Genomic DNA, 212,263 nt, shown 5'->3' with positions numbered 1-212,263 from the left:
CTTATTTGCGGCGCTTCTGAATAGTTCGACCGATGTGAGCCCGAACCACTTCCTCAGATTTTGGAGCCACGAGTGTCTTCTAATGTCTGGCCCTCGCTTACTGTCTATTTTTCCCTGGACAATCAATTGCAGTAGACGGTACTTATCGTGTCTCAATATGTGGCCTAGATATTCAAGCTTTCTTTGTTTAATTGTATTCACGATTTCTTTCTCCTTTCCGATTCTTTGGATTACCTCTGTGTTGGTGACATGTTCGGTCCAGGATATACGAAGAATGCGTCGGTACACCCACATTTCGAATGCTTCTAGTTTTCTCGTGAGCGTCTCCGTCAGCGTCCAGGCCTCCACACCATACAGTAAGATCGGAAAAATGTAGCATTTAACTAGACGTAGTTTTAGGGGAAGAGACAAATCCCTGCTTATGAGGAGCTTTTTCATATTGCTAAATGCTGCTCTAGCTCGTTCTATTCTCGCCTTAATTTCTGTGGCCTGTTCCCATTTTGCATTTACGTTGGTGCCAAGGTACACATAAGATTCTACATGGTCAATTAGTATGTTACTTATCCGTAACTGTCGAGCAGGCTGTTGCTTCCTGCTTATCAGCATCCATATAGTAGTTGGCTCTTACAATTTAACCCCGAATCCCAAAGTATAAGGGCACTGTTTGTTGTACCCACTGGCTTCGTTATGATGTAGTATTCTGGGCGCAACAATCCAATGTGTATAATGTAGTTAAGGAGCGCAGAAAACTGCACCTGTATATTTTAGGCCAATTGTGGGATGTAACACTCTTGTATTATAACAGAAACAGCGGATATTGATATCTACTAAAGGCACCCGAATTGTAAAAATGGTCTCGAGGGCGCCGCACGTCGCATTTAAACTGGGTGCCATTTTGGAGCTAGGTGCGCTGACCTTTAATTATCTGATTTTTGATACGAGATGTATTTTGTAAAAACATTATGCTCAATTGATATTTACACCAATGAATCAAACGTCGAAATCAGAAGCAAGTAAAAAAATTAGGGAATGGTAGCTTTTTATTTTAGTGAATTTAGGGAATATTTAATTTAGAGAATCTTTGGGTAAAGGTTCAAAATTTTTTTTGATAAGGACAAATTTTCTTCCCTCGGACTGGTTGGCCGGTAGGCCAGTCCGGCCGTGTGATAGTTTGAGTCAGGCCACTTCATTTCGTTTGTTCCCATTATTGCTATTTTAATGCGTTCGATTACTTTTATTGCGTATTGGATTTTTCCTGATTGAGCAATTAGTTATTAGAATTTGTTTTGTGTTGTACGGCAATTATGATTGTACTAGAGATATCCACAGGGATCTCTAATATAGTGGTTTCTCCTTGCCGTTGACCAAATCACAAAAAGGAGTATTACTTATATCGGCAATCACTCTGTTCCTATCAATTAAATTGAATACCAATCAAGGAAAACACGAAATTAATAACACCAACCGTTTTATCAGCACTTATTCGTATTAATTATATTTTTATATTGACCTTTTATGGATTTATTTAAAAATACATTATTGATTTGGCCTGATTTGATATCAGCGTCATATCAAAATAAACAAGACATGATGATATTATGTTATCTGTACAAATATTCCGTACAAAATATGCATATTAACTGTTAAAAATTTCGTCAATTTCCATATAATTACTTGGAAAAATACTTTATTGTATAATTATGGTTACAGACAAAACAACGACAAGAACAATACTATTAGTATTAGATTAACTAAAAACAGATCTACGAAAAGAGCAAAAATGACAAAAAAGAGAACATAATTTCTTCTACTTATTGTTCTTAATATAAAAATTGTTTTAATACACACATATATTATTTGAATATACAAATTATGTATACAAAAATAGAAATATGTACAAGAAAAAGTGTTATTATTTTTTCTGATTCCATTTTAGTTCTAAAACTTTTCTAAAAATTGTACTTCAGTGTTCAGTAAGAACAAACAACTTGTGTTATTAACTTACATTGTCATTAACTATAATCCTTGCTGTTCTTGAATCACGTATGTTGTCTTTCCTTATTATAAAATAATCGTATTTTGTTCACTGTTGTTTGTGACAAGTACACTTTTTTGAAAGAGTGAGTTAAAAAAAGTGGAACAGTAGGCGGTACTGTAGACTAGAAGAGCTACTGAAGAGCTACACACTATGTTTTCTGTATTTTTAAAATTTAAACAATATCTATAATTAAAATTAAATAATTAAGTAATTTTATTATTTTCTTATTTTTTATCTTTAAAACAAATCAATAATTATGTTTGCTTCTAACGCCACTTGTTAAGATATTAATAAAGCATAGAAGCATACTTTGTTTACTTATGACAAACCTGTCAAATTCAGACCTAATATTAATAATAAAATATAAATAAATATCATTTGATAGTAAATTTAATTATTATATAAACTAAATATGTTAAAAATAATAATTAGTGCGAAGTTAGTGCGAAGCTTCATACTACGTTTTCTGTATTTTTAAAATTTAACTAATATATTTAATATTAAATAAAGAAACTTTATTTTTATATACAATAAATTATTATGTTATGTATCAATAATTATTATACCTGTTGTTAACAGGTGGCTAACGCCACCTGTTAACGTATTAACAAAGCATACGTTGTTTACTAATGACAAACCTGTTAAATTAAAAACAAATATTAACCCTCCATCACTCGCACTGTTAGAAAAAATCTAACATTTTTAAATATTTCGCCATAATTTTCGAAATATTGCTTCTTTTGGGTTCTGCAACCAGGAATACTCCCATGAATACTCGTATAAGACTATGTTAAATAATGGTAGGAGTACCTATTATCTTAAGGTGGGTACACATATGCGAGCCGAACTGTTTGCGAACTGCTCGTGAGCTGTTCGCGACGAGTTCGTTGAAAATATGTTTATGTTCAGGCTATCCAATACCCTAAGTATCTAATAACAAACCGAGAATTAATTTACTTCGTTAATCTAAACATTTCGGTATTTTGTTTAGATTATCTGTGATTAATTTCTCTAATTACTTTTAAATAAGCCGCGCTCGTTCAGCAATTTTGTTTAACCGAATGATCTCATCGCACACTTAGCAGAAACAATTTATAGACACAATTTATAGTTCTGCGAACATTCTTTGTGTTCGTCCCAAAAACCGACAGGCGGTGGTTCCTGACGAGCAACGAACGAACAGCTCGCAAGCGGTTCGTCCCGTCGTACAAATTAACGAATATAGCGTTCACAAACGGTTCGCGAACAGTTCTGCTCGCATATGTGTACCCGCCTTTATAGCTGACAGCAGTTGTTGTTAGTTCAAATATAACAAGCGAGCGATCGCGTTTGTCAGGGCGTTAGAAAAAATCCTAACTACGTGAGTGTTGGCGTGTGTTAATTTTTAGAGAGATCACTTAAGAAAAGTTATAATATTATCATAAAAGGTAAGATTTTTAGTGAAATGCCTATAGATTGTTGAACATCCGTTATTATAAGCGCTATTTTGGTTTATTTCAGGTAAATATGCACAAGAAAATGAAAAACCAGTTACTAAAATGGTATGTAGAGATAGACAGCGATGTGGAACCACTAGATTATGATAAGGACTTAAGTGATGTTCGTTCTGAATACAGTATCCACCATGAAGTATCCACAGTATCCTGAAGATGCCATGGAAGAAAGCGGCCAAGATGATGGTTATCCAAGATTTTATAAAGATAAAACACCATGGTTGAAACATAAGAAACACACTCCCAAAGGTAAGACCAAAACTTGTAATATTGTTACGAACTTACCTGGGGTAAAAGCAAATCAAAAGGCGCCAAAACCATATTAGAATGCTGGAAATTGTTTTTCTCGGATGCTATGATCAACAATATTGTAAAATATACAAATCAAAAACTGGATATGATGAGAGTGTTTTATACTCGACCTAGGGATTGTCCTGCTGTTGACTCCGAGGAAATGCAAGCATTTATCGGACTTTTGTTCCTTGCTGGGGTAAAGAGAGAGCAACATTTAAATACTGATGAACTCCGGAAATTAGATGGCACAGCTCCAGATATTTTTGCAGCTACTATGTCCAAGTAAAGATTTCACCAAATAATTCAAGCTGTAAGATTTGACGACGCCATTAAGAGGCAAGAAAATTCGACAGTTGATAATCTTGCACCCATTCGAGAAATATATGAAATGTTTGCCACTAACTGTTTATCTGCATACACTCCTGGATTCTATGTGACCATAGATGAAATGTTGGAAGCGTTCCGTGGTCGACGCAAATTTATTAGGCAGTATATAGCCAATAAGCCAGCGAAATACAGAATCAAGATTTATGCCTTGGTGGATGCTAAACCGTTTTTCACACAAAATCTCGAAATTTACTCCGGTAAACAACCTGAAGGACCATATCAACTACCCAACGATGCATCTAGTGTAGTAAAAAGACTTTTACGACCCATAAGTGGAACCGGTCGAAATGTAACTACGGATAATTACTTTTCCTTTGTACCCTAAGCCAACTCTTTATTGAACGATCATTGCTTGACAACGATAGGTACTTTGCGTAAACACAAACAACAAATTCCCCCCGAGATGACAAACGTAAAAGGAAGACCTTTATGTAGTAGCATGTTTGCATAGGGTGACGATGGAGACAAGTGTGTACTAGTATCATATGTGCCAAAAAAAAATAAGAATGTACTACTACTTTCAACACTACACAGCTATGGTTTCATTGACGAAAACACCAAAGAGCATACCATGAAGCCAGAGATTATTACTGATTACAATCGCACAAAAGGCGGAGTGGATGTTGTTGATATAATGAAGACAGAATACTCGGTGACTCAATTTAGCAATCGCTGGCTGTTTACTGTTTTTTGCAGCCTACTAAATATTTCAACTATAAACAGTCAAATAATTTACAACAATGAACAATAACACTAATATTGTAACATCTCGAAGAAGCTACATTCCGGAGCTTGGCAAGCAACTTTTAATGTCCCATCTTCAACGACGTTCCAATATCCCAAATCTGCCTTTTCAGTTGAGACTCAGGATCCGAAATATAACCGGAGAAAATCCATCAGTTTCTCAAGGGGCAACTCCAACTACCAAGATGTTCTTTTTGCCCTGTAAGGAAGAACAGGTTTACCCAACATTATTGTACTAAATGTAAGTTACCGATATGTAAAGAACACACTGGTTTAACAAATTTTACTTGCCACCACTGCCTAGAAGTACATTTTTTTTGGAATAAATCCCCTTATTTGTTTTGTTCTAGGGTAATGTGTATATTTTTTTTAGTTTACCTAGTAGTTTTTTTTGCAGTTTTGTTTAAAAAAATATTATTGGCTATTAACTCACAAAAAACTTAACCGATAAGTACTAATGACTGATTTATTTGACCTATACCCATATGTTAGATAGAATCTAACACGCGAGTGATGGCGTAATTTTTTGAGGTGCGAGTGATGGAGGGTTAATCATAAAATATAAATAAATATTATTTATTAGTTTAATTTATGACTTTAATTTTAATATTATATAAAGTTAATAATATGTGTAAAAATAATAATTGTATTTATATGAAATTATTTTAAAACGAGAATTATTACAAAAATTTAAACAAATGATTCAATGTTATTTTTAATCGGATGACATTTATGACTTATTAAATTTTGACAATCGTTACGAATCAAATCTTTTAGTGACAGATATTCTTTTAATTTTTTACTTCTTATTATTTAATGTCTATATTTTGTTAGTTATTTTTCATGCAGTTTTTAATTTAAACCTATATAATAGAGTAAATACATTATGACTAGAAAAGAAAGTGAGAGTAGTGAATCGATGTCAAGAACCGGTATTCTATGACGCTACCCGTGACGACGCCATCTTGTGGTGCTAGTTCCATGACGCTCGCCTCAGCATTTTACTGTAAAAAAATAATACAACGTCAGTAAAGAGGCTTTGCTTCAAAAAACAATCGCCATATCAAGTTCAAACAATTATTGTCTCTCGTTATTTTAAGGTAAATATGATCACCTCACTTATGTCTTTTTTATCGTTGTTTATTAGTATTCTTATTTTGATAATGGTATGTTGTTTGTGTAAATACCTTACAAATTAAATAAGTGAATTATTTTTTTTTGTTCAAAGTTACAATTTGAGGCAAGTTGGGTATTCGGTGCGGGGTATGATGGGGAATTGGGGCAAAATGGGGTTATAGGTCTGGGTTAATATAAATTTCTTATTACAAGAAAAAAACAAAAAGAGGTGAGTGGTCGACAGATCCTATGAAAATAGCTGTATATAAAGTTTTAAGTAAGGAGATGGGATATACAAAAAAGCTATTTCTGCATACTCACTGCCTCAGACTACTTTAGAACGATATATTAGGAAATTGAAGAAAGGCGGAAAGTTACTATTTGTTTACCTTTAGGCCCGAAAAAAACAATATCTTCACGTAAAGAAGAAAACGAAATGGAGGCATATCTGAAATATATGGAAAACCGTTTTTGGACTAAGAACTATCGAACTGAGACGTCTAGCATATTAATTAGCAGTTAAAAATGAGAGGCATACAATTTCAATACTGATAGGGGAATGGCTGATGTTAATTGGCTCAAAGGTTTTTTGAAACTTCATTCAAATATATCAACTCGCAAACCTGAAGCTACATTAGTAGCTAGAGCAATGGAATGTAGAAATATGTTTAACGCTGCTGGAAAATACATGCCCCCACTGATGATTTTTCTAAGGCAACGAATGAAACCAGAACTTCTAGATTTTGCTTCAGCAGATACTACAGCAGTTTGCAATCCTTGCGGCCGCATTACGTCAAAAATATTTTTGACTTGGTTCAAAAAGTTTTCCGGAGCTACTTCTACTATCCACGTATTGCTGCTTCTAGATGGCATGTGAGTCACACTCAAAATTTAGAAGTAATTGATCTAGCTCGTGAAAATGGAGTGACGATACTTTGCTTTCCTATACACTGCACACACAAAATGCAGCCTGCAGACGTTGTATTTATGAAGCCACTCAGCACTTATTCTGATCATGCTGATACAGGTTGGTCGAGATCTCATCCTGGATTGGTGTAAACTATCTTTCAGATAAGTGAAATATTTGGTAACGTATATGTTCAGGTGGCCACAATGTCTACCGCTATTAACGCATTCAGAAAATGTGGTATATGGCCATATAACCAAAATAGTTTTACTAATACCAATTACATTTCTGCTGAGACTACAAACATACCAAATACTGCATACTCATCGAATGTAGAACGACAAAGGTTACCAGAAGCTGAAGATCTTTAACCTGGGGTAGTACCATGTCTGTCTTCAATAAAAACAGTCAAAACTGTATCGTCAACAGCTACGATATTTTCTTTTACTAAAACTATTACAACAGAAGCTGAAGTTACAACGAAATCTTTCACTCCACCTAGAACAGAGTTAATAAGCGAATATTACGAACCAGTTACGCCAACAGCTAATAAAACACACGTCCTCGAAACTGAACCTAAATATTCTTATTCACTTAAACCTCCTATTCGTGCAGCGTGGCTTGATCTGACGTCTCTGCTTTAAAAATGCATCCCCTAGTGATATTTTGCTAATTCCTTTTATTCAACGATCTGAAAAAAAGAAACAATACCGACGAGAAAAAACAGCCACCATTACTTCAACTCCCTATAAAAAAGAGTTGAAAGGTTTGAAAAAACCGGGAAAAACATCGAATATTAATGATCTTTGCCTCAAAAGAAATGCTAAAAACAAACAAAAAACCAAAACACAAAAGAGTAATGATGAAGACGCCATTTGCTTATATTGTAATGATGTGAACCACAATTTTTTGACATCGTTATAATCCTGGGTAGGCAGCCAGATCTGTGGACCTTGGACTCACAATGCTTGTGCTGCTGTGGACAATGAAAATATGGAGGAAATAGACATTTGTTTTGTTTTTGAGAATAAACCATCACCATCCTGCCTCAATTTCATTACCCCATTATACCCCATAGTATGTAGTAAGATGGTTTTTATGGTTTTATTAATGGTTAATTATTATTAAAAAATGTGATAATTTGATTTTCCAAAGATTGTACCAAATGACATAACACATCATATAATGACATTAGATTAATAACATAACGCGCCATAAAGTAATAAGAGTATTAAACAAAGTAATTATGCTATATTTTTGTTATTTTCCGTAGCTACCCCATCATACCTCCCCATTTACCTAAGACCTTATCCAGATTGTTGTTACTCGTAATGCTATTTTCCCTAAGATATAACTCATCAAAATATCTACCGGAGGCTATATTTGTTTACAGATGACATACGTGATACCTCAAAAAATAAAACTAGTCATATTTTACCAAATTATATTACCAATTTTTCTATTTGTGCTTTGCATTATTCTCACCACCTAACATCTGTTATTTATTCTGTCATTTTCTCTGACATTTTGATTTCGTTTTGTATCTTACTTCAATCATCGAACAAAAATGCAGAAGAGGGAATGTAAAGGTAGTGGGGGCCAAAATATTGTAAGACGAGAAGTGCCATTTTGAGAGGCCACATTAAACAAGGAAAGAGACTCTCTTTCCTTGTTTAAGAAATCAAATTTAGTTGGGTTATGTTATTGTTTGTCCCAACTGTTACATGAAAGCTTATTTATATTGAAGTTTTTTAACAATTGTGTCACATTTTAGAGTATTATCGTTATTATTTATTTAAATCTTTCTCGTCTAAGACCCATTCTGAAAAAAAAATTATAGCTACTGTTTTATGACCTTATAAAAAACATGAAATATTTTCCTAATTAAAACAATCATTGTATTAAAATTTTCAAACTGTGTACATACTAATTTCATTAAATAAATTAGAACCCCTACACCACTGTATGATTATTGTGAAGTGTCGTGAAATTTAAATTTGGCGCCTTTGCATTTCCGGATATGTCCGCCATATTAAGAGGCCACTTTTATGAATTTTGGTCAGAAGCACATCGGCAAATTTAAAGAAACACAAGTATATTTTTTAATTTTTTTTTGTCTTGTGGCTAGGTTAAAAATATATTTTTACAAAAAAAAGCTATAGTTTTTTTTCCATGAAAGCCGCCTGCTTTAAACCGGTTGTACTGCAGCCAGTTGGATTATTGTACATCTTCCATTTATTCATGATACCTATTTCAGGATTTTGGAACCTGTACCAGTTTATACAGGTCTAGAGAATTGATACCATTCGTTTTTGGAGTCACTTCACAGTCTTCGAAAAGTGTTTGCCGCCGGTGATCTAATGACTGGCAGTCATGAAAGATATGGGTGATTGTTTCAGGTCCTCTGCTATAAAGCCTCCATGAAACAGTCTCATTGTATGCAGATGTTCCTTGGCGGGCGCTTACCTCGTAAGGAAGCCTGTTATGACTCTAAGCTGATTTCAAAATATATTTTGCCATGTGTTTAACCGGGTACTTTTTCCCAGTCAGAGTTATGTTACCTTCAGATCCAGGCTTTTTTCCGCATACGGACGATACTTTTGGCATTCCCATGGTCAGCTCTGGACCAAAGTATTTTGTAGCTGATACTCTTTTAGTATTGAAAAATGTTGAAAGTAGTATCTAAGTAACAAATTCCATTACGTTTGAATATGTTTTGTGCTATTTGATGCTAGTTATATACAAAAAATACCAAAGGAAAAAATATAATGTTGGTCAAAAAAAGCCATAAGATTTTCAAAATGTTTTAAATATTGAAAAATGAACCAAAATTACAATAATTATTATTTTTAAACGTTCGTGCCCAAACAAGCCCTTATGATGACAGCTACCTGTCTTTCCATATTTCTAAGAAAGTTGTCGATCATTGCTTGAGGCAGATTCTTCCATATTTTATTTAGAGCAGTTCACACTTTAGTGTTCAGTGTTTTGAATAGCCGGAATTCTTGACCCTTGTCTACTCACTAATATATAAGATATGTTTAATGGCGTTCATTCACCGTGAGTGTTCTAGTGGGTTGATGGTTCGTATCCCTTCCAGAAAACAAAAAGTTTAATGTAGTAGAGTACACTTCAAGTGGATCTTCGACTTAAATACGCTCGTGTATCGGATTGGCCTATGAATGAGCAGTACGGCAAGAAATTGTTATGCAGCTCCGTGTTAGTCATTTCTTTGATCCTGATCGGAGCAGGATGTAGCAGAAGCTGTAGGATCTCGGCACATGGATAGAGATTTTCGTTTGCATTGAGAGAAAACGATCTGCAATATGTCATTGACATGATTTAACATGAAAACGGCAGCATTGTGCTTGTTATCCTTATCATTTGAAAAAAAGAAGAAAAAATGTTGGATGAAGAAATTATTTGTTGATCGTTTACTAGTTAATCGTGAACTATTGTAACACGAAATTGCTCAATGTCATTGATGAGGATGATTACAAAAACTACCTTAGAATGGACAACTTCACTTTTTCGCTGTTGCTGGAAAAAGTTGGTCTACTCATTCCCAAAAAAGATACCGTCATGCGTGAATGTGTCAGTACTGAACAACGCCTTGTGGCAACTTTACGCTTTCTCGCCACTGGAAGGTCATTTGAGGATCGGAAGTTCAGCTGTAAAATATCTCCACAACTATTTGGCGAGGTGATACCAGAAACTTGCAGGGCTATAATAATTTTTCGTGCAATTGAAAGTTATTTTCCACTATCAATTTGGGAACTAGGGATCTTTGCTCAGCGATGTCGGACAGACAGCACCAATTGAGATTTTGTTTTTAGCTGATGTTGTAAGCAAATTGTATACAGGAAGGAAATATCAGTTACAAAGAGATCTTGTAGTAAATTTACTATTTTAATTGCGAATAAGCCACAATATGAGTTAGAAATTAAATGTATTTGACGTTTGGACTTCCACTTCGGAAATCGTTATCAAAGTATTCCGAAGTTGAAGTCGAAACGTCAAATAAATTTAATTTCTAACTAATATTCAGGCTTATTTCTAATTAAAATAGTAAATTTGCATAAGATGCCGCAAGTAAATAACTTCAGAATAATATAAAGAAACAGTTACTTTCAATTTCAGTACAACTATGATTTAATTTTCGTTGTTTGTTGATAATTCTTCTGTAGCCAATCCGGAGTGTTTGAAAATGTACCTGTGTAGGAGTGTCTGAAATAGATCTACAGAAAGAAAAATGAATTGCTCTAACAAAAAGTTGATGATGATGAAGAATCGTGTATTTTAATAGGGGTAATTTTCATGCAATTGAAAGTTTATTATCTATTAAAAATTTGCGAACTAGGGATCTTTGCGTAAAATAATTCACAGAAATCTCATACCTAACAGGTGCCGAAGGTTAACTAACTGAGGAAATTTTCGATCCGACCTGTGATCCGACTTCCAACTTCACCATTCACGCTCCCACTTCGTCGTCAGTCGGAAGTAGGGCCTTCAAGTCGTCCCTCTAGATGTTCCGACTCCTACTACTAGTTGTCAAACTAATCCAACCAGCCCACTCACGGTCCGATTTTAGATCCAACTGCGGAAGTTGGACCACTAGTCGGACTAAAAATCGGAACGTGAACAAACATCTGAATTTTGTGGAATTGCTCCACAAGATATTATAAACATGGTTGTATTGACAGTGTATACATCGAGTAAATGTAACGATTTTAAGTATTTTTTTTACAAATTTCGAAAATTTATTAGGTTCCATTATGAGGTCAAATTTAAAAGTAATAGTTTTGGGAGATTTAAATATTAATTTTATTGCGAAAACGGTAAATACTAGTGAGCTGACTTCTATAATATCATCATTTGGAATGAAACAAACAATCCATGACTGTAATTAGAATTACTGATACATCTGCCACGTGTATAGACAATATTATGACAAATGTTGAAGAAGATCAGTTTCGGGCAAATGTTATTGAACCTTGTTTCTCTGATCATCGTCAAGTGTTTGCACTAGAGCCTTTACACATAAGAGTATCTTAAAAATGCGGACCTTTTTATCCGTGTAGACTGGAACATTTTTTATGAAAATCTTGATGTAAATTATCTAGCAACGTTTCTAATAGATAAATATAATCTTGCAGCATCGCAATATTTTCCACTAAAAAAACTGGTTATCAAAGACAGAAGATGTCCGGTAAACTGGTTCAATGACAACTTAAAAAATATGAGAAATCATTTGCAAACATATGAAATACATGATGATTCTACTAAAAACCTAGTACATTACAGTGAATATAAAAGATATAAAAATCATTACAATGCTGAGTTGAAAAGAGCGAAAAAGCTGGCATATGATCAATTGATATAACTTCAAAGAGTAGTTCCAAGACGTGTTGGAAGGCAATTAGAGCGAAATAAAACAAATGGTTTACATAATTCAACAACCAACATATATTGTGACTCTTTCAATAACTTTTTTGTTGAAATTGCTGAGAATATTATAAAATTGTTTGGATACTAATGAGCTAAACGCATCTTTTATTAAAAGCACTAGTGAAATAATTACTAAACCTTTAACACATCTCATTAATAGTATTTTTTCAATCGGAATATTCCCAACTTCATTTAAATACTCCAAGATTGTTCCTATTTTTAAAAAGGGCGATCGTTTAGACGATCGACGAATTAGACAATTAGACGAATTAGACGAATTAGACAATTATAGACCAATTTCCATCGTTTCGATATTCGGTAAAATAATCGACAAAATTCTGAAGAAGCGTCTTATATCGTACTAACAAATAACTTTTTTACTAGTTCACAATATGGGTTTAGAAGGGATCGTTCCACAACAAATGCACTTTTAGATGTGATGAGTGCCATAGTTGATGGCCTTGAGAAACATAATCAATCTGCCATAACGCTGTGTGATCTTTCAAAGGCCTTCGACTATGTTCCTCATGCTATTTATATATTTTGCTAAAAAACTGCAACTTTACGGTATTAGAGGTACTCTCTTGGAACTAATTTCATCGCAGTCTCCTGATACTCAGTATCCTTGTTTAAGATTAAAATATCGAGGAAAGGTAGTGTGTTATTATATTCATTTTCCATAGTAAATTTTATTGTCTGTTAGATTAAGATTTATTATTTATTTATTCGAAATAGATTCAAATCAATATTAAGGGTGTTAAAAATAAACAAAATCAAACCAAACTTAAATGTTTACTGAATAAAAAAGTTAGATCCATTGCTAATTCTGGTATATTTATCATTTTACTTCCAAAAGCTAGTCGTTCATACTGCTTTATATCTTATTTTGGATTGGCACACATATTATGCATTATAATTACCACCTACTATTACTATTTCCTCTGTCGGAATATATGTGTTAGAAAACTTTTTCCTTTATAAGAAGAAATATGAATCAATACGTTTAGTGTTGCGCCTTGTAAATATAATATTTTAGTAGTATTCATCTCGTACAACAAATTAATAGAATATAGGTACCTGTCGTTAGCTATGACCACGAAATCTTCCGTATAATCTTTATACCGGTTTAAAAGAATTATATAATTAGTTAATAAATAATAAATTGCTTTTACTTTATACAAATTTTTGCGCAATTATTTCCAAGATATAAGATTTTGCTTATATCGTTCGATTTCTAAAAAACACGTTGTATCTTAATGCCATCGTTTATTTAGGTAAATAGGACAATCAGTTACTGATAAATTCCAAACAAGCGGATAGTATTGTGCGAATACTGGGAACTGGATGATTCAAATAAAGAAAAGTATTATTAATTTATATAGAAAAGAAATTTAATCTTTGCAGATAAGTTAAATAGTAAACTCTTAAATATTGGGGAAATCTGCAAGAAAGACTCTAATGAGTATCAATTGTTTCGCCGAACGTTTTCGCCAAAGAGAATTAATTTGGCTTCTTCAGGGCTAAAAGAGAATAAATTATAATTAGCTACCATATATTATCTATTAAAAACATTATTGATCTTACCGTAACTTAGAATTGTAGAGTTAGAATGTTAAAAAACTTAGCTAGTAACAACATAGTGGTGTTTTTTGTTACTATGTGCAAAAAAAGTTTTTTTTAACGTTGGAAATGTATGGTAGCTTTGAACTTAAAACGCAAAGGTTTACCCAAGGTTAATCGAAAAACCCAATGTAACTACATTTAAAAGGAGGTAATTCTTTGAATTGTCGGCAATAACTATATTTTTGATTGTTAGAAAGTTTAAATGTGAGGTTCTGTTTTACCAGAACGCATGTGCTGACAATTCAAGTAGTTCTTTTAAATCTTTATCTCGTTAAGCTTCATTGGTAAAACCGAATGAAGTTAAATCTCAGTATAGGGAAATATTATTTTAGATTTTCTTTTTTAATTATATTATATTGTTCATGTATTATTATAATAATATCTTATTGAGATGTATCTAAGAAAAAAAGGGAATGTTATCTTTTTTAGTTAATGAAAATTAATTATTAAAGTAGGTTAGTTGTTAATGGATATATCAGTCATGTTAGTTATCTGTGATGTATTGTTCTTGGTATCTGATTTAAGTAAGAAGTGGTATATATCGCTTAGATTCTTAATGTCACTCTTAACATTGATGGAGAAATCGTTAAGGAAAATATAAGACATTTCAATGAACTCTCTTTTAGATTTATTGTTCTCACGGTGGAGAATTGTAGTGTTAGTATAGTCCATGAGATGACCAGTGGAATGGACATGTTTGGCTAATGCACAGCGGTCAGGGTGAAGTCGAGAATCACTTTTGTGTAGTGTAATACATAATTTCAATAATTGAGATGTTTGGCCGATGTAGGAATTGCTGCAAGTGAGGCATGGAATGTTGTAGACAATGTTACTAAGCCTATCTATGGGAGTCTTATCTTTTATCTTAGAATAAAGATTATTAATTGTTAGGGCTGATCTACAAGCCACATTAAGTTTAATGTTGTTATTATTATTACCAAAGCTATTTTCAACACTTTTCAGAATCCTTGTTAACCCCGGAGTGATATCTCTGAAATATGGTAATGAAAAATATTTGTTGATACGAGTATCCGAGACTGGGTTCCCACTTAAGACATCAGGATCAGCATTGTTAGTCGCGAAGGAAGGTGAAGTATCTTCGTTATGGATAGTATTAAACAAAATCTTATTCACTAATGGTGTTGGATATGCGTTTTAAATAAAAAGTTTCTATAGGATTTGTAGGTTTTTTGTATGAAATGAAGGATCTGATAATTTTATTACTCTATTTTTCATCTGTTTGATTAACTACCAAAGTCAACTTAACCAAACATGTCCATTCCACTGGTCATCTCATGGACTATACTAACACTACAATTCTCCACCGTGAGAACAATAAATCTAAAAGAGAATTCATTGAAATATCTTATATTTTCCTTAACGATTTCTCCATCAATGTTAAGAGTGACATTAAGAATCTAAGCGATATATACCACTTCTTACTTAAATCAGATACCAAGAACAATACAACATCACAGATAACTAACTTGACTGATATATCCATTAACAACTAACCTACTTTAATAATTAATTTTCATTAACTAAATAAGATAATATTCCCTTGCTTTTCTTAGATACATCTCAATAAGATATTATTATAATAATACATGAACAATATAATATAATTAAAAAAGAAAATCTAAAATAATATTTCCCTATACTGGGATTTAACTTCATTCGGTTTTACCAATGAACCTTAATGACTTATTAATGACTGATAAAAAAACTACTTGAATTGTCAGCACATGCGTTCTGGTAAAACAGAACCTCACATTTAAACTTTCTAACAATCAAAAATTTAGTTATTGCCGACAATTCAAAGAATTACCTCCTTTTAAATGTAGTTACATTGGTTTTTTCGATTAACCTTGGGTAAACCTTTGCGTTTTAAGTTCAAAGCTACCATACATTTCCAACGTTAAAAAAAAACTTTTTTTTGCACATAGTAACAAAAAACACCACTATGTTGTTACTAGCTAAGTTTTTTAACATTCTAACTCTACAATTCTAAGTTACGGTAAGATCAATAATGTTTTTAATAGATAATATAGGGTAGCTAATTATAATTTATTCTCTTTTAGCCCTGAAGAAGCCAAATTAATTCTCTTTGGCGAAAACGTTGGGCGAAACAATTGATACTCATTAGAGTCTTTCTTGCAGATTTCCCCAATATTTAAGAGTTAACTATATATATATATATATATATATATATATATATATATATATATATATATATATATATATATATATATATATATATACCGTTTTAAAAGAATTATAGAATTAGTTAATAAATATTAAACTGTTTATACTTTATTCAAAATTTTTGCGCAATTATTTCCAAGATTACTGTTATATTCTCCAAAGACGTCTTGAACTTGACATTTTGCTTATATCGTTTGATTTCTCAAAACATACTTTGTGTCATAATGCCTATACTCCTATTTGAGTGTTTTTTATAAAAAATAATTTTTTACCGAAATGGAAGTAAATAATTAATAAGTAAATAATAGTTAATATTATAGACTACTTACTGCATCTTCACCGTTTTAAATTGAGTTGTTACTATCGTCATTAACCTCAACCATGTCAAAATGTCCAGTATACTCAGATATGTTCATCATACTAGTTGAATTAGTTGTGTGTTTTGAGATTAAAATAAGCCTTATTTTTTTCGTACCGAATGTTTAACATCTTCTGAACGTGTACCATTTTCACCAAGTCGGTTTAGTTATTTTTTCTTCTTCTTCATGTGCCTCATCCTTTAAGGACATTGGAGACCATCACGGCCCATTTTAATCTGACTAGAGAAGAGTTCTATTGTTGTTTTTCCACTTCACTATTTTTCAACTAGGACGCGCGTTGTCTCCCGGGTCCTCTTTTTGCTTAAACTTTCCTTTTTATAACCAATCGCGTCAACTCATTTTTTTCAATTCTTAGTACGTGACCCAAGTAGTTCATTTTTCGTTCCTTTATAAAGTTGAGTATTTCTTTTTCTTTTTTTTATCTTTCTTAATGTTTCACTGTTTGTTACGTGTTACATCTACGATATTTTTCACATTCTTCGATAACACCACATCTCAAAGCTGGCAAATATTCTTGCAGTTGAGTCTGTAATTATCCAGGCTTCAACTTCATATTAAACGGTAGAGAGTACGTAGTCTCTCAATACTCCAGTCCTAATTTATATTCCCAGTTTTCCATTGCATACTACCGCTTTCATCTTAATGAAAGCGCTTCTGGCTATCTCAATGCGTCGTTTTATTTCAAGGCTGCGGTCCCACTGTTCATTTAGCTCACATACCAAGTCGTTGTATATAAGTACTTTCTTTAAAGGTTTTTCTTTAACGTAGATTGTTTCGTCTTCAATCTTGTTCTTACTGACAATCATGATTTTTGTTTTTTTTTCTGTGTTCAGAGCCATTACATACCTCTCACAGTAACTGAGTAGTGCGATCAACCAGAATTTGCAGCCCTTCTCTGCTGTCCGCAAGGGATATTGTATCGTTTGCATATCTGAGATTATTCACTAGTGTTCCGTTAATTGATATACTCTATTGATGTATTCTAGTGTCTCTTTAAACATCTCTTCTGAGGACATAATAAAAAAGAGGGGATAGTACATATCCTTGTCGTACACATGTACACATCCTTGCCGTACTCCTTTTCTTATAGGTACCTCTTTAGATTTTTGTTGGTCTACTTTAGATATCTTGCCTAACCATCTCTTACCAGGTCTTCTTCTTTTACTTCTTCCAGTTAGTATCGACTTTTTATTATTTCGGCGTTAAACGTACCTTAACCTATGCTGTGTCATTTTGGCACCAATTGATGCGACATCTACCCTTTCCCATGGCAGTTTTATTCAATACAATTCAATACATCTTATTTGTAATATCTATTCTGGATACTTTAAACTTCCACACTTTTCACAACAAATTCACCATCAAAGTTATTATTTCCTTTATAGTAGTACCCCTTAATATAATCTCCCAATATTATCCCAGTCTAAACTCAATATCACTAGATATTCTATTTTTGTCCTACTAAATTTCAAACTTTTTCATTTCAGATCTTGTCTCAAATATTTAAGTCCTTGATCGTCTTTTTGATTTTCTGTACCCCGTAGCAGTATAAATACGACTCAACATTTTCTATATTATTATTGTCCAACCTTATATTAACGTTTGTTAGATATTTAGTTGTTGCTGAATTTATTTTTAATCCTATGTCTTTTGTTTTTTTATTTAGGTCTAATAGCATTTAATGCAGTTCTTATCTGTCGTTTGCTATTAAGCAATATCATCGGCAAATTTCGAGTTGTTAAGTCTTTCGCCGTTTTCTATCGGTCGCCCTCAATTTTATTTTTTGCCACTTTCTTGTTGAGTAGTGTGTACCAGTAGTATCCATAGTAATTGCAATTTCGCTGACAATTCTGAATAAAAATCAAATATCAAATTATCTCTTAGCTATTGCTGTACTTACCCAAAGACTAAATAACCTTAACAATGAATAATAAATAAAAAGGGAACTTATGGACTTCCTGTAACAATTCAAATATAACTTATCTTATCTTATATATGAAAATGTGTCTTACAAAAATGTATAAATACAAATCCAATAAAAAAGCAGTAACATCTTAGTTATCGAGAAAACCACTAATAAAATTACCCACCAATTATAATTTTAAAGCACTTCTCTAATAATAGTAACTTTTTTATTTTCGTGGTTTTTCGAATTACGCGAAATTAGTCACTAACTTTATCTGATTCATCAATACTTTCTATTATCACCTCTTGATTAGTATAGTACCACTCCAAACCTGTTTTGTAAAGTATATTAGTCAACAAGATACAAAGATTAATCCTTCAACAAACTTGATTATTTCTGTCTTCAATACCAACTACATTTAGATAAACTAGAGAAACATAAATCTCAAAAATCACCTATATCAAGAATATATAATATGCATTATAAAATACTTGTTGTGGTTTTTATTTTAAATATAGTGACAGGGTGCAAAAGTGATAGTGACCCGAGAATATGGAATCCTGATGAACTTGAAGAATTATTAAGTAAGTACTGCATTATTTCTAATAAGCATAAACTAATAAATATATGAATTAAATTAGCATGTTTAATAAAGTGTAAATGTTTGTCGTATACCATGACGTCAACAATCAATAATTAAGTATAAAATATAAACACATAAAACATTCAACGTATTTAAAAAATATCTTTTATTCGATACTACGTTTTATTTCATAGACCATGGAAATTCGTCTCTTGACAATTTTATATCTGTCTTCTTTCTACCATATGTAATTCCTTTTGGTACAAAAACGTTACTATTGATTTCAATCTTAAATAATTAAATATTCTTTAAAATTGAATAATTTCCATGTTTTATCATGCATATTTTCTGGATTCTTCACCAAAATAATTAGTAAAAAGTCCCTGTTAAAGTATTAACAATTGAAGGGCTTGGTGCAATAACCGTCCAAGTGCACATTGCATAGTTTTGAGAAAATGAGAAAACGTGTCATTTAGTCATAGTTGAAATTATGTGAATTTTTTTTATTTTACATTTGTAATATAACCAAAAACTCATCTTTTGTAACAATATATATGTATATGTTCACTTTGGTTTTTTGTTGAAATTTGATGGATGTTAAATGTTGCACATAGACGGTTATTGCTACCAAAATAAGAAACATTGTCTGAAAAAATAGTAAAAATGTTGTGTTTTTTCAAAAAATCTTGGGTATAACAGAACTAACCTAAGAACAAAGTACGTAATACAACAATAAATTCTGCTATTCTATCACTGTAATAATGTAGAAAATCAAAACAGACAGTCTAAAACCATCTAATCCGAATCGTCATTTTTTTGGCAATCAGCATCTGCCCGTTTGATTGTATCATAAAATGTTTGGCAAAAAAGGGGAACATATTTTTTCACTAAAGGCATAATGCTATCGTATTTGCTGATTTCAGTGGTATATTTTTCTTATAAGCCAGAGGAGCTCCGTTTAGGTCAATAATCGTTCCTGAACTTTTATTTAAAGCATATGAAGTTAAAGAGAAAGGATTATGTGCTTCAGTTACCGAAATATTCTCAGGGGATGTACAGTTATATATAAATAATCTGTATTTCGATAAAATAAAGGGGCGCTTTTTAACCACAGCGGATTTAAAAAAAATTCTTGAGATATGTTTTAAAATCAAACACCATGACCTGTGTTACACGTTCCACAGTGAACTTTTTACTACAGCTTTCAATTAATGAATACTATTCTTCGGGTACATGCAAAATCTCTTTCTTACGCTTCGTTTTTTCAATTTGTGCAAAATTTGGGTCACACAGTAAGAAGCTGTGACCTGGTTCGGGTAAATGGTGTACTATTTTTGAAAATCTTCCGTTCTTGGCTAAAGTTGAAAGGAAATGTATTATAACAGTATTTTTGTTCTGCCCCCCACTTCTTCTTCTTAAAGTTCCATCTCCTATCGAAGGTTGGATATCATAACGGCTATGGTCACTTTGTTGGCTGCTGCTCTGAAAAGTTGTAGTGAACTACAGTTAAACCATTCTCTAAGGTTCTTCAGCCAGGAGATGCGTCTTCTTCCTATGCTTCTTCTTCCTTGGATCCTTCCTTGCACAACAATTCTCAGCAGCTCATATTTTTCTCCTCTGGTTATGTGGCCCAAATACTCTAGTTTTCTTCTTTTTATGCTGTTCATAATTTCTAACTCCTTATTTAGACGTCGCAGTACCTCAGCATTGGTAATCCTTTGAACCCACTGAATTTTTAATATTCTTCTGTAACACCACATTTCGAACGCTTCTATTTTTCTTATGTGTTGTTTCTTCAATGTCCAAGCTTCCATTCCGTATAGTAAGATAGAAAATATGTAACATCTTATAGCCCTCAATCTAAAATGCAACTGAATGTCTTTGTTGGTAAGCATTGTCTTCATTTTCACAAATGCTTGCCTTGCAGTTTCAATTCGGACTTTGATTTCTCTGCTTTGGTCATTTTTGTCATCAACCCAGGTTCCCAGATATTTGTATGTCTCTACTTTTTCTATTTGGGTTTGCTCTATCATTAATCTTTCATTTCCATGTTGCATTTTTGAGACAATCATAAATTTAGTTTTTCTCTTATTTATTTTTAGTCCGTATCTAACGCAATAATCGTTAATTCTATTTACCAATTCTTGTAGCGATTCCAGGTTGCCTGCCATTATAACGGTGTCATCAGCGAATCTCATGTTATTTACTATTCTTCCGTTTACAGAGATTCCATCACCCAGATCCGCTATCGCTTCCTGGAATATGGCTTCACTGTACACGTTAAACAGTAATGGTGACAGAACACAGCTCTGTCTTACTCCTCTCTTTATATCTATATTTTCGGATTTTGTTCTTCTATCTTTATATTGGCCTTTTGATTCCAATACAGATTGATAATGATTCGTAAGTCTCGTCTGTCTATATCTTTGTTTCTCAGTACTTCTATTAGTTTTTCATGTCGGACCCTGTCGAAGGCCTTCTTGAAGTCGATGAAACAGGAATAAATATTTAGGTTCATATCTAAGCATCTTTGAGAGAGGACATTAAAAGCAAACAATGCCTCTCTCGTTCCCAGTCCCTTGCGGAACCCAAACTGAGTATCATCCATATCATCTTCTAGTTTTCTATATAATCTTCCATGAACCACCTTTAGAAATATTTTGAGGGTATGGCTTATTAGTGATATTGTCCTATAGTCTGAACAATCTTTGGCATATACTGTTTTTGGTATTGCTACAAAGGTGGACACCAACCATTCCTGTGGGATTTTTCCAGTTTTATATACTTCATTAAATAGGTCCAGAAGTACAGGTAGAGTTTCATCGTCTAGACATTTCAGTAGTTCTGCAGGTATTTCGTCTGGACCTACAGTTTTTCTGTTTTTTGCGTTTCGTATTGCTTGTTCGATTTCCTCTATTATGATCTCTGGCCCCGTTTCGCTGTCGATTTCTTCCGGTTCTTGTCGGTTATCCTTAAACAGATCTGTTATGTATATCTTCCATTTTTTTAATTTCTATAATGATTTTTCCATTTGCGTCTTTCAGAAGGGCATCTTTCTTTTTTCTCAGTGTATTTGCCATTTCCTTTATTTTCTTATGCATGTTAAAGCTATCATACTGTTTAGCATATGCCTCTATTTCACTGCATTGATTAGCAAGCCAGGTCAATTTGGCCTCTTTTATTTTCTTTCCTATCAATCTCTGTAGTTCCTTGTATTTTGCTTTACTCCTGCCTTTATGTTTCCTTCTTTCCTCCATTAGATCTAAGATTTCTGAAGTCATCTATCTTTGTTTTTTTCTTATTTTTGTCTGCAGTAGCTTTTACTCCTGCCTTTATTAAAGTTTCTTGTACCATGTTCCATTTGTCATTAACATCTGTTGTTTTTATCACGTCTTGTTTGATTTTCTTTAAGTTATCATTTATTTCTTGTTTTAAGCTCTGACGTATAGGTTCTTCTTTTATCTTTGAGACATTAAACCGTGGTATATTTGTTTGTTTTTGAATCTTCTTCAATTTTATCTGCATTACGCCTACTAATGGATTATGGTCTGAATTTATGTCAGCTCCAAGGTATGTTCTCAGAGACTTTATAGCGTTTTTATATCTAGATTTTATTAAAATGTAATCTATCTGGTTTCGAACAAGGTTGTCTTCTGAATCCGCAGGTGATTTCCAAGTATAAAGTCTTCTTTTAGGTAATTTAAAATTTGTATTCGTTATTACCATCTCCTCGCTTTGGCAGAATTCGACAAGTCTGTCCCCTCTTTCATTTCTTTCTCCCAAGCCAAATTCCCCCACACATCCGTCCACTTTTCCGTTTCCAACTGTGCCCCCCCACCATTGTTAGTAAATATATGCATAACAGTAACAGAAGTTTTAATATACTTCTATATAAAATGCCAAAAAATGATACAGTTTCTATGGAGCCTTTCTTCGCAACTGTTTCGTCAAACATATAACTGACTGATTTATTATTAGAAAAAAAGTAAAAAACCCATATCTGCGTAGCATAAAATATTTCCCCCGTAGTCTAAATAGGAAATGGCAAATTTTGCTGATAATCGAAACAAATAGTCTCCACAGTTTCGTCGATTTGCGCCATTTCAGTTTTTTCTTTTAAATCATCGTAGAACGCTTGGGCTTTCCGGAGATGAACTTCTTTTTGAACGTTCAGTTGGTGCTTAAGTTCATTCGTAGAAGCAGCATCAAGTTGTATTTTCAACAGATCAAAAGTAGCACAAGTGTCCGATCGTGGATAAGCAAATGACAAATTAAAATGTTCTGTGAAATACCTATACTAGTAATCATACGTAACTGAAGGTTTTATTTTTTCGTTCCTTTTTCAACAGACAATATTGCTCGGGATCATATTTTTTCAAATAAAGTACGTACATTCTTCGCACATTTAACTCTGCTGATAGATATTTTTTTTATTTTCATTTCGTGAATAGTGTGATTCACGCACTGAAATACTATTTTTCTGTTCTTCAATCTGTTTCACAATATTTTCCTGCTTTTTATTTGGTCGTTTATGGTGCTTACCACGGAATCCATTTCAAGCACTACATCAGAAGCTCTTGACTGTGCAATTTTCAATACTCTTGATTTGTAAGGTACAAAATGCTGAGCGACACAATTTTACAGATTTTGTACCCATTTTAACACTATAGCGATAAGAATACTTTTAGATACTTTTCTTACATCTACGAGCGACCCTAAATAGCTATCATGAATGTTCTGATCTCCCATTGCATAAAATGCTGTAAATAAATGCATCTTTCTCCATTTCCGTCAGTTTTTCAAAGCACCGGCTACGATACTCACACCTGGATTCTTGTTTTTTTGCTGCAATAGTTTTCTACTACTATATTATGTTTCTTAGTATTTTCTTCTTAGCGCCTTTCTGCAGTTTTATCTACAATAAAACATATATAAATGTGGTGCATAGATATAAAACTAAACTAAATAACTTACCTTCATCAGTTGTGCTGCTTGAGGTATCATTTAATTCGTTTGCAGTTACATGCTTTGAAATACATCTTACCTTCATCAGTTGTGCTGCTTAAGTTATCATTTGATTTGTTTTCAGTTACATGCTTTGGAATACATCCCCAATTTAAACCTGAACCACTAGCTTTGTTCATCTTATCTGCAATTACATTTTTATATGAGTATTATTTTATATTTTCAAAACTTATAAAAGTACCTTCTTTGCTTTTGTTGTTTAAATCATACTTTTTGTTTCTTTTGTTGCTACTTTCTTCGTCCACTACATAATGTGGGTCAGCTTCACTATTATCGGAATCATGGTACGGACCAGTTTCACGAAAAACTCAGTAAAACTAGCCATTTTCGCGGAGCGATATACACACTGCACTTTACAAACGAGGAAAATGTGAAGTTAGAACTTCTTGAGCCTTGGGCATAAAAACCAGTCATGTGAATCACATGGCCGGTTATTGCACTCAATACCATCGATCCTAATGACTATGCTATTAACATTTTGGTGCAATAGCCATCTACGTTATTCTACATTTAGTTACTTACACAATACGTGTACGGGTTTTGCTCCAAACTGTGCGGAGGTATTTTTGAAGGCAACAAATGCCATAAACTCAATTTCGACAAAAATGGTCTTTGATCGGGTTTTGCACCAAAATCTTCAATTGAAGTTTGGAATTTTGTCCTGATATTGAATTTTATTCATTATAACAGTCATTTGTATATTGCTTATGTATTAGTGGAATAATCATGGTCTTATCTATTTTTAAAATATATTTAAATGTATATGTTTTTGTTTTTTTATTAATTCAATTAAAATCAAAACTTGTTATCGTATTTAAAATAAATCTTAACTATTTTCAACATTTTTTCAATTAAAAATAAACCTATTAAACTATAATCTTCTCCGAACCATCAAAACACTGTGAGATCTTTAAAAACGAGTCCATAATTATCCAATCAGTAAATAACAGCAATGCGACTGTCATTATGGATAAAGTTGTGTATCAGGAGAAAATTCAAGACTTCATTACAAACGGACCTTATACGAAATTAGCAAAATATCCAACAAAATCTCTGGAAAGAAGATATTTAGAACTTTATTAATATTTAGAGAATATTAACTTACCAGACAAAATTAGATATATTTACATTTTTTTTATTTACACAAATATTATAACCGCATCAACCACTAAGTGTTATTATTACGACAAGACGCTTCATTTTGATGGAGTACCTACCGAAAATAGATCAATAAGCATGATCTTGTTCACTACGATCCAGCTGTTTGATTATTATTATTTAGATTTTGAAAAACTAATTTGCTATCTATCTCTCTCTATACATTGCATTTCGATTTTCTCTACGTATTTTTAAGCTTCCCATTTCTTGTTCTGCTTACTAGTTGTCCGTTTCTTATTTTTAGTTCGTGTTTAGTTTTCTCGTCTTCCTTTTCCACTTTGAAACTATTTTTCTGTTTTCCTAGGATTTTTTTTTATTTATCAAATAGTAATCAAATTTTGTATAAATAGTTTATTGCTTTTAAATATTGAATAATCACTTTGATATCGCACTTTAGGAATAATTCTTTCAAATTCTCCGGGGTTCTGAATTCACCTCTCTCCGCACTGTGTAATGGGCGTCCGTGCGTAAGGCGACTATAACCAAGTCGCAGTCGCGTGATGATCTTCTTCTTGTAGTGCCTATCCGTTTCATATGTTGGCGACTATCATGGCTTGATGATCACCTGAGAAAAACGATTGTTGGAACTATCAGACCATGTTTTATGTCAAGTAATTTCGCCTTTTTTGTTGATAGATCTTAATAGTTCGTTTTCTAAGGCTTCTCGTGTATATGCATCTGCTAGATCGTTTTCTGTGATTCCAATATGAGATGGATTCCAATTATTAGGAAGTTAATGTCATAACTTTTTGTAACGTCACTTATGGCTTTATATATTGCAAACTGTTCTCCTGTTAAGATAGTAATGAATCTATTCCTAGATATGACCTAAGGCCTATAACATTCTGTATTTTTCTACATAATAATATTTGATAAAGGTGCCTAATCAGTTTGGCTATAGTCCTTCTTCTTTTAAATTTATTTAAATATTCTATGTTATTGTGCCGTTTGTATTTTTATGTTGAATTTATTTCCTATCCTTTTAAGTTTTTTTTGATAATCCTTTTATGTATGGTATTCTTATTTTACTCGTATTATTCCTTGTGTATGCTGTAGGATATCGTTCTAAGTTGTTCTGTTCTATTCGATTGGTTTTTCCCTCATAATTTACTATGGAATCACTAACAGGAGAATTTTACTGTCATCATGGCATGCATTTGTCTTTTTAAAGACGAATTACATGCTATGATCTTTTCTGATGGATATTCTCAAGTTAAAGTTGATTTCATGTAATCGAATAAACTATCTTATAAGTAAAGTCGTCACAGGACCGCAACTCAACAATATTTCCAATATCATTTTAAAGTCTTCTACTTTAAAATGTATAATGTATGTCTGAATTTTCAATAAAAATGACTCAGATAAATTAAATTATTAGAAGAATTTTTCACTAAGTAACAGAAAAACAAAAATTTGTTTAATTTACTAATGTTTGTATTTTGAGAACGATTTCCGAAGTGGAAATTGAAACGTCAATAAACGTACTTTAACCTTTAATTGTGGCTTATTAACATTTAAAATAGTAATTACTTTAAAATGCCACAAGAAAATAGCTTCAGAACAATATCTTGACAGTTTGATACGCAAAACATGCGTTTTCATAAACTACTTGAATTCGCATATTTGCAATAATTGTAAAACTTCACCCCAAAAAAATTTAATGACTACCCGCTGCTGATTATATGTGCATAGATTTTTACAAACAAACGCCATTTTTAAGTCACACTACTTAAAATCGCAGTCCAATACAAATGATAGAAACTGATCAGTGTGACGTATACAAACATAACTGACGTTGCAGAATGTTAGTTGAATGATTAAAATAATTGTTTGCAAGGATAACCTGACCACACATAGGTTTCAATTGAACAAGCGTATATTTCACATTTATACGCCATTAAAATAGGCAAAATTCCCCCCGAATTTAATTTTTGAAGTGAATACTTCTTAGTGCTTGGTATGATGTTTTTACACGGGCCCGAAATCATATTAAGCGTGCACCGAAAATTCGAGACGCATGTAGTAACCAGCCTTGCGGTATACATTAATATACATAATATACATACATTTACATATATACTTATTATAAAAATATATTGACTTTTAACAAACGTCAACGTTATAAAAAGTAAAATTAAATTAAATAAAATGAAATAAAATTAAATAAAATTTAATAAAATTATATAAAATTAAAAATAATTAAGTAAAATTAAATAAAATTAAATAAAATGAAATAAAATTAAATTAACTTAAATAAAATTAAATAAAATTAAATAAAATTAAATAAAATTAAATGAAATTAAATAAAATTAAATAAAATTAAATAAAATTAAATAAAAGTAAATAAAATTAAAAAAAATTAAATAAAATTAAATAAAATTAAATAAAATTAAATAAAATTAAATAAAATTAAATAGAATTAAATAAAATAAATAAACTTAAATAAAATTAAATAAAATTAAATACAATTAAATAAAATTAGACACAATTAAATAAAATGAAATAAAATTAAATAAAATTAGGTAAAATTAAATAAAATTAAATAAAATTAAATAAAATTAAATAAAATTAAATAAAATTAAATAAAATTAAATAAAATTAAATAAAATTAAATAAAATTAAATAAAATTAAATAAAATTAAATAAAATTAAATAAAATTAAATAAAATTAAATAAAATTGAATAAAATTAAATAAAATTAAATAAAATTAAATAAAATTTAATAAAATTAAGTAAAATTAAATAATATTAAATAAAATTTAATTAACTTAAGTAAAATTAAATAAAACTAAATAAAATTAAATACAATTAAATAAAATTAAAATTAAAGAAAAATTAAATAAAATTAAAAAAAAATTTGGAAATTTTGAAACAGAAAGTGAAAAACACCTTGTTCCTACTATGATCAAAAAAAAAAGAACCATCCAAATAACAATCCTCTTCGGAATCCGATGTAGATTATTTCATTCACGGTGGTAGTACTGAGTATGATTTTTTATCCGAGGAGGTTAATGTCCAAGAAGAATGTCATTACGTAATTAAGATTATTGCTGTCTATCTAGGAGGTTTTGATGCAGTATTTTAAAGGCAATACTTACAAGTTCGCAGAAATAAATGAATCTTTCTTTGCTGATGAAGATATACTTTTAATTAAGATTATCAAGGCCTACAGAAATGAGTTTTAAAAGATTCCATAATGCGATTGTTTTCACGGTGGACCTGACTAGTTTTATTATGTACTAAAATAGGTACTATAGTATTTTTCATATAAAAATGTGTTCACGTCATTCAGGATTTACGTCAGAACCCCACAGCGTTGCCAAAACATCAGAATAGTTAGTAAGTGAGAAATTTTTAAAATGTCAACTATTTGTCAAACTATTATATTAATAGTAAATACACTTGGTTTTAAGATTACTGCAACACACTAAAATACATAAGAAAACATTTTAATACAAAATTGTACATTCTAAATTTTAAACTTACCACTTTTAAAGCATTAATAGTAAAAATGTCCCGCCATTATTTCTTGTTCAAAATAATCGATCTTATATGAAAGCTTATCAGGCATCATTTTGGCATAGCACAATCACAATACACAACAATAATTAGTTTTTAAAGACATTAATCTAAATTTAATATGTATTTATAAATACAATCTATTAATATATAATATATTATTATGATCAAATTGTGTAAGAAATCAAAACATAAACAAAATTCTTACTCTAAAAAAGCGGCAACCCTTTAAAACAATTTTGCCACACGCTGAACTGTCAAAAAATTTGAAGTATTCCTGTATCAGTTGCGTACAATTGCCTAATATATTTAATTAAAATTATTATTTTGTGGAATATTAGACTTAGAGTTATTTCATAAAATTTATATTATTAATAATAACAAATGTTTTTGGTTATTTAATCAATATAATTCTAAAATTCCCAATATAATGATGATTATATTTTTCTGATTATTATACCATGTTGACGCCTATGAAAGATCGAGCAGTTCCGTATGGGTTTCGTATTATTAGCTGTGTTAGGAAAATTTGAACTCTAAGGTTGACAGGTTCTGGAAATTTTAAATATAAGTGACGTCACTTTATATAAACTGTGATGTGCACGCATTTTTATCTGAAAAATACAATATGTACTTTTTAAGCAAATTTTTTTTATTTTCGTAAGACAAGAATGTTATTATAGGTTAATAAAAGCGTTTCCTTTGAATTGCCTTGCACAGCAGGGACTTACCCCATTTTATGGGGCAAATCCACGCAAATGCTTTTTTGAATACATTTCTAATTTTGTAGATAACAACTAATAGTCAGATATAACATATATACTTAGACACAGTGTTGGATAAGAAATTAGCCAGATATTTTAATATAATTTTAAATAAAATACTTATCCAACTTCTCACTACATTGACAATAGTGGAAATTGCGGGTCTTTACCCCCATCTACCCTAGGCCATTTTGACATTTTTTGGGTAGGATACAAAAAAAAACAATAATCAATGGAAGTAAAATAAATGTTAATATATCATACTTCTTATTCTCCATCGCTGTGTTCCTCTATTTCAGGTATAATATCTGAATTATCAAAGAATTTTGTAAGCTGTTCTGCTAGCTTAATTTTTGGCAAATATTCCATGCAATAAATAGACCACCAACACCAGAGGTCACGACAAACGAAGAAATAAATATTGAGGAGGATGAGGTAAAGGAAGCATTAAGGAAATTAAAAAATAGAAAATCACCAGGAAACGACAGAATCCCGAACGAACTCCTAAAGTACGGAGAACCAGATCTGACCAAACAACTATTAAGACTAATCCAAAAAATCATAGAACAAAACAGAATTTCTCAAGAATGGAGGTCAAGCATCCTAATACCTCTCTTCAGAAAGGGAGACAAATCGGACCCAGAAAATTACAGATAAATTACTTTATTAAACACTAAAATTAACAACCAAAGTGATAATAAATAAACTGAATGAAATTATAACACTAGCAAAAGAACAACAAGGTTTTAGGTTGGGAAGATCATGCACTGACGCTATATTTATAATGAGGCAAGTGCAAGAGAAATCATTAGAATACAACAAACCGGCATATCTATGTTTCGTGAGTGATCTTCGGTCAATGTTGTAACTGTCTGACAACTTAGGAGGAAGTTTCTTGAGGGGAGGGATATTAACAGATGATATAGGAGTAAGGTATATGTTATTGTTTGTTGAAAGAAAATGTGATGTTTTATATTATTTAAATTATTAAAGTTATTTATATATATTAAAGAGATATATTTTGAAATGTGTGTTAAATTATTGAAAATTTATATATATATATATATATATATATATATATATATATATATATATATATATATATATATATATATATCGCACCCTTAGTATTAAAAGGGCACATCTCAAAAATTAGGGTTTCTGAGTTTTTGGCATAAATGGGCACAAAACTACTAGTACTACAATTTGGCCTTGACAGAAATTGAAAACGGAGAATATAAAGCAAGTCCCAATATAATGTGACCCTTTCGTACTCCCCTCTCCGCCAACACATCTTCCCGCGAGATAGACCCATTCAGTAAGGTGCTGATGTCTGTCGAAATAGGTGTGTTAGTGAGCGCTCTCATTACGAGTTGAGCCCTTCTATTACAAAACTTGAGGTAGGTGTTGTTTTATATTTTTTGTTTTATAAAGGCACAATAAGATTAAATGCTGTATATTACTAAAACTTCCAAAAATTTATGGGTTTATTTAAAAAAAGTTCTTTATATTACTAAAATTATTGTATGATTTTTGGAACTATATCTAAAGGATTCTTGTTATTACAAAAATATCTGTTTGATTTACAATATCATTGAAAGTTAAATCCTTGTAATACTAAAATAATTCAACGAGTTTCTTAGTTGTATCCATAAACTACAAATTTTTTCGGTAGTAAGGCCTTAATTATTGTTATTATTTTATGTACTAACAAGTATTAAATAAGAGGGTAACTATATCTTAACCTCTTACAGATACATTGCAAAAAAATTAAAGAAATATGTCATCACGATCGCGAAGAATTATGAACCTTCTTAATGTTTCACATCTACCTGATGAATGGAAAAACAGTTGCGATAAGAACCCAAACGTAAGTTTATAATTTACTAACATATATAAACTACTTACATACTATTTTGCATTTTTAGATCAGCAATGAAGAAAAAGAGAACATCCCTTTAAGTTCATCAGAAAACTTTTTAAAGCAACAAGAAATAGCCGATAATACTCTGCCATTACAAAATAATTCTTTGGTTGAGACTAACACTATTATTGCAACAACATCAAAACGTTCGTCGAGATCGTCATCTAGTAGTTCCAATTCGTCTTCTAGCGTCAACAGTAGCAGTTCGTCATCTTCTAGAAGCAGCCCTTCCTCTTGATGTTGTTCACTGGAAAAGGACGATTTGTTTCACATATCCTAAAAGGTAAAGAAATTGAAGCCCAGCCTCAGTCTTTATCATCTAGAACTACTTCACCTTCAATACTAGAATCCGTAATTTTAACACCACGGCTATAAGACTTCAACATTTCAAATGTTTTTGGGCACTAGGAGATTTGCAGTTACAGCGTATGTTTATAAAAGCAAGAATGGCTATAGTTGAACCTAAATATAAGTATTCAAACGCTCAACATCCCAGAGCACCAAATGCTGCTTTTTACTTGTACGATGATAACGCCAAAATCAGAGTCTGCAAAACATTTTTTATCAATACGTTGATATAAGACTAACAATTGCAATTCTGTTGAAGAAGATAGAAGAGGCAAACATAATAGTCATAGACGCGTGGATGACAATCTGAAAGAAGATATCATTAGATTTATCAATCTAATACCACGAATTGAATCGCATTATTTAAGAGCGTCGACTTCAAGAGAGTTCATAAGTGGATCGAAAAGTATTACTGACTTGTTTAGAGACTTTCAAGAAAAACAGAAGAATAATTCCCGAGATCCTGGAAAGTTTCATTTGTTTTATGAGATTTTTACTACCCATTTTAATTTGGGTTTTTTTCAACCCAAGAAAGATCAATACGATCTTTGTTTACAGTATAAAAACTCTTCTGCTGATCAGAGGCTTGCTCTCAAAGTCAACTATGATACTCACCTAGAAGAAAAGGGATTAAGTCGAGCAGAAAAAAAGAATGATAGAATGACTCTTGACAAATATAATTTATGCGTTTGCTACGATGTTCAAGCGATAATGCAAAGTCCCAATGGAGAAACATCATCGTTTTATTATAAATTCAAATTGAATAGCTACAACTTTACTTTGACTGTGTTAAATAAATTACCAGAGAATGAAGAGGATTTTAAAAGCTATGGTGACGTGCATTGCTATTTCTGGGATGAGACCCAAGGAAAAAGAGGTGCAGTGGAGATTGGAAGTTGCGTTTTAGACTTTTTAAAGAAGGTTTGTGAGGATGCAGGTGAACATGAAGTTAACGTAACATTTGTAACAGATAATTGTTGTGGCCAAAACAAAAATAAATACATAGCTTCTTTATACATGTTTGCAGTCACTACTATAAAAAACTTATAAAAGGTCATACGCAAAATAAAGCCGACAATGTACACATGCTGATACAGAAACAAATATCAAGAGATTTAAAAGCTGGTTCAATCTTTACATCACTTCAATACACCACCGCAATTCAGAGAGCTAGGAAGACGGGGAAACCTTTTATCGTTCATACTTTGAATCATGATTTCTTTTACGACTTAAAAGATTTACAAGTCAAGTGGGGATATAATTTCAACGTTGACGAAGAGAAGAATACCATCTAATGGAATCAGATCAAAGTTATGAAATTTACGAAAGGGAACCCATTCTCTTTTCAATATAAGACATCATAAAAAGACGCGTTTAAACAAATAAATGTTAGAAACAAAAGAAAGAAAATGTTGTATAATGAAGAAATATCTATCAAAACAGTTTATAGTGCGCCATTTGAGTTAAGTTTAAATAAGAAACAGGATCTCAAAGAATTAATTTCTAAGAGACTTATTGACCCTTATCATGCCTGTTACTATAATACAATGTTAATGTAACTGTTTTCTAATTGTAATTTTTAATATTTTGTTTTATTTTTGAAATGTTTTATGACTATTACTTAAAACTTAAGCCTGCTGGCTATTTTATATTTCATAGTTCTTTAGCTACTATTCTAGTCGTTAGCTATTCTATTCTATTCAAACACGACTGATTGTAAAAAATGAATATGATAGATCTTAAGCGCTCGCACAAAAGAAGAATGATTTTATGTTGAGAAAATTTGTTAATTTTTTTGTCTAGTAAATCCAGTAATTTTTTGTGAGAACTATTTTAGTTTTGTGTTACATTATAAACGTTAAGACAATTCTGGTTTTTTTATATGACTGCCCTAAAAGGAGTGTTATAGCTTTTGTTATTGGATTTGTATGCTACATGCCTATTACTTTTTAAGGTTTTTAAGAATAAAGTTATTTTTTGTTAATCTTTTACGATTTAATGTTTTATTAATTCCTTTACAAGAGGCACTTTTATCATTGAAAGTAGTTAAACATTATTATTACACAGCTACATTTAGATTTGTAACTTAAAAACATAGTGTATATTTATTCATTAAATGGCTTAATTCGTAAGGTGCCTTCAAAATTTAAAGAAATTTAGTGGGAGAGGGGCCTATCTTGAGAGAGATTTTTTTAAACGTTTTTTTTTTAATTAAATTATTTTTTTTGTAATATTTCGATTATCCAGTATAGAGTACAAATACTGTAAATTGTATACCTAGATTTTTATTTATCTATCTTTTCAAATAAAAATGTTATAGGTGAGTAAATGAAAACGATGAAGTTGCTTAATCTTTAATCTCGTTTTCCCAAAAGTAACGATTTTCGAGATGTGCCCTTTTAATACTAAGGGTGCGATATATATATATATACACTCTGGGCCAAAATTAACCGGCCACCTTAAAAATGGGTAATTTTTGATTTCTTATATCTCCTAAACCTGTTGTCCGATTCAAGTAACTTTTTTAATATCTTATAGCCTTATTCTTTGACAATATCTCTATAATAATATTGTTGTTAAACAGGTAAATTTTCATTGTATACCGCGTGTACGAACCAAACTGTGTTTTTTTCTTAAAGTTTGCATCACCCTGTGGAATATTGTAGCATTTGTAGAATACTGAAATTAAATCGTAACTATAGCCTCATGCTTTTTCAACATTTTGTTTTTTGATTGATTCGCTTATGTTGGATAATACAAAAGTTAGGTGCTTTAAGAACTAGACATGTTTATTATCAATTTTTATCTCCTCGGAAGAGAAAAAATAATCTTTTTGAAAAAAAGTCATTTGTTACAGTAAAAATCCAATGAATAAAATCTTCGAAGAAAATTCAAATTAACAATATTTGGAAATCAAAGTCTAATTGAAAACAAAAGGGTATCAATAATGGGTGTTGCCGCCTCTAGCCCTTAGGACTTCTTAGAGCCGGTTTGGCAATCCATTCATGATATCCTGGATATCAGATTGGGGGATATTGTGCCACTCTACCGCAGCTGCCTTCAGCTCTTCAAAGGATGCAGGGGCTGGTACTCTTGTCCTTACCCGTCTTTTGAGGTTGTTCCAGATATGCTCAATTGGGTTAAGATCGGGACTGTGTGCTGGCCATGGTAGAACTTGAATCCCGACCTCATTAAGGTACACACAGGTAGATCTTACTATATGACAATGTACATTGTCATGCATTAGTCTGAAGTTATCACCAATGAATGGTGCAAAGGGCATGACATGGTATTGAAGAACTTCTTGCACGTATACTTGAGTATTCACACTGCCTCTACCGAACACAACTAGATCAGTACGCGCTTCGTAAGAAATACCTCCCCAAATCATTATTGACCTTCCCCGGTAAGCCACTGTTTCGGTTATAGTGCATACAGCAAACCTTTCATTTTGACGCCTATGGACACGTTGGCGTCCATCTGGACCTTTTAGGGCTATTCTGCTCACATCTGAGAACAGTATATTCTTCCATTCCGCCATAGTCCAGTTAGCATATTCTCGCGCAAAATGAAGTCTAGCCCTACGGTGTTGTGAGAGCAGTTGTGGTGAAAAGCCTTCAAGTTTATTTCTGACAGTCTTCTTCTAATCGTTTGTCTACTCACACTAACGTTTCTCACCTCAAGAAGAGACCTACGAGCTTCAGGAGAGGTGCAAAAGCGATTTCTCAATACTTTAGTGACAATTAAGCGGTCACCTCGAACTGAAGTGCACCGTTTTTGACCTTGTCTGTGCGTGCGGTTGTACGAAACTTAAACAATATTCACTCACAATGATATAAAATTGCAATTTTAATTGTTAATGTTAATTACAAATTTTCCAGAATTGTTATTAACTCGGAAACAGATTTGCAACAATGTCGTACAACGACTATATGTCAAAAATCCTTCAATGACACAAATTTAGGAAACAAACTTTCACAGTTAATGTAAACAAACAATAATAAAGGTGGTGGGATTAATTTTGTTGGTGAGTTAAATCGTCTGTATTGATGAAAAACATGACTAGTTGTTAAACTACCTAACTTTTGTATTATCCAACATAAGCGAATAAATCAAAAAACAAAATGTTGAGAAAACATGAGGCTACAGTTAAGTTTTAATTTCAATATTTTAAAAATGCCAGAATATTCCACAGGGTGATGCAAACTTTACGAAAAAAACACAGTTTAATTCGTACACCCGGTATACAATGAAAATTCACCTGTTTAGCAACCATATTATTATAACGATATTATCAAGGAATAAGGCTATAACATATTAAAAAATCACTTAAATCGGACATCAGGTTTAGGAGATATAAGACAACAAAAATTACCCATTTTTAAGGTGGCCGGTTAATTTTGGCCCAGAGTGTATATATATATATAAAAATTTTCAAAAAAAAAAATTTACATATCTTTTAGCACATGCCTATAGTGAATGCAGTAAAAGACAATACATTATAGATTTCTTGTGCTGGAATAGATCAAGCTATTCAAAGCCATAAAAAATTAATCAACAAAAAAACTTTTTGTGATGTATAACAGACCTTATCTAATATCTTTGACATAATTTTATATATTTATTTTTAATAAGTGATGGATTCGACTGTTACTTGATGGAAATTCATTTTATCTAACAATAAAACACCAAAAACTTTTGTTTTCAACACTTCCACAAAATTTATTTTAAATTATTATCACTACAGCTGTTTCAGCCAGAGTGCTTTCTCAAGTGATCTATTTTTGGTATGTGTTTACACTTTATTTAACTGAATAAGTTGAGGACGGGAGAACTGTTTGTCTCTTTTCCCATGACAAAAATTAACTTCGAGATAGAACTGAATATCATTAAGCTCTGAAATAGTATTCCACCACCAGAGAAAAACCCCAGTACCTTCTGTTCGATTACATATACAGGCAAGTTATCTACAAAAATGGCCAAACATATAAAAAAGAAAGGAATAACACCAGCTTTTAGAACAAACAACAACTTAAAAATATATTAAAAACAACAAGAGCCAAAATAAAAAGCACTTACACAGTGTTGTGTACAAACTTAAATATGGCGAATGCCCAAAGACTTACATCGGTCAAACTGGTAGAAATTTTTACAACCGTATAGCAGATTCTACATACGCACTTTACCTTCTAGATCATAATCATTCTTTTAATGACAAATTTCAAATTCTTCACATCTAAAGTAAAGGCCTTAAGCTATCTTTATTAGAATCTATGGAAATTAACAAATTAAAAATACAGACATAATTCTAAATGACCAACTTGAGAAAACAGTTATCCCCTTCTCTATTCAATTAAAAACTATAAAGTGTAAACACGTACCAAAAATAGATCACTTGAGAAAGACACTCTGTCGAAACAGCTGTAGCGATAAGATATTATAATAAATTTTGTGGAAGTTTTGAAAACAAAGTTTTCAGTGTTTTATTGTTAGATATTTATTATTATTTGCACAATTTTAAAGTTGTTGTAGTTTAGTTTATTTATTTACTTTTTAGATCAAATTGAAGAAAGAAAACACTTGATCAAAGCTACACTGCATCCCAAGATTGAAGTAAACATGAGAAACCTTTTCCAGGTCAAATGTTTTCCGGGATATGTTCATGTAAGGGGAAAATGCAGGGAAATTCAACAATAAACTAAATGTCTTTTCGTTCTGTGTAGCTGATGGGAGGGGATAAACATCACCATTTAAAGCGATTGTATCGGACAAATTTGTCATCACCGGAAGATTTTTATAACTTATAGTTATAGGTACATATAATTGTTCAAAACAATGGTAATGTAATGTTTGTGCATCGAAAACTGCTACAGTAATAGTAAAAGCGGTAGCTCTTTTTATCGATTTCCGACCCAAAATCATAAAAAGAATAAATGTGAACTGGGAATTGCAGCTATAAGGTCTAATTTATACTTAGAAAAAAAGTTTTATGTAATGATTACTATACATTAAATTCCACATATTGTTACAACGTATTAAATAGTTTTATAAAACGTTTCTGTAAAACAATAATACTATTACAATAATATATAAATAAAATTTATACATTTATAACAGTAAATCTGCATTTACAATTGCACAAAAAGTGAAGTTAGAATTAGGATCTCAAAAAATCAAAATTGAAATAATTACGTAAACTCGTTTTTAGCACAAATATACTCTGTAAATATTTGTAAATTTATATAATACATATCAAATATATAAATATATGGGTTAATACCTATTATTGTTAAAAAAATATACATAATAAGCTAGTAAAATGTTTATAATATATAAATTCAATTTTGGACTGTCAAATTTATTAAATACTACGTAACTACATAAATACTACGATAACGTTATTATATATCTGTATATATATATATATATATATATATATATATATATATATATATATATATATATATATATATATATATATATATATATTATTATTATATTAATATAAGGGTAATATTTACGATTAATTGCAAATTTTTTATTTTATTACTGTAAATGTGGAAATGTATTTAATGGTGTAAATCTTATGGTGATGATATAATATCTATACAGATCGATACCTGTTCAGCTTCACTGAGCGAATACTTTGGATGTTTTGTGATATTCATGTAGGCTGTAAAGGATTATTTTAACAGTATTAAGAAATTGTACTTAAGTAAAGTAAAGAAAGGTAGATTAACTAGCAACTATTACTTGCAGAAACATATTAGTGATTATTTAATAAGCTTTTATTGCCTAATTGAAAAGTTTTAAGTTTTTCTGTCTTTTTATTTTCTCATTATCATATTTTTTACTTTTTCTTATAGGTACTACTGGCTCAAATTTGGATAAATAATTGTCCTGTAATAAAATAGTCCACAAATATGTAACTAAACTTAAACATGTTGGTGTTAGAAGAGTATTTTCTCCGCCTTAATTTCTCATCCCAGTAGGTATACATGTTGTTTCAAGACGAGCTTACACTATCCATATATCGAAAACTACACGATATTTATAAAAATTGTGGGGGGAAATTGAAAATTTATAGGAATTAAAAGTTATGATAAACTAAAAGAAACTATTTTGCATTTCGGCGTAAAATTCCATACAAAATTTGTATAAGGTACCATAGGTCAAAACACAAAATGGTAGCATTGCTCCTGTAGTAATCCTTTCCTAAGTTACCATGCTCCTTTATAACTTGGCCGTACTGATAAAGACCAAATAGTCAGAAATACGTATTTACGGTTGCTTTCCTTCGATATAGCTATTTTGTTTTTTTGTTGTTTTCTTGTTTGCGAGACAAACCATTACGTTTTACCTATATATATATATATATATATATATATATATATATATATATATATATATATATATATATATATATATATATATATATATATATATATATATATAGAAGAGTGGATCACAAGACTGGAAAGGTCCTAATTATCTCTTAAATGGATTGTTCAATTTATGCAAAAACAGTGATATACCTATTTGGCAATAATAAAAATGATCATTTATATTATTTATAAACCTTTACTTGTGATTTTATTAAATTATTTTCCTGGAGCACAATGTGCTAAATAATAATTATTATTTATTTTCAATATTGTGATATTGAATTTGATTATTGAAATATTGTATTTGATTATATTTCTACTGTTATCCCTTATAAACAATAAAGATGTATAGTTGAAATTAGTAATTTTGTTTCACCTTTCCACTCCTTTCTTATATATGCATATGAAACATGAATCATGAATGTCTATTCAATGATAGGCGGGTCAACGAAAATGATATAAAATTTGTTGTATATTTTTTGTCTAAATATTGTCATCCACAAGTTATTTTGATTTTTCATAAATTTCTAACCTAAAGAAAACCTCATAATTTCGAAACGGATAAATTTAGCCAAATTAAATTTTAATTGTAACTATTAAATTAGCAGTAGAAAGTGTTTATGTATTTCTAGTTATCTAGTAGTTTGCTAAATATCCGAAATGATATACTTATTCCAGTATACATTTCAACGCTAACATCGTAATATTTTACATTGTTTAATTTGATTTCTCTTTAAAAGTGGCAAAGGTTTCTTTACCTTTTATACCAAATAATACTACCAAAATTTTGTAGTTTGACGGTATTTTCAATTATTGAGAATATAATAGATGTCGCTGTAGCGTCTTGTACACATTATTTTTAAAATAATTGCTTATTTGACAGAAAGATTTTGTTTCATTTATAGAGCTCACCACGAGGTGCTTTTCGCGTTTTTAAGCATTTTTCGTGTTCATAGTGTTTATCAAATTCATAAAATGAAAAAAAATGGACCACTTCCAAAAAAGAGTTATACGCTTTTTTCTAAAAAAAAAAAATGAATTTTTAGGTTATGTAGACTTAACCTAACGGGGCCCGTTTCACAAAACTAAACGTTTGTCAGTTACAATGAAATTCTTACAAGTTTGGCAAAATATCTAGTTATTAGTGTTTCACGAATGCACAAGTATACTTGTAACCACTAGTGAATTATACAATTTTACAAGTAAATTACTTGTAAGCTACCAACAATTTACTTGTTCAACACAAGAATAATTTGTTGTAGTTGACACAGTTGACAAAGTTTGTAGTTGACAGTTGTAGTGAACTAAACATTTTCTACCTAACTTTGAAGGTAGGTAGTTGGTTTGACAAGTGTAATAAGTGTAGGAAAATGTTGTCTAGTAGCAGCTCTTCGTCAGAAAATGAAAATGAGGTATTTGTTCAAAGAAGAAGGAGGAGAATATTCAGACCAAAAATTAATAGTGATTTTCCATCAATTTACGAGTTTAATGAACGTTTTCGGATGACTTCTATACAAATGGAACAACTTCGTATAGACATTGCACCTGTCTTAGCGCATCCAACGAATCGCTCTTATGCACTGGCAACAAAAATGCAATTGTGTATAGCATTACACTGGCTAGACAATGGAGGACAATATCACGTCATAGCAGATACTCATGGGGGCAGCAAAGCAAGTGTCAGTAGATGTGTAAAAAAAGTGGTACACGCAATTAACCAAATAAAATTTCATCAAGTTGTTGCTTGGCCGGCAAATATTTTAAATACGACTGCAGAATTCTTTGCAGTAGCAGGATTTCCCCAAGTTATAGGTTGTATTGATGGGACGCTTATTAAAATAGATGCTCCAACTGAAAACGAACCTACTTTTGTTGATCGTAATGGAAATCACTCTATTAATTGCATGATTGTTTGTGGACCAGACTTGAAAATCTATTATGTTAGTGCAAATTGGCCGGGAAGTGTTCATGACGCGAGAGTACTGAGAAATAGCACCCTTTTTCAGAGGATGGAAGCTGGTTGGCATCCAATTCCAAATAGAATAATTCTAGGTGACTCTGGATACCCTCTATTAGATTGGCTTATGACCCCAATTGAGGTGAATGTGGATGAGGCTGTGGCTACCTACAACTGAGCACATAAGATAACACGGCGTTTAGTCGTTTAGTGCTTTAGGCGTTTAAAGGAGAAATTTCCTTGTCTTAACTACTTTCGTTTGAGTCCAGTCTCTGCAGCCAATGTTTTCAAATGCTACACAGCGCTGTATAACATTACTCGGGAGAGAATGAATATACACCGACAAATGGATAATGAAGAAATGGAAGACGATAACGAAATAGCCGGACAACCAGCTCCTTTGATTGCAAGACAAAGACAACAGGAGTTGAAAAATTATTTTAGAAATAGAAACTAGTTCCAGTGTAACTTTAAAACAATAAAGAATATAAAATAAATAAATATAGAATAATACACAATATTTACTTATTATTTAAACGAAAAAATAATTTCCAAAACATTCAACAAATACTTAGCATAATAATGAATTAAAAATCAAAGAAGTTATTCCTATAAATAAAACGTGTTTCTTATAATTAATTAAAAAATCAAATATAACAATAACATAACTTCTCAAGCAATGGTCGAATATTCCACGCTTTCACTGGTAGGTGACTCTTCTACATTTATGAGGTAGGTTACATCAGAATCTCGAACGATGCAGTGAATTTTCAAGGGGTAACATGTAGTTCCCGTTCTAGTTTTAAAATCTCTAATGTTTTTAGATAACTTTCTTTTGCAAGGATTTCAATTTGGTGTTGTAATTTTTTCTCCTTTAAATCGATTAGTGCTTCGCCAATTGGGTCATTTTCATTAGATATTGTCGATTTGTTCCTTTTTGCACAAGATGCAGTAGGTACACTGCTGCTCCCAGTAGAAATAAATACATTAGTGTTTTTAATTTTGTTTGTTGCACCGTGATCTTGTAAATGGTTTAAATTTTCTATTTCTTGTTCAACGCTCTCAGGATCTTGCTCCTTCTCAGGATCTTGCTCCCAAGTTTCGGAAATGCCGAGACTACACAGAATTGGATTATCCGGCCCAAGAATGTCGAGAACTACATTGTGAATTTCTGTAAATTTAGAATCTGTGCCTCCACCTGAACCAGTTTTCCTCCTGTTATCAACTTTCTTCTGCAATACGAAAAAAAGTGTCAGATACGCTTACACTTTGGCAAATTAAACGCTAACACTTACCATTGTTGTTTTCTTTAAATTTTGCCAAAATACATCACGGCTGTAAGTCCAATCCTTATTTGGAGGCACAAGCCCTAAACTGGTGGATTTTTGGTGCACAGTTTTCCAACATTCTATTTTGTCTTTTTTTGTTAATTTGTCGGAAAATCTGCCGAAAAGAATTGCTTTCTTATCTCTAATCTCTCTTAAAATTATAATTTTAGTACCATTTAAGACGCTTGTCACAGAATTATAAATAACGACTGACGTTTAACTAGTAAATTGTCAACAAAACTATTTTAAGGTTATGTTTATTTACAAACTTGTAACTAACATGCGTGAAGTACACTTGTTGCTGACAAATTTACACATGTAACGAACAAGTTAAATATTTTTTTTGTGAAACGCTAGTTATTAACAACTTGTGATTACAAGTGCTGAATGTTAACAATTGTTACTAACAACACTTGTAGTTTTGTGAAACGGGCCCCTGGTCTATAAAAAATAGACAAATTTTGTAAAAGCCTCAGCTATGCGTGTCAATTTTTTGAAATTTTTATATTGATTGCATCTTGCCTAAAAAAATACATACAAAACATTTACGTTTTTCTTTTAATCACATATAACGTAAAAAATAAAAAATTGAATTCTGGGATGAGGGTATTTTGCTTATCTTAACGGGTGGTACTCTACCTATATAAACCAGCCATAAATCGGCTGATAGTAAAAGAAGTATAGTAGTATAGTTGGATTTTAAACATCAGATCCTAGTGTTCAGCATCGATAATATGTTATTAGTTTTATATAAGTGAATAATATTGTACCGTTTTTAAATAAAACGAGCGGTTCGAATTTATATAAATATATTGATTTATAAGTTTACAGTTCGGTAATATCTTAACAACTAAACTCATTCATAACGTCGTTACATATATATATATATATATATATATATATATATATATATATATATATATATATATATATATATACCAAAAATATTATTCTCTAATCTTCTGGGGTAGTCCCACCTCTAATTCGTTGTATGACAAATGGATTTCTACAGCGCTCGATACATCGCGAAGGTTCTCGATGCCATTTCGAGGTGCAACCGTTACATAGGCTATGCCGAAAGCATGCTCGTAATAATATATATACTGGATAATACTGGATAATATGTGGGAGGTGTGGGAGGAAGTTCCAACTGGAAGGAGACCACGCGGACACCCTCGTCTCCAAGGGCGAGATAATATAGCAGGAGACCTAAGCACTATGGGCGTGGAGAATTGGATGGAGGTTGCTCAAGACAGAAAACAGTGGAGGGATGTTGTCGAGTCAGCTAAAACACACGAAGGGTTATAACGCCACGGAGTAAGTAAGTAAGGATAATATATAACTGGCTTAAAAGTTTTACTTTAGGAATGTTAATAATACCTGTAGTTCTAAAACTTTAAAGTTCTTTTTAAAAGTTTCTTTTAAAAGGATGATGTCGAACAGGGCACTTCTCTGTATATATACTTTCTGCTAATAAACATTTTCCTTTATTAAAATCATAGGTATCTATTCTTTCTTACACAACAGAATATTTAATTTTTAAATATTTAATAAATAAAGAGATATTTTAACACCTTTAAGAAATGCATTGATAGTTATTTATACCACTGAAATTGAAACATGTAGAGACACTTTGGATATCTTATTGGGTAATATTGTTTGAACGATAAATGAGCTATATATAATCAGCGAATAGGGTACAAAGTGTTGAAATTAAGCACAGCAGTAGAAAAATAATATAATAGTTTTCAGTAATTAAAAATAACTCAAAATCTATAGAATTTAGTATAGCGGACCTGTAATTTTTGAAATGGACTTAAGTTTAGTACGTGATGAACGAAAAAATACACGGTTTTCGATTTAAACTTTAGCGTTCGAATGTAGCGTATGGAAAAGATATCCCATTGTGTCCAACACTTTTTTCCATTAAAATTAATATGATGACTATAAGTAGATTTGGCTAAATTGATTGGTTTCTGAGTTATGAAATTTTTCTTTAAGCCTTGCAATTTAGGAAAAAGCAAAGCTGTTGAAAATGAGGCAAATACTGAGCTTAATGAATCTACGCACAGAGTGTTATTCTTTTTATATTTTTACTATATGCTTTTTGTTCTTATATTAGGCTTTACATTTCTTCTCGTCCGATCTTAATTTAAGGTTGTGAGTTAACTAACAGCTACAATATCTCTATGCTGCTTTGTTTTCCTAGCCATAGCTCTTATTTATGACGTTCTAAGTATTTTTTTTGTTTCTGATGTATTTTTTCCTTTTATATAGGATATGTCATTATTGGTCTTGCTTATGTAATTTATGTAAACTAATTTCATAGCTGTATTCTCCCAGATGTCATATACTTGAATCTCAAGACGTGTTAGATTATTTCGTCGTTAATTTCGTCGAATCGTTTGGGTTCTAGTAACACCACTCAAACTATCTAAGAAGAAGATATTTCCATATTTTTGTATCAGCTACTTTTTTTAATTTTGAATCATTGTAACAAAAGTCATATAGACCTATTAGTCTAACCTTTTTTCTAAGAGCAAGGAGAAAATACTTAACATATACGTGAAAACAAATGAACATTTTAAAATTATGCCGCTTCACAAAGAACAATTTTCCTATCAACATTTATCATAAAAATAATACTGAACACATACCTAAGAAGTAAATATTTCAAAAGTTTGCTGCTTCATGAAGTGCAATTTACCTACCAACCAAAAAAATACACCGTAGATGACTTGTATTTTCTTATTAAAAATTTTAAAAAGGCCATCACGTCAAAAAAAATAGCATTATGTGAGTTCATAGTTATATATGAGGTACTTGATAACACCTCATTGGAGTCTAACACCAGACTGTTAATGGTCTTCAGAAATACTCCCACAATATTTCAATCAAAACTGCTAGCAATAGATTTTTGTGCTCAGGTGTACCTGAAAATGCCTTAAATGCATTGGTTATACTGAAGGTTCTAAAGTCTACAACTTACGAGTTGGTAACAGTTTTGAGCGTCAAAAGGATCCTTAAGAAATTGGCGGGGCATAACGAAATAAATTTGCTCTGGGTCTCAAGTTTCATTCCACTGCAGTTGACCAGGATTTCTCTTTTTATGCAGCATTTAAATACATTACATATGTACTGCGAACTCCGCGAACTGAAATAGACAAAAGCCTAAGAAACAGAGAAGTAGACAGAAAATTCAGAAAAGCTATTATGAGCCTATACAAGAACACAAGAAACAGAGTAAGAACAGATAATATGAAATCAGAAGAGTTTAGAGTCAATGATGGCTTACGACAAGGAGGTGTACTAGGCCCTATCCTGTTCAATATTGTACTAGATGATGTAATGAAGGAAACTAGAAAAGAAACATCGAGAATATTTGTTGGACATAGAAACCTGGAAATGATACAGATAGCGGAGTGCGCATTTGCAGATGACCTCGTCATATTTGGAAGAAACGAGGACGCACTTAAGAGAAACCTCCAGATATGGAGAGATAAACTCGAAAAACGTAACCTGAGAATTAATGAAAGTAAAACCAAGGTCATGGTATGTGGGAAAACAGACCAACATACAAACATTAAAATCAATAACTATACTTTAGAACAAGTCGAAACCTTTAAATACCTGGGAGTGCAACAGCTCTAGTTGAGCCTTGACCTTCCCCAGTCTATTTCGCCAGTCATTTCTGTTCATCGCCAACCGTTGCCAATTTGCCGCGCCGATTTTCCTTGCGTCCTCGTCCACACCGTCCCTCCATCTCAGTCGTGGTCTGCCTCTACTCCTATTTCCCACTGGGACCGATAATAGAGTTCGTCTGGGTGGGTAATTTTCATTTGCTCTTGACACATGTCCAGCCCATCTAAGCCTACCTATTTTTATGAAGGATATTACATCTCTACCATTTACTATTTTTTTATACTTCTCGTACAATTCGAAATTATATCGCCTTCTCCAAATACCATTCTCACAGAATGCGCCCATTATTCTTCTTAGTATCTTCCTTTCGAAGACGAGCAGAAGATTTGCGTCTGTTTTGGAGATGGTCCATGTTTCTGACCCATATGTCAGCACTGGTAGGATGAGTGTTCTATATATTATTAGTTTGGTTTTCTGGCTTAAATTTCTGTTTTTTAGCTGCTTGCTTAGTCCAAAATAACATTTGTTTGCTAGCAGTACCCTCCGTTTTACTTCTTCAGATGTGTCATTATCGTTTGTTATGAGAGAACCCAAATATGTAAACTTATTTACTACCTCAAAATTATATTGGTCTATACTGAAGTTTTCTTCGGCGTTTCTAGCTCTATCTCTGTTATTTGGAATAGATGCTAACATTTTGGTTTTTTCCTCGTTTATTTTAAGGCCCATATTTTGTGCGGCTGTCAAGAAGGTGGATGTCATCTCTTTAAGTCCTCGTGTAGTACGTGCGATCAAATCCAGATCGTCAGCGTAAGCCATAATCTGCGTTGATTTATTAAAGATTGTTCCCCTATTGTGTAACTCGGCATCTCTTATAGTCTTTTCTAACGCTATGTTAAAGAGAAGGCACGCCAGCGCGTCTCCCTGCCTTAACCCTGCATATGTTTCAAACGCTTGTGACATCTCGCCTTGTATTTGCCCCTGATATACGCTTCCCGGATATACCACGCAAATATCGAAAAAAAAAGTATCCCAAAAAGCAAAGATAGCTATCTACAACACAGTTTTTGTACCTATCTTAACATTTGGATGTGAAAGCTGGACGCTCATCACCAGACTAAAAAATAAACTGCAAAGTATTTCAATGAAGTATCTAAGAAGAGTACTAGGGGTGACCAGAATGGACAGGATACGGAACGATGAAATAAGAGAACGCCTTAAAGTCCAATCAATAGAGAAGAAAATCGAAGAAGCCCAACTGAGATGGTACGGCCACATGGTAAGGATGGATAAAAAAAGCCAAGTGAAACAAGTGTGGGAAGCGAGAAGAACCTTGAAAAGACCAAGGGGCAGACCCATGAAGGAGTCACCAAGGAGCAAGCGAAGAAATTGGCAAGCAACAAGAAGAATTGGAGGAAGTTTGTATATGAAACCTAAAAAGAGACTTTACACCCAACACCTTAGGGTAGAAGGGTTATTGATTATTATATATATATACATATGTACTGTATGCCCCATAAGTCAGAACTATATAGTGGTCAATCCATATTTTAAGTCTGAACTGAGTTTAGGTAACCAATGCGATCATATAAAACTTTTGCATAAAATGTAGTCGACATTTAGCAACAAGCGATACTGAAAGATATTCTTCATCTGATATATGTCCAAAACATTTTACCGCTACCTCCAAAGCTGCCATTATGAGTGAGGATTGCAATTGGGTTATTATTCCACTAATCTTGTGTACATAAATGGTTGTGCTTGACTGGATTCCATAATTGTATCCTAGATTCATCCTTATATCCGATATTTTTTCAGTGCTCTTTATTCTATGGAATATGCGTTAGGTCAAAATGCAATTGATAAATTTTGTGGTTTTGGAGAAGATGAGGAACTTCAACAGAGCAACTTAATCTAAACCTAGTATCTCCTTTAATCTTCGTCTGAACGTCACAAACGTCACAACTATTACCTATTGCTTTTCTTGCATAATTATTACTTTTTACGACCAGTTTTAAAACTACTAAGAAATCTTTTTGTTTCTAATATCTAATTTTTTTTCCAAATAGTTGTTAAACGGGGTATTTTAAACTCGTTTAATAAACTTTTATATACATTTTTTATGTATATTTGGTAATTTATTTTAATAAGCGTATATTTAAACAAATTCATAAAACCGTGTCTCAACTATTATAACGTCTCAAGTTAAGTGACAAATTTCTAAAAAACGATGTTGTGATATATCAACTAGGGTTATTGAAATAAACATATGACTGCAAACGTTAAAATTATTGTAAACACAATTGTATGTTGCATAAGGCTACATCCCTGATAACTTTACATAGAGAGAGTTATTAATTACATACAAATAATCACAGTAACAATACTAACAAATTCTACAAAGATCGCGGTTACAAATATATTCAATTGGGGTTGCCACTGTGGATTGGATTGGATCTTGTAGGTCTCATCCATCAGGTGTTTAATAGTTTGTCTTTTAGTGACGAAGTTCGTACGTTATTCTTTTTAGTGTTGCTCAGATTCGTCTTAATTGGTCAAAATACTCTTACTTGCTTGTAACATATTATGGCATATTCCGGTTGGTAGATCTTGAATTTTTCTCTCGGTCCTCTTTCTAGCGCTCGATTATATTGAATTTCTTCTCGATTAGTATTTTTGCAGTTTTAGAGGAAGGTTCTTTGAATGGAGCTTACATATGTTTTGTCCGGCAATTCCAACGTGGGAGCAGGGTACACGATCGACATTAATTTTTCTATACTTGTTGACATGGAGATGTGTAAAGATAGTGAATATGTGTGAAGGAGCTATATAGTTCACACAACTTCGTTGAATATCAACACGGTTGGTGTGTAGGTCGTTTGCAGAAGTATTTCTTACTGTTGTATCTACACCGGTGAGCAATACTTCATGACAGCTAAGCGCTAATTTGTTTCTGGTATATTCGCTATGTAGAGACTAAAATGCATTATAGCTAGCACCGATCCTAGGACAGATAACAATAGTAAGTTGCATCTTATTAAGGCCATTGAAATTTCAAAGCTATTAAATATTTTTTTTTATTAAACATCCAAGCTTGTTTATACCACTAAAATCTGGGTCAAAGTTGACCAAATATCAATTCTTCTTAACTTAAATTACTAAAGCATAATTAAATTCTTAGAGCTTACCCAAAGGTATCCTCTTATTTTATCTAACAAATACGTACTATAGATAACACACAATACAGCAGTATGCTCTGCGTTTACACTAGATAACACTTTACACTAACTCAGATAGTTTTCCTCATTAAGTGCTCTTGCTAACCCACTATTATCCAGGAGCTGGATGGTCTGGATAATTTGGTTACCAATATTAACAAAAGTTGTTAAAAGAAAATATCAACATTAGTAAGTTAATAATATATGTTACGTTTTATCTACTATGTTGTATGGGCCGGAAAGATGGACATTAAAGATAGAACAAATAAAAAAGTTAGAAGCTCTTGAGATGTGGTAGTTGAGATAAAAAAATGCTCAAAATACAATCGATTCAAAGAGTTACTAATACCGAACTGTTGAGACGATTACAAAAGAGTGGAATACATGGGCCATATTACTTGTAGTGAGAAATTCTTCGGTATCAGACAGACAGCTCGTGTGGAATGGCGCTCTTCGCTGGTTCACGTCGGTAAAGAGAAACCGAAAATATATTCAATGAAAAAGAGAGAGGCCACGGATGGCACCCCATGTTAGTGCGAAATTGATAAATATTTACTTTTTGATAACTACCGCAATGAAGCGTGTCCCGTCGAGATCAGGGTTTAGGTTAGTTTTGTCCACCAGTATTGGAGGTAAAAATTTAACTAAGTTGGGTAATTTATACAATGATACAATGATACAAATTTTAACACAACTTTTTAGACCACTTCATAGTAAAATTACCACCACACTGACCGTACCTGTCCCTAGTCATGTCGGAAGGTTTGATGGGGTAAGTACGTGCTGGAAATCAGCTTGCAAATTTATTTGAACTGTGTTAATTTACCGACAAACAGCGAAACGGACAGCGTTAGCCATAAATAGACAGTTTTGCCCTATCCCAGAGATCGTAAACCACAAATATTCAGGGTAAAAATGGTATTCCATGTTGGGTTGGTTTACGTTTTTATATTTTGTCTTTTTCTATTATGTATCTTCTATCTTTCTTCGCCACTCCACGTTTTGTCAGATAGCTCCATAAGACTTATCATGAAAGGAAAGATCAAAGGTAAGAGAAACGTTGGCAGAAAGAGAATTTTCTGGTCGATAAACCTTCGAGAATGTTATAATTCCAGCTCAGTAGACCTTTTCAGAGCAGTTTGAAATAAAGTACAGATAGCTATGATGATAACCAACCTCCGATAGGAGAACGACAAGAAGAATATATCGAGAATTTAACATTTATAGTTTAAAATAATATATTCTAATAAATATTTGAAAACTAATTGGAAGACCGACTACTTATTATGCAGGAAGAGTTTTATGACTTTTTCCTGGATTTTTCTCAAGAGTTACAATTCAATTACACACAAACGACTTCTAATGTCATAATATTAGAAGACCTATCACGTGATGTCACGTGAAATTATTTTTTGTGACAATTATTTTCATTTTACCTCAAAAATACTGACAACACCATTTTAAAACCGCCTATTCTATTATTTCACCGAGTAAAAATCAATTAAAATAGATAATTTACATCATGGGTATGGGAAAATTAAGGCAGAGATCTAGTATTGTGATTTTAAGAGCAAGAAAAGGTGAAAAGCAGCCTACCTAACTGAAAGATTCAAATAAAATAAAATAGATACAATTACACCACAATTCATTGTGCAAAATTAATAGTGGTCGTCAGAGACCAAAATGCCACTCAACCTCTAACAATTAAACGAACCAGCTGAATCTTGCTGTGAATGTAAATTTTGGAATCCCAAAAAAAAGCAAAAAAGTTTATTACTTCTGCCCCCGGGCTTCCCCCTAAAATCTTCGTCGTAGGGGGAAAAACGGAAAACTTCGTTTTTCTGTACGCCGTAGAAAAAAATGTTTTAAACAAAAAATGTAGCTCAAGTAATTCTGAAGAAAAATGTTGCATTGCACTTTTTGCGTAGATTGAACCATTTTCTCAGAAACAACGCTTGAAGTGACCGGTGTTTTTGAATGTCAGTTACGCGCGAAGTCAACTTTCTAAATAAAATTTGTATCAACTCGACGGTAAAAATTTGATATCTTTTGATTAAAGTGTTCTATCAACAAAAATCAAAATGCGTTTTAAACGTGAAGAGTGTAGCTTTTGTATACAATTTTTGTATTTTGCCAAAAATGGAGAGAGTTTCTATAAAGCTGTTAAATAAACGTTGCACGATTTTTGTCATTTTTTACGATTCTTATAAGATCAATAAAATGTATTACTTCTATTGACCGGTAGCTGAGGAATTTCTATTGCTACTGTCCAATCTTTAAACCTATAACATGAAATTTCGATTTTGATTTTTTCCAACAAAAACCAGGCTTTTGAAATATGTTAAAAACGCTGAATTTAAACTTTTACATTACAATTATCTCACGTCACGGGAAATACATCCACAAATATTGTATTGATAGAATTTGTAACTGTAACTCAAGATATGTAGTTTATTAACACTTACTTAACACTTACTTGTACAATCAAAAAGAAGCAATTTCAAAATATTTTATTTGAAGTATAAGGCAAAATGTAACGATTTCCGCATTTTCACAACAAAATATATAACTTTGGATTCCAACCATATTTTCAGACGTTTGAAAGAGAAAATTGAAGCTTAATGTTTCTACTATTGACTGAATATAGTCACTTAATGCAGTTGAGTCTTGGAATTTCAAGGAAGACCTTCGCAAACAGCAAACAATGCGCTTCGCTCCAGTACTGCCGGCGAGTGGAAATTCTAGCAGCGACGGCGGGTGCATGGCGATCTGTTCCTGGGCGATCAAAAGCTTAATACTACAGTCATGTAGTATTAATCAAATGTCAGATTATTTTAATAATAAAAAACACCAATAAAATGACATTTCGTAAAAAAGTACTTACCGAATTCACTAATTCACAATTATTACACTTATTACATACATATTTAGGTGCATGCATGTAGGCAGCTGCGTACACAGCCGCTGCGATAATAATTGTCATTCGCCGGCAGTACTCGAGCGAATCGCATTGTTTACTGTTTTTGAAGGTTCTTCTTCTTTTTCTTTCTTCTTGTATTTAGGCTTTAAAGCCTGTTTCTTCTTTAATATTAGCCTTTAAAATTGTTTAAATTATCGCACCACCTTTTTTTTTTGATCTGCCAATACTTCTTCGTCCATTCGGTGACTTATCTCGTGATATTCGTATTATCCTATCCTCTGCCATTCTATTAATGTGTTCGTTCCACTTCTGTTTCCGTTTTGTCACTCATCCATTTATGTCTTATATATTGCATGCTCTTCTTATGTTTTAGCTTCTCTCCCTATCCAACAGACTTTTTCCTGATATTCGTCGGAGTATTTTTATCTCTGTTGTTTCTAGTAGTCGTCTCGTTTTAGATGTGTCAGGTCTTGTCTCCGCGGTGTATGTAAATATAGGTCTAATTTCTGTTTATTGATTCTTGTTTTTGTGTCTTGTCTTAGGTGTTTGTTTTTCCAGATTGTGTCACTAAGAGATCCCGCCGCTTTACTTGCTTTTAAGCTTTGTTGTCGTACTTCTTCTTCAACATCTCCGTTACTAGTTATATCTATTCCCAGATATCTAAACCTTGCTTCCTGCGTTATTATTTTCCCATCAACTTTGATTCTACATCGTAGTGGATATTTAGATGTTGTCATACATTTGGTTTTTTCTGCTAATATTATCATATTGTATTTCTTGGCTGTTGTATTGAAAATATGTGTTAATCTTTGGAGCTCGTCTTCTGCCTCGTCGATTAATGTGGCGTCGTCTGCATAACATAATATTTGGATTTCTTTGTTCCACATTCTGTAACCATGACGTTTACGTACTGCTTGTATTATTTCGTCCATTATTATATTAAAGAGAAGTGGGCTTAACGAGTCACCCTGTCTGACTCCGCAATGTACTGGTATACACTGCGTTAGTTTTCCATTTATCTTTGCCTATATTCGATTATATAAGTAGATGTTTTGGATGGTTTGTTTAATATTAATTGGTATGTTTCTTTTACACAGTAGGTGTAAGACGTCTTCGACTTGGATGCGATCGAAAGCCTTTGCCAGGTCTATAAAACATAGATATGCTGGTTTATTGTACTTGATGGCCTTTTCTGTGATTTGTCTTAGTACAAATATGGCGTCTACGTAGGATCTTCCGGATCTGAATCCTTGTTGTTCATGTGATAAAATTTTTAGTTTATTGATTTTGTTGGTTAGGACTTTTGTGTATCTGCAGTGCAATATTAGTTTTTGTATAAGTTTTGTCATCTCTAGGGTTATACTTTCTCCCTCGTGTTTTAGAAGCTCGTTGGTTATTCCGTCTGGTCCTGGTGACTTTCTATTTTTGAGTGAATTTATGGCTATCTCTACTTCCTGAAAACTAACTTCTATTTCGTGTCTTAATTCAGGTACGTTATTGTGTTGATTTTTATTTTCCTTTCCTTTAAACAGTTCCGTCAGGTATCTTTTCTATTCGTTTGCTGGTATGTTATTTTTTTTATTCAATTCTGCCATTTCTTTCCTGTTTTTGAAGGTCTCCCTTGAAATTTCAAGACTAACCTGCACTAGGCGACAATATACAATCAAAAGTAGAAACATTCAGGTTTAATTTTCCGTTTTGAACGTTCCGAAATATCGTCGAAATCGAAATTTATATATTTTTTTTTTATGAAAAATTAGGAAATCGTTACATTTGGCCTTATACCTTATAGATAACATTTAAAACTGTTTATTTTTAATAACGCAAGTACCTGTTTAAGAACTACATATCTTCAGCTATAAATTCCACCTAATGTCGTCTTCGTGGAAGCATTTCCCGTGACGCAAGATCGTTTTTAATAAGAAAGTTTAAATTCAGCGTTTTTAGGCATATTTCAAATGGCTCATATTTATTGCCAAAACGTAAAATGGAAATTTAATGTTATTTTTTTTGAAGATCGGGCTCTAACAATGGAAATTCCTTAGTGGCCGGCTAAAAAAGCGATAAATTTTATTGATCTCACGAGAATCGTAAAAAGTAGCAAAAATCGCACAACGTTTATTTATTTAATATCTTTATAAAACTGACTTTATTTGTGACAAAACACACATTTTGATTTTTGTCGATAGAACACTCTGGTTAAAAGATATCGAATTTTTACCATCGAATTGATACAAATTTTATTTATAAATAAATATAGATTATAGAAAGTTGATTTCGCGCCTAACTGACATTCAAAATCACCGATCGTTTCAAGCGTTTATTATGAGAAAACGCTTCGTTCTATAAAAAAAAATGCAGAGAAACATTTTTATTCAAAATTACCTAAGGTACATTTTTTGTTTGAAACATTTTTTTACGGCTTATAGATTCTTAGAAAAGCGATGTTTTTCGTTCTTCCATCCTACGAGCGGGGTTTTAGGGGGAAGCTTGGGGGTAGGAGTGGTAAATTTTTTTGAATCTTTTTTAAGGTCCCAAAATTGACAATCACGCAAAATTCAGTTTGTTCGTATAATTTTTAGGGCCCAAATCTCTGACGACTGGACTATTAGCTATACAGGTATACAACTAAGAATATGATATGTATGATATCACTAAAATTTTTGTCGCGATGTGACCATTTTTTCTAAATTGGGAATGCTATTAAAGTAATAAATGATCAAAAGTCACTTCAAATGTCTCATTAAAAATGTAATATGCATATTTTAGACAGTTCATATATTATTGTACTACAATATTAAACAATGATCTCATTATTTTTCTACCAAAGAGATAATTTCACAAAAACATAACAATACGGTATTTCACTATCACGTGGCCAGAGTACACGTTATAAACCTTGAAAATAGCGATCATCATAAATATCTACGATTTTACACAGACATTATTTTATTACTTAATTGCTTGTCTAGTTAAATATAATTTAAATTGTTATAAACGTAATATATTTTGACAAATAGTAAAATTCAATACATGTCATATTAGTCAAAAATGTGTACAGCTTAATGCTGGAAGAAATCAAACGAGGAGTAGGAGGACTTGCAAGGCATGAGACCCTTAGAAGTATTTGAGATTGTCACATTTCAACTATTTATAACAATGAAAGGTTTATTACATAAAGATTACAATAGTTAGAACAAAAAAGGAATACGTATTTTAACATCGAAATGCATTTAACATAAAAATTACAGTTAATTGCAACATATCCAAACATTGAAAAGAGGTACAAGAAATAAGACTCGAAGAAGTATTTTTGATTATTTTTCCAACTATAGCCATGAAAGATTTATGTATTGTAAATAAGAATGTTCAGGGTCTAAAAATGAAGAAAAAGATTAAAGTTAAAGAACCAAATAATGAGATCAATTTTTCATAGTGTTGGTTAACTTTATTATCTTTAATAATAGAGATGATAGCTAAAGAATAAGAAAGCTTGATATTAGGGAGAAGGTTACATAAATATTTAAATTTTTTTATATTATTATTATATTATTCCTAAAAAAATTATATAGGTAAGCTAAAACAGTTTACCTTAAATAGGTTCAGTAGAATTTGTTCAAATGAATATTAACAATCTATATTAAAAACGAGATTAGTTACTTGTGAAGTAAGCAATTTTTAGATTTGGAACTCGTTTTTATACGATCTAAATTTTCATCCTTTATAATCGTTCGGACCCTACCTCGGAGTAATTTATCTTCGGTTCTGCGAACGCTTAGTTTCTTCTCAGCAATCTTTTTTTAATTGGATAAGATTCTTGTTAGTTTAATTCATTTTTAATGGTTATCTCGGTCTTTGGCCTGTCTATATCATTTTAGTTTATATACTGACCCCAAAAATAACATTTTAGTATATTACAGCGGTGGCGAAACATAACTTTAGATGGCAATTTCTTTTAAGTATGCTATATTGTTAAAAAATATGCAAATAGTAAATACATATACTTATAAAAAAATCAACGGAAATTTTTAGTTTAAGTAAAATATCTGTTTCTTCTCTTCTCCGGATTCCTTCCTTTATCGGAAGTAGGAAATCATCATCGCTATTTTAACACTATCAGTCACGTTTCTAAAAATTTATAAACTCTCGCTCATACTTAAAAAATATGAACAAACATGGCTAACTGTTGCATTATTTAACATTATCAGCAAATAAGTATATCCAAAGTAGGCTTAAATTGTGATGTCAAGTTAATATTAAATATTCATCATTCTCTTTGCCTTTATCAGTATGCGGGGTCGGCTTCCATAATTTTATTTCTACATAAATTTTTATCTTGGGTAATACTAATATCAATCCTCTTCACAGACATGTTCTGTTCAAGCTCTTCCAGATCTTCTTTGGCCTTTCTCTAGCACTCCTTACTGAAACTTGAAACACAATTCTTTATATTGGGCGATCGATTATTATTTTAACTTTGAACATGCAGTAATTATCTTAACTTATGTTGTTTTATTTTGGCTTAATTATTTTTTTAAATTCTCGACATCTAATTCAGTACATTATAGCTATTCTTATGAATTTTTTAATGAATTATTCTTTCCGTTTCTTTAGACTCTTTTTGTCTCAAAAGACTCTCCTTCCACTTCATCCTTTCTGCCCCAACTCTCTGCATTTTCATCTATTTCGCTATTATTCTGTAATATTGATCCCAATTACTTAAAGCCATTACTTTTTACAACCATTTCACCATTCAAAAATATTATCTTATTTGCAGTAGTAGCTCCACCCTCTAATAAACGTTCTAGATATTCTAGATACTATTAATATTACCCTGTAGTTTCCCTTTATCTGATTCAACACTAATGGAAATAAATTATGACTTATCACTGAATCCTGATGTAATACCAGAACACCATGTGTTCGTAGTTCTCTGGTAATACTACTTTTACATTAAATTTATCAGTCTCTCCCACATCTTTCTTAACACGAGTTGTTATTCCTTCATACATATCTCTTACAATCTTCAAATACTAACCGGGTACTTATCATATGCTTTTACAAGTTTAATACCATAAAGAAGTTTAGTTTTTATTGGTATATTTTTCCATCAGGTGCATAAGGATTAAAATTGCACATGTTGTTGATCTGCCTTGCTTAAATATAAATTAATTTAAGATATTTCAGATTCTTGATATATCCGACTATCAATTATTATTCTCTAACCTATAATAATTATGTTATAAAGTACTTGTATGGTCCTATAATTTGCGACCTTCCGTAATTCTTTTTCTAAAAGTGCCTATCTTCTAGAGATGTAGGCGTCCACATTGACCCATCTTATTCTATTCACAGCAGCTCGAAATAAATCAGTTGATGTTAGACCAGTTCACTTCCTAAGATTAGCCAGCCAGAATATACGATACTTCCAGGGCCTCTCTTACCCTCAATCTTGCATTGTAAAATCAACTGTAAAAGTTGGTATTTATTATTACGAATTATGTGATTTTCTATTCTTTACGGTGTTGATAATTTCTTTGTCTTTTCTTAGCCTCTGCAGAATAGTTATGTTACTTGTGTGATGTATATATGAGACCCTCAACATACGTCGGTAGCACCACATTTCAAATGCCTCTAATCGTTTTATGGCATCTTCTGTAAGGCTCCAGCTTTCTACTCCATAGAGGAGGCCACTAAAGACGTAACATCTAAGAATTCTTATGCGTATATTGATACTTAAAGATAGGTTGCAGATAATCTTCCTAAGGCTGTTTAAAGAGCTTCTGGCTTTTTCAATATAAGTTTTTATTTCGTAGCTATGATTCTACGAATTCTATTAAGGCCTAGTTGCCTTATTAGCCAACTTGCTTCTGTCTCTCATAAAACTCTCAACACTTCCCTATTAATTTAGTCTAGTCAAACTGATTTAAACCTCTTTATTTTTTATCGAAAGAACGATTTATCGAACAACTTCAAGAACAAATGGATAAGAGAAAACCTAAACAAGAAATAATAATAGTGGAGGATCTAAATGGAAGAGTCGGAAGAAAAGACAATGACAGAACAGTTGGTCCATTTGGAGAAGACACAATTAACGACAACGGAGAAAGATTGGTAGAACTATGTGAAGTAAATGATTTGAAAATTATGAACGGATTTTACAAACACAAAAATATACATAAGTACACATGGACTCAAGAGACAAGAAAACTAAGATCCATTATTGACTACATTATCATGAACCACAAAAGCTCCATCAAAGTGAAAGACATCAGAGTGAAAAGAGGGGTAGAGTGTGGAACAGATCACAAACTTGTGGTGGCATGGATGGAATTCCCCTATATCTGGACAAAACAAAAACATACATCGATTGTTACAACGGGAACGACAATAAACGAAGAGAGGCTCAAATTACATCTATTGCAGGAAGAATCAATAAAAGATTTATACAAAAGAAGACTAGACCAAAAACTAGAAGAATTCAGATATGACACGTTAGATGAAATGCATGAACACATAAAAACCTGCCTGATTTCAGCGGCCTTAGAAGCTCTTGGAGAAGACGACCAAAGGAACACCCATTAGAATATCAAATTAAGGGAAGACACATTGAAATGCATAAAAGAAAAGAAAAAACTACACATAAAATACGTAAACACCAAAAAACAGGAAGACTTAGACCTATATAGAGCGAAAAACAGAGAGGCAAAGAAAAGAGTAACAAATGAAAAGAACGAACGATGGGAACAAGCATGCACAGAGATAGAACGACATATCGGAGGAACGAGAAATTCAGAATCATGGCGAATATTAAAAGCACTTCAACGAAATAAGACAGAGAAAACCCAGATCGGCAAAATTAGTGAAAACGAGTGGCAAGAATACTACGTAGAACTACTTACAGAAAACCGTCCCCAATTTCAGGAAGAGGATATAGAACATGCAGGAAATGGGGCATACGACCAGATAGAAATAAGCCTGGCAGAAGTTAAGAGAGCAATCAAGACATTGAAGAACAAAAAAGCCAAAGGACCCGGAGGAATACCAAACGAACTAATTAAAAACGGAACGGAAAAGTTATTCCGCATGCTACATAGAATGTTCGAAAGAGGACTAAATGGAGAAGAAATACCTGCGGAATGGACACAAGCATACATCACATCCATACATAAGAAAGGAAACAGGAAAAAATGTGAAAACTATAGAGGAATTAGTATAATATCGTCGGTAGGTAGACTTTACGGGAAAATTATTAAAGAAAAACTAGAAACTGAAATAATAGGAAAAATTGGAGAAGACCAAGCAGGGTTCACAGTAGGAAAATCATGCCTAGATCATACGTACACATTAGAACAACTGATAGAGAAGAAAATGGCAAAAGGTAGACCGGTCCATCTGGCCTTTGTTGATCTAAAGAAAGCATATGACTCAATACCTAGAGTCAAATTATGGGAAGCAATGAATGATCTCGGAATCCGACAAACACTAATAAAAGCAGTTAAAGCACTATACAAAGAAAACAAAGTAGCTATTAAATGTGGAAATAAAGCCTACAATCCATTTAAGACGACAAAAGGACTTCTACAAGGCTGTGCTACGTCCCCTACTCTGTTTAAAATATTCTTGGAAAAGACACTCAAACCATGGAGGAGAAAGTGCGAAGGAATGGGCATACCAGTAAGAGACGAATACCTATACACCTTAAGTTTTGCCGACGATCAAGTAGTCATCGCACAAGATGAAGAAGATCTCAGCTTTATGCTCAGAAAACTAGAAGAAGAATATAAAAACAACGGAATGGAAATAAACTTAGAGAAAACCGAATACCTAACAACAGAAAACAAGGATATGAGAAACCTAGAGATAGACGAGGGAAGACAAATAAATGGAACAGATAAATTCAAGTATTTAGGAACCATAATATCGAACCAGGGAACAACAGAAGAAGATATAAACAACAGACTGAGACAAACAAGAAACTGTATAAGACAACTAAACTCAGTGTTGTGGGATAAGAACATTACGATAAAGACAAAAAAGAGAATATATAACACCCTGACAAGAAGTATCCTGACATATGGGTCCGAAAACTGGACAATAAACAAGAGAAATAGAGGTAGAATAAGAGCAGTAGAAATGGAGTTCCTGAGGAGAAGCTGTAGACTTACAAAAAGAGACAGAATTGAAAACGCAGAGATTAAGCGGAGAATGGGAGTGCAATCAGACATAATCGACTATATAGAGGAGAAGAGACTATCTTGGTACGGCCACGTCAGAAGAGCGGACAGAGGACGCTGGATAAACAAAATCACAGAATGGAGCCCGATTGGAAGAAGAAAGAGAGGAAGACCCCGAAGGTCATTCAGAGATGAAATCGACGAGGCTATGGAGAAAAGAACCCTGCGAGATGGAGACTGGAATGACAGGGAAAATTGGAGAAAACGGTTGAGTGAAGGAAGACAGTGAAAACTGTGGAAATCCTTAGTAGTAGTAGTATTTTTTAAAGTGCTTTAACAAGTTTCCGTTTTTTATTTTGGTTACCATTGCGGCTAATATTTCCGTTAGATCCACAGTTTTATTGTCATTTTAAGTCTTTTTTTTAAAAACTGCCAAAAATATTTTTCCATCGCTTCTTGACATCTTTTTCGTAAACTTTCATATTTCATTATTTTAGTCTCGGATACATCTAATCTGACTAAAATCTTATTCCAGCCCATTTATTTACAATATTTGGCCTGGATAAACCTCCTTTCTCATATTTAAATCTCTGCCATTTGATTTTTGGGTGCCTTCCGATATTTTGGTTTCGTTTCGATAAGTCTTACGGGTGTGATCAACGTACAAGCCTATACCGCGGTTTTGAAGAACGTTAGTTTTACTCACTGGTTCTGATCGACTAGAGCAGAGTTTACCAAATGGTGGGTCGCCATTTGGGAATCGGTAGAAGATTCATAACTTCCTAGAAGCCCCGCATCAATTGGACTTACCGATTAAAAATTTCATGCTGACAGAAATAAGAAATACAATTATGCAAAATACAAAAACAAAAGAAGCCCCATGGTTTGATCTTTTAACAGGCAAGTTATTGCAATAATGTCCAATAAAATGTTACAAATAACTGCTGCACATTTTCAACGCCATCATCATCAACAACTCCAAAACCTGGAAAAAAACAGAAGATCTAATATCCTATAGACCTATAAGTTTGCTGCCAATTCTATCAAAGGTATTCGAAAAGCTTCTATTGATAAGATTGATTCCAATCCTAGAAGAAACTAAAATTATTCCGGCCACTAATTCGGCATTAGACTAAAGCATGTAACAATCGAGCAGGTGCACAGAATAGTAAAAAAATCTCCTACGCCCTGGAAAGTAAATCCTACCTCTCAGCAACCTTCCTAGACGTCAGTCAAGCCTTCGAAAATGTTTGGCATGAAGGCCTACTTTATAAGATAAAGAAACAATTGCCATATCCTTCCTTTTCACTCCTAAAATCCTACTTCTTAGATAGATACTTCCTGATAAAGCAGCACGATGAATACACTCAGCTCTATCCTATCAAAGCAGGTGTTCTACAAGGAAGCTTGCTAGGACCTATTTTGTTTCTGATTTTTACTGCAGACCTTCCATCCAGCAGTAACACAGAAATTGCTCCTTTTGCAGACGACACCGCAATACTGGCCATGGACTCTAATCCCACAAAAGTATCAGACAATTTACAAGAAAACATAAATAAAATAGAAACTTAGCGAATTAGAGTAAATGAGACCAAGTCAACACATGTAACTTTCACAATGAAACGAGATATCAAGTCACACTCAATGGCAAGCAATTAAGTAAAGCGAACGACACAAAATACTTAGGTATCCATCTTGACAAAAGACTAACCTGGCAGAAGCACATCTTTACCAAAAGCAAACAACTGGGCAATAAATTTAGACATATGTACTGGTTGATTGGTCAAAACTCTAAATTAACATTTGATAACAAACTGCTTACATACAAGGCGATTCTCAAGCCTATATGGACATATGGTATTGAGATATACGGCACCGCTAGCAATTCTTATCTTGTATTGCTGCGACGCTTCCAGAATAAAGTGTTAAGGTCTTTAGTAAATGCTCCATGGCATGTTACATCCTCTTCTATAGAAAAAGATCTGGAAGTAGCTTCGGTAAAAGAAGTTGTAATAAGTTACAGTATCAAATATGGTGAACGGATAAAAGTGTACCCCAATGTACTCACGAAGCGGTTATTCGATGACAATAATGAAGTGCATAGCCTGAAACGTTTTAAGCCAAGTGATCTACCAAACAGATTTACTGTTTAACCATAACCAACTGTATTTTAAATCCTACCTTAATTTTGGTAAAGGTGGTAAAATAAAAAAAGGAACTCTCCTCGGAAAGAGGCTCCTACACACTATGTAAACAAACAAATTACTTATTATTCTTTATTTTTGAATAGATTCTAATTTTAATTGGAATTAATAATAAACAAAAAATGTTTTTGTGTGACCGATCCTAGCGGTGCATATACAACTTTTGTGAGAAGGTATACCTCTCCATTTAATATGCTTAGCAATACCAATTATCAATAGTTCTTAAAAATTTTCTAAATGGGAATAAAATAATTAAAATAAAAATTTTATAAAATAATTTGTATAATTCCGCTATTTATATTAATATTATCTCTATAAACGCAATACTTTTATATTGTTTATAAAGAAAATGATCGCCGTTGGGTGTATAACATCTTACCGATTTTGTATTTCGATTTATTTTGATATTGTATTGCAGAAATTGATAGCAAATTCCAGTGGCGTGGTTAAACCTTTAAATTAAATAAAGGAATAGAATATATTAAAAATAACTGAACAAAATTATAAAACACAATAAAATACCGAAAGAATGGAGAACTAGCAAAATAATTCTACTATTCAAAAAAGAAGATAAAAAACAGCCAGAAAACTATACAAATATAAACTCTGCAGTTTTCTGTGTTGTATAAACGTGCGAAATACTACCCTAATACTTAATACTGAAATCTTACAAGAAACAATGAATCAGAGGATACTTTTAACAGATGAACAACAGGGTTTTTGTACTGGAAGATCGGGCACACATACAATGTTCGTCATAAAACAAATTACTGAGAAATTATTAGAGTATAATATACTAGCAGTTCTGTGTCTGATTGAACTGCAGAAACCATTTGACAGAGTAGGACTCAAAGATGTAATCCATCTTCTGTATAATAGAGAAGTTCCCCTAGATATCATAAAATCTATTAAAAACGTCTACCAAAACTACAAAATGGAGATCAGAATAGATGGAGAACTGACAGAATCTAGACAAATCTTCAATTTAATCATAGATGAAATCATCAAATGTTTCAACAAAGGAAGAATATCCAAAATGGGAAACAAAGAGGTAATAATACTCTGTTACGCAGATGACGCAATATGGGTAGCTCAAGATAAAGATTTGTTGTTGATGATGATGAAGTTTGCAAAGACTAGTCCACCGATTTAACATAAGAGCAAAATAATTTATAATGACAATCTTATCTCAGCAAACTAAAATAATAGTAATCAGCAAATAATCAATCAGATGTAAAATAGAAATCGATGGCATCAGTATTAAACAAGTAATGGAAATAAAATACTTTGGGATTACACTGCCAAGTTATGGAGACCTAGACAAAGAAGTGAGAGACCAAGTACAAAAAGCAAATAGAGTGGCAGTTTGCTTTAATAACATTATATGGCGAAACCCAAAAAGCCAGTGTAAGACCAATAATGACATGCCTCCGATATAGATCCGAACACAAAGACTACTGAAAACGGTAGAGACGATAGTACTGAGAAGAATTACAAGAGATTCGCTAAAAGATCGAAAGGTGAGTGAAGACATTAGAAGAAAATTTAACGTACAGTGTATAAACGAATATATAACTACACAGAAAAGAAGGATGGATTACCCACACAAGATGGAGTGACAACTGTCCATAGAGGTATCAATCCGCCAATGAACAAGCAGAATTGCTTTTAAAGAGGAAGAAGAAGAAGAAGAAGATCAATTTAATTAAAATTTATTTATTTGAGATACTACAGAAATATTTCTGTATTAAATTGAATAAAGAGAGGCTCCCAAAACAGTATCTGACGCAGCAACAACATTTACAAAGGAAGCGAGGAAGACAAGGCGAGGCAGAAGAAAAAATTATGTCAACAATGGAACATAAATCATGTAGCATAAAGAATACACGGAGAAGAAAATAAAAGTAAATCACTAACATTAAAAAATGGAATGGCATCGAAAGGAAGTGTCGAATGAACTATCATGTTACCATTTCAGTCGTAATTTTTTTCTTATTCCGTATTGACTATTAGATTTAACAGTCTTGGTGGGGCAGTTATAGGAGCGTTAATTTAGTACAAGTAGTACAGTTACAAGAAGTAAGCAAAAAAACTCAGAGATCGTCTGACTTCGAATTATAACCGAGATTTTTAATATAAACAATCTCTTCTTTATCGAATGGGTGCTCACCCAAGGTAGCACAGTCGTCCAGAGATAATAACCGATTCTTTGCAAAGAAAATGAAGCCAACTTTATTAAGAATCAAGACAATTATTTAACGCACACTACACGTAGTACTACTACTACTACGCACGATGTAAATTAAGTTTATTCTACAGTATAACCTGTTTATGTCGTGAAAATCATATTATTATTTTTTAATCTCACACTGGATAAAAAAATTGCACTGCATTACTTATAAATACAGTACATTCTGGCATTTTCAGATGTAAATTTTTTTTTTTCGAAAGCCGTTTGTTATTATAAGCGGTCGTACTTCAGCCAATTGGCTTATGGAATATCTTCCATTCGTGTAACCTTCTGGCTCAGGTTTTAGTATTAACGACTACTTATATAGCTGGGATTGACAGCTTTACGTGCCCTCGGAAACACGGGGGCGGATCAGCTAAATTACAAATTGAAAAATTTATGGTGTCTGCCGGGATCGAACTCAGATCGTTCGGTTTAGTAAGGGTAAGCCTGTACCTAGCTACTGACTTAAAAAATTTAAAAATACGTCAAAAGTATTTATTACATTTTTATGATCGGAACGAAACAATAGAGAAAGATAAACAAAAAAACTGCAGAGAATAAGGTCTAATGTGCAATCAAAAAACTACTAAAAATAAAATGTAAAGCAATAATTCAACTAACGATAATGTATATCGCTGAAACCTTTAGCATGAGAAAAAGAAAAAGGAACACCTTATTGTTATTATAAAAAGTAAGAGGAAGACCTTATTACTACTCTATCTAGTGTGGTGTTTCTTAGAGCGGAGTAATTTGAAAGTACATAATATATAGATATATCACCCTCTACCTCACAGAATCTTCATTCTGCAACATTTATCTTCTTCCATAGTTTCTGGTGCTTTCTCAGTCGCAATGGCTTGTAAGTACCTACTGCTAATAAAATAAGTAGTCTTTTTTGTTTGAACTAATACAATCTTTAAATCCGCTATACCTATATACCTATAAACCTTTAGTAGTATTTCTTCAAGAAATTGGAAGTGTTTCCCTTGTTTGGATCTTTCGCGATCTTCTTATTTTTCGATTTCTTTCAGAATTAAGCACTTAATAATTACATTTAATTTATTCAATTTAAATATTTTTATTAATAAATCCTTAAAGGTATATTTATTTAAACGAACCTACCTAAAATAAGTGTAACCAATTTAATTAACAAAAACGTGAAAAAGTAAACTTTTTCCAAGGTTAAAGCAACTATTGATTAATACTTACTAATATTGTTCTTAAGCTATTTTCTTGTGATATCTTAATGCAATTATACTCCTAATGGAAATAAACCACAATTTAAGTTTTTAAATAAGTTTACTTTTGACGTTTCAATTTCAACCTCGAAAATCGTTCTCAAAAACAAATTTTGTTTTTTTGTTACTTGGTGAAAAATTTTTCTAATAATTTAATTGTATCTGACAATTCTGTCATATTGACAATTCAGACACTTAATAAACACCGAACTCTGATTTTATATGTTTGTTATTTAAAAACATAAATGATGTATCTTCGACATGTGATTGACTTACTAATAGTGGAATTTTCTTTTTATTGACTTTCTCTTTTAATATGGGTAACCAGATCCTACTGCATTCTGCCGACGAATTTGCTACGCAATTGGTCTCATTTAGCATAATTAGAGCCTCTTTTATCTCTTTACCATCCGTTTCTTACAGAACAATACTTGTATCGTTTTCTCCATTTTTCTCCATTTTTAATATAAGAATGATGTTTTCTTATTCTTACATTTAATGGTCTTGATATTTCACCTAAATAAAAATGATCGCATTTACAAGTTATTTTTTAAATACAATTATTTGTTCTTTCTTGTTCATTATTAGATTTAGTCCCTTAGGTCCCAAGAATGGAACGAATGGCAAAATAACATGCCCTGCATTACTCACAAGCCACCAAGTTTTGATCTTCCACGCAAAACATGGTCCACTCTAAATAGGATCCGAACCAGACATGGCAGATGTGCATACATGCTACATAAATGGGGAAAGAACCCGTCTCCTCAATGTGACTGTGGGGAGAACCAAACCATCGACCACATTATTGAAGAGTGTCCCTCAAGATCCTACAATGGTAGCCCTGAAGACTTCCTATTTGCAACTTCAGAGTCAATTGATTATATAAATACACTTGATGTTTGTTTGTAACTATTTAAAGTTTGTCAAATACCTATATTACTAGTGTTTGTGTATTTGTTCTAAATGTGTTGTAATTGCCATACGATAAATACAATTAGGTTTAGTTTTAGATAAAATGTAACTCAATGTATTTGTTGTTTTGATTGTTGTTGAAATGTTGAATTTATTTCCTATCATTTTAAGTTTTTCTGATAATCCCTTTATGTATGCTAATGTAATTTTACTCGTATTATTCCTTGTAGATGCTGTAGGATCTCGTTCTAATTTGTTTTGTTCCTTTCGGTCCATTGTAGAAAATTTCTTAGTTATATGGAGTTATATAGGATTATGGATAATGATTTTTTAATAAAAAAGATGTTAACAAATGTTTCTCCACTAAGAACGAATTTTCGTTATAACAAGTAATCTTGGCTCTATCGTATAAAGAGTTAATGATTCCCCTTTTAATATTGATATGATGTAATTTAATAAAGGATTTTTTATTAAGAATTTTTGTGATATATAGTATACAGCAGACTAGAGGAAATTAACTTTTTTCTTGTGGATTTCATTCAATTTCCTTAAGCATTCTCATATTACCTCGGAGATGATCACATGTGATTTCAGTGCGCTGGTTACTATCGGAAATTAAGACAATCTCTTATAATCGGTACTTTGTGTCTAAGTTTAACCAGTCACATATGAGTACAAACTAGAAAGTTGCTTAGCATTTTGCCAGGCTTGCTGGCTCTTATTCAAGACCCATACACTCTTATTTCATTCCGCTGTTTTGGAGCCGTCTGTATACCATTGATGGTAATATACTATACTACTACAAACCAATGATATTTTTCAATTGATTTTTGAGTCGAAGTGTTCTATTCACATGCGGATCTATCCGGCGCATATGTCCAATAGACAGATTCTGGACAGATCCGCATGTGTGTATCCATGCGTACGACGTATATATCTTGTTCGCTGTCTGTAGTTCAAGACGACGAACACGGACAGCGAGCCAGTCATAAACGCATATAATATGTGAATACTTTCCAGGATTTGTTCACCGGACGAAGAGTACCTGTCGAATTTGTATCCATTTGTATTCTAATCACGGTAGTAAATGTGCATTTGTATTACATTAAAATGGTATTCTCGGATAATAAAGTATTTTGGGACAGTTTTATATTGTTGTATAAGTTGAAGCCATACCTGTGGAATGTAAAAAGTCAAGAATATACGAAAAAACGCCTATGAAGAATTAGTTGAAAAATACCAAGAAATTTGCCCAGATGTAGATTATCTATCATATATACCAATCATTAAATAAAACTATATATCCTCCAATTATTGCTAGTTTCTTTTATTGTTCATAGCACAGTGGAAAACAGATATAAACACATACCGCGGAAACCCGTAGAACTGAAAAATTTGTCCGTGAATGTGTAGCACCAACGAATTTGTCTGAAGACACGTCTGCCTGTACATAGCTAACAGTGGATCTGCCCGTCGGACAGATCCACATGTGAATAGGGCCCTTGTTTTAACGTTCTTGTAACGACAAAATTAAAAAATCAGACAACGCTGTCTATTTTGTAGTTGTTACGTTACCGTCAATTCAAATACGTAGTTTAACTTAATAGATAATTTTAACCATGTAAATGTTACCATTGGTTTCCGTCTTACATCTTTCCAATATAATTACTAACCTATCATTTTTTCATAACTATTTTAGCTAAATATATATTTATTTTATATTCCGTATATATATCGTTCAGTACGGTTTACAACTATATGATTATACTATTTAATTTATTTTACGGTAATGTTGTAATACATTATGTCTCTTATTTTAACAATGATGTTATTAGCTCAAAAGATTAGGAAGATATCAATTATACAATTATATCAAGTTTATGTGTGTTCCCAGAAAATAGATTTAAAAAGTTAAACAAAAGTACTTTTATTATTCAATTGTTTTGTTTATTTCGTAATTGTCATCAATGGGGTTTTGGGACTTTCCTCATTATCACGGGATGTTGACTGTATTATTTCCGAGACGATTTTTATTGTTTAAAAGAGAGGCATAAATGACGTTTTCCGCGTCACTGCAACAATGGTAAATTCCATGAGTGGAACTACGAACTATTATATCAGGATATTCCAATGATTTTTAAGGCAAATGTTTGAGCCTGTTGGAATTGATTATGATATAATTGACTGAAAAATAATTGATGGATTCGACCGTTACTTGATGGAAATTCATTTTATGTAACAATAAAACACTGAGAACTTTGTTTTCAAAACTTCCACAAAATTTATTGTTAACTCTTATCACTACAGCTGTTTCGGCTGATTGCCTTTCTCAAGTGATCTATTTTTGGCATGCGTTTACACTTTATAGTCTCTAATGAAATAAGTTGAGGAAGGGAGAACTGTTTGTCTCAAGTTGGTTATTCAGAATTATATCTGTGTTTTTTAATTTGTTGATTTCCATAGATTCTAACAAAGATAGCTTAAAGCCTTTATTTTGAATGTGAAGAATTTTAAATTCGTCATTAAAAGAATGATTATGATCTAGAAGGTGAAGTCTAGAAGTGAATTGAATACAACCAGAACAAAACCAATCCATAAATTTTTTAGATTTAAAAATTATCAGACTTAAAAACAAACATACTTCTCCATATTTCATAAACCTACCCATACTGACGCGACTATTCACAATTCATCATCCCATCCCACACAACATAAACTGGCAGCCTATCATAGTATGTTACATAGATAAACAGAAATTCCGATGTCAAAATACAATTTTGAGACAAAATTAAATATCATTAAGCAAATAACAGTAAACAATGGATACAACGAACAAACAATTAATAAAATGTTAAATCAAAAACTACACAAGAAAGCCCTGAAATTAGTACTTCCACCACCAGAGAAAAAACCCAGTACCTTCTGCTCGATTACATACAGGCAAAATAACAACAAAAATAGCCAAACACATAAAAAAGAAAGGAATAACACCAGCTTTCAAAACAACAACCTAGGCAAATATATTAAAAACAAGAGCCAAAATAAAAAACACTTACACAGTGGTGTGTACAAACTTAATTGTGTTTTTTAATTTGTTGATTTCCATAGATTCTAACAAAGATAGCTTAAGGCCTTTATTTTGAATGTGAAGAATTTTAAATTCGTTATTAAAAGAATGATTATGATCTAGAAGGTGAAGTGCGTATGTAGAATCTGTTTTTCTATTATTGGAAGACCTTTTATGTTCTGCTATTCATTTATTAAACTTTCTTCAAGTTTGACCTATGTAAGTTTTTGGGCAGTCGCCACATTTAAGTTTGTACACACCACTGTGTAAGTGTTTTTTATTTTGGCTCTTGTTTTTAATATATTTGCCTAGGTTGTTGTTTTGAAAGCTGGTGTTATTCCTTTCTTTTTTATGTGTTTGGCTATTTTTGTTGTTATTTTGCCTGTATGTAATCGAGCAGAAGGTACTGGGTTTTTTCTCTGGTGGTGGAAGTACTAATTTCAGGGCTTTCTTGTGTAGTTTTTGATTTAACATTTTATTAATTGTTTGTTCGTTGTATCCATTGTTTACTGTTATTTGCTTAATGATATTTAATTTTGTCTCAAAATTGTATTTTGACATCGGAATTTCTGTTTATCTATGTAACATACTATGATAGGCTGCCAGTTTATGTTGTGTGGGATGGGATGATGAATTGTGAATAGTCGCGTCAGTATGGGTAGGTTTATGAAATATGGAGAAGTATGTTTGTTTTTAAGTCTGATAATTTTTAAATCTAAAAAATTTATGGATTGGTTTTGTTCTGGTTGTATTCAATTCACTTCTAGACTTCACCTTCTAGATCATAATCATTCTTTTAATGACGAATTTAAAATTTTTCACATTCAAAATAAAGGCTTTAAGCTATCTTTGTTAGAATCTATGGAAATCAACAAATTAAAAAACACAGATATAATTCTGAATGACCAACATAAGACAAATAGTTCTCCCCTACTCAACTTATTTCATTAGAGACTATAAAGTGTAAACGCATGCCAAAAATAGATCACTTGAGAAAGGCAATCAGCCGCAACAGCTGTAGTGATAAGAGTTAAAAATAAATTTTGTGTAAGTTTTGAAAACAAAGTTTTCAGTGTTTTATTGTGACTGAAAAATAATTAGACCTACAAGTTGAAAAATAATTTACTTATTAAATTGCTTCTCTAAAAAGTTTTAACTATAACCTTTTAAGCGGGTTTTTTAGTAAATGTTGATATCAGAATATTTGACATATTTTTAAACTGCCAACAATGCTTCAAATGCAGAACTTTATAGAGTGGTGAAAAAGAACATAAAATTACAGAAGAGCCTGAGACATTTATAAGGTACAATTCAAGAAATATAACATTACAATTCCTTAAAGGCTAGCAAAAAAAAGAATAAAACAAATCAAAAAATCACAAAATTTTACTTCCACTTCCATCTCTGGCGGGCGAACGAAGACAGAAATTTTTGCTTGATTTTCAGTTCTAAACTAGAAATTGATGGTACTGGGACAAATCTCGTATCTGGCAAAAATGCCAGACCCCCGAATTCCTCAACTTCTGAACCGGGAATAAAATCAAAAATTCGTCTCCGCGATCTAATTCACACAACCTTGGATCTCAAGCTGCATCTCGCTCTCATGATTTATATCTAGCGATCGATGGGTTAGGCTTAGAGGAATCTGACAGAGGCATCTGGTAAATGCCTACAACCACTTTTAATTGTCTTAGCGACAGTTTCCAATGCAAACAAATGATTAGATTTTGCTTATTCCAATCGACGTTTTTAAGACGCAATTGTTACTGAGAAAGCGTTTTATCCAAGGCAATTTGAAAATAAACACTTAACTTTTGTTTATTTTCGTTCGAAAAGACACTAAAGTGTTTTTTTTTCGAAGATTTGGAAACCCAAAATAAAACCTTATACAGAATGGAATTTGAAATACGCAAAACAAAAATGCTGCAGCCCTACATGTATGTTGCTATCCGTTTTTATTTATTTAAGTATTTTCCTGTCTGAACTACGTTTGTTACCTGAGCAGGTTCTAAAAAAATCTGTTCCAGGTCGTTATGGAGTTGGCGTACAATTGCGCTGCAGCCAGAGATAATATGTTTGGCCCTTTGCTATGGAATCTCGCTGAATATGTATGTTGCTGGGTTTATTTTTTACATTTTTTTATACTTTAAGCACTATCTAGTCAGAACATCTCTGTTTAATCTGATCTCAGTTTTCTGAAGTTCAAAGAGTATTTTTACGTGTCGAACAATAGGTTGGAATAACCTTTTTACTCTCCATCGGCATGTAATTTTCCCACTAGTTTGCACTAAATTTCTTTTTCTCTTTTCAGATGTTTTCACGATGCGTCTGTTTGTGATCCACTGAATGGTTCTATTCTAATACAAAGAGTACTTGCTTCTGTTTTAATCTCATTACGAGCAATTTCTTTATACAGTCACATGAATAACGAATTACTATCCTATTAGGATCGATAACATAATCAAAAACATATTCCAGATATTATCTTCATTCTACTTAGCCTTAAGCCTTTTCCATTAAGCCACCAGCACTTTCACAGTTGTTCTAATCTTCTTTTAGTATTTTTCAGTACACATTAAACAGCCATAAATATCATCCTCAAGTTCTTCTTGAATTAATCTGTTCATGCCTAAATCAACGTTAATGAAAAAAACTGTGAACTATCACGGAACCTTAATGCAGAATACAACATAATTACACTAGGTATATATAAATAACCTGTGAAGTTAATTTGTTTTCTAATTACATTATCTCTTGTTCCGGACGCCTCTGTATATTCCGAGAACAAATTTGATTAATCGTTCCTAAAGAAAATGTTTATATTTTGAATAATTAGAAGGCATTAAAACATCACCGATTTATCTGGTTTTGTTGACGCTGTTTAAATCATGTCAAGACGGTAACAGTGGTAGGTGGTATTCTTTTTACTTGTATAATATACATATAGTATTAGCGCGGTATTATAGTATACTGCAGGTATTAGTGACAGTGTGGTGGCGGTAGATCTAGTGAAACGATGCATTTTGTAGCGAAGACGTTGGTGTTTTTTGCTGTTCTAATAGTATGCCTTAGCCTTCCACATGGAAATTTTTATTATCCTGATGAATTTGAGGATATTAAGAACCATCCACAACAATGTGAGTTTATATCTTAACCTTAATCAGGTCATTAATAATTAACTGGTTTGGTTGGTTTGTTTATTATTACAAGCTGTTTAAGGTTCACAGACTTATATTTTTTATTTCAAAACTCAAATAAATTATTGTTTGCTTATATTATTTATACAAAATTGCCAATAAAAATGTATTTATAATACTACATTCTTATTTGTAACGTTACTGATTATAATATTTAAATGGGACTTTATAATTATTTTTAAGTGATACAATAACGTACCTATCATTTATTTTTTTTGGAATCTTTTAGTGTTTTGTTCACCAAAAAATTTGTTTAAATTATAAATTTTTAAATTAATTTAGTTTTTCGATTACAATAGTTTTGTCGGTATGGTTAATACCCTTCTTCATAATATAAGATATTTTATATTGCCAATCTCTTATGTGTATCAAAAACTTATTCTTATTATTATACACACATCAAAATAATGTGGGGAACAAAAACAAAATGCGAGATTACAGAAGGATTTTAAATAATTTTATTCAAATATTAAAAAAAAGCTTATGAACAAGTGTCCCAAATAGAAAATATACATTTTTTTTAGAATTATGGCAATACCTCTTAAAAAAATTAAAAGAGAACTACATAAGTCAAAAAATGGTATCAAAAAAAAAATAAAAACTGATTTGTTGCTTCTTAACTCTCAACAAAGTAGTCTTTAGGTTGAGTTAGTATAGTGTATTTCACGGTTGTTGATTACTGTCCTAGATCTGTAAGGCAAACTCATGATTTGATGGTCGATGTCATGCTGCGGTATTCTGTTCTACTCCATTAAAAGGCTCTCGAGCAGTTGCTGTCTTGTATTGAACGCAATATTTTGTAAAATATGTCTGCCCAATATGTCCTATACGTAGTCAATTGGATTTAAATCTGGCGATTATGCAGGCAATGGTAAAACGTCAATTTCATTACCTTCTAGAAATGTTTGCACGACTCTGGCAGTATGCGGACGCACATTCGTTGTACACACTTGTAATGCCTATCCGTTTTGGATGTTGGCGACTATCACGGCAATCTGTATTTTGCAAACTGCGGCTGTGAAAAGATTTGTGGTTGTTGTGTTGAACCACGTACGCAGATTTTTCAGCCAGGAAATTCTTCGCCTTCCTGGTCCTAGTTTTTCTTCTACTTTTCCTTGAAAAATTAATTGCAGCAACCCATATCTTTGGCTGTTCCTTATGATGTGGCCATGGTATTCAATTTTGGCTGTTTTTATTGTAGTTAACAACTCTTTTTCTTTTTGCATTTTTAACAAAACGTCCTGATTAGTAACGTGGTCGGTATAGGATATCTTCAGGATTTTACGACAAAGCTACGTTTCGAAAGCCTCATTTTCATTGACGTTGGTACCAAGGTAGGTGTATGATTCTACTCTTTCTATTGGTTTACCATTCACACTGATTCTTTTAATTTGCTGTTCCTTCTTAGAGATCATCATACATTATGTTTTCTTAATGTTCAGTGAAAGTCCATATCTTTGACTCACTTCTGTGATTCTATTCATTAACTCTTGTAGGGCTTCATAACTGTTAGCGAATACCACCATGTCATCCGCGTGTCAGATGTTATTGATACATTCTCCGTTAATTCGAATTCCAGCTTCAACATCTTCTACTGCTTCTTGAAAGGTTTCCCCAGAGTATAATGTGAAACAGCAAGGGTGATAGTATACATCTCTGTTGGACCCCACGCTTGATTTTAATATCATCGGATTCTTCTGTACGGATAGACGATGTTTGATTCCAGTAAAGATTGCTAATAATTCTTAGATCACAGGTGTTTATTCCAATATTTGTTAATATCTTCATCAGCTTGTCGTGTTTTACTGTATCGACGCACATTATCGTTCATTAATTGATATTGGTGACCAGCATTATTTAACAAAGGGTACAACAATAGCTTCGAGAATAATATCGCAGCAGTCTGTTGCATTTAGAAACCGTTCCACCCAAACGAGATTGGTTTTTCCGCCAAGAGTGATGCCACACCATACCATTATTTTGCTGCCTTGCTGTCTACGAACCTTCTACACGGTGGTGGTCAATCGTTCAACATTACCAGATCGTCTCCAAATTCTTGTGCATGTTGTATCTGGTGCAAATCCAACTCAGGGCTCATCTGTGAATGAAGTAAAGATCCACTCGCGTCTAACCCAATTTGCGTGTTCTTGTGCCTACTGAAGTCGATGAACGCGATTTACCCTAGATAGCACAGGAACTTTCGCAGGTCTTGAAGCATTTAACCCTACTTCATGCAGTCTATTTCTAATGGTTTAACGACCTACAAACCCCTGATCGGTCTCTTGCAGCCTCATTTGTAATTGTGATACAGTTACAGTGCGATCAGTCTGCAAACTAATAAAACGGTCTTTAATATTGTTGATTATCCTTGTACGGTCTGTATGATGTTCAGTAATATCACCAGTTTCTCGACACCTTAACCACAAACGATTAATGACACTTTTGTTCTTGTGGAGGACCTCAGCAACGTCTTTTTGACTTCTGCCAGCTTGAATCATCCTGGTTACACGCCAATCCGTTTTGCGATTTTAATGATGTCTCTCCATTATTGGAAATTGCAAAACAACATAAAAATCCACATAAAATCGAAAATCATCATCTTCACCAATGAAGAAATATTACTTTTTATCTTATAGACAAAAAATGCTTATTGAAACTTTACCAATTTCAATAAAAAAAAAACAACAAAAAATAATAAAAACATAATTTTATTTTTGTATTTGGAGCTAACATTGATTTAAAGCTATTAATATAGGTGTCCCCTAGATTATTTTGATGTGTGTATATCCGTTTAAAAAGTATTTTGATTTCCAATCTTCTTGATCGGCTATTAAGTCATCCAGGTTTCGATTTCAGGACTTGTTTTGAGATTCTACCTGTATCAATGCGCAGTACGTATCTGTAGCATATCAGCTGGTTGCTTTTGGTGTTATCTTTTTAACTACTATTATTTCTCCCATTCTTTCCTTCTTTTGTTTTTCTAGACACGCTGCCGATTTCCTTTAGAAATAAATTTCTGTGGTTCTGAGAATTTTCTTCCGTATTTGATTGAAGTAGCGGTACCTTACCGTGTCGTAGAACATAATATTTTTAACTATCTCTCTCTCTTGTCGTTTCCCCATTACTGAGGGTCGTGATTTCTTCCAATATTCCTAACAATTTTTCTCCATTGGTCTCTATCTTCAGCTGCTCTGTAGGTTGTGTCTCCAGCTGAATTCGTAATTTGGTTGGACCATCTAGTTGGTGATCGTCCTCTTGATGTTCTCCCCGGAACGTTTCCAGAAACAATTATTTTCTCCAAACTATCGTCACCTCTGCGAACCAGGGGACCGAAAAATTGCAGAGTACTTTGCAGACATATTGTGGACAGCCTTTTTTAATCTCGAGTTGGTTTAGAATGGAAACGTTTGTCATATGAGCTGTCCAAGGTATGTGCAGCATTCTTCTCCAGCAGCATATCTCAAAAGCATAAATTTTTTGTCGCTCGCGTACGCGAAGAGTCCAAGTCTATGCCCCGTATTGAGAATACAAGGACATTCACCAGTCTCATCTTGGTGTTTTGAGAGATATCTGTCTTTCCAAACTTTAGTTAGGCGACTCATCGCATATTTTGCCATACCAATACGTCTTCGAATTTCTGCTTCACAGTTACCATCTTTAGTTATACTAGACCCGAGATAAACAAAACTGTCCACTATCTGGCATTCCTGTATCATGTTAGTCGGTTGAATAGTGTGGAATCTGTTGACCACGATTATTTTTGTCTTAGCTTTATTGATTTTCAGACCAACTTTATTGCTTTCGTACTTATCTCTTCGCAGGAGATTAAACATTTCTTGCTTATTTGCTGCTATACGTGTAGTATCATCAGCAAATCTTAAATTGCATTTAATATAATAATTGCAATAGATTACATTTAATTTTGTACCTAATTTTTCCAGTGATTTTGCCATGTTTAAAGTAGATTTTAATCACGTTCTTTAAATCGGTGTAAGGATATGTTTTATAAATGCAGTGTGGTTTGAGCTCATTCGACTTTTGTTTGCCAATTGATCTGGTGTTATTTCACTTGTATTGTTTATAGATCCTGTCATGTTCTCGTCAGTTTTTATATTTTGTTCTGTTTGGTTGTTAGTATCTGTATTCATTTACTCCAGTTAATATTATATTTTGTGAAGTTTCTAAGTGTGCATTAGAAGTGGATAAATTAGCTTTCTCAGAACATTCTAGTTCTTTTTCGTTATTAGATGCATTTACTGTAGTTAATACGTTTTGGAAAGTTTCTGAGTGTGCCACTACTCTTAGAAAATTTATTTTTGAGATAGCATTTCTACCCATCATATGCAGTTCTTGTATAATTAACGTGTGTGGAACAGTAGGGCAAGCATTTTATATCACAAGTCTCTGAGCTGGAGTGATTAGTCTTCTTATTTTTACTTGAGTTTGTTTTATATATGTGAGAAGGAAGCAGTGAACCTACTGTGTTTTTAGAAGAACTGTATAAACATATTCTATTGTTGGTAATTCTGGAAGCGAAGGATAAGTTACGTGGACAAACTAGTGAACCGATGGCTATGATGTACTCATGAAGTTTAGTTTCTTCAATAATGTAAATGACTTTATTTCTATTCCTTTGATATTTTATAGGATATATTACTAATATTATAGATACTATAAGGTGGTTTCTGCTATTCACGTCACGTCTGCTAGATTGACACGGATACTATAACTTTTGTTGATCGATTTGTTCCTTTAGTAGCACTGATAAAATTGATAAATCCTTTTTCACTGTCGAAGTTCACATACTACTTATTTTTTAACTAGTTTTACTTAACGAAACTGTTAAAAATACTTTAATATTAATTACTATTGAGTTTTTTTCAATTCCAATTGTTGTTCATAAATGTGTTGTCATTCAATTTTGCATATGTGCCTTATATCTTAATTCCGTGGTATATCCCTTAATAAATAATTGTTTCTTATTATGAGTTTTACTTCTATAATATTCTAGTATTTTCATTTAAGTTATTGTTAATAAACTTTGTGTTACTCCGTATCCAATTATTTTCTTAAATAGAGTTTCCTCTGTTTAAGAAAATAATACCTAGAAAGTTTACCTCGTTAATTGGTTCAATCGTTTTGTTTTTAATTGCTAATTTACGTAAATATTATTGAGATTACTATGGTTTTGTTTTTGGTGTTAAAATTATCATATTATGCATATTGCAGTAGTCATCCTCACTTTGTGCAATAATTATTGATTCAACGGTACAGCTAATTTTCAGTTCTTTTCTCGTAGTCTGTATTATTTCTGTATTTTCACGCTCTTCACAATTTCATCTACAATCAAATTTAACAAAAAAGTATTCAGGGAATTTTCTTGTTCTTCTTATATTAAGCTCCTTGCCCTGTTCTTTACCGATTTTAAACTTGTATTCGTAGCTGTTTTTTTGACTGACAGCTATATGCTTTAAAGGGTCTTTCTAGTGGTCTTTTGCTTGTTGGTTTTGAATCTTTTGCTATTTGGGCTATTCTCCCTCTGTCCATTTTCATGACATGCCGAATTCTCATCTTCTCTGTCTTTCCCAACGTACTATGTCATATTTGTCACAAAGTCATTATCGGTATTACACACGATTTATAAATACGTACTTTTCCTTTGAGCCTCATAGATTTATTTTTCTATATTACATCACTCAGGCATCCTAATATGTAAGCCGCTTTGTTTGACTGTTTTGGGACGCTCTTTTTAATATCTCAATAGCTAGATAGTTTGACTCCAAGAAATTTGAATTATCGAGACTTGTTCAATTATTTCATCGTTAATAACTCTTTTACATTTTCTACCTTTACCGTTTATAGTTACCACTATCAGGGATTTGGTCTTGTCTGTTGATATATATATATATATATATATATATATATATATATATATATATATATATATATATATATATATATCTTCCTTCTGTTGTTCTTCTCCACCATGTTGAATGTCTTTGTTATGCGCCGTAGGTTATTCTAATCATCATAGCGGCATAACAAATAAAAATCCTCTGCATAGCACAGAATTTTTATTTATGTTTCTCTCATCTTATACCCCTTGTCCTCTACTTTTAATTCGTTTTATGATTTTTTTCATTACTAAATTATATGTAACTAGTGATTTTACTCGTCACCATGCGACAGGAGATCGAACCAATTACCATCTATAGTTATACCACTCAATTTTTTCTGATTTTTTCTTATTTAAGGCTAGGATGACAGCAAAATGATATTTTAGCCCGTTGTACAACTTTCATAATAAGTTACTTTTGGAAATCGCTGAAGTTTTACGTAAAGTGATCTTATGAAATCGATCTACGTTAAAATACCAGCGTAATTCTAGTTTGGCAATTCATTTATTGAGAAAGCACCAGTTTTGTATTATGTTTTTTACCAATCACCAAATTATTCACAGCCAGTATTTTAGAAATCAACAAACTTTCAAATTTTATTTCGGAACACACTAATATTTAATTAATTGTCAAAGAAATCACACTAATATTTTAGTATCTCTTTTGATTATACAATTTGTGGTGGCAGGAATAAATTAAATTATGTAAGAAAAATATAATAACGAATAAAAAAATAATATATGTATATTAATAATTCTTCTGAGGTTTCTCCATGGCACTAAAATATTATATAAAGTTAGCTCAAACATCTTCAACTTCAGAAAGTTCAATAATATCTGCATTTAGCAATTCATATTCAAAATTGTCTTCTGTTTAATATCTCGCTCGGTTATATAATGTGGCTGTATATAGACCGGTTGATTCTTTTTAAATTTACAGCCACTTTGATTGGATAAAATACTACCTAAACCATCTCTTCCATGCATAAATTGGTTACATCTCTGGTCTTAATATGTAATTCATTATAGAAATTTTCTTCATTGATTGTTTAGTGTACTCCTTAGAATCAGAATCTCCAAGTAACATCCCATTTCTATTATCTCCATTTAAACTTCTTATAACAAATACATAATTATTTCTACTTGCATATTTTTCCTTTTGGAACCCTATACTGCTATTATTTAATCAATAGCACCAGTGTCTTTTAGATTTTTTTTAATTATCAAGATTATGAAATCATTGAATGCCTAAACTAAGTTAAGAAAAAGAAGTGGAATATCTACTGTTTTAATCGTTTATTAACAACTATTTACAATATATTCTCATAATATAGATCACTTCGGATGACCACACGGACCCATGGACCACAACAGAAGCCACCCTGAAGAAACTAGAATCCTTTGAGCTGTGGATATATCGCCGTATTCTTCGGATATCCTGGACAGACCACATCACTAACGTGGAAGTAATGCAGAGAATAGGCAAAAGCAAAGAAATAATCTTCACCGTAAAGAAACGGAAGCTTAAGTACTTCGGACATTTCATGAGGCATACTAAGTACCGGCTGCTATAGTTAATAATCCAAGGAAGAATCGACAGTAGGAGGGGACCGGGAAGAAGACGACACTCATGGATGCATAACCTGCGACAATGGTTCGGACTAACATCGACCGAACTGTTCAGAGGTGCCGTAAACAAAGTCAAAATAGCCTTGTTAATAGCCACCGTCCGAAACGGATAGGGAAGAATATAGATCACTGTCTGTTTACTTAATCTAAATCTCCTAAAACAGTCTCCATCATTGCAAAGATTAAAATGGTCGATTCTGTCTCAAATATTATGTTATATTCTCGCACCAAGCTTATAAACATTAAACATTATACTACAACAATAACCTACAACATAATAACAAACTACAATAAACTAAAATTTATCTTCCATATAATTTCTTATTCGGTACTTTATTTGGCAAATACATATTTTACATTTTACCTGTCAGATAAGTTTATTTATGCCAGTTTTTTCCTAGGTGGCGCTAGGAGTTTAAATCTTAGCTAACATAAAGCTTTAAATTATTTTGTTTATTAAATCTGATCTTAAAATTACAGCAACTAATATTTTTGACAATTTGGGAAAAAAATAATCGTATTATTAATTATATTAATATGTAATTAATATTATTAGTATGATTAATTAAACGTATCGTTCCAGGAACAAAATATGATTGAAATGTTCAATGTTGGAAGTTCGAGTTTCTTTTACGGGTGGCGTAGTTACCCTACCTGACAAACAGTGTAACTTGTCGGCCTAATCTTTTATATAGATAGATGGGCTCTAGCTATCAGTTTGATGAATTACTGAGTTGATTTCTACTTCCTGTTAGCTCATTATCATTTTTTATTCTGATTTTGCTCTTTGTATTAATTTCTTTAGTTATATTCATCATTTTGTTGAGCTCATTTTCATCTTTTAGTAATCTTAACACATCTTTTAATCAGCAAAAATCGAAGTCTTTAGTCGAATATATAGAGCACATATATGCAGGTTTATTATATATCAAAGCTTTTTCGGCAATTTGTATGTATATGGCGTATATTGCAGACATACTTTATCGAAAGCCTTGTTGTTTTCGCTAAATGTAAATATATATATATATATATATATATATATATATATATATATATATATATATATATATATATATATATATATATATTACATATTTTATTGGCAGGTATTCTTGTTAAAAGTCTAAGAGTTGTGCTCAGTAAAGATATTGATTCGATAATTGGGAGAAACTTTCCTGTTTCCTTTCTTGTATATTGGTATTATTATAGTCGTTCTCCACTGGTCTGGTAGACACTGGTTGTATAATATTTCCTGAACATGCTTTTCAATATTTTCGTTCAGCGTTTCTCCTCCATATTCAAAGAGTTCATTCGTTATTCCATTTGAGCCTGGAGTCTTTCTGCTTTTTAATAAATATGAATAATGTTCCTTATTTCCTCTTTAGTGATTTCTATTTCATTTTCTTTCTTTTTTTTTTCAAGCTACAATAAACTAAAATTTAGGTAATAGTATTCCACTTCTACAATTCTATATATTCGTTCCATTCTTCTGTTTCTATTTTATTTAAACTTCTATATTCGTTAACGAGTTTTTCCCACCTTTTGGTATTTTCCAAGCTTTTCTTTGTGTCCCATATAAGTCGTGTTCCATTGCTTTGGCAAAACATCTAATATTCTCTTTTTATATTCTTTATCATAGAATTCATCTGTTTTTCTTGTATCTCTGTATTGTTGGTAGTTGTTTGGTATTTTGTTACTCCAGTATTGTGGTATTTTTTCCTCTTCTCGTACGCTAGATCCCTTTCTTCGGTGTTAAACCAGGGCTTTGATTTTTTGTGGCATTCAAGGTAATTTTTCAGACTACTATGCTTTCTTTAACGGCTTGTAATGTTATATTCTATCTTTTCTTTTTTGTCTTTTTGTTACAGGGTTTGTCTCAAATTTTTTGTCTTCTATACAGCCATTTTCTGGTCTAGTCTTCTGTAAACTCTATGTTAATTTTTCAAAGTACCTTGGTCGTTTTTTCTTGTTTTGTGGTATTTTGAGCAAATTTTTTTCTAGTTGTTATTATTACAGTCTAACCTTAATTGTTGGCGCCTTGCGTGTTTTACCAAGTCTAATTGCGTTTTCGGCTTTGCCGAAAACAAAAATGAAAACTACAAAACGACCATAAGACCAATAGTAGTATAACCTGTACAAATATTTACATTAACAGTAAGAGATATTGCAAGAGTAATTGAAAGTTTTTGAGAGGAAGATTTTTAGAAAAATACTGGGACCAAAGAGGAAAAACGAAGAGAATGCAAGACAATGGATGAATCACGAAATACAAGAATAAATGAGTCAAAAGAACATAGTTAGAGCAATAAAAGCTCAAAGAATTAGAAGGTATGGACACATAATGAGAAGAGAGAAGAGCAATCCGTTAAGAGTTATAACGGAATGGATACCACCAGGTAAACGAATCAGAGGCAGATCTAAACTGAGATGGAGACAACAAGTGGAAGAATACTTAAGAAGTATGGGAATTAGAAATATAGGAAGACATTTAAAGAGAGAGAAGAATGGAAAAAAGAATTGAAAACAGCGAAGTCACACTAGAAACTGTAAAACCAAATCAAGAATGGGATGATCCGCCACACAAAAAGGATATTTACGTAAAAACAGCTTCAGTTTCTTTGGGAGCATATAGCTTGTATACAACGAGCTAGTAGATGTAATAATAAACAACCCCGCACTTGAGACAGTTCACGAGTATGTATACCTGGGACAATTAATACATCAATTTGGCTCTTTACTTCCAGATATCAACAGAAGAATGAAACTAGCTTGGACATCTTTTGGTAGAAATGCAGTTATATTCAAATCGAAGATGCCAATCCACCTGAAGAAAAAAGCATTCGATCAGTGTATACTACCAATCATGACATACGGCTGCGAAACTTGGACACTAAAAAATAAAATAATATCGAAACTCAAAGTCACTCAAACGTCAATGGAGCGATGAATGCTAGATATAACAAAGACAGATCGAAAAAATAGAATGGAATGGATAAGACAGAAAATCAAGGTTATTGATGTAATCTATAAAATTAAATCTTTAAAATGGCAGTGAGCGGGACATTTAGCGAGAAGAACTGACAATAGGTGGTCTACTAGAATTACACTGTGGTATCTAAGAGGAGTCAAGAGACAGAAGACGTCCAAATTTAAGATGGGACTATGACATAATGAAACAAGCCGGTACAACATGGCATAGAAAAGCGAATTTTAGACAATCGTGGGCTGATATGAAGAATGAATATGTAAGGGAGGCTACATTATAATCGGTAGAATATGCTAGGAATGATGATAATATATATATATATATATATATATATATATATATATATATATATATATATATATATATATATATATATATGAAGTAACAAGAAGTCCAGAGACCTCTCTCTGATAGTAAATTAGGTGAACCGCAAATTCAAAGCCTCCTACTAGAGACTTTTAACGACGCTAGAAGTATCCTTTTACTTTAACATGCATCTACGATTCACCTTTGAAAATTACTTATCTTTTTCGCTCTTTACGTAGAGAAAGACGTTTAAATGAAAGTAAAAGATTGCATTTCATTTCAATAGGAACTCCACCATTGCTCTACACGTGTTTCGAGTTATTCAACTCATCATTAGGAACACTTGTGGAAGTTCAACTGAAATGAAATGCAGTCTAGTATTTGGTCATTATAACCAAAATAACATGTTATTGTAATGTTTATTAATAATGTTATTTTGGTTATAATGACCAAATACTAGACTGCATTTCATTTCAGTTGAACTTCCACAAGTGTTCCTGATGATGAGTTGAATAACTCGAAACACGTGTAGAGCAATGGTGGAGTTCCTATTGAAATGAAATGCAATCTTTTACTTTCATATATATATATATATATATATATATATATATATATATATATATATGTATATATATATATATATATATATATATATATATATATATATATATATATATATACTTGTGTTTTGGTTTGTGTGGAAAATATTCGATAAATATATTCGGTATTTTCTCCACATTAAATACTATTAGCCTGACAATTTTTGATTTTTAAATTTTTTGAGCACCTGTTTAATGCTTTGTTCTAAGAATTCTGTTCTTTCATCTGTTGTTATTTGGTGTTTCTTGTTTCCTTTGGAACAAATTGTAAGAAATCTAAGAAAATTAATTATCTCATTCTATTTATTTAATGTGGGTGATTTTGATCGTTTCTTTTTCTTTTCTGTCCTCTTCTAAATTACCATATTTGTTTTTGTTGACTATAGAAGTCCACCTTCAAATAGCCCGCCGAAAAGAAAATATGTAATATAAAAGAGCAGTCACGCAGAAACAAAAATCCAGGTATACAGAAAGAAACAAAACTAGAGCTTAACAATAAAATAAGGAAAATATCAGATAAAAATTCATTTCATTGCAATTTCGATGAAATAGGAATCAGTATTAAGAATGCCGCTGTCATTATGACCAGACATAAATTAAAACAAATAGAATAACAAAGAATCAAGAATGCATGCATGATTAAATTTTACTCATAAATTAATACTAAATTTAATAACAAAATTAAATGTGACGATACTACAAGAAAAATGTTATAAAATTGAAGATCTGCAATAGAAAAAAAAAATGGTTTATATAGAAATATAGAAGAAAGATGACAATAGGAAAACCTACAATGTCATTGTAATTAAGGATAAAGGAGAAAAATTATCATTAAAAAGTAGCAAAAACTAACCAGATGGCAAAATGTAGGAGCTTTCAGATGATCAATCAGAAATAGAACTAGGAGATAGTAAGAAGACCTTTGCATTCTGATACAAATACGTAAAAATAATAAGACACCAGGATCAGGCATGTGGAGAAACGCCTAAACTATTAACATAACGAACAACTCATAGACCACACCAATAAATGTTACCACATGTAGTAAATGCATGTACATTATGTATTGAATTATAAATGGTTTATAAGCCAGGTTTTGAAGATTTTTCTGAATGTTGTTCATTTATATATTTTCAAGAAATTTGGAATGAACTTCTTTCTTTTTTAATATTGTTCTGAAGCTATTTTCTTGTGGCATTTTAAATTAATTTATATTTAAATGGGAATAAGCCACAATTAAAGGTTAAAATACGTTTATTGACGTTTCAATTTCCACTTCGGAAATCGTTCTGAAAATACAAACATTCTCAAAATACAAAACAATGTTTGTATTTTGAGAACGATTTCCGAAGTGGAAATTGAAACGTCAATAAACGTATTTTAACCTTTAATTGTGGCTTATTCCCATTTAAATATAAATTTTCTTTCTTTTTTAATATGAAAAAATATCAGCTTCAGTGATAAAGGAGATGTAGGATCAGACAGGCCGAGGGAACAAAAAATGATGAGTTAAGCAGAGTTGTATGCTCCCACCTTTATTTTTCACCATCTACACAGAGAAATTATTCAGAGCAGTTCACAATATATAATAGTTGGTATATCAATCAATGTTGATTGTTTTATCCAATAAATTCAACAGTACAACAAAAGGAAAAGGTTTTGTACTTGAGGGACGTGCTAAATGACGAATATCGTTTTCTTCTTAATAAGCCATACCCAATTTTGCGCATAGGTAACTCCTCTGCACATATCTGTGGTGTGTAGGGATTATTAAGTATACAAAGAAACATTTAAGACAATGTATCAAAATGTTTTCCGTAGAACTGTTTAGAAAACAGGTTGATAAAACTATGGAACAATATGATCGCAAGCATGCTAAGATCACTGAAAGACGAAGAAGAAAAAAGACTTGGAACATGGGCCATATCCGAAAGGGATGGAGCGATGATCTAAGAATAATTTTGAGACACGTTTTGATTTGAGATGATTTTATATAACCGTAGCTCATTTAAATAAAGTGAAATTTATACTAAAGCTATAAAGCTAAATAAACTTAAGCACAAAGATCCAAATTGAACAAGTAACATATTATTTGGTTTCTCTAAACACTCATATCAATTCAGTCATGATGAAACACTTTTTTTGCTTCTCCTTCTATAAATTTTGAATAGTTTCTTTGTCTTTTTAATTGTAAATTTTATAAAATGTATTGCTTGATGGTTCAAGAGTAATGTGTATTTTTAATAAATAAAACAATTTGTAATTTTTTAAGATTCCCATGAATCATGAACTAATTTTAGTGTAACTGGGGTAATTTACAATGCAAATTATTAGTCAACATTTTTCCGGAAACTTTTTAAATACTGTTTTCTAGATATGTGTTTTATCTTGTAATATTTCAATAAATTTTGTTTTTAGTTAACCGATTTGGAGAAATAAGCAATACGGCGACAAAAAATACTACAAATAGTACTATTGTAATCGATAATAGATTTTTAGTAGATATACCTTGTAATCCACCAAACAGGATGATCAGAGGCAAATGTAGAACGGTTTACAATAGCCGATAACATTTTTACAGAGGGAAAAGTAAGTAGTATAATCGTAAATTATTTTTCAGTTTTAAAATTTATAATTTATATCCAAAATTTTAATATACAGGGTGTAACGAAAAGGTTACAAAGTTACAAAATGAAAATTAATTGTTTCCAATATATCGAAAACTGTTAGAGATTTTATATTGAATATGCCATGTGGTTTTCTTATGGCAGGAATATCTTAAAAAAAGCAGTGAAATTTGTACACCCCATAAAAATTTTGTGTGGGTTTTGTTCCCTTAAACCCATAATTAAATTAATATTATGGTACCATTAGTTAAACACAATGATTTTAAAACTTTTTTGCCTCTTAGTACTTTATCGATAAGCCAGTTTTTATCGAGATGCGGCTGCTTTTTTAATATATTTCAGAATTTCTAAGTACCTAACAAAATTTAAAATATAAATAAATTTTCATATTATTACTGGTCTCTATAATCTTACTTGACCATTTACAAATATGTGGTGGATTTTACAAATGATCAAAATGACCTCCATTTTCTTGAATACACATTCGACGCCGTTTTAAAAAGGAAAATTATAGGCTTCCGACGAAATCGATTTGCAGCTTCCTTGATTCTATTCCTTAGTTGTTGCTCGTTCATAATTGGTACGAAATATTTGTACCCTTTCATAAAACTCCAGAAGCAAAAGTCAATTGGGTTAAGATCTGCACCTTTGGGTGGCCAAGAAATAGGCACAACACGTTTTGTAGAAAGTGTAAATAATTTTCACCGTTTAAATTGTTTAAAAGAAATACTGGCCCCATTAGGTTTATATCTACAATTCCTGCCCAAACATTGACTTTACAATTTCTTTCAGGTGCTTGTCTCTCGTAAACGACGATCAATGGAAAGAAATAATCGTTGCTTAGCATATTTCTATTAGGATATTTTTCTGCATAACCCTTTGCAGCTGCTGCAGTATTCCTTTGGCATCCACCTGTAATTACCAAATTACCAATAATTATCTAAAACCCTAATTTATTTAGCCTGCTCAAACTTACCCAGAATTAAATGCATATCTACCATTTCTGAAAACGTGTACACCATTGTAATAAAAAATTTAGTTTTTCTTAATAATCTTAAATGCACAATAATTGGAATATTTATTACTGACAATATGTATTGTTGATGCTACTGTTTAATACATAGTATCCATAGCAACAAGTATTATAAAGCCGACTGGAGAATTTTTAAAACATCATAGAAAAAAAGTACCCCCATCTCAAAACTAGCAACCGAAAAAGTACTAAGAGGCAAAAATTTTAAAAACATTGTGTTTAACTAATGGCACCATAATAATAATTTAATTGGAAAGTATGCAAACATTTGGGGGGGGGGGGGGGGGACAAAACTCCCATAAAACTTTTATGGGGTGTACAAAGATATTCCTGTCATAAAAAAGCCACATATGCATTTTCAATATAAAATCTTCTATCTAACAGTTTTCGATATATTGAAAAAAATATTACAAATACAAATTTAATTTTGTAATTTCAAAGGGCTGTAACTTTTTTTATGTGCACATTTGTACTAAGGTAAGTTAGGTTCAATCGAACTATTTTTGGTCCCAGAATATGTCATTTAATTTTATGATCTACCTTTTGATCTACCCTACCAGAACGCGATTTGGCCTTATTTTTCGACCATTGGCTGAAATCAGTGTTTGTTTCTAACAAATAAAATATATTACATATTTTAATCGAACATATAAAATATAATAGTTATAAGGAAACAACGGAAAATGCTGTAAAAAAGGGATCTGGAATCTTAATTTGACTCCGTAAAAGGTACAAGAAAAAGGCAGAGTACAATTTTATATGGCAGGAAATAGCTGCTATATAAAATATAGAAATATAGAAATAAATTAGCTGAAAAAGAATTATATTCAGACAGACCTTGTTAAGCCTATGTTAAGTCCGCTCTTATATATATATATATATATATATATATATATATATATATATATATATATATACGTTGGGCCAAATTTATTTGGAACCCATTTTGACCTTAAATAATTTTTTTAGTTTTGTTCCGATTTTGATAAAAGTTTTTTGTAAAAAAAATTTTAATACGATTTTAACCCTAGTATTTTCGGATACTTATTAATAGTAATACTAATTTTTAAATTTAAATATCAACAGGGTGATTTTTGCAACGACCTTGAAGACAAGTCTTTATAAAAACGATCCTCTCTTAGATCTCTCTTAAGTTTTTCTGGTAGTCGTGTAAATTTTAATTTAAATATGCGCTATAAATATACATAGGTTTCAAATTTCATCAAAATCGGAACCAAACCAAAACATTATTTAAGGTCAAAATTTGTTCCAAATAAATTTGTCTCACCGTGTATTCACTCCTGAGCAGGAGTATAAGACGCCCAATAATATTAGCTTTTCTGATCAGTTTTTCGCGATGTTCACTCCTCCTTTTTTTTGTTTCCCTCTTCTCTATCGCCTTTCTTCAGAGGCTCTTGTATGATTTCGCCCGATTGATGATTAAGCTCCATTGGTTTCTATTTTTGTTTTCCAGTTAGGTATATTCATTCTCTTAATATCTTCTCTGATCTGATCTACCCATCTGCACTTTGGTCTCCCTCTGGGTTTCATATTTCTTGGTATCCAATTTAATATTTTCCTTATTATTATATCTTCTCCTCGTTCTAGTACATGTCCGAGCGATTTCAACCTTTGAGCCTTAATATGTTTGACTATATCTTCTCCATTCTGTTTTGAATTTTTTTCCAAGAATTCTTCTAAGGATCTTTCTATTATTCTTAGCTTCTCGTCGTCTCTATTAGTCAGGCACATTGTCTCTGCTGCGTATGTTATGACAGGTCTAATTGCTGTGTTATAAATTTTTATTTTGGTGTTTTTGCTGATATTTCTCTCTTTTAGTAGTTTTCGGTAATTTCAATATGCTCTATTGCCCGCTTTTACTCTTTAAGTTATCTCTGCGCCCCTGTCGTTTGAAATGTCAATTGTCACACCTAGATTCTCGAATGTCTCTACTTTTGGAATATATATTGTTCAATCATTTTATTACCTACGTTACAATTTTTCTTTGAGATTAACGTATACTTGGTCTGTTCTTCATTTACTATTAATTCTCTAAGTTTCGCTTCTTCTATCAGAGTTATCCGTGAGTATTCCAAGCTTTTTTTGTCTCTTGTGACTATGACCATATCATCAGCGTATCCTCTAATATGTGAAGAGCTTTGTATGATTCTCTTGTTGATTCCAGTTTTTTTCATCGCTCTGTCCAGTGCTGTATTAAAAAGTGTAGACAGGCTGTCACCTTGTGGAACTCCTACTTCTATATTGATAGTTTCTGTATTTCCCCCGTCTGTTATAACTTGTGATACAGGGTTGTCCATTATTATTTTTGCCAATCTAATCACTTTTGCGGCTACATTCATATTTTGCATTTTTATTAAGAGCTGGTCTGTATTTATAGAGTCGAAAGCTTGCTGGAAATCTATAAATACTAGGTGTAAGTTTATGTCATGTTCGTTTCCTGATTTCAACCTTTTCACTGTTTCAATAACTGCCTGGTATGTGGGAGCTTTTTCTACCTCCTCTCTTTCATCTTTTAACTCTACTTCCCCAATATTCCTGCATTGTTAAATTTTGTACAAGTTAGAGAAATGCTTTCCTTAGTTTTGTTTAGGAATTTTAAGTTGTACTGTTGTTTTATTGTTGTTATATTGTTTTTTAACATAATCGTACAGTTTTTGTTGTCTTTATTATTTGTTTCTATTCTTCCATTTGACCTTTAATCCATTTTGATTTTTTGTTATTATATAGTTATATCGCCTCCCATTTTTTCTTTTTTGTGTTCATTTAGATTTTCATATGTTCCGGTTTTTATCCAGATCATCCATGCTTGTTTATTCTCTGGGTTTTGGTTTTGTTTTTTCATCAAACACTACACTGTATATTATTGTAGATTATTCACAATTTTTTTTAACTGTACTTTTTTATTTTTAGATAAATCACCCTAAGAAGACTGTGGAAAGTACAATTCAGTTAAAAGTTTCAATATATTTATAATTGCCAGCTTGATGACGTATTTACATAAAAAAGCTTTAACGTGATATGTTATTAGTTAATTTTATTTTAGTTTTTAGTTAAAATAAATTAAATGTAATGATATTTATTTAAATAAATAGTGTAATTTAAAGATATTCTTTAAAATAATTATAAAAGTATAAAATAATTAATTTTAGTTTTTTTAGCCTGATACAAGCGTGCCAAATCGTTAGACGATGTCCACTATGTTATTTTTCTTTTTTTTTTTTTGATATAACTAACAATAATTATTTTTGTGGTTTATACGACTTGATTTTTTTTGATATCATGTTCTTGGCATGACATGGTTGTGTCTTGCTAACTTTCTTTTACATCTTAAAAGTTCTGATGCATTCATTTTACTTCATGTCTCTTCATTGTATAATTTTATTATTATTTATATTATGGATAAACTTATCTATATTTGTTCCTGTCAGGATCCACGTTCGTGTATCTTACATTAGCAAAGAAAATAACATTTCTTAAACATTTTACACCTAAAATATTGAAGAGTTTTTTTGTCTTAAAACACCGAACGGAATGATGATTTAAATTTTATTTGAAAGTAATTTGCATCGGGGCTCAGTGCTTAGTTCTTACTTATTTTTATTGTTGTTGGATTAGATAATGATATAATATGCTGATGGTATGATTTTAATAGGAAATACTGAAATGAAACTAATTCTCTTTCTTGAAGGAAAATAAATAAAACTTGCGGTAGAAAACCAGAATATTTATCGATAACTTTTAAATATATATATAGTTTTAGGATTCAACCTTTAAAATAAAAATAAAACTACTAATTTTATTTGGGTAAAAGCTCACGTTTAATCTAAAATATAATGAGAATGAGAAACGTCTTCAGCTGAAATTTTACCAGATGAGAAAATTTGTGTTCCTGATGCTTTTCTTATCTCTAAAACAAATTAAATAGATCGTTGAAAAACCTCTTGGCAAATTTTTGTCGATCACTCAACTGTTCGGATTTGATCCAAACTGGCAACAGAGCTCCCGCGTCCTACCCCTTTGGTACAGACCAAAATTTGACAATGAATCGAAAATGCCTCTAATAAAGTTTTAGGACTTTCATGGAACCCTTCTCCAGACACACTCTCAATTTCAGTACCTGAATCCCCAACTAACACTCGCGTTACAAAAAGAATTGCCTTATCCACTCTAGCTAAAATGTATGACCCCTTAGGGTTGATAACTCCTGTGATTCTACATGGAAAGTTATTCATTAAGAAACTTTTCCTTGAACGAATGGACTGGGACGATATCTTGCCTCCCTCTTTGGAAAAAGAATGGACAACCTTTGTAAATAATATACCTCACTTAAAGTCCTTAAAAATCCCACGCTGTCTATTTCTTAATAAGAAAGTCGCACACATACAAATTCATGGCTTTGCTGACAGCAGCGAAAGGGCTTATGCAGCATGCATTTACTTTCGTACTGTATACTCTGATAACACAGTTTCCTGCATACTGGTTACAGGAAAATCTCGGGTAAGCCCTATCAGGACAACTACCCTACCTAGGTTTGAACTTTGTGCCATGTTACTCCTTTCAAAACTCACCAAAAGAATCATATCAATATATGAAAACAAACTGTCATTCTCTAGTGTCAATTTGTGGAGCGATTCAAGGATAGCACTATCGTGGAGACAATCTCACGCATCCCGCTGGAATACCTTTGTTTCCAATCGAGTTGCTCAATTCACTGAATTGACAAATGCCTTTCACTGGCGCCACATAAAATCTGCAGAAAATGCTGCCGACTACTCATCTCGAGGATTTCTAGCCCAAAACATTTTAAAATTAGATTTATGGAGGTCAGGTCCTTCATTTCTGCAAGACCCCAATCTTAATCTCGCTCATTTTGATGAAAAAATTAATGAATGCAACTTACCAGAAGAGAGAAAAATCTCACTTCTTACTACTAAACCTACCGAAGAAAATTTTTGGCATAAAATATTTCTACGATTTTCTAAATTTTCTAGACTAGTGCACGCAATGGCATATGTTCACAGATTTATTCACAATTCAAGATTTCCCACTAAAGCTCTTATTGGTCCACTATCTGTAGATGAACTTCTCACGTCCACTAACTCAATTTGTAAAATTGTTCAACACCAACACTTCAGTTCAGAAATCTCTGAAATCCAAAATAGCAAATCACTCTCAAATAAAAACATGGTCTCACTTAGCCCATTCATAAATCAATCTGGTTTTTTATGTGTCGGTGGACGCTTAAAAAATGCAGACATTCTAGAATATCACAAACACCCTATTTTACTTCCCTCTAAATCACATGTAGTCACTCTACTGCTTTCACACGAACATACTAGACTTGGTCATGTCGGACCACAAGCCTTACTTTCCAACGTCAGACAAAGATTTTGGCCTTTGAATGGCCTCAGGGAAATTAAGAAAATTATTCGAAATTGCTCTACTTGCTTTAGATTTCGCGCACAACCTGCACAGCAAATCATGTCCGATTTACCAAAGGAAAGAGTTTCGATCTCACGCCCCTTTCAAAATGTTGGGACTGACTATGGTGGACCACTTATGATAAAAACATCTCGCCTTCGTAAGGCCCCTCTCACAAAATGCTATGTGGCACTCTTTATCTGTATGAGTACAAAAGATGTCCATATTGAACTCGTATCCTCTCTCTCTAGTGACTCCTTTTTACTTGCATTAAAACGTTTTATTGCTCGTAGAGGGAACCACTCTGTTATATTTAGTGATAATGGTACCAATTTTACTGGTGCTAATAACTGTCTTCGTGAACTCTATGACTTCCTTAAAACCTCTAAAAATTCCACGTCAATTCAAAACTTTGTCTCAAGATTCTTAATTTGATTGTCGTTTATTACTTTCTTCTTGTTTCTGCTTACTTTCTTGTTTATATATCATAGGTCTTCTGTATCTTCTCACGTTCCAACTGAACCATTAGATCTCATTTCTTTCTTATCTTTCTACCTCGTTATTGAATGAGACATTCAACGGCCGGGGAGTATGTTCGGATTTGATCCAAACTGGCAACAGCGCTCCCGCGTCCTACCCCTTTGGTACAGACCAAAAATACATTTCTACTGAGCAAGAGTAGTTTATTTAAATCCACGTAACAAAAGAACCACCGCTTAATGGAAATATACCAAGTCGAAGGATAATCCGAAGTAATTATACCTTATAATTACTTGTACCCAGCCGAAGTATTTATTCGGCCCACTTGGACGGTGCAGGGGAACCCAGCCCGTTCCACTCAACAACACGTTACATTTCTATACAACCACATATCCCAAATTCCAGATGGTTTAAGAAATTTACTACCTCCCATAATATTGAGATTTGGTCAAACTTGTTATCCTACTTATCTTGCAAGAATCAAAATCTATAATTCAGACTTACATAATAATATGTGAAACATGTCAAGGGCAAGGAGATCTTAAGCATATCTTTTTTAAGTGTTCAAAATATTCTCAGCATTCAGGAACTATTTTAAACAACTTGCAAACTTTGCAAATATTTCCTCCGTACCAAACAAATAGCCTATTAGCTACTAATGATAAAAGAGTGTATGATTGTCTGATTAAATTTATACATAATGCAAACGTGTGTCTGTAATCAGTCTTAGCTAATCTCGTTAACCTTCGTTTTTAACCCAAGTGTAATTTACCTTTCTTTCCGTGACCTATTTCTAGTAAATGTCCAAAATGTCCTGATTGAAAAGCGAGTATCCCTGTCCTTCCTGATTTTTTTTTTCTTATTATATCGTTTTTTTTTGTTTGATTGAGTAAGCTAGCCCTCCACTTGCGATTTGTAGTCGCGCGATTGTTTAGTCGCAAACATTGAACACATTATTTATAAGTCATTTCATTTGTAACTAAATAATCACAGCGATTAAGAAAACGCAACTTGTCTCGGAATGATAGTCGCCTACCACAATCATACGGACAAGCATAGACATGCATGCACTTACGATTGTTTAGTCGCGATTCTGAAGCCAGCTAAGCCTGGTGTGTCTTCAAGAATATTTAATTTTCAATTTTTTTAAAATGTCAGACAACGAGGAATATGCTGGAAATGTTGGGGGCATTTTGAGTACTATTGATTCTGATTTTGAGTTCTATTGATTTTGAATACTACTGTTCAAATAACATACAAAACTGTCCTTTAAAAAATCTTTAATTTGTAACGGATGAATCCAATAACGATGCTTTCCTTGTTTAGTTCTCGCATGAATCAAAAGAGCGATCACACAAGCAGTTTCGATGTCATACATTGGAAAACTGATTCATCGATTTATAAATCGCAGTGAGGCACCCTCTAGATTTTCTACGACAGCGATTTATTTGTCGCCGCGACTTCTTCTTCTTCTTTAAGTTCCATCTTCTATCGAAGGTTGGAAATCATCATGGCTATGCGGACTCTGTTGACTGCCGCTCTAAAAAGTTCTGCACGACTGCATTCAAATCATTCTCTTAAGTTCTTAAGCCAGGATATTCTTCGTCTTCCCAGATTTCGCTTTCCTCGGATTTTGCCTTGCATAATAAGTTGTAATAATGCGTATTTTTGCCCTCTCATCACATGTCCTAAGTACTCAAGTTTTCGTCTTTTGATAGTTAATATTATTTCCGCCTCATTTCCTATCCTTCTAGTTACTTCCAAGTTTGACATTCTTTGAATCGATGATATTCGTAGGATTCTTCTGTAACACCAAAATTCAAAGGCGGCCAACTTATTCAGATGGACTTGTTTTAGTAGGCTTCCAAGCCATAAAGAAGAGTAGAGAACACGTAACATCGAAGCATTCTCAGGCGTAGTTCTAACCTTATATCCCGACAACAAAGAAAGAATCGCCGCGACTAAAAATCACAAATGAAGGTCTAGCCAGGGATTTTTAGGATGCGTTTCGACTCGATTAGATACACTTTTTGCACTAGCAATTATCAGTATAGATATACAGTTTTTTTTATTATAGTATAAATTATTTAGACTATTAAAATTAATAATTGTTTATTTATTCCTTATTAAGTCCTAAAGCCACAAAAAAATAATTTTAGGATAGATGAAATAGAAGGAAGCGGTTATTGTAAGTGTGTGTTACTTATGACACTAAATATTAGGCACCCTAATAGAAAAAAATATGCACCACAATATAGATTTCCGAGATAAGGATGATTATCCTTTATCCTTTATAAATAAGGAATTTTCATGTAGATGCTGTAGCATCAACAAGATGCTACAGCATCTACAAGGAATAATACGAAGAAAATAACAATAGCATACATAAAAGGGTTATCAGAAAAACTTACGCTAGAAATTAAATTTAACATTTCAACAACATTTAAAACAACAAACACATTGAGATCTATTTTATCCAAAACTAAACCTAATAATAAACAAGAAAGAACAAAGAATTTTATTTATAAAATACCTTGTGAATGCGATCATTTTTATTTAGGTGTCATGATATACTATGGAATCACTAACAGTAGAATTTTACTATTATCATTGCATGTGTTTGTCTTTTTAAAGACGAATAACATGCTATGAGTTTTCTGACAGGTTAAGAATAATTTTGTGTAATCGAATGAACTAACTTACAATAAACCGTCCCAGAAATGCAACTCAGCAATATTGTCAATATCATTTTATAGTTGTCTACTTTAAAATCTATAAAACATTCAGTCAGAAAAAATTAAATTAGAAGAATTTTTAATAACAAGAAACAAAATTTGTTTAATTTATTATTGTTTTATATTTTGAGAACGATTTCAAAGTGGAAACCAAAAAGTTAAAAATAAACTTATTTTTAACTTAACTTGCGGCTTATTCCCAATAAAAATAGTAATTGATTCTTATGAGATCAATGAAATTTATCATTGCCATTGACCGGTTACTATGAAATTTCCATTGTTAGAGCCTAATCTTCAAAACTTATAACTGAAATTTCGATTTTGAGTTTTGGCAACAAATAGGCTTTTGAGATATGAATTTATCTTCCACATTACAAAAGATCTAAAACGTTTAAAAGTTTCTTTTTTCGATAATATAAGTACGTTTTTTAAAACTACACAACTTTAGCTACAAATTCTACCTAATGTGGTCTTCGTGGAAGCATTTCCTGTGAAGTGAGATTGTTTGTAATGTAAAAGTTTGTATTCAACTGTCTTAAATTTTTTGTCAAAACTCAAAATTGTATTTTTATGTAATAGGTTTTAAAGATTAGGCTCTGGCAATCGAAATTCTACAGCGATCAATAAATGGAAGAAATAAATTTTATTGATCCCATGAGAATCGTAAAATATGGCAAAAACCGCGCAACGTTTAGTAATTTAACCACTTTATAGAAACTGACCTCACTGCGGCAACATTTATAATATAGTTCCACTCTTCACTTTTAAAAACCATTTTAATTTTTGTCGATAGTGTACTCTGATCAAAAGATTTTTACCATCGAGCTGATACAAATTTTATTTAAAAATAACTGCGCCCGTTACGGATTTAAAATTGCCGGTCGCTTTATTCATTTTTTCTGGAAGAACGGTTCATTCTACACAAAAAGGTTATGGTTAAATTAACATTTTGGTTAAAAATTATTTCAGTTATATTTCTTGTTTGAAACATTTTTTTTTCTACGTCGTACAGATTCTTGGTAAATCGATGTTTGGGGGAAGCCCAAGGGTAGGGGTGGAACATTTTTTTGCATCTTTTTTTTGGTCCCAAAATTGACATTCTTAGCAAAATTTAGCTTTTCAAATTTTTTTTAGAATATTTTTAGAAGTAAAATCTCTGACAATTGGACTATGTAGTGTTTATTTATATAAAAATGCTCCCGCCAAACATTCTCTTAATTAACCACAATACATCATTTAATATAAAATATAATAATGTCATAGTCACTATTTGAATAGTTCATTGGGTTTAACGTTTCATTTACTCGCTTACTTAAAGAAAAGTTATGGACGATGTGTTCGTACTAAGAAAAAATTTATTTTCCCAAACAATAAATATATCGTGTTTAAATTGAAAGTACAGTTAAACCTTAATATAACGGACTACTTGGGGGACGGGTCCGTTAAAGCCGAAAGTCCGTTATATAAAAATATGTTTAAAATAAACCAAAAAACATTTTTTTTGAAAATATGTATGTACACTGTACTTAGATATATATAAAAAATACAAATAGAAACAAAATTCTATTTAATTGTCTTCGGACAGACGTCGTGAAGTGACGTTGCTGTTGATATCGACGCGCTTGCTGTTGGCAATCCCTTTTTTGAAAAAGGAATAAAGTTTCGTTTGCACTTTCGATGTTTGTTGTTTTTTTATGATCAACACTCTAAAATTACGAAAATGCGTAGAATACAGTTGAACTTCGTTATCTGATAATTAATCAATAAATGTTATTAGATCGTCGAGATGCTTCACTATCTTCACTTCCATTATCATTTTTTAGGTTCATAACTTCACTATTTTCTTCTGCTATTTCACTTTCAGTCATGATGTTATACCCAGGGACACCTTCATCTACTTCTAGCCATTGTAAAACATCTTCCTCAACTACATGTTCCCCGGCAATATTATGTATTGTCCTACAGAAATTAGTAACTTCCTGCTGCAGCAATATTAAAAATTGTTAATTAAGACCTTAAGTTTTGCAAGGTTCGCTGCTCTCTTGTATCTTTTACATTATTTCCATCGTGCAATACAACCATTACTTCGTCTAAAAACTTTCTGCGATATATTCGTTTATTTGCCAAAATTATTCCCTGTTCCATGGGTTGAATAAGCGGTGTTGTATTTTTAAGCAAAAACATACAGCTAAAGTTGCCATCTTCTGAACGTAGAGGGGTGATCAGGAGCGTTGTCAAAAAGCAATAAACATTTCATCTCTTCTGGCGGTATTCACAATTTCTTCTCTTGAAATTTTCTCACTGGAGGTACAAATTCTTTGAAAAACCATGCCTTCTTAGAGCTTTAATATGAAACGGGCAGATGATGCATTATATCTTTTAAAACTCTAGGTTTACGAGATTTGCCAACAATTACAGGAATCAATCTATGCGATCCATTGGCGTTAGCACAAAGCAGTGCTGAGATCCTGTCCTTGCTGATTTTTCTTCCAGAATTCGATTTTCATATTTCGAGTCTTGTGTGCTTTCTGTCAAAGTACGCCATAACTAACCAGTTTCGTCAGCATGGTAAATCTGAGATTTTAATAGCATTTACTTACTTATATGTTCTACTAATTTTTGCTTAAATGATTCCATTTCTTCTCTTGGTGCACTTGAAGCTTCGCCATTAATTCCTTTATTCATGATTCCGTGCTTTTGCGAAAGCGCCAGAGCCATTCATCACTTGCTCTGAATGGTATATTCATATGATTTTACAAATTTAATTGTAGGACATTTCAATTCGACTGCCCGGACCGGGACCCCACTAGAACGTTGTTGGCCGTACCATTTTAAGATTTCTTCTTCCAGTGAAATTTCACGAGCCAATTTCGTTCATATCATTAATGCTAATTTATTTATTTTGCTTTTGTTTTTTTATGTCCGAAACATGATAAAATGATGATAAAAAATAATAAAATATTATTACTATTTAAATGGGAATAAGCCACAATTAAAGGTTAAAGTAAGTTTATTAACGTTTCAACTTCCACTTCGGAAATCGTTCTTAAAATACAAACATTGTGTATTTTGAGAACGATTTCCGAAGTGGAAGTTGAAACGTCAATAAACTTACTTTAACCTTTAATTGTAGCTTATTCCCATTTAAATAGTAATTACTTTAAAATGCCACAAGAAAATAGCTTTAGAATAAAATATGTTTCTCTTACAAAATGCTTTATTTATTTATTTTTTGGCAAAAAAAATATAGGTACCTATTTTTTTATACATATTACTATTAGAAATGTGTCTTATGCTAAATTTTATTGAAATTCTTTGTAAAAAAGAGTGGTATGGGACGGGTTAAGCATGTATAATATTAACAGTACGTTTTTATTTTTTTTTACATTTGACCGGATTTTTTGTCCGTTATATCCGAAGTCCGTTAAATAGAGGTCCGTTATATCCGAAGTCCGTTAAATAGAGGTCCGTTATATTGAGTTTTTACTGTATTATTCTTTTTTTGCGTTTTGGGTTTTAGCGTGTAAAATGTTTTTTTATAAAATACTAAATAACCAATATACATATGGCGCAAACATAGTCTTATTGTATCTTAATATGTATACTCAAGCTAAATATATGCACGTGTATAATATATGTATAAATAAAGACATACACCATACAAGTGTATAACAAATAAAAAGCCCTATATAAACAAAAACCAGAGAATAAAGTCAGCAGCAAATTATTTATAAATAAAGGAAAATATGTAAAGGTGCACCATCCTCGTAGAAAAAGTTTACAGCAAGGTCAGCGATAATCTAAAAGGGTTATAATTCGTCAAAAATTGTAATAATAATTATGAGAAAATGTATATGAAACTATACTTTGCAAACAGCTATCGTAACATAAGAAGAAAAATATGGATGTATGTTAGTTACGAAAAATACTTTTATTAAAACTAATTTAATCTTGACTATCTCATCTTATTTAGTTTTGTGTTAATTTAAAATTAAAACAAGGCTATCTCTCTCGGACGTCAATTCTTTTCGTAAAATAATAATCAATGAACCACATTTCAAAATTAATTTTAAAATCCTCATACTGGTATAATACCAAGAAATTACTTATCATTTCTGTCACCTCTCTTTGGGTCACTGATTTCATTAATAAAACAAGACTAATCACGCTATATCTGATATTTCTTAGTCAGCAACAAGATGGGAGTCTGTATTCTCCTATTTTTAGTAGCTATAACATTTATCAGCGTAAATTCACAACAAGTGCAACAGTACCCATACGCATTACCTGATTACACCCTTCAAAATGGGGCACCGTATTACAATCAGCTAATACAACAACAAGTTCCTTACTACCTTCAAGCACCTCAGGAACAGAATTATTATCCGGTGAGCCAACAAGAGCCAGTTTATCCAAATAATGGCCAAGGAGTATATTATTCATATCCTTACCAGTATGCAGGTTAGTATACAAAATGAGTTGAAATTGATCTATACTGATACGTACAGATAAATAATTTTTTTCATTAACAAAACACGTGATGTTACGTAATATAAAAATAACTATCACAACTTATCAGTTTGTCTATTTTACTAATTATGTTACCAATAGTCATGTTTCATAATATGTATACCTTCACTCTCCATTCGCTTACTTGGCATTTAAACATTTTTTCTCAAAAATCTGGTTTGGCCATTTTCGTTTCACAACGGTATATAAAAGTTCTCTTTTATGTTCTCCCTATAAGTCGGATGTATTCAATTTTTGTCAAGCATTTACTTATATTTTGACCACATCGTTTTGCAGCAATATATATTTCTTATACAGTCTTTCTGCATTACGCTTCAGTGTTATTTAGTTTGTTTCAATTGTAATTAATATATAAATAGAATTAACAACTTTAAATCGTGAAGTATTGTATTTTATACCGTATTGTTCATATGCCCACATGGATTAAAGCCATTAGACATATTTCCGAAGAATATAAACGATGTTAAAAAATCAATAGACTACCTAAGTTGGACGTCACAATGGACGAGGTATTTTAAAAACCTTTCCAAACATTTCTAATTTGTGTGTATTTGTCCCATAAGAAGTTAGAAATATTGGTTTTTTATTTTTTTGAATAATGTAGTTTGTTTTGGTTATGAACATTCATATTCTGCCATTGGTATTATTTATTGTTCGTGAATTTGTGAGGTAAGGATATCAAAGTATTAATATATTTTACTATGAATGCTCATATTTTAAGGTTATGTTATTGTATACTTTAAACATTAATAATCTTTTTACTGTATTTCAAGGTATTTTGTTGTTGTTTTTATCAGGGTTATTTCAAAATAAATAAATGAATTATTAAATTTATTTACGAAGTTGAAAAATATTTAAATTATTGTTTTATTTATAAAGAGCTACAAGCTCTTTTGTAATTTCCTGCTCTATTGTACTTAGAGACTTTACGTTCCAAGTACCGATGCGAAGTATATTTCTCGTTTTCCATAAATTCGTTGTCCTCTTTCTAGTGTTAATCATCGTAATGAAATCATTCCTGTTCCGAGGCATAATCCTTTTTTTATGAGCTGTATAGTTTTAAAGTATCAGTAGGGTGCTAACCTGGCTGTATACCTTCTTCTCCTTTATCCGGGCTTAGGACCGGTGATGGAGAATGAACGAACTAGTTCTACTATTCAAAAAAGAAGATAAAAACAGCCAGAAAACTACAGAGGTATCAACTTGTTAAATACGATAAGTTTAGCAGATGAACAACAGGGATTTCGTAGTGGAAGATCGTGTACAGATGCAATATTCGGGGACTAACTAAGCCCTACGCTCTTTAATTTAATCATGGATGAAATCATCAAAAGCGTTAATAAAGGAAGAAATAAAAATACTCTTATGCACACGACGCAATATTGATAGCCCAAGATGAAGACAGTCTGCAAAGACTGGTCCACAGATTTAACATAAGAGCAGTTCCAAAAGAACTTAATATGACAATCTTATCTGAGAAAACTAAAACAATAATAATCAGCAAACAACCAACCAGATGTAAAATATAAATTGATGGCATCATTACTAAAGAAATAATGGAAATAAAATACCTTGGAATTACACTGTCCAGCTATGGAGACCTGGACAAAGCAGTGAGAGATCAAGTACAAAAAACAAATAAACTTTCAGGATGCCTTAATTGGCGAAACAGACACATTAAAACCGAGATGAAGTCAAGAATTTATAAAGCCAGTCTAAGACCAATAATGACATGCCTCAGAAACGAGACCAGACACAGCCACAACACAAAGACTGCTGGAAACGTCAGAGATGAGAGTACTGAGAGGAATTACAGCAAATACGCTGAGAGATCGAAAGAAAAGTGAATATATTAGAAGAGTGAAGATATTAGTACAGTGTATAAATGAATGGACACTAAATAGAAAAAGATAATGGAATAACCACAGAAGCAGAATGGGAGAGACCCGTGTCATCAAAATAGCAAGAGATAAGTCACCAATCGGCAGAAGAAGTATCGGACGACCGCGCAAAAGATGGAGTGACAACCTTCCATAGAGGTATTAATCCACCAATGAACAAGTAGAATTGCTTATAAAGAGGAAGACGGAGAAGACCAGTTTTAATAGTTGCTGAGCATTAAAAGCTGATTTAAAATCAATGACAATGTTAAAAGTGTTGAGGTTAAATTCATTCATTCAGTCGAAGCACTTTGACCATACTGACCTATGACTCCAGAAAGTATTTTGTATATTATATTAAGGTGGGTTAGTCCCCCATAATTACTGCATTATATACTGGTCTCTCTGTGCAGCGGGCAAAATTGCTCCGGTACATAAAGAGTATTGCTGCTCATTTTGCGCTCTGACTATTATCTTGTATAGTTGATCAGTGGTTTGTAAGATTCTAAAAGATGTATAAGGGATAGCTGATGAGATTTCCGTAAAGATGTACAGCTAATTTTGCTTTGTTTTTTTTAAACAATCATAAAGATTGAAAAAAACATGTTTTGCCTATAAAACGTTTCTTATACATTTTAAAGAAAGGTGTTTCAAATAAAGGTTGTAGATCTTAACAAATTCTTTGCTTTTTAAGTTTCTAAATTAAAATTAAATAATTGACCGAGATAATTGCAAAAAACCGTTATTTTTACAGTAATTTATAATTGTCAACTTTGTTTTTTTGCGTAATGACATATAACTACTTAATTATGACAATCAATGAGTTATTGAAGTGTGGTTAATTTCAGCTGTATAGACCAAATAGTTTGCAAGTTATTTAATTTGTTTATCCCAGAGAGCGAAAATAGATTAAATAAACCGTAAGAAAATATGCTGGGGTTTAAATGGGGTAGTGATGCGCATTATAAGGTGTTGCTTCCAGTTAACACCTCTAGCCTCTCCTACTCATTTCCTATCCTCACCTGCGAGAAGTGTGATCCGGATCACACGGGTAAACCCCGGTAAACCTGAGCAACCCTACTGGAGACTGGGTAACCAACCCCAGTGGAAGGTGGGGTCAGGGCTGACGAGGAAGGGAGAAATGGTCCTCCGAAAAGGGGGTTGGGCAGTGGGTTAACACCCCCCCTCCCGTAAAAAAATTTTACGTTACGGAAAATTCACAACAATCTGCCGGACGGTCTATTTGTCGACGACTTGGCAAATGAAATAAGGCTAATGATATTGGATTATTCACTTGGAACGTTCGTAAGCTTTATAGCACAGGGAAGCTAAGATGTCTCTTAAAAACGCTAAATGAATACTCAGCAGACATTATAGCACTCCAAGAAATTAGATAGACAGGTAGCGGCAGCCTGGAGAAAAAGGACTACGCTCTATACTACAGCGGACATGAAAGCAATCACACTTTTGGCGTAGGCTTTATACTAAACAAACACGTAAAATCAACAGTCATAGCTTTCGACCCAATAAGCCCAAGAATATGTAGATTGCGAATAAGGGGCAGGTTCTTTAACTACAGTATTATCAACGTCCATGCTCCAACTGAAGATAAAGAAGACGAGGAGAAAGATCTATTTTATGAGGAAGTGGAAAGCACTTATAGGAAATGCCAGAACAATGACATAAAAATTATTATTGGCGATCTTAACGCTAAAGTTGGGCAAGAGACAACCTACAGACCCACTATTGGTGAACATAGTCTCCATACGGTCAGTAACCAAAATGGTTTACGGCTGGTTGAACTCGCGGCATCGTTATGAATGGTGGTAGTAAGTACATGCTTTCCCCACAAAAACATCCATAAAGCTACATGGCAGTCACCAGACGGCCAGACCAAAAATCAAATCGACCACGTACTTATAGATAGTCGACATTTCTCCGATGTACTGGACGTAAGAGCATGTAGAGGTGCTAATATAGACTCCGACCACTACCTTATAAAAGCAAAACTTAGAGCACGGATATCTAACGCAAAAAAGGTCACAGCACAAAATCCACAAAATATAATATTAAGGCGCTAAAATCTGAAACTGCTAGAGCTAATTACATGACAATATTAAACGAAGCGTTACCAAAAATCGAAGAAAATCTAAGTATAGAAGAACATTGCACTAAATGTAAAGAAGCTATGCACACAGCGGCTGAAACTGTATTAAAACCTATCAAGTCAAAAAAAAAACGAAGATTGGTTCGATGAAGAGTGCAGACATATCAACCAACAAAAAAACGAAGCATATAAGAGACTCCAGCAGCGCAGAACGAGATTAACTCTGGAAGATTATGAAAATGATGAAAGAAGAAAAAAGAAAGAACAATACCAACACGCTCTAAACGAAATTGTTAACCACCACAATGGAAAAGACTCACGAAAATTCTACCAACAGATAAACAGCTGCAGAAAAGAATTCAAATATAATAGGGCCAGAATAATAGCCTGTAAAGATAGGGACGGTTCTATAATTAGTAACAAAGAACAGATACTAAACAGATGGACGGACCATTTTGAAGAACTGCTTAGCGGCAACCACGAAGATGGCGAGATTGAGGATCCCATGTTTCAAATGAATGAAGATGATCGGCAACCACCCCCCACCGAAGAAGAAATTAGAGAAGCCATCGCAACACTGAAAAATAATAAAGCTCCCGGTTCGGATAATCTCCCTGCCGAACTTTTCAAAAATGGCGGCGACCCCCTCATGAAACACATGCATAAACTGATAACTGCAATCTGGCAACAGAAAGAAACACCCACAGACTGGAAGTTAGGTGTACTGTGTCCTATACACAAAAAGGGAGACATGATGGTGTGTGATAATTATAGAGGCATCACTCTACTCAATATGGCATATAAAGTGTTGTCCAACGTATTGTACAAAATACTTCTCCCCTACGCCGAACAAATAGTGGGAGGATATCAGTGCGGTTTCCGTCCTAATAAATCAACAACGGACCAGATATTTACAGTGAGGCAGATCCTTGAAAAAATCCTAGAGTTCGGCGTCGACACCCACCACATATTTGTTGAATTCAAAGCCGCATACGACTCCGTTAATAGAAATAAACTTCTACTTGCTATGGTAGAATTTCGCAGTCCGTTTGATCTTGTCCGGTTAACTGAACTTACACTCACAGGTGCAGAGAGCATGGTAAAAATCCAAAACGATCTCTCAAGACCCTTCCATTGCAAAAATGGACTAAGACAGGGTGATGGACTATCGTGTCTCTTATTTAACCTGGCATTAGAAAAAATAATTCGAGAGTCGCAGATTACTACGAATGGTACTATCTTTAACAAATCAGTACAAATTGTCGGATACGCAGATGACATAGACATCATAGGTAGGTCCACAGAATCTCTGACTGAAGCATTTCGGTCGTTAAGAGCATCTGCACACAGAATGGGTCTAAATATAAATGTTCAAAAGACCAAATATATGTGTTGCACTAGGTCAAGCAACCCGACACCTACACGAATAATAATTGATGACCTAGAACTGGAAGGTGTTGACACCTTTATATACTTAGGGTCGCTGCTAACCAAAGATAACAACGTCAGTGAAGAAATCAAAAGAAGAATAGTGCTCGCCAATAAGTGTTACTATGGCTTAAGAAGATAGATGGCCTCAAAAATGCCTAGAAAAATTAAACTGACTGAAAACAAAACACTAATAAGACATATGGTTCAGAAACTTGGACACTAACACAGAATGACCAAGAATTGCTCAAACATTTTGAGCGAAAAATACTAAGACGAATATATGGAGGCATAAAAGAACAAGGTTTGTGGCGCAGGTGTTACAATTTTGAGTTGTATAGAAGATTTGGAGAACCCGACGTTGTAAGACAACCTAGAAAATGATTTGAAGTCTATCGGAATTAGAGCATGGAGAAGAGTTGCCAGAGACAGGGGTGAATGGAGGATTGTTCTGAGGAAGGCTTTGGCTCATAAAGAGCTGTAACGCCACTGATGATGAAGAAAATATGCTGACTTTTTAGCTTATAAACAATTTAAAAAACTTTGACAATTTTTGTGTCACATCCTTGTAAGCAAGCTCATATTTAAAAATTTTTGGATAAAATATTTTTGTTTTATTTTTTTATGATGTTATTAGACATAAATACATACATACAACCCTTAATTTTCACCCTTCTCTCACCAACCCTTTTTTTAATAGCCGTATTATTGTCACAGAGTTAGTTGCAATACTCCTTCGAAACAACTTGACCGATTTTTATCAAATTCTTTATTGCGAATCCCAGCATGGAGTAGGGATGAGAACAAAGCCGGTATCCGGTATCTCTCACACAATAAGCCTTCTCTCACTTCACAAACTCTACACAGTTTTAGGCCACTATTATTGTTTGTGCATCGACCGTGCTAGTTGTGTTTATAATTATCATTTTACCTTCTCAGTGTAATTTTTAAGTAAACTTATTATTAATTCACTGGGCCAAGCTTATTTAGAGTATTTTTCCGCACGCAGCTCACCAGTTTAAAAACATAATTTGGCTTATTAGATACCTTTATAGGCAAATAATAATAGCTTCATTAAATGCAATTACAATAAAATAAAATTTTTTTTTTTGAAAAACAGTATCAACTAAAAAAACTTTAATTAATAAAATTTAAATATTTCTTATGAAATAATTGTAAAATTATTTTTATATGAAAAAATTAAATCAATTGATTTTTCCTGGATATTCCAATTTTTTCGGGCGCTGAAAATAGCACAATTCTTATTAATTTGTCGAGCTACCCCAGGTAAAAAAAAGGTTCCACGTGCTATAGAAGCTGATATATTCAAAATTTTTCCAACGCGCTTAAATTTAAATTTCTATTCTAAATAAGAAAACGATGCTCGAACAGTTCTCACCTCCGAATTTCGTGGGGGTGTTTCACGGGTACCGTCACTTTATCGGGTCATTACTTTTTATTCTTTGCATTTATTGTACAGCATATGCAGCACATAAATTCCACCTGTTCAATTTTTAGCTCTTAATGTTAATAAACAATGGAAATATGATTTATTAAAAAAAACTAAAAAAAATAAATTGTCCATAGAAAATTCTTTTTTCTTTTTAAATATGCATTCTTTTATCAGCTTTTCAGTAAGCCTGCTTACAACTATGTGACATAAAAACTGTCAAAGTTATTTTAATTGTTTATAAGCAAAAAAGTCCATTTCCAACGGTTTTTTTAATAATAAATTTGACAAAATGTTGAAATTTTCTTAATATATCTTGAATCTTGAATAACTTACAATCTAGTTAGTCGATCAAGCTGAGTTTTAACACACTTTAATAACTCATTAATTGTCATAATTTCAAGTAGTTATATTGCGCTTATATGCCATTACGCAAAAAACAGAGTTATTAACATTTATAAATTACTGTAGAAATAAGGTTTTTTTTTAAATTATCTCGATTAATTGTTTTTATGTGTTAATTTAGAAACTCGAAAAGTAAAATATTTGTTAAGATCTACAACTTTTATTTAAAACATCTTTCTCTAAAATATATAAGAAACGTTTTATAGGAAAAAAAATGTTTTTTTCAATATTTATGATTGTTAAAAAAAGCAAAGCAACATTGGATGTACGTCTTTACGGAAATCTATCCCTCATATACTTTTTACAACCTTCAAAACCATGTATAGGATTTTTACGTGAAATCAATGATTTTTCTTAGATAGACTGGGATATTTGTGTGTACATATTTTAAGCTTTGGCTTGATTTTAAGCTTTTTGTGTATTCGGGGTTTTTTAGAATTTTCTTGTTTGATTATTTTCCCTTTTAACAACCCTTTTAAAAGTTTTTCTACTATAACCTTTTCAAAAACGTTTTTTTGTATGCAAGCAATTCTTCTTTCCCCTAAGGTCTCTATAAGTCTGTTAATATTTTAATAGTTTGTCCATTATTATATTAAAGAGATGGAGACTCATTGCGCCTATCTGCCGTATCCAATTCCAATCCTATATTGGTTAAGTAAGTTTATCAACTTGACAAAAATTTTATTCATTTGCTTTGGATTATTTATATTAATTAAAAATGCATGGCATTAACACAATAAACCTTTCTTCTTTATATATTTTAATTTTCCGAAGTACTTCTTTAGTTTATTTATTATAAATTTTACTACGAATTTTTCAGTTCCCGATCAGCCACAGCTTACTCAAGAACAATTGCAACAAATTGCTCTCCAGCAGTTACCACAAAATCTGGTTTTACCACATCAATTAGCGAAGGCAAAAAATAACACTGAATCACAGCCTGTAGCCGTAAAGACAGAAACACCTAACATATTTGCCAATGTTAAAACGGAAATAATTGATCTTAATCCTCAAGATTTTAGAAGAGTAATGCAACGACTAAATGCTAGACCAATAATTGTATCGTATGAAAAACGTGTGGTAGGAAGCGGATCACGACGCCCTCATTATACCGTGACGACAAATTCTAAACAGTCCAATGAAACTACTGCCCCAAAGTCCATTGAAACTTACAAAACGACGTCCAAGGTATACTCATTTAACAAAACTTTTGTTTTACATCCTACCGATGGTAAAAAGGTTGTTAATTTACATTTTGTAAATGGGGAGCAAGTTTCTGATAGTTCTAATTCAGATAATACTGAAACTACTACAAATGCTACCACAGAGCCCCCAACTACTACTGTCGAAAGTGAAAATCCCGAGCCTGTTAACAATTGGCTATTTTAAACAGACTTTTTAATAAATGAAAAAGCGTTACCTTGTTAATAATGTTACTAAATTAAAGTACTTTCTATATTATAGAAATAGTTGAAACTTTTGTACAGAATTTAAAAATAAGTGAAAAAATGTTTCTCTGTTATAGATTGGTCAATGTATTAATAGGTTGATTAGATAATAAAATCTTGTTCTTTAAGTGGCTCTGGAAACGCCCATCCTTCACTTGATTGCTAGAAAGTTATTGGTAATGTATTGGACCACTTGCCTTACCCTTGATAATAAAGTTTTCTTGATTTATTGATAATTCTTTTTATCTGTTAGCCTAGTATAATGTATATATATATATATATATATATATATATATATATATATATATATATATATATATATATATATATGTATACAAAAAGGTCACATGAGTACTTGAGAGCGGTGGTCGGTCACGTCAAGCTGTAGATAAAACCTTCCCTTTTCAATATAAATAAAATAAACCAAAAAAAAACCGTGTTCAGTATCGTTGATCAGGAACGAATTGAAGTTCTGGTTATATAGGAACGAAATGAAGTTCTGGTTGTAAGTAAAACCACCAAATCCAAAATGACCGTTTTCTTGACACTAATCCGGTTTGTAATGAATTCCGGCATAATTGTTACTGACTCTACGTCATAGATAACTAAGCTATCTCTTGGAATTTTTGAAGCCAGCATGGGTTCAATTTCTAACCTAAATTTTTCTTCAATCCTCATAAGTCCTAACGAAACATCAAGTCCTTGTATTACATCAGATTCTCCTAAATTTAAATCGAAATTATCAGCACTGTCCATTAAAGTCTCATCTTAAAGGAAGCAACTGAAATTTATATTGCACTTTTCGCTTCTTTGTGGTCTAGTGTCGATTTACCTTCAGCAATGATCTTTTTCATAATAGCCCCACTGCCACGAAGATCAACCCATTCTGGTTTAGGTTCTTCAGGTTCCTTGATCTTTTCTTTTTCTTCTTCGGGTATATTTCCCATTTCATTATTTTTACTAATATTGCTTTCACTTGAGCTAACTGGTTCACGATCGGGCATGTCAGATTCTTCTAGAATGTCTTTGCTGGAATTAAGGGAAATTATAGTGGGAGGATTTTTCGTGTTAAATGAACGCTTTTGACATTTTAACTGTTCGTATTTTCTATTTCTATATTGAATAGAAAACAATTATTTTTTTATCATAAAAATATTTTTTAATATTAATTACTGAAATTTTTTTTTTCGTTTTTTGGTGTCTTCCAACTTATTTTTTATTGAGTTTTATATTCCTGTTTCAATATAAATGAAATAAACAAAAAAATCTTTATTGTCAAACTTCTATTATCTGAAAATAAAACTGTGGGACATAGGTATAGGAACCTTCTTGTCGTTTTGCCATACGCTTAGCACCACCACCTCCAACACCTACTTATTGGCAGCTCGGTTCATCCACTATATTTCCATTCCCATTCCATCTATTGATTTTACTTTTATTGACCATGACTATGTACTATACAATCATATTGGCTGCACATAACATTCAACCACACGAAGTCTTAGATTTAGTTTTAGTTTAAAAGCTTCTATAGCCATATCTATTCTTATTTTAATTTCCTTATCACAGTCACACTTGCATGATAGAGTGGATCCACGATACTTAAATTTCTCAAATCTTTAAATTTGTTGATAATCTTTGAGAAGGTGTGCTTGCTTCTGTTGCTTCCGGTTGATGATTATAAATTTAGTTTTTTGGATGTTAATCTTTAAGTCGTATTCCATTCCTGTATAATTAATACTCGTAACCAGCGCTTGCAGAACTTCTATCTTACCTACTAGAATAGTTGTGTCGTAAGCGTAACGAAGATTGTTTATTATGACCTCATTTACTTTAATTCCATGCTGTATGTTTTCTAGAGCAATTTAAAATATGTATTCATTGCATATATTAAAAAACATTGGTGAAAATATACAGCCCTGTCTGACACCTTTCAGTATTTGTACATGGTCAGAATCAAATCCCATTGATGGTGATTTAAAACTTTGCAAGCTCAAGAGTCAAAGCTTTGGACTGGCGTCACAGCTCTGCCAACAAGAGCCAAAAAGTGCAAATGTGGGCGGAAATTAATTTATTAAAAATTTAAGAGTGTACGCGATTCATGACAAAGTTCTTAATTTTCACATGAAAGAAGTAGCATTAATATTGGATAATGCACCTTTATATCGAAAAGATCTTCTCGTGTGGACAGAATTATTTAAAAAAATCTTCCCTTTCAATGAATTAGCTTCTATTTTGACAGGATATAACGAAATTATTCTCTTTAAATTATTATTGCTAAACAAAGTCAAAAGAGAATAGTTCGTTATAGTAAACGCAAACATTAAAACATTGTAAAACGTTAATAACAAGATGTTGCTCGAGGATATTATTGTTTTATGAAATAATCACTGTAAGTGAAAACATAATTTTACGTTTTTGAAGACAAGTTTCTATACTGGCGTTGTATTACTTTTTTATCTATAGTAAAATGCTGAAAAGAGTGTCATGGAACTAGCGCCACAAGATGGCGTCGTCACAAATAGCGTCACAAAATAGCGGTTCTTCACATCGATTCACTACTCTCGATCAATTCGTTTTTAATCATCATATATTTACTCTAAGCAGGTTTAAATTAATTAATTAATTAAGCAAAGAAACAAAAAAAAAAACAGAACAATGTCAAGAAATAGAGGACTATCAGAGTCGATATGATAACTTCAATGTTCATCGAAAGGTAAAGGAAATAGCTAGAAAGTTTCGAAAACGCAACAGCGGAAAAATAACAGATGATGAAGGCAATCTTGCCACAACCAAAGAATATAAAAAAAAGTATGGGAAGAATACTTAGAGAAACTTTTTCATAATCTTAGAACAATACAAGAACCCACCATTGAAGAAAATTCAGTTCCCGAAATCCTACCAGAAGAAATAACGGCAGCCGTCAGACAAATGAAGGATAGAAAGGCACCGGAACTTGATGAAATTTCTGTAAAACTGCTGAAGCTATTAGATGCAGAACAAATAAAAATAATAACCGAAATATTTAATAAAATATTCAAGGCATGAAAAATACCAGTAGAGTGGCTCAAATCGGAGTTCGTACCATTGCCCAAAAAACCAGGAGCAAAAATTTGTGACTATAGGACCATAAGCCTAATGAGCCATCTGCTGAAGCTGTTTTTAAAAGTCATCCACAAAAGAATATACCGGAAATGGGAGAAACAAATTACGCCCAATCAGTTTGGATTTGTGAACGCCGTTGGTACGAGAGAAGCTTTATTTAGCGTACAGATATTGTTTCAGAAATGTAGAGATGTCAGCTGTAATGTTTTTGCATGCCTGATTGACTACAAGAAGGCTTTCGATAGAGTCAGGCATGAACAAATGATGGAAGTGCCGAAGAGGACAGGGATTGACGGAAGAGACTTAAAAATAATAGCTAACCTGTATTGGATTCAATCAGCGGTACTCCGAATAGATGGACAATATACAGATCAGGTCAAAATCTTAAGGGGAGTGAGACAGGGGTGCATAATTTCACCACTAATATTCAATCTGTACTCGGAGCACATTTTTGAAGAGGCTCTAAAAGATATTGATGAAGGCATCTCAATAAATGGAGTCAAGCTAAATAACCTGTGGTATGCAGATTATACAATAGTGTTTTCTAATACCTAGAAGGGCTACAAAACTTAATGAACAAAATAACGGAAACAAGTAGAAAATATGGACTGGATATAAACACCAGCAAAACCAAGCTAATAATCATAAGCAAGGAATACATAACTGCAGAAAATCTGTATGTGAACCAAATGAGAATTGAATGTGTCTCACAGTACAACTACTTGGAAACTATAATCAATGAGTCGTGGGACAATACCCAAGAAATTAAAGGTCGCATCGAAAAAAAAGTGCATTTTTGACTATGAGCTCTGTGTTCAAGAGCCATGACCTCAGACTAGAAACAAAAATAAGGCTTCTTAAATGTTATGTGTACTCAGTGCTTCTGTACGGAGTAGAAACGTGGACATTAAAGGCGGAAACTCTATTAAAACTTCAGGTTTATGAGCTATGGTTTACAGAAGGATCCTGAAGATACCATGGACATACAAAGTCACCAATGAAGAAGTACTGCGGAGGATGAATACAACCGCGGATTTGGTCAACATCGTGAAGGGCCGTAGGCTGCAGTACTTGGGACATATAATGAGAAATCAAAGCAGATACGAGCTACTCCAATGCATTTTGCAAGGTAAAATTGAAGAAAAAAGGGCCCCAGGACGAAGAAGAATATCCTGGCTTGCCAACCCTATTCCGTATAGCAACCAACAAAGTCATCATAGCCAGAATAATCGCCAACGTTCGGAACGGACAGGCACCCTAAGAAGAAGAAGGTTTAAATTAAAAACTACTTGAAAAATAACTAAAAAAATACAGATATTAAATGAAAAGTAAAAAATTAAAAGTATATCTGTCAATAAAAGATTCGTTCGTAACGATTTTGGAACGTTAAATCGTTTGTTTAATAACGCCCGATTTCATGATTAATTTAAAGTGAACATTAAATAAATTAAAAGTAAACTTTAAGTGTAAATTTCAGTTTCATAATTCTTAAATGGCAGAAATCTGTCAATTAACTTGTAACTATACATTATAACCCCAAAATTCTGACAATCAGACAATAGTCTTTGTCTTGCTTCAAGTTTGTTTAAAATGTTATTTTTTTCAAATTTAAAATGATGCTGATTATTTCTTCAAGTTAAAATTCTTCTGAAAATAAATTTATATATGTAGTCCACTCAAAAGTTTACAGCGAAAGAATGAACTCTTTAGAATAATATAATGATTTATATTTCTATAAAAGGTCTCCTTTGACAAAAGATACAGTTATGTACAGTATATGTCTTTATTTAAACAGATCTAACCTTTAATTAAACTTCGTAACAAAGAGGTAAGTAATATCATTAAGATATAATAAAATTTATCATCACATTAACATTGGTAAAACATAAAAATGGAATACGTTAATTGCACGAAATATGCAAGAATCACTTAAAAAATAAGAAAATGTGTAAAGCATGATTCTAAATGAATCACACCATTTATTAAAAATCATGCAACTCAGTACTGTTTATTGTGATACTTTTCATTTTTTTGGACAAACTTTTCAAATTTACAGAAACATAATAATAATAATTATTATTATCATCCATATTTAAGTCATACAGCTCTCACTTCCCCTAAGGAGAAAATTCACTCATTCCAGATACGTACGGTATCAAAAAGATTAAGCTCTGGTGGGGGTATTTTCGTGTTATCGACCACTAGGTGACTTGTTAGCTGGAGTATAAATCCAAAAATTTTCTTAAGCGTCTGGATATTGAGAGAAGTACTGCTTTTTGCATGGTCTTATATAGATGTTCACTACGACCCAGCTGTTTCATGTTCTCTCAGAGATTCCAGCAATGACTCCAGCAATAGAGGGAATAATAAGTATCGTCGGGGTACTTTTCATTCTTTATTATCTCCTTATTTGTATAGCTTGTAGCTTGTATAGCTCCTTAGCATAGCTTGTAGTTGTCCAGGTCTACTTACATCTTACTCATTATTAAATGCTACTGAGATATGTCGTTCTTTATGATAAGTTCCGACAAATAATTGGCAACCTTCGGGAAAATATTGGATGGGTCTTTTGGGTTTGATAGCCACATGTGCATTTTTCGTTTTTTGTATTCGTTTTTCGTCTTTTGTCTTTGGTGATACATTTATGTTAGTTTTAGGAGGGAATTACCTGATCTTGAATAGTAGGTAACAAACCCTCTGTTTCGGGAAACATCTTTATTACACTTTTGACATAGTTCTGCATCCACATGTTTATTTTTTTACTTAGATAGGTGGTTTGTGCGCATTTTTCTCTCAGTTTTAGCAGTGTAGTGTTATATACGGCGTAAGTCACGCTATGTCAAGTAGATATCCCAGCCAGCTTCTGAAAATAAGATCTTAAGTAAGCATTTTATTTTCCTAATTGCTAACCTATAACTACATCTCGTGTTTCTTCTAGATATCGTAGATTTGTGAAAAGTGTTCTCACTTTTCTCTAAAGATTTTTTGTATCCTTTTTAGACCACTTAACAATACCAAATGAGTAGCTAAACGCGAAACTTAAGTATGTATTTAATGTCTTTAAATTTTATTTACTATTAAGATATGATTGATGTAGCTGACTTACTCTTCGTACAAACTTGGAAGTTAGTTCTGTTTTCATTTGTTTATGATCAATGTCTCGTAATTACTTATTATATTTTTTACATATTATTTTTGCCATGGCCTCGATGTTTTAGACATTTTACTTATCGAATCGATGGGTCTGAACCTCTGACTATACTGCACTTATCAAACTTTCTACAGTTTTTGGCATCTGATTGAGGTGGTGTTGGGCAGAAGCCATTTATTTTCAAAACAACGATGTACAACAGATAATTAAACTTGGCTACTTCAGTATTGTTATTTTTGATGCTTAAACCTAAGTCAGCTGAAATAAAGCCTTAATCGCTAAGAACCACATCTCGATGAGTTCGCTTGGAATAGGCCCTGGTTGATTAAAATATTTTCAGTCTCGATATTGTTTTTACTAGAAATTTAAAGGTAAATTTTAATCTTTTAATCTGTAATATGCAATAGCGTATCATCGACTTTATATATTCTTAATATACGTATTAGTCGTTTAGGCGGCACTAAGTTAAAGACTTTTTTGTATTCAAAAAAGGTTACTTTTTTGTGTGTGCATGGTTAAAAATAACAAATTGACTATAAGTTGTTATTTGCAGCCCTTGGAATCTTTATCGCATCCTTTCTGTTGAGACTATATGATATTGTTTAGAGCACAGTATTGGTAGATACTCTAGACTATACAGAATTTGTCCAATTTATACAAAGTTAAAAGATAAGTAATTGGGCGATACTTGGATGGATGCTGCTTGTTATTTTGATCCTAAGATATTAAATAAGTAAGATTAAAAATATAATAATTAATTAATATTGATAGAACTCTTCTTTAGTCAGAAGTTTTGAACTCCCTCTGGTCCAGGAGATTTTCAGTTATGAAGCTCTTTGATAATATTCGAGATTTGTTCAGTGATAAAGGGTGCGTTGGGAGTATTATTGTATTGTTGATAGTTGTACGTTGTAGCTTTGATCTATTCGTCACTGGTGTTAAGAGTGGCTGATGTTAAAAATTGATTTCCATAAAACTTATTAATGTTTTCTTGATTTGGATACGATTAATTTGTACTTTCTATAGTGAAATTAAGTTTCCTATGGATCTACTTCTTTGAATGCTCAAAAAGTGTATTGTCGCATTTTCGGTTGTTGCTAACTGGGTCCCTAGGATGCCCGAATGAATACATTTACATATTGTTCAGATGTATAATTTTGTGGATGATGTAAGTATTTTATAGTGCTTTGCTTTACTTCTTTAGCTCTTCTGATTACTTTTCTACTTCTCACGCCTCGAATCTATTCCGTAGTTCGTCCAATATCCATACGCAATAATTAAATATTCCGTAGCGGTAGTTTTTCCAAGGGCGATATTATGTTATTAATTCTTAGGTATTAGAACTCCATCGTATTCTGATTTTATTATTCATAACATTAGCAGTTATTGTTGCGATTCAGTAAATCAGCGTATGCAAATATTTCAATGGTTGCGGTTCTATGACATAATTTGGTAGAACTTCAGCTGTCAAATTTTGTAATAACGCACTTAGTTACTTACAAGAGTTTATTTTTTTTAGAAATGGTCTACTAAGTGAGTTTGTTTAACTGAACTCTTGTACAGCATATACCATTTCTATTACGAGGCTACTTGTCCTGCTTATTACCAAGTTGAGTTTCTAGTATGAAAGGACTGATATCTGCTCATGAATGTCCTAAGACTTGTTAAAAAACTTACTTTTGTCTATGATTTTCCCATTCAAATTCACTTCTAATGGTATGGTGTCTAGTTTCTAGGATACGAATATTTCTCTTAATTACCCGGTATTGATCTGCTACTCGCTGTTCAGATACTTAAATATCTGGGTACTCCCTGAAAAATTCAGGGAAATTTATAGTATAAAAATAAAAATGGAAAAAAGTTTTGTAAGAATCATTAGTATAATTAGGTACAGTAAATATGATATTAGTAATCATAGTGAACAAACACTGAGTAACCTGGCACTACAGGCACTACAAGTAGTAGTAAGTACAACGTTCATACATAAAAATATCCATAAATGTACTTGGTTAACACCTAATAAAAAGAAGGTACTCATACCAAATAAACCATGTACTCGTACAAAAAGAGCATGAAAAAATGATAACAGTTTGCCGATGCTGTAGATGAGCGGACAGTGAGCGGATCATTATCACTTTTTATTAATCGTAAAAATGAATCAACAACAACAAAAAAAAGAAGAATGTGACACAACGGGCAGAAAGTTTAAACATACTAGAGAAGCAAATAAAACAGAAAATTAGCAAAAATACATAGAAGAATTTCCCAACAAATGAAGGCAAAATCTTGACCACTTCTTCGTCGATATAATATTATTTACGAACGAAGAAACATTTACACACCGTGGTGTTTTTATTTAAGAAACAATCATTTCTGGAATACTAACAATCCTCATGTTAAGAAAGTAAGGCATTTCCAACATGAATTTCAAATGTATGGTGGGTATGATGTTGGACATGCGAGTTACCTCGTAATTTGAATGGTGAAAACTATTTACATTTTTTACAAAATAGTTTTATTGATTTGCCGTAAGAATTGCGATTAAACATTTGGCAAAATATGTGGTTTATGGAATTTGGTATACACCCACATTAAAAGAGTTCAGATTTTAATCCGTTCGATTTTTGTGTATAGAAAGCAATAAAACACCGTATCTACAAGAATTCCAATTGCAAAATTGCAATCAAATTTGGGAAGAAATAAATACTGCAGCATTTTCTTTTGAACCAATGATGCTATTTAATGTATGACGATCTTTTATTGAGACGTTATTATGTATAGACGAATTAATAAATGCATTGAAGAACATGGTAGACATAAAAACACTTACTTTGATAAAAACTTTAATGTTGTTTAGTTAGCTTATCTATTTCTCAATTTGGTTTGTAAATAAAATGTATTTTATTTTGACTTTAATTTAATATAAAACGTATTCACTTTATTTCATTAATAATTATCCTACAATTACTTCATTAATTATCATACTGATGTTTGTAAAAAAATTTCATTATGCAGACATAGATTGAAAAGTATTTAGATTATTGATATCAGAAGTGGACCTATTAGTTTAATTGACTCAATAACTACACCATCTTTCCGTTGAGCATGTTGTATATTTGTGACATTTTTTATAAATTGGAGCTGCCAACTTGAACATTTGCAGCAATACTTAAACAGAAAAAATAAAATCTAATTTAGTAAAATGCAATAAGTAATGCGTTAAAACAGCAATTAAAAAAGTATATAGACGAGATATGTTACAAGAGGTTCAATATGTCTAAAAGATCTAGAACTACATAATTAAGAGATTTTATGAAATTACGGAACTATTGGAGCAGAAATAAAAACAAGTGAAATAAACCGGAAAATAAATTAGGCGTGTGTGTCATTCCGTCTGCAGCATTAGTAAACTACAAAAGCCTGATCTACTGTAATGACTATAACTAAAAGCAGTTTTATTACGTATTTTCTGCTGCAGTTTGTCTCCGAAAAACAGCGATTTTATTTAAGGCAATTAAAGTAGTAGACACCGCCTTCGTACGCTACTAGTAGATACTGTAAAAAGCTTGGGTATCATACCTACACATTGCGACAGCATGTGAGTTTTAATTTTCATAATTCAAACAACAGCAAGTGAGAATAGAAAAACTAGAAGATACTAGAAAAAAGTAGAAGTATATGTCATAAAGAAAGAAAATGTATCGTTCCTGTCATCCACTAAATGTTGACGGTCATCTGTAGTGGCAGTAGGCGAGAGATTTACCCCTATAAACAAAGCATAAACCGACTTATATTTTTTTGCATTTCTACCGCACCAAACGTGAAAAAACTACTCAGTCTAGATAAAAACGTTCAACAGACGACTTTCTTAAAAATACTTGCTCTTTAAAATAAGATTTTCTAAATTAAAAAATTATTATAAACAAAAAAGTTGTTGCAAATTAAACCCGAAAGTAAAAATTGTTTATAATTATTAAAATAAACAATAACAATATTTAAAACACAATTCATAATGTGAGTTTTTATTTAGTTACTACATTTACGAAAGATGGGCACAATCGGTCAAGTAGTTTTTAAACAATTATATTTGTTTATCCCATTTGATAAAACAAAGGTCATTTTCAAATGGATGTACAGGTACTTTGTCAGTTTTATTTTGGTCTGATTCTTTTTATGAGTTCTTAAATTTGTGCAAAATGAAGTATCATTACCATTATATTGGCAATATCCCTAACTTATGCCGCGCAGTATGTATAAATATATATATATATATATATATATATATACATATATATACACACATATATATATATATATATATACATATATATATATATATATATATATATATATATATATATATATATATATATATATATATATATATATATATATATATATTAAAAGTGCACTCGTGTGTGAATGGGATGTTTTGTTTTCGGTCAATTTGGAGATAAAAAAGACAAGAGTTGTGCTACTTTATCTATTTAATGAAGACGTTTCGCCCACTGTTTAATGAGCATCATCAGTTCGTCTAAAAGAGTGTTATTAGCGATACATCTAATATGAGAAACAATTAAGTAAATGATCTTACCTTTAAAAGATCTGTAGCGTTAGGTTATGATATAATAAAAGAAATTGAAGAAGAAACCAATAATTAAAAGTAGAATACGGAAGAATCAATTTTGTAGTATCAGAATCAACCTTTATGTTGGCATCTACAAAACTTTTCCTTCAATCTTACCAGCTGATTGTCAGTTCTGACATTCGAACTTTCAAATACTTCATTTTGCATGATATGGTCATAACAGTCAAGAACCCTAGCCGTGCCGTTGTTAATATAACATTTCAAAATTGACAAGTACATTTTTTGATAGATTTTATAATCAATCAATGTTGTCAAAAGTTAAATTACAAAAATTAATATAAAAATTACGTAAATTGGGAATCTTCCGGCGTTCTGTGTTTCTATGTTTTTTTTGCTGATGTATTTATTAGATTAATTTTTGATGTTTGCCTTTTTGATGTTTCTTCACATTAATACCATTTTAACGCTACAGATCTTTTAAAGGTAAGATCATTTACTTAATTGTTTTTCATATTAGATATATCGCTAATAACACTCTTTTAGATGAACTGATAATGCTCATTAAACAGTGGGCGAAACGTCTTCATTAAATAGATAAAGTAGCACAACTCTTGTCTTTTTTATCTCCAAATTGACCGAAAACATCCCATTCACTTACGAGTGCACTCTTTTTATATTAAATTAAACGGTCATATTCCTTGATATATATATATATATATATATATATATATATATATATATATATATATATATATATACCTACAAGCTGACCAGGTCACGCTTTGTCGGGCCACGATTTGCTGTGGCTTCTTTATTATACGTCTAATATTATGTTCAATTTATTTTACAGAGTTAAGTAAATATCATGAAATCCTTGATGGCATTCCTAGTATATCCAGAAAATTTAAAAATTCTTTTGGATAATTTACAGCTTCCTCTTCATTAACAATACTGTCCATTAATTTAAAAGATATCAGATCACCTGGTAAAAACTGTTGAATCTGGAAGTTAATTTCGTTAACATTAACACTGTTCGCCGCCAAAATTGTGTGCTCACTAAGCCAATTCTGATTCAAGTTATTATTCAGTATAGCCGAAAAGACACCTACAATTAATTCATGTTTGGTCTCAACACATTTGTAGAAATTATTTAGAAGTTTGATGCATTGTGTATTTGAATGCAGTTTACCGTTTCCAATATTTAGCAAATGGATGGAAAATATTTGCGCTGATACACCATTTAGCACTTGTACCCTTATGTCAATGGTCAATCGAACTGTTTCGATATTTCGCCATAAAAACGATTATGTTAAACATGCATTAATCTCATCCGCATATGTAAAGAGAGGAATAACCGGTAATGTCTGTCTTGAAGTAAACTAAAAAATATTCACTATTAACACATGCAAAATAAAACTGCGTGAAACAATAAATTAAAGGTTTAATGTTTATATTTTCGTAAAATTGTAAAACAGTTTTGCCCGATTTTCAGTAAATAATAAAGTTCATTTAGAATCATTAATTTTAATTTGAGATATTAATATTAAATAATATTGAATTTTATTCGTTACAATAAGAAAACATTAAGTGAGATGATATCTCAGCTCTCCGCATTGCTTATAAAAACTGTAAATTGCCTACATTTGGCGCTGCTCAACCACTGTAAATTATTATAAATTTTATTTATAAAATATACTTTTTTTAGAGATAATATAGCTTACTTTCTTCATATATACGATAAAATATAATATGGAAAATTTTATGGATTTATTATACTGAATTAGATTTTAACATTTTTTAAAATTCTCAGTAGATTTTAAAATTTAAGTTTATTTAGAATTGTTTTATTCAATTTGTAATTATTAAAATGTATTGAATTATTGCACAAACTTAAATTTTAAACTTTATTGCTGAGAAAATGTTGAAACATAATTTTCTTATTGTAAATAAACAATTTTGGACATTTTAAAATTATTTTTAGCTTTACACTTATTTCGTTTATATTAATTTTTAATATCAAAAATAAAAATATTACTCTCGAGTTAAAATCAAATTTTTTGAAACACTTCGTATACAACTAATAAGAGTTTATATTTGATGGTATATTGTATAGATCGGTTATATATAACTGTTTATACGGGAAAATAAAACAGCTTTTAATATTTTCCTTACAATTTTATCATATTTTCTTGAGTTTAAGCAAAGCAATAAAAGTAAATAAACGTGTAGTCGTTGAATGTCACTTTATGTTTAAATGAACTACCACTGTAACTGTAGATCGTATAAAACATTTTGTATAGGAGTATAATGTAACTGTTTATATGGAAAAATAAAACCGTTGCTTTAATTATTTTCCTTATAATTACATTATATTTTAATGAATCCCACCTATTAGACCTTTCTAGGACATGAAATAAATATTTCAAAACCAAAAGAGCCAAATCAATTCAGTAATTCTCAATTTATTATAAAAAAATTATATTAATATAAAATAACGTTTGTTGAACGTCATTTTATGATATTTTATAACTACATGGATCAAATCAATTAAAACTGTAGAGATAAAGTCGTATAAAACATTTTGAATTTACAAATAAAAAAAATAAGTGGTTCAGTAGTTTTTGAATATTAGCTTAGACAAACATCGTGACACGAGATTTTTATGTATAAATATATATATTATAAATATATATATTATAAATATATATATTATAAATATATATATATATATATATATATATATATATATATATATATATATATATATATATATATATATATATATATATATATATATATATATATATATTATTGAAATGACTCTTCTGGAAAGCAGTTATTTAGCTACAATTTATGTCTTTTTTAAGCCGTCATTTAAAACAACAAATACATAGTTCTTGACATATAAACACCGCGTATAAGAACTTTAATCTGCTATAAAGGAGATAACTCTATGACATTGACCCCATTTGTTTTAAAATCAAACTTACTTCAGCGTATTTGTGTGACTTGTCTTTATAGAAAATGAAGTGCATTGTATGGAGTTTAATTTTGTTTATTTTTCTTTGTCAGATTAACAATACAACATCTGCTCCACAAAAAACCGGAAAACGATTTATGGACGTACCTGGAGGATGTCAAGAGGGGATGCAATTTTCTGCTACGGGAGGATGCTTTGAGTCCTTCAAACTTCCTGTTACAGAACCTAACTATAATACCCCTAAATCTGCAAAAGTTTCTAGGTAGATACAAATGTTTGTTGAAAACTTTTATATATATTTTGCTATTTATTTCAATTGGAAAATTAATAACATTTATAATGTATGCAACTATTTATAACAATTTAACTGTGCATTTTCTTAAATGTATATTTAACAGATATTAATCGGTTTCACAAATGTCTGTTATTTAGTCAATAACTTAAACATTTGTTAACTATGGCAGCTAAACAATACATTGTTTTTAATGTACTAGCACATATACAATATAAGAATTTTCATTTGGAAATTACCATTTAATTATGTTTCCAATGATTATATAGTTATTTTATACAGGGTTAATATATGGTAAAAATTTTAATTATAAATTATTATAATTAAATCAATATATATTTCTTGTGCGTATACACAAATCATATCCTGTATTTCTTCGTTTGGAAAATGATTGTGACAGTCTAAATCACACCTTCCGTAAATAAAGCAATACTACTAAACTATTTAAACGCGTTTTTGTCGAAAACGGTTGAAATTATCGTGTTTAAATCAGTATCAATATTACGTAAAAATAATGTATCTAAGGTCCATTCACTCAACTCGGGCATATTTTGACAGATTCATAGCTGAAAACCTAACACAAAAGTTCCTAGCTCACAGTTTTAACAGCTTAAATAAACTTTTATTACAGACTTCTTTCATGAAAAAAAGAAGAATTAGTATAAATAGTGCAAGTGTATACTAAACCCATAAAATTTTGGGTAGTATATATTTAAAAAATAGATTTCAGTTGTTATAATTTATCATAACTATTTATTATACGGTGCTTCTTAGCCTTAGCCATGTTTGGACATAGGCCTCTTCCAACTCCTTCCATCGGTCTCTATCCTGAGCAACATATTTCCAATTTGTTCCGGCTATTCTTTTAATATCATCAACCCATCTCATCTGTGGTCTTCCTCTTGGTCGTTTACTTTCGTAAGGTCCCCAATGTTGTATTGTAGTATTCCAACGTTGGTATTTTTGACTAGTAGTGTGGACCGCGAACCTCCATTTAAGTGTGGCAATTTTTGTTGCTATGTCCTCGACTTTTGTTTTGGATCTTACCCAGTCGTTACTCTTTTTATCTGACAGTCGTATACCTAACATTACTCTTTCCATTGTTTTTTCTGTTGTGGCTAGTTTATTCATGTTTGCCTTGGTTAGGGTCCAGGTTTGACATCTATATGTCATGATAGGAAGGATGCATTGGTTGAACACTTTGTTCCTTAAGTATTAGGGTATTTTGTGGTTCTTAAGTATCCAACTAAGTTTGCCAAATCCTAAATATGCTAGTCTTGCTCTTCTAGTAGTTTCCGCACTTTGGTTCTCCTTGTCAAGTCTCAGGATTTGGCCTAGGTAGATATATTCTTGGATTTGTTCTATTTCACTGCCATTTATAGTTATACGTCTGGCGTCATCTGTGTTTGTCATTATTTTTGTTTTTTTTTTTATATTCATTTTTAGGCCGACATATTGGGAGCTGTGGGAAATATTATCGGAGATATTATCGGGAGATATTATCGGGAGATATTATCGGGAGATATTATCGGTCCCAGTGGGAAATAGGAGTAGAGGCAGACCACGACTGAGATGGAGGGACGGTGTGAACGAGGACGCAAGGAAAATCGGCGCGGCAAATTGGCAACGGTTGGCGATGAACAGAAACGACTGGCGAAATAGACTGGGGAAGGTCAAGGCTCAACTAGAGCTGTAGCACCACTGATGATGATGATATTGGGAGCTGGCTGCTAGTTCCCCCATCATAATTTGCAGTTTCTCGAAAGTGCTCGTTATAATCACTACGTCGTCAGCGAATCTAAGGTGGTTTAACTTGTTGCCATTAACGTTATTGCTATAGGTTGACCAATTTGTAGTTTTGAAGACGTCTTCTAAGACTAGGTTGAAAAGCTTATCATAGTTGCATTTTCATATATATTATGTATTAGTTGCCTATATCTCGAATCTATTCTACAATTATTAATAGCTTGTTCTACGGCCCACATCTCGATACAATCAAACGCCTTTTCATAGTCGACGAAGGCAAGAAATACGGGTAGTTGGTATTCATTTGCTTTCTCTATCAATATTCTCATTGTCAGTAGATAGTCTGATGTACTTTATCCTTTGCGGAAGCCAGCTTGTTCAACCGGTTGATAATTGTCCATTTTGTAGGTTAACTGGTTGTTAATAATTCTTATAAATAGTTTGTATACTTGACTGAGCAACGATATAGGTCTATAATTCTGTAGATCACATTTGTTCCCTTTTTTGTGTAAGAGTATTACTAGACTCTCGTTTCAGTCTTTAGGGATCTTGCTATTATGAAGACATCTATTAAATAGCTCTGTTAGTACAGGGATATACGGTGCAGATAAATAAATATTGATTGTCGGTAATTCGTAAAGTTCTATTTTATTTACTATTTAGTTTGTTTACTATTAATATTGGCTATGAGTACGTGTGCTTGGTTGTATAGTAATTTCCAGGCACTTTTAGTCTGTCAAAAAGTAACTAACTTCACAAAAAAATAATTACTAAATTCACTAGACAGTTGGGACTGGGAATAGCGAACCGAGTATATCAAATTTTCTATTTAAAATGACTAAAAACTACGGCCCAAAAAAAGTCGAGCCAATTTCATTAACAGAAATCATTAACGTGACGCCAACTGTAAGAAAATGTAAATTTATAAATAAAATTCAATACCATATCTAAAGTTAGTGTATATGTGTCGATTTTGGATACCAATTTATAAATATATAGTGAAACTGTTGACAAAATAAAAAGAAATAACTGTAATCTAGACAACTATACATCTAGGCAAGTGCATAAAGTAGTATTTTTTATACGCGGCAATTCCATGGATAAAAAAACACACCTTATGCATGTGTTATATACATTATTTTTTCTACAGCCCCATGCAAATAAAAAAATAAAAATCGATCTATGGAATATTTTAATTAAACATTCTTCAACGGGCTCTAGCTGCCTTAGGAAGCATTTTTCGATAGTGATTTACGTTGAATCGGCATAAAATGAGGTCCACAATTTTCTTTTGTAAGGAGCGTTTGTGGACACCTTGTGCAAATATACAGTACGATACAAAAATATGGAATAAATTCATTATTCCAGAAAAAGACAATATATCAATTATATCAATTGCTATATATGTGTTGGACATTACGTCATCAGTGTTGACGTAATGACGTAATCGAAATTTTTTTAAATAAAAATCGAGGTTACGGGATACTTAATTTGAAAGGTCTTCTACTAACATTTCTTCTTCTTATAGTGCCTATCTGTTTCGAAAGTTGGCGACCATCATGGCAATCTTTATTTGGCAAACTGCTGCTCTAAAAATATTTGCGGTTATTGTGTTGAACCCCGTACGTAGATTTGTCAGCGATGAAATCCTTCGCCTCATAATGTGACCGAGGTATTCGATTTTGACTGTTTTAATTGTGGTTAACAACTCTTTTCCGTTTTGCATTCTTAATAAAACGTCCTGGTTATTAACGTGGTCAGTATAGGATATCTTCAGGATTCGACGATAAAGCCACATTTCTAAAGCCTCAATTTTCTTGCAGGTAGCGTCTGTGAGAGTCCACGACTCAACTGCGTACAATAGTATAAAAAAGATAACATCGTAGTAACCTGATTTTTATGGATACTGATAAATCAAGACATTTGAATAGCTTAGCCATCTTTTAAAATGCAGATCTTGCTTTCTCTATCCTACATAATATTTCTAGGGAATGGTCCCAATTTTGAATGTCATTCGTACCAAGGTAGGTGTATGTTTTTGCTCTTTCTGTTGGTTGACCATTAACACTGATTCTTTCAATTTGCTGTTCCTTCTTAGACATCATCATACATTTTGTTTTCTTAATGTTCAGTGCAAGTCCACTGAAACCTCTCACTCAGATCTGTGGTTCTATTCATTAACTCTTAGTCATCCGAGAATCTGACGTTATTGATACATTCTTCGTTTCAACGATGCAATTAACATTGCAAACCAACCTTTGCAAATATGCAATTATTTGCATATTTATTTTTACAAAGTTAACCAAAATTGTTGGTTTATTAATGCAATTAACTTATGATAAATGTTTTGTAATATACAATAAAATGATAAGAAATATTGAAATTGACGACCTTCAGCAATGCTGCAATTAGAAATTACCAGCAGTAAGTTCTTTCCTAACGTAATTTAGTTTAGTGAATGGGTATTTAAGTACCACGTGGAGTATTCCAGAAAAGGTTTGAGCTCCGAGATCTAAAAATTATTCAGTATCTCTACGAACATCAAATGGTTTGAAAGTAGCCCAAAAAGCTGTATCAATTATACGAAGAGTCAGAAAAATTTGTGTACTTAACATGTACATGTACATCTACTGAGATAATACTGCACTCGAAGGTATAGAGAATGGCATAAAAGTAAATAAAATATTGAAACATAATTTAAGATATGCCGATTACACGAGAGCTTGCAGAGTTTGTAGCATAAAAAGTTTCCTTATAATAAAAAGATTTGCTTTCATGACTAACTAAAAAATTATAAATAAATAAAATTATAAGTTTTATGGATTAGCTAATTGTCATATTAGTCTTCTTTTAAATAAATTTAACTTTAATATTTAATCAATATTTCAAAAAGCTTTAATATTTCATTTCGACATATGACAGTCAGTATTGTTCTTTTCTGACATTTGGTACATAACCATAATTTTGAATTCTGTTTTGTTTAAAGGTTAACCTCAATGTTAGTAATGTCGATCAAAATTATGATATTTTGATTTATAACAATTGTTTAAACTGCTACAAATAGCGCCACTGTAAGGTTTGTTGATAAATTTTGTTAAAATTATGTGTAATAACTGTTAATATGAAATAATAATAAATATGTAATGTTTCTCTTTAAACCAGGAGTTTAAAATTGTTTCCTTTAAAAAGAGTTTTACCTTTTAAAAATTTTTTAGGCAAGAAAAGCTTTTCTTTATATCCAGCAAGAGCATTCTTTTAAACGGCGTCTAATTCAAATAGTTTAGGAACCTTCGTGTGTTTGTTGCCCAGGAAATCTCTGTATGTCTTTTTTCGATTTTTTCCTTTGTACTTACCCCTTTTCAGCCCCTTAAATAGAGATACTTACTTACGACCCTAGCTCTCCAATCAAAACAAAAGTCGCTGTTCGCAAACGTTTCGGTTTGTTTGCTTACCCTATCTCCAGCCCAGTAATTGCTCAGTCCCCACTTTCAACTCCCTATAAGCAATTATATATTGAACCAAGTAATATCCAATGTGGCAAGCAAATTAAATCGTTACAAGTTTACTTTACAAAATATCAGATGTAGGAGATTTATTGGCCTTAAAAATTACCAACGAAAAAACAAAGATATTCGTATTAAATCGGAATACAAATCAACTAGTGCACTTAAATATATTATCATCATAGTCAATAACATCTTGGCAGATGTGTTGTGGTTCATCATTAAGCTTTAGCAGTAAATATATAAGTATGAAAGAGACATAACTAAAGTTTCCAAGTTCAAGTAACTCGGCAGCTAAATCAAAGAATCTTAATCCTGACTTAATCCTAGTTTATACTTAACCTTAATCCTAAGAGTCAGAGCTCGAATTAAAATATCTAGAGCAAATTTTAAAAAAATGTGTAGTCTCCTAAGCGATAGATCGCTTGATATCCAAATAAGATATAATTTTGTAAAGAGCCTACATATATTTCACACTTTTTATTTCACACCAAATAAATTTTTTATTACAAATTTAATATTTCAATGTAGAATGTTAAAAGACTAATAATTTTATAAGTAACAGAACTGACAGTAGTGTGTATAGAGGATAGGGATGGCCTTAGATATAGTCTATTAGCCACAGGATTTATTTTTTATTCAATCTGACAGATAACAAGACAATAATGGACGAATGGGCAGACGCTGAAATATATGGTCGTGGGATCGGATTTGACTCCAGTCATGCTCTCGGCTCCCATGCATCAGTCTTTCAGGCTGAGATCTTTGTGATCTTGGTATGTGCTCAGGAGATAATAAAGCTTGCCCAGACAGAACCATCTCTATCTGCTTTCACAGTCAAGCAGCTCTTAATGCTCTGGAAGCACCCAAAATCAATTCTAATCTTGAGTGAATAGTCAGATGTGGAAGGTAACAACTCTGTCTGTGAAACCCGAACTTGTGATTGGTTGACTGTGCCTTTCAGTACTGGCCATGGTAGTCTCGAACACCTTCTTTTGCAGGGATTACAGGACTCTTGGCCTAGTGATGGAGATGAGTTAAACTAGTATCCACGTAAAAGAGCCATCCAAAAGTCTTATAGACCAACTTCTCCTTCTAAACGGTAGCATGTGCTCTCTGCGGGTTAGTATACTTACTGGCTACTGTATACTCGGCATCTACTGTTTGGATTGGCGGTTGACCCAAGGTGCTCACATTTCGTTTGTAAGTGCCTAACTTTGGCCTCTCACAGGTGACAGATCCTGGGTTCGGCCTTTATGCAACCGAGCCAAATAAAGGAGTTATTCCTTAAGAGATTGTGGCTTTCTATAAGTCCACACGTTTACTAAAGGATTAAATGTTTGCAACGCCAAAAATGGCTCATTTGGGGCCCCTGCTGGTTCTAGTAGATATGGAAGCCCGAAATACCATGATCATGACAGATAACAATATGTACTGATTATGTTTATTTACTGTAGTTGCCTAGGTAGATTTTTTTCATCAAGGAGGAAAAAAAGTGTCTAGCACTGTGATCCACAAACGTATTTTACTTATTTTTTAAATGTATTTAAATAAGTTGATATTTATTGATTATTTTTATTACGAATCAATCAAAATTTCAGTTTAATACGTTTATTTCGGAAATCGTAGAGAGTGATTTTCGAAGTGGAAATCGAAACGTCAAAATAAACGTATTTTTAACTGATATTGTGCTTAATTCCCAATAAAAATAGTAATTATATTAAAACCCACAAGAAAATAGCTTCAGAACATTAAGTTGATATTTGTACTAGATGAATCTGCGTTTGGCTGACTAAAATATTAACGATCTCTAAAGCGTAATGTACTTAATTATGTTTAATTTGAACAAAGTTCAGTTTGAATAAACTTTAATTTTTATTAGTCGAAAAATATCTAAAGACAATGACAATCAGTAGTTAGACATAACGTGATAATATTTATTTTCCTTTTTTTTTTGTTTGACAGTGTGTTGTTTATTTGCCTTCCTATTTTGTTATAAAATAAAAATGTAAGTTTAAAATATCTTAAAGCCAGGAAAAAGTTTCTACATACTTGATTTATATCGAGAAAGAAGCTGTTTATATAATCTGAATTATCCGCATTATCAAAAATCCTTTCAGCCTTTTATTTTCATTGTGAAGAAGAAAAAATTGAATTGTAAATAAGGCAGAAGCAGCTAATTAACAATAAAAACAGACAATTAATTTCATGGACATCCGTCAATTTGGACAAATTTAAATGATCGTGTGACAGGTAGATTTTTAAAATTTAAAAAAACTGTAATTATGACGTCGTTGCGTCAGTTTGCTCAAAGTAGTTTGGTTTGATCAAATATTTAACCGTCTGACACGGACTTTATTCGCACATACTACAAATATTACAATTTGTTGATGTTAGTTAATTAAGGAGCATTAATAAATATAAAATTATACAGGATGTTCCACTGAATAAAAAAAAACTACAGTGTATCAATAAAATAAAACTTCATTAATCAAAACAATAAAACAAAGAAATAAAAACATTAAGGGCCGGTTGTTCGAACGCTAATCAAAACTCAAATATTTAATTAAAATCAACTTCAGGTTGATTTTGAGGTTATGTTGGCTGATTTATTTTATTAAATTTTATTATTTTGCGTTTTCATTTAAAATAAACCATAATTAAACACTTTTTGATGTTAATTTCATGTTTTTATTTACAAATCAATAATATTAATAAGCAATTTTTAATAATTTTGACAGCTGCTATGACGTATTTGCTTCTATTTAAATATTTGATCACAATCAAATTTTGATTAGCATTCGAACAACCGGCCCGAAATGTTTATTTTTGAAATTTTAAGGAAAATTTTTAATTAAAATCAACGAAGACACACTTCCTTTATTTACGATTATTTTCCTTTTTTCAATTTCAAAAGAAGTCTGCAACAATTATTGGTAGGTACGAAATGTTGTGTTCACTAAAAAGATCATTAAAGAGTTTTGTTAAAAAGAAGGTTATGCCATTTCACAAAACTGAAAATTGACACACTTGGCTGCAGTGTTATAGACAACAGCCATTTTACAGAATAATAAACAATCAGAATGCCCACTCTGCTTGGAAAAATAAGTACGTGCATCTCGTTCGTCCAGACGGAATCAGCCATGTTTTAGTCGGAACCGGTGCTGTTTAGTGACATTTTATTTGGTGTGCATAGACGAATCATATATATATATATATATATATATATATATATATATATATATATATATATATATATATATATATATATATATATATATATATATATATATATATCTATATATACTTTAGGCGGTACGCCCTTCCGGTAGGGATCTATGGAGGAGTATCACCGAGCAGCAAGCCCTTATCTCTTGCCGTACTGCTCCACCATAGGCCGATCAGATTCAGTTAGAATTTTAAACTGCTGCGTTAGCCTTTTTGTTTTCTGTACACCGAGCTGGGGATCGAACTCACATCCACTGAATCACTCGCAGTGAAGCGAATAAGAACCGGCCGCCCAGCCCGCTTAGCTATCTGACCAACGCATAGACAAATTAACCCGGTTTAATTTATTTACGGCAACTACAGACATAATATGCACTATTTTATTCGTACTTTTAGTTGAGAATAGATTAAATTATTTTAAATGTACTAAATTATTAATCTCTAAAAATTTAAATTACAATTCTGTCTGACTGAAAAGATATAAGTGTGCATATTTGATCCATAGAACTTAAAATTTTAATTATTTTAAGTGTTCTTCATTATTAATATGTGTTATAAGGGTTTTTGTGTGTGAGAGTGTTCATCTTAGACAATGAAAGAGAGGGGACGCGTAATCGTATGGAATTGACTGAAGCCTAAATTGGCACTAACTGGCACAAAAAAGTTCCAGGTCATATTTTATTTCTTCAGTAGATTGAGAATAATGGATATATATCAATACATAGATTTTTTTTAATTAATAATTAAACACTGACTTAATGAACACTTTTTGAACATGATTTTATCATTGCATATTTTTTAGTAGATTGATATGGTGTTTCAGTAAATTAGTAAATTGAAGTTAAAATCAGTAGATCTACTGAAAAATCAGTAGACCTAATAACCCTGCTAGAGGTGGTAATGGCCAACGTACAGTCACAAAACATAGCGGTCACATAGAAACTGGCTTCACTTTTCGAAGGTTTATTAAATGAACGTTATCTGTCCTCTCTCTTTCCTTGTCTAAGGTGTTCATGTGTGGTGTATGTGTGTGGAGTGTTACATATGTATTGTGTATAATTTAAAACAATGTGTCTTAGAGTTTCTTAATCCGCTATTGTTGGTATTCTTCTTTCAGTATTGAGTATTGAGTAGTAACCAAAGCTTACTACATTGAGCGGATGGGCTTGCTACACATTATTTTTTATTGAGTAGGATGAGGGCTTTTTTGATTTTTATCTTTTTTATGTCTGTTTCTTTCATGATTATTGATGCATGTTTCATGCTTGTTTATTCTGGCATTTGGCAGTCTTACTGTTACATAGAAATTGTTGCATTTACAGTTACATTCCCATTGCACTTTTTAATTTATCTAATAAGCCCTTTATATATGTGGTATTCTTAACATTCTTAAGTCCCTGCTTGTAATGGTTTCTGGGTTGCTTGTGGGGTTTTTTTTCTTTTATCTTGGGGAATTCCTTGTTTATAAAGAACAATTGATAGTCATTTTTTGTTAAAAGCAAAATTTTGGATTAGCGATGGGCTCACCCTTAGCTCCATTATTAGCAAATGTGCAGACGTATTTATGGAGTATTTAAAATAAAACATCGTACAAAAAAAAAGAGAAACAACACACAATATGGTGGAGATATGTAGATGATGTGTCTCATGAACCAGAAGCATTGAATAAATTCTGACATCAACAACAAAGAAGCATCAATAAAATTCACTATGGAAAAACAAAACAATAACTCACTTGTTTACAGCGAACAGCAGTTAACAAGCGGTATAGTTAGTGCGGAAAAACTGTGGTAAACTTTTATGAGAGAGACTATAATGATTATCGGTAAAAATTACTTATAGTTTCAATTTTTTTTTACTTTATATCGCGTTAAAAATTTTATTATTATTTATTTTAAATAATTAGTCTAAAACACGTAGAAGTGTTTTTTGTTTTTTAAGTAGAAGATTAATACGATGTCTCTGATGTTTACTTTACACAATTTACTCTCTAATCTGATAAAATTTATCTTTTATTAATACCGTTTGATTCACATTCGTTAAGTTAATTGGTAGCCATATGAGAAAACTGTTACCATGTCGAAGCTAACTACTGTTTTTCTGTTGATTTTAATCTTGAATGTGATTTTGGTAAACGCTTATGTAGCGGAGAAAAAAGTCAATTCCACTAATAAAGTAGATCCTGATCTAGCTAAAAGAGGAAGGAGTATTATAGACCCAAAGTCATGTAAAAAAGGCTATGTTTACAAAAACGGAAAATGTTATGAATTATTTGAACCTTAATCTAAGTAAGTAGTACATTTATTATGTTTTAATATTACTTCTTTCTTTTTGTGCTGCTAAACGCTTCATTAATAGTGATACATTTTTAAAAATATATCCTTTATTTATTTTCGTATTTTGTTTAAATTGTGCATTAAATTTTTGTTGTACTATGTACTTCTTTACTGAGTACTACTACATAATTACTACAGTATAGCAGTATGCAGTACTAAATGTAGTCGTTAGCATGTAAGATATTTCATATTGTGATGAAAATGTGCATCTGACATACTTGGGAATGATTCCTGTTACGTAAATTTTGTTTAGAATGTTGAAGAGCATTTGTGAGGTTTCATCGTCAATGGATTTAATTAAATCTGTGGGTATTTTGTCTTAACCTACTGACATTCCGCTTATTGTATTTTTAATTGTCTTCAAGTTCAAGTTCTATAAATATTTTCAATCTTATTTCATCATTTACTTTTGCTTGGATTCCGCGATTATTATCAGTATTATTTAGTTTTGTCTTTTGTGTCTTTTATAACTTTATCACCAGAGGCTGTAAGCATTCCATCATGTGTTGGAATTTTAGTATGTATTAATACCTTAATTTTATTGTGCGTATAAAAACTGTCAACTCTTATGAAGTTTTTCAATTTTTTGCATATTCCTTTACTTCCTTTATATTTGCTCTTATCTATATCTGCATTTCATTGGATGTTATCTCATTTCTCCCTTTATCAATTCGTCTTACATCTACAAGATCTAATATCTCAATAGTGCATATGTAAATAACTCTTCCTTTATCTTTTATATTTTATATATTTTTTTATTTTATATTTTACAAATTAAATTTAACTTATTCTTTTGGTTTTGTTTTATTTTTCTTACTTTTTCACTTAGTTATATTAAATAATAATTAATTTTTATATATTTTTTTTGATATGTTTAAATTTTACTTAAATTTGTGTTCTGAAGATAATAGCCTAAGTTAGCAACTGCTCCAGGGTATGTCTTCACGGACTTTATTGAATTTTTGTACCTAATTTTTATTAATACATAAATCAGTTTGATCTCTTTCTCTTTCATCTTTTGTATCTGCAGTAAAGTCTTCTATCGGATAATTAAAAAATGTATTACTTCAAACTGTTCACTTTGTAGAAATCTTCTCTTATATTACTTTCGTCTATAGTTAAAGTCACACTGAGAGTGCAGTACGGTTAAGATAGGAATGCGCATTTTACGGATTTCACGCCATGCCCTCTAAGCAAACAGTTCCAAGTAGTGGTCACGTACATAACCGTCCAAAGATCTTTACAGTGGGGCTATATTACAAGTAAAACTACCTTTCTTTGATTTTAATTTATAATTAGAACAAAACAGAGGGACATTAGATATTTAGACAATAAAATGACTTAAGTTTTAAGCGAGAATTTTATTTTAAAATTGTATACTTTATTAAACTAACAAATATATTTTAAATTACATTGTTTGATAGGTATACGATGTTGGACCTCCGAGAACTGCATCGATCAATTTGGAAAAAGCTATAGTTAGTAAAATTTGGTAATAGATTTCGTTTATCATACTTTATATCTAAGATCAATTGGTTTTTAGTTATTGACGTTTGAAAAGTGGCCATTTTCACGTTCTGGACAATTCTAAGATCCAAATGATTTGACTTACAACGAAACGGTTTGCACATTTCTATTCCAACTTTTTATAAACTCTCGAAAAGCTTTTTTCTTCTTCTTCTTCAGTGCCTTTTCCGGTCCGGATGTTAGCGATCATCAAGGCTGTCATGGTTTTGTTGACTGTTCTGCAATACAGCTCCGCGAAGGTCATCCCAAACCATTGTCGGACGACGGCGTCCCGGTCCTCTCCTGCCAAATACTTTACCCTGCATAAAAAGTTACAGAATTCCATATTTTTGGCCGATGTACTGAAGCTTACGTTGTTGCACTTAAATACTTCTTTTTCTTTTGTCATGCGCTCTAGGACCTCAACGTTGGTGATATGGTCCACATACCATATTTTTAGTATTCTCCTGTAGATCCACATCTCGACAGCTTCAATCCGCTTTTGAGTAACTTGCGTCAGTGTCCAGGCTTCAACTCCATATAGTAACACTGGAAGAATGTAGCACCTCACTATACGCACCTTGGTTCCCAAACTGAGATCGCTGCAGCACAGCAAGAATCTCAAATTGATAAATGTAGGCCGTGCCATTTTAATTCTGGATCTAATCTCGTGAGCGTAGTCCCATTGTGAGTTGAGGGTAGTTCCAAGAAAAGTGAATCTGTCGACTCTCTGGATCTCTTCGCTACCTGCTTCGCTCCGCTACCAGTGCCCTGAGATCTAAATTTGTACATCTGACAACCATGAATTTCTCTCTCTCTTGTCGTTTCCTCATTGCTGAGGATCGTGATTTCCTACAATGCGGGCTGTCAATTCTCTCCATCTCTTGCGATTTTGGGCTGCTCTCATGGACTCGGAAAACGTCTCTCCAGTGGCTTTCTGTACTTGATCTGACCATCGGATAGGTGAGCGTCCTCTGCCTCTACGTCTTTCTACGTTTCCGCACACAACCATGAATTTAGTTTTCTTAATATTAAGGTCTAGTCCGTATGTTTACAGTTCTTACTCGGTCTAGTAATGCTTGTAGATCATTTAGGCTAGTTGCTAGTAATACAGTGTCATCGGCGTAGCGGATATTATTGATATATTTACCGTTCACTCGGATTACAATCTCTAGGTTTGTGAGGGCTTCGGTAAACATTCCTTCAGAGTATATATTGAAAAGAGCATGGCGAGAGCACACAGCCTTGCCTTACTCCTCGGATGATCTTCACTTGGTCGGTCAGCTGGTCTTCGATCTTAACTTGAGCACGCTGGTTCCAGTATAAATTCATGATGATCCGAATGTCCTTCTCATCCAATCCCATTTTTTGTAGATAGGCTTTGAAAAGTTTTCCAACGGAAAAATATCAAAAAGACTTGATTTTTGTGCACCCATCCCAATACACGAAAAACTCGTACTCTGATTGGACTGATAAATGCATTTCATTGATTTTATAATAATCGAGGTTACTTATAGATATTTAATTATACTAATGTCATCCTCTACATCCGAGATATCTGATTCTCTTTCACTACTCTCCCATTTGTTCGCGTATATAATCAATTGGTCTACGTCACCTTGCAGGTTGTCCACGGTACATATCTCAATTTCCGTTTTCCTCCACCCCTCGAAAAAATATCTTTTTCCACTAGTTATTTCTTGATTGCTGCGTTATTTTAGTTATTTTTAGGGAATCTCTCTTTAGTGAGAAATACAATGGTTTATTACTCTGTAAACCACGACTTAAAATATACGGCATCCATTTCATCGTGATAGTCTCCATTATTTTTCTTTGCTATAAAAACACGCTGTGTGCCAGGAAGATAAGTTAACGTACGATTTGTCCAAATATATGATATTGCAATCATTTCTTCGCAAACGTCATATAGTTTTCAAATAAATATAGCGTCAATGAATAATATCCTCTTGCTCCATGACGATGCTTCTTCAGCCACCTTTCTTATAAACAAATTTGATCTATTTTAGAACCCTGTATAAAGTAGAAAGAACAACGGCGGTATATTCTCATTATCTTGTATAGTTGATAATGACTTCACTTATATTAATTTTTTGACATCATACATATTTTTAAATATTTTCACAATTTTCTAAAGCTTCCTCGGAAGGTAATCTCGTAAATCTACCTCGGATTTATTCGAGCTTTCTATGAAAAAATCGCTATTTCAAGTACAAAACATTCGAAAAAACATTAGTACTTTCCAAGCTATTTATACATTTCGTGAAGTATTCAATTATTACAGTTTTTACAATGCTATTTTATTCTACTTTATACATAATAAAAAAATATTATACTCGTACTACCGGGACATGCATTTCAGCCAAGCCGGTACTGTGTGACGCTCCTGAGTGAGAAATCAAAAACTGTCGGTGAAAGTCGATAACCCTGTGCATTTATTCTCCATAAGAATAGCATTGTTCTATTTTAGCCGTACTACACTCTAAGTGTAAATTTGAATATAGTGCCAATTTTCCACAACTCCATCAAATTTTCATTTCCAATCCTAGCATTAAAGTGCCCCAATACATTTGAATGTAATTTTGGTAGATTATACAACCATTCAATCTCTTTTTTTTTTGTCTGCAGTTGGTTTATAAACTTGAATTAGATTGTTGTTGTGCATTAGCCTTAGGCTGAACCTTTACAGTTCTTTCTGATTATAGGACAAAGTTAATGTAACTGATTTAATTATTTCTTTATCTTCTATACCAGAATTCACATGCTATTCCATATCGATGATTAGGGTTTTTTCCAAAATAATATAATATTGCTTTTTCTTGCGAGTTTACCGGTGCCTCTTCACTAGAGGTCACTTAAGCCTTACTCAATTTACTTTATTTTGTGTATTTTTTAATTTTGTTTACCAAGTGTTCACTTATTGACGACTTGGGAGGCTTCATGGCAAACTGCGACATTTCCTTCTGCCGGTTCTTGGTGCCGAAGTTCAAGGACCCTTAAGCTAGCGGGGACACATGAGCGGAATCCAATTTAACCTATGTAATATTTTTTCACCCATTTTTCACTAATTTATTACCACCCTAATAATTTTTCACCACCAAACCACCCTTAATGGGAGCGATTCTGCTGGCTTAAAGTTCAAGCTAGCAGAATTCAAAAAAAAAAAAATTTTGTTGATGGCATATTTTTTCAACCATTTTTCACTAATTTATTAGCACCCCAATAATTTTTCACCCCTCAACTATTCCTTGTGAGAAGTCAATAACTCGGTTTGGTTAAAATTTAACGTGAAAACATTTTTTTTTATATAATAGTATATATAATAGTATAATTAGTAATAACGGTTATTTCCAAACCTACCCGAAGCTCTTGAACAGCAAGATGAGACTGACTTTTTATAACGAATAAATTTAAATATTTCATCATCATCATCATTGGTGCTACAGCCCTATAAAAGAGCCTCGACCTTCCCAAGTCTATTACGCCAGTCAGTTCTATCCATTGCCAACTGTTGCCAGTTTGCTGCGCCTATTTGTCTACCATCCTCATCTACACCATCCCTCCATCTGAGTTTTGGTCTACCCCTTTTTCTACTTCCCACAGGTTGTGACATAAGGATTCTTCTAGGAGGGTTGTTCTGCTGTGATCTTGCCAGATGTCCTGCCCATCTTAGTCTTCCTATTTTTATAAAGGATACTACGTCTTTACCACCAAATATATGTTTATATCTGTGATATATCTCGTAGTTGTAAATTTAAATATTTGGATTGATTTATTATTCAGATAAAGACCAGTCAGCATTTCCCAATCTCTTCAGAGTAGACCACAAGTAAAAAAGTAAAAGTAATTTTATCCTCTACGAAGAAAAGCTCTATAGAAATACAGCAATACATGTATAAATAATATTACATATATATATATATATATATATATATATATATATATATATATATATATATATATATATATATATATATATATATATATATATATATATATATATATATATATACAGGGTGGTCCTTAAGTAATTGTACAAAAAAAGCCGTAGATTCTACACTTTAAAATATTACGATTTAAGCCAAATTGCTTTAATAAAATGTTGATATTAAGAAAGATACAGGGTGTTAAAGTGCAAAATTAAAATTTTATTTTTTACTATAACTTTCATGTTTGTAAACATTTATGTATAAAAATTTACAACTGGGTACTTTTAAATATGAGAAATTATAATTTGATGCACACTTTGATGTAACTAATAGAGGGCGCCACTTATGACACATATGTGGTATAAATTTGCACTTAACTTTTTTGCTCTTTAAGTTACCTTATTATTATTTTAACAAAAAAAATATACTTGTTAATAACTTCATAACTCAACAGTTTTCGAGATAATCGCATTTTAAAAATCAGCTGCATAATTCTGATCTAAGGCAATTACTCCAAGTAACGAAGAAAAAATAGACAAAAACATTAATACCTCTGAATTTTGGTATAAAATACCTTTAACTAAAGTTAGTAGTTAACGAAATATTAAATAAAATAAATATATCCGCAGGATAATTAATAATAGGATTTGACAAAATAACAGAATAATAGGATTTTACATCCAACATTTTACGTTTTATGTTAAATTAAAGTCATAATCAAAACATTTTGTTTACAAACCAAATTAAGAAATAGTTAAACTAAATAATATAACTTTTTGTCAAAGTAAGTGTTCGATATATTCACCATTTTCTTTAATTCATTTTTCAATATATTCCATAAAAGATCGTCTCATATTAAATAGCATCATTATTTCTAAAGAAAATGCTGCAGTATTTATTTCTTCCCATAGTTGGTTGCGAATGTTTATGGGATTCTTATAGACACGATGTTTTAATGCGCCCCATACACCAAAATCAAGCGGATTAAATTCGGGGCTACGTGGTGGCTATAATGTATAATGGATGAATATATTATTTTGGATACATATTAAACTGTGATGTATATCATTCATTGGTTACTTATATACACACGGAATAACCTATCGATGACATTACTTATTTATATGATTACGTTACAGATTACGAGTAACTATAATTACGTCTCGAACAAATGGACTATCATGATTTAATAACGAACTAATATTATACTGAACTAAATTGCCTGTGTGTTTACTATATAACAATATCGATTATTAGGACAACGATGATGTTTTTGTAAAAATGCTGAGTCTTTCAGGTTAGATTTGTAGCAAAAGTATTATGAAACAGGACACATATGTGTTATTCAATACTTGTGCTCTAGTTTCTATTTGTCCTGGGTAAACAATTTACGTAATGAACAATAAGTATTCTTTTTGGATTTTTTATGAATTAAATAATTATATCAATATCTCACTCCAAGAAATATGACTACCATGACATATCCAATGTTCAGAAAAGTTGTATTTAAGTATGTTCTAACTGCCTTCTCTCTAGAATGTGGTGGTGTAGCATCTTGCATAAACCACATATTTGGGTTTTTAGCATTTTACAATAGAGAAAAAGTTATACAACGCCATTATAGAAACTTAAGAAGCGATAGCAAAGGGAAATTGTAAACACAATGACGGCCAACGTATGAATACGGACACGGCACCTACAGATGAAGATTAAATATCTTTTCTCCAATAAGACATTTAGCGCCCACAAAAAAGCATTTTGTGATGTTACATTATCATCTTTGAGTTGTTTTAATAAAAATAAACTATGAATTATGCTTATCTACAGGTATTCAGTGCTTTACCGCACAAATATCAAACTAATAATTATTGTGCAACTGACTTATAAAATGCATTTATCTCGAAAACGGTTGAATTTTCAGGTTACTAACAGGTATACCTTTTCTTTGTAGAAATAATGTATCTTTAATATTTTTTAACACAAATAGAGATAACTTAAAAAGCAAAAAAGTTAAGTGCAAATTTATGCAACACATGTGGCATATGTGGCGCCCTCTATTAGTTACTTAAAGTAAGTACAAAATTATAATTTATCCTACTCAAAAGCATCCAACTGTAAATTTTTGTCAAAAGCAAATATTTTTACAAACGTAAAAATTATAGCGAAAAATAAAATTTTAAATTTCCACTTTAACACCCTGTATCTTTCTTAATATCAACATTTTATTAAAGCAAGTTGGCTTAAATCCTAATATTTTAAAGTGCAGAATTTACAGTTTCTGTTTGAACAATTACTTAAGGACCACCCTGTATATATATATATATATATATATATATACAGGGTGGTCCTTAAGTACCACCTATAAGGTCTTTTCCATCTACACGCATGGACAAAAATATCGAATATTTTGGAATTTTCCAATTTTTTTTTTGTAGTCACCAATATTTCAAAATAGATTTAGATTACTGATAATACTCATATAGTAGGCTGATGTACTCAACTGGTTTGAAATATTTTGATGTTTATTTTGACGTTTATTCAGTGGTTAGTGTCATTTGTACATTTTATCATAAAAAACCTTCTTCACGTAAAGGAAAAATCTTACTAATTTGGTTATTTTTAGTTTAATTTATTAAGTTTAATTAAATATTGTTTTGATTTAACTAAGTTTAAAACAAGTATCCCACCAATTCGACACTGCGATGAAGCCCATATTGCCATAAGCCCAAGTAGCACATATTGTAATTTTGTATGAGGAAGGATATGCACAAAAAGATATCGCACGACGTCTCAGCAGAACTGAACCTATAGTTTCGAATACTCTAAAAAGGTACCGAGAAACAGGAAATTTTGTACAAAGGCCTGGTCAAGGACGCCCAAGGTGCACAACCGCAATTGATGGCCGTTTTTTGGTTCTTAATTCTACACAAAATCGTTCATTGACATCGATGCACTTCGGAAATGAGCTAATAAATGTTAGACGAGTTAATGTGAGTTCACAAACAGTTAGACGAAGATCAAAACAAACAAACTTAAAGCCCAGACGCCCAGCCAAAGTTCCACGTCTTCTCCAAAATCATAAAGCTCGTCGTTTAGAATTTTCAAGAACATATATTTAGTGGTATATTGACAACTGGAAAAACGTTCTTTTTACTGATGAGACCAGAATCCTATTATAGAAGCCAAATGGTCAAAACTACTTCTACAGAAGAGTTGGAGAACGATTCGCCAGCTGCAGTCTCGCCCAGACCGTTAGTTTTGGAGTTGATGGCATAATTCTTTGGGAAGGTATTAGTTGAGAGGTACGTACCGCACTTGTGGAAGTGATTGTATGAATGACTGCTGATTCTTACGTTTAAAACATCCTGCAAGATCATGTTTTGACATATGCTGGTTACATTGGATATGAAAGATTCACATTAATGCACGATAATGCTCGACCACATGCCGCTGCCATAGTGAGTAATTATCTTGATGAGGTCCAAATTCGAAGATAGGACTGACCACCATTTAGCCCGGATTTAAATCCAATAGAGCACATAATAGATCACCTAAAACGCAGCATACGACAAAGAAATCCCGTTCCAAATACGATAGAGCAGCTTTGGCTTGCTGCACAGGATGAATCGAATGTAATTTCCCAAGGATATTTATATTTAAATGGGAATAAGCCACAATTAAAGGTTAAAATACGTTTATTGACGTTTCAATTTCCACTTCGGAAATCGTTCTCAAAATACAAACATTAGTAAATTAAACAAATTTTGTTTTTTGTTACTTAGTGAAAAATTCTTCTAATAATTTAATTTTATCTGACTCATCTATATTGACAATTCAGACATACCTTATACATTTTAAAGTAGACGACTTTAAAATGATATTGCCAATATTGTTGAGTTGCGTTCCTGGGACGACTTTACTTATAAGATAGTTCATTCGATTACATGAAATCAACTTTAACTTGAGAATATCCGTCAGAAAAGATCATAACATGTAATTCGTCTTTAAAAAGACAAATACATGCCATGATGACAGTAAAATTCTCCTGTTAGTGATTCCATAGTAAATTATGAGGGAAAAACCAGGAAAAAAACCTCATAATACTATCCCGACATGGTAAGTATTTGATCGTGCATTTAGTTTACCTTCAATAAACACCAAATTCCGATTTTATATGTTTGTTATTTAAAAAACATAAATGATGTATTCTCTATATATGTTACTGACTTACCAATACTGGTATTTTTCTTTTAATAACTTCCTCTTTCAATATGGGTAACCAGATCCTACTACATTCTGCCGAGGAATTCGCGACACAATTGGTCTCATTTAGCATAATTAGAGCCGCTTCTTTGATTTTTCTCTTTGTGAATGCGATCAGTTTTATTTAGGTGAAACATCAAGACCATTAAATGTTAGAATAAGTGAACATCAATCCTATATTAAAAATAGAGAATTTGATAGATCTCAAATCTGTAAACACGTATGGGATAATGAACATAGGGTTCAATGGAATGATTCAAATATAGTCCTAAAAGAAACGGATGGTAAAAAGAGAACAATCAAAGAAGCGGCTCTAATTATGCTAAATGAGACCAATTGTGTCGCGAATTCCTCGGCAGAATGTAGTAGGATCTGGTTACCCATATTGAAAGAGGAAGTTATTAAAAGAAAAATACCAGTATTGGTAAGTCAGTAACATATATAGAGAATACATCATTTATGTTTTTTATATAACAAACATATAAAATCGGAATTTGGTGTTTATTGAAGGTAAACTAAATGCACGATCAAATACTTACCATGTCGGGATAGTATTATGAGGTTTTTTTCCTGGTTTTTCCCCTTATAATTTACTATGGAATCACTAACAGGAGAATTTTACTGTCATCATGGCATGTATTTGTCTTTTTAAAGACGAATTACATGTTATGATCTTTTCTGACGGATATTCTCAAGTTAAAGTTGATTTCATGTAATCGAATGAACTATCTTATAAGTAAAGTCGTCCCAGGAACGCAACTCAACAATATTGGCAATATCATTTTAAAGTCGTCTACTTTAAAATGTATAAGGTATGTCTGAATTGTCAATATAGATGAGTCAGATAAAATTAAATTATTAGAAGAATTTTTCACTAAGTAACAAAAAACAAAATTTGTTTAATTTACTAATGTTTGTATTTTGAGAACGATTTCCGAAGTGGAAATTGAAACGTCAATAAACGTATTTTAACCTTTAATTGTGGCTTATTCCCATTTAAATATAAATTAATTTAAAATGCCACAAGAAAATAGCTTCAGAACAATATTCCCAAGGATATATCCAAAATTTACTTCTAAGCATGCTGAGAAAGATGCAAGCTGTAATAAGAGCTAGAGGAAGGAATGCTCGTTACTGATCATGCACTTCTTTCAGTTAAAACGAATTGTTTAAGCAATTTAAATTATCATTAGTGTTTGGAATAAAATAACCTTATTTACCTAATATTAAACATTCACTTTTTTCGCAATTTTCTCCGCATAAAAACTTAAAATTGTTTATTAAACATTGTTAAAATAAAATCTATTTTATAATAAACGTCTTGATTGACCAGAATTTATTTTGAAAAAACAAAAATTAGAAAATTCCAAAATATTCGATATTTTTGTCCATGAGTGTATAAGGTCTCATCTTGTCATGGCATATCCATTTCATCACTTCATCCTCGGTGTCTGCTTTTTTTTCTCTTTCCTATTGGGATCAATCCAAAATAACTGTTCAAAAAATATATAAATTACTTCTCAGAATAAGCGTGCATTAAGGAAGACAGCGGAAAAATTTAAATTGGACTCTATTACTCGAAATTGTTTAGTTTCAGACTAAATCTTTCTTTTATAGTGTACTTATTGGGTTTTTGTAAATTTGTAAACATGACTAATTAAGTATTTTATTGACTGTCGCCTAATATCCCGAAATATAACTGATTTTTACAAGGTACGATTCTTAAAAGGATTACTCAATTTCAGATCTTAAACAGGACCGTATTTATTAAAAGTTATGAAAAAACAGGACATAAATTTCTGCAATTATTTGCTTTTATGACAGTTTTATTAAAATTCTGATATTGTTTGCCTGTTGTAGGTCAGTTGTTAAACTTTTCGTTCTGATTACACCAAAATAATAAACTTTTTCTGGGATAATTTTAATTTAGTATAATTCATTTGATTACATTAAATCATCTTTAACACAATATTTTCTATCCGACAAATAATGACAACCTTTGATTGGTATTAATTAATACAATTGATATTAATTCACATTTCGTCATATAAAGTCATATAAAATCTTGACAGTTAACCTTTCTTTCATTACCTATATTATAGGTTGTGGAAAATTTTCAATGGTTATAAACTGTAAATTGTTATCATATTTTCATATTTTTCTAATTGAAGTGATGCATCCCTTTTATAATTTGCTTTTCGTCCACTAACTTGTTAAATAAAAAGTTTGTTTTATATTCCCCGATTAACTGCAGTGGACTAAAAGTGTCTATTATAAATCATCCAATTTGTGGGGACACTTAGAGACAATTGAAAACTAACATGCGAATGTTTTTCGACAAGTTTAAAGTGAAATTATGTTTTCGAAGCAGTTGTTAGCTATTAATAAAATCTCTATTGACACCTCCACCGGGTTCATCACGTTACCCACATATTTCTGTTACTTTACAGACTGGAAAGAGGAGCTTATTTAGCGTGTTTTCTGGACATAGCGCAACAGTTAAATAACCATAATTGCCTGATTCAACGAATGATATCGGATGACGTAGTCAACTATCCTACAGAGTTTTTAATTCATTGGAATTACCTGGACTCCCTAAAAGTAAGATTTGTTGTCATGGTACTGTGTAACATTAATCAATCTGAACTGTGCAATGGAACGAGACTGACTAAAAAAGCTAATGAATAATACGATTGGGGCATTGTATTTTAATTTATGAATAGAAGAACTGAGAAAAATTTTGGAATAAGGTACAAAATACTGAAAAGCAAATAAATCCTTTAAACTGAAAAAAAACAAACCAACGTTTAAATTGATGAACACTGATGATTATATTGATGAAGAGTGCCTCTCCTATCGGAGATTGGATATCATTAGGGCGATTCTAATTTTATTTACTGTTGTTTTTAATAATTCGTTAGTGGTACAACCAAACCATTCTCTTAAATTTCTCATCCAGGACATTTTTCTACGGCCTGGATTTCTGCGTCCTTGGATTTTTCCTTGCATTATATTTTGTAGGAATGTGTACTTTTGTCCTCATTATCAGGTGGCCTAAGTATTCAAGTTTTCTCTTTTTTATATTTAGTATAACTTCTTGATCGTTATTTATTCTGTGTATTACATCTTCATTTGTAATTTTATCCACCTCTTATTTTTAGTATACGGCGGTAGTACCACATCTCAAAGCTTTCAAGATTTTTAACATTCCTCTGCTTAAGAGTCCATGCCGTAACACCGTAAAGCAAAGTACTGAATACATAGCATTTTAACATTCTAGTTCATAGCTGAATACTAATATCACGATTGAAAAATGCTTCCTTGACCTCATATAATCCCTTGAATTCTCCCGGTTAAGACATTTATCAAGTTTTTGTGAAATGGTTTCTATTCTAAGAGATTCTTACATGTTCATTGAGACAGGTATGTGACGTTGATCTAATTTTTTAAATATCTCAAAATTATCATTTGGAATTCAATCTGGAGTTATGTCACTTCAAGATTTGAATAATAATCTTAATTACGTAATCTAATAGAGGTCTTACTAAGCGAGCCCTTGCATTATCTTGCATAAAAATGAATGTATCCCAATAAGTGGCACAAACTCCACATTGGGGAAATTTTGTAAAGAAAGGGATAGTAAATGGTTGGTCGTACTAGACACTATACACTTATCATCTGAACCACCAGCATGCTAGGAGAAAATTGAATATAACGTGGTAAGGAGAACTCTTACAAACCTGCACCGAACCAAAATACCTGGGTGTAAAATTGGATCAAACTCTTATATTTCAGGGTCATTTCAAGGACACCAAAGCAAGCATTTTCTTAAGAAATAATATAATTCTAAAATCAACCGGACCAAGATAGGGACCTCAGTCAAGGATACTCAGAATATCAGAATATTGTGTTTTACTGCAACTAGTATTCAGCTTTTATTTGGACTCACTCTGCTCACACTTATCACGTTGATCACGCTCGAATGATCACTATAAATTATAAATGATACCATCCGGAAAATGAGACAGTTTACAAGATATTTCCTATAATAGGAACTGCTTTTCCTAATATCAGAAGGAAATGAATTTCTTAGATTGAGAAAAAGAGACAAGATAGTGATCCACGTCATCCCATGCCATCCCATAAAAGGGAGAATTTAGCCAGCAAACAGATGTATGTATAGCCTCCACAACCCTATTAAATCCGAGAACCTAACACGAACATTAAAGATCAGGATATATAAACCGCCTTCAAAGTTAATCTGGGAGGAAGTCCCGACTGGGAGAAGACCCTTACAACGTCCACGAATTCGACGGAGAGATAACATATGGTCATATTTAAGAACAATGGACCAAATATCATGGACGATCCTTCGAAATGGGAGCGAGTTGCGCAGTCAGCCAAGTCCCTCTCCGGGTTGTAGTGCTACGAGAAGAAGTAGAAATCATTCCATGTTTGTCAGCAAAGATAAGGAATAAAATCTCGAGAAAATTTTATGAGTAGCACGATACCAATTAAAATAACTGCTGAACGCGCCGTTTATAACTTTGAAAGAAAACTTTGCCTGGTGATATCGTAGATTCATAAAAAGAGATGGCTGCAAACTTAAAAATTGAGGTTATACAGAAGAGGACAAAGTGCATAACGCCAAACACTTATTGATTTGCACGGACTTGAATCAGGGATGCACATAGTTTGACTTAATGGCAGGCAAGAACACGACCATTTAAGAACAAAACATTGGCAGTATATAAAAAAGCGATTTTTCAAAATACACGTAACAAACTGAAATCATATGAATGAAGTGGTTATAGTTCTTATTTATCCAATTTACATACAGTGTAATTGCAACTATTCACAACAGAGAAGAATACCTACTAGACATGCTCTACCTATAATTTGTTTTACATTGCTATGCTTTGCGCCCTCCAAATTGCTTTTGCAGGACCCTGGACTACCTGGCCTATACGTCCGTTAACGAAACCTCTGCCCCTACGAGTCCGACACCAAAGTGAAGGTGCCACGCTACGTATGCAAATAAACGTTTCGTGGGGCTCTACCTTCCCCGTAGTACCTGTGTTGCGGGTACCTCACCTACCCGTTATCCCGCCCCCGGGCGGATAGGTTTGGCAGACGGAGGAATTTCCACCTCGCACTCTTCGATCTCTCCTCTACCACACTTGGATCTCCCGGTGGGTACGTGCCGGGGCACCCACACCATGCCTGACACAAGGTCAGGGGAGGTGTGTACGGGCCCAGCTCGTTCAACCTCACCAGGCTCTTTTGGAATGAGAGTAGACTGGTCCCACGAGAGTCTCGTCTCGAATACTAGGAGTGTAGACCGGTGACCTTGTCACCGAAGCGACCGTGTGCGTTTCTACAAACCCGATACCTCAAGCGACGGCTCTCCACCTCCCGATTCCTACCCATTAGTCGCCTCTTACGACAGGCAGGGCTTTCTGACCCCGGCCGTATTCTTATCTCCGCGAGCCGGACACCGAATTTGTTTTACAGGAGATATTAGTATTGTCTCAAGTAATGTAGTATATTTCTTTATTGTAACATTCTAAAATAAAATTATTGCAAGAAGTAGTATGCGCCGATAGTAGGCTGTACATACATCACAACACAATCTGTCAAATATTATTAATTGATACAAGCTTAAGATTTTGAAATAATGTCTCAAGTATAAAACGAGAGGAGATGATATATTTATACAGAAGAGATGATTGAAATGTTAAAAAATCGGTGCAATTTTCGTTTTTGTAGATTTTGTATTGCATCTTCGACTTACTGTACTGTTATTTCATCGTATTCATCGTATTCCACTATATATAAAACTTGTGTCTAAGAAGCAGTCTATACCTGATATTCCACGCTATTCACATTTCCTTTTCCATGGTTTTAAAATTTTTTTCTAGAAAGATTTTAAACATGGTCGGTGATTTAGAGCAACCTTTGTAATAAGCCTTTTGTGGTCTTGAATTCATTTGAGTGTTTATTACCGGTTTTAGTTTTTACCAAATTTTTGTAGTAGAGATTTTTTACAGTTTCTATCAATCTCTGGGGTATTTCAATTTTAATCATTGTTGTAATTAATTTCAATTGTGTAGTAGGCCTTCCTTAAGTCTAGAAATACTATATACAATGCTCTATTTTTCATCGTTTTTTTCTCAATCCATTGTTGTAGATTGTAGATGTGATCTATGCAAAATCTTCCGGCTGTAAATCCTGCTTGATTCTCTCTAGTTTCACCTGAGATACATTTTTCTAGTGTTTTAAATTATTTTCCCATGTAGCCTCGCAAATCTGTAAACTTTGAAATTTAAAATAATGAAACTTTGAAAAAGCTACATCAAAAGATAAGACGACAACGTCCAGGGAACCTCTGACGTGGTGTCATTCTTCTGCATGACAATGCTCGATCTCATGTTGCCAAAGTAGTGAAAGAAAATCTACAACAAAAAATGGAAGATATTTGAGCATCCAACCTATAGTTCCGATTTATCACCTTGTAGTTTTCACATGTTTCACAAGAAGTTCAAAAGTCGTAAAATAATTCTTCGAGCAATAACCATAATAAATAATGAAGCAGGGAATATATCGATTAGTACAATAATGGAATATGTGCCTTAATTGCAGTAATAATTATTGATAAATATATTTGTTGATAATTTTTTTTTGGACTAAAAATGGATTTCAATTGAACGAGCTTCGTATCTTTAAAGTTTTCCCATCAAACGTCAAAGTTTTCTATTTATATTTTGCTATCTCTAGCTATTAAACATGTTTTCGATTCTATTACTCAGTATAGTTTCTTCTTTCAAATAGGTTATGCATCTCTATATTTTTATATGGTTGTGCTCAGTCTTCATTTGTAGGGTATAGTGTTTTTTGTTGTGTGAATGTTTGGATTTTGAGTTTTGATACGAAAAAGTGATCGGACCCTATTAATTTCTAATTATCAATAAATACCATAAGAATTACCTGTAAAATACAGAAGCTTGGTACAATTTTATATTTTATATAAAAAATTGTATAAAAGTTTGATGTAGATATTACTAATACATAGTGAAATATACCGGAAATGTTTAGGTTGTTAGGTACCGGTCGTTTATGTTAGACGTTTTGTATGTATGGTTTTTTTTATATATTAACCTATTAAATTCATTGGTTTTGATAATTTTCTATATTTTGGCCGAATACTGACCTGTAGATATGTAAATATACTATAAGAGGATATTGAACAATTTAAGTAAATATTTAGCTTTTATTTCGTTCAGACTAGATAACACCTACAGATAATCAATAAGCAGTCATGGTTTTCGTTCAGACCAGATAACAATGATAAAAATTAAAACCCTTCTTCTATTTTTGTTATTTTTCGGCTGTGTAATGGGGCAATGGATGACCTATGAAGATTTTTTTGAAGAAATTAGAAAAACACACGATGTAATCGAAGGAAATATTATAAGGCCACACCAGAACTGTGACAAATATTCTGTACAGATCGCTCCAGGTCTATGCGCGCACAGGTTTTGAGTTGTGTAGATAGAAGTTGTGAGGAATCTGAAATTATTGTTACTGTGAGTTACTACATTTTCAGTTCGGTATTTATACGTATTTTTTCTCTTTTTACATAAGCTTTTGCATATTAAAGTTTGTAGTTTTTAATTTTTTTATGAGCAGTTGTTTCAAAATATTGAAGTAACTGATTTTATAGACCATATTAGTTATTTGTCTATTATATCATCTAGTAGAGTCGGCTTTGATGTCATAATTTCTCATATTCTGAGATTTGTAATTTTTCCATTCTATACCGTACTATCTATTGCTTTTCATCGACTGTACATTTTAGCAACTTCTAGTATTTTTGTTGTAATGGCCATGTATAGATATACGTGATAATAGTTGTTCTAACTATGATCCTATAGATTCTTGTCTTCTTATCTCGACTGATATTTCTATTCCATGTTACTCATTTAAATAATTATATCGCTTTTCTTCCTTATTTAGTTTAGTCTTTAGTTGCTTTGCTCAGTATTTCGTTAAGTAAGAGTTTGATGTTGCAGTAATTGGAAACTCACTAACCCTTACCTTGCATTCCTTACATTGACTTATATCTTCTTTTCTTGTCATGAAATAATCTATTTGAGAATCATTTTGCCAACTTTTGTACGTGATATCTAATATTGTTGCTAATTCCAACTCAAAATATTATCTTTAGAATTATTTCTAGTTTCAAAGACTTAGCCTAGTCCTTTATGTATTGCTTCGTTTCATATCCTATCTTGGATTTATGTAGATGTGCATAAAAATCACAACTTATAAATCTCTCCATTAATGATATATTTCTAAGTATATCTCCTTATTGGTCATAAAAAACTTTTGTTTCATTCTCAGTCAGACTGACTTAAGAAGCAAACACACACATCATTAAATACTTCTTTATCAACTACAAATTTCACCAACATTATTCTATGACTCGTTCGTGCAACTTCTACTAGTATGTTCTCTTCCGTTTCTCTATCAGTAATTATACGTTCATTCCTAGTGTCACTTTTTTCTCCATTCTACAATTTGTATCCTTCATCTAATTCTTTCTCCCTTTTGAAACTTTGTCTCTTGACTACAAGTACTGTGGTACTCTATGTTTTAAGCGTATCGAGCAACTTCTTACTCTTACCTGATCGACTTATAAGATTCCAAGACCCTATTCTAATTGATTCCTATAAGACCCTTAGAGGATCCCTATTGGCCTGTAGAAAAAATGTAAGTGAGTGTGGGGTAATTCTGGGACAAATAATATATTTGCTAAGAACAATGTAGCTTTGTCAATTAATATCTTCTGGCAATAAAGTATATTTTGAATAATTGATTGACGCAACTATTTTAATACCACGTAAATATTATTTAAACACTTCTTTATTAACTACAAATTTCACCAACATTATTCTATGACCCGTTTGTGCAACTTCTACTAGTATGTTCTCTTCCATTTCTCTATCAGCAATTATACCTTCATTCCTTGTGTCACTTTTTACTCCATTCTACAATTTGTATCCTTCATCCAATTCTTTCGCCCTTTCGCCACTTTGTCTCTTGACTGCAAGTACTGTTGTACTCTATCTTTTAAGCGTATCGACCAACTTCGTACTCTTACCTGTACGACTTCCAAGATTCCAAGACCCTATTCTGATTATTACTGTGTCCTATAAGACCCTTAGAGAATCTCCATTGACCTGTAGAAAAAAAAATGTAGGCGAGTGCGGGATATTTCTGGGATAAATAATATATTTCGTAATAACAATGTAGCTTTATCAATCTTCTGACAATAAAGTATATTTCAATTTCAATACCACGTAAATATTATGAATTTTTCTTTTATACATATATTTTTTTTATTTTTAAATGCATTTTTACAATCTACTCATACAGTACATTGAGTAATTAATAATTGTGATGACAATATTGATTTGATTAGACTACCGTCCAGCGACGATTCTTCATTTTTACCTATGTAAGAATGTATTTTTACCAATACCTCTTCAGTCTTTGTTCTTCTATTGGTGACTGATATAATTCACTGATAATTTGGCTATGGTGAGTTGAATTACGAATTTTGGCCTTGTTGACGTGGACTGATATGACATCTTTTACGGTTGGTGCTCTTATGTCATTGTGAATGATTGCATTGCTCACATACCAAGGGGCGTTAGCTATCATACACAATGTTTTTGATTGGAATGACTGCAAAATTTTGTATTTGAAGGTTTGCTACAGCCTCAGAGTTCTACGCCGTAAGTCCATATTGGTTTTAGTATGACTTTGTAACGCAGTATTTTGTTATTCAATGACAGTTGTGACTTTTTGCCAAGTAACCAATTCATTTGTTTCAGTTTTATATTGAGCTAAGTTTTTTAGCATTAATGTGTTGCTTCCAGGTGAGCTTTGGGTCTAAACGCAACACAAGATTTTTCACTATGTCTCTAGCAGGAATAGGGGAATTGTTTAGAGTAACTTGTGGACAGGTGCGTTTTCTTGTTGTAAATTTCATTTTATCAACTAATTCTCTAATCTACCCATGCAAGTAATTTTGCTATGATGCTAAAGATGATAAAGATGCTATGTCTGAATCCTTGTTTAAAACTAAAACGGCTGTATCATTGGTAAAAGTCGCCACTGTTACGTCATTTATCATAAGTATGTCAGCAGTAAAGATTAGGTACAGAAAGAGAGTAAGGACACTTCCCTAAGGACCTTTGAATTTGATTGAGTGAAATCATTATTAATTTTTGCTCGGAACCAACGTTTGTTAATATAGGACTTCAGGATAAGATACATATCGCTAGGCAGTAAAAATTTTGATTTATATAGCAAACCGTTGTGCCAAACTTTATCAAGAGCCTGCTGTATATCGAGAAATACTGAGTCTTTAAAAGTCTGAAACACATAATTTTTTCGTCCAAACTTTTCTTGATTTTATTGACTATTCTATCACACTGTTGAGTTGTTGAACATTTTTGACGGAAACCAAACTGATGTTCAGGTATTATGTTTTTGAGTGACATAGTTTTACTTATTTTATTTAGCAGTATTTTATTTACCTGACTTACCAGTCATTATAATATGAGCATATTTCCACTGGATTGGAAAATGGCTCAACTGCAGCATTCTATTGTAGATAATAGTAAGCATGAAAACTGCTTTCCTGTGTAGATGTTTTAAGATTCTCTAATCGATTAAATCGTATAATAGGGCTTTGTGAGAGTTAGTACTCATTATTATTCTGTGAATATTGAATAGTGAAAAAGCTTTTATTGGAGGGGATAGTTGGCAGTGTGTATCTAGATATTCGCTAATTACATCATCATTTATGTTTTGACCTAAGTTTGGAGTAAATATATTTTCTAAATATTCTGCTAATACATTAGCTTTTTAATTGTCAGTCTGTGCCCAACTTCTATCAGTTTTTTTTATTGAAGACAATTGTAGTGTCGGTTTCTTGAATATTTTAGTTGCTCTTAATATAGAGTGGTCATCTGAAGAGAGATTGTTAAAATAGAAATTGAAGCTGGTGTGTTTTATCGAGTGGATTTCTCGACCTTTGTTATCTTCAGGATTACCGTTTTTATTTATAGGAGTAGATTCCCAAGCAGCGTTTTGTATTACAGCCCTTAGCTTTTGTACTTCTAATTCCAGCTCATCAGATTATTTTAATCGGTGATCCAACGTTATATTCTGGTTAATAGTGTTTTCAAATTTTTTGCAGTTGGTTTTTTTATTAGATAGTCTTAACAGCTGTTGATTGTATATTATGGTTGTGCTTAATGTTATTATTATGGCGTTATGGTCCGAACTTAGGGGCTCTATTTTTGAATGCGTATTAGGTAAACCTTTAAATATTGCAAAATCTAGAAGATCCGAAATTTTGTTGTTATCTGCTGGCCAGTATGTTTTTTGTCCTTTTTGGTTGTATTTTTGGCATTCCAATTGCCTGCTACCAGGAAGTGCGAGCCAAGGGTTTGGAAGAAGCTGCCGTATTCTTCAACTAGGATATTATGTCTAGGAGGTGAATAAATAGTTGCGACAATCAATGGCCACGAGAACGGTTCTATTCTGATTAAAGTGTGTGAAATAACTTTGTAAAATGTTATGTTTGCCAATCCTGCACGGGCTATTCCGTCGGGATGGTGGGTAAAATATGTTGTGTAAAATGGAATTTTGACAATTGTTCTATCAGTTGAGTGACTCTCTGAAACTAATAATATATCTATTTTGTTAACTTTTAAAAATAACGTAATTTCTTGGACTGAACTTCTTGGATGATTTGTTAGGTCTTTGGCGTTCCAGGCCTCTATTCTTATTTGATTAGCCATTAATTTGCTATTTTGCTTATGGCTGTTGTTAGCATGTTGAGGATTATGCTGTTCTGATTAAGCAACTGATTAAATTACATTTTAAATTTATTTAGGAAGTCTGAAATTAGTGTAGTTATATCTTTATTACTACTGTTGTACTTTTTATGTATTTTATTTACATTATTTCTGTTTCTGTGTTTTACTAGGTCTCTATATACAGTGCAACCTATATAATTGGCTGGATGGCTGCCATTACATAAAGCGCAAGTTTTAGGATTAACTTTATGTTTAGTAGATGTTTTTGTATCATGAGGACCACCGCATTTTAAGCGATTATATGCTTTTAAGGAATATAATTTGAAGTGCCTATATACTTGGCATCTGGTGCACTGGATTATACTGTTCTTTTGTCTTGGAGCCTCTACGTTAATTTTTGAGTTTAATAGAAATTAGGTTGAATTGATTATCAGAAGTGTTAGGGAAGTGTTGTAATTGGTTTTGGTGGTAGTGTGAGATATCTACCGATATTTAGTTTGGCTGTTGTAGAAGTATGTATGATGTTTGCATCCCTGATATTGGATATGGTTGTTGGTCGACTGGATCAGTCTGCTGGTTGAGATTTAATCCGGGTTCATTCCCGGTTGAGAACATTTTTGGTATAAGGAATTAAATTTAATGATGATTAAACTTTTATCCTTTTCTGTAGTTGGTTCTCTCCCATGAGGACGTTGATAACGACTGTCAACTGTTTTATTTATTTTGTTTTTAATCAGTTATGAATTTATTTTTATGCAGTGATTTGATGAAATTCTGTTAAATTAAGATTTGCAAACACGTACCCAGAGGGTAGATATTCCACTTATACTTCTGGTCCACTTTTACAAATTATTAAACTGTTGATTTGTGAGTTCTTGGTGATTATTAAAAATAATGTATTTTGAGAACAAAAAACTTACTTTAACCTTCAATTGTGGCTTATTCCCAATAAAATAGTAATTACTTAAATATGCCACAAGAAAATAGCTTCAGAACAATATTGAGAAACTATATATTGATACAAAATCAAAATACATGTATACTTCAGGTAGTTTATTTTTTTCCAATCATTTTTTTTAATGTAGTAGTATGTAATTACTTAATAAGTAATAAAATAGGTTCAATCAGCAACAAAATACAAAATATACTTACTTTAACAGAAGTAGTTAATAAAAAACCATGTTTATTTTGTTGGCAACTAAATATTGGGACGTAGAACGAATTTATCTTTAAAAAGGAGTAGTATTGACTTTAGGCTTTATTACATTGAAATTACAGCAAAATTACAAAAAAAAATTACATAAGATAAAATAGTTTTCATCTATCCACCCTTCCATGTATACAAAAAAGGTACCCAGCCACCGAACTATGTACGATTGAAGTAGGATCGGAATGATGTATGATAGGAGTGTCCCGGGCTTAAGGATCTGCACTGTCCATGGGTAAATTCGATCCAAGTCTGCTCTGTTTTGGCTTTAAGTTTGTTTAATTATTAGTTAGTATCTGTTTCATTTTATACCATACTGTTTCAATAACGTTTAGGTCAGGACTAGTAAAAGGTCAAGAAAGGACGTTTATACTGAGGTTTCTAAACCAGTTTTTTGATTCTGGCCGTATGATCGCCCTCGACCTGCTAAAAAATATAATTGTCGCCAGCATTTAATTTCACAGTGATTGGTAGGAAATTCAAAACATCCTAACTAACCCTGAAAGTACCATAATACCCCAAATCATCACTCCTTTGGAAAATTTTACGGTCCGTTTTAAACAGTCCTCGTAAAAAGCCTCCTGTTTAGTGCGATTAACTCGTTTGCCGTAATCAGTAACATATAGGTCGAATTTTGATTTCTCACTAAAAATTATTCGGGACCAGTATTCTAATAATCAAAAAAGTTTAGATTTCCCCCACTTGAGCCTGGCTTGCTTTTATTTGCCGCGGATTTTGCATATAAGAAAATTTAATTTTTTAAACTATGAATACACTCTTACATTGTTACCTGTAATGCAACATTGTTAAAATGTTGACCTTTTGTGCAAACAAATTTTGTCGTATTCTTATCAGAAACTACTTTGAAGACACGGGCTTTTACATTTTTTTATCTAAGATACTTCCTGTTTCCCTATAATGCTTTATTATATTTTACACTGTAGTCTTAGGAATATTAAGTTCATCCGTCACTTCACGGACTGTTTTATTAATAATTTTAATCACAAACTCACGAATTTTTAAGTTTGTAGAGATACCACGCACCATTTTATTGAAATAATACAGCGATTCTTTTAATTTGACAAGAACTTAAGTGTAGAACATAGTGACATTTGTTGGAGTGTCCAGCTTTATTGTTTTTGAAGCCTATTTGCCTGATATTGCTTGTTTTTAGCAGTTACTTAATACTGGTCCACTATTTTTTCCTCCTATGTGCCATTTCTGTAGAGGTTGGCAACCATTACGGCAAATGTTCTGGGCTGCGTGTATTAAATTGGTTCCGTTGGTGTTCTTTCAATCTTATATTTCTCAGTCATGTTTTCTTATTTCGACCCGTACTTTTTCTTCTATCTATCTTTCCCTTCAGGATTAGTTGTAACAGTTCCTAGTTAGTGTGGCATGATATGACCGAGGTGAGCCGTTTTTCTTCTCCTAATAGTTCGGAATAGTTGTGGCTGGGTATTTATTTTCCTTAAAACTTCTGCTTTGGTCGTTCTACTGGTCCAGCTGATTCTTAGCATACGTCTCACGATTACTGTTTTTGTCACTGATTTTTATATATTTTGATGATCCTTATGACATTAATAGGTTATGTGGGTTGTAATAAAAATATTAATTATCTTTTGTCATTATTTATCATTTAAAATATTGCTTGTTCATAATTATTAAAAAATATTAATAAATTAAGAGTGAAACACCTGAGTACCAATATATTATAGTTACTGCCTTTTTTAGTTAAATATTGTATCTATTGGATACTAAACTTCAATTGATTTTAATGAGAATATCATTTTACATTTGTTTTAACGTTAAGGTTAACAGAAATTTCTAAATTTGTAAATTTTTTTGAAAACGATTTCGGCTTTATAAATCGATACGTCAAAACAAATGTAAAATATATTTCTCATTACAATAAAATTTGTCTTAATCCCATATAAATACAATATTTAACTTAAGGCGGGTTGACACGATCCAAGTGTACTTGGGTAAAGACTGCTTGGACGTTGCGCGCGCAACACTTGGAAGCTACTTTGATCGTGTCACCTGTTCATCCAAGTACACTTGTATTAAGTAGGACGCTGGTTTCCTTGGATTCAAGTAGTGTGGTAATGTAAAATTAAATTGCCGTCGGTGTCGTCGAAAAATCGAAAACGAGAAGTAAACACAAAAAGAAAATGGTCTGAAAGGGAACGTGTTAGATTCATGGAGTTATACGAAGCTAAGGAAGCATTATGTAATGTACGGATAAAGGAATATAAAAATACGGATGCAAGAAGTGCGGCATTTTTTCCTTTTTATTCCTTTTTTCTGGATTTTAAGCTCATGTATCAACATATCAGCAACCACTAGAACACCTTCCACAATCTTTACAATGGTTATTTGACATCCAAGTCATTTAACTGTGGCAACTAACTTGAAACAAGTACACTTGTACAAGTCCACTTGGTCCAAGTTGGAATCCAAGCATTCTTGGATCGTGTCAACACGCCTTTAAACATGCCGCAAGACAATAGTTTTAGAAACTTTTTTGCTTTTTTTAGATTGAAAAATAGCAACTTTAAACAAAATTGTGATGACTTGTAAACACATTAATTACTATTTTGTAATCAAATTTTAGTGAGAGTAAAAAGTAGAGTAGAGTAAAGTAGAGTGCTTTAAAGAGACATGAGTAATGTATTTTTTGTTGATGGCAAATTTTAAATTTTTGTATAAATTTATATAACGAATTTATATAATAAAAATTTATAAACTAAGGGAAGAAACAACGAAAAAAAGATACTCAGAAGGCCTAGAGAAAGAGATGGACAATGAACATGAAATAACAGAAACAATAGAAGAAGAATGGGGAAAATTTAAAAATGCAATGATAAAAACAGCTAAATCAATATGTGGAACTACAAGAAATAACAACAGAGGGAAACGAACATCTTGGTGGAACGATGAAGTGAAAAGAGAAATAAAAGAAAAGAAGAAATTATGGAAAGAATACATACAAGACAAAACACAAAAAAAATATGAAAATTATAAGAGACAAAGAACAAAAGTTAAAGAGATAGTTAAGAAAGAGAAAAAGAAAAGTTGGGAAAAATTCGGGGAAAAAATGAAAGAAAACTACACAGAAAACGTAAAATTATTTTACAGAACACTGAAAAACCTAAGAAGCAACAAAGAAACGAAACTAAAACAAATAATGAACAAGGATGGAACAATAATAAACGACGATAAGACAATAATGGAAAGATGGAGGGAACATTTCCAGCTGATACTGAATGGAAATCAAACGAATACAATGGAGAAGGAAAGCCACAACAAGAGAGTATCCATGAGAAACACGGAAAATCCAGAAACTATAGAAAAAGAAGAACTGGAAGAAGCAATAAGAAAGATAAAGATTGGAAAAGCACCAGGAAGCGATGAAGTAGCACCAGAAATGATGAAATATATAGGAGTAAAAGCAAAAGAAAAATTGTTATACATATATAACCTAATATGGAAGAGAAAAGTAATATCCAGAGAATGAACAAATTCAGTAATTATACCTATATACAAGAAAGGAAACACAAGAGACTGTAAGAACTATAGAGGTATATCACTACTATGTGTAGCAGCAAAAGTATACGAAACCATAATAGAAAGGAAAATTAGAAAAGAAATAGAACATAAATTAGAGGACGTACAAAGTGGATTCAGGAAAGGACACAACACACAAGACCATATATTCACCATGCAACAAGTAATAGAAAAAGCCTTAAAGAAAAATAGAGAAATATATCTGAGCTTTATAGACATGGAAAACGCATTCGACTCAGTCAAGAGAAAAGATATATGGGAAAGCCTAAAGAAGAAACAAGTAAGTGAAGAACTGATAGAAGCAACAAAGAGTATATACATGAAAACAACAAATACAGTAAGAATGTTAAATATACAGTCAGAACCATTTGAAACAACTCAAGGAGTTAGACAAGGGGTAAGTCTTAGCCCAGTGCTATTCATAAATGTAATAGATGAGATAGTGAAAGAATGTAAGAAAACATTCAAGAAATACTGCATCGGTTTGAACAGACTGCAAATGATAAATGCTGAGATATGTATATTTGCAGACGACATAGTATTAATTGCGGAAACTGCAGAAAAACTGAAATACAACTTAGAGAAATGGAACCTAAAAGCAAGCAAATACAACTTAAACGTAAACAACGAGAAGATTCAGATAATGAAAATATCAAGGAAACAAGGGACGGAAGATCAAATAGAAGTGATAATAGACCAACAAAAAATAAGACAGACAAATTCATACAAATACTTAGGAACAGTAATCAACAACAAAGGAGACATCGAGGACGATCTTAACAACAGAGTGGAAAACACAAGAAAACTATTCCAAGCACTAAATAGAGGATTCCTTAATAACAAAGAAATATCAACAAAGACCAAGATGACAACATACAAAACAATATATAGACCTACAGTGACATATGGAGCAGAAAATTGGATATTAAACAAAAGACATCAGAGCAGAATTCAGGCAGCAGAGATGAAATACCTCAGAAGAACGATCGGAGTAAAAAGAACTGATAGAATCAGAAATTAAGAAATAAGAGAAAGACTCAAAATCAAACCGATACTCGACTCAATCAAGGAGAAAAAATTGGCATGGTTCGGACATCTAACCCGGATGGACAATAATAGACAAGTAAAAAGAGTGTGGGACGCCAAACCAATAGGGAAGAACAGAAGAGGAAGACCCATTAAAGAATGGAACAGTGACATCTCGCAGATACTGCAGAGTAAGGGTGAGACTTGGCAGGAAGCAACACAGATGGCATCCAATAGGAAGAAATGGAGAAAGTTCGTTAAGAGCTAGGACATCTCAGAAGACTGTCAAATATTGTAATTTAATGAATTGTATTATAAACGGCCCAACACCGAAAGGTACAAATGGGTCTACTGATTAAGTAAGTAAGTATATAACGATATAAATAAATGAAAAAATTTACCTCAGCAGGATGTTCTGCCCAAAATTTGTAGAAAAAAAGTAAAAACTAAAAAATAAAAAAAAAACAAATAAAATGAAAATACAAACTTTAATATTAGCTAATTTTAGCTATTTTTAAAAAAATTTACAAAAATTGGTATCATTTCATTGTTTAAACAATGACGCTGTTATTTTAAACATGTTGTATGTTCTCCCATCCTCTTCCGGTCTGAATAATTCATGGTTAAAGTTCATTTTTATTCTATCCATTTCCGGTGTATCAGCAGTATTATTTAATTTTAAAACTAAATTTTACATAGTAAAAATGTAACGCATATTATTTTTTTTTTTTTTTTTTTTTTTTTTTTTTTTTTTTTTTATTTAAACAAATATACCCGCATCAACCACTAAGGGTTATTAGCGGGGGGACATACACAAACAGTAAGATACATATTGTTGCATAAAAAAAAATATTTTTTACAATCTGGTATATAGTTTAGTCATTTTAAGATAACTTAATAAAGACTGTAAATTTGACGTTAGTATACTTTTTAAATTATCACTAAGGGCACACGCGATTCTTTCGTTCTGGTACACTGGACACTCAACAATTATATGTTTCACTGACAACTGAGTATTGCACTTGGTACACAACGGAGCAGCCTCCTGGTTGAAGATATGTTTGTGTGTAAGGAAAGTATGTCCTATTCGGAGTCGGTTAATGATGACTTGGTCTTTTCTATTATTTGGTAAGATGAGTTTGGTTCCTACTTGACTTAGACATTCTTTGAGTTTATTAGCAGTGTGATCCCAAGTAGTTTGCCACGCTCTGTATACGTGGGCTTTGATATTTACTTTGTGATCAGTCCAAGGCATTTGATTTATGATAGCAATACTTTGGTCGGTGGTTGCATTGCTTGCCAGAGAGTCCACTTCCTCATTACCACTTATTCCCATATGGGAAGGTACCCAGATAAAGGAAATATCTTTTTGTTGAGTCTGTAGATAAGATAACTCTTCTTTGATCTTGAGAAGTATGGCGTGAGTTGTATATAGCTGTTTTATTCCAAGTAATGCGCTCATTGAATCGGTGATGATAACAAATTTGCTTTCATTGATAGAACAACATTTTTTCACGGCCTGATGAATTGCCGTAAGTTCTCCGGTATATATACAACAATTTGTTGGGATTCGTATGGTAGACTTGACGTTTTCGTAGATGTAGGCTGCAGCATGTCCTTCATGACATTTGGAAGCATCAGTGAAGATTTGATGGGTTGTTGGGTATTTGGATATTACATTTTTATAAGCTTGCTGTATAAGGAAAGGATGTGTGGAATGTTTCGGGAGTTCTTTTAAAGACGTGTCTATTTTTGGATGTTTAATCATCCAAGGAGGAACATTTACATGAATAGGCATAGTAAGACTGAACTGTTCTAAATTAAGACCAATACGTTTTATTCGTTCGGGAAATGGTAGTTTTTTTATTGCAATGTTTCTGTAAAGATCGGACGTTATATTTGTTCTGCAAAGTATTGTTGAGTAGGTTACGTTGCTGTTGTTTGCTGAAATTCTGGCAACGTAATTTAGTGATAGGAGTTGCCTTCGTTGGCTTAAGGACAGTTCATTAGCCAAAACTTGTAAGCTACTTACTGGACTAGTTCTTGTGGCACCTAAAACTAATCTCAAGCACATATTTTGAATGTAGTCAAGTTTTTTTAAAGATGTTTTGTTAGCAGTATCGTAGCATAAACAGCCGTAGTCTAGTTTACTTCGTATTAGTGATCTATATAGAGTAAGTAAGGTTGTTGTATCTGCCCCCCAAGAGGTATTTGACAGCATCTTTAGTAGATTAATTCTGGATTGGCAAGAACGTTGCAGATTGGTGATGTGGGTTTCCCAGTTTAAGTTACGTTCAAAAGAAAGTCCTAAGAAATTTATTTCTTCTGCTTGTTTCAAAACAACTCTATTTAGTGTTAATTGAACATTAGGATAATTTTTTCTTTTGCTAAAAATTAAATAACGTGTCTTTTCACTAGAGAATATAAAACCCGTGTTTTGCGACCAGCTTTCAATTGTGTGTAAGGTAGTTTGCAGTATATGTGTTCCCAGAGTTACATTGTTTGTTCTTAGATAAATGACTAAGTCATCTGCATATATGCTAGTAAATACAGGTAGTTTTATTTGATGTATAATACTATTTATTGCAACTAGAAAAAGAGTAGGACTTAGAGTAGATCCTTGTGGAGTGCCGTTTTGAAGTACTCGTCTGGAGGATGTAAATCCATTGGTTCTGACTCGAAAAGTTCGTGTTTCTAGAAAATTCTTAATAAAGGACAACATGTGACCTTGAACATCCCATTCTTGAAGTGTTTTTAGTATAAGATGTCTCCATGTTGTGTCAAACGCTTTTCTTATGTCAAAAAACACGGCAATAAGTTTTTGGTTGTGCAAAAAGGATTCATGTATACTTGATTCAAGTGTTATTAGATTGTCTGTTGTGGATCTACCCGTACGAAATCCACTTTGTCTGATACTTATTAGGTTATTGTTTTCGAGGTACCATTTAAGACGATAATTAAGGATTTTTTCTAAAAGTTTGCAGGTACAACACGTAAGTGATATTGGACGATAGGAATTTGGATCGTCTTTTGGTTTATTATATTTAAGGATTGGAATTATAGTTGCTTGCGACCATAGATCAGGAAAGTCATGATGAATAAAAATATTATTAAAAATATCAACTAATATTAGCTTTGCATTCAGAGGAAGATTTCGCAAGAAAAGAGGGTGGATATCATCAGGTCCTGGACTCGAATTTTTAGCACTTAAACAAAATTCTAATTCTTGAAGACTTACTGGTTTGTTTATTGGATTGCCACTCTCTGTGATTTGTATATTTGAAGACTCCGTTAGTTTTTTGTGCTCTAGAAAGGATAGGCTGTAATTAGAATCACTAGAATTACGTTCGTATATATCTGCTAGTATTTCTGGAATATCTTCTTTGTTTGAATGCATTTGGTTATTATATGATAGAGTATCTATACCTCGAAAGTATTTTGTACCTTTTATTCTACGGACTTTGTTCCATATGTTGCCTAAGGGAGTGGAAGGATTTATTGAAGAAACGTACTTTTTCCAACTTTCTCGTTTTGCTTTTTTGATTAATTGTCTGCTTTGAGCTCTGAGATTTTTAAACCTTAAAAGGTTTTCGATAGTTTTATGTTTCTTGTAAACGTTAAAAGCGTGTTTAGACAAAGTGAGTGCTTGTGCAATTTCGTTATTCCACCAAGGAACTGGCTGCCTTTGACTCGATTTTGTTTTTCCCACTGCGATTGTTGCTGCAGAAATAATAATGTTATTAAATATTTCCAGGTTTTGGTTTGCGTTATTGGTTAAATTATATTTGTTTGTTTGTTCTTCTATCAGTGTTCGATATAAATTCCAGTCAGCTGACTTTATTTTCCATGTCTGGTGAATTGGAAAAGTTGATTTATCATTAGTGTTTATGGTTATCGTGATAGGGAAGTGATCACTATCATATAAATACCCCAATGTGTCCCAATATAATAAAGGAGCTAGCGACGGACTGCATAAAGAGAGATCTATGGCAGAAAATGTACCATTGTATGAATTGAACCTAGTAGATTTGCCAGTGTTTAGTAAGACTAAATTTAAATTATCAATGAGATTATTTAGGAGATTGCCACATTTGTCGGTTTTGTTACTTCCCCAAGTACTGTTGTGACAGTTAAAATCGCCTAATATTATTTTTGGGTGTGGAATTTGGTTTAAAACATTGCTTAGTTCAGTTATGTCTAAATCAGTAGGATGAGGTAAGTATACATTGCAAATATTGATTTTCATTTTGTGGGTGACTGACACTGCAACTATTTCGAGATTTGTTTGTAGTTGTATTTCAGTTGACTCTATGTCATCCCTTACAAAAATTGCTGTTCCGCCGCTTGAGTGATCTGCAACTCGGTTTCTTAGAAAAGGAACATAATTTTTTAATGTCACACTTTGGTGCTTGAAATGGGTCTCTTCTAGGCATATGACTAAAGGAAGATATTCGTGTATCAGAAGCTTAATGGATTCTATATGTGTAAAATAACCGTTGGGGTTCCACTGCAATATGAATGTGCTGGCCATTAACTCTTTATGTGTTAACTATTTATTGTTGAGAACTTGATTCTTGGTCAGTTTCGTCAGTGGAAGAAGGACTGTTGAAAAGCAGTTTCTTCTTCAATCTGGTGATATTGTTTTTTAAAGTTTTATTTTGTATTTGGGAATATATAAAGTTTAAAATTTCTTTTATTTCTTGGCTTTCATTTGAATAATTTTTAACAATGACTTCAGGATGTTTTGAGTGAAGGGAATTTGCCAGAAAATCACATATTTCAAAGTAAGTGTAAAGGAAGGGTTTCTATTTTCAATTTTTTCTTTAATTTTATTTAGAATAATTGATATATCTTCTTGGGTTTTAGGCTTTTTCTTAGGTTTTTGAGTATCGGGAGGAGGTAGGTCATTTTCAAGAATTTCAGGAGAGGATATTTGTCTTTTAGTTGCAGGAGTAATTTTAGTGCTTTTTCTATCGCTTTCAATTACTAAGGAATTATCTTGGAATATTTTTGGTTGATTCAAGATTTGTAATTCATTGTTTGTTTGTGAGGAAGTGGTTTGGTCTTTTGTAGCTGATGCGTGATTTTGTATGGTATTGGGTTCTGGTTCCATTAATGTTTCGGTATCTTCTTGGTATTGGTTTCGTGGTTGATCTTGTAGCTGATTATATTTTTCATTGGTAGAGTTATGTATATTCACGTGGTGGTCAGTTTCCATTTGATTAATTGAGTTGCTTGATGATGATAAAGAAGGACAGTCAGAGTCTTGATGTCCGACAATCTTGCATCTGGAGCAGTTTAAACCATCTATGGAAATGTATAGTCGATATGATGTATTGTCGAATGAGATTAGAAATGAGTCAGGAATTGATGCATTTTCTAAAGGACTTATGAACATTTGCCTCCTAAAGCTGAGTACGTGGCTGTATTCTGAGTCTTGCATGCCTACTCGTAGAAACGTCATGTTGGAGGCGGATTTTATACCCATAGTTTTTAAGTGCTCTTCAATTAAGCTATTAGGTATAGTAGGACATACATTAGATATGATGAGTCTCTGGGCGGGGGTTATAAGTCTTCTTACTTCAATCTGGTTACCATCAATATTTATATATTTGTGGGAGCTAAGAAATTGATCAACTACATATTTAGAGGAGAGGTAGATGCAGATGCGGTTGTTTGATATTTTGGATGCCCAAACAACATTTTTGGGCTGTACTATTGATCCAACAGCTTTTATATATTCGAAAACTTTTATTCCTTGTATGGTTGAAAGTATAATACCTTGGTCTTTTGAAGGATATTTGAAACTATTTAATGCATTGGAGTAAGATATATGTGACGTAGTGGGTATATTTCGTGAGGTAGTAGCTGATTCCGGTTCATCCATCTTCCCGCTGAGAATTTACGTACATTGGCACAGAGGATCTAAAGCCGGACTTGGCCACTTAATAAAATTAAACAGCAGCCTAGCCTAATTACTTGTTAGTAGCAAGAACCAGCAAAAAGTTGTTGTCAATAATCGATAAGTTGAATTGAAATCGATAAAATATTTTGCCTTTTAAACTTCTGATTTTAAGGTTATTAATAATGCAGTTTTGTACTCACAGAATTCTACGATTTTCAGTACACTGTCACATTTAACTTTGAACAGGATTTTGATTTTAATATTATTCACTAATTACACGTTCAGAACTAAAGAAATAATAGTTTAAATATTTAAATTTTTAAGAGAAACTTTGAAATGCGTCTAAACACTTTGACAGTTTTTTAACGCATATTATTGAAAGTGATGTTCTCTATGGTTTAAGTTGCTTTGTTTAGAAAATAGTAATGCAAAAAGTGTTGTATAGTGTTGCTAGAGGAAGGACTTTATATACATAGACACAAATATACAAAGAGTAAATTACTTGCACAACTTTTTACTCTAGTCGCAAGAGACAAAAAATCATACGAACAAGCTGAATTTTGCTGAGAATGTCAATTTTGGGACTTCAAACGATGCAAAAAAGTTTGACATAAAAAAATGTTTCCAACAAGAAATCAACATAAACAAAATAAACAAAAATGTTTATTAGTACGTTTCCTGTAGAATGATCCATTCTACAATGCTTAAAGCAACCGGCGATTAGTAGGTTAGTAGGTTACGAAATAAATTTTTAAATAAAATTTGCATCAAATCGAAGGTAAACATTCGATATCTTTTGATCAGAGTGTCCTATTATCAAAAATAAAACTGCGTTTTAAAGAGTGCAGCTTTCGTGTACAATTTTTCAATTTTGCCGTAAATGAAGTAAGTTTCTATAAAGCTGTTAAATAAATAAACGTTGCGCGGTTTTTGCAATTTTTGACGATTCTCATAATATCAATATAATATATCACTTCCATTGACCGGTCACTATGGAATTTTTATTGCTAGAGCTTAATATTCAAAAGCAATAGTATAAAATTTCGATTTTGAGTTTTGGCAACAAATCTTTTGATTTGAGGCATTTGAACACTGAATTTAAATTTTCACATTACAAACGATCTGCTACATTTGAAACTGCTTCTTTTCGATGGCTCAAGTAGGGTTTTCGAAACTACACAACCTCAGCTACAAATATCATCCAATGCCTGTGAAAGCATTTCCCATAAGATGAACTGTTTGTAATATGAAAGTGTCAATTCAACATTTTTAGGCATAGCTCAAATGCCTTATATTTGTTGCCAAAACTTAAAATATAAATTTCATGTTATAGGTTATGAAGAGTAGGCTCTAACAATTGCAAAAATTGCAAAAGTTGCTCAACGTTTATTTAGTTAACAGCTTTATAAAAACTGACCGTATTACCGGTAACATTTTTTTAAGCAATAAGCATTCTTTACCTGTAAAATGCATTTTGATTTTTGTCGATAGGACACTCTGATCAAAAGATATCGAATTTTCACCGTCGAGTTGATACACAATTTATTTAAAAAATTGATTTCGTGTGCGTAGTGATATTCAAAACCGCCGGCCGCTTCAAGAGGTTTTAGGCGGAAGCCCGGGGGTAGGAGTCACAAACTTTTTTGTATCTTTTTTGGGGTGCCAAAATTAATATTCTCAGCAAAATTAAGCTTCATCACGTTTTTAGAGGCCAAATCTATGACGACTGGACTACTTAGCGATATTTCAATTTTAATTTTTAAAAATATGCGATATTTCTGTTTGAATCAAAGCTTCTATACTGGCGTTGTGTTACTTTTTCTCTATAGTAAAAGACTGAGGCGAGCGTCACAGAGCTAGTGCCACGGAGCCAACTCGTCACGGGTAGCGTCACGAAATAGCGGTTTGTCGACTCCTTCTCTCCAATTTAATGTCGGTCTGCCTTCTTTCGTCTTCCTTGCGCTGTCCAGTTTAATATTTTTTTGTAAGTTTGTTCAAACGAAAAAAAATATATTTTTCCAAAAAATTTATTCAATATAATCAAATTTTTTATTATATTCTAAGTGATTTTGTATTCTATAATAAAACATAAAACTTTAAGCCTTTATTTTTAAAATCGGACTAACTACTTTTTTAATTAGTCTTTTTAATTAGTTTAATTAGTTTTTTAAAAAATCTTTATTTACTTTTATTTATCCCAGAATACCTTTCTTTTTTTCTTAATTTACATTTTAAAGTAAAAGTGTAGCTTATTCTCAGTAAAAATAGTAAATTGAATTAACATCACATGAAAATATTTCAGAACAATAGAAAAAACTCGTCAAATACCTGGCTATCGAGATGTCCTGAAGACGTTTAAATTTTGCTAATTTCCGTGGAGTATAAAGGCATTTTAGGAACGCACTAATATACTGACAACTCTTCTTTAAAATCCAGACAAATAATTAATTTGTTGGATTTTCAACGTAACATAACATAGTTCGTTTAATGTTATATGTTCGGAGTTATAATTTGAGGACATATCAGGTTGTCTAGGGAGCAACGTTGTTGTCTAAATTCTGATTGTGCTTTGTCAATAATTCCGTTTTTCTAGAAACCACACGAGCTTTTTGTTGATTTTTTCCAGAAGTCTGCACATAATACAGGTTAGTGAGATAGGTCTGAGATAGGTAGGAATTTGGATCCGTTTGACCTTTGACCTGTTTTTTAATTGAGAGGATATCTGTCTCTCGCCAAATATTTGTAAATTTTCCAGACTGTCAACTAATATTATAAAAGATACTATTTTATTGGGAATAAGCCACAATTAAAGGTTACTATAAGTTTATTGACGTTTTAATTTTCACATCGGAAACCGCTTTCAAATACAAATATAAATAACTTCAACAAATTTGTGTTTTTTTACAACAAGAAATCATATTATATATTTCTTATATTTTCTCTAAAGTGCAATGTGACATACAAACGAAATACAAACGAGATGTGGTTTTAAATGAATAAAGTGTGTATGTAAGTTTTCGTATTAAAAGGGAGTGGTTTAGAGAATCAATATCAGGATTATTGTTATTATTATCGTAGTACTTCCATTTATGTAGTGTTGTGATTGTGTTTTTTTTAGGATGAACATTTTTTGTGAAATTAGTTGCTAGCATTTCAGCTATTTCTTGCTGATCACTAAGTAAGTGATTTTGATACTGGAGAGCATGAATTTTAGATTGCGCTTTTAGTTTTTTAGTTTACGGGAACGTCTTCCTTTAAATGACCTATCAGTTATCATATGATATATAGAATGCATGTCTGAAAGTAGCAGTTTTATCTTAATCGTAATCTCCAAAGTCTTTTCTAAAGGATTATTGCTGCCAATTTAGTTTTCAAGATAGGCTATAAAATTAGCAGCAAGAAAGAAATTATTTGGGGAGTTGTCGAATGCTTTTCGAATAACACTTTTTTAGTTATCAGATATCTAAATCTGTTTTGAAGAAGTGTCCGTTTTCTTAAATATACCCATAAACTATAAAAGGTTATTAGTGGTGGTTTAGAAGTTATTAAAAAATATGGTTTACACTACTTTATATTCATTATAAAATAATTTGAATTTATAAAGATAATAAATTTAATAATATATTTAATTTTATATTAATTTCCATATATTGCTTTAAGAAACGTTATTCTCATGCAATTTAATATTACTTGGTCCCTAAATTTTAGTAGAAATCTTGGTAGCTATTTTGTAGTTTTGGATTAATTTGTCTGATTAATTTTTGAATTCATTTATTATTTCTGTCACTTTTCTAACCATGCTATGTGAGAAGTTCCATTTGATGAAATTCCATACCATTTTGGTTGCTGGGTGCATGTTGCTGTGTTTGGATTTCTAATGTTGTCATACATTACAAAATTACAAGAAGTTCCCGAGAACACAGTAATATAGTTCAACATTGGGTAATGCACATTTCTGGATAACAATCTTTGTAACAATCGCAGTTCTCAGTTTTTCTAACTGACTTTTTTTATGTATCTGTATAAATGAAGCACAGAAAGTATATTTGTCCCTGATCCCATAGAAAAACTGGCGATAGCAAGATAAAGATTTTGAAGTGATTGGCCGTTTTGGATTGTAATATGGGATTTTAATTATTCAAGTGGTTGTTAGTCAATTCTATCATTTATAACTTAGGAAAAATAAAAGTATGCAGAAAAACCCAGACCAGCTACAAGTTTTAGCTTAAACTTTTAGCTTGTCTGGGTTTTTCTGCATATTTTTATTTTTCTAAAGGTAAAGGGTGATTCATTTAGAGGTAATTTTTTCAACAAGAAAAAATAATGAAAAAAATTAATTTTATTTGAAAATATTATTTATCATACAAAAGAACCATTCTTGACAATTATTTCTTAAAGATAATTTTTTTTAAATGTTGGCTATGACTACGATTAAGTTGGTTCATTCTGAAGTTCCAATTCTCGATGACTCGTTCCAGCATTTCGATTGGTATTTTACCAATGACTCGAGTAATATTGGCCTTCAATGCCTCAATCGTATCTGGTTTATTTATGTAGACTTTATACTTTAGGTAACCTCAAAAGAAAGAGTCTGGAGGTGAGATGTCACTGGATCTAGGCGGTCAATTCACTGTTCCAAAGCGTAAAATAATTTGTTCACCGAATCGTTCTCGCAGTAAAGCCATGCTTTCACGGGCTGTCTGGCAAGTTACGCCATGTTGTTGGATCCAAATGTCGCCGAGACCACTAGCTTCAATTTTAGGTACCAAATAGTCCGTTATCATGGCAAGATAACGATCTCCATTCACAGTAACATTCTGGCCGGCCTCTGTTTTAAATAAATATAGACCAACGATCCCACTAGCCCATAAACCACACCAAACAATTGTTTTTTTAGGGTGTAAGGGCAACTCTTGAACCTCTTTGGTTTAAGAAAATGCCCATTTTCTTAAACCTTTCTGAGGCCCATTTTTGCCCATTAAGCCAAAAATGGGCCTCATCTAAAAAAAAAACAAAATTTTCTCGAAAACAGTGGATCTTCTGAAAGCTTATCAAGAGCCCATCGACTGAAACGGTGACGACTCGGAAGGTCGGTCGGCTTCAGCTCTTGCATTAATTGAATTTTGTATGCTTTTAAACCAAGATCCTTACGTAAAATACGCCTAATAAGTTTTTGCATATGACAAGCCAAGCTGTTGAGAACGGCGACGAATCGATTCTTCATTATTTTCGAGTACACTATCCGTTAACGCCGCTATATTTTCTTCAGTGCGTGCTGAATGTGGTCTATTTGGTCGCGTGTTATCCAATAATGAAAACTGGGTTTCAAACTTACTAATCGTAAAGCGAATTGTACATTCGGTAGGCCGATTATGTGGACCATAAATTGCTCTAAGCCCACGAAACACATTCCTCACAGAACTCTCATTTTCAAAATACAACTTAATAATTTCTAGAAGCTGTGCCAGGCTAAGTCTTTTCATCATGAAAAGTCAAACAATACTGAATAAAAGTGAAATGTCAGTTTGACAGTATTCATGTACGATCTTCAATCAAATCCCTACCAAAAAAGTACCTCTAAATGAATCACCCTTTATAAATAACAAAATTGACTAACCATCACTTAAACAATTAAAATCCCAGTTGTATACATTAGACAGACATAATATTCTAATAAAGAGTGGGAAACATTAACTTTGGTATATAAACATTCAACAGGACTAGTTCTGTAGGCTTGCACGACTAATCTTAAAGCAACATTTTGTACTACATCGAATCGTTTCAATCTCGAATCTTTTGGCGAATTTTACACAATTGAACAATGTAATTTACTACAAACTAATAAGTTGTAAATATTTATCGGTTGCGTCATATCAAATTAAGCTTTGAAATTAAAAGTCACTGATAAATATTTAATCTTATCTACATTTTTCAGAATTTTATTGAATAGTTTTAACTGCGGCAACTGCGGTATGTTCAATGTTGTTTTCTTCCGATTAAAACACACGGCGTTAGATATACTTATTTATATAGTTACTAAAGTAAATAACTTCCAATCTGTTGTATTTAAGCATTTTTCTAAGGTTTGGGTGGTTTGTTGGAGTGTGTTTGATTTGTTGCTTTATTTGCATTTCTTTGAGAAGTATAGATTACAAGACGATATTCGACATTATTGGAGCTTCTGGTGTTATTTACTATATCGTTAATTACAATTAAAAACGTAATTTCTTATTGTTTTAGATGGGTCTAAGCAGTTTTAGGTGATAAATTGTGGTATATATATATTACAGAATTTTGAAATTTGTTTATACAAAACATAAAATTATATAAGATCATTTTTGGCTACTACAGGAAGGTTGATTTCATTTTATCTTGGTCTAAGGTTGAAAGGTTATTTTTTTTTACCTTTAAAATTAGATTTGTGTAAATTAATAACTTGGACTTTGTTTAATTTATTGGAAATTAATGCACTTTCGTCTTTACCTTTGGCTCGACAATCATCTGTGCTGGCCTGCTGTAAGATTTGTCGCCATTCTGTTCGGTTTCTGCCAACGCGTTGCCATCTTCTGATCTCTAGTATCCCTAAGTCAGTCTCAACTCCATCTAACCACCTAATTCTCGGTCGGCATCTGCTTCTTCTTCCTGTAGATGTTCCGGTCATTAGCTTTTAGCAATCATGTTGTCAGGCATTCGTATTATGTGTCCGGCCCATCCAAGTCATGTGTTTTAATAAACGTTACGACATCTGGTTCATTAAAGAGTTGGTATAATTCGAAATTAAATCTTTTACGATACTGCCCTTGATCGTTTATAGCTCCAAATATTTTGCGGAGTATCTTAAGCTCGAATATTCCCAAAAGTCTTTTATCCTTCTGCGTTACAGTCAATGTTTCCACCCCGTATGTGCGGAACGGCCACAGCAGTGTTTTGTATATAATAATTTTAGTTTTTCTTTGGATATTTCTTGAGTGGAATTGTTTTTGGTGCCCATAGTATGCCTTATTTTTAAGGTTTATTTGTTTTTTAATTTTTTCGCTTGTTTGATTGGTAGTAGTCACTAGCGAGCCAAGGTATGTGAAGCAGTCAACACGTTCAAAGAGATGCCTTCCAAATGCTGTTTCCCGTTCCTTATTTGCTATAGGATCCTTAGTAACCAACATGTGCTTGGTTTTGTTTTCGTCGATGACTAGACCGACCTGTTTCGCAGCCGTTTCCAATCCTAGGAAATATTTCTTAACATCTTATGTCAATGTCATCAGCGTATGCTAAGATTTGTATCGATCTATTGTAAATAGTACCGCCGTCTCTAATTCGTGTGTGTCGGACTGCCTTTTCCAAGGCAATGTTAAATAGGAGGCAAGCGAAGGCATTCCCTTGTCTGAGTCCATACTTTATCTCAAAGGATCAAGAGTTTTTTCCGCATCAAACTCACGTATTAATTGGTATAGTACTGTTCTCTTGACACTGTCGTATACGGCCTTAAAGTCGACAAATAGGTAATATGTTTCAATAATAAATTTCAATGTTTTCTCGAGGATCTGTGTTATTGAATGAATCTGTAGCCTTTCATAGAGAATATTTGCTAGTATTTTGTAAGCAATTGTTAACAGTATACCTCTGTAGTTGTCACACTGGAGCTGATCGCCTTTTTTATGTAACGGAAATATCACCTGTCTTGACGCCATTCACATGGCATGGTCTCATTTTACCATAAGACCATGGCAAGAGCCATTTTTGGCATTAAAGTATTTTAATATGAGTGTAAATAAACATTGTATATCCCACTGAATACTATATGTACATACATTATTAATAGATACTGTCTGATAAATATCTGTACCTTTACTAAGATCAGGTTTGTCAATTAATTATTCAGGTAATTTTTGGACAATTTTCTTTTTAACTACAAGATTTATAAAAAACATTAATAATTTTGCTTTTTATTGCTTTTTCGAGTTTAGGATATATTTTTGTAGACATTTTAATAAGTCCGTGTACATTTCCATCATAGTAAATTATTAAGGTATTAATATTGGGTTGGAAGAACTGTGGACATCCAAGAAAAAGCTGGCGAATAGTTATTCGGTACATAACCTTTTTCTTTAATTAATTCCTTTGTTAGTTCAATAAATGACGCACTGGAAACTGCTTCCTGATTTTGATTGTAATTTTTATAAATTTTCATCCTTTTTGTATTTTGATTTTGCAAATATAACCTTTGGACTTTCTACAGGAGGTGTATAAAATGGAGTTTATATGTCTAAATGAATATAATTTTGCCCAGTAATTTTGTTAAAATGTCTTGGGACTTTTATTTTTATTTATTTATTATTTTATAGTTGGTCCAGTTTCATTTAAATCTATTTCTCATTTATTTTTTAAATTGTTAGATAAAGCTGTTTTAGTTAATTTGGATTGAGGTTGAGGATTTGGGAATAACTAGATTTACATCATAAAAAAGTTGTAGGTGATAATAATTTGAGGCAAGGAATACTAATATATTTTTCTTGCTTGCCAAACAATTCTTGTATAGCTGCTTTTAGCAGCAACAGTTACTTTTCTTGCCTAAATAACATTATCACAAATTTTAATTGTTCTCTAATGGTTTAGAAAATTGTGCACAATGTGTTTATTAAAAACATAGAGTAATAATTGACGATTTAACATTATTTACGAGAATTGTGTTGTAATAGTATTTCGACCAATATGAGTGTATATTCTTTTATATTTTTTTATTTCTAATTTTATAGTATCGATATATAGAAAAAATATAGCTTGATTTTTGATAGAAAAAAAAATTATAATTGTTTGTCGCTTAGCGAAAGTAGACTAAGAGAAGGTTTTTTGATCTGGTACCCTTTGTGAACTCTTGTAATTAGAATTTCCACTAGGTGTCTTGTAGTTTAATATACCTTTTGCAGACCTTACCTTGTTACAAATAAGTAAGTTTAATGATAGGTTTTGAAATCAAAATCAAAAGTATTGTATTGTTTTGTATTTTTAGAACAACCTCCGAAGTGGAAATTAAAACGTTAAAAATAAACTTATGTTAAACTTAAATTGTGGCTTATTCCCAATAAAAATAGTAATTTTTAAAATCAATATAAAAAATTTCACTTGAGTTCTTGAGTGAGTTTTTTAAAGTTAGGTTCACGCTGGAAGCAGCTTATGCAAATAGTATCCTCAAGGTGAGCGTCTGTCAATCTTGATCGATATTTGCTCTTTAAAAAATTTATTTTTGAAAACGAAGTTTCACAAAGAAATGTGGAGCCAAACGAAGGAACGAGGACACACTTTGTATCAGACCACATATTAATTTCTCATTTCCTTGTAGTTCGGTATTGAGCACATTTAATTATTGCAAATGTCTTTCAGGGAAATACTTGCTTCATTGCTTCTTGAGTATTCCAGTTTTCTAAGAAGGTATTTATTTTTAGTAATAAAATATTGAAAACTTTTGTTTTCAAAACATTCACAAAATTTATTTTAAATTATTATCACTACCGCTGTTTCGGCCGGAATGCCTTTCTCAAGTGATCTATTTTTGGTATGTGTTTACACTTTATAGTTGTTAACTGAATAAGCTGAGGAGCTATTTCCATAGATTCTAATAAAGATAGCTTAAGGTCTTTATTTTAAATGAGAAGAATTTGAAATTCGTCATTAAAATAGTGATTATGGTTTAGAAGGTGTAGTCCGTACGTAGAGTCTGTTTTTCTATTATTGAAACCCCTTTTATGTTCTGCTAAACATTTGATAAAAGTTCTACCAGTTTGACCGATGTAAGTTTTAGGGCAATCGCCACATTTAAGTTTACGTACACAGCTGTCTAATTGCTTTTTCTTTTGGCTCTTGCTGTTTTTAATATATTTGCATAATATATTAAGAACAGCAAGAGCCAAGAGCCAATAAGTTGTAGTTTGTTCTAAAAGCTGGTGATATTTCTTTATTTTTTATGTGTTTGGCTATTTTTGTTATTATCTTGCCTGTATATGTAATTGAGCAGAAGATACTGGGTTTTTTTCTCTGATGGTGGAAATACTAATTTCAGGGCTTTCTTATGTAGTTTTTGATTTAAAATTTTATTTATTTTGTGTACGTTGTACCCATTGTTTACTGCTATTTGCTTAATGATATTCAGTTTTATCTCGAAGTTATTTTTTGACATGGAGATAAATGAACAAATTAAAAAATACAGACATAATTCTGAATGACCAACTTAAGACAAACAGTTCTCCTCTTCTTAACTTATTCAGTTAAAGACTATAAAGTGTAAACACATACCAAAAAAAGATCACTTGAAAAAAGCACTTTGGCCAAAACAGCTGCAATGATAATAATTTAAAATAAATTTTATGGAAGTGTTGAAAACACAACTTTTCAGTGTTTTATTGTTAGATAAAATGAATTTTCATCAAGTAACGGTCGAATTCATCACGTATTTATTTCTTATTGTATTTGCCAAAATCGTTCAATCTCTTGACCTTTACTTAGCCAACGAACATTGTTGTTGTTGAAGTAAGTCAGAATGAGTTGAATTACACTCAGATAGAAAAATATTGAACTACCTGTGTTGAAGAGCAGAACGACACCTCATAAAATTAATCAACTTCATCAAGTTGTTCATAACCTCTTTCAGAGTGTCACTAAGTTTCCCACATAGGGCTGCCTGGTGAATTATGCGTTGATAAGATAGTAGCTCAGCATTATTTTCTTTGATTCGCTTTACAAGCCCCCTTTCTTTGCCGACCATAGCTAACAGAGCATAAACTTTGATCGTCAACAGCCAATTTTTATTGTCTGCAGATAATATTTTGGTTCTTCTTGTATTGCTTTTTGCCAACAATGGAATACCTTGAATTACAACAACAACAACATTCTTTTTATTTTCACTCCTAGCATATATTCTTTAACCATCTCAGAGTCTGAAAATGGCTGAAAATGGTTTATTGAGCGTCCAATATATACTATAAGCTACGTCTGCAGATTTTTCTTGCTATCTCATAATTCGAAGTAGTATGGATGTGCTTTTTTTTAAGAAGCTAGATATGTCTTGAGCTTTTCTTGGCGAGTTTTACTTTCCAGAAGAATCTTTTGATGAAACTGTTGATGGGTAGTTTTTTATATTAGATTTTATAATCTCTCTTTAAATTAGTATTTTTATTAAGAGTGACAGTTTTATTGCGTGTTAGGCAAACTGGAACAGAGTCAGGTATATCACGAAGCGTAGCGTAAAACACAGTCCATTCGGTCAAAAACTTGCTATTTTAATATCAACTTTACGCTTTTTATGATCTATATCGATAAAAAATAAAAATCACAAAAATGAACAATTATAAGTTAGCCAAGCGAACAACACAAAAGACAAACGGCGACAGTCATAACAACACTTACTTGCTCTCAGCTCTACTACGTGACGTGACTACGACTGGCTGGTCATGCTCAAGCAAGAGTTTGCGGTATTCCTTTTTTTTATCTTTTTTTGACTGCAATTATCGAATAAGGATAATAAAATAAATTTTTAAATTTAGAATATATCATTCAAACTAGATAAATAAAAACCTGCATTCACAGTGTTTTGCGTTAAACTTGCTTAACATATATATTATTTTTGTTTCAGCCACACCACTCATTCCTCCGGAAGAAATTTAACCAGAGTTTCCCAAAGGCACCACTAGGATTATATGGGTCTACTGTATTCAGCCTTTGCGAAAGCCCGAATTCATTATTATTTATTGTCTCCACTAACTTTTTTTCAAACTAAAACATTAGTTTCCAGAGGAAGTAGTTTCGAATATTTTTTTATAAAATTCTTTATAGGTTGATTTGAACATCAAATATATTTTATAATATTAAAATAAAATGTAAATAAATAGATTGCTATAAATAAATGATACTGAGCAGATAAATTAGTGAATGAAATAATTGAGTACAGTCTGGTAATAACTGGTTTTGATCTTAATCGGATGATAAAATGATACTAAAATATGGTGACTAAATTCTTCCAACAAAAGTTAAAAATAGGGGAAAATTAAATAGATAAGGAACATTGGACCACAACAGGGATTTACAGAAATGGAAAAATACTAAAAAGCCTCAAAAATAAATATAGGTTGGGGGAAATCTATCTATATAACAGGCTATGATGACAGATCATACTGTCGTCCAGTAAACTAATGGCGCCACTAGAAAATAAATATGAACTATCATATTTCAATCATATTTTGTTCTTGAAACGATACGTTTAATTAATAATACTGTATTAATTATTATACAGTGATGAGTGCCTTAAGAACCCACAAAATAACGCAAAAGATAGAAAATATAATACGTTGTGAAATAAAAAGAGATGAAAGTAGTAGAGGTGGGAAATAATCGGTAGAAACCTATAATTAACATTATAAATCGATAGTCTCACACCTTTAGACGTTAGCTTCGAGCTAAATCACCTCGGTCATAATTATTATGTGTAACGTATGTGTGACGTATTTCCATTTTTTAATTTCACATAAAGTAAAAACTGATTGACCACAATAAAGCAAAAATGTGAATAAAATAATTTAATTAATAGTAATTATTTAATCTAAAGTTTTAAATTATTAATCAAGAATAATTTCTACTATGATGTGAGGATTTCATACACTCTTGTCACTGAATAATCACTATCCTTCGTGGATTAGTGGTATGCTTAAGTAAAAATTCTACAAAATTAAAAAAAATATTGTAAATAAACGTATTTACAATATGTAAGCCTTCATTAGCAGCAGAACAATAACCCAAACTGTCACTAAATAAATATAAAAGTTTGATGGATCAGAGTTCAAGTCACGATGTTCTCATGCAGGCGCTCAGGGTTCAAATCCCACATGAAGTTTTTACTTTTTTAAAAATTTGAAATTATGCAGATATTATATCGTTTTGCTTTAAATCACTAGACATTTATTTTAGTTTTTATTAGAAGTGTTTATAGTAAATCATGAAAATCTTATTGAAAGAACAATGTCGTACTTTCGAAAATAAAGTAATAATTCTTCAAACATAAAAGAACGTTCTAAATAAATGTACTTCCAAAAATATTTAAATAGGTAGAAATTCTATAAAAATAAAAAAAATTATTCTAATGAAATGTATTTACAATAAATGTTCGAATAAGCCTCCATTAGCAGCAGAACAATAACCCAATCTATTATAAAAGTTTCGTCTAACATTAGTTAATGTTTCTGGACTAATACCTCTCATTGAATCAGAGATCTTTTCTCTTAATTCTTGGAGAGAATTAGGCCTATCGTCTTCAATTCCATATAGCTTGGACTTGATGTATCCCCACATAAAAAAATCACAAAGTGCAAGATCAGGTGATCTTGCAGGCCAAAAAATATCTCCGTGGCCACTAATCAATCGATTAGGAAAAGTCGCACTGAGATATTCACTGACGATGCGAGAATTATGTGCGGGAGAACCATCGTGTTGAAACCATATGGAATCGAAAGGTATTGGTAAATTACGAAGGGCTGGGACAATTTGATTTTGCAGAAGTTCCAAGTATTTCCGCCCAGTTAACATACCGTCTATAAAAAATGGACCAATGACATGATTCCCTATTATGCCTCCCCAAACATTTACTTTTCGAGGACGCTGGGTACGAGCGACATAAATCTGACGAGGATTTCCTCGAGACCAATACCGAGCATTCATTGAATTGTGACGGCCCTGCAATGAAAACGTACATTCATCGGTGAACACAACGTTCTCTAAAAAATGTTCATCTTGATGTGACATTTCCATTGCAGTTTGACAAAATTCTAAACGTCTATATTGATCCCCAGGAAATTGTTCGTTGGATTTATGAAGTTTATAGGGACGGTATCCATGTCTTTTCAAAATTTTACCTACTCTAAATCTTGAAATTCCATATTGTTCTCCGAGACGAGATGTTGATTGGGTAGGATTTTGCTCAATACTTGCACAAATTAAAGTGTTCCTTAGTTCCAAATCTGGATTTACCTCCCTTCGTCTACGAACTCCTCTTGGAGTGAACACGGATCCATAAGTAAAAAAATTACGTATAATAGACTGAATTGTTGACCGTGCTGGAGCCGGCGTATTTGGAAACATATTTACAAATTGTTGTCTAATCATGTTGTCTGATAATCCATTCACATGCCAGACAACAATTTGCACTTTTTCCTCGACCGTTAAAACCATTTTCACGAATTGTTTTTTCAATAAAAAGTTTCTGTTTACCGTGCAAAAACACTTCTCGGTATGTTATTATTTTTGATGGCTTGATGATTTGGTTAGCTGTAAAGCAGGCAGCTGTTCGCGCGCATCCATTACAATGTTGTTAATTGTTTTGAAAATCATTACCTGTACAGAGGAATTTATATTAACACTGAGAAATTAGTGATGGATTTGGCATTAAACAGTCTTAACCGGATTATTTTGCAATCACAACTGAAGACTGTAAAACTGAAATTGAATTTAAATTATTTTGTATTTCTATTTTTTAACATTGGAATAAGAATAAATTGTAAATAATGAGTTTTTCGAAAACTTTTTACCTAATATGTATCATATTTTCTATTATTTTTTGATTGAATAAAACAAAAATTTTATCCTTGGTGTGAATTGAACCTCCAATCTTCTTGTCACTAGACCACGTCTCTAACCATTACGCCAATTCTCCACACATTAAATATTTTCGGATTGAACATACCTACCTTTAGTTTAATTAAATATTTCAGTTAAGTTATTTTTATTATTAAATAAACTTAAAGATTTATAATTTAAAATCGCTAATAATTAATGTTTTTTACTATAATATATCTTAATTTATTCAATCATTTATTCTAACATCAGAAATTATTGAAATAAAATATTTTCGAGGTCATCCGTATAATTATGACTGAAGTGAAATAGCCACGTCAAAAACTAGCTTTATCTCATACTATCTCACAACTTAATCTGTCTTCTATCCTTTCCGCTATTTTGCCGGGTGGTAAGGCACTCATCACTGTATATTAACGTATATAAGTCAATGATGACAGGTCAAACTGTCCAGTAAACTATCGACGCCATCTAGGAAACAAATATGAACCACCATATTTCAATCCTATTTTGTTCTTGAAACGATCCGTTTAAAATACTGTATGTATTAATTATATAATAATATTATTAATAATTAATTTTAATAATATTTTTAAGGTAGAATTTATTATAAAATAATTTAAAACTTTACGTTATTTTAGATTTAAAACCTAGCGCCATCTAGAAAAGAAAATTTGAACTACTCACATCTGACATTTCATTCATATTTTGTTCTTGAAATGATACGTTCAATTAAAAATACTTACAATATTAACTACATATATTAATACATATTAATTACATAGATAATTAATAATAGGAATATTTATTATTATTTTTTTCGCAAAATAATTTAAAGCATTATGTTGGTTTATATTTATTTGGTTTATACGTAAGAAGGTACATGCTGGTTTTGTACGTAGGTCGATTACATAGGACGTCATTTAATTTTTTTTAAACTTTTTTATAACAACTCCAGAAATACCGGATCGACGTAGTTACTTTTGATTTTAAAATATTTGTATAAATATCTGTATAAAATAAAATAAAACAAAATTAAATAAATTAAATTAAGTAAAATCGAATTGAATAAAATAAAATAAATTAAATTAAAAACTATGGCTCCGTGCTTAAACGATACTTCCACTCCCAGAATTCTTAAAACATATATCACTTTTCGATTTTTTAAAACCATTTTAATAAAATATAATGATAATAAAAATGAAGTAATTATACATAAATACAAAATACTAATGAAAATGTAAATGATTAATTAATTCTATTTTATGTTTAACAAATTTTGGAAATTTTAAAAATTACCAAAATAATTAAACAAAATTTTTAAAGGAAAAATTACGATTTTTCAAACTTTATAAAGAACTTAAATGTGAAGTATTATTATAAAAAAATATTAACAGTCTATCTATATAAAAGGTATAATGACAGGTCAAACCGGTTGTCCAGTAAACTAACGACGTCATCTAGGAAAGAAATACGAACTACCATATTTCAATCATATTTTGTTTTTGAAACGATAAGTTTAATTAATAATATTGTATTTATTAGATATTAATATAATTAATTATTAATTTTAATAATATTTTAAAGGTAGAATTTAATACAAAATAATTTAAAGCTTTATATTAGTTTAGATATAAAATCCTAATGCCATCTGAACAAAGAAATCTGAATTAATTAATTTTTTCGAAAATTGCTGAAAATATAGGTTACTGTAATTGTAAGCTAAGAGCAATGACGCATAATATATATTTATTATATGTCACTGGGTAAGATAAACCAGACCAGCATTTCTGTGTCTGATTGACTCAAAGAAAGCGTTTGACTGAGTAAGACTCAAAGATGTAATTCATCTTCTGTATCATAGAGAAGCTCCCCTAAATATTATATAAACTATGGAAATCATCTACCAAAACAACAAAATGGAAATCAGAATATATAGACAACTTACAGAACCTATAGAAATAGACAGCAGAATAAGACAACGGGATTCATTTGGACAATTTGCTCATAAATGAAATCATTAAAAGCGTTAACAAAGGAAGAGGATACATAATGGCAAACAAAGAAATCAAAATACTCTGTTACGCAGACGACACAATATTGATAGCCAAAAATGAAGATAGTCTTCAAAACTGGTCCATAGATTTAACATAAGAGCAAAAGAATTTAATATGACAATCTCATCTCAAAAAACTAAAACAATAGTAGTAGCAAAGAACCAACCAGATGTAAAATAGAAATTGATGGCATCAGTATTGAACAAGTAATGGAAATAAAATACCTGGGAATTACACTGTCTAGCTGTGGAGACCTGGACAAAGAAGTGAGGGATCAAGTACAAAAAGCAAATAGACTGGCAGAATGCCTTAATATCACTAAATGGCGAAACAGACACATTAACACTGAGATGAAATCAAGAATTTATAAAGCTAGTGTAAGACCAATAATGACATATGTCTCAGAAACAAGACCCGACACAGCCACAACGTAAAGGCTACTGGAAACAACAGAGATGAAGTAAAGAGAAGAATTACAGGAAATACGCTGAGAGATCGAAAGAGAAGTGAAGACATTAGAAGAAAATGTAACGTACAGTGTATAAATGAATGGACACAAAATAGAAAAAAAGAATGGAATAACCACATAAGCAGAATGTAGGAGACTCATGTCGTCAAAATAGTAAGAGATAAGTCACCAATCGGCAGAAGAAGTGTCGGATGACCGCGCAAAAGATGGAGTGACAACCTTTCATAGAGGTATTAATCCGCCCATAAACAAGCAGAATTGCTTATAAAGAGTAAGAAGAAGAAGAAGAAAAAAGGTAAGATAATCATACACTTACTATAAAAATAAAATGATGTTTAACAAACGTCAACGCTTTACTAAAATAAAATAAAAACTAATAAAAACTAATATGCTAATAAAAATAAAATTAAATAAAGGTAAATAGAGTTAAATAAAATTAAATCAAGTTAAAGAGAATTATGCAGAATTAAATAATTTTTTGAGCGTTTTATAATAGGGGTAGAATAGTTCGTCGAATCATGACGTACATCATACATCGTATAATCCATACATCATTGGAAAGGAGAGGTGGAAGCGAATATGTTGAGACAGAAAAAATACACATTGCAGCATTGCTAAGAGGGCCTTACATAATATCTCCTTTGTGTTTAGTCCGATTGGAGCGTGTGATACGTTAAATGAAAGGGGAGAAAATAACGAATATATTAAGTAAGAAAAAACAAACAAGGCGGGTATCAAAAGGGTACTACACAGTGTCTTTATTATTAATGAACATATAATTACCTACGAGATGTCATAGGCCACTATGCATACAAATAGTTTAACTAAAAGACAAATTTTGATTTATTGACTTACAGATATTAACATTTTTTGGTGTCTAACAGTCTTTAGTAATTCTCTATCTTTATTGACCATACTTAAATTCACTAAATTCACATTTCTAATAGTTCACTTCGGTTGATGCTTGATACTTTTAGTGTCCACACTTACCACCGTTTTCCTGTCCATTCCATACCGACATATCAAACATAGCACTTAATCATTCTTTGTCTTAGGTCTTAACTGAGATGGTTGCTACAAAAAATTGTCTTCCTTTTCAGAAAACTGGTTTTAGTTATTGTTATTCTGCGTTTTATTTCTACGTCTGGATTCAGTTGATCCGTTATGACAGAGTTCCTAAATATGCAATTTTGTGACTTTTTCAAATTTGAGTCCAATTAATTACTCTGCTACTGAGTTATGGATAAAGACTAAAAATTAGTTTTGTTTTAGTTTATTTTAATGTCCAATTTCTCTCCTACTTCGTAAATATGATCAAGCAAAATTTGGAGACCTACGATGTTTATGACTTTCTCTTAAGTGTTGTTAAAATAAATTATCCCAGTAGACATTGAATAATGTTGGGGACACAATGCACCTTTTGCAACTTTGACTCCTCGTTGTATGGCAATTTCGTCGGTGGAGCTATCTCCAATTTTTATGGTGGCGGTTTATTATCTATTATCATCTATTTCGTAATCCATGAAACATGCAAAGACATATTTTACTTAATCACGGCATTTTTGGCATTTAGCGCAAAAAGTGCATCTTTGCTTATCTCTTTGTTTTAATAATTTATATTGCAACAATAAAATGATTTTTACCAAATATTAGATGCAGAGAACTTCTCTCTATTTACGTATGCAATATACTAATCCTCATCAAGGTCACCTATTTTTCACTGGTTATGCGCAATAAATATGGTGTTAAATTCAGTGAACTTTATTAAACAGATTATTATTTCTTATATTACACTACTTAGATTCTAGTAGCTAAGATAATTCTGAAGAAAAATTGTTGATTAGCATTTTTTATGTAGAAGATATCTTTTGAACCAAGTGTCCTATCGACAAAAATCAAGATGCGTTTTAAAGGTAAAAAGTGCAGATTTTGTACGCAATTTTTGTATTTTGCCGCAAATAAACTGAGTTTTATAAAGGCGTTAAATAAATATACATGACGCGATTTTTGCCAATTTTTATGATTCTCATGAGATCAATACACTTTCTGATCCTTTTATTAAACGACCACTGAGTAGTTTCGATAACTAGAGCCTAATCTTTAAAACCTATATCATAAAATTTTAGTTTTGAGTTTTGGCAACAAATGTGAGGGATTTGAAATATGAATAAAAACCGCAGAATTTAAACTTTCACATTACAAACAATCTAAAACATTTCAAACTGCTCTTTTTCAATTACGCTAGTACGTTTTTCAAAACTACTCATCTTCTGCTACAAATTACAGTCAAAATCATTTCCTTGGAGACATTTTTCGTGACGTGTGATCATTTGTAACGTAAAAGTTTAAATTCTGTGTTTTTTAGTCATATTACAAATATCTCAAATTTGTTGCCAAAACTCAAAATTCAAATTTCATGTTATAGGTTTTGAAGATTAGTCTCCAGAAATCTAAATTTTACTATGTCCGGTCAACTAAAATGAAAAATTTAATTAATCTTAGGAGAATTGTAAAAATTGCAAAATTCGAGCAACGTTTATTTATCGAACAGATTCAGAGAAACTGATTTGCGGCAAAATACAAATATTGCACAAAAAGCTACACTTTTCGCTTTTAAAACGTATTGTGAGTTTTGTTGATAGGATATTTTCATCAAAAGATATCGAATTTTTACCGTCGACTTGATACACATTTTATTTCACATTGATTTCTCGCCCGCAACTGACATTCAAAACCGCCGGTCGCTTCAAGCGTTGTTTCTGAGAGAATGGTTCATTCTAGAGAAAAAGTGCTAATTAATATTTGTGTTCAAAATTATCTCAGCTACATTTTTTATTCAAAATATTTTTTTCTACGCCGAACAGGTTCTTAGTAAATCGATTTTTTTGAGTATTTTCTCCTCTACGAAGAATGTTTTAAGGGGAAACCCGGGGGTAAAAGTGAAAAAACTTTTTTGCAACTTTTTTGGTGTCCCAAAATTGATATTCTCGGCAAAATTCATCTTGTTCGTATGATTTTTAGGGGTCAAATATCTGACGACTGGACTAATTTTAACATGACTAATTTTTTTTTTCGTAAATAACGGAATATTTTGTTCTTTATTTTTTCATATTAATTTCGTTTAATATTCTTATACATATTTTTTATACCAGATAGTCTCAATGTATAGTGTTTCACTTCTGGCAGTTGTACTCCGACGTATAATTTTTTGTAAACTTCAAGAACTATACACTGTACTTCTATTATAATTCTTCCATACTCACGCTACTTTTTCTTTTATTGCATCAGCTGAAGAAATAAAAAACCAATAGGTTGTAATGTGCTATCTATATCTTTGACATAGTTAGAGCCATTGAAAAAAATTGTAATTATATGGGTCATGAAATAACGTAAAATATACATCGGGTCGGTAGTATGTAGTATCATACCAAGTAGTCACCATGCTAAATTATTATGGTTTGGCATTGTCAATATAGAGTTTGGCTGGCGGTATATTTTACCAAATATTTTTGGGAAATATAAGAAAAATTCATTAAAATCAGTAATTATACGAATACGTATTATTTCCATACATATGTAAAGGTAAACGTTAGTTGCAAAACAGTGTGAATGAGTTGTTAATTGAATAGTGTGCCACTAGGAAATACATTGATTTTAACGTATGTATTAATTTAGAAATCGTTTATTTCTTTTGTAGTAAATGTGTTCATTTGTACTTGAACATATTCCTATATATAGGGGAACGAAGGATATTGTCGTACACATAACTTTAAAATATCCTTATTACTAAATTATTAGTAAATCTACTTCAAATGGGGTATTTTTTATTTTAGATATTTATCAGAAAATAAAAACCCCATTTAAAGAAATATAACACCTTAAATGATGACTACGTTAGTATGGTAATAACCGAATCATTCGGATATCTCCTTACACGTAATGGGCTAATTTCGTACATACATAATTCCGTTTAATTATTATATTAACCATTTATTTTAAAAACTAAAAATATTTTTTTACACAATTATATTTTAAAATCGTAGACTAATTTTCGAAACCAAATTCAAGAATTCCGCTTTAATCTGTGCTTTCTAAGAATTGCAAGGCAAAACAGACGTTGATAAAGATGTTAAGAGAGACATGGGGAATCTAAAAATTGCATTCCACAACATATCTCCTCAACTAAGCAAAATTCTTAGCGAATTGGTTTCTACCAATTGGTACAGAGTATATCAAAATAAAAAGGAAAAGACAGTTAAGATTTGATTTCACGTACAGGGAGCTTGCGCATCCATTTATACGTATTTCGGCCTAATAGGCCTCATCAGAACGGCTTTCGCAAACGCTCTGGCGCTCTAAACAGAGCGTTTGCGAAAGCCGTTCTGATGAGGCCTATTAGGCCGAAATATGTATAAACGGATGCGCAAGCTCCCTGTACGTGAAATAAAATCTTAACTGTCTTTTCCTCTTCCTAATTATATTTTATTTAAGAACAAAGGTAAAAATTATAATCATTATCTATCATGTCGTTACTAGGTCCTATGTGCAAAAACTACAATAATAATTAATGAACAGAATTATATCCGGAACACAAAGCTTTCACATACGACCAACTTCCATCAGCATCAGAAGATAATGAACTCTCCTTTGCAATTTGTTTTTTTTATTATTTTTATTTTTTCTGTTTATTACCTTTTGCACTAGTCTCAGCCCGTTTTTCTAGTTTAATATTTTTGGCAGCTAGTGTTTTTCACTTTCTTCTAACACAGTGTTATTTCATAGGTGCTTTTGATTGCTGTTGTCCTTATACCCTTCCCTTTTGGGATGTTGTTCTTTTCAGATACTTTGGATATTTCTCTGAAAGATATTGTGTGTTGTCAGGTGTTTTATTTTTCTCTTAAATCACAAAAATTTTTCGTTTGACGTGCTGAATTTCTACTTGAGTTGGATAAGTGGTTCTTTACATCGATGATAGTGGATTATTAACTTTATCTAGTTCTGGGTTTTCAGGAAGTAGTGAATTTTGAAATCCTGATGATAATGGAAGTACATCGTCAACGAATTCAGCTAATCCTGTATTTTTAGGTACCAAAGACTCATTAAAATTCATAGAAATATCTAATTAACTGGGCGCTTCTAAATTTTCAGGCTACATCCTTATAATTTTAACAGCTTGTTCGGCAGAAATCCTCTTAGGAAGGTTTTCATTTTCTTCTTCTATCAATAGGGTAAAAAAATTTGAATTGAAAGGCCATATGTCTGCTGTTTGGAATCTACTGACTGCTTTTTCTACATTAGCAATATTCAAATATTCTTGAGTAAACAGTGAAATCAATTGCAGAGGTGTTGGTCTTTCATATTGATAGAGTTTCATGTATGTATCACATTCTTTATACAGACCTGCTTTCAATGGACTAGTCACTGTGAAATCCAGTGGTTGAATCCTGTACGATGTATGGGATGGTTTTGTCACCATGATAATTTCATTTTTGCAACAAAAATCGTAACTTCTCAAAGATACATGACCACTGTGAGTAAGATCAATAAGATGGTCTAAGATCAATAATTCATATGCAGAACAATTCCTTAATCATCTACTCAGACACAGTAAATATATAAATAGAACCCTTTGGCCCCACTGCTCTAGCGATGGATGCATTCTCAAAAGTGGATATATAATTAGTGGTGGAACATACTATCCTGTTGTAATGATACAGCAATCGACAGTTATGTTCTTCCCACGTTTCCAACTGGTGGCAACTCCAACTAATGCCTTTAGGAGTTAGTATTTTGTCAGGTTTGTAAACTGCATCGATACCTGTTTCGTTTACATTAATTATTCGATAAGGCCGAAATTTATATTTGTCGTATGTGAGGCTAAAATAAGAAAGAACGTCTTTAATTCGCTGGCATTAACTTACTGGTAGATTCCAGCCGCCTGGCACTTATTTTAGGATTTCTTTTTAAAAACACATAGAACCCGTCTTTACCAGCTTCCTTTCTATCTTTTTATTGAAATTTTTTTTTTATTTTTCTTGTAATTTTATTAGACACAGCGTATGAAAATATCGCAGCCATTAATGATTGTAGCCTCAATCCATAAAACAACCCTTCCAGAAGCAATATTTAATCTCTAATTTTTGTCTCCTGTTTATTTGAGCAAACAGACTTTCCCCCATTTAAAATTATAGATCATAGCTGCCCCTTTTTGAGTAATCAAATAGTCATAACAGGAATACGATACAAAGCAGCTGTCGGTCTTAACATTGCTCCATCATGAATACTTATTTTTATACTCCATCTGTAAATGTAATTTTCATTTACCGAAAACCAAGTTTATACCAGAGAATACAGAACAATTTTTTCGTTTCAGACTTAATTTTATACTTAATAAGAATTACAACTATTAATTCAGAAATTTTAAAAGCAATTTTAAAATTATTTGTGAACTGATAATTTGGATCAGTTCAATACCGTACATGCGTACGGACTTAGCCGACATACTCTCTGTCATGTCGAAACAATATTAGGTGAAAACAGATGGTAAAATTACTTTAAAAACAGCTAATGTCATTAAATAATTATCTTGTGATACTATTTGAACAATAACAACTACAGATATATTCACAAAAAAGTATTTACAATTGGATTTCTTCAGGTAAAATGTTAAGTATATCCGCGATGGCAAAAACACACTATTTCGTGTTATTCCTTTAAAACTTGCTTATACGGAATTAGCCGCCATACAGCAATACATGGCAATACCCTCCGTTCTCCTACATTTCACAGTTTTAAGCGTAAAAAATGTTAATACATGGATTCTATTATAGGGTGCTTCAGACAATCAAACGTGAGTTTATTAATTTTATTAAATTACCTACAAATAACTCTCTTATATGTTATAAAAGTACCCAAAAGGCTTTAAGTGTGTTTTAGACTATTTTATTTTTTTCTTTAATTTTGTTTTAGAGAAATCACCGAATTGAACTTCTTGTGTGGGAGTGAGTAATTACCCAAAAAAAGGAAGGCATATTTTATGCCCTATCTAAATAACTTACGTTTTTTTCGATGGCTCTATATTTATATAAATCATAATACATATATTTACTAAATATAAACTTAAATATATGCAACTACCATCACGTTGATTATTGTGTCATCATTTATTAGAAACCAATTTTACCTATTTTTGATTCTATATCAACGGTTGTGCTGAAAAATCTTTACCAGTCAATATAATTTATTTTGATGTAATAGCTTTCACGTTCTTATGATCTCTGACGTTTCTTGCTGTTTGTTAAAAGTGCTAAGTATGAGTACGCTGCTTTCATCGACTGAAAACAAAATTAGGTGTTAAAAAATAATTTAATTTTTTCATTGTAGTTTGTATTCAAGAGGTTTGTTGGATAACTATGGTCTAACACTGCGATTGTTCGATTTTGGAGGAACTTTCTCCATGCGTCAGTAAGTATTTGAAATTAAACCAAAGTAAAGGGCTTGTCTGTAAATAATCGAAGCACTGAGCCAGTAGCTATGGAATTGAACCTTTATTTCAAAGGCTAACGCAACGCGAAATCAAATCAGAGCTGCACCCAACATTATTGAAAGTGGCTCCTTTGTTTTCAATAGCTAAATACTGGGCTTCCGAATTTAAGCATGGTCGCATAAGCACCTTTTATTTACAATTCAAAGTAGAATCCGTTGTCATTATGCTGCGTAAACTTAATCAATCTGTACTCACGTATACTGACGATTTGAACGAAAGTACTATTTGATATAAAATGTTTACAATTTCCCAAAAACCAACTATTGGAAGTTTGCGGAATTGACTTTTCCAATGTTTCCATGTTTCGCGCAAGGACAATTATTCGTGTGTCGAAAAACCACCATCGTTGGATATTTATGCAACGCAAAAAATATTTTTGTTAAAAAGCATTCAATTGATTTAACTTTTTTCATACATAATATGTTTAAGCGTTGTTTTTTATTCTATTTTTTGTTAATTTTTTAGATACATTATTTAATTCTGAGGATATTCTAAGAATAAATACATAAAATATGTATTAGCATATCAATCGAAAACACTGAATGAATAGGAGAATGTAATGGCTTATAATATACAGAAAAAAAGTGGCCAGAAAAGTATTGCAAAAAGATATTTGTCATAGTATCTAAATTTACAATAATAAACTGACTGTTTGAATTTACTTCAGTCATTGAGATTAGCGATTTGCCAACCAAGTATGGTAGAACCATGCTAATTAAAAATGGAAAGCAAAATAATGTAACAGGTTCATCGCTTTCCAATCCATATTCACGTCTCCAACTTCAGTATTGAAACAAAGACACCTAAGAAATGTAATTAAAGTTTACAAAATATTAGTCTACTTACTGTAACTGCTGTAGAATTTGTTAAATTAAAGAAGGGACCAACAGAAATACTTAGTGGTCTTTGAGCTCGAACCATAATTATAAGTAGGTACTGCTTTATCATATAGGGTAAATCGTACCATTCACTTTCATAAATTGCTTGTGATACGTCAATACTCTAAAATCAGTATATTTTCGAATGTAAAATATAATAATTTATGAAATTTATTACATAATAATAAAGCATAATATTATTACATACAAATTTAAAAACATTTAAAATAAAGTAAAGTAAATTGAAGTAAAGTAGATAAGCATATTGTATGTTATAAAAATATTCCTCATTTTGATAAAAATACTCCCCAATTGTTAAATTAAAATAGGGAAATTATAAATATTTCTTAACTAAACTTTAGGAACTTAAACTCAAAAAAAATTAAAATATGACATTATTTTGTTTCATTCGATCATGAATTTTCGATCTTGAAATTCATCATTATGTAGAAAGATATTAACATTATTCTCCTTGTATTAATTCACATGTAAGGCTGTCTTCCTTAATAAATCTTTCTCTTCATATCATATATGAAAAGAAAAGTATAGAGATTCTATATATTCAATAAGTGATTAACATTTGGTTTTCAACATATTCTAACCGTCTTAAACCATACTTTCACCTTTTGGCATCAACTGTTACCACATCTAGACTTCACCTTATATTTGAGTTTATAATGTTTCCTGATTTTGTTACTACACTCACCTTTCTAAGCATTTTCATTGCTTATTAACTTTTTTTTTTGTTAACTATTCAAAATTCAATGCCATATATGAACGCTGATTTTACGTTGCTCTACTAAATTTTTTTTCTGTTTCATTGGAATTGTTTTTCATACTTTGCTCCCCATATGTTTCCCTACTGCTCTATAACACAGATATCGTAAAACGGGATTACTTCGCACAATTTTTTTTAGTTTTATTTTCTTAGAGTAGATATATCGTCACTCGAGAAGATCTAAAGTTTTTATTATAAATATCTATTGAAAAGGTTATATTATAGTTCTTATTATAGCTATTTGTTACGCATATAGCTCTTATTAAAGCTATTTTTACGCATACTGGATAATTAAGTGAACAACCTAGTTTTATTAGTGTTGCAAAGTATACCCTAGAAAAGTGATACTTTGGATCACTCGATATTTTAATATTTGGCTACTAAATGTTTGCTGGTGCATAGTAATTCTATAGGATTTGAAAAATTGCACCAATTAAATGCAAAAAAATGTTTGTCAGCCCCGTTTTTGAATTTAAACCTACCTACAGCAAAATTTGTTTGAAAGGAACCTAAGGCGAGCTTTTCATTAAATTTGTTTTATCCTTCCATCTCTTGTAGCTCATTTATTCCATCATCTGATGAATCCCCGCTTAGTGAAAAGTGGTCGTCCAAAACAATGTCCTTCTTTGAATCATCTGAGATTTCTATCAACTGCTTGATAAGGTGTGGAAGTAGATGCTTTAGTTAGATCTTTTAAACTAATTTTAGAATGGGCAATACTTTGTTCTGCTGGAAGCTGTTTTCTTTTTCTTCCCACGTATCTTAAACTGTTTGGCTTCCTGTATTTTATATTCTAAATACCGAATGAAATGAATTTGATTTATTAATATTTCTTTTATCACTATTAGTTATCACATTAGATTGCTTAGTTGTTTTTTAACTGCTCCAAGAGCGGTGTTACATCGCAAGAAATGATACCATATTTCCTAAATCTCGACTTTAATATCTTATCGCTATTCTTCTGTATTTTTTCGATTAAAGATCGTAAAAGCGTTGGAAAATGCTGTTTCTCAAGCACATTTGATCTACTTCCTACATGAGTTTCCTTATATTCAGATAAAATTTCCCTCCAGGCTTTTTTCTTTGGAGCAAATAATGTAACATCTAACGGTTGTGTAACCTGGGTGCTAAGGGAGGTAAACATATAAAATGAATGTCGTGTTTTCCACAAATCCAGGACTTTGATATTAATATAAGAAGACAAAGTGTCTCCTTAAACCATGTTCTTTCCCTGAATTTCTTTGAGCCTGGGCAATAGAATAGTGTCAAACCAATTTGCAAATATTTCATATTCAAACCAACTAGACGCATTATTTGCATAACGCGTACCAGGGGGGCCATTTTAAGTCGAGGTGTCCCATAAATTCTTGAATTTGTACACTACATAAGTAGGTAATAGCTCACGAGCTGCATTTCCATACATCATAAAAGAAATGCTACTCTTTGAAAAGTTACAAACTCGTTCATAATATTTAACCCCACGTTTATTTAATACCTTTTTTTGTCCGGGATCATCTGTTTAGTAGTCTCGTCTTAATTAAAAAAAGCATGTGGTGTAACACCAGTTATTGTTTGTTTTAAATTTTTTATGTATTCAGTCATTTGGCCTGCATTAAGTGCTGCTCTACTTCTTTTTATGTTTGAGGCTATTCTTGCAGTAAGCTTCTTAGGACGATTTAAAAATGATTTGACCCAATCCATACCTGGAGTATTATCCTTAAAGCGAGTTATTTTTTTCCTTGGCAATTTAAATAAAGTCTTGATTACTTGTCGCAATTTCATTCTAGTAACAGGAAAACCAGCATTACTACGGCTATGAATGCATTGTATGAAGCATCTTTCTTCTTCATAAGAGAATATTAATGAGTATCCACGTTTTCTAGCGTGTATTCCTTTTAATATGTAAAAAATAATTCTCCTTAAAATGTTAAAGGATTCAGTGACAACTCTTTTATCTTTTATTGCTGACAAACATGCCTTCATGTTTATTTCTTAAGTAATCTGCATATTTGCAAGATCCCAATTTCTTTTTATACCGACTGGGCATTTACTCCAAACCATTTTACTATTTATCTTTTACTCTTGAGGATACTTTGCACAACTTGCAGGTTGGCAGTGCAAAGTATACCCAATTCCACGTGTTAAATGCACAATGTAACAATGGTTTTGTGTTATTTCTATTCTGGCTTAAAACCGCTATTTTAACAACTAAAAATCGCAATCGGTTATGGTATATGTCATTATACTTACCATTTTTTTGTTCGCTGGGACTGTCTGCTCAGTATGATTTTGTAAAGCCAGTTGCTGAATTGTTGCTGATCAATTACTGGCGACCGGGAGGGGGGGGGGGCAGTCTCACGCGTCTTACTGACATATTGCGATGTTGCCTATGTATTTTAGAGGTAGTAAAAATACCTAAACAAATTGAGCATAGGTTTACAGAAAATATATTTTTACACGTTCGGTGCAAAGTTACTCTGCTCAGTACAAAGTAACCCCGTTTTACGGTATTTGTTTGTAGTATAATATCCGTTTTGTGCGAATACGCAATCTGCTTTTATTCTGGGAATATTTGTGGTACGTATTATTAAGTGCATATAGGATCATAATTAAATGATTTCTTAGTGTGTGTCTGAAACATCATTGACATTTTTTATTCGTTTAAAAGGCCTTTCGCTGTCATTATATATGGAATATAACATCATTTTACATCACCTCCACGTGGGATGACCATGCCCTTAAATCGCTCGTGTAGAATGTCTAATTTGGCATGAAATGTGTGACTTAACACCGTCCTGTTTAAACCATAAGTCCTTGGTGTCCATATCATCGAATTGGGACCAATAGAGGTTGTCAATCATTGACCTAATGCGCTTACATTTGACAGTCATAGCCTAGCCAAGTCGGTCTTATTGAGCGATGATACCACCAGCTCAAAATCTTAATCAAACAGTGACATTTTCAGAATGAATTGGATGCTATTAGACCTCATCTGGATTGAAATCGTCCCATTAACAAATTTGATGTTTGTATTTGTATTTGATTTGTATTTGTTGACGTACCCACTCATCTAAAAATATGCCTAATCGATGAGAATGATTTTTTGATAAAAATTAGTCTTAGTTTCTAACTGTTTCAGAGCCCATTCAGCGTTATGAAGTCAAGATGAAAATTCGTTAGTTAAGTTGTGGTTAGAAAGGGAAATTTCTTGTGAGCGGCGTAAAATCGATTTCCTTGGATTGCACAATCTCATTGACAGAGGCGATGTTTTTGGTTCATCTTACGTTTTTTTGACGTGCGGGTGTTGGTTGATTATTTACTGAACTAGCGGATTTACAATTATCCACTACTCCGCGAATAGTCATCTCGGTAGGACGATTATGTTGAACGTAAAATAAGCCAAGCACGCGGAACATTGCCCTAACAAATGTTGATGAAACAGTTTTATAATATGACATTCAATTTAAAAGATGTAGCTTCAACTGTCAATTTCCAAAGTATCTATTAGAAGACTCTATAAACTCTATAATTAATATAAATACTCACGTTGAGACTAATTTCATTTGCATGCCATGCAAGTAAAAATATTTGCAGAACCATTACAAATAGATACGTCAGTCGAAATATTATAACTGCGTTGCGTTCAAACTAAAATTAAAAGAAAGTTGTTTTTTTTTTCAATTAGTACGTCAAATATCTGTCTTACTGTTAATAGCTCATAAAATATGGCTGTAATTTGGAAGGAGTTAATTGTAAATTCCATAAGCATAAGATACTTCATGTTATCGTCTAATTCTTCTACATATCTAAAACAAAAAAATATAAAAAATTATTAAGTATGCCGAACAATCTTTCAGCCTAAAACTAGTACTTCTCATTTCTCAATTAAAAACTGGTTTAATTAGGATATCGGCGATTTTCTGTCATATGTAAGTAACAAAATAGTATGTAAGTTTATTGTTTTTGTTATGATAATATAAGAAAAATATTTCTATTTGATTCTTTTCTAAACATTGTTGAGATACAAAATAATATGTATCATAAAGAAAAACCAATCCCAAGGTTTTCATTACTCTGTTTATCGAAAACCCACGCATACCAATCGTTACTTGCTTGCCAACTCTCACCATCCAACTTCACAAATTAATTCAGTCAATAATACCCTTGTCTCCAGATCAATACGCCTTTCCGATGATGCAAGTAGGCCTGCTGAGCTCTCTTGTTTAAAACAAGCCCTAATCCAAAACGGTTACCGCAAAAATTACATCAATAGAAGCATCCACAGACATCAATCTCCCACTCAATCTCAATCCAAAGACTCAGACCCTTGCAACAATAAGCAGCACGGAGTTTATGAAATTCCTTGTGCGGACTGTCCCCGATCCTATATAGACCAAAGAAATTGTAGAATCCAAAATAGCATTTATGAACATTCCATTTCTCTTCGCAATTCCGATTCAATTTCACCTCTAGGTCAACACCATCTTCATACAGGTCATAAAATTGATTTTGAAAACTCCAGAACCGTAGCCCCCATCCGCTTCTGAAAGGGCCAAATTGTCTGAATAAAAGAGATGACGCCATACAGTTACCCTCTATATGGAGACCTCTCATAAAGAAAATATCGTCCCCTCCATCCTCCAATCAAAATCCGATTGTCGGAAACGTTCGCGACAACTCCTGCGCAACCCCCACCCTAACCCTCACCTAGGCCACGTCACCATTGACAATATAAATGAACCGTCCCCTGTTCCCAGTCATAGTAGTGAAGTGACTGAGACCTCGGAAGCGCTGAAGAAGACATTAGATAGAATGTCGAAAGCTCAGCGCAATGAGTGCAGCTCTAGGTTTAATATATATATATATATATATATATATATATATATATATATATATATATATATATATATATATATATATATATATATATATATATATATATATATATATATATATATATATATATATATATATATATATATATATATATATATATATATATATATATATATATATATATATATATATATATATATATATATATATATATATATATATATATATATATATATATATATATATATATATATATATATATATATATATATATATATATATATATATATATATATATATATATATATATATATATATATATATATATATATATATATATATATATATATATATATATATATATATATATATATATATATATATACTCGCGATCATAAAATCCGGGTCACCTTGAAAATTTCTATATTTCTTGAATATTTTTGAAAAAACATTCGATGAGAAAATATCGTCCCCTCCATCCTCCAATCAAAATCCGATTGTCGGAAACGTTCGCGACAACTCCTGCGCAACCCCCACCCTAACCCTCACCTAGGCCACGTCACCATTGACAATATAAATGAACCGTCCCCTGTTCCCAGTCATAGTAGTGAAGTGACTGAGACCTCGGAAGCGCTGAAGAAGACATTAGATAGAATGTCGAAAGCTCAGCGCAATGAGTGCAGCTCTAGGTTTAATATATATATATATATATATATATATATATATATATATATATATATATATATATATATATATATATATATATATATATATATATATATATATATATATATATATATATATATATATATATATATATATATATATATATATATATATATATATATATATATATATATATATATATATATATATATATATATATATATATATATATATATACTCGCGATCATAAAATCCGGGTCACCTTGAAAATTTCTATATTTCTTGAATATTTTTGAAAAAACACATTTTTATTGTTTGTAATGAAAAATTAGAAAACAAACCAAATTTTTGATATAATAGACATACGAAAAAAATGGAAAATACAGAACATGGTAAAATATCAGTGAAATTTCAATGACTAATATCGTGTATTGCATCCACTTGCTCTACTAACCTCTTGCAGACGACTAGGCATACTCTCAATTTGTTTCCGGATTACATGTTATGATATGTTATTCCACTCTCTCACTAACAGATCCTTAAGCACCTGTGCGTTGTTAGGAGGAGATGTTAGGGGTTGAATACGTTTTTATAAATTACCCCAGAGATGTTTAATGGGATTCAGGTCTGGAGACCTAGCTGGCCAGGGTAACCTCGTAATTCCAACCTAGTCCAAGTATTGCATACTGATCGTGGCAACGTAAGATCGCGCGTTGTTTTGCAGAAAAACGACGTCTTCTCCAAGCCCTTCTATGGTATACATAACATGTTCTGCCAAAATCTCCGTAATGTCCCTTCGTGCAGTTAAGGAGCCATTTTCGATGAAGGGTAATTCTGTGCAAGAGTCGGAAGATACACCTCCCCAAGCCATGACCGAGCCTCCACCAAATGGTATTCTTAGAGAAATGCAAGCTTGTGAAAATCATTCACCGGTTCTAACCCAAACTCTTACACGTCCATCGGATCCAGTTAGGCAGAAACGGGATTCATCTGAGAATAACTCTTTGCTTCAATCGTTAATTCCCCAATGCGCGTATTGTTGAGCAAAAGCTGGTCGTACAACCCGATGCGCCAAGCGAAGTGGCGGTCATGTAGCCATTACCCGAGAAGATAGTCCAAAAGAACAAAGTCTTCTCCTGACTGTTGCAACGCTAACATTGCAATTTCGTACTTCCTGTAGACGATTTCGATGCACAACCGCAGTTGAGGTCCGGTTTCGTAAAGCCTGAAACACAACGAAACGGTCATCTCGTGTCGTGGTCCTTCTTCTTCGTCCAGAGCCAGGTCGTCTGGTTAGCAAACCCGTTTCCTGAAAGCGTTGAAGCACTCGTTGAACCGTAGAAAGGCTTACACCAAGAGTTATTGCTACTTGTCGTTGAGTGTGACCGTCTTCCACAAGCGCAACAATTCGTGCCGTTTCAACAACAGGCAAAGGCATTTTTGGCAAAAAGTAAACAATAATAAACACTAATGGTCTCAATAATAAACGTTTGTCCGTTGCGTTTAAACAAAAAGTCGAAGCACAAATGAGACGTTTAAAACAAGCGGCACTTACAGGTACCGTTCATTTTGGGAAGTGTGCACTTTTCCGCGAAATCGGCACTATTGGAATTCTTTGTTGCAAAGGAAATCGCTAAGCCAACAATAATTATCAGAAAGATGCATTAGTTTGTATTTGTTTTATTATTATTTACGATAAAGCTCGTTAAAAATTAAATATCGATGATTTTCAAGGTGACCCGAATTTTATGATCGCGAGTTTCTGCATCCTCCTATGGTATTCGCCCAGCTCACGTCTATTACTATTCTGGGCAAACTGAAACATGTAGCACCCTCTATTGTTAAGCAATTATAAACATTGTGTCACGTCAAACGTAAGCGTATCGGATTTAAAGTATATTAAAAGAAAAGCATAGAGAAATTAATCTCAATATTTATATGTCATTTAAAAAATAAAATTGAATTATTAACCCAGCTCTGTTATGTTATAACTAGCTTTAAATTTAAACAATGAAATTATATTACATGCAAGTTTTCCATTCCCCATCATTCCTAATCATTAAGATTTTATTATAAATCAATAATAGTCCTAATAATTAATAATAATCGTTAATGTACAAAAAACTTACTCAATAATTTTTTTATGTTCCAATATTAACTGTCTTAAATACGCGTATTTCTCTTCGTAACTTTTTAGATTCGAGCATTTTGGCCCGTACTCTCTAAAGTGATTCTGTAATACAATCAGTTGTCCAGAGATGTATGTCATTAGCGAAATAAATATAATCTGTGTTACAGAGTTAAATGAACATCCAACCGTTGCAGAAAAAATATCAAGAATAAAGGCAATAACGTAGTGCTTCGTTTCGTCTACTGGACGCCAGATTATATAAGGTAGAGGTTTCTCTATTATGGTATCGTTTAGAAGACCTGTGGCTGCTGCGTTTATTTCTTGGATGTAAACTAAAATTAAACAATATTATTAAATCTCTTCAAAAAGTTGTACAAATACATATATTTATTTAGTTGCTCAATGACCTAAGTTTATTTGCCCAGTTAGATTGGAGTTTCAGTGTATATCTCAATAATTGTGAGGCATCAGTGCTAACAATTCACAATGTTTTTTCGAACCTTTGGATTGCATAGAATGGGCATTTAGATTTCACAATCTTAGAGTTATTTATCTAGAGATTTACCACCTTTTTTTACCACAAAAACTAACTTTGTGTAAGAATTCGACAGGCATGTGCAGAGAAATTACCGTTCGCCTCAACAACTAAAAGTGTCGTTATAAACATTCGTCAGCGCTATAATACAGTGATCCAACTAAATAGTGGATTACATAGTAGGGACATCTAGAATATAAATTTAAAATTAAGTTTTACACTAATTCTAACAATAAAACACTGAAAACTTTTGTTTTAAACACGTTCACAAAGTGTATTACAATTTATTATCTCTATAGCTGTTTCGGCAGAGCTCCTTTCTCAGATCTATTTTTGGTGTGCATTTACACTTTATAATCTTCAACTCATTCAAATCATTCAACTCATTAAGTTAAGGAGGGGAGAACTGTTTGTCTCAGGTTGTTCATTTAAAATTATGTCTGTATTTTTTAATTTGTTAATTTCCATAGATTCTAATAAAGACAGCTTAACGATTTTATTTTAAATATGAAGATTTTGAAATTGGTCATTAAAAAAATGATTTTGGTCTAGAAGGTGAAGTACATACGTAGCATCTGTTTTTATATCATTGAAAGCCCTTTTGTGTTTTGCTATACGTTTGCTAAAAGTTCTACTAGTTTGACCGATCACAAACTGTCAACAATAGTCAGTTGAATACTGTAAAGTGTAAACGGATACAAAAAATAGATCACTTGAGAAAGGCACACTGCCGAAGCAGCTGTAGTGATAATAAATTAAAATGAATTTTGTGAAAGTATTGAAAACAAAAATTTTCAGTGTTTTATTGTTAGATAAAATGAATTTCCATCAGGTAACGGTCGAATCCATCACTTATTTAAGTTTTTATACAAGTTCGAACCTCGTTATTAATAAATATATTTTATGTTAATTTGATCGCACCTGTTTAAAAGTAATTTAAATCCAGTGACAAAGTAAGTTTGTTAGTATTTCCATTTATATTTCTTTTTCAACTACGAAAATATGGTGCATGTATTCCGAAAAATCGAACAAACATTTTAAATTTGAAACATGGACTTTCACAAAAAGCGACAGAAGTAAGATTGAAGCGTTCGATATATGGGTCTACATAAGGATTGTACACATATCCTGGATAGAACACAGGACCAACCTGTCAATTCTGGAAGCGCTTAATATAAAAGACAGGCTATTAAAAAAAGTAAACCGAGTATACCTATATTAATTCAGCCACATACCCAAAAGAACTGGAACTAAGGAAGTATTGTTAGTAGACAGGAAAAATAGAAGACGGAAGACCAAGAGTAGGATCTTTAACACGATGGTCAGACCAAATGAAGACTGGAGGAAATCCCTACATAAAGCCATTCATCTGACACAGGAGCTCTTTGATGTATATTCGATTTATTTTATTTAATAATAATTTTTATTTTATTTATTGTTTATTAGGTTCAAAATTTAAGATTCTATTTACAATGCTTTTATTTTGCGATTCTAGGTGTATATTTTAGATATATAACCTACTTGGACCATTTACACAAGGCTTATTATAAATACGACCATATTGTTAGGGTTCTTAAGAAAAGTGTTAATATTTTCCTAATTCATGTTTATAAAATTTTGGTAATAGAGGGGTATTTTATTTTTTTAATGATATAATTGGTAGAAAATTATTCAACGACTTTCTTTGAGGGAAACTTACCTACAAACTTAGTAACAACAAGTGTAACTCCACACATTCCAGAAGATATAAACATAAAAAGTGATAAACGTTGAGTATATTTAGCATATGAGTCATAAATATTAACTGTTGCTGTATTCCATTGATTATAATCTCTTTCGCCAATTTCAATTTGACTAAAAAAAGTAAAATAAATATTAATATCCACAGTGGTTTAAGTGAAATTGTGGAATTAATACAATAGCGGCGATAATAATTCAAATAATATATATATATATATATATATATATATATATATATATATATATATATATATATATATATATATATATATATATATAAAGGTGGGGGGAAAAGACAAAGAAGGTGGCTAATTCATCTATTTATTGAAGATGTTTCACTTTCTAATCAGAAAGCATCATCAGTTTATCTAAAAAGAACAATATGAAAAACCAAACATCCATAGAAAAGTTATTATAAGTGTGTTACCTCAAAAAGATATGTAGCAGTCAATGATATTAAATATGTAAAGAAGCTTATGACAATGGACATTATAAGATTATGTTGTATAAACAATTAATTGAAACTAAATACAGTTTACATATTAACTCCAACTTAGCACAGCAAAAGACCATAATATGGTAATTGTACATGTATATAAAAAATATTTAAAAAACACATTAATTGTAGCAACAGTAAACAGTAACAGTAACAGTAAACAGTGTAACAGTAAAACACATTAATTTGCAGAGAACTAAAAAGATCATAAGATGCACTTCCAACAGTATATTATTAGTAAAATTTAATTTTAACTTTAGGCAACATTATTAAATTGATTAAGATTGAAATATAGTGATATTTAAAAATATTATGAGGTTACCACTCTTAGCTTCTTAGCTATTGCCGGTTAAATGGAAGCAACAATTAGAAACCACGCCAAACAACGAGAAAAGACAGTGGCCTTGAGGTCAAAATATGACAGAATGGCAAGGTGTATTGAAATAGTCTGCGTTGTGGCTGAATAGCCAGCCAACAGGTGAAGATTGATTTAACCTCCAACAGTCCCACCACCCACCACTCTTCGAGTGATCCTTAATTTATATTGGATTGATGGTCCCTTTCTCGATATATATATATATATATATATATATATATATATATATATATATATATATATATATTTATATATATATATATATATATATATATATATATATATATATATATTAAATTGCAAACTATACCAAGTTTCAATTAATTGTTTTATACAACGTTAACTCTGAATGTCCAGTTTCGTAAACTTTTTCATATTTTTAACATCATTGACTGCTACATGTCTTTGTAAGGTAACACACTTTTATTGTAACTTCTCTATGGATGTTTGGTTTTATATTGTTCTTTTTAGATGAACTGATGATGCTTTCTGAGCAGAAAGCGAAACGTCTTCAATAAATAGATGAAGTAGCCACCTTCTTTGTCTTTTATTTCTCCACTTTGACCGAAAAACCCACCACTCTTCGTGTGTACCTTAGTTTATTATATATATATCTATATATATATATATATATATATATATATATATATATATATATATATAGATAGATATATACATATATATATATACATATATATATATATATATATATATATATATATATATATATATATATATATATATATATATATATATAAAGTAGTTAGGTATTATTGACTGACACGTTATGTAAAATAAAGTTTTATTTTGAGGTTGCAGTCATTAATAGGGCAGGAAAGTAAAACTCTTTGTTCTTTAATCAAGCTTTCGCAAAATTTATTTGCTTCTTCAGGATATGCTAAAATATGGTAACAGTAAATACAACGAAATTAGAACTAAATAGCATTGTATAAAACTAGTTTTATACAATGCTATTTAGTTCTAATTTCGTTGTATTTACTGTTACCATTTATTTACATTATTATAGATTATCCAATCATTTATGATACCAATTCCAGAATTCTGGGACCCTGTACTAGCTTATACTAGGCCTGAGATCCAATGACTCGTTGGCATGCAAGACAATCAAGACATGGTTGACTGCTTCAAGTTCTCTGCTACAAAGTCTGCGACTCAGGTTTCCACAAACGCGTCAGTTGTGTTGGCTTCGGATCTAGGCGTTTTTTCGGTCACGGACGATGCTTTTTGTAAGCTTCTGGGGCTGACTCTGGACCAAAGTATTTTGTAGCTGATACTCTTTTGTCAAGTGGGTCAGCTCTTTCATTGCCATATATGCATCGATGACCTGGAACCCATACAAGTGTAATACTTAAATGTTCCGCCAGTTTGTAGAGTTCATGTCGACATAGAGTCCATCTTAGTTCTTTTGAAAACCCAATGGCTACTAGGCTATCTGTGCATATATTGATCCCCTTTAGTTTAAATGCCATCAAGATAATTTCTCTAGCACACTGAAGGATGGCAAAATATCTTGAAATTTTCACCACTATCGAATATTCCTGCACCCGACCCATCTGCAGTTTTAGACCCGTCCGTATACCAGATATAACCGCGCAGTCTTATTAGAGAGTTTCCTCTGTCCCATTCTTTTCGTTCACACAAATCAACAAAAAAACAAAAATAGGGAATATTTACAAAGCATAAGAAAAAATTTAAGATCTGCGTAATATTTTAAAGAAACCACAAAATAAGTTGGTAAAAATTCAAACTACAAAATACAAACACCATAATAAAAAGCCAAGAAATAAGAAAAGCAGTAAATATGTGGAAAAATGGGACAACTGGTGAAATCGACCAGATTAAAGTAAAAATAATATAATCTCACCTAGAGATATTAGTAATGGAGTTATCTGGTGTTATCAATAAAAATACTATATATACCAACAAAATATTATGGGGGAGGGGACAATCAGTGCCAAATAACTAATTATATGGTACTCCTGGAACTCGAACACTAACATATTAAAATCAAAGCGGCTGTCCAGAGAAAGGTACGAAAAACCAATCAACGTATACCCTAGAATTATTAGAAATCGACAATATATGTACATTGGCGAACAGGCAGCAGAAATGAAATATTTATATAAATTTCAACAACAAATGATTCAGTTAACATGACAAAATATTAACCAACTTTATTTAATACTTGATTATATACAAGGCCATGTATTATTACCGATATTGTTTGTAATATGTGATGACTAGTTATTAAAATAACAACTGATAAACTTACTGAAACAAGCTCAAACGCTTTTACACATGTTAAAGAATTTATGAGGAAGGATCATACAGGCAAAAAATGCAATTAATTAAAGGGATTATCAAAAGATAGGAAATAATCAATAGACTTATTAAATAAATTAACATAAAGTTAGCTTTAACTACTACAATAATATAGAAGTATTAGAAGAAAAGTATAATCAATTGTGTATACGTGTATTAAAAACAACAAAAGGAAATTTTATATTATTGTAAATATATATTCTATCTAAACTAGTGAGGTTAGTATTTTTATTATTTTTCATACCGATATAGTACGTGTTTAAATTCAAATAGGGTTATATAAACTAATCAATACATTTGTCCTCCTTGTATTCCTACGATCCCTATAGGACCGCTCGGGGAATGCATCTCCCTAACGAGACAAGAGTGAGTCGTTAAGAGGGGCAGACACAACTCGACAGTGAACCAATGCACTCATATTGAATTCGTTTTGTTTGTTGTTTCATAAAGTAGTGTAAACCATGGTAATTAGCTGTAAGTTCTACCTAGTTTTACCTGAACCTTTAAATTTTTGATTGTTTATTGCAACCATTTAAATTTTGATAGTTATTTGCAACTATGAGTTAAAGTTCATTAATATCGCTAGGGCTACCAAAGGAAATATAGTTCATGTTATTGTAATTATTATTAATTCCCGTAATAGTTCATTATTTGTTTAATTCGCCACAGTACGTACCTGACAATTTCTGTAACTTTTCGCCTCTGGCAAATTCCGGCTTTTATAAGTATTAAATTACATAGAATTATAACAGAAACAGACTCAATAAGTTTATCCAAATCTCTTTGTTTGTCCACTAGTATTCCCAAGTGCAATGAAACCACAAACATTATAAGATATATGTGCATGATTACGGACCATAATTTGTACAGCTTTTGCTTAGTATCAGTTAACGATTCCATTTTTACTCTCCACGATCCGGTGCAAACCATTATTACTTTTGCTACCAGTAAATGCTGCATTCTAAAAGGTAATTTATTATAATAAAAACAGATAAAAATTAATAAGATTAATAACATGTTTTCGGGAAAAAAATATTAAAATAATAATACATGAAACGGACGTCAAAAAACGATGAAAACATTGCTTGACTGCTTATTAAACGAAAAGTTTGACAAAAAAAAAACAGTGAAACTAACGGATGGAGTAATAACAATAGGGAGTTGTCTATGCACTAAAAAAAATAAAGAAAGATAAAGACGTTGGACCAGATGGTATCCCTAAAGAAGTGTGTAAAAAGTTAGGAGAGACAGAAATAAGTTGCCTAACAAGTTTGTTTAATAGGATTATGGAACTGAAAAGATACCAGATGAATGAAGAAACAGTGTTATGGTATACATAAATAAAGAAGATATTTATTAAAACATAAACTATAAATTTGTCAAATATTCAGTTTATAGAACAACGTAGATATAAAGAAACAACCGCTCGTATCGAATTCATTAATATTTCTATAAAGTGTAGCGTTCCTTCGAGAGAAGGAACCTCTTCAGAGAAGGACCTTTTCAGATCTATTGTGGTCCTCAAATCCTAGATTACATTCTCTAGCCTGACACTTTTTTAAGGGTCTAATAGCTTCGAGACTTAACTTTCCATGTATCTTTTTGCCGGTGGCTTTCCCTTGTCTAATTTAAAGAACTGCTCTTTTGCCAGGCTATTGCACTGTCACAAAATGTGCTCTTTCTTCCTGTATGTGAGTTAGTCTGCATAGATTATTATCTGCCAATTTCACCAGATTCAACTGCCTTTGGAGCTTACACTATCCTGTTAACCGAACTACTATTGCTTTGACTGTTTTCCTGTCTTTGCTTATTAGGTTTGCTGTAAATTTTAGCGAATGTTTTATACTAAACTATTTCGCCTGTCTTTGTCCTGACATAAAAGACTGTCGATTGTCTAACTGCAGGAAAAAAGAAAAGAGAATACTGGAAAATGAAGTTACAAAATAGGGAAAGTCATATGTTAAACAAAGAGATTAAGAATTTTTACGAAAAAATCAAAATTAATGAAGTCCTGAGATAGCATGCTTCTGCAGAAGTAAATAAGGCACGCTAACAGGAGACTTACCAAGAAAAATAGATAGGTGGGTAGAATACTTTGAGGGCCTACTAAACCCAGAGGGGAATACGAATGAAATAAAATCGCAAACCGCACCAGAGCGAAGCAATAATGAGGACGGAATTTACGAATCATCAGATTTGGAGATAGAAGAAATATTAAAGCAGCTTAAAAATAGTAAGAGTCCAGAAGAAAATGGTATAATAGCAAAAATATTTAAGGAAAATTCAGAATAAGGCAGGAACAATACATCTATATGTCCGATTCACTAAAAGGTAAATAAAAGCCTATTCCAAAATTATAGAGGAATTGCTTTATTAGGTGTAGAATATAAAATATTAGCTTTATTAATAAGAAACCGACTAACAAAATATGAATCTGAAATAATAGGTTTAAATATCAGGGTTTAGAAAAGACAGATCTACAATTAACAGATTTTTACGATGACACAAATATTGCATAACAACTACGAACAAAATCAGGTTTGCACATGCTGTTTATATTATAGACTTAAAGCAGGCATACGACTGAATCAATAGAGAAAAACCATACGAAGTGATGAATCTTTTAAAAATACCTACCAAACTTATTAAGTTAGTGGACATTACATTACAAGAAACATTAAATAAAGTGATCCTGGAAGGAAGATTCACTGTCCACAATTTTATTTAACCTTATCCTTGAAGCTATCCTACGACAAAGTAGTGTAGTATTATAATATACTACAAGATACAACAAGTTATCAGTTTTGCAGACCATATTGCATTGATTGCGAGATAAGAATCAGAATTTATCAGAATATTGAAAAAATGAAAACAATATTAAAAAAGTTTGGACTATGTATGTAGGCTGCCTTAATGAAACAATATGGAAAAATAGAAATATCGGGAAAGAAATGAAAGGCAGAATTTACAAAACAGTCATCAGACCAATAATGACATAAGCGGCAGAAACACGACCTGACACAAAAATGACAAAAAGGATGTTAGAAACAGCAGAAAGGAAAAGACTTGAAAAATTGATGGCAAGACACTATGGGACAGAGCTAGAAGTACAGGTATACGACGTAGATGCAAGGTGGAGAACATGAAGAACTGGGTAAGAAATAGAAGAGTAGAATGGAACGATTATATAAGTCGAATGATAACAAATAGAGGCAATAGTAGTAATGACGGCAAGAGACGGTTCCCCAATAGCGGGGCCGCCGCTACCATGTGTGCCAAGTGTGCATCGCACACGGGCGGCCAACAATAGGGGCAGCCAAAAGCAGTCCACTGATGATAATACTTTTTTAAAACGAAAATAAATTCAAATAATTAAATAGTAATGATTCAGATAATTCTGTGAACTCTAATATTTCAAACAATAATAACTATTCAGTACGTGAAGGGAAGATCGAAGGTAGGAGAGGAGCCGGCCGCAAACAATTATCCTGGTTAAGGAATATTAAAGAATGGACAGGAATACACAATACAGGCGAGCTGTGTCACGCCGCCAAGAACAGAATTCTAGTAATGAGATAGTCGCCTACGCACTTTGGTGTATGGCATGTTAAGAAGAAGAAGTACGTGAAAATACTCAAATGCTTTTCATTTATGATGTATACTTCTTCTTTTCATCCTATTCTAAAAAAATGTCAGAAAGTATTATTTATTGTATGAACTCCCGCGGTTTTGCAGGTACAGTCATAAAGCAGTTTCGGGAATACTTTTTAATTCAAAGCGGCTGGCGGCTTTCGGACTTCAGTTATTAGGGATTTCACACGTAGATACTTTACAAGAATTTAGGCAAGTGGTTGTAAAGTTTCTGTTATAATATTGTTCCTGTGGTTATGTTTATAGATGGGTTATTATGTCTTATGTTCAGTCTTAGTTGAGAATTCGATGAATTTAGACACGCTTTTGATAAACGATTTTGCTTGTAAAATATAGTAGTGTACCAGTTTCTTTTGCACAGTAGGTACTGTATTTCGAAGTAACGTCGAGATCAGACCAATTTTATTCGTATACGCGTTACGGCTACATATTATTTGGAGAAAAATTATTTGGACAATTTATTTGAAGTGTTTTTGGATTTATTTTGTTAAATTCGCCCGGCTTCGTACTTAAGTGATAATTTCAAAATGTCCGAAAGAAAAAGAAAACGACTTTCAGGCTTACAATATAGAAAAATAAAAGA

The 212,263-nt window shown here is 32.0% G+C and overlaps 2 protein-coding genes and 1 long non-coding RNA gene across 3 annotated transcripts; 2 read left to right on the top strand and 1 right to left on the bottom strand.

Moving 5' to 3' along the window:
- The first annotated feature begins 72,992 nt into the window (after positions 1 to 72,992).
- LOC140440108 (uncharacterized) lies at positions 72,993 to 91,576 on the top strand. The gene is made up of 3 exons (XR_011950793.1): positions 72,993 to 73,280; positions 87,175 to 87,345; positions 91,348 to 91,576. It is a non-coding gene; the product is annotated as an uncharacterized lncRNA (long non-coding RNA).
- Positions 91,577 to 101,229: 9,653 nt separating this feature from the next.
- LOC140431316 (uncharacterized) lies at positions 101,230 to 180,480 on the top strand. The gene is made up of 4 exons (XM_072519251.1): positions 101,230 to 101,534; positions 109,694 to 110,061; positions 124,238 to 124,407; positions 180,192 to 180,480. The coding sequence occupies exons 1-4, from the start codon at positions 101,273 to 101,275 to the stop codon at positions 180,247 to 180,249; spliced, it is 858 nt and encodes a 285-aa protein (XP_072375352.1). The 5' UTR covers positions 101,230 to 101,272; the 3' UTR covers positions 180,250 to 180,480.
- A 10,494-nt stretch (positions 180,481 to 190,974) lies between these two features.
- On the bottom strand, positions 190,975 to 208,984 carry LOC140431307 (odorant receptor 10-like). The gene is made up of 7 exons (XM_072519243.1): positions 208,706 to 208,984; positions 204,774 to 204,928; positions 202,538 to 202,871; positions 198,613 to 198,712; positions 198,453 to 198,554; positions 194,097 to 194,252; positions 190,975 to 193,038 (listed from the first exon to the last, which is right to left on the bottom strand). Exons 1-7 carry the CDS (start codon positions 208,957 to 208,959, stop codon positions 192,973 to 192,975), a joined length of 1,167 nt encoding a protein of 388 aa, XP_072375344.1. The 5' UTR covers positions 208,960 to 208,984; the 3' UTR covers positions 190,975 to 192,972.
- Between the last annotated feature and the right edge of the window lie 3,279 nt (positions 208,985 to 212,263).

This window comes from Diabrotica undecimpunctata, chromosome 1 (genome assembly GCF_040954645.1).
Source record: "Diabrotica undecimpunctata isolate CICGRU chromosome 1, icDiaUnde3, whole genome shotgun sequence".
Taxonomy (NCBI): domain Eukaryota; kingdom Metazoa; phylum Arthropoda; class Insecta; order Coleoptera; family Chrysomelidae; genus Diabrotica; species Diabrotica undecimpunctata.
Note: the sequence above shows the minus strand (reverse complement) of the source record. Positions and strands in the feature narration are given on the sequence as shown.

Coding starts and splice junctions, on each gene's coding strand:
- LOC140431316 (XM_072519251.1), top strand. CDS start 101,273: ATGGGAGTCTGTATTCTCCTATTTTTAGTAGCTATAACATTTATCAGC. Junction 101,535..109,693: donor ATATCCTTACCAGTATGCAG/GTTAGTATACAA, acceptor CGAATTTTTCAG/TTCCCGATCAGCCACAGCTT. Junction 110,062..124,237: donor CTTACAAAACGACGTCCAAG/GTATACTCATTT, acceptor TTTCTTTGTCAG/ATTAACAATACAACATCTGC.
- LOC140431307 (XM_072519243.1), bottom strand. CDS start 208,959: ATGGTTTGCACCGGATCGTGGAGAGTAAAAATGGAATCGTTAACTGAT. Junction 204,929..208,705: donor AAAGTTACAGAAATTGTCAG/GTACGTACTGTG, acceptor TACTTTTTTTAG/TCAAATTGAAATTGGCGAAA. Junction 194,253..198,452: donor CAAATGAAATTAGTCTCAAC/GTGAGTATTTAT, acceptor TACTGATTTTAG/AGTATTGACGTATCACAAGC.